This window comes from Pseudopipra pipra, chromosome 13, assembly GCF_036250125.1.
Source record: "Pseudopipra pipra isolate bDixPip1 chromosome 13, bDixPip1.hap1, whole genome shotgun sequence".
Taxonomy (NCBI): domain Eukaryota; kingdom Metazoa; phylum Chordata; class Aves; order Passeriformes; family Pipridae; genus Pseudopipra; species Pseudopipra pipra.
Genome location: NC_087561.1, coordinates 19,516,557 through 19,775,338, shown reverse-complemented (window position 1 = coordinate 19,775,338; position 258,782 = coordinate 19,516,557). Strand labels below are relative to the sequence as shown.

The 258,782-nt window shown below is 44.5% G+C and overlaps 5 protein-coding genes, 1 long non-coding RNA gene and 1 other non-coding gene across 13 annotated transcripts; 4 read left to right on the top strand and 3 right to left on the bottom strand.

Moving 5' to 3' along the window:
- Nucleotides 1-4,923: 4,923 nt before the first annotated feature.
- LOC135421655 (ras-related GTP-binding protein A) lies at nt 4,924-22,417 on the bottom strand. Its single transcript, XM_064670274.1, has 10 exons — nt 22,152-22,417; nt 21,613-21,646; nt 19,681-19,780; nt 18,528-18,594; nt 17,562-17,784; nt 15,438-15,533; nt 10,517-10,639; nt 8,068-8,159; nt 7,164-7,279; nt 4,924-5,411 (listed from the first exon to the last, which is right to left on the bottom strand). Exons 2-10 carry the CDS (start codon nt 21,637-21,639, stop codon nt 5,314-5,316), a joined length of 942 nt encoding a protein of 313 aa, XP_064526344.1. The 5' UTR covers nt 21,640-21,646; nt 22,152-22,417; the 3' UTR covers nt 4,924-5,313.
- Nucleotides 22,418-22,697: 280 nt separating this feature from the next.
- Nucleotides 22,698-22,769, top strand: TRNAE-UUC (transfer RNA glutamic acid (anticodon UUC)). Its single transcript has one exon. It is a non-coding gene; the product is annotated as a tRNA-Glu (tRNA).
- A 13,729-nt stretch (nt 22,770-36,498) lies between these two features.
- Nucleotides 36,499-77,939, top strand: RPGRIP1L (RPGRIP1 like). Of its 3 annotated transcripts, none has more exons than XM_064670256.1 (22): nt 36,499-39,496; nt 40,316-40,460; nt 43,205-43,503; nt 44,792-44,891; nt 45,956-46,099; nt 47,699-47,804; nt 49,049-49,195; nt 50,447-50,520; nt 52,298-52,437; nt 54,144-54,250; nt 54,458-54,508; nt 55,371-55,550; nt 56,195-56,312; nt 57,462-57,914; nt 59,194-59,321; nt 60,235-60,318; nt 65,256-65,427; nt 66,485-66,609; nt 69,418-69,601; nt 71,564-71,648; nt 73,195-73,328; nt 75,470-77,939. In XM_064670256.1, the coding sequence occupies exons 1-22, from the start codon at nt 39,412-39,414 to the stop codon at nt 75,619-75,621; spliced, it is 3,213 nt and encodes a 1,070-aa protein (XP_064526326.1). In that variant the 5' UTR covers nt 36,499-39,411; the 3' UTR covers nt 75,622-77,939. The 3 variants fall into 3 exon arrangements, with proteins under 3 accessions (XP_064526326.1, XP_064526325.1, XP_064526328.1); XM_064670255.1 differs by having other exon boundaries at nt 54,452-54,508; XM_064670258.1 differs by lacking the exon at nt 75,470-77,939 and adding an exon at nt 75,361-75,463 and having other exon boundaries at nt 54,452-54,508.
- Nucleotides 77,940-87,239: 9,300 nt separating this feature from the next.
- Nucleotides 87,240-94,406, top strand: SERTM2 (serine rich and transmembrane domain containing 2). Its single transcript, XM_064670259.1, has 2 exons — nt 87,240-87,705; nt 91,003-94,406. The coding sequence occupies exon 2, from the start codon at nt 91,594-91,596 to the stop codon at nt 91,870-91,872; it is 279 nt and encodes a 92-aa protein (XP_064526329.1). The 5' UTR covers nt 87,240-87,705; nt 91,003-91,593; the 3' UTR covers nt 91,873-94,406.
- Nucleotides 94,407-110,089: 15,683 nt separating this feature from the next.
- Nucleotides 110,090-138,083, top strand: ALG13 (ALG13 UDP-N-acetylglucosaminyltransferase subunit). The gene is given in 28 exon segments (XM_064670426.1): nt 110,090-110,298; nt 110,881-111,046; nt 111,265-111,403; nt 113,145-113,250; nt 114,900-115,097; nt 116,047-116,130; nt 116,954-117,004; nt 117,743-117,789; nt 118,703-118,775; nt 120,541-120,622; nt 120,960-121,140; nt 121,864-121,939; nt 122,652-122,760; nt 123,854-123,918; nt 124,795-124,895; nt 125,529-125,656; nt 126,353-126,587; nt 126,753-126,866; nt 127,071-127,227; nt 129,204-129,345; nt 129,766-129,825; nt 129,952-130,007; nt 130,631-130,693; nt 131,055-131,226; nt 132,434-132,556; nt 135,986-136,026; nt 136,874-137,054; nt 137,159-138,083. Coding segments are annotated over 28 exon segments (3,297 nt in total). The 5' UTR covers nt 110,090-110,217; the 3' UTR covers nt 137,425-138,083.
- Nucleotides 138,084-144,121: 6,038 nt separating this feature from the next.
- On the bottom strand, nt 144,122-246,820 carry TRPC5 (transient receptor potential cation channel subfamily C member 5). 5 transcript variants are annotated; one of them, XR_010434141.1, is made up of 12 exons: nt 246,727-246,820; nt 217,113-217,511; nt 198,402-198,923; nt 181,706-182,042; nt 178,440-178,579; nt 174,180-174,502; nt 169,610-169,805; nt 154,778-154,984; nt 154,559-154,600; nt 152,852-152,941; nt 151,096-152,164; nt 144,122-145,397 (listed from the first exon to the last, which is right to left on the bottom strand). XR_010434141.1 is itself a non-coding variant. In XM_064670266.1 (12 exons), the coding sequence occupies exons 2-11, from the start codon at nt 217,488-217,490 to the stop codon at nt 151,430-151,432; spliced, it is 2,970 nt and encodes a 989-aa protein (XP_064526336.1). In that variant the 5' UTR covers nt 217,491-217,511; nt 246,727-246,820; the 3' UTR covers nt 144,122-145,397; nt 151,386-151,429. The 5 variants fall into 5 exon arrangements, 4 of the variants coding, with proteins under 4 accessions (XP_064526336.1, XP_064526333.1, XP_064526335.1 ...); XM_064670266.1 differs by having other exon boundaries at nt 151,386-152,164; XM_064670263.1 differs by lacking the exon at nt 144,122-145,397 and having other exon boundaries at nt 150,830-152,164.
- On the bottom strand, nt 197,548-198,393 carry LOC135421656 (uncharacterized). The gene is made up of 2 exons (XR_010434142.1): nt 197,837-198,393; nt 197,548-197,700 (listed from the first exon to the last, which is right to left on the bottom strand). It is a non-coding gene; the product is annotated as an uncharacterized LOC135421656 (long non-coding RNA).
- Nucleotides 246,821-258,782: the final 11,962 nt, after the last annotated feature.

Below are 258,782 nucleotides of genomic sequence, written 5' to 3'. Positions count from 1 at the left end.
AGACCCACCCTTTTGGGGGTCGTGTGTCCCCCCCCGCCGTGACTGAGGGGGGGAGCATCCCACTGCACCCCCACCCCAGAGGGGCTTGGGACACCCCCAAATCCTTGGGCTGAGCACCCCTGGGGGCCCGGGGTGGGGACAGGGCATGATGTGGCCCCCTGGGGGGGTGTGTCATTCCTAAAGTGTGTGTGTAGGGGGGGCACTGCCCGCACCCCTCCCTGCCCAATCTCTGCCTCACCCTACAGGTAACCCCCCACCCCCAAATATTTGGGTACCCCCTTGGCACCCCAGCTGGGGGGCACCCGTGGGGCTCTGGGGACAGTGGGGGTCCCCCGGGTTTGTCGGGGCTGTGGCAGAGCTGGGGGAGCCTCCCCGAGGGGCTGCAGCCACAGCAGGGGCTGGGGGTCCCCCGGCCCCTTCCTAGGGTTCCTGGGGAGTCCCAGGGCACAGCTGCCACCTGGGAATCCACCCCCCACCCACCCCACGCTCCCCGGGCCCCCACGATTTTCCAGCCCCTTGTTCCATGGGGACCTGGCAGCTCCCAGTGCAGTGTCCCCAGCCTCGGGGTGACCCCACTCTCGGGGTGTCCCCAGTCTCCGGGTGACCCCAATCTCAAGGGGTCCCCAGTTGTGGGGTGACCCCAGTCCCACAGTGACCCCACTCTCAGGGTGCCCCCATTCTCGGGGTGACCCCACTGTCCTCCCCATGCACTGAGTTTGCCAGGGCTCAGCTGCTGGCTGGGGCATCCCCGGGCGGGTTAATCACCCCCTGACCCCAAAAAATGTATCTCCTGCCCCAACGCAGGTCATCCCCAGGGTGTTTCACACATGGCCAGGTGCCCTCCACCCACGATGTCCCCTCCCAGGGGTGACTCAAGGCCAGCACGAGTGACCTTGGCCGAGAAGCTGCAGCTCCTCCAACCACCACAGAGCTCAGCTGGGGGGGAGGAGGGACCCCCGTGACCAAAATGACCCTGTTTGGGAAAAAAAAGTGTAATCCCACCCCCTAGAAATGTGAGGGAAGGGGTCACCTCCACGAGGAGGGGTCACCCTTGACCAGCCTCCCCGGGGAAGCTTTTGGGGCCAGAAAAGTTTTTTGGGGACCACAAAAGCTTTGTGGGGAGGGAGTTGTGTGGTAGGAGTGGGCCCTGGAGGGACCTCCACCCTTGGGACCCCCACCCCGACGGCACTGAGCTGAAGGAGCAGCTGCAGGCCCTGCAGTGCCAGGTGAGCTCCCAAAAAACACAGGAGAAAGGGGGGAATAGGTCATGGGGTTCCCCCGAGGTCCCTGTGGCAGCTGAAGGACCCTGGGCACATCCCCCCTCCTGCTCTCCCTGGAAGGGCATCCCTGAGGATGAATTTGGACAGGAGGGGGCACACCCCGGGTTGTGCTGGTGCTGGGGGGGCCCTGCAGCTCCAGGGGGTCCCATGCCCATGGCACTGGTGCCTCCTCCAGCAGCTCTGCCCCAGCAGGAACTGGGCAGGAAGGGCTTAGGGAGACCCCACATCTGGGGGGACACAGAGGAGGCAGAGGCAGAGGAGGGAAGGACGGGGACAGCCCCCCCAGGAAGGGGCTCTGGGGGGTCCCCTGGGCTTTGTCACTTCCCAAGGGGAAGGTCCATCACCTCCAGCCTGTTGGATCCAAGCAGCAGCAGCTGATCCCAGGTCCAGGGGATGGACAACACCACTGGGGCCAGGCAGAAGGTGAGGGACAGGGAAGGGCCGTGGAAGGAGAGGGGGGTCACAAAGAAGGACAAGCAAAAGAGCAAGAAGGTCGCAGCCCCCAGCAGCCCTCCAGCCCTCCGGGCAGCAGCAGCATGTGCTGGGCTCCAGCAGAGGTGGGGGTTGTTCCTGCCCACCCTGGGAGCAGCCAAACAACAAAAGCACCCCAGAAATGGGTGTTTTGCTGTTCTCCCGCCACCTCAGGTGAGGAGCTGGATGTGGAATATCCCAGATCCCTCCTCCATGCAGCCAAGGAAGCCAGGGCAGTGGTCTCCAGGTTAACCACAGGTGTGATCCTTGACTCCACAAAACCCTCAGGACCTTGGCCATGCACCGTCCTGCCTCTCCCCTCCCTGCTGAGCCTGATCCGCCACATCTCCAGGTCCAACTGCACCAAGATGTTTCCTTCCACAAACCACTTCAGCTCCAATAGGAGATGGTCCCTTCTCACTGCTCTGCTGAGGGAGCAGGTCCCTCCATCCCAGCACTGGCCTCCTGGAGCCCTGGTTTGACCAAACACTTCAGGTGGGCTCAGCTCATCCCTCCAAGGGCAGGTCCCAACCCCTTCCAGCCCAGCTAAACACACCTCACCTTGTTCTTGACGTGCGGAACTCCAGAGCAACCCCAACACCCACAGCTTCCAGAAAAATGGGCGGAAAACTAAAGGAACTCTTGTGGCTCAAGGGGTTGGGATGAACATTAGGAATCCCCATGACCACTGGTGAGGGAAGATGAGACTGTTCCACTCCTTACAGCACTTCGAGACCAGCCTTTGCCCAGTCTGGGGCTCCCCAGCACATCAAAAGCAGGGATGGAGGCACTGGAGCACACCCAGGAGGTGCTGGGGCACCTTGGGAAAGAGCCAGGTGGCTCTCCTCGTGGAGATGGTGGTGGCAGGACAAGAGGCACCATGGGAAGCTCCAATATGTGGATTTCTATTCTTAATTTTAAAATGCTGAGGGTGATGACACAACAGAAATCCATCCTTGGAGATGCTCATCTCAGCAAGGCCAGGCCCTCAGCTCCCACCTGGACCTGCCTAGAGCAGGACAATGGCCATGGAGATGGGGCCAGGCTGCAGCTGGGTGAGATCCAGCACCATATGATCATAACCACCCAAAATCATCCCCAGCTCACATGTGGGAAAGACCCTCATCTGACAGAAGGTCCCACAAGAACTTAGACTTGGAGATCTTGGATCTTCTGAACTCCAGGCCCCTGGGGATGGTGTGGATGCTCCTCATGAGGTGCCTACAAGCCACAGTTGAGCAGAGCAAGGCTATTGCCAGGGATTTGCAGAATCCATGCTCCCCACTGGATGTGCTGGAGGAGCTGGATCCCAGCTGGATCCCAGTGCCTGGCAGCTGGTGAGCACCACAGACCTATGTCCATCCCACCCAGCCAATTCTCCTGGGGACAACCAGGTGCTGCTAAGGAGGGAAAAGCAGCAGGGGTACCCTCAGGGAGAGCCCCAGAAGCCAAGTTGACCCTAACACAGCTCATCACTGCTCACCCTAAAGCTGACCCGACTTGGACCATCCACAGTCCAACGCAGGAAGGGAACAGTCAGAAAATTTGGGAGCAACACCCAAGACTAACACAGGGACCCCAACCTGCCCAGCCCCAGGGAACCCACCCTGGGCCCCACAGCAGCTCTAGGAGGAAAGGAACGGGGGGGGATTCACTCAGGATCTCGGTGACAGGTGGCATCAAGTTTCTCCCAGTTCCAAGGTCAAGCACTGACGGCAAAGGATGGATCGCTGCCATCTCATCGGGGTTTGGCTCTTTGGGACAGGATGTGTGTGTGAGCAACATCTGGAGCAGCACCAGCTGGTTTTTGCTGTGAAGATCTGCCAGAGACAGGAGGAAGAGTTTTCCAGGAGTGGGATGAGGGTGCTGAGCCTGATCCCCCAAACCTCCTGCTCAGATCTGGGGAGAGGCAAACAAGCCAACACGGTGCTGCTGGAGCACCTTGCTATAAAGCCACCTGTGTTTTGTCACAGGAGGTTTCACAGAGCAGCACCAGCAGCACCTCTGCCAGAGCAAAAGCACAAGGTTGATTCCCCAAATCCATGTATTTTAGGAAGAGAGATTTGCAGCCAGAGAACAGCAGATATTTAGCCCCAACACTGGATCACTGGCCCTGACGGGCTCCAGCCAGGCCAGACCCGGCACACGGGGTTTGGCTCCTGAGCAGCTCCCAGAACACTCCTCCCTCACCCCCATTTCCACCCCTTAACCTTATCCCGCTTCCATGTGCTGCAGTTTATCCCCTAAGGAAGCCCAACAACTCCTCATCTCCATGGAAATGACGCAGCATTCTCACTGTCCTTCCCCCGGCTCCGGCACAATCAGGGATAACGTGTTGGGATAAGGTGCTCCCAGCAGGTGCCTCAGTCTTCCTGGAATTGTGGCTGTGACCCATCTTGTGCTGTCCTGGAGCTGCAAGCAGAGCCCTGGAGCTGGATTCCCAAGGCTCCAACACATGGATCAGCAGCGACTCCTCCTCTTGCTCCGCTCGGCAGCACCGAGGGCAGGGTTGGGGGGTGGGAATCCATGACATTCCCTGCAGGACCTGGCCTGGTCCCAGCTGGAGGGGGAACTGGAGTTTGCTCCACCCAGACCTGCTGTTCCCACTCCAGGTATTCCACAGTCAAGCACAACCCCTCCATCTCCAGCCCATTCACAGTTCTCCAGAAGCTCCTGGGCTGTTCACAGCTCCTCTCCCACGGGGATGATTCCCATTGAAAGCTCCCCCAGCCTGAGCAGCTGCAGGGTGGGCGGTGTGAGACACGGGTGTTAATTCCATGAGGATGGAGAGTGGATGGGAGGGTTTGTGTGGAGCCCCCTCCATTCTCCAGCCCAAGGTGCCCTTTGGCTCCTCATCCTCACCCAACAGACTTGCCCTGTCGGATGTCTCCCCTCCCAGTGGGTGTGTGGGCAGGGATATGGGGGCAAAGCCAGGCTTGGAGTCACCACACCCTTTTTACACAGTAATCTGATGCAGCAAGAGAAAAAAAAAGGAGGGAGATGCTGCCAAGCATCAGCTCCCACCCACCACGCCAGCAATTCCCAATGAAACTCCGGAATGGCTTCCAGACAAATCCCCCAAAAACATGAAAGGTGAAATGCAGCTCCCACACATCTGCTTCCCAAAGCTGCCTCAGGTTTTGGAAGAAAGCAAACCCACTTTCCAAAGCTGTAGGATCTGAAATCCCTGGTAGCAAAAATTTAATTTTATGATCGAAGACAAGGAGAAATTCAGAAACTTATTCAAGCAACCAACCGAGAAACCACTAAATATCCCATATTCCTGGGACTTAAAATGTCCTCCTGGCAGCAAAACATCCACCTGAGAGCACCAGCCCACGGGCATATCTCCTGTCCTGCCTCCTCCCCAAGCCCAGGGGGTGCCAGGGAAGTCTCTGAAGGTCCGCAGTGTATCCAGACATCCTCTGAGCCTCTAGTGTCCGACGTGAAAAGGAGAGAAAACAAAGCAGCACACTCATAAAGCCCAACAAAGACATCGACAGTGTTAGATTCTCCTAAAAAGTAGTCCCAAATCCATGCTTGCTGCCCCCAAAGCCTGGGATCAGCGCATGAGCAGGCTGTGCTTTGGGCCATCCACCCTCTCCAGCTTCTCAAAGTGTTTCCTGGCGTTGCGGATGTTGATCAGCGTGGCCGCGGAAGCTGCGACGGAAAAGGGACAGGGGAGATAAAAAGGAGTTAAAAGGGGGCAGTGGCCACGTCCTGAGGGCAACAGCCCTGTCTGCAAGGTCCTGTTTCATCCTGCTGCTCCCAGGATGGGCAAAATTCAGTGTGGGAGGCTCCGGGGGAAATTTGATGTGGGAGGGTTTCGGCAGAATTTGATGTGGGAGGGTCTGGGCAAAATTTAATGGGGGAGGGTCTGGGCAAAATTCATTGTGGGATGGTCTGGGTGCAATTTAATGTGGGAAGGTCTGGGCAAAATTTAATGGGGGAGGGTCTGGGCACAGTTTAATGTGGGAGGGACTGGGCAAAATTCATTGTGGGATGGTCTGGGCAAAATTTCATGTCAGATGGTCTGGGCAGAATTTAATGTGGGATGGTCTGGGTAAAGTTTAATGTGGGATGATCCAGGCACAATTTAATGTGGGATGGTCTGGGCACAGTTTGATGTGGGAGGGTCTGGGCAAAATTTAGTTGGGATGGTCTGGGCAAAATTTAATGTAGGAATGTCTGGCACAATTTGATGTGGGAAGGTCTGGGCAGAATTCAGTGTGGGAGGGTCTGGGCACAATTTAATGTGGGAGGGTCTGGGCACAATTTCATGTCAGATGGTCTGGGCAGAATTTAATGTGGGATGGTCTGGGCAAAATTCAGTGTGGGAGGATCTGGGCACAATTTAAGGGGGGGAGAATCTGGGCAAAATTCAGTTGGGATGGTCTAGGCAGAATTTGATGTGGGATGGTTTGGGCAAAATTTAATGTGGGAGGGCCTGGGCAAAATTTCATGTCAGATGGTCTGGGCAGAATTTAATGTGGGAGGGCCTGGGCAAAATTCAGTGTGGGATGGTCTGGGCAAAATTTAATGTGGAAAGGTCTGGGCACAATTTGATGTGGGAAGATCTGGGCAGAATTCAGTGTGGGAGGGTCTGGGCAAAATATAATGTGGGAGGGTCTGGGCACAATTTAATGTGAGGGGGTCTGGGCACAATTTAATGTGAGGGGGTCTGGGCACAATTTAATGTGAGGGGGTCTGGGCTGTTTGCTGATCCAAGAACACCACGAGGAAGAGCCCAGTGAACTCCAGCCACAGGGAGAGCTGCACAAGTCCCCAGAGCTGCCCATCTGCTGTTCCCCAGCACAGCCCTGTCCCAGCTGTGCCTCAGTCACACAGTTTTCCCTATTTCAGTAACAAATGCAAGGGCAAGCACAGTGTGAGGCACGAGGTGTCCTGGACAGTGTCTCTGGAGCACCTCAGATCCCACCAGGAGCTCCAAGTGGAGCTGTGTAAACAGTTAACTGGTCCCAGGGGGCCTGGGCTGGCACTGCTGCAGCTTCTCCTTTAGGATAAATAGATGCTGCTATAATTAGAGTCCTGTCCACCAAGAGCAACACTCCAACATGATCCATCCCTGCTTCCTCTCCAAAACTCACCGGGGCTGCCAGCCCAGAACAGCCCAAAATAGGTTATTAGACATGACCTGCTAAACCAGGTCACATCTGTTCTGGTGGTTCCTCTCACAGCCACAGATCCTCCCCGTGACAGCAAGAGCTCAGCTGTCCCAGCACATCCCACCTCTGCAGAGTCACTGCTCACCCACCCTCCCCACCCCACTCAATTCCTCTCCCTCTCTTCAGTTTTGTAATTAAATCTCATTTTCACAGTTGAAACTGTATTCATTTGGGCCTGTTGGGGTTTTTTTCTGTCCTAAACAGGCTTATCTTGGCTTCGACTTACGTATGGAAGGGTCTGACATAACCACCATCACGTATGTGTTGGATGTAAAGATGTCAATGAAAGCAGCAAAGTTAGAGTTCCTGACCTCCATGCTCTGGAAAGAGGCTGCCAGCTTACTGAAAAAGTAGAAATAAAGGAAAAAAAAGTAAATTAATTATTCCCGTACCACTGCTCAAGCAGCTTTTGTGCCCACATGGCCAAAATCCCTTATTTGAGCTGTTGGGAACAAAGCAGAGTTTGAATTCCCACTTGGCAGGGAAAATCAGGTGTGACCACAACAGGGTTGGTTTTTAAGGACAAAACTCTTTGGCTCTGGGCTAAATGAGAACAGTACAAAGTGATTTGTGCATTGAACAGTGAAGGAAACTCCAGACACACAACCCCCTGACTGAGCCTGGACACTCTGGAGGACCCAGCAGAGATAAGGATAAAACTGGAACATCTGGAGACATCTGAAACACCTGTAAACCATGGAGCCACTTCTCCATCCACCCAGGCTCCACACACTTCCAGGTATAACCAGACTGCAGAGCCTGGAGGCTGCTCAGAGCCAAGCTGCCCCAAAGCTTTCCACTTTTCCATTCAAAATATATGGATACATAGTGCCTGGAAGCCTCTTCCTCCCCAGCCAGCCCAGGACTGGAGCAGAGCTTTCCACCTGACATTCCAAGCACTGTCATTGATTTATCCTGGAACTTTCCTCCTTTGCCCAGGAGAAAACAGCTGTTTCAGAACAAACAAACCTCTTCAACCATCAGCAAAGGAGAAAGTTATAAAAGCAACAACTTAAGTGAGCTGTGCTTAAGCCCAGCACAATCCCACAGAACTGGGATTCACTGGAGAGCCCCACAAAGCCAAAATCCCTGCTGAGGTTTCTCCCCACCTCCTGATCACATCAGCTCACCTGCAGCTCAGCTTGAATTGTTTGATGATGTTGCTGATTTTCTCAAACCTGTGGACGTCCCTCTGCTCTTTGCACTGATAGTGAGAAATGACCTGGAGAGGGGGCAGAGTCAGTCAGTGAGTCCAGCACAGGTTCCTCACTGTCAACAGCAATTCTGGGAATGAGTGGTGACCAGGATTCCCTTTGTCTTTGGCTGATAGAATCTTGGGAACTATTTGCAAGAACTCTTGTGGTGCTTTCAGGGAGGAACAGGAGTCAGTAACACAATCACCAGGGAGCCTTTCACACACAAAGCCTGGAAATATGCAGTTGTCCACCTGAGGTCTGGATGCTGCAACTTAGCAGCAATTTAAATCTTGATTCAAAGTAAAAGAATGTGCAAGGAGAGATAAAAAATGCAACCTCAGGAATGGGAAAGGACACCTGCCAAGTGCTGGGATGGCTCTTCCCTTCTCAGTCTAAGGTGCTGTGGATTCTCAAGGAACCTGAGCACAGGCAGGATGCACAAACAGAGCTCCTGGAGCCAGACCAAGCTGTTCCTCCTGGAGAAAAGCAGCACAAAGGCAGCTGGATTCCTCAGGAGTTCTCTATCCATCAGTCCAGTCAGACCAGCACTGAGCTGCCTCATCCAGAGCACTTCCCTCCTCTTCCTCCCACGCAAATCCAGCAGCAGTTGCAGGATTGGATTCAAACATTCAGGGATCTAAAGCCTTTTAGGAATCCTTGCAGTGGGATCTCTCTGCAAACCTTTCTCCCCAACCCCTTCCCTCCTCAGCCACATGAAGAACAGGCCAAGAACTGCATTTACTGCACGAGGGAAGGGCACAAAGAGCTGCACCATCTCCATTCCCACAGCAAAGCAAAGAGGAATACTTAAAAAACCTGAAGCCACAAGATTCTTCAGAATCACAAAATCAACTGTTACTGGCAGTGCCCTTGCACAAGGATGTGAAACTCTGGAGTCACATTTGTGACTTCTGAGAATTAATGTTTTTTTTAAGTTTGGGGTTTTTTTCCTCTTTTTTTCCCTTAAGCACCTTAAAACAATCTCTCTTTAAACCTGCCCAATTATTCACACAAGGACAGGTTTAGCCAGATTCAAGGGTTGCATTCCCAGTGTGAAGTTCCTTCCTAAACATCCCAGATGAGGGTTTGTTTTTTTTAAACTATGATTTGAACACAATTTCAGAATCAGGTTTCCAGAGTAAGATTCCACAGTAAGATTTTCAGAGTTAAGATTTCACTTCAGGAGAAAAAAGTCCTGGGGGCTTTTTAATGTATTCCATAAATACAGGGAATATATTATTATATATGAATATATATTATTATTCATATATTTCATAAATACATGAAAAAAAGGAGATGAGTCTTATAAAATTCACCATCACCCTGAAAATAAGAAGTTTTGTAGCAAAGATTATTCATTTTCAGTTAAAAATGTCCTTCACTGTTACACACCCCCAAGGTGGAACTATTTATTATCTAGAAGAGGTCAAAAAGCAGAACTTGCCAGACATGGCAGGTGTTTGCTTCTGATAGTTTAAGAAGGGGGAAGAGTCATGGCTCCTTTCCCACATTCCCTCCATCATTTCCAAATCCCCATCAAGGCAAGCACTCAAAAAACTTCAAACTCTTTCCTTCAGCTCAGCAAGAGTTTTGGGGTAAAGACTGAGGAGCCAAATCCATAATCCAAGAGTGTGGATGGACAAGCAGCAGTGGTGGTTTTAAGCAGCACCTTTCACCTGGCAGAGACAGGGATTGGGAGCACAATAACCTGGAAAACCATTGCAACCCAATGGTTCATGATCCTTTATCCATATTCTGGGTTTGCAGAGCATCAAACCCCAAAAGAAATCAAGTCCAGTTTAAATGTCACAGCAGGAGGAAATGAAAAGGTTTCTTTTTCAAGCTAAATGAGGTTCCTGCCCTGTGCAGAAAGGAATTCTCAAAGAAGTCTCACACTTTCACAGCCTGGAAAAGGGAAACACCAATAAACCCTCAGCTCAGCTGCTGGAAGGTGGAATTTTGGGAAGGTCCCATGAGCCACAGAATCATATCAGCTACTTTCAGTATCCCAAGGGCTGGATCAAAGCATCCTCTGTGTGGGGCTGGCACCTCCCAACAGCAATTCCATGGAATCCTAAATGGTTTGGGTGGGAAGGGACCTTAAAGGCCATCTCATTCCACCCCCTGCCATGGGCAGGAACACCTTCCACTAGCCCAAGGTGTTCCAACCTGGCCTTGGACACTTCCAGGGATGGGGCAGCCACAGCTCTGGGTACCCTGTGCCAGGGCCTCCCCACCCTCACAGCCCAGAATTCCTTCCCAATATCCCATCTAACCCTGCCCCTGGCAGTGGGAAGCCATTCCCCCTTGTTCTCTCCCTCCAGACCCTTGTCCCAAGTCCCTCTCCAGCTCTCCTGGAGCCCCTTTAGGCCCTGGAACTCACCAGGAAGGTGGCTCTCTCAAACAGCAGCACTTCATCTGCCTCGATGATCTGAGCAAAGTTCCTCAGGTTCATCTCCAGCTGCTGCACGTTGGGGATCAGCTGGTACACGATGCTGGACCAGGCCTGGCAACACAGACACAACATGAGGGGTCACCAGCACTTCTTTGGTTCCCAGTGTGCTCAGATTCCCTAAAAGTCCAGATGGTGTACAGTGCACCTCCCAGATGTGGTTAAAGTTTGCATGACTCGGGCCAGAAATGTATTCCTGCTACTCAGCAACACTGCAATGGAGGGAGGGAGAGGACAAGGTGGGAGCATTGGTCAGTAAACTCAGGATTTATGAAGACACTGTCACCGCCCCATTACGAGCCCACGTCTCATCTGTGGAAACCAAACTGGCTGAACACATCTGAAGCCTGGAAGAGAAGATTGAAGAGGGACACCAGAAGCTAAGAGAGGAAATTAAGGAAGGGATGTTCCATATCTCGCCAGGACAAACAAGAGTCTCTGCTATCAGGAGCCAGCGTCCCCCAGCCAAGGAGAGAGGGTACACTCCACATGGCAATCTATGGTTTTACCTCCATGAGCACGGAGAAGATATGAGGAAGTGGGATGGGAAACCCACCTCTTCCTTAGCAGCCCGGGTACGTGAACTGAAAAGAGGAACAAGTACCACAAGGAACTCTCCAAGGGTAAATCCTGCTCCAGTCTCTCGTGGGCAAGACTCCAGACGGTACAGGAATGATGATACGTCTGATCCTCTTGAAGGGACCTCCAGGTCATACCCACAAGAAGAGCACAATGAGTACCATGACCAGGACTAGGGGTGCCCTGCCTCTAGCCAGGTAGAGGAGAGGGACAATCGAGTCTGTTGGACAGTGTGGATTCGGCGGCCTGGCACATCAGAGCCACAAAGATATAAGGCCTCAGTGGACACCGGCGCACAATGTACTTTAATGCCATCAAGACACGTAGGGGCAGAATCCATCTCCATTTCTGGGGTGACAGGGGGATCCCAACAGCTGACTCTACTGGAAGCTGAAGTGAGCCTGACTGGGAAGGAATGGCACAGACACCCCATCGTGACTGGCCCAGAGGCCCCGTGCATCCTTGGCATAGATTACCTGAGGAGTGGGTATTTCAAAGACCCAAAAGGACTTCGTTGGGCTTTTGGCATAGCTGCTGTGGAGACAGAGGAAATTAGACAGTTGAACACCTTGCCTGGTCCCTCAGAGGACCCCTCTGCTGTGGGACTGCTGAAGTTGAAGAACAATTGGTACCGATAGCCACAGCAACAGTGCACCGTCGGCAATACCGCACCGACCGAGACTCTGTGGCCCTATACATGAGATGATCCGTGACCTGGAGACCCAGGGGGTGGTCAGCAAGACTCACCCTTTAATAGCCCTATATGGCCAGTGCGTAAGTCCAGCGGAGAGTGGAGGCTGATGGTGGATCACCGTGGACTCAATGAAGTCACACCACCCCTGAGTGCTGCTGTGCCGGACATGCTGGAGCTCCAGTATGAGCTGGAGTCCAAGGCAGCCAAGTGGTGCCACCATTGACATTGCCAATGCCTTTTTCTCCATTCCTTTGGCAGCAGAGTGCAGGCCACAATTTGCTTTCATTTGGAGAGGTGTGCAGTACACCTGGAATCGACTGCCTCAGGGGTGGAAACACAGTCCCAGCATTTGCCATGGACTGATCCAGACTGCACTGGAAAAGGGTGAGGCTCCAGAGCACCTACAGTACATTGAGGACATCATTGTATGGGGGAACACAGCGGGCGAAGTCTTCGAGAAAGGAGAGAAGATAATCCAGATTCTCCTAAGAGCCGGTTTTGCCATTAAACAAAGTGAGGTCAAGGGACCTGCTCAGGAAATTCAGTTCCTAGGAGTGAAGTGGCAAGATGGACGCCGCCTAGTTCCAACGGAGGTGATTAACAAAATAGCAGCCATGTCCCCACCAACCAGCAAGAAGGAAACACAGGCTTTCCTAGGCACTGTGGGCTTTTGGAGGATGCATATCCCCGAGTATAGTCAGATTGTAAGCCCTCTCTACCTTGTGACACGGAAGAAAAATGATTTCCAGTGGGGCCCTGAACAACAACAAGCCTTTGAACAAATTAAACAGGAGATTGCCCAAGCGGTAGCCCTTGGGCCAGTAAGGACAGGACAGGACGTGAAGAACGTGCTCTACACTGCAACCGGGGAGAATGGCCCTTCCTGGAGCCTCTGGCAGAAAGTGCCTGGGGAGACCCGGGGACGGCCGCTGGGATTCTGGAGTCAGGGATACAAGGGATCTGAAGCCAGCTAGACACCAACTGAGAAAGAGATGCTGGCTGCCTAGGAAGGAGTTCGAGCTGCCTCAGAAGTGATCGGCACCGAAGCGCAGCTCCTCCTGGCACCCCGACTACCAGTGCTGGGCTGGATGTTCAAGGGAAGAGTTCCTTCCACACATCATGCCACCGATGCCACGTGGAGTAACTGGATCGCTCTGATCATGCAGCGAACCCGGATAGGGAATCCTAATCGCCCTGGGATTCTGGAAATTATCACCAATTGGCCCGAAGGTGAGAGTTTTGGACTATCCTCTGAAGAAGAAGAGGAGCAGGTGACACGGGCTGAGGAGGCCCCACCATATGACAAGCTACCAGCAGAGGAAAGGCGATATGTGCTCTTCACGGATGGCTCCTGCCGCATTGTAGGGACAAACCGAAAATGGAAGGCAGCTGTATGGAGTCCCACACGGTGAGTTGCAGAAGCGACCGAAGGACAAGGTGGGTCAAGTCAGTTTGCAGAGCTTAAAGCCGTTCAGTTGGCTTTGGATATAGCTGAACGAGAGAAGTGGCCAAGACTCTGTCTCTACACTGACTCATGGATGGTGGCCAATGCTCTGTGGGGATGGCTGGAGCGATGGAAAAAGGCCAACTGGCAGCACCAAGGGAAACCCATCTGGGCGGCGGAGATGTGGCAGGACATCGCTGGCCGGGTAGAGAAGCTGAGTGTGAAGGTGGGTCATGTAGATGCTCATGTAGGCAAGAAACGGGCTAATGAGGAGCATCGTAACAACGAGCAGGCAGACCGAGCTGCCAGGATTGAAGTCTCTCAGGTAGATCTGGATTGGCAGCACAAAGGAGAATTATTTCTGGCTCGATGGGCCCATGACACCTCCGGTCACCAGGGGAGAGATGCAACATACAGATGGGCTCGTGACCGAGGGGTGGACTTAACCAAGGACATTGTCTCACAGGTCATCCATGACTGTGAGACGTGTGCTGCCATCAAGCAGGCCAAGCGGGTGAAGCCTCTGTGGTATGGTGGACGGTGGTCGAAGTACAGGTATGGGGAAGCCTGGCAAGTTGACTACATCACGCTCCCCCAAACCCGCCAAGGCAAGCACTACGTACTGACCATGGTAGAAGGAAGTGCTGGATGGCTGGAGACATACCCCGTGCCTCATGCCACTGCCCGGAACACCATCCTGGGCCTTGGAAAACAAGTCCTGTGGCGACACGGCACCCCGGAGAGAATTGAGTCTGATAATGGGACCCATTTCAAGAATGGCCTCGTAGACACCTGGGCCAGAGAACACGGCACTGAGTGGGTGTATCATATCCCCTACCATGCACCAGCGGCTGGAAAAGTTGAGCGGTGCAACGGACTGCTGAAAACCACCCTGAAGGCACTGGGTGGGGAGACTCTCAAACACTGGGAGCTGCATTTAGCAAAGGCCACCTGGTTGGTCAACACCCGAGGCTCCATCAGTTGAGCTGGCCCTGCCCAATCAGAACCTTTGCATACTGTAGATGGAGATAAAGTCCCCATGGTGCATATGAGAGGAATGTTAGGGAAGACTGTTTGGATTAGTCCCACCTCAAGCAAAGGCAAACCCATCCGAGGGATTGTTTTTGCTCAAGGACCTGGTTCCACCTGGTGGGTAATGCAAAAAGATGGGGAGACACGTTGTGTACCACAAGGGGACCTAATTTTGAGTGAGAATGGTCTGTAATGTTTCATTGTGTATATATATATATATATATATATGTATATAGTTTTAAAGGAATATAGTTTTTAAAGGGGGTTAATTTGGGCATGACATGGATGGCACAGAATAAGGGGTGGATAATGTCCTAGTTAGGACAGCTGAGACCAGTTCATCATGGTATGGGTGTAACCCAAAACTGTGTATTCTATAGCCTTCCATGCCATTTCCCAGAAACACTCAGAGAGGGATTATTTGCAGTTCTGGGTATTGACAGCCTGGGCAACACTGAGAAGCTTCTCTCACCTCAGGTACCTACAGTGGACACCACCAGAGGAAGCCCAGACCTGAGGAGACTCTTCAGCAGGTCAAGTTCTTCTCCACATCACTCAGAGAAACCATAATGCCACTAAACAGGCTTAAACCATCCTCATTTGTGAAGTTGGCAATGCTTCTGTCTCTTCCTCCCAAACAAATCTGCTCAGGTTTCCAGAGATATTTCAATCTGGAGGAAGGTCAGATCGCAGATGGACACTTGGCAGCCCATCCCTGATCCAGAGAGCTCCACCCTATCCCAAGGAGCCAGGAACAAGCCCAGGAGGGGCTGGGGATGCTGTGATCAACATCTGTGCTCTTCCAGACTGGGATCCTCCCAGCTCAGCTCTCCCTCTCTGCCCCTCTGCTGACCCACGTGTGTGGCACTGCCTGACCAGACCCTTCCCCAGGAGCCAGCTGGATCTTTGGGATGCCTGTTTGCCAAGTACCTGACTTCTTTTAATTAATTAATTAAGCCCAGGATGCCCTGACACCATTTACACCCTCCAGAAGGAGCTGTTGCAGAACTGACCAGAGCCAGTCTCTGCCACAACACCTCTCCCTCTTCTCATGCTCCTGTCTCCAAGTGGGAAGGCAGATATGGAGAGGGAGCTGTACAAACCTTGTAAAGGGTTTCATCCCAGATGGAGGTTCTAAAACAAACACATTCCAAGGGCCGGGAGAGGCGTTTCAAGTCCTCTTCACGCTCCTTAAAAATCTGGGAGATGAAAAGACAGAGCAGCAGTTGAGTGAAAGCAGTTCTGCCTGTGCTGTGGTTGCTGTATGGAATTACAGGATGAGTTTCAAATGGATCTCTAGAGAAGGGACAAGAGCAGAGCAGTTGTTCAGGACAGGCTGGGAGAAACCAGCTCCCAGTACTCCCAGTGAGCAGCAGGGCCACACAGACCATGGATGTCCTGCTAGATTATCCCAGACTGGTTTGGGTTGGAAGGGACCTTAAAGATCATCTCATTCCACCCTCTGCCATGGGCAGGGACATCTTCCACTAGCCCAGGTTGCTCCAAGTCCTGTCCAACCTGGCCTTGGGCACTTCCAGGGATGGGGAATCCAAAACTTCTCTGAGACCCAAAGCTGAAATAACTGCAGTGGGAGTGAAGGCAGACAGGCTGGAGTGTCCCTGAGGACCTAAACTGTGACAAATCCCTGGCAAAAAGCTCCATCACTGAGAGCAGGATGGGAGGGAAGCAGCTGAGGGCCCTCAGAATGAGCTCACACAGACTTCTCTGCCCACACCACACTCTGCCCTCAGAAGTCATGGGCACCAAAAAAGGGCAGCAGAGGAACAGCAAAGCCCAGCCAGGCTCCTCTGGAACTGCTGGAACAGCAGCAGGACAGCCAGCAAGGGGAACACACAACCACCACCCTCACTTGAGTCTTGTGGGAACATGACAGAGCATGAACCAAGCCCCATGAAATGCTGGGCCAACACCATGTGGGTCCTGGACAGCACAGTCTTCACTAAGACCTACAAAAACAGTGATTTAGCCCAGTATTTGCATGGGCTACTGAGCAGGACATACCCTAAAACAGCTCTTGATGGGTGGTAAGGCCCCTCTTCTGCCCACCCCTCCCTTCAGGGCCTCTCCTGAGTCTGTACCACTGGTTAAACCAGTATTTGTGCACTAGTCCCTCCACAAATCTGGACAGGACTGCAGCAAAGAAGATTTTAGACTCATCCTTCCACCTGGAGGGAAATGAGGAAAAGCACCTTGAGCCCTCTGAAAGAGCTCTGAGCTGTTTCTGCCCTGAGCTGGAGGGCAGAACTAGAACTGGAAGAGGAAGATCTCTGCTCTCAGATAGGACAAGGGATCCAAAGCCCACTTGTCACATGGAAAGGTGTGTCTGTGCAGGGAGGTCAGCTCTGGTTTCAGCCACAGGACCTGCACGTTCCCTCTGCAGATGCCCAGGCAAAACTCAGTGGGAACTGGTAAAAAGTTTAATAAAACCTCTTATTTCTGACAAAACCCAGCACCCTGAAGTGGTCTCCAAACTCCCTGCAATGCAGGGAGTGGCCAAGCAGCTGGGGATGTAATCAGACCCACACAGCTCAACTCCCTTGGGCTATCAGGAGCTGTCCAAGCACAAAAAGGAAGGGTTGTAGGAATTCAACATCTTCCCACCTCCCTGTGACCTTTCAAAAGCTCCAAAAAGAACAGAAGTCACCCAACATCTCTGAAAGGTTGATCTTCAGCATTTGGTTAGGTGCTTGGGTGCTTCAGAGGATCTCTGGGCAGGCAGAGCAGGATCGACCAACTAAAACCACCTCCTGGTTAAGTGGGAAAGTTCCACCTCTTATTTTTGGGTGATGCTTTAGAACAGAGCTTGTGCTGGACTGAAAGCAGCAGCTGAGCTGAAAACAACTCTCACTGTCACCACCACCATCCAAATGGCAGGCAGGGAGTTTAAGGAGCTGGATTTCCTTCAGTTCCACCTCCTTTCTGGAGCCAAGGTGTGCTGGAAGCTCTGGAACCAGCACTATAAAGGGAAAGGCTTTGAGTGGTTGTCACTAAAAATCACTGCTTCTGTTCTCCAGGACATTACAAGATGACACACTTCAAAAAAGGCAGAGAAAGCTTAGAGGGCTCTGCCAAGCCTGAACATCTGAGAAACCCTTCGAGGAACAGCCCTGGCAGGGCTGTGTTTGATGTGTGACACCGCCCTGCACCCGCACAGGCAGGAGATGCTCCGTGGGGAAGCATTTCCATGGCAACTCCCGGCTTCTCACCAAATCCCGCTGGTCCTCCTGCACCAAGTCCATCTTGTGCACCAGGCAGAAGATCTTGGCATCAGGGGAGTTCTGCAGAATGGCCTCCAGGCAGGACTGGTAGTAGTGCATGTCCTTCTCCAGCTCCCGGCTCTCCACGTCGAACACGTAGATGAGAACCTCCACGTTGCGGAAGATGTTGTCCCTCTGGCTGGTGAAGTAGTTCTCCATGAAGGTGTCCTGCCTGAGGAGCAGAGCAGGAAAGCAAGGAGACTCCTGTTAGAGCAACCAGGACTTGCTTGGAAAGGTGAAGAAGGTGCTAAGTGTAAAATATCAGGGCTTTAATTTGGAGCTGCAGATCCCACCGCAGGAGCCCGTGTTAGAGCTCTATTCCCCAGGACAAGGCTCCCTGAGCATTCCCAAGCAAAGCTGGAAGCTCCTGAAGAGCATCAGCCCACCAGTTCCACCTTAAGCTGAAGCTTCCCTTGTGCTCTGTGTCCTGCTTCTGGATCCACACTGGCTTCTAAAAAGCTGCTTATAAAACACCCACAGCAGCAGAAGCAGCTGAAATATGACCAAAGTATCAGTTTAGCCTGTTATCCCAGGATTTCAGTCTCCCCTGGCTTTGGCTGAATGTGTTTAGATGATGCATGAGGCCATGGAGCTGAGGAAGCTGAGCAAAGCTCAGCTGAGGCTCTGTCAGATGGACAGCATTCCTCAAAAAGCTGCTTCCAGGAGCCACAGGATCACTGGCGACCTTCAGCATCACCTTTCTGCACACATCCCACTTGGAACAAGCTGGTGGTGGGCAATTCCAAGAGCAGTAGCACCTCCCAGCACCTCAGGAGAAAGCCCAGATGGAGGATTCTCTTGGCACACAAGCACCACACTCCCCCCTTGGAGCAGAATGTGCTCTGTTCCATCCTCACCTGATTCCCCACACCACCCCCAAAGGAACTCAAAAGGAAAGGAATAAACAGTACCTACCCTCCACAGTCCCACAGGTTTAACACCAGATTCCCCAGGAATCTGACATGGGAATGCTCCACATCAACTGCAGAGAGACAACAGTAGTTTACTGACTGTACCACACACCTGGATCAGAGCTGCCTCCTCCAAAAATCAGCAGAGAATCATGGGATGGTTTGGGTTGGAAGGGACATTAAAGCCCATCTCATCCCACCCCCTGCCATGGGCAGGGACACCAGGTTGCTCCAAGCTCAGTCCAGCCTGGCCTTAGACATTTCTGAGGATGGGCCATTTCTCCCAGCACAGCCCCCAGTTGGTAAAATCCCACCTGAACACCACTGCTGGACATTTGCCACAGGAATTCCAGCCTCCCTGCCCAGGGCACTGCTCTCCTGAGAAGTGCAGCAGGTGCCCCCCCTTCAACCACACACTCCCTGATCTCTGGGATATTTTAGGAATGATTTTAATTGCATCAAACCCTGCAAGGCCTGAATCCAGCCTTGACAAAATAAACCAATAACACAGAGAATGGAAACTTCAGGAACAGGCCAAATTTACACCAATCCCTGACATTAAGCCCTCACATTAAATCCTTCCCCATGAGGAGTGTTAGATACGGACAATTCACCCTCCTCTTTCAGAGGAATCACTTCTTGTTTTTTCCCATCAATGGCTGCTTTGGAAGGGGAAAAAGAAAAGGCACAAGGCACTAATTAAGCCCAGTGTTTAATCCTGCCAAAACCACGGGTGGATTGCAGGATCCCTGTGCTGGAGATCAGCTGCATACAACAGGAATGCTCCACCAACACAGAGCACGAGGAGGCTCTGACACTCCTCCACTAACAGGTGTAGCTGCAGCACAAGCTGCTTCCTTATTCCAAAATAAAAAAAGTTCAGGATGAAGGTCAAACAATAAAGCAGCAAAACAGGACTCAATCAATAAAGCAGCAAAACTGAAGCCAGTGCTGCCTCCCCCTTCCCTCTCCAGCTTCCTGCCTGTCCCCGGCTGGCCTCGGAGGGAGCTCCCTGTGAGGTGTGGCAGCTGGGAGGACCAGCAGGGACACACCTAATCCAGAGGAGAGGCAGGAATTGCTGCAGGTAATGGTCCCACCCCATTAATGAGGGGAGTTTGAGCCCTGAGAGCTGGGAGTGCAGACAAGAGCAGCCTTACTGGTGGCCCCCAGGCGCCGCGTGTCCCGGGCGATGTAGTTGGCAAAGATAATAGATCTCATGCTGGTTTTCCCAGACCCACTTTTACCCATCAGCAGCACCTGGGAAGGAAAAAAAAACCAGGAAGAATTAGGTATGAAACAGCACTAAGGCCTTCACAGCCCCCTCTAGTTGCCATCTCACTGCCAAAGCCACAGAAACACAGCACTGACATGTTTCAGCTGGGACTGCACAGGAGAGAGAGGCAAAGAGGAGCACCAGGCCTGGGAAGCAGGACATGGACATCCTTAACTCCTTGCTATCCATGGGCACTGGACTGTGGTCAGACTGAACACCTTCTCCCAACACAGCACTTGGGAAGAGCAGGAGCTGCCTCCCCCTTTCCCGGCCCCTCACCACAGGAAGAGCCCTGATGGCTTTCGTGGCAGCAAACGACTTTGCCAGGACAGAGGAACAGCTTTGTCTCAAGCTGTTAAGACCAGACTGGAAACAATCCCTCCCCCCCTTTCCTAATCACAGGATGGTTTGGGTTGGAAGAGACATTAAAGATCATCTGATCCTGTTGTTCTCCTTCTCGTAATGTGACTTGTTTTCTCTTCCCCAACAGAAGTGACAATTCAAGTTTCAGGGGTTAGAAGATCAGAAAAAAAGAAGTTAAAAGCAGGTGGGACAGCCCAGGTCAAGTGCACCAGTGTATGGGGGACACTTGACTCCAGAGTCTTGTCTGCAGGACATCAGGCCAAAGGAGAGGTACCAAAAAGTAGGGGATGCTGGGGCTTGGGGAGTGGGGATGAGGGGAGACAGTCCCACAGGAGACAATCCCACAAGGCAAGACTTGACATTGTGATCTAAAAATAAAAATAAAAAAGAAACCCAAGCCAACTGTGGCAGCCAATACAAAACCCAGCTGTTAAACAAGTTCCAGTCACAGAACCAAGTCCAGCCTTTGGAACAGCTCTGGAAGTCTCCCGTCAAGGAGAGGTTTAAGGAGAGCAGAGGCAATTTAAGGAGTGCAGGACACTGGCCAGGAGGGCACTTGTTCCACTCCCACTCTCTCTCTGTGGTAGTACAACAGGAGCTGCCACAATTTCATGGGAAAACCTCAGCAGAATCCCACCTCTGCTCACTCCAGTCATTCCTGCAGCTCCTCAGAGGCTGAGAGAGCCCTGGCCAGAGGAACCTGAGCACAGGCCTCCAGGATTTGGGAACGAGGCCTGTCCCTGAGTGAGGCAGGCTGGTCAGGCCAGCCCAGAAGGCTGTGCTGTCCCCTGAGCTCATCCCAGGGAACACAGCACAGCACAGCTCTTATTTCACAGCACCAGCACAAACGCCACAGCCAGGAACTCCATCCAGATCACAGGGAAACCCAAATCCCAAGTTTTGGGCTGCAGAGGCCTTGCAAAGGGATCAACCAGCAGGCAGGAAACCCAATCCTAGCACACCATGGAAAACCAGCCACATATTCCCTACACAGCCCCTTTAACAGCTTTGGATGTGCTTCTGCTGGAATACACCCACCCCTTCAATTCCCAGAGGAGCTTCTCCTTCCCCAAGGGTTAAATTCCATCCTCCCAGGAGCCCTGAGTGAATTATGGGCTCCCCACTGAGCTCCTGGACACCTTGGAAGGCTCTCCCCTCGGAAGGGCCAAGGAAGTGGTTTGGAGCAGATCCTCTTCCCCCACGCTGAGCACGGGGGTTTGCAGAGGGTTTTGCAACACATCCCAGAAACAGCTGCCCACAGTTCTGGTGGATGGCCCTGCAATCAGCCAGGAATAAACCCAATTTTAATGTCTGGCTCTTGATGCAGCCGCTGATTCCAAGAGCCTTCCAAGGCACCTGAGCCCCAGAGGGACGGACACAACAAACAACGACATTCCCAAATGGGGATGGGGAAGGAAAACCCAACAGCACAGGATCCCCTCCCAGTCCTTACCTTCTTCTTCATGGCTGTGCTGGGCATCACACACCTGCCGAGAGAAGCCCACCTTGGATGGCTGCTTTCCATGGATCACCGCTCGCCCATCCCGATCCCACCCCCCGCAGCGCGGGGGAAGCGCTGGCACAGCCCCCCCTCCCCTGCCATGGGGAACTCCCGCCGCTGGGAAACCTCCGGCAGTCCCGGGATCCCACGGCCCGGCCGGGAGGGGCCGGGACCCCCCGCAGCCTCTTCCCCGGGACGAGCCGGGATGTCCCTGCCCTAGGGATGTTCCGCAGCCCCTTCCCCGGGGATGCCCCTTCCCTCGGGACGTTCCGCAGCCCCTTCCCCGGGGATGGCCCCCGAGCCCCTTTCCCAGGATGTTCCACAGCCCATTCCGCTGGGATGGCCCCAGGGCCCCTTCCCCCGGGATGCCCCTTCCCCGGTCCCCCCTTCCCCCCCAGCCCCATCCCCAGCCCGCCCCGAGGCCCTCGCCCCCATCCCCGCGGGGCCCCGCAGCGGCCTCCCCGCCGGGGCCGGGCCGTGCCCGCCGGTACCTGCGGGGCGCTGGGCGGCTCGGGGGGGCTGTGCCGGGGCGGCCCCCGGTGCCTGCGGCGGGTCGGGGCCGGCCGGGGGCGGTGCCGGTGTGGCCGCCGGTGAGTCGGGCGGCGGTGGCGCGGGGGGCGGGCCGGGAGTGTGTCCCAGTTTATCCGGGCGGTGTGTCCCGGTGTGTCCCGGTGTGTCCCGGTGTGTCCCGCCGTGTCCCGGTTCCCCCCCCACCGCCGCTCACGGGACCCAGCGCTGTGGGGCGGCCGCCGCCGGTCACGTGAGCGCGCGCGCGCGCGCCCCGCCCGCCACGCGCGCGCCCCCACCGTCCCGTCAGGAAGCCCCGGCCGCCATGTTAAGTGAGGGCAGCCCTTCGCTGGCAAAGAGCGAGGGGGGGATGTGGCGAGGGTGTCCTGGTGATTCCCGGCCATTCCCGGTGGTCCCGAGGGCACGCGCGGGGCGGCGGAGCGGGACCCGCCGGAGCAGCACCGCTCGGCGCGGCGGCGGGGAGAGGCAGTGGCACTTTGGGCCGCGCGGGAAGGATGACTTCCAGCGCCTCCCATATGGTCTAGCGGTTAGGATTCCTGGTTTTCACCCAGGCGGCCCGGGTTCGACTCCCGGTATGGGAAGCTTCTCCTTTTCCTGCCGGGAAGGAGGAACTGCCGCCCGTGTCTCGCCGCTTTCCTCATATTTCTCTCGCAAAACTCTTTCGGGCTTCATTTTCGCACCTCTGCGGCAAAATTTCTGGACGCTTGAAGCCGTAGGAAGCACGTTGCTGCTGCGAACGCTGCCGCCCCCCGTTTAAAACCTTCGAGTGCTTTGGACCGCACAGCCCCTCGCTAATTAATATACCGTTAATTGCCCTTTTAGCTAAGGCAAGCAAGAAAATTCCTTCTTGTGTCCCACAGTGTTTTAACCCAAGGCAAATACCATTGTACTGCAACTCCAGCAGCAGAAATCTGCTGGAGATATACATCTATAGAAATATATATATAAAAAAATGTAATGTATAGAAATATATTACATATATTATACAGAGAAATTTATTCTATTATATTACAGTAATATATATAATATATATATTACATATACATAGAAATATATTTTATATGTATATATATAAATTGGGGGGGTCTCATTGCTGAAAGAAAACCTTGGAGCAAAGCCAGGTGTGTCCAATGCCTTTGTCACGAGGTGTCCATGCTCTGGCAGAAGGAACATGGGTGGCAGCAGATCCCACCAGGCTCCTCCACCAAAGCCCACCTGGGTTCCCACAGAGAGGGCAGGGCAGCCCCCCATCCATGGGGAGAAGTTGGGGTCTTCCCGGGAGCTCCCTCAAAGCTGGGGGACTCGGAGGGGACATCCCCACCGGCTGCTGGGGCCTCCTGGGTGCCAGAGATCCGGAGCTCAGGGGGGCTTCGGGAGACGCCGAGGTGGTGCTGCCACAACGTCAGAGCCTTGTCACCTTGTGTGTCCCCTCTCAGGCCTTGTCACATTGTGTGTCCCCTCTCAGGCCTTGTCACATTGTGTGTCCCTCTCAGAGCCTTGTCACCCCATGTATCCCCTCTCAGAGCCTTGGCACCTTGTGTATCCCCTCTCAGAGCCTTGGCACCTCCTTTATTCTCCCCTTAGTGCCTTGTCACCCCATGTGTCCCCTCTCACTGCCTTGACACCTCCTGTGTCCCCTTTAGAGCCCAGTCACCTCATGTCCTCCCGTTTCAGAGCTCTGGCACCTCATTTATCCCCCCCAAGAACCTCCCCACCTCATTTATCCCCCCTCAGAGCCTTAGCACCTTCTGCACCCCCTTTCAGCACCCTGGCACCTCATGGATCCCCTCTTCCAGAGCACCTGGCACATTTTGGCTCTGAGGCACTCCCTGCCTGGCAAGATTTTGGGACATGGCCCCTCAGAGCTGCCTCTCCTGCCCAGGAAGGCCCTGCCCAGCTCTGCTCTCTGCCAGGGGGCCCCCAGGCAGGTTTTAGGGGGTCCATAGACAGGACAACGTGTTCCTCGGGGGGCTGTGGGTTCCAGGGAAGCTGGGCTTGTCCTGGGTGGATGGTGGGGCTTGGTAGGAGACCCCTCAGCTTCTCTCAGCCTCTTCCAGCCAGGAATCCCCATGGAAACAGAGTCTCTGTGTCCCCTCTTGGGGAAAACTCCTGCTGGTGTTTTTTGAGGTTACTTAAATGATTTCCAAGACCCACCCAGGGCTATAAATACCTGATGGAGTTCCAACTTCAATAAGAAGCTCTAAACAGCCCTAAAAACAGAGGCCAAAAGTCTAAATTATAAAGAACTAAAGACTTCAGGCACCACCAAGGACATTTTGTTCCTTTGAACCCCAGAATGAAGATATTTCTGCTAAAATCTCAACCTGCATCTTAAGAGAAAGGAATTATTTCGTTCCACCAGGACACAGAGAGCATCAGGAATATTCAGTGCAGGGTCTCCCAGGAGGCCTTTCCTCCTCCTCCTGCTCCCACAGATCTGGGACACTCTGGCTATTGCCTGCTCTGATTCCTCCTTGTGACATCCAAGCCTTGGGAGTTCAGGGAGTTGTTCTGGGAGCAGATCCACGAGTGAAGGAAACCATTCCAGAGGGCTGGAGAGAGGAATGTGCAGCTCCAAAATGCATAAGGGTGAAGAGATGAACGACAGAGCTGACTGACAGGCATCCTTAGGGATAGAGCAGCCACTTCCAGCTGGATGGGCTCTGAGGGAATCACCAGATTCCCAATTGGGAAGGGAAGCCCATTGCTTCCAAATCAGTGAACGAGGCACAAAACATTCCCTTTGGAGCCAAGGAGGGTTTGTACATCCATGCAAGGGAATTTCAGCCCGGGAATTTTCTTGGATGCTGGATAAAAAATAGCCACACAGCAGAGGAAAATGTGTCCCAAGAGGGTCAACAGCAGCTGAAAAGGAGTTTTAGGACACACAACACCCACATTCCATGTGCTTCCCACAGAACTGCTGGGGTTGGGAGGGACTTGGAGGTGTCCAGTCCAACCCCTGCTCACAAGAGCAGGTGTCCAGGGCTGTGTCCAGAGAATCTCCAAGGAAAATGGGTGGGGTGATTGCCCAGAGGATTTCAGGCTTTTAGGCTTTTTTAAGTCTTTTTTCCCCCCATTACTTAAAGCTTCTAAGAGCCAACACAGCCAAAATTGGTTTTAGGTCTCTCTTTGAAGACTGGGAAAGATGTGAGGAAAACATCCCCCCTGTTCCTTTTTATATTTGCTTTTAACAAGTATTTTATATTTGCATTTCAAACATCAGGACAACACCCTTGTTAGAGGCATTTCACCTCTTCATTCCTCCATCTGAACCCTTAGAGGTTCCAATTAAGCAGAAAAAAAATTAGAAGTGTGATTAGCTGTGAAGGGGGAGCAGAATAAAATGGTTTTCTCTCTCCCACCCCCCTTCCTTCTGTACCTCTCCCTTTAAATGTGTCCTTTAAAGCACATTTTCAAAGAGAACTGTACAAAGTCAGAACATTCTGATAAAATCCCTTTAATTCTCTGATATTTTTGTAGGAGAGAAGCTCGTCTTCAATTTTGACACTAAGTTTATAATTTATCTGCACAAGGACAACATTCACTTGCTGCCAACACCTGCTCTGAGCTTGTTCATCAAGGGCCTCCTGCACAGATCCTGGTAATTGCACGTCTAAATTGTTGATGTTTGAAGCTTTATTGGCCAAACTTTCACTGGAACAATCCCAAAGGCTCCAAAAACTGCAGCTCAGGGACTGTACAGGAATAACAACACACTCCACGAGACAAACTGCAACCACTGAACTTCTCTGCACCTTCAACTCTCGCTTTTAGGATTGTGACAGACAATAAATAGCTAGAAAATGTGTAGCTACACTATTTCCTTGCCAGGCTGCCCTGGATTTTGTGTTTAGCAGTGAGGGGGGTTTGCACAGAGACATGAAGGCACCAGCACTCTGATCATCTTTTGCAGCAGTACAGGAAACAAGCCTGGAAGCCTCAGTTCCAAAAACATCCAGGTTTTTCTGGACTAAAATAGCCTCACCACCCAGGTAGTGTTTAACTGGCTTCATTACTGCAGCCTGAGATGAATCAGTGACCCCACAGGATTGTCACTGTGAGCAGCTCCCACTTTCCTCACACTGAGAAGAAAAAAAAACACACACAACCCCCAAAAAGCTGCCAAAACTTTAAGACAAAACCTTTTGTGTAAAATGTGTAAAAAAGAAGTTCACTGTGCTCTGATAAAACCTGTACCAAGGGCTCCAACAAGTGCCAAGACACTTTGTTCCCAGGGTCTGACTGTGGGGCTGCAGGATTTTCTGAACACACAGAACATTTTAATCTGCTTTAGCTGCTTTTATGGAAAAGAGAGACACAAAATGAGGTAACAACCCCCCTCCCTTCTCCTCCTGCCCCCAAACCTGACTGAAGGGCAGCAATAACTGTTGTTTAAAGAACAGGAAAACAAGGGCATTGTGTGAAAGCACTTGAAGAGACAAAATGTGTGGGTTGTAAAATCCTCCAGAGCAGGTGAGGTGGTGAGCTCTTTGTGCCAGTGCTGCCTGGGGGGAATTAGCACAGAATCATTCATCACAGAATCATGGAATGGGTTGGGTTGGAAGGGATCATCTCATTCCACCCCCTGCCACGGCAAGGACACTTTCCACTATCCCTGTCCAACCTGGCCTTGGACACTTCCAGGGATGGGGCAGCCACAGCATCTTCTTGTCTGTAATCACCCAAAATGATTCAGCAGGGAAAAAAAGAGGGAAGCTCAGAGGTGTTGGGCCAGGAGGGAGCCTTGTCAGGTGGATTCTCCACATGGATATTCCCGTTCTAGTCCTGGAAAGCCTTTGCTGTCCCCAGCTGTCATCACCCTTTGTTTGCTGCAGCATTCCTTTCTTACCTCCTGCTTTGAAAAGCAGAGAATCCTTTCCAAACCTGTCAGGATGATACAGGGCAAGGGTGGAGTTGCTGATGAGCTTGGAAGGGTATGGATGGTAACTGGGATGTGACTGGTTTGACTTCCAGATGTTCATCCAGCTGGAAATCAACACAACATTCCCACTCCAGCTCTGGGGCAAGGACTGGAGTTATGGAGTATTCCATCCTGGGGAGTGTGAGGTCAAGCCCAGAGCTCCAGCGGGGATTTGGGGACGCTCATCCCCCACGGATACATGAATTCTGGAGCAGCCCCTGCTCGTTTTCCCACCTCCAGCTCCTGCCTTTTGAAGGTGATTTGGGAGGGGGTTTCCCCACTGCCCTTCTGCAGCTCCACGTCACAAACGAGTTCGAAACGCTTGAGCTGAGGCCTCTCCCACGACCCTCACCCAGATCCCTCTGGAAAACCGCCCCCCGGCCCCAGCTCAGCTCCCACGGGACTCCCCTCCGCGGAGATTTAACGCAGCGCTCGAGACCCTCCTAAAGGCCACTAAAGCCACCCCCTGGCCACCCCCACGGCTCAAACTCCCGCAGACAAATCTCTCCGGGTCGTTTTTTGTCTCCTTTTCCAAGGCACAAAAACTCCCAAAAATCCACTTCCGGAAGGCCCCTCACGGCCCCCTGTGACGTCACCAGCGCGCCGCCCACTGGTTTGTCGCTCCCGCGCTCGCGCCTGCGTACTGAAGCTGGCGGTGCTTCCGGGTTGTTGAGGGTCGGCCCCGCCGCTCCCGGTGTTCCCAGTACCCCCGGTGTTTCCGGTGATCCCGGTGGGGCAGGGCGGTCTCTCCCCCCGAGTCTGAGGCCCCGCCTGGCCCGGGGCGGTGCGGGCGGGCCGGCGGACGGGAGCGCGCAGTGCGCGTGCGCGACGCGCGCGGGTTTTAGCGCCCCCTGGCGGCCGCGGGGCGTGGGACAGGGGACATGGGAACCCCCCCAGTGACACAGAGAGAGACCCCCCGAGTGACACAGAGACCCCCCGAGTGACACAGAGACCCCTGAGTGACACAGAGAGAGACCCCTCGAGTGACACAGAGACCCCCCGAGTGACACAGAGACCCCTGAGTGACACAGAGAGAGACCCCCCGAGTGACACAGAAGAGACCCCCCCAGTGACACAGAGAGAGACCCCCCGAGTGACACAGAGAGAGACCCCCCCAGTGACACAGAGAGAGACCCCCCGAGTGACACAGAGAGAGACCCCCCCAGTGACACAGAGAGAGACCCCCCGAGTGACACAGAGAGAGACCCCCCAGTGACACAGAGAGAGACCCCCCGAGTGACACAGAGACCCCCCGAGTGACACAGAGACCCCCCCAGTGACACAGAGAGAGACCCCTGAGTGACACAGAGAGAGACCCCCCGAGTGACACAGAGACCCCTGAGTGACACAGAGAGAGACCCCTGAGTGACACAGAGACCCCTGAGTGACACAGAGACCCCCCGAGTGACACAGAGAGAGACCCCCCGAGTGACACAGAGACCCCTGAGTGACACAGAGAGAGACCCCCTGAGTGACACAGAGAGAGACCCCCTGAGCGACACAGAGACCCCCCGAGTGACACAGAGACCTCCTGAGTGACACAGAGACCTCCTGAGTGACACAGAGACCTCCTGAGTGACACAGAGACCCCTCGAGTGTGACAGAGAACCCCAGGCCCAACAGAGACCCCCGAACCCCACAGAGACCCCCTCAGGTGTCACAGAGAGACCCCCGAGTGACACAGAGACCCCCCCGGGCCCCACAGACCCCACAGTCACTGAGGGAGAAAAGCCCTCCAGGATCATCCAGTCCCCCCTGTGGTGACCCACCCCCACCTTGTCCCCCAGCCCAGAGCACTGAGTGTCACGTCCAGTCCTTCCCTGGACACCTCCAGGGGTGGGGACTCCACCACCTCCCCTGCCAATGTCTGACCACCCTTTCCAGGAAGAAATTCCTCCTGATGTCCCACCTCCCTTGGCACAGCTTGGGGCTGTTCCTTCTCATCCTATCCCTTATTCCCTGGGAGCAGAGCCCAAATCCCCCCCCCGCTCCCCCCTCCTGTCAGGGGGTTGCAGAGCCAGAAGGTCCCCCCTGAGCCTCCTTTTCTCCAGGCTGAGCCCCCCCCAGCTCCCTCAGCTGCTCCTGCTGCTCCAGCCCCTTCCCAGCTCCGTTCCCTTCCCTGCACACGCTCCAGCCCCTCAGTGTCTCTCTTGTCTGAGGGGCCCAGAGCTGCCCCCAGGGCTGGAGGTGCCCCAGCAGTGACAGCACCGGGACGGGCACTGCCCTGGGCCTGCTGCCACACCAGGGCTGGCACAGCCCAGGTGCCTCCTGCCCCCCTGGGCACACCCAGGCTCACGCCCAGCTGCTGTCACCAGCACCCTCAGGGCCTTTCCCAGCTTTCCAGCCCCTCTTTCCCCAGCCTGGAGCTCCATGGGGTTGTGGTGACCCGACTTGGCACTTGCCCTTGTTGTCCCTCACACTGTTGGTCTCATCCCATGGATCCAGCCTGTCCAGATCCCTCTGCAGAGCCTTCCTGCCCTCCAGCACAGCCACATCCCACCCAACTTGGTGTGATCCATGAATTTACCAAGGGTGCACTCAACCCCCTCACCCAGATCATCAATAAAGGGATGGATCAGGACTGGGCCCAGCACTGATCCCTGAGGGACACCACTGGATGTGGCACCATTCCCACTCCTTCCTGGGCCCAGCCAAGAGAGAACTTCTCCAAAACTGTGGCTGCAGCTTTTCCAGCAGGTCCACCCTGTGCAGTGCTGAAATGGGGCACAAAGGCAATATTCCGGGCCAAAGAATAGCTTGAAAAAAAGAAAAGCATCAGAAAAGCCAAAGAGGATGATGAGGAGAAACAATCCTGGCCTCAGGGACAGGGAAAGGTGTAAGTTCAGCCCAGAGGAGAACTGGTGCTTTAATTAGCACATTTAATTACCAAGCTGATGTAAAAGCAGAGGAAAGTAGAGGGGTCTGGAGCACAGGTAAAGTGAAAAAAACCAACCCCAAAAAGTGAACAAACCCCTCACAAATAAAGAGCCCTGAGAAGGAAGGACAGGAGGCTTCAGCAACAGAGAGATGTGGCACAACCAGGTTCATTTTGGTTGCTTTGTTTGAGGCAGGGCCCCAAAAGAGGAATCTGAGAGAGGAATCAAAGAGCAACAGGGTGGAAACAGAGGGAGGTGAAGGGCTGTCCCTCTCCCAGGTAGTGGGAGGTGGAAGGACTGTGGGTCTAACACACCTTTGAAGGTGAACCCCTGTGGCTGAAGTCAAACAGCAAGTTGGGAACCAAGCAAGGGAGAAGCAGCCAGACCTGAATCCAACAGAGCTGCCTCCACTTCCAAAAGGGCAATCCTCAGAGGACAAATGTCCTTCCTCTGAGTAGCTCCAGAGGTTACAGACCACCAGAGCCCCTGCAGAAAATTAGAAATGGAAAAATAGAATAGAAAGTTAAACACAGAGAGAAATAAGTTGCTGCACCTATAAAATAGAATATATTTTCAGATGTAGGAAAGCTCAGGCAAATCCTTTACATGTACAAACACTCTGCACAGCCCGCTGGGCTGGAGCACATTGTACCCCCCAGGAGTGGCTTTTCAGCACCTGCATCCATTCATCCATCCCATCCATCCATGAATCCTTGGCTGGGAAGAGCAGGGAATTACCCTGAGTGGCAGCCAGAGGTCCCTCGGTAGCAGTGCTGTGTGTGGAACCCACTCACACAGCAAGGGCATGACAAGGACAGTTCTGTTACTGCTGAGGAGTAAATGGCAAAAATGCACAATTCCAGTTCCTGTCTTGGGGAAAATAGCAGCAGGGATCCGAAAAAAGCATCAGGGATCAGTCCTTGGAGTCCTTGGTTGGTCTGGGAAGGGTTTTTCCAAGTCAGGGACAAGCACAGGCAGCAGCTCCACAGGAGGAACAAGCTTTGGAGCTGAAGGCCTGCTCTGCACAGCTGGACTCAGGGGTGGCACAGCACCACAGCAGAAGAGGCATTTAGTGGTTTTTAGTAAAAAAACAAGGGGTTTTCAGGGACTCCTCAGGTGTTGCAGGGCTGGGTTTGTCCCATGAGTGCTGCAGACACTGGGTTACTCTGTGCTACCACAGCCCTGCCAGTGCCCAAGGCCAGGTTGGAGCAACCTGGGCTAGTGGAAGGTGTCCCTGCCCATGGCACGGGTGGAATTGGATGGGCTTTAAGGTCCCTTCCAGCCCAGACATTCTGGGATGCTCTGACTGTTGCTGGTGTTCCTGTAATCCCAAATCCCTGCTCCCCCTGGCTGGATGAGCAGTAACTCCTGGGAGCAAAACCCAAAGCTCAACAGCCCCATAACAAGGCAGCTGTGACTGTCCTTAGTCCTGAGAGCACACATAATCCCAGGACCTCTGAGGAAACCTGTGCAATTACTTCCAGGCCAATGTTATTAATCCTGGAGCAGAAGCTGTTGGAACAGCAGGAGAGGGAGGTGCTCCAGGTGTCTTCTTCTGAACTTACAAACATAGTCCCTTTTCACCCTGTGAAACACAGAACAGGGAGAGCAGAGCTGAGCCAGGCACAGCTCCCAACATTCCCGGGGCTGGAATGGCTGAGTTATTCGGGAGGGTTTTTTCTCAGGCTGGGCACCTCCTTCTAGAGGAGTTTCTGCTGATATCAAGGGTCCCTTAAACTGCATTTTGGCTCCATTACTTTACCAAGTTCATTAGGTAGCACTGAGAAATACTGAGCCTTGCTCACATTGCACCCTTTGTTATCATTGGTTACATCTCTAGAGCAAACATAAATTTTAAGTTAATTTAAATGAGATACTATAGCATTTAAGCATCAATTTTTACCATTTTCTTTTTCTTTCTCTTTCTCTTTTTAATTTTCCTTTCTTCTTATTTTCTCTTTTTAATTTTTCTCTTTTTTCTTTTTCTTTCTCTTTCTTTTTTTTCTTTCCATCTTTCTCATTTTCTTTCTCTTTCTGTTTTTCTTTCCATCTTTCTCATTTTCTTTCTCTTTCTGTTTTTCTTTCCATCTTTCTCATTTTCTTTCTCTTTCTGTTTTTCTTTCCATCTTTCTCATTTTCTTTCTCTTTCTGTTTTTCTTTCCATCTTTCTCATTTTCTTTCTCTTTCTGTTTTTCTTTCCATCTTTCTCATTTTCTTTTTCTTTCCATTATTCTCATTTTCTTTCTCTTTCTGTTTTTCTTTCTTTCTCATTTTCTTTTTCTTTCTTTTTCTTTCCTATACTCTTTTTATCTTTCTCTGTTTCTTCCCTTTCCTCTTTTCCCTTTTCTCCTTTCCCTTTCCCCTTTCCTCTTTTCCCTTTTCCTTTCCCCTTTCCTCTTTCCCCTTTCCTCTTTTCCCTTTTCCTTTCCCCTTTCCTCTTTTCCCTTTTCTCCTTTCCCTTTCCCCTTTTCTCTTTTCCCTTTTCCTTTCCCCTTTCCTCTTTTCCTTTCCCCTTTCCTCTTTTCCCTTTTCCTTTCCCCTTTCCTTTCCCCTTTCCTCTTTTCCCTTTTCCTTTCCCCTTTCCTCTTTTCCCTTTTCCCTTTCCTCCTTTCCCTTTTCTCCTTTTCCTTTCATCTTTTCCCTTTTTTTCCTCTTTTGCCTTCTTCCAGGGAAAATCTTAGCTCACCACTTGCAGCAATGCACAAATCAAAACTTTTTGGAAGCAGCAAATTCAGTGTTCAAACTTGGATTATTGGACAGGGAATCTCGTCACACCTCACTGTGCCATCACCTGCTGGACTTATTTATGTCCTGGGTCAATCCTACTATTGCTTCCAATAATCCTAAGAGGAAAGAAAGGGGGATCTGGGTGTGATTGAGTGTTCAGGACTCAGGGAACACTCAGCACTCAGCCCCTTCCCTGCTCCTGGGGAGCAATGGAAATCCACACTGTGGGGATGAGGATTTCATTCACCCCCCACCCCTGGGCATCAGAACATGCTCTTTGTGTGGCACCACAGCCTGGGACCAGTGCTCAGACCCTGCCCAGACTGGGACCACTGCTCAGATCCAGCCTAAAACCAGTGCTCAGACCCTGCCCAGACTGGGACCACTGCTCAGATCCAGCCTAAAACCAGTGCTCCCATCCTGCCCAGGGATCTGCTGGCATTGTCCATTTGGAATCATTCCCTAGGTCAGGCTCCACAGAGGAGAAAAGCAGCTCTGGGATCTCCCCTGTACTGAGTTATTTGGCTCCCTCCAAACCTACCCCTGGAGCAGACCCAGCCCCTTCAGCACAGCCTGTCAGGATCCCAGGATTTTGGCTCCAGACTGGCAGCAGAGGGAAGTGCTATGAAAGTGAGGATGCTGAAAATAAAACCAGACACAACCCAGTGTCACAAAACAGCTGCTTAATGACACCTCGAGTGTCTCTGAGCCAACCCCTCAGCCAGGGCTGGCTGGCTTTAGCTCACTCAAATCTCCTCATGGGATTCCCTTTTATTTCTAAAAAATACAGATTGATTATCAAGAGCCCAAGTTCCCCCCTCTTTGCTCAGGAACAAAAGACTCTCAGATCAACCTATAGAATTTTACTGGCTGAAAAATGCAAGTTCTAACTGATCTGAGTGCTGGTGCTGTACCACGGTGAATCCTGGGAAAATCTGCCACAAATATAGAGAACGTTCCTGTCAAATATTCCCTGATGTCTGTGGTAAGTCAGCACACATCACCTGGAACAGGTTTCCAGCATTTCTTTATCAGTGTATGAGCACTGCTTTGGCCAAGCTAAAAAGCCCCTTTTGTGTTTCCAATCCCCAAACAAAACACTCAGAACCCCCCAACCAAACAACCCCTCCCCAAACAAACAAACAAAAAACGCCCCGAAACAAAAACCAAAACAAAACACCAAAAAAACCAAAAAAACAAAAAAGCCCAACGAAAATACAAATTGGATTAGTTGCATAAGTCAAGATTATTCTTAGAAAAATCACGTTCAGGGCATTTATGTCTTAACAAACCTGGGTGAAATCAAAGGATGGATTCAGGGGGTTTGCTATCAGAGTTCCCTGTGTCCTCCTCAAATTCCTCTGAAGGAAAGGGACTCTACAGGAGATGGATTCTGCAGGGACACAGGGCTGTGGTCACTCCTCTCCTTATCTGTGCCCAGGAATTTGGAGCCAAAAGGGGCTCCAAGGGAACTCCAAGGACGAGAAGCTCCTTGGCTTTTGCATTTCCTTGTCCTGACACACTTCGGTGACCCTGCAGTGTTTTGGGCTCTTGCTCATTCCAGCAAGGATTGAAATGAAAAAAAGCCACCCCAAACTGTCACTGCAAACCTACAGGGAAATCCAGTCCCTCAGACCCTGCATCCCTGGACATGAGGGCAACTGGAGTCTGAACCAGATCCCAGTGCCCTGGACAAGTGCGTTCCCACAAGCACGAGCCCATGGCTCCATTCCCAAGAATGAATTTTCACATCCACCTTCTCAGGAATATTTGAGAGAGGGAGACCAGCTCACCATAAATACAAAGCAAAAGCCAATCACTGGGATTCTGCTAGACAGCATTTAATTGTACACAACTATAGCAAAACAAGACCAATTACAAAATGACCAGGTCATGGTTAAAGAGAAGAATTTTACTACTGCCAAATTAAAATCTTCAGTTGCAAACTTGGATCAAATCTTTTCCCTGCCTCTACAGTGAAACAACTTTTAATGTTGAATAGTAAATTAATAGCAATACCAAACCCATACGTTCAGGTGTGTCTGACTGCAATCTTAGAAAGCTTTATCTCAGTTTACAACGGAATTGGCTGTTCTTTCATTATCATCACTAAAATCAGCATTATGCTTTCAAAGGATATGCTTTCATACTGCTTCTCTGGACTGCTATTTTCTAAACAGAAACCAGCAGAGGCACAACAGCCATCAAGAGCTGCAGTCCAGTATTGTGCAATGTGGGAGAAACAAGCTCTTCAAAGGCACAGCAAAACCTTTAGCAATGCTGTTTGCTTTCACCAGTCTTTTATTAGCATCTTTGGTGCAAACAAAAAAATCTAAACACGTTATTAAAGCGTTATAAAACTTGGGTCACGCAAGAGATGAAAAATGTCCTGAACTTGGTGTAGAGTACTTTTAAATTTGAAAATAAAAGTTACGTAGTTGCACAGTGCAGCATCTCACTAGGAATGCAAATGTACAGTTACTTTATAAATATATATATATATTACACTAGAGACTCTTCTAAATTTAAATATCTTGCCCAGATGGCACAAACGTTTATCACTGGCTACTGTTAAAAAACTACTAGTTTTCGTCTTTAAAGGGAGAGGGGAAATAGGTTCTTTCACCCGGCGCGCAAGGGGTCGATCCACCCACAGAGCCGAGCCATTTTATTTATTTACAGCCCTACAGCAGAAAGAAAGGGGGGGGGGGGGCGGGGGGCTGGGTGGCAAATCCACAGCGCCAGCACGACGGCTACCGAAGCTTTTCACTATTTTTACCTTTTCAGAACATTTTTACACGTCTCCGACATTTTGCAGCGGGGCCTTCAACCCTCGGGCCCGGCCCCGCGCCAGCAGGGGGCGAGCGAGAGTCCCCAGCGTGAGGGGGCGGCGCGCGGGCCCGGCCCCAACCGGGCGGGAGGCGGGGGCCGAGCCCGGACCCGAACCCGAACCGAGCGTGAGGCGGGGGCCGAGCCCGGACCCGAACCCGAACCGAGCGTGAGGCGGGGGCCGAGCCCGGACCCGAACCGAGCGTGAGGCGGGGGCCGAGCCCGGACCCGAACCGAGCGTGAGGCGGGGGCCGAGCCCGGACCCGAACCGAGCGTGAGGCGGGGGCCGAGCCCGGACCCGAACCGCGGCTGCCGGCGGTGCCGAGCCCGAACCGCGGTCCCGGGGGTCAGCGGGCGCTGGGCCCGCCCCGCGGCTGCCGTTGTTCCCGCCGGCGGTTGCCGAGGCAGCACCGAGGACGCGCCGGGCCGGTGAGTGCGGGGGGGCTGCTCCTCCTGCGGCGGGAGCTCTGAGGGCGATGTGGCGCCGAGCCCCGCGCGGGGCTGTGCCCGGCCGGGCGGCCGGCCTGCGGCCTGGCTCCCCGAGAGGGGGTGTCAGACTCGGGGGGCTCCTCGCTCGCACCTCGGTGAAAAAACCGAGTGCCTCACGGCTTTAATCAAAATAGCCCTGAGAGGCTGCCTGGGTTGCGGCTTTGTACGTAGAAAGGCCGCTGGGCTCGAGCGGGAGTTGCGTTCCTGTGCCCGAAGAGGTCCCTGCCCAGGCTGGGACCAGTGCTCAGATACAGCCTAAAACCAGTGCTCAGACCCTGCCCAGACTGGGACCAGCGCTCAGACCCTGCCCAAACTGAGACTAGTGCTCAGATCCAGCCTAAAAGCAATCCTCAGACCCTGCCCAGACTGGGACCAGTGCTCAGACCCTGCCCGGACTGGGACCAGCGCTCAGACCCTGCCCGGACTGGGACCAGCGCTCAGACCCTGCCCGGACTGGGACCAGCGCTCAGACCCTGCCCAGACTGGGACCAGCGCTCAGACCCTGCCCGGACTGGGACCAGTGCTCAGATCCAGCCTAAAAACAATGCTCAGACCCTGACTGGGACCACTCCTCGTGAGGCGAACGCGGCCTTCCCTCCCTGCTCCTTCCAGTCGTGTAAGGCTTTGTCAGAACTGGCGGAGCTGAAGAAAAGTTTGGAAGGCACTTGTAAAATATATTAAAGGCAAGACAAGGTTGTTTTGATTTTTCTGTGTTGTAGTAGGACTTACAGGTCTGAGAGGTGTTTCTCCCCTCAGTCTACAGCAGAATATTGTGATCTTGTTTCCTAGTACCTTCTCTCTTTTTTTCCTTTCCACCTCCCAAAAGTCACAACACTGCAGCAGATAATGTTTGGAAGATGATATGTGAAAGTTTATATGAGTGAATACTCCTTCCAAGTAATAAATGAGATTATTTTAGATGACAAGCCAAATAGAGTACATGTTTATCTTTGAAGGAGTCAGTAGAGAGAGAATGTAGGCTGGAAATACTTTGTGATAGGCCAAGGTAGACAAGTGGTTTCTTCTTCTTTTTTTTTTTTTTCCTTTTCTTTTTTTCTTCTTCCTTCTATCAGAGAAGTGGGGCAGGATTTTGTGAGAAAAGCATCATCTTGGCTGTGTCCGAGACTCAGGAAGTTCTAAATCCGTGTTGAAACAATTAAATGTCGCAGTTTTTAAGATTTCATTAGAAACCCCGTCCAGCCCCACTGGCTGAGAGCTTTTGATAATTTAAAATCCGCAGTTTTGCTACTTTGGAATGATGCTGGGACAACAGTTCACTCCTGGGAGTTATACAGGAATTTGGACCTAAAGCATGAGCTTTGATACTCTGGTTTTAAGTATCCATCTCATTATGGTCTGGTCTTGTCTAACACTACAAAGTCATATGCACTTTTTTGTCAGATACTGGTGGTGATAGAACCAGTTTTTAAAGTAGTGCAGTATATAAAAAAGTTAAAGTTTCTTTAACTGTAGTAACTACATGTAAAATTCTTACTTACACTAGGTTAATCCTAGAGATATGGATTTTTTTTCCTCTCTTCATATGTGAAGTTCTTTTCTCTTAATTTTTGATTAACAAGTGCTGAAGTGACTGTAGAGTAATCTGTCTTGGAAATAAAACCTGATTTAAGTTTTTAAGGTTCAGCATGACGTGGATCTGGCAAGATATAAATACAAATTTATCTCTCTTGCTTTATTATGCTTTCTCTTATTCGAGGTACAAGCATATGTTGTTTTGGCTTTGTTTTTAAATGAATGGATTTCTTTGATACTGAAGAGAACAGCCATAGCAAAGTTTCTTCAGCAAGCAGGAAATAGTGAAAACCAGTAGTGTTTGCCTATGCCTGTTTTTGTGGTGGTGTTTTTGAAGCTTGGTTTTGATAGATCACAAACATTGTGGAGTCTTGCTGATAAAATATTTGTTTAGCTCTTGACATCTCTGAAATTTGCCAAAAACCTTTGTCTTTTTTGATTTGTGAATCAAAAGACAAAGACATCTACATTCTGGAAAGACATAATTGTAACATCTTCTCCTTGCTACCACCACAAACCAAATTTGGGTTGATTATCTAGGTTTTGGTTTCTCTTTAATCCCAGTTGCTGTAAAGATATTGGTACAGTGACATATAACATAAGGAAGCATTTGTTCCACAGGAAAGAAAAATGGGTCCAGGTTTTTATAAACAGTCAAAGCTGGAAATAATACTAAATTTTAGTGAAAAGAATTGAAAGCAAGACTGACTTGTTGGAAACTAAACTTCCATTAAAAACCTTTTTGTTCCTTTTGGACAAAGCCATAGGACACCTGTTCATGACAGAAGACTTTACTAGTAGAAGGAAGGCATTGCTCTAGCAGCAGCTTTGATTAGGATAAAATTAACAGGTATTTCATGGAATGTCTGTGTAGCTTCTGTCCTCTGGTGCAGGTCTTTAGTAACATCACTGTTCATTTCCCAGTACATTCCTAGATATTTTTCAATTCCCCAGGGATTTGTATCACCTCAGGAGTGTAACAATAGTGGGAGGAAAAGGCCGTGCAAAGGACTTTATGTTTCTCCTTTTCTTGCTGTTTCAGCATTACTTGAATCTCTGGCCAGCAGCTAATTTTCTGCACTGGAAGACAAGAAAGAAACAGCAGTGGTTAACAAGTTTCTTCATATATTACTCTGAAACAAATGTAGTACTTTCTCACATTAATACTTTCCTAATCTCACTTTGTTGTGTAACTAAACTTTCTGCTGCCTCAAGAAAGAAATGTCTTGGTATTTGTGAGAATCATTCCTAGGAGTGTCTCTATCTTAAAAAGTAATTTCTCTTATGACAATAATTGCAAGAAGATGAAGAGAATGGCAGGCATGGAAATGAGTCCATAACCCCCAGTACCTTGGTTTCAGAGTCCCACTGAAAATGTGGAAGATGGCATTAGTCACCTACCAGTTGATGCCTTAAGCTTTGACCTGTCTTAAAATGAATAAATAGTTAAAAAAAACCCTCCAAACCCCAAACAAAAAAAAACAAAAGAAATCTCCCCAGGTTCCCCTCCCCCATCTATTTGGAAATATGGCCTTAGCCCAAAGATTTCTGAAGACAACAGTGATAATTCTACATTTACAGTTGGAGCTATTGTGTAACAAAAAAGCTGTGTTTTGTCCATGGATTAAAGTTAGCATAACATGAAACTTGAAAGTTCAGATTGTCCTGTGAGCAATGCAGTTGAGATAGGAGCATTTCCAGTCAGGTGTGAGTTTGTTATTTCAGTGGATCTGCCGTGCCTTTTGTCACTGTTTTACATGATGTGTTGTGGTTCACTCTGCTCTCCCTGTTCCAATTGCAGCTGGAGAATCATTTCCTTTGGAGCTTGTTCCTGGTGGATCAGCCATGCCTGTGTCAGCTGATGAACCTGGGGGGGACCCAGCTGGGAGAGATCCAGGTCAAACTCCAGCTGGAACTGAAGGACCACAAGGTTGGTACCAGGTGCTGCTTATTGCACTTACAGACTCGGATCAGCGGCTTTGGTTTCTTTCTAAAGATGCTTTTGATGTTCCCATTTGCAAAATTAAGTTCAAATACCATTCAGAATCTCAGTTAAATTCTGAAAGGTGCTGTGACCTAGTCTGTGTTTAAGTTGGTTGTTAGAAGAGAGGAGCTGCTGTGACATGCTAAAACCTGGAAAACTCCTTGAGCTGTAACATTCATCCTTCCAAAAGGCAAGAGAACTTTTTTGCTGAATTAAGGTCAAGGCCAGGTCCATTCCAAAAAATTGGAACCAAAAGTACCACGCAATTCTTATATGTAACTCAGCTGCTGTTAGAGTAGAACTGTGGGACTTATTTTCAGAATTATGAGTTAACCCTTTCAAGCTTCAAGAGACTATGTTGACTTTGAAACAGATTTGAAAGCATCTTCGTTGCAATGCTAATTTTATTTTTTCAGTGGTACGTTTGATCGTACTGGGTTGCTTGCTAAATTGTTACCTTTGCATGGTCTAGTAGATAATTTTTTAAAATTTTTCGGCTTGGGTTTTTGGGGGGTTTTTTGTTTAGTTTGCTGCATCATTTGAACTCTTTTTTTTTTTTTTTTTAGTCTTTAAGAGGAAGGAAAAAGGAAGCGATTAACGTGCCAGTAAATCTGATAAAATTATCAGACCGGTGGGAGCGTAAAATATCAAATGACTTGAAAATTGTCACGAATGTTTTTTTCCCAGTATTTCCAAGTGAGGTAGGCTTTGAATTCCGTGCTTGAATGTGCTGAGGGTAATTTGAAGTTGCCTTGCTTTGGGCAGAACCATCCACTGCACAGAATGCGAAAGCTCGACAGGCTGTGTCGCGCATCAGCCGCGAGGAACTGGAGGACAGGTTCCTGCGGATAAGTGATGACCACCTCCTGCTCAAACAGCATGCAAACAGACAGGAGGAGAAAATTAAAAGGTAGGGGGGTTAGTATTTTTATTTTAAACTTTTTCTTGCCCCTCAAAACATTATGAACGTACTGAAAGTCCCGCTGGTTTCTTTCAGAGCGCTTTCTGATGCCGTGGTAAAAATCACACCTTGGAATCCATTTCTGTGTTGGTTTCTGGTTGTCTCTGGGTGTGTGAGATGCTTTTTGCAGTGGACCCTGTTAGATCTCCATGTACAGAGGTGCACTGCTACCTTCTACTTTGGAGTTGGCACTTTGGGGTCCCAGCTGTGCTGGCAAAGTACAAATGTAACAGGTGTTCTGGGAATTGAAGAAGAGGCTACAGAAGCCTAATGATTTATCAGGGGTTTTATTCTAGAATCAAAATGACCTATACAGAGAGATTCTGCCCCTTTTTTTGTCCCTGTCTGTTTTTTGAAGAAGCTGACTAGCATCCAGCCTTTTATCATTGAATTAGCACCAAAATATTTTTATAATCAGCTCTCCTTTATTCAGCATAATAAATAACTCCAATGAAAAAGTCCCAGGGAGCATGGGGAGCACAGTACCCAGTGTGCCCAAACATATACAAGCAACTTTAGGCTGATTACTGACCTTAGTGTGCTAAGATCTGTGTGTTAATCCAGCTGATCTGGACTCTGCAGAACTGTTTGTGGTATTCCTGTGCTGCAGGAGGGCTGATTACTCCCAAACCACTTTTCCTGGGTGTTCCCATTGTGCTAATTGCTAATCCAGTCTTGCTGCATGTGTTCAGGCTTCTCACCAGAAGCCAACAAATTCATCAAAGGGCAGCTGAAAATATTGCCTCTGTACATGAGACTGTTTCATACTTTGTTAAAGTCCACAATATTCTTCCCTTATGGCTCAGTGTTCAGTGAGCCAGGATCCAGTAGACCAGCAGGCCATAATTTCCATCTTTTCTGTTAGACTGTTGTCAGATATAAGATGATAGAGCAAATTAATTGTTCCCTTACAAATGGCTGTTCCTCTGTTTCTGTGCACAGCAACATGGGCCATACCACTCCATATCCACTTAGGTAAAATTACACATAATGTCCAAATTGGTATAGCAAGGCACAGAAAATAAAAAGTATACAGTGTTTGTCTAGATTCCCAGAGAAAAATCTAAAGCTAAATCTAAAGCTAAATTTCTTCCTTAGCTTCCCTCATGCCAAAACCCTTGTAACTAGAAGTTTGGAATGAATTTCTAGTAGAATTACACTGAAAAAAAAAACAAATAAACAAAAAACCTGCTTACAGGCAAGTAACATTCTGTGACATCTTATTACGGATGTGTTTGGTTTAATTTTGTTCTTTCAAGTAGAAGCTTCTGTCCACAAGTATCCAAAAATCTAACAAGCCCCTTTAGGCAGTTACAGACTGCCTAATTAGGTGTGTCCTTATTTTCAGTTTTCTTTCTGGGCTTTCAAAAATAGATTCCCTGTAAACTGGATACAGGTCTGGATGATATGTGGCCAGTTTTGTGAAGTCTTGAACTTGTCTGTCCCATCAAAGCCACCCTTCTCCTTTTGTCCTTTTAAAGATAGATGGGAACCATACCCTCTGTATCTAATTGTATTCTTCAGCTCACTGTTCCTTCTCTGAAGCACACTGGTCATATTTACCCAGAATAAAATTGAGTATGGTAATGGCAACTATTAAGTCTCTTCTACAGAGTACCTTAAATATCTCCACTTATGTATTTTAGCCACTTTAGAAATGAAATATATCATTAAATCCTAAAATACTGGAAATTATATCTCATTGGAATGTTGCATATTATTATCATTCTTTCAGTAGTTGAATGTTTTGTGGAATTGGAGCTTTTATAGTTTGCCCCATCACATCCAAAGTCTGTAACTTCACTTAACAGCATGCAGAGGTTCTAATAGAAGATCATGTGTTAAAATTAAGCAGCCTGTGGAGCAAATATGCCTCCTTCCTTTACTAACCTTAAACAGAAGCCTTAGGAAACTGTTATTTGTCAGTTGTGGTGGGTTGACCTTTGCCTGATGCCAGGTGCCCACCAAGCCACTGTCACTGCCCTTCCCAGCCAGACAGGGGAGAGAGAATAAGATGGAAAACTACTTGTGGGTTGAGATGAGGCACTTTACTAAAGCCAAAGGCAAAGTTTGTGCACCCCCAAGCAAAGAGGAAAATAAGAAGGTTTATTCTCCCCTTCCCAGCAGCAGCCATGTCCGGCCACTGCCCGGGGAGCGGGAATTCAGCACGCAGTGGTTGCTCCAGAAGGCAAACACTGCAAAAAACAAATGCCCCCACTTCCTCCTCCTTTCCTTAGCTTTTATGTCTGAGCTGATATGGTCTGGAATATCCCTTTGGTCACTTTGGGTCAGCTGGCCTGCTTGTGTCCCCTGCCAGAATCTTGCCCTGGATTGGTGGGGGAGGAATGTGCCAGTGCTGGTGCTGTGCCAGCCCTGCTCAGTAGGAGCCAAAACACTGGGGTGTTACCAACAGCTTTCTAGCTCCCAGTGCCAAGCACAGCACTGTGAGGGCTGCTGGGGCAATGAGCTGCAGCTCAGCCAGACCCAGTACAGCTGTAAAGCACATTGCTGCACAGTGCTTTCAGTTACCTTCAGAGAGTTCTGCACAGGCAGTAACAGTTATACCAAAACCTGGCTTTATCATCCAGGTTCTATGGTGAAGCCTTCACAGTGATCACGTTTCTTTCAACAGAATACTTTTGATGCTGAGTTTTCACGTTCCTTTTCCTGTTTTTTGGGTTGTTTTCCCCCAGAATGACCACCAAGTTAATGCGGCTTGTTAACGACAGGAGAAAATCCGAGCAGGCAGGTGGTGGGCCCAGGAGGCTGGGCCAGGCCCTGGAGCTGGAGGAGATGATGGAGCATTTGCAAGAAAGAGTTCGTGAGCTGGAGAAACAAAACGAGAACCTGCGCAACAAACTCATTTCCACCAAGCAGCAGCTGCAGCTCCAGGGCCACAGGCCCTGTCCCTACAGCCACGTCCAGCCCCGCGTCAACTCCGGGCTCAGGAAAGCCAGCGAGGCTGCTGGCACCCCCGAGCACGCCAGGAAAGGTACCAGCCACATGTGTCCAAACCAGGGAGCTCACAGGCTGCTCCTGAGCCTCAGCCTCAAAACATCTGCAGTGCAGGTCAGGAAATCCGCAGAGCAATTGTCCAAAAATAAAAAAAACCGCCTGGAAAAATTCAGGAAAGTTTAGCTCTGTGAGGTGTGAGGAGACAGGGAAAAGAAATAAATATGTCTTGCTGTGTCTGCTTTGTGTTTGGCTGATTTAAAAATACCATGGAAAGCTCATCCAAAAGTCCTAGTCAGGTATGGATTTTCAGTGGATACTCTCTGGTTTCTCATTACTTTCTTTATTGAGTGCAAGAAATACCCTGATTTGAACAAAAGTAAATAAAAACATATATAGTCTAGGCATATATACAGGCACATATATATGTATATCACAATTACCAGTACCTTAAAAATAATGCTTTCTTTATTGAGTGCAAGAAATACCTTGATTTGAACAAAAGTAAATAAAAATATATGTAGTCTAGGCATATATACAGGCACATATATATGTATATCACAACTACCAGTACCTTAAAAATAATACTTAGAGACCAAAATTCCAATTAGATCAAGTTAACACAAATGCAGAGTAGGTAATTTTTTTCAGGTGTTTGGGGAACTGATGGTCTCATTGTACCTTCAATCTAAATGAGTCCATTTTGGGGACTGAGGGATGGCCTTAATGCTGTGTTTGAAATGTAGTGCATACTTTGGTCCCACCTCAAAACTTTATTTCTTCTTGTTGGAAAAAGAGAAGTAGAAAAATTTGGAGGAACCATTGCTTTTGCAATTCTTCCTTAGTTAGTTTCTGACTTTTCTTCTTCACTAGGGGCTTAGGATTCTTCTAAACAACACAAGAAAATTATTTGCACTGCTACTAAAAATGACCCTTTAGTTGCCTGTCTGGGTGAATGACTCTTGTGATTTTGCAAAGAAAATGCTGCCAAAAACCAATCACAATTCCATGTTCCTGTTTAATAATATTGATATTGTTCTTCTGAGAAGACACCATCTCTGCTTTCTGACTTTGAAAGTAAAATCTTCTAAAAAGACCTCTCAGGACATGTTTTTAGCACTTAACACCATGCTCTATCACCCATAGTTCAGATTTTACAGCAGCTCTGTTGTAGATACTCCGTTTCTTTCCATGTGAGTTTGATGTAAAAATACTTTTTATGGCATCTACAATAGAAGTTGCAAGTGTTTGCACTGTATAGAGGTTGCTGGTTTGTTAAATGCTTTTTCATGCAACATGACAAAAATGTATCTTTTCTTTGTTTTCAGGAATGAGACTTCAGAATTTAGAAGTGAGATCATCTGACCTTGTGCTCCCAAAATATGGACAGAGTCTGCTTGAGGATTCAAGGGCTGAAATAAGAAATTTGTATGATTTTCATATTATTTCTTTTTTGCCACTGTTATTCTTAAAACTTATGGTTTTCTTGAAGAGGAAAAAAAATACATCTTTTCAGAAGTTTTCACTTCAGAAAATAAACTGAAGTGGTTGGATCTGATAACAATAACAATGCAGAAATGTTTTCTGATAAGGAACATGGAGGATTGGTTTGTAATCCAACTGCACCTTTTAACTGAAAATAAACCCTTATAACATCCCTATACAGAGTTTACATGAGCAGATAGGTGTTATATAGGCTGGAGAAAAGGTAGTTAACATCTAATTTAAAGATACTGGGGTCTGATTAGAACATTTTTCTTCTCTAAAGTATAGGTTTTGAAATCTGATTTTCCAAAAGCTATTTTAGCATGTTTCTTTATTTTCATAATGATTTAGCTAAATTGGATTTAAGACCTCATCTGTAAATGCTATATTTTCAATAAATGGGCAAGCTAAGTATAGAAATATATGAATTAATGTGCAGTCATATATTTTGTGCTCGGAGTTGTGTAAACACGAAGATTTACTGGGATCACAGGAAATCATTGCACAGAAATGTTTTCATCAATTATTTTTTAAATTGCATTTACTGCATAAATCCCACTGTTTAAGGCACATCTTTTGGTTGTTTTTTTTTGGTGTAAATTTACCTATCTCAGAATAAAAGCTTAAAAATTACTTTAACTGCTCCATCCATGGAAGATCTGGTAATCTTTTGATAGCTAGTCCTGGTGGTTGCTTTTCAGAAAACACTTGGTACTGATAGATTAGAGGGAGGAGAATTCTAATATAGAGTAGAAGACACCATGGACAGTGTTTTCAGCCAGGTTCTGCTAAGCATTGTTCAGTCCACATAAACATTTATTTTGAGAGTTTGTGTTGTGTTTTCATAGTAATTTAAACTCTCAAGCCTCTGTTGTGATGCCTGTGATTAAGAAATACAAATTTTGCTGAACACTTAAAAGTTTTAACTCTGTTGAGTATTCATTTAAAGTTTTTCCTTTTCTTAAATACTTCCCTGCTTTTGGAATGTAAGATGTTTGACCTTGCAGGGAGACTGTGATTGACTCCCAGAGGAAACACATTGAGGAACTAGAACATGCCAGAGAGATCCTCGTGAGTCAGCTGAGGAGGAAAGAAAAGGAGATTGAAGACTCTCTCCTGAGGCTGAAGGAGCAAGGCACAGCAAGCCAGAGGTACTGGGAAAACTGGGGAGTTCCATGGTGGAAGCATTAGAAGAGCTATGTCATAATCTTTACACATAGCTGTGGAAATGACTGCTAAATTACTAAATTACTGTAAAGGAATAGGGGCTTTATCCATTTTTTTCCCTTTAGTGAAACTAAGTTGCCAAATAGCCATGGGTACTTCTGAGCAAGGAGATAGTGACAGTAAGAGGTTATAATGTGTTTTTCATAAATAAACAAGTTCATAATTACCATGTTGGAGAATTCATTTCCAGCTGATACAGATTCAGTCGAAGTTCAAGTCATAAAATTTTAATCCTTCACTATTAATTCTTGTAAAATTTTAGGTATAAGCTCATATGGGCAATTTAATGTTCACTAATACTCATTAAGAATTTGGAATCTACAAATAGTAGTAAAATATTGGCCCTGCTGTCGCTGAAAGCATCAGGATACATTGAACTCTCCAGCACTGTTTTTTAGTATGAGAAAGTGGCATTGCTTTATTCCCAGTGCTGAGGGCAGGGGGGGCTCCAACTAGATGCACACACACATTCAAAACTTCTTCAGTATTTATACATTTTTAGCAAACAAAGAAATTAACATTCATTGGTTCTAGATGATATTATTCTCTTGGCTAATTAGTGTTATACCTTCTAATGGTTACTGGTTTCTCACTTCTCATGCTCATTAGTCCACATTGTCATCCTTTTTATTATCCTTTTTCCAGGTACTGTCTTTGTTAGTTTCTTCTTTTTCTTCTGGTTTCCTCAGCATGTCCTTAGAGGGCTATAAGTTGTGCATTCTTTCTGTCCAATTTTCAGCAATACTTCTCTCCCCCAGGGTTTGTTCATTGAAGCATCTGAGGGTTGGTTTAGCAAAACTTCAAAGTTTCAGTGATTTTTCTGAAGCTGTTCTAACAATAGCAGTCTGTGGGAAAAAAAACACCTTTGCTGTGTGCTGGCTAAAGTGAAAAATTACACTGCTTATATTTAATACATTTTTTTTAACTTTCTGAAAAAATGAAAGTAATGAAAACAATTATTTTCTCTTCCCATCCTCGTGAAAAGAACAGGGTTTAGTTGCACTGTTTTGAAGTAAGGAAAAACACTTAAATATTTTTTAAAACTTGGAATTATTTTAAACATCCTTTCTGTTAAACAGTACATTCTCAAATTAATCTTAGAATTGTAAGATATTAAGTGATTTTCATGTAGTTAAGACACACCTAGAGGTTGTTTGAGTACCAGCCTTAAGGTGTTCCAGTATAAATTGCTAAGGCTTATTTTCTTAACAGTGTTTGACAGGTGGAAACTGTGAACACAAAATGGTCTTCTACTGGCACCAAATACTTTGGATGGTGGGAAAGAAGGGAATGGAAAACAAATAATCTCTTTAGGTGTAGGATTGTTTTCTCTTCCTGTCGTGTACAGTTCTATACAATAAGCAAAGATGTATTGATTGAAGTTGCTGTGTCATCATGCAGTGGAATGTTTATCTCCCTAAATTCTGTGGTATGGTTTATAGAAGGAGAAATTAATTGGGGTATTACACAGGAAATCCTCTTCCATGTGTGTTCTCATGATGCATTTCTTTTTAATTTGGAAGGCTGAACATTCAGGACAACGTGGAAATGATCAAGGTCCGTAAACAGCTGGCTGAGAAAAGCAATGCTCTTTCAGCTCTGGAAGGAAAATTCCTCCAGCTTCAGGAGGTAAATGCAGTTTGATCAGTAACATTCCTATACTCTTGTCACATTAACATGCTAAGTGGAAAAACAGATTCTACAGAGTTCTTGACAATACCGAGTACATGAAAGTGAACCACCCATTACATTGCACTCAAGCAAATGAAGGAGAGATTTTTAGTCTTCATTTCTCTTTTTCAGAAGGGTCTTAGTGATTTTATCTGCAGAGTCATCCCAAGCAGATTCTGAAGAGTGACCTGGGTTGCCATTAGAGATTCCTGAGCATTTAAAGAGAGAGCTTTGACTTAAATGTACCAATTTACAAAAAGAGGTACCAGACCCCTCTCACTTTATCAATCTTGGGTAAAGTTGGGGAGGTTTGGCTCTTTTGTTCTCACATTAGGGTTTAGCTTCCATTCATATGTTTGTGGAAATTATTTTAAAGTGGAAAATCCTGTATTGCCTGAGTGCCTCTCAATTTCAAGTTTATAATAATTTGGAGGGAGGGATCTTCTTTCTGTTCCAGGAACGTTCCCATCTTCCTTGGCAAACATTATCTTTAAGAGAGAAAGGAAGAAATATGGAGAGATATGAGAAGAATGTAAACCCATGATTTTTAGGGTGTCATTTTTGAAGTTATTTAAATACAGTTCACAGAGCAAGAGGAGCCCTGAAGAAAGACTTAAAAATTTATGAGTAATAGACTTCCTTAACTCTCTGAAATAAGATTGACTGCTAATATTATTTATTCTCTATGACATTTTTCTTACTGAGAAATGAGATATAAAAGGCTGAAGATGAAGTTAGCGATTGCTTTTTCATGGTTTTCTTTTTCTTTTCCAGTCTATTCAGGCTGCATATGAACATAAATAATTCATACTCAGCTTCTCCATTTAACTACTTTGTAGGAATATATATGGAAAAAATGAAGTTAACTTCTTTCTGTCTACACTCATTAATCTGTACTCACATATATATTTGGCATAAGTTCTCAATCATTTTATTACTCAGGAGGTGAGCCTTTGGACTGTTTTGTCTCAAATCATAATTTTAATGTGATTTACATTGAAATTTTTAATGAATGAGGATTTATTAAAGGGTTGTGGAATGTAGGCAGTATAATATTAACTAATATTCTGCAAATAGAGGCTCTATCAGCATTAAAATTGGTTAAGTGTGCCTTACTATAATCCATTGAAGTAAATGAAAATGTAAAGGAAATTAAAAGTCCTTTATTTATTTTTATCCTGTATATTCCTTCCTTCTCATAGAACCTAAAGAATTTGAGGACCAACCATGATGCTTTATTAGCCAAAGGTGATGAACTGAATGCACAACTTAAAGAGGAAAGGTTAAAGTGCTTCCATCTTCAGAAAGAATTGCAGTCAGTAACTATTTCAAACAGGAGGACAGAAGAGGTGAGGTTGTGTTCAAGAGATCTGGAATCTGCTTTAGGTAGTACATATAGATAAGGGAAAAGTTAATGAGGGGATACTTTTTAATTTCAGAAATGTGAATAGGCCATTCAAGCACATTTAGAAGATTGACCTCATTATATGTATACTTTTATCCCATTAAAAAGAAAAAACAGTGGCTGCTGCTTGCATTTTATGGAATTGTGACCAACACCTGATCCCTGTGCCACATAATCACTGCACCAGTGTCTGCACAGTATTTGAGGTTAAACCATAGGATTTTGTGTCAATTCTGATACTGAACAAGTGTGTTGTTAACTGAAAAAAAATCATACTTGATTTCTTGAAAATGTATTGCTACTTTATTAGTATTCTTTCGACCTGATTTAATTACAGTAGTAATTAAATGTGGCATTACATCTGATTTAGCAGTTCAAATCAGTCACTTCTATTACTTTGTCTAGAGGCTCTCAGAAAGCAGTGTCATCACTAACAGGCATCCAGATTTAGGGCTAAAACTCAGGTGGTTTATTCCTCATTCTCTTCAATATATGAAGAGTAAGAGTCTACAAGCTTACTTGGTCTTTCTTACGTTTTGTAGCAACTTAAATTCAATTTCACATATTTTAAATGTATTTTACATGAACCAAGTTCACCAAGATTATCTTACAGATATTTCCTCCAAACCTTTAAACTGTTGTAATGCATGTAGGTGTCTTCCCTGGTTAAGGTGTCTCAGAGCTTTAAAATCATCTCCTGCTTTAGTGAGTATTTTGAAAGCAAGGATGTGTTGTTTCTATAATGGCAGTAAAAAATATTAATTATACAGAAGTTATACAGTAGCTAATACTAATAGTCACTAAAATGGCAATTTAAAAAAGTAAGGCTATAGATTTTTATGTTATTTTACATAAGAGAGAATGTGATTAGATACTGTTCCACTGCAACAGTCTCAGCTTCACAGAAACAACAGGAAAAGACTGTTTAGGCCAAATTTAAATCCATGTGGTGTTACTTTGAAGCTTCTGAGAGACTGATGTGGCCCCTGAGGTTGGCTCCACTGGTTAGAACAGAGTGCTGAGGGTTGGACTTGGTGCTCCTTGTGGGGCCCTTCCAGCTCAGAATATTCTGTGATTCTGATTCTGTGGAAAAAGAACAAATAACAGCCTGACAATGCATACAAAGTATTAACTATTTGTCTTCACACTTCACTGTAATTCCCTTTTGTGCTGAAATGATCCTTCTTCATAACAGTTACAGGAAAGAATAAATTATCTAGAAAAAGAGAATGAGCTCTTGAAGGAAAACTATGATAAGCTGCATAATAGGTAAGTTATGGTTTTTGTAGATAACAAACTAGATTGCTGTCCTGTTGAATAGGTCCTCATCCACTGTGCTGGAATGTGTATGTGCATGTTGAGTGTGCACACGTGGAAATCCTGTGATAAACAAAGGCTCGAGGTTCTGTGAGTTTTGAATAAGAGTTTATTATCTGGTAAAAGCCAGCAGCCAGCTGGGTGACAGAGATGGGACCAGCTTCCCAAATCTGCACCCCTACCACAGGCTACAGTTAGTATTTATCTCAGCTACTTCATGCACATTGATTATATCACAGACATAGACATTCGACAGCTTTTTGCTCAGTATTTAATAGATGGGTTTTCTTCCAGCTAAAGCTAAAGGGTTCTCTCTACAACCAGTCATAATTCCTGCATTCCTGGACAAACAGGCATCTAAACATTTAAAGTTCTACTATATTTTATTCTTAGGAAGGAGGTTTTAGGCCTCTTGACCTTGTAAGGGTGTGTTTTATTTCTTTAGGGGGGTGTAATTAAGTTTTACAGCCCGTTTGTTTTATTTGGATGTAATCACCCATTTGTTTCACGAATCACAAGTATTTATGTATCACAATGTGTTCATGCTCCAGTTTCTCATCTCAGGAGGTGTGTTTGGACCCTCCTGTGGGGCTCTGGCTGTGTTTCATCTCTGCTGTTGAAACGGAGCAACTTTCCCCAATGCTCTCCAAGTAGTAGGTTACTGCTTTGAAAAAATGTCATTAAAAATAAGTGAGACTCCCTTTGTTTTGAACATAAACACAAGAAGTTCTTTATTATTTCTAATAATTTTCTTTAGAGTTATTATTGGAAGAATACATCTAGGTAGACATATATTCCATTAGGGTTGGTTTGGCTTTTGGGATTGTTCCTTTTTAATTTTGGTTTGGTTTTTTTTTTTTTAACAAAGGGGTGTTTGAACTTTTTGTATGTTCTTCCAGCACTTCTCAGTGAACTTACAGAAAGTCTGATATTTGAGAGCTTCTCCAATGTTTATTTTTGAGAGGTGGTTAGTTTGTTTTGGTAATAGCTACTGTTTCACTGCTATTGATAAAGAAAAGTCATTCTAGTCCATTGCCACAAGCATATTAAAATGACCTTCAAATAAACCTTTATTGTAAAACTATGTGATGTTTTTTTTACACTTAAAGAGGTTTAGAAAAAAAGACACATGTCCTAGAGCTAAGAATTGCCTCAGGAAGCAGGTAAAATTATTTCTCCTTTAAAAGTGTTTGGCTTGTCAGTGTGATGTCTGTCCAAAAAATATCAGTGACTGAACACAATGTGAGTGATATCAAATCTTGTTTATAGTATTCTTACAATATTTGTTCCACCTCTTGTACTGTCTGTGATGACATTAAAAGTTAAGGCAGTAAAAAACTGAGTACAAATAAAACATTTTTTTCCTTATAACAGTTGTATAATCACAATATTTAGGTTTTTTATAGAGGCAGTTGATGAGTTGTCTCTCACTTAAGTTAATTGTGGATTTCTCCAAAGTTTGATCATGTTATAAATATTTCTGATGATCATTTTGTTTCTCCTCTATCATTATGGAGAAAAGTGACTCTTACTAACAAATCAACTTCCAGTCTTTTTGTTCTCCATAAATCATGGTGAGAGAACTTAAGAAGATGTTTAACCAGATGACTTTAAATATGCTTCTGTTATAACACAGTCACCTACAATATTGCTTTTCCTTCACATGACATGAGCTGCCTTTTCACACACTCCCATGTCAATGTTGGTTCCTGTGCCATGTGTTTCTCAGTGTCTTCAGCCTGCCCTACGACCAGCAGTGGAAATCCAAGGAGCAGCAGCTGAAACTGCAGATTGCCAAACTAGAGACAGCTATCAAGTCTGATTTAGCAGACAAAAATGAAATCCTTGACAAGATTCAAGTAGAAAGAGGTATGTTTCTGAAAAATACATTATTTTCTCAAGCCATGAGACTGCAGTTGAGGTATTCTGCCCAGAAAAGTGTGGTTTCTGCTGGTGGTGTTTTCAAAGCTGCCTTTTAAGTGTACATTTGCTCCATATGAGTATGTTATGACTATTTATTAAATACAAAAATTGACCCAATACATACTATGTGCTGAATGAGGCTCATATAATTTCAGCTGTATTCATTCTTCATTTGTTTGGTTAATAATTACTCTTTATTCAGTATTTCTTACAGAAAAGAGGCTTATCTGACAGTCTCTCTCAAATTATAAGCCACTCTTCTGTTTACTGTACAAAGTTATTGGCCCCTGGTGATGTTTAATTGTCTTTTAATTTTATTAATTCAGAATTTTTTAATATTTTCAGTATATACTAATTTTTATTTACAGCTTTGTACATTTACAATAACACAGTTTTCTTATAATCTACTGAACAGATTATTTCATATGTGTTTTTTCCCATGCTGTAGGACAAGTTCTGGTGAATATTTGTAAGACCTTGTGATCTTTTCTTTTTTTTATCTCAACACTGTGATATGCTGTAGCAATATAAGGTTTACAAAAGAAGACCACAGGCAGGAATTGAAAATATTTAGTTTAGAGTTGATTCTTCAAATGTGTATTTTTAAAAGGTGCCTCTCCAGATTCTCAACAGGCTGTTCACAATGTTGAAGTTAGTGTTTTGAGCAGCAAGTGTGAATGAATATTACAAATGTGTACAAAAACTGAAGTTCATGTTAGAAGAAGAGTGGACTGAGCTTGTTGCTGTTAGCAGAAAATCCATGGTGAGACAGAATTGCTTGAGGAGGGATATCTTGTCTCATCCTTGGAAAAAGTGCCAGTTCAGATCTCAGTTCATATTACAGGGGAAAGAAACATTATCAACATAAGGGGCCATTTCTCTCTGTGGGAGATCTCCAAACAGATACAGATCTTTCAGGTTTGGTATCTGGGAGGATCTGGAAGCCTCAATTGTATCTTCTGTGGCCATTCACAAGGCTTATTTTAACTGTTCTCTTGTTTGGTTTAGCCCTTAGTGTTTCTAATTACACTTTCTTCTCAACTGCACAAATGCATTGCATTTTCCTCAATAACTGTACAGAATTAAAACCTTACTATGTGACTGTGTGTCTGAATTCAGAGTGACTCTTGTGAAGAATCCTCACACGTGTCAGGCTACTGACTGTAAGAGCAATGGCATTACAGGTGTTTCATTTTTAGTAAAGATGTCAATATAGAAACACTGGAAAATTCAAACAAACCTGATGTCAATTTTTGAAACATTTCAAGACCCTTGAGACCTCCTCAGCCTCCTGTTTCCAGATGAATTCAAATTCATTCAGATTGACAAAGAATTTTAGATCCTCTCTGTTCCCCTCTTCCCTTCCTCCCCCAAAACAGAAAGCTGTACTTAGTCAGGCATTACCTCTCAATTTAGAAATAGAAAAAGGGTAGATTTTTGACACTGTAGGTTCCCTTTTTTTAATCCTTCCATGTATGAGATGTATCAAGGAGGAATAGCTTTCTGTTCCTGTCTGTGTGATTGTTCATACCAAAGTGTGGTGTTTTAGGAATGCTATTCCCCAATTTAGTGTTCCCACCAAACCCTCCAAGCCAGTTTAATTTTTTTAACTATGTTGAATTAAGCCTAATATTTTCTTCTTCCATATTAAGACCAAAAGGAAAAGCTGATGCAAGACAACAAGGACCTGCAGTTATGCTACCTGGAACAAAAGCAACAACTAGATGATCTGAAAAATCAAGTAAAGTTTTTGACCAAGGTGAACTCTATTTCTGTTTAGAATATGAGACAAAAAAACCCCTCTATGCATAGCATGAATACTTCCTGAAGATAAAAGAATGCAGAAATAGAAGTGTTTGGTTATTCATGCTGTCAAGCAAAGTGGCATGTCTAGTGAGAATGTCTCTTGTTACCTGAATGTATTTCTTTGATTCCCATCTGATGCCACCTTTCCCTTAAGTTTCAGGAAGGTGATGTTGATGTGGCAGAACTCAATGAAGCTCTCTTGCTTATAAAGGTAATTTACAAAGCATGAGCCTATGAGGAACTAGATGATCTGTAGGATCCCTTCCAGTGCAAACCATCTAGCAGTCTATATATTTTGCATTAATTCTATTATTTTAAATCAGATTCACAACCGTTTTTCTCAGTTAAATGACTTGTCAGGACATTTTGTTCTTCCTATAATGTTTGTTGAAAGCAATTTTGTTCACTAATTGTGTAATTTCTGCGAGCAGACCATAAGCAGGGAAGTTCTAATGTGTGACACAGCAATGCTCAGCAACTTCTCTCTGTTTATTGAAACAGAAAACCAAAAATACTCAGAAAATTTGCAGCAAGTTTCCACTGAGTGACTTACATTTTATTTTCTTGAGGAAGTGTTTACTGTAAATATAATCTTTTTCTGCAACAGAAATGCAAATGATAATTATATAAGGATAATGAAAAAAAAGAAAGAAAAAAACCCACCGAAATCCCCTCAATGAAAATTAAAACCCCAGCATTAATAACAGAAGTAACGTAGACTTCAGAATAATAATTCAGACTTATACATTCACTGAAGCAGGATTATTAATTATAGAAAAGGCAAATATATGAACAAGTTTGTATTTCCATTGGATAGACAGGAGTGATTGCTTCTGAATAGCTGCTGTGCTTTAATTGGTGCCTGGTAATCAAAAGATTACATTGCTTAATACAACCCCCACACTTTCTAGTCTACCTCCTTCCTATTTTTGTGTGCTCAAAATTTATAAAGTTCTGCTGACTGTCTTCTTGGTTTACCACAAGTATATCCCAGTGTTGCATTTAGTCAGGCCCAAATAGGTCCAAACCTTTTGCACAAGTTTGTTCTGGTAATTTCTTTTACCTTGCTCCAGGATCGAAAGCAGCAGAAGAATGGGGACCCTCTGTTTTTGGACAAACCAGGAGATGAGATCCACAAAGATTCAGAACACTCCATAAGGGAGCTGCAGTTAACACATGCAGAAACAGTGCAAGAACTTGAAAAGACAAGGAATATGTTAATTATGCAGCACAAAATTAGCAAAGATTACCAGGTACTAAACTCTGCTTACAGTGGAAAATAACCTGATAATGGGGTTTTAACATCTGTGGCTTTGACACCTGCAATAATTAAGACTTGCAAATTCAGCAAGCAACAAAGCCAGCCTGTGCATGGGGAACTGAACATAACATTTGGTGGTGTTGAAAGTATTGTTTAAAAAAAAACCTGAGGTCCAAATGAATATAATTGTAGTCTTTTAACTCATCCTGCTCAGAGCCCTCAAGCTGTGCTTTCTTGGCATTATCTCTGAGCTCTTATCAGCTCCTCACAGGTAAGACAGTAACTGTGCTTATCTGATAAGCTTCCCTTCCTGCTTTCACTCTCTTCTGGTGGATTATTGCAGATCATATTTGACTTCTCATTCGATTACTTTAAGTTTAAAATAACAGACTTATTAAAGAAACTGTTAGGAACATTGTCCTGAAAGAACAGCTACTCTGTTTTTCTGAATAATGGGGTTAGATTTTGCTGAAATTAGAACTGATTGCTGCATTGATGTATAAAAACTGCTGCATTTTTGGGTGCTGTAAATGTTTTTACCTCAAATCTAACTCTGTTTTAATTTGTTGCCAGAAGCATTTGCAATATCAGTGCAGACAAGCCTCAAAAGTCATTTTTACATGAATTTTTTTTCAGACTGAAGTAGAAACAATGACTAAAAAGATGGAAAGGATACAGAAAGAGTACGAGTTCAAACTGGAGCAGGATGCCCACCTTCTTGATATCAGAGCTGCACGGATCAGAAAACTAGAAGGTACCTTTATTGGACTCAGGGATCCTGAGGAGTCCTTTCCAACCCAGCACATTATATGATTCTTCTCTCATTTTTTTTTTAATATTTTATCTCTTGTAAATCACTGTTGTAAATCTGTTCTTCACTTGAAACACTTTTCCATTCCTAAAACTGGTAGAAAGGTTAGTTCTTTCATGGAAAATTATCTGTGTACTATTTTATTGACTTCAATGACAGTTACTAATCAAACAAAATCCAACAAAGCAGATTATGCTGCAGCTATTGCTGAATAAGAATAAAATTACCAAACTTTATTTTTTTAAGTAAATCATATGTTTATGGTCAGCCTTTTGTTTTGCAGTCCTGTCATTACAGAATCCCTTCCTGTTGCTAAAAACCCTGAAGTCATGTTATAATATACTGACATATTATTTCAACAGGATGAATTTCAAATAGTTTTTTAATGACTTCACTGTGTAAAAGGTGCATAAGAAGCCTGAAATAGAAAATCTTACAAACCCTGATGTTGTAACAATTCTCATGTTTTGTCTTCCAAGTTGCATCCCCCACATCATGGTTTATGTCCTGGGGCTGTAAGCACCTATTTTGATTTCACAGAGTCACAGAATCTTAGAACAGCTTGGTTTGGCACTGATCTTGAACACCTGCCACTGGCCCAGGCTGCTCAGAGCCCTCTCTGGCCTTTGTTAGCCAAGCTGGGCAACATGGGAAGGGTTTGGCTGAGAGTTCTACCCACTCAAGATTTAACACATGTTAAAAGTCAGATGTATGGCTTCTTTCCCTACAAAAACATGCATCTTAAATCTCTGGTACATTTGCACAGTGATACTTATTTTGAACAGTGCATCAAACTTCTGAATTCTTGCTTTTTAACTCCTTTATAACCTGATAATAACTGTTAGGGGCCTGTGTCTATTTTTATGTGTACTGAAGCAGGGCCACTGAGAAATACTCTTGATTGTTGTCAGTGTTCTCAGTGAGCATTAGATGTATGATTTAAAGTGTGATTTCTTCTTTTTGGTAGTGCCTTTAAGAAAGTAACATTGTTCATAGAACTGAGTTAGGCTTTTATCCTTTTTACTCAGTCATTAATTATATTTGATTTTTAAAAAAGACAGTCATATTATAGCTCTGTTTTATCTGTTGCAGCCCAACTAAGAGATATCGTCTATGATGCAAAATCACCTAAGTCCAGACCAGAAATATCACCAGGTGATCCCATGGATGGATTTGTTGAAACTATTCATTTAGAGAAAGGAGAGAACCTTCTTGAAATTCATATCAGCAAAGTGACCTTCTCTCCTGAAGCCATGCACGCTCTCGGTGACCAGGAACCTGCAACCTTCTGTACTTATGCCTTCTATGACTTTGAACTTCAGATAAGCCCAGTAGTCCATGGGGGTGCCCCGTGCTATGACTTCACCTCCCAGTACCTGGTGCAGGCTGACGACACCTTCTGCCACTACATCCAGCACAGCAGCGTCCCCCTGGAGCTGCACCGCGCCCGCGGCGTCGAGTACCACACCCTGGCCACCTGCCACCTCAGCCTCCAGCACGTCCTGGAGAGCAACAGCAGGATCTACAGCACAGCACAGTTAGTTGGTAATTCAAATGGCACAGTGTTCTGGCTGATACCCTGCTGTAAGTGGGAGCCGTGTGCATTTGGGCAAAAATTGAATTTGCGTATTACTAGTTCCAAAGGAGGAAAAACCAGGGTTTGTACAGCAGGCTGCTTTCTACAGGAGGCTGCTTTCTACAGAAGGCTGCTTTCTACAGAAGGCTGCTTTCTACAGAAGGCTGCTTTCTACAGAAGGCTGCTTTCTACAGGAGGCTGCTTTCTACAGGAGGCTGCTTTCTACAGGAGGCTGCTTTATGTGGGATGTGCAGCATGTTCTACAATTATATTCATTGGGACCTCAGGTTTTTTTCAAACAATACTTTCAACACCACCAAATTTTATGTTCAGTTCCCCATGCACAGGCTGGCTTTGTTGCTTGCTGAATTTGCAAGTCTTAATTATTGCAGGTGCAGCTTTGCTCATAATGGCTTAGGGTAAAAGGGGGAAAAAAAAAACAAACTGGGAGGGACCCCCACTTCACCCAGATCAAATATCAGGGCTTTCTGTCTGGCCCAAATGTCATCAATATATCCTCTTACTCCTTATCAATAAATGAAGGAAGAAACAGTGTAATTTAAACTGGGAGGACAAAGGTCTTCATGTAATAGTTGTAAAGCATCGAAAAGGTGCAAACTATGGAGATTATGGTTAATAATATTTCATATATTATATGAATAATCTGTGGGGATGTTGGTTTACATTTTGTGCATTATTTTAAAATTGTGCCTAATTTAAAAATAATTTTAAGGTATCCTGGACAAGACACTCTTAAGAAGTATTGAATGTTCTGTGCTGCTTGCTTTTACTTTTAAAAATGTCAGATCAGCATATTCAGTGAGCTCTAACTGCCCACTTTTGTAAAGAATCTGGTTTAATAAGCCCTTATAAAGTGATATTTTTGCCAGTAATTTAAATTACATACCACTTTTTGGGACGCTTCCCACTGTTGACATACAAAACTGTCCTAAGCCTTATTTGCTTTGAAGAGATTAAAATAATGAACTTGACTTGAACTCACTCTACAGCTTGCACAATAAGTATTGCAGATTCCAGTATGAAAAAGTCATATTTTGAGTTTTGGATCATACATGTGGAGCCAGAGGAGTTGTTGTTTCTGTTTCTAACATGTGCTACAGATCTCTTGTTACAAACACTGTCATAATGCACAGGCACAAGTCAGCCAATCTCTAATTTGTGGGGCTTTTTACTAAAGGGCTTTATTTTGGAAATGAAAATTAATGCAATCCCATATTTATTCCTTAGGAAAAGCAGGACATGTTCAGAATTACGGTACCATAGAATACTGGGTCAGGTTACAGGTTCCTATGGATCAAGCCATTATTCCTTACAAACAGACATCCAGTTTTAGGGAACGTGAACAACCATCCCAGGTATGTTTGGGTCTCTGCTTCATAGAGAGAATTACTTCATGGAGAAGAGAAGCTTCAGGGTGACCTAATTTTCTTTTTCAGTTCACATAGTTTAATTCAAGTCTTGATGTGTTGAAAGTTAATGGAGTTAAAGATTCTTGAACTGGAAAATAGCAGTTGAATGACAGGTTTTTCATGTAAAGAGATCAAGAACCAGTTGAATTATACCTTTCCCAAAGAGGCAAAGTCTGAAATTCAATTATTTATTTTTACTGAAATTGTCATCAGAACATTTGAAATTATTATATTTAATTTTTTTAAGCCGTGACAGGTTTTGTGACCATGTTATTCCAGTACAATATTCATGAATGTTAAACCAACTAGGTGTCAGATCACTAGAATGGGTTGTTCAGAAAAGTCTCTGAGAAAATACTCAGAAATGTTTGAGTATTATGATATTACTTCACTTTGGGTTTTTTATTGGGTTTTTTACTGGATATTGAAGAGAATTTTGGTAATATAATGCACAGTACAATCAAGTTAAAATAAGAGTCACAGAAAAAGAAGGGACTTCTAAACATAACAGTTGATCAAGAAATAAAAGCTATCAGGTGGAAATGTATTAAACACTAGAGTTTTTAATGGGCTTTTTTTAATCTAAGCTGTTTAAGTTACTCTAGGTCTGGAGTACCTTTAATGTTTTATATTATTTCATAATGTAAGTTTATATTCTATGAAAATCTCAGTGGGTTCCATGATGTAACCTGAGAAGTGTGTCATGTATGAGTTCTGATAAATCATCTCATCCATTTAGAATTGAATTTAGTGCCATCAGACTTGGCTTTGAGACAGATCAGGGTCTCCCCTCATTTACTGCAATAGAAGATGGTTAGACTGTGGCAATAAATGCTCTTCCTGTGTTTGTTTGTGACAGAAACCAACCCCCAGGCGGAGGCAGCGAGCAGCACAAGCAGACAGGAGAGTCTCTTTTCTGGACCTCAGTACAACACAGGGAGCAGTAAGTCCTAATTATTTTTGTCACACATGTTGAAGCATGAAAGGCTACTTATGGCTCAGTATGGACAATGTGTAGAACTAATAATCAGGAACACTTGATTATTTTAACAGCACAAGCCTGGCATGTCCCAGGCAATGAGTGACTGCATATAGGTGGGGAACACAGGGCAGGGATATTTGTGTGACACCCTCAGAACTGCCTGATATGCTCCACACTTCACAAGCTCCAGCTTGCACAGGCTTAGGGCAAATTCTGTCAGGACCAATCCAATCCCTCTGCACTGTGTTTCTCAGCTCTCTGCATTATTAAAGTGTCTTTGCACAGTGCACCCCTTGCACCAGCACAGAAATGGCTCTGGAGAAACCAAGCATGGTCCAAACAGCTCCTGAGGGTTGTGCCAAGGAGATGCAACAGGACAGTTCAGAGTCACCCTTTAAATGAGATTTATCAGCTGAGATTGCACACGCTGTGAAAACAATTACACTGCTAAATGTGGGATACACTGGCATCTGCACATCCTGCCAGGGCCTGGGAGGGTCTGTGTGGAACTAACTCAGACATCTCTGCTGCATACTGTACATTTTCTTTTGATCTGAAATAATTTGTCTTCAGAGAACTAAGAATAGCCTGTCTTTAGTCTTTTAATTAAATCCAGTAAGTAAAGGAAAGGTTTTCAACAGGTAATTTTAAAAGGTTATGAGTATTAATGTTACATAATAATAATAATAATAATAATATTGTGTTGCATTAATTAAAAGCTAGCTGTGATAAGTTTTCCTTTCATAAATGCCTTGATTTATTTTTGAAATGTTAACATCAGTTTTCAATTAACAGATTCTGCTGTTGTTTAGTTTACTATGAATAGAACTTTCTTGTGAGCTATACAGTATAAACTGGAAATAAGAATTAAGTCAATCTGTTGCACTTATTAACTTTATAAAAAACCAAAAAGGCAAATGTTGGTGAATAAAATCTTCTGAGAGTTAAGATAAGAAAAACTGATAGTCACACACACAGTGTATCTTCAGCTGTCCAAACAGTCACTTTTCAAAGTGCAATTTTTCACAAACTGGGATTTTCCAAGGGAGACAGCTACTTGGTTTCCATCAGGGTGGGCACCTCCCTTAGCTGTTTTAAAAATCTAAGTCTCACCATCTGGCTAGAGACAAAAGTACTGTTAGACCTAAATGATGAAATAGCTGGGCCTTCTCAGATGTCCAGATCTTGTGGTGAAATGGCAAGAGAGTGTCCATGCAAGAGAATTAGAAGTTCAGCAGATTAAAACAGGAACAGCTTGTTTCATTTTCCAGTTCATTTTCTGAATAGCAAAGAGTCTAATTCTTGATTAAGGTTCTTATTAATGTGATACATGCCAAAGCAAATAATTGTTTTCAGAAAAGGAAACTGGCTAAAAAGTGGGCTGAATGATTTGACTCACCAAAACTGCTTGTAAGAATTGTCCAGCCTCATACACAGAAGCTACAGCAGGGGGTAGAACCAGTAATGCTAAAGCAGGGAGGCCAAGGAGGACATAACCCCCTGTCCAAATGCTTCTCCAGTAAATTTATACCTACTTTTGTGTATTAATTGTCTACTCTATATTAAAGGCTTCCTCTTATTTTATTCATAACTTGGGGCTCTGTTGTTGAAAATAGCATGGAAGTACTTTAACATTTACAAGGCAATTCCAAAGGGTTCACTGCAATTATAACAATGACTTAACTACAGATTTGAGATAGTAACATCCATACCAAAATCAGTCACACACACAGAGGTAAAATTATGTGCAGGCCTGTTTCTGTATGTGTAAAGTTACCTGTCAAAAGTTCCCCTGGGCTTCAGTGAAATACTCACAGCAAATCCCTTTGTGTTTCCCAACTGGCAAGGGATGCACCTCGAGGAGTGTGGAGCTGTGTGCTGTCAGCAATGGTCTTTGGGGGTTTGTGAGCTCTGAGAGGCCCCACTTAGAGAGAGGTGCTGGAGCAGCCAGGAGGGTGCAGGAGAGCTCAGAGGGCCTCCCTCAGGACCACTGGTCAGAGGGCTGCAAGGTGATCGACACTGGTCTCAGTAAGTTTCCATCCTGGCCATAACCCAAGTGGGTAGCTACTGGATTTTTATCCCAAAGTGCAATAGGAATGGGACAGTTCCACCTGGGCTGCAGTTCACAGTGGTGCTGCTCTGCTCGGGCATCGTCATGGCCGGGCTTCACGAACCAGGAGTTGGGGAGGGCTCTGCCCACGTCTGTCACAAGCACACTGGTGGCTAAAGAGGCCAATACGAGACAGACACGTCTGGTCGCAAAAGGCACAGCAGAAAGACTCCTTAGGTGGGAAATTCTGCAAGACACGATTCTTTCTGCGCTGTCTTTTCTCCTCCAGGGTGATCCTGCTGCGTTCTCAAAGGCATCAGCAGCGTTATAGATGGTGTGTCTGCAGAGCTCCCGACTGGAGGCCAGAGTAGAGCAGTTCTGATGATCAATATGGCCAAGGCTGAGGTGTTGTTTCAGGCAGTCCTTGTATCTCCTCTTTGGGGCTCCTCTCTTGCAGCAGCCGGTGGCAAGTTCACCACAGAGCACGATCTTAGGGAGGGGGTGGTTGGTCCTTCATCCTGGAGACGTGCCCTGCCCAGCACAGCTGTGTTCTCAGCAACATGGCCTCAATGCTTGTGACAGCTGCCTGTTCTAGAACAGATGTATTGGTCACATCATCTGACCAGGGGATGTTTAGGATTGTACGGAGGCAGCGTTGATGGAAGTGTTCCAGGAGTCACAGGTGGTGGCTGTAGATGACCCATGATTCAGAGCCATATAAGAGAGCAGACAGCATTGTGGCTCTGTAAACACTGATCTTGGTGCTTTTCTTCAAGTGTTTATTTCACCAAACTCTTTTATGGAGTTTTCCAAAAGCTCTCTATGCCTTTGCTAACCTGTTGTCTATCTCCCCATCAATCTCACCATCCGAGGAGATGAGGCCCCCCAGGTAATTAAACTGCTGGACTGATTTGAGCTCTGACTGGCCAATGGTGATGTGGGGATGATGGAAGACTTCCTGAGGTGCAGGTTGATAGAGAACTTCAGTCTTCTTTAAGCTGACTTCCAGCCCAAAGAGCTCAGCAGCCTCAGCAAAGCAGGATGTTAAATGCTGCAGAGCTGCTTCTGTGTGGGCGACAAGGGCGGCGTCATCAGCATAAAGCAGCTCCTGGACAAGATGTTTAAGGTCTCGGTGTGGGCCTTCAGTCGCCTTGGGTTGAAAGGGCTTCCATCAGTACAGTATCAGATGTAGATCCCCTCCTGATCACGAGGTCTGCCCTGGCCCTTTGGGGCATCCTGCTGGAAAAGGCTGTGAATAGGGTTGGTGTGAGAACACAGCCTTGTTTCACACCACTGGATATCAGAAAGGGCTCAGAGAGTGCATTGCCATGTCTGACTTGGCCGTGCTGATCCTCAGGGAGCGAGATGATCATTTTGAGGAACTTGGGGGGACATCCTAAACGTTCCAAAACCAGGTAAAGGGTTTACCTACAAAGGATAATTGTTCATTGGTTGTTTACCACCTTGCCTGGGCAGCTGCTGTTTCCAATTGTTCCCACCTGTACCCTGCAGGAGCTCCTGGTCAGATCAGGGAGAGCCTCCTGGTTCAGCTCAAGGGACACTTCACTCAGCCAGTTCAGTCAAGGCTTATCAGGACTGTCTGAGATCACAGAGCAGGCCCCAGGATGATGGGGGGGGGTGCACCACCAAAATATGTAGCATTTCAAGGAGAAGAAAAGTATTAAATATTGTAATTTGTATTGGTCGAGTTGGTTGTGAAAGTAAGTTTTGGCAGATAGGCAAACTGTAGTTTCCCACATTTAATCACTGACTCTTCCCTGCCTGTCACTCTTCTACTTTAAAGCTCATCTGGGACTTTGATTGAGAAAAGTCTTCCTCTTACCACATTGGGTAGTGGTGGTCAACTAGAATAATCAAAAAGTGTTCTCTCTGAAGCTTTCATGGACAGAATACAAGTCTGTCACTGAAGGAATTAAAAAGAATGGCTGGACATGGTATAAAACACAGTGGTTATGACACATCCTCTATGCCTAGAAGGAACATAAGAAACATAAAGTCAGTTCTCTATGACTTGAAAACTTCAAGGATAACCTTTATTTATAGAATAAGGCTCTTACGTGTTTGTTTGTATTACTTTGCTTTGTGAGGCTCCAAATGTGCTAGAATAGAAATAACTCTTCAGGTCAAGTTTTGGAAAATCCAGATGTTCTGTGGGTAGCTGACAGTTTTCTCATGGGTTCTGAGGGTGGGAGGTTGGATAATAAATAATGCAGAGGTGTCCAGCAAATTTTCATGGAAGATGCCTTGTCTGTAATGCTGATCCACTTATGAGGTAATACTTTATGCAACTGAACTCAAAAAGAAAGAAGTTTACTTCAGAGTAAGTTATGCACTTAAGATATTTTACCTTAGATAACTTGTTTGTACTGTGTAGCAAGGCTGATTCTTCTTTTTTGTGATATTAGTTTGCTTTTGGAACAGCAAATACTGCATAATTTAAGTTATAAAATTGCTAACTGGATAAGGTGGTGGTGGTGTTCTTTGTGTGTTTTGTTGGTTTTTGACTGAGTCTTGTAGAACTTGTAGGACAAGATGAAATATAAATGAATCTGGAAATCTTAACAGGCTGTATATACACTGACAGGTACAAAATGATTATAATTGTTATGTTTCCACAAATACACATAGTTAGAGAACTGTCTTTCTGCTGTATCAATGATATGTTCCTGCAGCTGACACCTGCTTTTGCCCTGCATTGCATAAGCAACACAATTGTTTAAAGGCTGTGGATAATGAATGTGGGCCACAACTCTTCAAGTTTTGAACTTTAGTAGCTTTTGCTATTCCAGGAATGTTAGACAGACTGTAAGTGTGTTTTTTCCTACAGTGTGTGGTGCAGGAGGTCAAACAGCCACCAGAGGATCAGGGGAAGGAGGTGGCTGAAGGAATTCAGCAGGGAAGAGAAGAGCTCTCCCATCTCTCTGAGCAGCAGTTGCCTGAGCAAACATCAGCTCCTTCTGCAGATGAGACAGAAGTAACTGAAGAACTGGAACCAGAAGGTAGAATTCATTTTTGTTAATAAGTGGCTGTATTTTGGAAATCTGTGGCTCTTTCCATGTTCATAAGCATTTCTTACTAGCAATGGGAGCTGCCTCATTATGAGAAACTGAGATTCTGGGGTGCTTTACAGGCTGGAGCTGGGTGGATTGTAGTTGAGTGCAAAAATCTGGTATCTTACCTAGATTCATAAAATATTAAAGTATATTTATATTCTCCCTTAGAAATAGGCTCTTCTAAAGACTGTTTTAATGAATATGCTCCTTCTGTGTGCAGGTAAGAGCCAATGCTGGTCTCAGAAATCCTTTCAGGCAGTGAGAGTGGTATGCCTTATCACATCTGTAACTTAAAGGTGTTAGAGGCAGATTTATTTAAAGATTATATAAGCTATAAAGATTTATTTAAGATTTATTTAAAGATTATATAATCCTCTTCCACCTCTGAGCTTAAACTGTTTAGTATTGAAATAAACCAAGTCCACATTACCAAATTAAAAGTAAAGCACAAGCAAAATGCTAAAATTTTATGTTTAATTATTTTCAGCTTCTGCATAAGAATTCCTTAGAAAGACTGGAAAAACCTGATGTTGTCTTCATTATAAGTAATTTGCTTCAGAGAAAAAACAACCCTGAATGCTCTAGAAAATAATCCATCTGCATACAGAATTACTTTTTTATTAAAAAAAAAAAGGTGCATTCTTCTTTTACATGTGCATGGTTTTAAAGGAAGTCAGAGGAAATGCACAAATTCAGGCCATATTCTTATATAAAGCTAACAGTTGTTCATACCTCAGTTCATCACAGGACTTATGTCATTCTATTTGCCACCTTTCATCTGGGAAATATTACTATTTTTTTAACAAACCAGGAAAAAAAATACAGTTTCTGTGACTCTAAAGGTCATTGATTTGCAGTATTAATCTTCTGCAATGAAGAGAAGATTTACCTGGCACTTATTCTTTATTTATTAGAAAAGGAAATGTATTACTATCAGATTTCTCAGCAAGTCTCAGATTGTCTAAAATAAAGGTTTTAGCTCTATTGATTTTTTTTTTTTCAGATCAAGATGATAGACAAGAGGATGATGCTGTTGAATCAATAAAAACTGACAGTGATGACTGTATCATTTCAAGTCCAGTCTCCACAAATATGAAACAGCTGAATCAGAGTACTTATGGCAATTTGGTAAGAGAAATAGTTGAAGCCCAATGTCCTCTAAGAGTAGCTTTGCTCTATCTGACATCAGTTGGCAGTGAAGTTGTACATGCAGAGTATCCAATCTCTTGACTTCTTAAAACCAGCAATTCAGGGCATGAAGTCATAATACACAAAACAGTGACATCTTGCCTTTGTTGTACAATCTTTTACTGTTATTGTTGTGTTTATTGCCATTTCCTCAGGAAATTGGGACTCCAGTTTATAATGCCTCTCAATATTTTTTCCTCCACTCCCAGAAGAGGGTGTTTGAGAGGGCTTGGTCTCCTCAGGGAGTTTTAGAACAAGCAGACCTTCTTTTAAAGGACCAGGGGTGGTCCTTTAAAAGTTTTAACCGTTTTTAGTGTTCTGCAGTGGGATATCCCAGAGGTAATTTGATTTTTTGAAGTGCTCTTTTCAAGGTTCTGTGACATCTCTCAAAGTAACTAGCAACAAGAAACATGTGTGAGAAATATTGGCCCTTTTCTTTCAGCTGTAAAAGGTACATCTTAAAAGCTGTTACACATCTTCAGCCACACAGATGTGTAGAAATGCTGTCACTTCTATGTTCTTAAGAGAGATACAGAAGGTACTTTTGAAGATTGAATTATTTATATGTAAAACATTAAAAAATGTTCACCTGTAATTTTGAGAACTAAAAGGACTGCTACTTATCACTATTAATTCAAACTATAATACAGTTGCTTTGTACTTTTCTAGTCATCCTGTATTTTATTTTATCAAAATTATTTAAGAAATAATGAGAATTTCTGAGACAATTTTGTGTGTAGATTCATTTCAGGTTCATCTGTTTCTGCCTTTCTCCACTGGTCTGTTCCTCTGGTAACAAAGTGCCTGTTCATGAAGGGTAGATAAAATAATAAAAGCTATAAACTACTAAGGCAACACATTTGATACAAGTTGGATTTTAAAAGCATGCACTGGTTTATTTGAATTCTTGAGCTAGTTATAGAATATGGCATGTCAGAATTGTTATTGAATTTGGGGTTTTTTTTAAAGATTAAAAATTACTGTCTTTTATCTTTTAAGATAATTATCCTTCTGGTAATCAAATACTGTAAATACATTTTGTGATTTTTAGAAATCATTGTGCTAATTATCCTGTAAATCTGCCAAACTGTTTAAGCCATTTAAGATCATACTGGGGGGTTTTGCATGTTGCAAATTAGACAGTTCATGGTTATTTCTTCTATTAATCACCAGGGATATCTAACAGATTTTCCAGTGCCTGGCTGTACCATTTGCTTCTTCTTGTCTATGATGTAGGATTAATCACAGAATACTTCATTTTGTTTCATTTTATGTACAAATTTGAATATGAAAACCATAATTCAAGTCAAGGACCATCACTTCAATGCTCCTTGGCAGTCATTTGACTTACTAGATTTTAGGAAAAGAATTCCTTTAACTCTTTCATCCTTCTGTGCCAATCCCAGTAATGTTGCCAGCTGGAGTAGTGGAGACAGAATGGTGGGGAATTTTTTCTGTCATCCTAGTTAAATTGCCATTAATCAACTGAGTAGTAGAATAACCTTATTAAAATAATCAGACTTGGGGTTTTAGTTGAAGTGGCTTAAGCTACATAATAAAAGGAAATGTTTTGAAAGAAGAGGGTAAAATTCTTCATCAAATACTGAAAGAACTTGACAGCAATGGAAAGTGTTCTCTATGATGGATATTTTTACAATAGGATATACCTGCTGTTCAGTTTAATTATATAATTTGCTTGGAAAAGTGTAAGCTATCTCCATAATAAATAAGAATATTGATTTGCAGTTCTGACAGAGTCTAGAAAGCTAATCTTTTGAATATGGTTTACTCCTTCAAGTGATTTAAGTTTACAATCAAAAGTTGTCAAAATACTTCAGTATAGGGGAAATATTTCTAATGAAGTTATGAACCTGAAGAGAAAGAAGTAAAACCCATTCTTTGACATTTCTGTACTCCAGCAGGTTCTGTTTGCTCTCTGAAGAATGTCACCTTTGAGTGCTCACCTGGGTATTCCAACTTTGATACCTCAGTGGCTTTTCTTTCTTTGAATTACAGAGTTAACCAGGGCACTGTTGGTGATTCTTTCTCTTGAGTCTGACATTCCCACTTAAATACACCAAACTTATTAAAAGTTCTCTGCACACAAATACTCCAGACTTTGCAGAACAGTATGAAAATTTCATATAAGGAACAGAAAAATGTAACTTCAGTTAAAGACAATAAAAAAAGACCGGTGAAGAACAATTGGGATATTACTTTTATTACCATATTGTTAATTTTAACTTGTAAAGGTATGTTAGATTTACCTGGGAAAGTTCAGTATTTGACATTCAGTTCCTTGCAAATACATTGTTACTGTACATGCCTAACAATTTGTGACTTGATGGATTTTTATTGAACTGCAGGAGGTACTAACAATTCTCCTTCATCTGGAAAACTTTCCTCCCCAGTATCACTGCAACTGTTTTAAGCAGTTACAAGATCAGTTTGCTGTGTAGCTAAAAATGGTGACAACTGAAATTTCTGCTTCAGACAGTGTTTGTACATGAAGGTAACCTGATCTCCAGCAGACTGTGGCTATTGCAGAAATATTTTAAACATCAAACAGAAATTAGCATCTCTTGCAACAACAGTCTTCAGTACAAACCCTGGGGCTTTGGATTCTCCTTGGGTATATGTAAAAATCAGTCAGTCAGCATTAATCAGACCAAAGAGCTGCTGGTTTACATGTGGGAATGTTTGTTGGGGGTTAATTTTGGGTTATGTTTGCGTTTTGTTTTGAAACAGGAAGCGGAAAAAATCCGGATTAAAATCACCTCCCTTGGGCTGAGTGACTCCCGGGTCACCTCGGATGAAACAATCCAGCAGCTCTTTGTGGAATGCAGATTAAACAACTTCCTGGCAGAGGAGACCCCCCTGTCACTCCCCAAGCCCACGGGGGGGCAGAGGATCCACTATAACTACAGCACAGGTGAGTGGAGCTGTGCTGAGCAGGTCCCTCCCTGCAGTGAGCCCATGGAATGCCTGCAGTACAGCTCCTGCCTGTCCAGAACTGTTGTGCTGATCTCTGGGCCCACTGCATTGGTCTGCTGGCCAAATATTGTAGGAAATATTAATGGGGGTTTTTAAGAAATGGGTAAAGATGCAATTCTCAAGTACAAAATGAAATACTGAAGTAGGCTCGTGCATGGAATAGTAACATCACAATATATTTAAAAATGCTGGTAGCATGTCAATTTTAAAATTAGAGTATGCATAACAAATCTATATATTCTTTTTAAAAGAGCATGATGAACTAATTTTTCTATTTACATGATGATACAGCAAAAGAAAAACATTCTGTCTAACCACATACAACTAAAATACAGTTGAAAAGAGAATATGTAATTGGACTTGATCATCACTTGCAAATACTAATAACAACTTTTTAATATGGGAAACTATTCACCCATGTTTAATACTAATACATTGCTAATTATTTCATAATACTTTATATTTACACTACTGGCATACATAGAACTATTGTAATAATTGACAATTCTCTTATTAATGATTTTCCCAGCTATTTCTTAGTATTTCAATTATTCATTAACTTTTTCTTTCCTGTTAAAGTCTATTTCAATTAAGATTCAGTCTGAGTGCTTCATGTTGTCTTGGACTTTTAGGTGACAATATCCTGGAGCAGGTGGATGAGTTTGCTATTTTTGACAAACCATTAATACAGACATTCAAATTAAACATTTTTTTTTTTAAATAATTTTGTAAAAGTGGCTTTGCAGAAGTGGTGTCACAGTCAGATCTTTAAAATTGCTACCAGCTACAAACCTGATTTGAGCTGAGTCTTCCACTGGCTGAGGCTTTGCTTCCCCTCAAACCAGTGGGATTTCTGCCATCATACACTAAATAAATCAGCAGTTAAGGGCTCTTTCTCTGAGCTGTAAACTCCCCCAAATGTTCTAGACAGGCAGACAGAACTGCAGGAATATTTTTAAAACCTCACTGAAATAACACCATAAGCCATTAAAAGCTTTAAAATGCTTTTAATTTCTCTTGCTTCAGGAACTCTCATTGCTTGGAATATAAGAAGCTTTTAGAAGGTATAAAAGTTCTTAGACAATATTCTGATTCCTGTGTATATTAGCTACAGTCTGAGCATATTAGTTGTTTAAGTATCAACTCTGCAGAATTAAACTAATGAAATGCAGCAAAATTATGATGAATAGAAAATAAAACTGCAGTAAGATTATAGTAATGAAATCTGCATCTGGGTTTGCTGCAGTTTTACTGCATCTTCCAGTCATGTCTAATTAGATTTGAGCATGCTGAATATTTGAGGTTAATTGAATGTTTTCTTTAAATAAAAATAAGATTTGCATGGGTAGAAAGAAATTTACTTTGAGCTTAGAAGGAAACTAATAGTCTTTTAGACCTCTGTATGGAGAAAATCAGGGTAAATCCATAAATTATCTAAAAATTACTAATTCCTTTAATAAATAAAACATTTTATATTATCTATATCTGGAACTGCCTGACTGTTTTAAAAAGATCTAAAATAAATAGAAGAGAATGAATAGTAAAAATGTTGGAATTTAAAGACAGATGCATTTCTAGCTCCTCCTCCCCTCAAAAGCAAATGAAAACTGTTCCAAAGAGCTGTGTTTGTTCCTCACAGGGATATATATTCATTCAGGTTCTGTCCTAGCAAATTTTTTTCTTAAAAAAAAAAAGTAATTCCTTTAGCCCTTCTTCAGTTTTTGCATGCTGAATTTTTATAGTATTCCACAGAGTTAATTTGCAAGAAAGAAGGTACCTTCTTAGTCTAAGATGCCCAAAAGAAATGTTTATTTTTCTTCGTTCTTTTCTTCATGCCCTTTCTCTTAAAAGGTTAAAACCAACTGATAACTAATTATATTCATTTCAATTTCCTTTGCAGTGATAAATGTGGATAAGGCACATAATGGGGCAGAAAGAGAGTATCTCAAGTCCATTCTTCTGAAGGCAGATCCACCTGCTGACAGGTACAGATTGGTGCTGGAAACCTCTTACAGGGCTCATGGTTTGCCTTGTCCTACTCCAGGTAACCCCCAGAAATCAATACAGCAGCAAAGATTTAATCCAGTGTTATCATCCTGGAACTCTGAGAGGTTAGAGGTGCTCTTATTTGCATCTGGTTTGTTGAGCTTGCTCTTGGCATGTAAAAAACCTGTGTTTGATTTGAGCCACAGGCTGGGTCTGTATGAATGAATCTCCCTTTGGCAATAAGTTACTGTCCCAAATGTTACCATACCTGCTTTTAATTTATGCTTTATTGAAAATTTTAGTAATAGTGGTAAGTTAAAAATTATTCCAGCACTAATCTCCTCTTCTATCACTGTCTTAGGTGCCAAGCTGATTTCCCCATATTGATTTGATTGATCATTGACACTGAATCAAAACAGATCTATTCCCAGTACCCAGTTTTATCAGTTGTTGTTATTATAATTTTCAAATTTTTTAATGTTATTTAATATTTATCTTACACATCTAAGTATTTCTTTTTTATTGAGTTTTGGCAATTTTGCTTCTGCTTAGCTCTTTGTCAAAACCTAAGTTAAATCAATTATAATCGAGCCACCTGTTGAAAATAGCTGTGATATTTTCCCTTTTTTGCCTTTAGACCATTTATTTAAACACACATTTTCAGTAGGTCTCTGGGTTTAGTGACAAATATTTACATATATGTATTGGCAGAACAACAAAAGAACACAAAACCAACTAAACAACAATCCTGTACCCAAAAATCCCCTTCAAAAAGGAAACAGTTCAGTACTTTCCACCTTTTGGTGCAATTCTTCCTCCTTCAACAGCTTCCTTTCACAGTGGTGCAGGGGAAAAAACATTTCAAATGGTTTGTTTTGGAACAAGTAAACCTATGACAGGTGTTAAAAATCTTTTTAGGAAAATCTGTTTATATTTTGTATAAGATATCCTTTCCCACTGACCTGGATCTTGCACCAGTTGAGCGTCCCCCATTTAAATGATGCTGACTGTGACATTTTTAGACTTTGAAGCACACAGGATTCACAGTTTGACACAGCAAATGTCAGCTCTGAATTCCTGCCACTCTGTCAGTCCCAGAGGTTTTGGCCTCAACACAAGCCACTAACTCAGGTCAGCTCTAACACAGCCCAGCACAATGATGTGTTTGGTAGAAAAACTGTTTGAATGCAACGAGGGTCATTGAAGTTCACAGAGGAAAAGCAAATATTTGGTATAGTTGTTGGTATAGCCCTGTGAATAAGGGTTGTACCATGGAGTGATGGGCAGGAGGGGAAATGAATCAGTTCTGGGGTTACAACCTCTCTGTCCTTTTAGCACTGCTCAATAATCCTAAAGGAGGAGGGAAGATTTCAGAGAAATGATCTCAGAATATTCTTGCAGTGGGAAATGTTGAATATAATTCACTTTTAAAATAGTGTGGGTTTGCCTTTTTTATGGGTTTTTTATTCGACTTTTAACCTTTTTTGAAGGTAAAATATCTTTTTTGTTTGTTTGTTTGTTTTTGGGGGGCTTTTTCATGTTTAGCCTAAAATTTACAGTGGTCAGTGATCCCCCAGAAGACGAGCAGGACCTTGAGTGTGAGGATATTGGTTTCGCTTATGTCAGTTTGAAAGAGATATTCCAGAAGCAGAGAGATATCATTGAGCAAGACATTGATGGTAAGTTTTAAAGATCTCTTTTTTGTTGACTTCTGTAGCCTAAAAATTGTCCCTTGAATTTCTGCTTTTCCTTGCAAGACTTACTGTGCAAGTAACTGTTGGACATTGTTTCAGTGTGAAATGCTTTGATGTTAACTCCTGGCTCCCACATTTGTTTGCAGCAGTCTGCAAAGGCAGGACCCTCCACCTCACAGCTTTCACCATACACCTTAAAAAAACCCCTTGGAACTAAATGAAAAAGAAAACCCCACCCCCTTCTGGTTTTCCACTGAGTTCATTTGCTTGTAATAAACCCAGGTTATTTATCAGGCATGATGTGCATCCACGGTGTTGCTGAAGTACTCACAGTAGGCATCAAAGTTCCAGGGACACTATAAGGAAAATTCTAAGAAGAATCACATTTCTGTACTCTGGAAAAACAGTGTACAGATTTGGTGCACTTCCTGCTGTCACTGAGCAACGTCAGCTTTTCTCCACCAGCGGTTTTTCTCCAGGTACAAAAGCACATCTCCTCCAAAGAGGTATTTTGTAGTCTCTCACTGGAAGATTATTTTTGTTCTGGATTTTATGGCCTTAACTCCCATTGCCATAATTCCCATTTGATGAGATTGATTAGTGACGTAAATACAGTTTTTGAAAATCACCTTTCAGAAAACTCTTAAAACTTCTAATCGTCATCTGAGAAAGTTATTAGGACAGAAAAGACTGGGTTTTGTTAGTAGTTACTGTTCTGTCAAAAGCTGATCAGTACTGTGTAATGACAACCAACTACTTCCATATTGTGAGGAACATTTCTTCCTCCAATCATCAGATATTTGAACAGATTTTTACTTTATGTGAATTTTATCTATGAAAGTGATAATAAGAGCTAGAAATACTTTTTCTCCTTTTTCCATCCACACTTCTCTTCCCTGCATATGCTATCCAGTTTTTTGGGGGTTTTATTGCATCCATAACATATAACATTGCATATTTTCTGAAAATTTAGATCTTCCAGAGGATTGAAATTAATTTTACGTTAATATATGTCAGATCATGGCAAAAGAATATATCAGTATATTTTCTTGAACAAAGTCATTCTAAAAGGATCTGGTTTTAAGTCTGGATGCAGACTTCTGTTAAATTTAAGGGCACAATAAACAGAATTCCTAAGTAATATTGCACACATTCTCTGAGGGAGATAATGGTTTAAGGAAAACAATGAACCTAGACACAGGGACATTCATAGGACACTACCACAAGATATAGTCATTCCTAAGTCAGATAACATTCCTTCATTCTCTTTGAGGACTGCAAGCATATATCTTTTTCATCTCTTGTCCTTTCATTGCTGATTGTGTAGAAGTGTTCTACCTGAGATTTGAAGCAATTAAGTGAATGGCTAAGCAAGAGGATGGGTGAAGAAGTGTAGCCAAAACATCTAACAGTAGGTCTCAGAGATAATCTGACAGTACTAAAACTGAGAAAACAGAATTAATCATATCTTCTGACATAATTAATTACAATTATCCTACTGTTCTTGTAAGTAAAAAGAATACTGTTCCCTGAAGTCTGCTCTTGAAGTTCACTGAGTGATTTGTCCAAGGATGTACAAAATGGTTGGGATCTCCAAGAACAGCATCAAATGTGTCCTGTAATAGCTCTTTCAGTGACATAAATGCTGGAAGGTTTATCCTGTGTTTTCCCTTCTGCCCCAGCAGCCTGGAAGCTGTACCCTGCAGCATCACTGCATGGCCTGAGTGCTTATCCCAGTGGATGGAGTTCACACATACCTTGCCCTTAGTCAGCTGTATAACTGGCTCTGAAAAGATGTGCTGTCAGGGTGATTGGGTTTTACCCCAATTCCTCCTGGAGTCACCTTAGGCTGCCTCATTGCTTTCTAGGCAGGACTGGTGTGGAGGACGAGGCCTGAGCACGTTTTGTCTCAAACATTCTACTGTTCAAACAGGAAAGGTGATGGAAGGAGAGGGTCCTGCAGCCGTGGGGCAGCGGGTTCTGAGCCAGTTCCCTGCCCTGCCTTGGCACTCTTTAGCATATGATAGGTGCCTTTTAATCTGTCCAAACACCAAGGACAATTATTAGAACGAAAGTGAAACCTTAAATTAAATGGCTCCTGCTGTTTTCTGCTGTTTCCTTTGCAGTTTTGGATTGCCAGGATGGCAGTGCAGTGATTGGGGAGCTGACAGTGACGGTGGAGGCCCTGCAGGCCCTGCGCTCGGTGCATGAGGAGTGCAGCAGTGAGGAGGGGTGGCACAGGGGCCTCTGCCTGCAGGAGTTCCTGCTCCCGGTATAAAGACATGATGGTGCAGCAAAGAGGAGATCTCTGTCATTCTTACAGTAGATTTCATATATCATTTATATGAAAAGGATGCTTGATGTGCAAGTGTACAATTTTGTATGCTTTTCAGTCTGTTTTCTTGTTTTTAAGGTCCTGGCTGAATCACATATCAACAGTTGATGGTATCAAGGTCTAACTCAGTCCTGGCAGTCTGTTTTCAAACCAAACCTGCTTGTCAATGATCAGATACCAGCTGAGGGGACTTTGTCTAAAGAAATAAGTGATGGTGACCCTCCCAACAGAAATGCTTGTAGGTTCTCACTCGGAGTAGTCCCTGCCATTCCTCTCTCAGGACAGGGTCCCTGCTGCTGGCAGTGCCTGGGCAGGCTGCAGGATTAGCTGCTCTCAGACCATGGTCCTCCAGAGCTGGAGCCTGCTCAGCTCCCCTGGGCACCCTGTTCCAGTGCCTGACTGTCCCTAGAGTGAGAACAAGGAGATGCATTTCTAAACATGACTTCAGTCCAAATCAAAGCCAGAGCTAGATCTAAGCACGTGGAGCAGTTTTTGCACTTAATGTACCATCTAATAACTTAATTATTTTTTTTTAAATTCTGGAGATGGCATCAATATGACCACGTTTGTCATTTGTTTCAGCCATTTAACATTTTGCACAAAACCCAAAATAACAAAGCATTTTAGTGTTGATTTTCCTGGTTTGCAGTATGCCATCAAATTACCATCCAGTTTTATGAAGCAGTTGATACAAAATAGGTGTTATTGTTAACAATGTGGTTCACTCAGATAATTTTTCTGGATATTTCAGTGGTAAACAATTTGTTATGGTTTATTCCTGGGTTGTTTGGGGTTTCTTTATATTAGACTTAGATTATTTTAAGCCTAAGGAAACAAACCAATAAATCAAACAGATCAGTCTTACACTGAAATTATCTTCACAAGTTTCATTCATGAATTCTTCACACATTTTAGATTTTTTCAAAGATTTTCCCTGAGCTGTGAGAAACAGGGATATAAATCTGTAACCTCTGTCCACACCCATTCTATGTATCAAAATATCTGTTACTTCAGGGGTCCAGCATCAATAGCTGCAAGATGGGTTTTGCACATGATCTAGCAATGATTTGTTTAACATTTTTGTGGATTTGGAAAACAACCTGTTTTCTGTTTAGACAAACTGTCATTCTTGTTGAATGCAAAATTATTTCCTTATGTATTAAAGTCACAAGAACTTGAAAAAATGTTGGGAAAATGTGGTCCTTCTACTACAAAAAAACTCAATTTGAACCTTCTTTTGCTTGGAAGACTGTTATCAACCAGTAGTTATTCTGATTACTGACTCCTAAACTTTCTGATAGCCTTTGACTTCAGTTATAATGAACAACAGAAAATGTTTTACCTTATGTACAGGGCAGTTTTCCCAGAGAAATTAAAGGAGACACCAATCAGCATCTGACTCCAAACACACAAAACATGAACACTAAATAAAAACCAGCAAACTTAATAAAAGAACTTCAGAAAATCTTTACAGGAAATCTTCCTACATTTTGAAAACATTCCTTAATGTTCTTTGCTCTGCAGTAAGCATTGTAGTATTACCAAAATCAGACCCATCTGGGAACCTGCCACTAGGTTGGTAATGTCAGGGGTATAATTTCTATCCCAGATGAAATACAAACAATGGGTCTGTTTATAACACAGTATCAGATGTGCATCATGCATAGGGACTCATTTTTCCCAACAATTAGACATGGAGGCTGCTGCCCTTGTCAAAACAGGGGTACAGGGCCTTTGTGCAGCAGTCAAGGGTGAAGCACAGGGATGACTTTTTTTCCCTGTTAATCTCACAGAGGCCTGCTAAACTGCAGAAATGTTGCTGATAATTGTAACCTCTTCAGTATTTGCGAATCGTTTACACAGTACCTCAATAAACAGAACATGTACCATTCACAAACTCTACAAAATGTATGCTTCAGGTATTAAGCAGGAAATTTAGGTTTTTGCTGAGGTCCTTGGATCTTTATGGTGCTGGTTAAGTGTGAAGGGTGCAAGGACTAACTCAACAACTTCAGCTTTGCCTGTTGTTCACAAACATTTTCGGGGTCCCCACGTGGTGACTGCCAGAGCCCGACAGAGCCCAACCCCTGCTGGCTGTGGTTAGAATTGCACAAAAAGGTGGAAAGTACTGAACTGTTTCCTTTTTGAAAGGGGTTTTGGGGTACAGGATTATTGTTTAGTTGTTTTTGTGTTCTTTTGTTGTTCTGCCCATACACAGATATCCTTTAATAAAGGGCTGTTATTTTTTTCTTTCTCCACAATTGGAACCTCTTAATTTCAGATTTACAATTGCTTAGAGGGAGGAGTTTGGTCTTCCTCATAACTCATCCTCCTGAGCAAAACACTTCAGTCTCATTAAACTGAGACACAGCCCCATAGCCCTCACAGCAGCCACAGCCCCCAAAGCCCCCACAGCTCTCAAACACTCCATATCCCACACAGCCCCTGGGAGATACTGCATCTGAACCTCCCTGAATTATTGATACGGGTCAGAACCAACTCACTGGGACAGTGGGTGTGGAAGGACTGGGGCTGAACCTGCAGGTCCATGCTAAGGCTGCCATATCCCATACAGCCTGCAGCCAGCAGGGCCCCCAGAGCACAGGGCTGCAGGGCTGCAGCCAGCACAGCTGGGCCTGCACAGCACAGCCTGGCACTGACTGACAGCCATGCACAGCACAGGGTGGCATTGACAGCCCATGCACAGCACAAGGTGTCACTCACAACCCATGCACAGCACAAGGTGTCACTCACAGCCCATGCACAGCACAGCCTGGCACTGACAGCCCATGCACAGCACAGGCTGGCACTGACTGACAGCCCATGCACAGCACAGGGTGTCACTCCCAGCCCATGCACAGCACAGGGTGTCACTCCCAGCCCATGCACAGCACAGGCTGGCACTGAAGGCCGAGCAGCCAGGCTGGCAGTCCGGGCAGACCTGCCCACCCCACAGCCCTGCAGCTGTGAGTGGCTCCAGCTCCCCTCCCTCTGGCCTGCAAGGCACTGACCACATGTCCTGCCTGGGAGGGAAAACTGAACTCTAGAATTACACGGGACTCCCCGTGAGCTTTCTCTCTTCCTCTCCTCTGATTGGCAACTATTTTTTCTCTCCTTTCTCTCCTTCTCTCTTTCTTCCTTCCTTCTTTCTTTACTCTTTTAATCTGTTTTTTGTTTTACTCTTTTCCTTCTCTTGGGGTAACTTAAAACCAATTAATTGTGTTTCACTAAAGCTGGTATATTGATTGTAGTGGGTGGGTTTTGTGGAATGGGTCTTTGTTCTAGGTGTTTTAGTGAATGCTTCTCTTGGTTGTACTTTAGTCCTTTCTTTATTAGTACTTTATTTTTCTCACTAAATTAAAAGAATTTCCCTTAGAGTGTGTGTCTCTCTCTCCAGATGCGAATTCAAGGTTATAATGAACCAAAAGACATTTAAAACGTCTTAAATAAAATGTAACCACTCTGGGCAGCTTATGGCTGGGGAGGTCTTTGTCCAAATTGAGAACGTGTCTTCATCTGTGAAAAGTAAAGCAATAAAGCAACTTTTGTCATTAACAGCCTAAAAATAAAAAGAGAGATCAGTCTGTTCAAAGGAAGGGTTGGTCAATAAGCTTTTTGTCCTGTCTGTTCTCAGAACAGTGGCTTCCCAGACTGCTTGATTCTCGAGCCCAAAGGCAAATGTATTTTGTGGCACATAGGCTGGAAGGGGGACCAAACTGGCTATTAATAACCACAGACATAGTAAAGCACAGTCACACAGTGACATTTATTCTTTAATTCACCAAAAAAGAACAATAATTAAGTGGAACTGGCCAGTGAGCTTGTTCTGTTACTGACCCCAGAGGCTGGGGAAGAGGGACCTTGTGACTGCTGTGAGACAAACAAAGGCATCAGATGGAAACATCCTTGACTTCACCATAAATGTATTGCAACTGCTGCCACAGCTCAGACTGAAGTTCTGCCTGGGCTGACTTCGTGTTCTGCAGATGCTAAAAGCTGTTGTATAAAGAAGCCTCTGGTGAAATGAAATGGGAACTCAGACACTATGCAGTTGTTCTTCACATGTTTTCATGCTGCCCACTCTCCTCCACAGCAGTCTCAAAGTGCCAGTTGGGGATCAAGTTTGGAACTGAAGCTCAAGAACCATCTACTCAGAATTCACTGATTATGTTGTTTCCTATTACTGTGTCTGACACAAGTGACAAGAGTAGCATTTTTTACATCCCATGAATCACAAAGGATTTCAGAATTGGGTTATGTGACATAACTCTCTTCCTGCTCCCTCACCACAGCAGCATAAATTGGGATAGCATTGCACAGGGCAAGGCATGGGATTTGTGTCAGTAAGTGGCAGATATTAAAGCACAAATGCTTTGGGGTAGAAGCCAGAGCAGTGCTTAGGAAGTCATGGCAAGAGAGGGATCCCTGCTGTTGAGAAGGGTCACTCCTGGGAAGTGGATTAAAGAGAAATACCTGAATGGCTGTTTTATGGTGCAGAAGAACCAAGTGCAGCTATTTTTCCCGCTCTGATGTTCTGGACTATTTCAGTGACAAACACCAATGGGTTCTCATGCCCCCCCACAGGTTAAATCAAATGGAGCCTTATTCCCAAACACATCTGTGGTGCTGACATGCATCCCAGGAAGCATTATGTGCCCCTGCACCCAATTCCCATGCAGACAGAGGCCGTCAGGCACATCTTTACCACAAGATGAATTTTCCTGTGTTGTACAAGTAACCACAGCCAGCCACCCAAAGGCAAGGGGGCTGAGCAACACTGACTCCACACACTCTTTCAGCCTCAGCACTTGAGCAAGGGCACATTGAAGGTTTCAGGAGCTCTGATGCACACAGGTGCAGCATAATCTGAACCCTTGGAAGATTTAATTCAGTGCCATTCTAGTACCACAACATGGGCTTTTATATCACTTGTAAGATTTTTTTTTTTTTTTTTTTAGCTTAAACTGTGGTAAGTCTTTTAGTCCAGCTGGCAGCAGCTCAGGACTCCTGTGCTGTGCTCTCCTGGATAGAACAGATACATCCAAACAGAGGGTTTCCTTGACATTGCATCTAGTACTGTTTTTAAGTCTTCTGCTGTGAAGATTTCAACCATGTTTCATCCAAACAGGTTTAGAAAGAGCTCATCCAATCCTGTATCTGAAATGTTACAGTGTGTGGGTGAGCAGAGCTCTTATTCTGTAAACGAGAACAAGAAAAGATATTTTCTTCTCTAAGAATGGAATTAAAACAAACAATCCAAATAAATAAAAATAGGTGTAATGTGGTCATCACCAATTTTTTTTCCTTTTGGTATAAATTGTCATAATTATTATTTACTGATAGCAACTAAAGAACTGATCCCCCTCGATACAGGCACAAGCCCATATGTTAACTGTGGATCATGCAAATAATGTGGCATCAGAAGCTTCAAAGAAGGGTTTTAGCTGCTTTGCAGCTCACATTCCCCGTGCTCTACCCACTGTTTGTTCAGCTTCACGGTCTGGAGGGGAGGATTTGGTAAGAATCCAAGGAATATCTGTTCATATTTTCAAGATTCTGGAAGTCATGCCTAATGGGTCCCTGCTGGTAGTGAGTTAGTCAATAGCTGAGCCTATAAATGCTGAGCTCAGAGCAAAATGCCATCCTGCAGAACGGGGAACTCCAGCTTCAGGACAGTTCTGCTCAGGAATTACCCACCAACACTGTAAGTCACAAGTGCTGCCCAGCAAGTTCAGGTGGTACCCTTGTAACAGAAGGAAAGACATATGTTTTAACATGTGTGACTGTAGCTGAGACCTTCCTCACATCATCTGTGCTGTGAAAAGCACCTTTCAGGAATCCTAAACCTCAGCCCTACAAGCTGTTCCTGCAGGCAGAAATCTGTGAGGAGCCCCCAGGAGCCCAGGGCTCTTTGCACACAGCCAGGCCCAGCTCTGGGTGGGCTGAGATGGGCTTTGTGGTGACAGGGTGTCCAGTGCCCTGAGACTGCCTCAGGCACCTCCCCACGGAGCAACACAAGGTAACACCGAAGGCAGTGCACAGCCGGAGCACGGAGCCAGGCAGCGGGGAAATGAGCTGGGAATGAAAAATGAACAAGTACATTTTCGGCCTCATAAAGGATGTCTAGAGTTTCAAAAGAAGCTGAACAGGAGCCAGAGTGTGCCCAGGTGGCCAGGAAGGCCAATGGATCCTGGCCTGGCTCAGGAACAGGGTGGCCAACAGGGCCAGGGAAGTGATTCTTGCCCTGTACTCAGCACTGGTGAGGCCACCCCTGGAGTGCTGTGTCCAGTTCTGGCCCCTCAGCTCAGGAAGGACATGGAGGGGCTGGAGCAGGTCCAGAGGAGAGCAACGAGGCTGGGGAAGGGACTGGAGCACAAGTGCTGTGAGGAGAGGCTGAGGGAGCTGGGGGGGCTCAGCCTGGAGAGGAGGAGGCTCAGGGGAGACCTCCTCACTCTCTGCAACTCCCTGACAGGAGGGGGGAGCCGGGGGGGGTTGGTCTCTTTTCCCAGGCAACCATCAGCAAGACAAGAGGGCTGGGTCTGCAGCTGTGCCAGGGGAGGGTTAGGTGGGATATTAGGAAGAATTTCTTTGCAGAGAGGGTGCTCAGCCATTGGAATGGGCTGCCCAGGGAAGGGGTGGATTCTCCATCCCTGGAGGTGTTTAAGGACAGACTGGATGTGGCATCAGTGCCATGGGCTGGGAACCACGGCGGGGTTGGATCAAGGGTTGGGCTGGATGATCTCGGAGGTCCCTTCCAACCCAGCTAATTCTGTGATTCTGTGATTCTGTGATTCTGTGATTCTGTGATTCTGTGATTCTGTGATTCTGTGATTCTGTGATTCTGTGATTCTATGAAAGCAGATAGTACCAAACCACAAAACATGCACATTTCACACATTTACAGTCCTCAGGTGTTGGTTTGGTCCATGCCAAGTGTCCCCTGGGGCACCAGTCCTGCCATGCAGATAGGAAGAAGAAAGTTCCATGGGTGACCCAATTCCCAACAAATGCTGTGTTGTCTCCATGGATTATTTGTCCATCATGCAGAGAAACAACCTTGTCTCCTGGAAGCCAGTCTGCTTTCCTGTTGCTACAATAAGGCCCAGTTGCTGGTATTTATTGTGCACCATCACCAGTCCCATCACAATCCCCTGGTGAGGCGGGTAGGTGGGTGTGAGACAAGGATGGGAGGGTTATAAACAAGAGCTCATTTGAAGTGACTAAACCACAGTGGCTCACTGTCAGGCGAGCATCTCTCAGGTTGTATCTTAGCAACTGGCCAGCCAAAACCAGAGGATCAGCACATTTGAAATCATCTCCAGAATTACCTGAAACTCTTTGGTTAATAATTTGTGCTGAACTCCCTAAAAATAGGCACTGCTGCAAGAACTATCCTACTTCACAAGAAAAAATAATATTCTACCCCATGGGCTGGAGAACACAATCCTGTGTTTAAAATCCTGTGTTTTAAGTTCAATCCCTGCCTCATTGTTCAACCAGTTTTTGCTAAAGGTCCACAAGGGCCTGTGTGGGACCTTGATGAGCGTGGCTGACACGTACCTGCCACTGGGATCCCAGAGGAATCTGCTTTTCAGACCCCCCTTGCTCCCAGGGTTATCCACAGCACCATGCTCACTGCCAGCTGGCCCTACCTGAGCTACCTCTCATGGGCTCACCTGGAGCACTGCAAGTCCCTTCTGTGAGTCGTGTCAATGCCATTTTGGGAACATGCAGTGGCTTCTCCACAAGCTCACTCATGAAAATGAAGCTTAGGACCATTTCAGACAGAATTCTGTGCAGAAAAATACAGCCCTTCACTGACAACAGTAAATCAAATTAGAAATGTTCCTAAAAATTAGCAGTAACATCAGACTAGGCTGAATTTTTTTCAGTTATCTGTGGGAGACTAAGTTTCTATAAATAAACTGAAGCATGTTTTTGATGAAGGAAGTTCAAAACAAAGCCAAATTGTCAAAATAGCCAAGAGCTTTTCAAAGCAACAAAACTCTTTTAGTCCAAACACAGGAGCATTTTCAGACGCACTGAGCTGGACAGAACAAGACTGTGTGGGAATGCACAGAGGGAAAGGCACTGGATGCTGCTGCAGCAGTGAGCACATGACCACATGCCTTTGGTAGCACTTTGCATTGACAGATTGTTTAGGAGGGGGGAGGTACTAAAAATTTTTCCCTTTTCATGAGAAAGAAATGAGATAGGGAGAAGTCAGTACATTTGGTTGGGGCTCTCAGTGGCCTAAGCAAGGAACAAGCTCCAGGCAATTTTCAAGGTTGCCATCCCCTTGACTGTGGTATTTCTCCCTTAAAGTTGGTGGCAGCTGGACCTATTTCACACAAATCTAAACAAGCAATAAATATTTCAAAGTCCATTCATTAGAGACTCCTGATTCAAAATCTACTGAAATATGACTTTTTTCATGTGTTTCACAAACCTGTTTGTGGTATAGATCATCTGCCACTCAGTGCTGTGGCTATAAAGACAAAATGTTAAAACAAAAACGTATTTACAACCACTGTCTCTGTCAAGACAAACAGCACTGAGGGCTGCCCTTGTTTCAGCAGCTCTTCCACAGTGACTTATCTATCTTGTTCCCAGCACTTGCAGTTCTGGGTGGAGATTAGGAACCATCCTGGGCTTTGGAAGCACAACTCCCCCAGTCAAACAGCTCAGGCAGGTCCAGTTATCTACCCCTCCTCATGGCAGCAAAGGGGCCTCTGAGCAGCTCTGGGGGTGGCCAGGGCAGGGCTGGGGAAGAGGGGAAGGTAAAAGGCAGGTTTTTTCCTATGTAACATGTCTAACATTAGCTGGGCACCTCAGCACTTGGGCCTTGTGGCCTCCAATATCAAAAACTCCTGCCATCTCTGGTGTGTGCACAGCCCCCCAGGCTGAGGCTCTTCCCTGGGTTCAATACAGAGCATCTGCATCAGAAAACAAGAGCTCTGCTTAGCCCTGACCCTCCCACACACCAACAGCCCCCAAATCATGGAAGGGCTTTAGAGCTGAGGGCTGGAGGAAACCATTCCGGGATGTGTCTCCTCTGAAAGGGATGTGGGGGAGAGGAGAGCACAGCTATTTTTCCATTCACTGCAGCTGCAATGCAAGCAATTTCTAAGACCCAAAGTATGCATTTACTATGTTCACAGGATTCATGAATTTGGATAACAGAAGAATCCCTGTAGAAACACACAGATTATACTCACAATCAATCATTCAGAGATCTTGTTTGCTTTTCGTTAAATCCAAATTTCACTCTAACGCTGGTCATCCTGAGAAAGATGTGTAAAATGATCTGATACAAAGCTTGAGACACAGGTCAAATAATGCAAAGGAAAGAACCCAACAAGCTCCCTGGGCTGTTGCCCCCAAATTCTTAATGGTTGGTTAAAAAAATTATATTCACTGGGTTCATATCTCTGAGTATCTCCAAGGGAATTTGTATGCTCTCATTTTATGTAGAACAAATTTGTCATTGATTGTCCCAAAAATTACACATTACTCAACAATTCAGGAATTCAGCAATCATTCAGTCGAGTATTCATCAGCCTCAGCTGGTATAAATTGTGGCAGTATTTAAAATTCATCTGTCTTTATTATGCCCTGCTACAAAGGAAACAAGAAATCTAAGTGTATCCATCCAGCAAGCAGTAGCTTGGTCCTACAAAAGGGAGAGATAATTTACTGTAAAATGAACAAAGGGTGAAAAGAGCTGAACAGAGAAGCTGAATTGCATGGACAGGGAGAGAGAGCCTTTCACTTCAGCACTGCTCATTAGCATTACATAGAAAGCAGAGATGCTGGATTTCAACAGCATCTCTTCTGATCTCATTTTCAACATTCTCATCTTCAGCATGTGTCTTCTGGTTCTCATAATTCAACCAGCAACATAATTCCTGGTCAAATAGAGCTCTCACTTGTTTCTTTTTAAATACAAGGACATGTACCAAAGGTTTTGAGGTGCTGTCAGGTAGTTTGTTGGTAAAGCAGTAATTGTACCAATTCCAGGGGGAGAAATGCACTCCTTTATTATTGTACTTTCCTTCCTAAGTGCCTAGCAGGGAATGGTGGCATATACTGCAAAATTGAGAAAATATGATATTGCACATGATACTACTGCACATGACATCACAACAAAAGAAATGTGAAATAACATCAGCAATCAAATCTGCCTTTCAAGCCTTGGTTTTCAGAGGGTTCATCCCATCACAGAAGCATGAAGGAATTGGTTTTTTCCAGAGACTATGTTTTATTTATCTAAATAGTGTCCCATTGTGTACACTGTGTTTGTGAACTCCAGAGAATGATGAGCCCTTAGAGAGATGCATTTATACTACAGCCCTCCATCCCAAGAGGATGAAAGAGCTGTGCAGCTCTGGGTTTCATTACCCTTTGGCCCCTCTGCTCAGGCTGTGGTCATGAGGAACCAGAGAGGGAAAGCTATTCTGAGGAGACAGATTTGAGATTAAATGGCTCTATTTTGTCACTGAGAAAGCTGCAGAGAGAAAATTAACTCATCTTTCTGAAACCCCAGTGGGACCCACTTTTCAGAGGGGAAGCTTGTTTCCAAGTGCTCCAGAAACAGGCCTGGGAACTGCCACAAGCCAACTGTTGAGTGTGGGCCTGTGGGTCAGGTTCACGCCGTGAGGTGCCTTCAGGCAATCTCCTTCTTGGGCACGGGGACACGGGCACATGAAACACAGCTGCTCACAACTGTACAGAGCTCAGGCTCAGACTGTTCACTGCAGCTACTCCATCCCTGTGCTGGTCACCTCCTCTGCTGCTGACACCTTGGGACTGCTGCAACCCATCCCAAACTGACTCTGTCCCCGGCACAATGAACCACCCTGCAGAGAGCCAAGGAAATCCTGTTCCCCATCTCCTTCCTGAAACATGCACACAACTAAAATTATGTTGATTCCTTGATACAGTTTATCCTAATTTGTGTCATAACAAGAACAGGATCACAAAAAATCCTCACTTTGTCAGCTGCAGGGAGTGAAGAAACACAGGTCAAAAGGTGTGGCAATCAGAGGGAACAGTGTGGTTTGGGTTCTCACCCAACCACGAGAACCCAAACCTCATTCTGCCTCATTTCTGTGGTACCTTGTAGGTAGATTTGTGCTTCACACATTCATAAATTAGCAAAAATACTTTTTGCCTACGACACCGCAAAGTTGGGTTTATGCTTATTCATGAAAAGTTTCAAACTACTCAGGGGAGAGAGGACCTGTGAACTAAACACAAAGCACCAAACCCACCCAAACCACCAAACAGCAAGCACAGGGACAAGAATACCTCAAAAGCTCCAATGCCAAAGAGCAATGTTTGGGGACTATCCTGAGCCGAAAAGTGACACTTGTCCACATTCCAGACAGGAACCCAGCTGAGAGCCCTCACCAGGCAAACCTTGCCAAGAGGCACAAAACACAAAAACCTTTGCACCTTCCAGAAAACGAGCGAAACTCATAACCTCTCCTCCGGGCTCGTGTCCTGCTCCTCACTTAGCAGGCATCCCTGCCTCGTTTACCACTCGCAAGCACGAAAGAGTTAAGACGAACCTGGCACAAACTTTGCCGCGAGCTGAGCTCACAGCCTCCCTCCTCTCCCTTCCCTCCTCGCCTGCTGCAGCGCCGGAGCTCTTTATTCATCGGCTCCGCTCTGCCCGCTGCCGAGGGAGGGCACCGGCTGCTTCCACCCAAGCAGTGAAGCCCCCGGAGCGAAGGCTCCTCGCCCCTTCTGCTGTTGCCTGCGAAGGAAGGACATCAGCAGTGATGCTGCTCTGTGACATCCCAGGATAGGGATAAGAGCCGTCGCTGCCAGCAAGCCATGTGAGTGCAAGAGCAGAGGAGAAGGAAGGGCACTCTCCTGACTCCAGCTCTAAGACCGCTAATCTTTGCTGCACAGTTCCCACTAGCTGGAATGTGGGATGTTCCTAGATAAATCACCAGCAAGCTCCTGGTCTGAATCATGGACTCTCGTGCCTTGTCCCAACACCACTGCCTGCTCTGAAAGGTAACTATGCTTTATTCCCTTCTCTCCCTGTGCACTCCCACAGCTCAGACACTCTCATAGCCTTCACTTCAGCATGAGAACAAAAAATACTGCCCACCACTAAGAGAAGAGATACCACTCTATCCCCCCACCACTTTCCTCTCCCTCAGATCCTCCCTGGAAACAATGCAAACCGTGGATGGAACTGGTACTGTTGATGTTTTGCTCGCATTTCTTCAATGCTGGTATTGTTCTGTAAAGGTGACCTAGACAGAACACACCTGGTACTGAGTGTTCAAAACTCTTCTGTATTTGCCAGCCAGTTCAGTTCACTTTAAATTAAGGGAAAGGGGAAGCTACACAAGCTGTTATTCTGTTTTGTCCCACTCACCTGTTTGTAAGAGTCAGAGTATGGTGTGGAAAAGCAAAAGAGAACTCCAAAAAGTTGCCTGCACTTTCAGAGGTGCCGTGCTGGCAAGTGGCACTGACACCCACTATGGGAGTAGAAGGAAGCGAGTGGGCAAGACAGGACATTTACTGCACTTGCAGGATCAATTTGTACTCTCTGTCTGCATTGTTTTGGGGGAAAATCTTTCTTTCTCTCTGCTCCCCTGTGACCTACAAAGGGTGCAGACTACTACAGCCATGCAAGCTTCATAAAAACTGCAAACCTGAAGCTACCCACACCCTGAGAGCTGCAGTGAGGGGCTGGTAAATTCAGCACCCATTAAGTTTTGGCTGCTGAAATTCCTGTCTCAGGGACACACTCCGAGAAGAAACCTTTCTGTTCCTGTGTATGAGGCTTCTATTTTCATTGCAGATTTTTATTAAATGAAATATGTTGTGTTTGGTTTTTTTTAATCTCTAATTAAAAATAACAATGAACTGATAAAAAGAAGTGTCTGCTTGGAATCAATCTGTACCCACTGAGCACCAGTGATCACTAATGGTGCCTGGCCCCTCTCAGAACTGGAGTATTGTCCAGCCAGAGAATGATTAAATCTTGATGAACAACTGAGATCAGAGGGAATGTGGGCTCTTGTTATGCTTCTCTGCTCTATAACAAACTTCCATTTAGTTCCTCTGCCCATGGACTTGAGGGCTTCTCATGGTAACCAGTGACATTTTGCCTTCATAATCTGTCATACAGTTATAGTGCTGACCTGCTTCATACACAGTTTTTCAGAATTACTGTGTACCACTTATTTTTACATCACTTTGGTCTCTACAGTCTTCAAGACTCTATTCCTTAAAAGGGGTTGTGCAAAACTAAATGTACCGGATATCCAAAGAAATGTGCCAATGGGATAATTGGTAGATTGAAAAGCAAAAATCTTTGGGGTTGTCTGGAGCTACTGAATTATTTCTGGCTCATTTCTGGAAAAGATGCAGTTCATGTTACAGTTTTCAATAGTCTGACCAGTTGATTGCTCCTGACAAATCTATAGTTGCAATTAAGAAAAACCCCAAACTGTGCCAACTCCCCATTGCTAATACTTCTTACTATGAATCTGCTCCTTTCATCAATAAATGCCCAGCTGAGCTTTGCTAATTCAACATCTTGGTTTGTAGTAAATTACTGAACTTCAGACTAATGTCCTTAGCATTCTGCAGTCTAATTTTATGAAGCATGTAAAGCCATTAGACTCTCTGCTCCTTAAGGGGAGAAACTAGCTCTGGCTTTTGCTTTCAGTAACACAGCAGATGGGATGGGCAAAGGCAGTGCTCTGTACTTTAACTCACACAAGTGTCAGGTTCCAGACTGACTGCATTTCATTATCAACAGAGAAATCAGATTGTAAGGACAGAGGTTTGAGTCAGCCAGTTACCTTCACACCCTCTATTTCCCACCTGGTGTACAGCATGAGAACATTCTTTGGGGGAAGAATTTCCATTTGTGGATTTGAAGTGTGAAAATCACAGTTACTGCCCTGTAAGTGAGAGCAAAAGTGCCTGGCTGCCCCCCAGCCTTCACCTTCATGTGCCATGGCTCTGCATCAGCACAAAACCTGCTGCCACAATAACTGGCTCCACAGGGCTTGGGTCAGCTCCTGGAGAAATACTAAGCAACCTTTTCCTGCTGAGCTTGCCCACACCCTCCTACACACAGCACAGCTCAGGACCCACTACGCACACAGGGGCTGCAAAAGTCAAGCTATTGTTTCAGTCAGCAACTTGGCCCAGCTTATTGCCAAGGAGGATCTGGTCCAATATTCCCTAAATGGGATCACTGTTGTCTCAGATGCTTTGACACTGAAGAAGGTATTGTGGGAGCTGGAAGTTAAAGTGTAGGCAAGCCTCCATGCCCCTTCTCCAAAAACTCAGCTCGTCAGATGTTTCCCCATCACATGAGCCAAAGCTGGTCTGTCTTGCTTGTAATAAAAGCCTGCAGATCAGCTCCTTGATGACTCCAGATTTCAACCACCTCTCTCTAAGAACAGCAAGGTGTTGTTCCCATTGGTGCATAGGGAGAACATAACCAAACATTGTCAATAAATCAGCTGTATTTTACAAACAGAAGGCTCATGAAAGTCAAAATGTTTTGCAATATGTCTTCAAGGTGAAAATTTAAATGACAGAACTTCTATCATTTTGACCTAATGTTTCATTTTAATCTGACTAGCATAGTATAATACTATGTTAATATTACTCTACTTACATCTCATGTAGGTGTATAGGGAGTGAACATTTTAAATTACTGCATCAGTTTGTTTCAGTGCTATCATTTTTGTTTCAGCTAAAACCAAGATTCCAAGATCCTTATCAGAGCAGAATGTGATGCTTTTGGATGCACCATTTACAGTGTAATTTCAGCATTTTTATTTTCTGTTTCCAGCTATAAGAATTGAAATTGCTCAAATGTTAAGATTCCTCCCATTTCTAGTAAGTTCTGCTGCCAAGAGGTGAGTGAAGTATCATATCCTGCAGCACTGCTGCTGCAGTGGGATAGGCAGGGCTCTGGATACCTGCCAGGTGCATCTGGCCTCAGAAAAAAGGCTCCTGATAAACAATAAATGAGACACAGTGAAAAACACTGATTGGATTCGTATCTTCCCTTTCTCTGTGACATCCAATTCCATAGACTGTGGGGCCTTCTCTTACCCATAAGTAATGTGAGTGTTACCAGAGGAGACCTTAACAATTAGATGGGCATGATCTTGTTCTAAAGTTAAATACTCAGTGCTTCTCCTGATTTCAATGTCTCACAGGAGCATGATAAGGGGTTTCTTATCTATTTGTTCTAAAGATACCACATACAGACTAAGCTATTTTGGTACCTGGCTTCATTTCTCTCTCTCTCATTTTTTTTCATTTTAGAAAGCTGAATTTTTGACTGTTCGTAATGAGGAACTCAAAACTCCATGCTCTTTAAGCACAGATCATTAGCCCAGGATTAGGAGAGAAGACATCCCTCAGCAATCTGGCAAAGCAGAAAACAACCCTCCCCAGCTCACACAAGGATAAACCACCTGCTGTGGGAGAAGGTGGCAGAAAGCTCATTGTGCAATTTGTTGGGAAAACAACACCAAAGCTGTGCAAACCTTTGCAGCTCAGTTTGAGAGAAGGACCAAAGCTTTTCACCTGCCAAAGAAGCTGACCTACCAAAAGAAGGACCAAAATACTTTTAGCACAAAATAAAAGCCAGGGGGAAGTGCAGAACACGAGTCTAATGCTTGTTATCATTGTGAGAGCAACTTGCAAAATGGTTTGCACAGTCCTGTCCCGTGCAGTGTGAACCAGCAGCCTTGACACCAAGAGGATGGAGCACCTCTTGCTGAAGCCATCGTGACATCTGTCCTAAGCTGCCTCTCCTGACATCCTTTGTGAGTCTGGTGAGGGAAGACAGGAAATGGAAGGTATGCAGGGAAAATGGCCCAAAGCTGACTAACCCCCAGGCCCCAGAGAGCAATGAGTGAGACCTATTTCAAACCCCGTGCAAACCTGACTGGCCGTGTCCACCTTCCAACTGCGGCCACCGAAGCAGACACGGCAGCAGACAAATACTCCGGGCTCTACGTGTACGTGGGATTGTTCCTCACGCTCCTGGCCATCCTCCTCATCCTGCTCTTCTCCGTGCTCCTGCGCCTGAAGCACGTTGTTTCCCCGCTCTCCGTGTCTCCAGAGGGCACTGAGAACGCCCAGCAGTTCACAGATGTGGAGATGCACAGCAGGATCCCAACCACATAGAGACCACAAAGCAAAGAGGAGGGTTCTGTGCTTGTGAAACGTGTTTTCTTCAGCAAAACGTGGTGGAAAGAATCTGTGGCTGCCTGTTGAGCCCCACAGCTTCTTGCACAACCATCACCAGCAGCACAGAGCAGCTGGGGAGTGTTGTGACTCTCGGGCTGGCTGGCTGTTAACACTACAGCTAACCTGTGTGCAACACCCTCAGTCAAATTTACACTACAGAAACCTGCTGCTGTCAGGAAACACTCATATCCCTCTAAAAACCTTGCAGAAATCATGAAGACCACAATAATAAAAGCCAAAAACCCAGAGAGACATATAGCAGAATGTCTTGGAGCCTGTGCTTGCTGACACCTCTCTCTGCCCTTAAATATCTAGCTTGTGAAAGGAGTTGAATGAACAAAGTTGAGTTGTGTAAGTGGGAAGGACCCACAGGGCACACACAGAAATTATCAGTGGCTTGAATATTCTCAGGCATTTCTCCCATTCAAGAAGGAGAACTTTAAATTGCTTTTTTTCCACTGAAATGGCAATTACACAATGGAGTTTTGGAAGTATACAAATGTTTCATCACCTGCTGGAACTACTGCTTTTTGACACTAAAAGCCATACAGTGAATTGATATCAAGCTAGATATCCAAAAGAGACAGAACTTTAAAAGAGGAAAGAAAATAAAGCCAAAATTTAAGCAAGGTTTAAAGTAAAAAGAAAGCATCAGCAGGAAATGAGCAGCAGGAGAGAAAAAATGTTAAGACACTCTACCTCAAATATCCTGGTGGAATTTCCTGGAGGAAAGAAATGTTTACTTACATTTATGAAGCAACAATCTGACCCAGTCTTCTTACCTATGAATGATGTTGAGAGAGGTAGGCTTTGCTTCTGTATATGGGAAAGATGGAATCAGATATAGGATATTTGATGGTATATGAGATATCCCACTGGTCCTGGGAGCACCACTTCTTCTTACAGAAAAAACTTGAGTGAGATTGTTTCAGCTACATCTCTAAAGGGCAGAAATTTTACACAGCTTATCCTCTTTATTACAATCTAATTCTAGTTCAGCAATAAACCCCCCTGGATGCTTTCCACATTTATATACACTTATCTGCTAATTCTTGTCTCTCCAAGGGCTTGGAAAGTGTAAACACCTGACACAAAACCAGTCAGGAAGACACTGACTGTCACATGGACTTGTGACAGTAACACAAATCTGTTTCTCAAATGCTTTGTGTACAACAGGTTCTTTGTTTCCCTTTAGAGGTCTGTACATGGTGAGCTGTTTGGAATATGGCTTTTACAGCTGACTGGGGGGGGGGAGCAGAATGACAAGTAACATCCACACTGGACACACTTGGTCCTTGGGCAGGACTAGTGTTATTTCTCTCTGATGTATGTAGTATGAAACTATTTAAAATTTGCTTCCTTATATTGATGAAGTTCCTTTACACTCCGTTAATCCCCACATAAATTGGTTTAATCTGTGAATCATAGAATCCCAGAATGGTTTGGGTTAGAAGGGACCTTAAAGCTCATCTTGTTCCACCCCCTGCCATGAGCAGGGACACCTTCCACTAGCCCAGGTTGCTCTGAGCCCCATCCAACCTGGCCTTGAACAGTGAACTGGAACAGTGGCTGTATAAGGGAATCCAACAAACAGCAGTATCTCAGCAGAATCCACTCACAGCAGTATCTCCCCTGCCATGCTTGACTGTGTTTCCCTGCAAAACTGGCAGGAGACAGGCTGCCCTCCACTTTCCTGCCATGGGGACAGTCCTGGGCAGAATGGTGCCTTCACACACCATCTGAAGATTGGCTCCTCGAGGAGTGCTACTCTCAGAACTGCACAAGAGCCAACATTTTTTGTGATGATCTGGATATTAATCCAATGAAGACAGAGGGATACCAAGTTAGTCAGTGACATTTAAATTTAACACAAACCTATGCAGATCAAGTTGGCTTGGTATGTGTCATTCACTGAGCCATCATAAGGCAGCCTAGCCCAGCCTCAACATCTGACTTGCTCTCTAAAACTTTTCCATTTTCTTGATATGCCATTCAAAAGCTACAACTTACCTAGACCATAAATGTTCTAATATACTAAATCAGCAACTAAACCACATTGGCCTTCCAGCACAACTATCTGTAGAAAAGCCTTGTATCCAAGAGGCTGCAGAACAGACAGCTTTAATTGACAGACTTTTATTGACATAAAATCTCAGATCTACTAATGAAAAATGACATTATCAGAATCTGAGCCAGAACCCAAACTCTGATTGCTCTGATCTCAGCCAAAATGCCCCCCAAGACAGGTGTCAAGACTGAGCTTCTTTCCTTCATACTAAAGAATGTTACTTCAGAAAAGTCTTACATTTCAAAACTTATTCAGTAAATATATTGTAAATAAATGAGCAATCACTTTATATATCATTACATTATACCAGACACCATCTTTGGGCAGACTGTGTATTGCTATATGATACTGTTATGGAAGGTACCGTATCTTCTAATAAAAAAATGACAAGTTTTCCTTTCTATAGCTTCATTTCACACAAAGTATCTATCCCACTTGACACTTCTACACACCAAGTGGCACTTAAGAGTGCCTCATTTCTCTGTACAGTGCCAGGAGATTTCAAAACCTTTCCTACTGAGAAACAGAAGAATGCCTTTCCCCCTTTCCATTCTCATTTGTAATGTCCCAGATCCAAGGGATGTCTCTGAGAAAAGACTGGATCTTGGACAACTGCAGGTCCCACATCCAAACCCTTCCCCTCCAGCAGTCTGTCTCCTTCCCACTTGTCCCTCTGCTACAGAAAATGAGTTTACAAAAATAAAGAGGCATACTCTGTCAATGGTGAGTCATTGACTGCTCTGCACTATTCCCACCTGTGGGGCTGAAAGACCAGCTCACATGCAGAAACAGGCTCAAGTGGTACCACTATTTCAAATGAGTTGGCCACAGGAGGTGTCTGTGCAACAAGACCCCCTATCAGTCTGTGTAAGCAGCACTTGAACTGGAACAGTTTGCCCCCACCTTTACTCTCTTAGGCACTGGACACAGACAGGACTGTGGAGTACATTCCTCACTCCTCCCCTCCCTGCCTGCAGGGGAGGACAGCCACCTGTTGTTCTGAACCAGCAGCACCTGGGGGTGGGACTGCAGGGCCAGAGTAAGCCTACAGTCATCACCACCCCCAAATCTTCCAGGGGATTCAGTCTGGGAGGGGTCAGGTGTATGGTGTAACTCCCCACACCACAGAAATTCCACAGGATTAATGCTAGGGTATTCTCATCCACATGATTTCCATCCACATCCATGAATTTTCTGCATTAACAAGCCTTTAAGTATTAAGCAGAAAGGGTTGATATGTAGAATATGTTTCTCCTCTGTGTCAGAATATATAAACATAAACATTTGTCTTCATATCCTCACAGGGCTTCAGAATAAAACACAATTTTGCAAACAACGTGACTAAGTAGAGGATCAAACTTGAGCTTCCCAAAGGACCTTTTTTGATATTACTTGAAAAAGAAACAAAAAATGTTTGAAACTCAAAAATTATGTGAAGTCACACATCCATTTAACTGTCATCATTAATGACAACTTAGTTGTCTGCCCTGTCTTCCCTAGGAACAGAAATAAGTCCTTACCCTGCAGTCACTACTGTGGTAATTGCTCAGGAGGTAAGATCCCGTGTCAGTGCAGACAGACAGCTGTAGATTTAAGCAGGTGAGCAGCTCAGGACAGATGCAGACAGCTCCTCTGCTGACAGGTAATGCTACAAGTCACATTATTTGCTACAGATTAGGTGGCAAATTGGGTGAGACTGTGGAATGACTGTACTTCTTTTCAAAGAAGGTACATCTTTGTGGTGTATCCACACAATTCTGGTATGGACAGGAAGTTTGTTGACAGTCCTGTTGATTCATGTGCCCTGTGAAAACATGTGCAGTTGTACAGTGACATGTGTGACTAACAATTCAGATGTAGATATATCTGAAAAGGGGTATTTTCTTGGTACATGAGCTGTTGACATTTTAATAGAAAAATAAACCTAGAGATGGTGAAGTCTGCTTGGACTCAGTGGGGTCAAAAAAAGACTACACAGAATGTTAAGTAAAAAGGATCCAAATACTTGTGGATTGGGGAAGATATTATTTTTAGCTAGTGTTCCTGACACATATTTCACATTTGTTCACAAAGAGGAACTGCATGTTACACACTCCATCTGCTGAAAGCCCAGCCCCATAAAGCCCTCTGAAATATTTACCATCATCAAGCTTTGACAGAAGGTTGTGAAGTCCCTGCATGAACAAGAGCAGTCTTTGATTCCCAGTGTTCATACTGGGAGCACAAATATCAAAGAAAAACACAATGGTAAGTTGGTTCCTTGTACACTTGCTCTCTAGAATGTGGTATATGAAAATTTCCTTCCTCAGTCCTTTCATTATCGAGAACAGTTAAAGTATCATCTAAGACAACTGATGTCATGTGTGAAAAATAAACTGAATTTGAATTTTGATGGACTGGATTTTTCAGAATTTCTTCAGCTGAAGACAAAAAGAATCTGTCCAGCTGTAGATAAAAGCTAAGTTGTAAAAGCAGATCTAAATGCAAGAGGGAAAGTAAGGTCTGTTGCAAGTCATATGTAATTAATAAATCACCCCCTCCTTATACTCCCACCTCCACTTCGTGTCTATGTAAACCTGTCAACAGGGAAACAAATGATGAATAATTCAGAAGACTATTCCCTCCTTCCTTCTCCTCTTGATTTATTAACCCATTTTTAAAGTATAATTTGATCAAGCTAATAGCCACAGACTTCCTGAACTGACTCTCTGAGCATTAATTCTGTCTGCATGGTCACAGTCCTACTCTTACAGTCCCATTTAACAGCAATGGATTAAGAGACAACAAAAGGCACCTGAAAGCCAAATGAGAGCTCAGCCACTCTTTGACTCTTGAAATCTGTTCTCTGCAAGCAAGACATTTATCTTATTTATTCTGGGCTGTTGTCTGGAAGCTCCTTCCTCTTCAAGTCCTGAAACGCTTGTACCACAATGGCTACTGGATGAAGTTTATTTATGTAGCTTTATGAAAAAAACCCACATAGCTACCACAACACTGAAGGATCAGTAGGACCTGTCTGAGATATTTATGTGTACCCCATATGTGTGAGCAAACAATAGGCAGACGAGCTCTTCCCTAAATTGCAGGGGACACTGGGAAGCACACTAGCCTTGAGCTCCCCTTTGAGCTGCGTGGGCAAGCAGGAGCTGCACTGAGGCCTTTTACAGGACAACACAAAGCCATAAGTTGGATTTGAATGTATCCCAGGCTTTGGCATCCTCCACCTTCCCACTATTATTGCCACATCCCTTAAACATCTCATACAGAATCCTGTCTTTGGACCAGAATTCACAAGTGGGTGTTTCCAGTTTACTTATGCTTTAGCAATCCTAATTCAAACTAATTCATGTTCACAGCAGTTAATGTGAGCACTTTTTATACTGGCACTCCACAATCTTTAGGTTATTAGGACTTGTCTGAATAGCTGTGGCATGACTAGATTGTACTGTCCCAGGAAGCCCAGATCTGGGCCAGTGGGAAGTTGCTGCAATATACTCAGTGCCAAATTGTACAGCTTGTCACAACAGAATCAGACTGATGTGGGTTTGCAGTTGTTCACAAATTTTTCATGCTTTCACACCTCGAGAAAGCTCTAACCAGCCCTCTAGGCACTGACTCTGTCAGGATGTGCAGTCTGGGTGGTAGCACCATACCAGTTTGCACTTTATGCTGGCATCTAGTGTGGAAGAACTGTGCCTTGCTGGTGTTGTACACACCCAACAAAACAGAGGAAGGAGGGAAGCATGCTGAATGCACCAGGTTTTGACTGCTGCTGTGCTGGATTTCAAAGCTGTTTATTGTTCCAGAGCACAGCCAGCCCTGAAAGGGACAGCTAACAGGTAACTACAGCATGGCAACATCCTCCATATGCCCACCTGCAAGCTACTCAGGAAGAAACAGACCACTGGCATCAGAATGCTAAGGCTTTTCCTTTGACTTTTGCTTGTAACTATCCACCAATTTACTATAAACACACCACTGTCCTGCTGATCTGCTATTCTCAGGTGAATATATAATTTGCTGCACAGCAATTTGGGAAAGATATGCTGATAGAATAAGTATATACTTAGCCTAGGTGAGATTTTGTTCTGTTTTCTACTTTTCCAATTAATTTTGTCTGGCTTAGAATTCTTAAAGCATCCATAAATAGATACTGCTTCAGTGTCTTCAAGGCCCACGCTGGACAACAGCAATAGCAAAGAGATCAGGAAAAGTTTATTATGTTTTGAGGTAGTGAGATGTCTTGAGAGCCTTTCTCTGGAAAGCTGCCTTCCATATCCATGAGCAAGTCACAGTTCAGACACAATGCTTGGACATAACATCTTTACATTTGGTGTCCTGCCACTTAAAAGCCTTTGTATTTTATGAATACTGATTAGTTCAGCATCAGTGCCTCTTTTTTTTTTTTCCCTCCTACTGAGGAAACTTAAGAACACAGGAATTACTCACACCTCAAGAGCAGAGGACAGAGATACTCCCAGTGAAAACTCTGGGTCAGAGTATCCAGTTCATGCAAGCACACAAGTATCCATGACAGAACTGTAATCCACACAGCAGGATGCGAGGCCAGAGGAGGTCTGTTGTGGATATATGTGTGATGAGCTTTCTCCTACTGAATGTCCAGCTGAAACAGAGAACAGGCAGAAGAGCCACACAGTAAATGCCAGCAATGAATCCCAGCAGAGTGCCAGTGATGTTCATGGAGACCAGCTGCATCTCAGACAGAAACGTACAGAAAAGACCCCTCTGAGAACTGTATCAGAGCTTCCTCAGTGCATGCTTATCTCTGAACTCCAAAACAGACAGGTACTTGCTCACAACAGCAAATATCCTTTGGGAGAGAGGAAATGAAGGAGGAACATTCAATTAATAAAGCTCAAAACTCAACACTTTACAAGAATTAATAAAGTTTTGTTTTCTGTAATAACAGGTAACAGCTCACCATAATTTGAACAGTTCCAAGAAAAGGCTCACTAAGTTGAAATTCAGGCTACTGAATAACAAGCTGTAAGGTGCTTCAGTTCTAACAGGCTACTCAAAGAGGTCAGTGAAGTAGGGGATTGATCTTATATGGAAAACTCAGAAGGAATTAGCAACGCCATTAGCAGAAGATACCATAAGCACTTCAGCTTCATGCCAGGCTAAAATCTCAATACCTCATTGTCTCAGTTTAACATGATTACAACTTAGAAATTAAGAAATTTCAGGTGCAAGTGTGGAAAAGAACAGCTCTTTATTAACAAAATCCGAATAAACAACAAATGGTGCAATCAAAACTTTCGGAAGAAATAAAGTTCCAATTCCCCAGGTGGAAGGAGAAACCCACGGCAACCTGGGGTGGGGGAGAGGGGAGAGGGGAAAAGGCTGAAGGCAAACTGTTCCGGCAGCTCAGCAGCCGCTCGCTGTTGTTCGTGAATGAAAGAGCCCTTTTCCACAGGCACAGTCCCGAGGGCAGAATACCTCGCTCAGGTATTCTGACCCATCTCAGCTCGGTCTCTATCTCTCAGTCGTCCTCCACGAGGTTTCCGGGGGGGGAAAAAACTTCCCCTCCGAAAAAAAAAAAAAAAAAGGAGGCGGCCGCAGCCGGGCTGCCGCTCCGTCCGGGCGGGGACAAACCAACCCTCCGCACAAAGGATCCCGAGGCTTCTGGGGAACCGCTCCTGACTCCCCCATCCCGGGAGAAACAGATGGGGAGGGAGACACCGGGGGCAAAAAATTCCAACGTCTCTTTTCAAACCCAGGACACTCGTGATGGCTAAATGGCAATAAAATACTGATGTCGAGGTTTCTGAGGAACTTAGAATGAAAGGCATTGTCTGGGGGTTAGAACTGTCACGTGCAGGCACAAAGCCAGCAAGCCATTTCAAAATGAGAAGCTTTTGCTATACTAGCATCACTCCCAGAACCATCATCTCAGAGAAATCGGTGGTGCTGTGTCAGCCTCAAAGGCAAACACACTGGCAGGATCACTTGCTCTCTTAATGTAGTAGAGCTGACCTTGGGGTACAGTGCTTAGATTTTAACATCACCTGCCATAAGGTTCACCACAATTAGCTGCAGACACCTTTACAGGGATAAACCAGGCTTGGGTCAGATGGGAATGAACAGTGTGATTGCAGGGGCCAGTTATTTCTCATTTCTTACTCCAGAGCAACGTGGCCTCTCGCAGCAGGGAACAGACTGAGAAACCAGCAACAGCCACAGCAAATGCAAGAGTCAGTGCTGCACTGCCAGCCAAAGACTTCTGAATGCACACAGGCAGAATCTGCTTTGGAAAGCCTCTTTCAACAAGCAGTTCCTTCCACCGATGGGAGGTACAGCAAAGGCAGCTGGGCTGTGCCCTGTTTGCCTCTGGGCGTGTTCCACGTGCTGCTCCTTTCCCTCTGTATATCAGTGTCAACCACTCACAAAAGCACACAAGAAACTGATACAAAGAATTATCTAAATAAAATCTTTACATTCAATTTAAAGGTAAAATAAGGAGGAACAAACCGGCTTTTTCTGGACTGTTAGTACATGGTCTGACTTCAGTGTTACTGAGGCAGGAAAACCTGGTAATTGCAAGGTTTTGTCTGTTTAACAGAGATTTTGTCTTTCTGGGTGTATAAATTGTCAATTGTTTCCTTCAAGGAAAGACAAACATGACAAACAAACCTCTCCACGGCCAGGAAGCCGTGAGAGCTGCTGTCTCTCAGGTGATTAGATCCAGCTATACCAGGTTTTCACTTCCCAAGGTATCATCTTTCAGCAGTAATCATCACTTGGTTTTGTTTTTTTTTTTAGTAGACCTGTCTGCAAATAAACACAGTCTTCCTCTAGGGAAGGCTGTTTATTCTTTCTTGTAAGCGAGTCTGAAAGATCTTTCATTCAGGGTAATGAAGTATAAAATGACATACACTATGTCATTCCATTGCATGAAAATCAGAGTTTGGACTCAATTTCACCAGACAGCTGGGGAAGGCATGTTTTAGGCAATTTTAATGTTAAACACTGCCTCTTTATTTAATATTGCTGTTTTAAACTCATAAGAGAACATCAGGCAAAATAAACTAGAGCCTAGTGCTATGTGTACGTGGGGTATTTCATCCCTGAGTGACCATAGCCTGCTTCTTTGCCATTCTCATCTACAACCATTCTCTGTTGTGCTGAAGAAGCCTTTCTGTTGACTTATTTTGTCACTCAGCAGCCTTTGGAACAACCCTCAGCAGAGCTCTGCAGCTTAACGAGCTATCTCAGTTTTGCAGAAATCCAATCAAATCAATGCTGGAGCTCCATCTGAGGAGAAGAACTGGGAGTGAGGAAACCAGAGGTTTGTCCCTTTTTGATCACAGGCAAACCATTTTGTGATGTAACACGCCTGGGGACAGAAACTACTTGTCTCATTGTCTCAGAATTTCTTAGGAGCATAGGAGAACATGTGTTCAGCCATTTGCTTCCCAAGTCCAACATTACTCCTTGAATGTTATGTCAAGAAATCCATCAGCAATCAATGGCTGGTAATGTTTAGGCATAGACCAGTCATTATATTTAGTACAAGCCTAGATAAAGTATGAGAAGAATTTATACAAACTACCTTGTATTCCTTCTTTGTCTCCCAGGGTAGTCCTTCATAGTTTTCTGTGTTTTTGTTTTGTTTCTATTTTTCTGTGGTAAGTGGCTGGCACAGCCTCTCTTTATCTATTGTGAAATGCATTATCATTAGAGTTCTTTCAGATTTTTAGCATTTCTAGAGGGAATTAGTTCTTTAGAGAAGAAGGGTTCTCTCCATTGTGGGATTCATACCATAATTAGACAAAATGATGGGCTAAGTCCCAGTGGAAAAAATGCACTGTAACTGGTGTTCATTTTTATTACATAAACCCATGGAGATCATGCTGATTCCTCCCATTGCAGCCACTTCTGAGGCACAGGGTATATCATTATTATCTAGCACCCACAAGTACCCTCAAGACTTTATCCATCTAACATGAAACTCCTTTTTCTGAGAAAAATAAAACACCCCACAGAACATTTAAGATCAGTGGCCTCTGCACTGCCTAGTCTCAGAAGCACCAGATTGCAGCCAGCCATGCCTGCCTCATGTTCCTTGGTCAGGCATCCTTGAATGCAGGAGAGAGACCCTTGGCACGGCACAAATCCTATTTCATATGTCAAAGTAAGGCACAGGAAAGAATTTTTTCCAGCCTGCACGGTACCTAGGGCAAGGAAACAGCTAATTACAATCACAGAACATAGGTACCAACCCCCAAGTACAGGGTCTTATTGAGTACAAGCAATATGTGACCTGATTTTGTGGAAAATAAATAAAAATATTTAAATGGGCTTATTGTAGCCAAAAAATAATTAATGAGGACAGGGATTATTAAGAATTAACCAAATATTTGTAATTTGGTTTTAGATGAAAAATACCAGTCTCACAAATTTTTGCTGTTACCTTGCTGATTTCAAAAATACAGGATGTTCACAATTAAGCCAAGTCATATCAACCACAAATGTACTTTTATTGAGGAACAAAACAGTACTCTGTGTATATGCAACTCTTCTAGCTAATTAGCACCTTGGGGTAGGTGGTTCATAAACAGAAAACAGTAAGGGACCAATATATCCCAGCAGTACCTTGTGTAATACCAGTCTCAGAATCAATGAAGATTTTCCCTGAATCCTCACCAAGTCACTGCCTCACAAAATAAAAAATAAAATTTCAGGTTCAGAGAAACCAAAGTCTTGCCTGTGATGACAGAAATCTAAGGCCCTGGGGGGAAATGGGACACTCTGCTTCAGAAGACATTTCCTTTTGATCTTAGACATGAATCATGTCTTCAATATCAAAGCTCATTACATTCAGAAAAATTAATTTATTTTACCAGTTATGCTGAAAGTGTCAATATGTAACTGAGTGCTGCCTGGCAATTATATCCCTTTGATAAGGGACAGAAAAGGAATATTAACTGCTTCATGGCAAAGACATTGGGTCAAGTTCAACACTTTGATAGTAACCTGATGCTGTTCTACATGGTGGTGGCCCAGCAGCCTGCAAGTGTCCTCAGTCCAATTTCTGATGGCCAACTGCCCAAACCCCCACTGAATGCTTGGAGCCAGTACCAAAGGGATTAGGGACAGACCATGCTGTGAAGTGTGAAGAATTTCTCAGTCTTCAGCAAGACAAGGAAAGCTCACCTGTCTATACACCTGCCATGCTTCACCTCACTTATGGATTGATTAAAGGCCTCAGGCTACCTCAACTACCAGCCCAATCTGTGATACACTTAAAAATCAGACAACCCAAGGACTGATTTAACCATGAACCACCATTTTAAGGTGGCACAGCGACAAGAACAGTGCTTTCTAGTGTGCTGCTCACAGGAAACGTTGGTACACAAAGCCTTATTTAAATGAATGCCCACATTTAGTATCTGAACAGCTCTTAGTTTCGTCAGAGAAAGGGAAAGGTGAAGTTACTGTGGGTGGAAGTAAAGGTGGCCATGCATAAGTGTGCTACAGGGTGAAGGAAACAGGACTATCTTGAGTTCAGTTTTTTTTAGGGACAAGATAATGTGAAATTCATCACATAATATTAACCTTCTAGTTTGCCTCTGCATGAAATGATTCTAGCATTTCTAGTGATAAAAAGAAGGCCATAAACAGGAAATGCACACAAAGATGTTTCTGGTATTGATTCTTCTCAGTATATGCTATATATCATGCAAACAAAAAACTGGTGGCCTAGACCTGTTAAAGAACCTCAAAGTTGAGCTCAGTGGTTTTGGTAAGTATCTAGTGGCTACTTTGATCCCTAATGTGCAATGGAAACTAGACTGCTTGTAAATAATAAGCTGGCTATTATCTTATTAGCACAAACAAAAAGGAGAGGGAAATGAATCCCATCTCTGTCACTGCTATTAGCACCCCTACAGCTGTTCCAAAATCTTGGGAATGATGCAGAGGGCACGGTTCCTCTGAGCCAGACTTGCTGGAAACAGGCAGGTTCAGGGCATGTGATATCACTGGATCTGTCAGACCTCGTGCAGATCTGTGTGGGACGTGGCCTGTTGATCGGCTGGGAGCTGAACCTCATTTGCCTTCACTGTTTCACTTTGGTTTTTTGACACAGCTCGAGAAGAAAAAACAAGCATTGCAAATGGGAAGATGCTAATGCTGCACAGAAAAGATGGAGCACAGTGTAGCCTGCAGGCTGGGTGCCTTTTGAACCCGTTGCTGCCACATATGTGGGCAGCCCTCTCCTGGCAGGAATGCCACTGGTCACAGCTGCCCCACACCCCTGCCCCGCTCCTTGCTTTGCTGGCAGCATCAGAGCAGCTTTCCATTAATTGTAGGGCACATGCCAGTAGTCCACATACTTCCCAAATCCATTAAATTCCAAATTTAATCAGAGGACGGACGTAGGTGTCCCTGAATACTTCTGAAGAGCAATTCAAACTGCCTAAATAAACTGCTGCTAAGAGCCAGCTACTGGAGAACTTCAGGCAAATGGACAGAGGTGAAATTTAGACTGAGTTCACCTCCCTGCCTATTTTTATGCTGCATGGCAAAGAGAGATATTTGCATATACTTGTATAATTGGGACTGGCTGGGAAAAGGAACTCGGCTCACTCGGAGCTCCTTCCTAAAGACCTACAACTGTTGGTTTACTTGAGAATAATATTGTAATTTCCTTCAAAAATGCACATCAAAAAGAATAACTGAAACATAAATCCCATCGCAGTGCCTGTAAAAATGCACACAAGGCACCACAGGATTTGACAACGTGCACCAGCACAAGCTTCCTTCAGAGAACAAAGCTCAATTGATTTCAGCAAGGCTGAAATGCTTGGATGAAAATGAATTTTTAATAGATTTGCTTAGAGGGATTATGCAGGAATATGAAATGGCAGGGTATTCACACAGTGGACTGCTGTGAAGATGTTTTCTGGTGGCTAGAAGGCAGGAATTGTGGAGTGCATTTTCCACCAAAAGCAAGGAGTAGTGCCAGGCTGTCATGGGCAGAGGCTCCCTGGGGAGCTGAGGGGACCAGCTGCCAGAAGACATCACCATATTGAGCCTTCACAGCCAGGGTAACACTCTTTGAGACAGACCTCAGATTCCCTCCTACATCTGCATATGGCCTGGTTTGCACAACTCTTCAAAATATTGCCTTTACAATCTCCCAAAAATCCCAAACACTACTGGAAATTACCAGCTTTAAGAAATGATATGAAGCCCATTTTCTGATTTTTTTATGCAAGCACTTTACCCTTGACAGAAACCCAGCAGAGGCATCAAGCATCAGTAAGGAGCCAGCTCAAGGACTGAGTCACAGTCCTCGTAACAAGGATGGGAACAGCACAGGTTCTATATCCCACTGCAGGGGTGACCTCCTGCTTCACAGGCAGGACAAAGACCAGCATAAATGGTCTTTCATAAAGGAGTAAGCTCTGAGCTTCTGGAAGCCAGGTCTCAATGAATCATTAACGTTGTTTAAACACAGAGCTAAACAGGAGTAACAAACAGATACATAGTTATGGATATATAACAGATATTATTTATGTGTTTGTCTTCGGGGCCTTAAGATTCAGTGAGTTATCTTCTCTGTCTCCTCTTCAGAAGCATAAGGCCTTAAAAGTCATGATTACATAATTCCAGAACCAGGGGCTTCAAGGCACACCATCAATTATGGCAAAATTCAGAAAAATCCATAAGATCATGGACACTTATTCTAGCCACAGCCTCCCCTTCCACTTCAAACATGTAATATTTATTCAGCAGTTCCTCCATGCTGCTTCAGCACCCATATTCTGCCAGTCAGGCCTGAGGAGGAGGTGAACCAACACACCCTTCGCTGTCTCCAGTCATCTGAGCCTTTGTATCTGTCAGCTACCTGACAATCCAACTGCCAAATAACAAACCCACAAAGAGACAATTCAAAGGATGAAGAAATGTTGCAAGGAGATATTTCAGAGATATTTACATTTGCCTGATGAATGCTTCTCTGTTATTTACCCAGACCAAGCATCTCTGAATCACCGTAACATGAGGGAGTAATTCCCCAAAATATCCTCCATCTGATTTTCACAGCTCCCTACAGTAACAGAAATATCAACCCTCATAGGTGCCACACTACATCTAAATGAGAGAGAAAAAGGAAGCAAATATTTTTTTCAGTTCAAATTTATATAAAGCCAATCAGAAAGACTTACTTCGTTTTGCACATTCATCAACATATTACGAGTACCAAAGTATAATGTAAATTTAGTGTCAAGAAATCTAGTTGCTCTCCTGAGCCTCATGTCCTCCACTGCACCTTTATATCACAAGCCAAATGGAGAATCTGTGCACAAAATTTAAGGGATACAAAGGAAAGACAATAACTAGCCAGTCACTGTTTTTTTTTTCCTTCCAAGAAAATCAGACTTTATAGGCTTAGAGATCTACCTGTCTTCCTGTTGGTATATATTTTTAAGATTAATTTTTTTATACAGTCTGCAGCCCATGCATTTCAGTGGTGCCAGAGTTTTATTGTGACAGTTGTTAGTCTTTAAAACTTCAAGAGCAAACTGAAGGCAGCATGTAGTTTTCAGAAACCAAGATGTGAACCAACTAGTTTATTTTCACACATTTTCTTACTCCTTAATAATGTAATTATAGAGCTTTCAGGGCAAACTGTGGCAAGCTGAGCTGAATATAAAGCAACACTGCTCAAAACTGAGCCATCCAGAAACATTTCAAATAATGGCTAAGGAGAAGAGGGGAGGGATAAATAATTTTTCTCTTAACAAAAACTGGCTTGCACTCCAGCCACCTTCGCTTTCTTGCCCAGATGTTGCCACAGGAAGGAAATAACAGAATATAAATTGTGCCATATAAAGCACAGATGGGAGCAAGCTCTCACAAGAACATATCTTCTCTTTCAGCCCTTTCCTAGCCTCTCCCCAGGGTCCTGGACTAATGATGTCAGATTGAGCCCATATTTCTGGAACATCCCTGATAATATCCCACATGCACAGCTTGGAGAGAAACCATTGGCACTGCAAAGAGAGACTGTCCAGCCCAAGCAGGGCCCAGTTCCCACGACGTTTGTCCCAAAGGCAGTGGGGACTCAGAGAAAATGGTTGCAGCTACCAGTGGTTATGAAGGGGTTTAAGCATTTAAACCAGTCTAAATGCAAGGTGCCCCAACCCTGCTTCCTCCCTTGGGTTAGCTGTGCTGCTTGTGCAACTCAGGGAACTGATCCCACTGCAAACAACCCACTGTCAGATCAGTTCTCTGAACTGCATCACTGTGCAGTTGTATGAGCACCTGGAGGAACACAGAGCAGGGGCAGCAATGAAACAAGGCATAGCAGCAAGCCTGGATTACATGATCTCTTCTGCCTTAAAACTGTACGGGATCAGCTCCAAGTACCTCATCCTGAGAATGATCTGTAATTCTCATGGACCAGAGCATAAGCACTCATGGACAAAATTCTACTTATTCCCTACAGCACAGCGGGTATGAGCGTGAAATTGAGTCCTATAATGGATGGTTTTCCCTTTTCTCTTCAGCTTAAAATCATCCCAACGAGCCTAATTCAAGTGGAATGTACCCTCCAGTGAAAACTCCAAGTCACTGCAGTGTTCCTTGTGAATATTTTTACTTCTAGCCCATATACAGCATGATGCTGGGAGTGCATGCTGCAGAGGACACTGACTTTCAGTGACATATGGAAAAAAACCAAACTAAACCCTGTAACATTCATTTATTCTGCCCTTAACTTTTCTCACAAAGATTTACACATGTGCTGAACCTCATCTCTAACACACCTGAAAAATTTAGCATCTTCCTTTCATCCCAAAGTCTATCTTCTTGTCCATCAGCTGTTGGGACCCTAACTGCACTAATAGCTCTTAATTGCCCAGACCAGCCTCAGCTGGGCTTCCACTCCCACTCTGACAGTGACTTCATTTAAGCTTGGGCTCTAAGCAGAAACATAGAATGATTTTGGTTGGAAGGGACCTTAAAAATCATCTTGTTCCAACCCCTTGCCATAGGCAGAGACACCTTCCACTATCTCAGGTTGCTCCAAGCCCCATCCAACCTGGCCTTGAACACTTCCAGGGATGGGGCAGCCACAGCTTCTCTGGGCAACCTGTGCCAGGGCTTCACCACCCTCAGAGGGAAGAATTTCTTCCCAATATCTAATCTAAATCTGCCCTTTTTCAGTTTAAAGCGATTCCCCCTTGTCCTGTCACTCCAGGCCCTTGTCCAAAGTCCCTCTCCAGCTCTCTTGGAGCCTGATTAGGCACTGGAAGCAGTTCTAAGATCTCCCTAGAGCCCTCTCTTCTCCAGGCTGTACAACCCCAGCTCTCCTGCCCTGTCTTCCCAGGAGAGGTGCTCCAGCCCCTGACCATCTTTGTTGCCTTCCTTTGGACCCACCTGACCAGGTCCGTGTCTTTCCAATGCTGGGATGACAGAGATGAGTTGTAGGTGACTTTGCTGCTAATTCTGCTCCTGAATTGCTGTTTGGGTTTCCTGGACTGAGCTAGTTAACCTTGTTTTTGCCTGATGGTCACTGGACCCCTTGCTGCCAGTGCTCTGCTTGCCCTTCTCTAGAGCAGTCAGACTGTGCCCTGTTGGTGAGGTCTTTGCTTGTCTTGTGTTGTGGTGACCCTCAGCTCCTGGATTCCTTGTCCTGAGGGACAGCAGGAAGAGCTGGGTGAGGGTGGGCAGGGCTGCCAAGGCCCTGTGCACTCAGGACTGGCAATATTGTATTGGTCTACAGCACTTTTTCCCAGAACAAAGTGCCACCCTCCCCCCGCTGTTTCTGCTCTCAGCACTATTTGCTTTAATCAAAACATAACTACATTTCAGTGTGGCTCATTATGCTAAATGAAAGCAAGAGGGGGCTAATGTGCAATGTGAATATGCCAACTACATGGCAATCAGAGGTATCCTTAAGACAGCTGAGTCTTTTCTGCATCTTCTTTGAATACTCATGACCTCATCTGTTACATTTCATTCAGGGAATAGATTTAAATGTCTAACTTTCTTTTTTTTTTGGTAGTATTGTTGGAAATTATTTAACTTTCCTAAAATTTTAATTAACCATAGCAGTTAATTAGATTCTTTTTACTTACTGACTCTTGTCAATTTGATCTTTAAATCATTGAAGTTTTGAGTTTCTCTGGACTAGCTCTGATAAGTTTCAATAAACGAAACTTGAGAGAGCTGAGGATTGAACATCTGGGATCTTAAATTTATGGTCCTTCAAAGACATGTTGGAGTGACCAGAAGAATGGTAAGAGGATCAAATAATGTGGACCAAATTAGTACTTTATGTACTAATTAAATGAAGATAACTGTGTAACTTAGAACCAATTAATGTGAATTTGTTTGCTAAACCATATAAATACATGAAAAGTCTTGAAAGGGTACAGCTAGCTGGAATGATTCATTACCTATCTCTGACCAGAATAAAGCAATGTCTGGCTCATTAACACTTAAAAGGTAGTGTTGGAGGGTTTAATTTCTTCGGTGACAGTATTGTCCATCGTGTTACACTTGAAATTAAAGAGACAAAACCGCTAGTTTGCGCAACTGCTGAGGGGCCAAGTCTTAGCCTTCAGTGGGCAAGACGGTGTTAACACATTTAATGGTCAGTTTTTTAAGGGGAACTGAAGTGTTACTCTCAGAAGTGTGGTGGGAGGCGTAGGCCAGCCTGGGTAACCCCACAGCTACCCCGGGTCAGCCTGTCCAGGGCAGGTGGATGTGGCCCTGCCCTGGGAATGGCAGTTCTGAACACACCCAGCGAGCTGTCCATTAGCCACCTGTGCCCCGAGTGCTGAAGTAACACCTGGAGCGCAAAACTTTCTGAATCCCTTTTCCAAGTCTGAGTCACTGACCTCTCCTCCTTGAAAGCCTGAAAACCTGAGACGCTTGTGGCTACCCCGCTAAGCGCTGTCGGAGTGTGGGCTCGTCAGAGCGGGCGCCGTCCCTGCTGGTCTGGCACCGTGGGGGTAAATCCCACGGCCCCATGACACCTGCCCGCTCTCCGCTCGCCAGGGCGGCGGGGGCGGGACGAAGCGAAGGGAGAAAGGGCCGTGAGGAGCAGCTGCCCCCGCCCCCTCAGGGCCGAGCCTGCCCAGCTCCCTCAGCGCGGCCGCCATTTCGGGAGCGCCGAGCCGGGCGCGCGGCGCCCTCTGGTGGCCCCGCGGCCAGCCCGGAGCCGGCGGTCGGTGGCCATGAAGTCCGTGTTCGTCACCGTGGGCACCACCAGCTTCGACGAGCTGATCGCGACCGCCCGCTCCCCGCCGGCGCTAAAGGTGAGGCGGCCGAAAGAGCGGCCCCGGCCCGCGCCTCCCCCGCCTGGCGCCTGCGCCGTGGGAGCTGCCCCGCCCGCCCCAGTGCCGGCACGGGCTGCTGGGGTGTCTGAGGGCGGGAGCGTTCCGGGGTGTCTGAGGGCGGGAGCGTTCCGGGGTGTCTGAGGGCGGGAGCGTTCCGGGGCTGTCTGAGGGCGGGAGCGTTCCGGGGTGTCTGAGGGCGGGAGCGTTCCGGGGCTGTCTGAGGGCGGGAGCCGTTCCCGGGGTGTCTGAGGGCGGGAGCGTTCCGGGGTGTGTGAGGGCGGGAGCGTTCCGGGGTGTCTGAGGGCGGGAGCCGTTCCCGGGGTGTCTGAGGGCGGGAGCGTTCCGGGGTGTCCGCGGGGAGAGGCGTGAAGAGCTGGGGGAAGGGGAGGGGGCAGCGGTACCCGGGCCGCCGATCAGGGCCCGGTGCCCGAGTTGGGCACACCCCCTCCATCCATCCCGCCCCTCATCTGTCCCCGTTATCGCTCCCCGTCATCCCGCCCCCTCCTCTCCCCTGTCATCTCCCTGTCACCCGTCCCCTCACCGCTCCCCGTCCCGCCGCAGGTGCTGCACAGCCGCGGGTACCAGAGGGTGGTGCTGCAGGTGGGTCGGGGGGCGCTGCAGCCGCCGCAGCCCGGCGGCAGCGCGGCCCCGGAGGTGGAGGCGTTCCGCTTCAAGGACTCGCTGGCAGAGGACCTGCGGAGCGCCGACCTGGTCATCAGCCACGCAGGTACAGCCCCCTTTGCTTGCCGGGCCTGTGCGCCTGGATCGAGAGTGGGGGTCCGTGCGGTGAAGTCTGTGACTTTCCAGCTCGGGGGTGGGCTGATTGTTAATGTTGAGGTCTGCAGTTAGAGGTGGGTGGTTAAATGTCCACCTCCAAGAATCTCCCCCGATTCAGGAGCAAGTAGGATATTTCATCTCTCACCGTGTTTTCTGTTGCTGTTGTAGGTGCAGGTAGCTGTCTGGAGACTCTAGAAAAAGGAAAACCACTAATAGTAGTAATAAACGACAAGCTGATGAACAACCATCAGCTTGAACTGGCCAAACAGCTCCACAGAGATGGGTATGTCCTCTGCTGTAACTGCAGGTATGCAGCTGCTGTGGCTGTCCTGGCTGGGCAAGTGCTCAGCACATTGACTGTGTTACTGCAGAATTCAGAATGTGCCAAAGAAATGTACATCCTTCTTTGTAACCTCCATTTGTTTGCACGTTAGATTTTCCAGAGTGGACAGATTAACATTACATGCTAATTGACCAGACTTACCAAGCCTTTTGACCGTGGCCCCTTTAATTATTTCTTTTTCCTTTGAGGGCACATGTATTCAGATTAAAAGAGGAAAAATTTAAACTAAATAGAAGTGGTTGAATTTGGAACGGTCAGGTAGGATCCTAGAGGCACCTAAAAACTACTGTCTTTTTCTGCTCTTTCTCACTATTTGTGGGATTCTTATTTGAAGTCTAGAAATAATACAGCCTAGACCATCAGTTTGCAACCACAAACCATACGGAATCAGTTCCTCCCTGCAGACTCAGGACTCCATCATTTTGCTACGTGCACTTTCCTTGTAAAGGACAGGAGCTGAAGTTGACTGTGCAGCTGCACTAACATAACAAGATTAGAAGTATCTGGAGCATTTAGAACAAAACATAAGAATGGCTTTACTGATACAGATCAGGAGTCTACATAGCTCAGTCTCCTCTTGGCAGTGGCCATATACAGATGCCCAGCCAAAAGCAGAAACAGGGCTAGAACATGTGGTTGTATTACTTTCTTCATAATGCTCTTATATACTTTGATTCAGGGGGATTCCTAAATCAGATGCTGTCTGGTTAAGTACCTTCAATACTGCTGTCTTTCAGTTACTTTTTCAGGCTGCCCTTTTAGCCAAACTTTCAGAATCCGATATATTCTCTGACAAGGAGTTTCACAGATCTACTGCCGGTCATTTCAGGGGAAAAAATAAAACAACCAAACAAAAAACACACACAAAAAAAATTCCCAAAACAAACCACCGAGCAAACAACACCAAAAAAAAAAAATCCCCTCTCCCATCAAAAAACTCAGCTCCTTTTGATAGTTCGTATTCATCCTGACTCCTGTTTGTTCCATTTCCTCTCCTTTTGGACTGTACCTTACTGTTTTCTCTTATGATAGACTGCACTCTAGAAATAACAGATGGCCTGTAAATTGAAGGCAGAGGAAACACAACTCCTAATTTTTAGTCTGCGTCTTGTTCCTTTGCCCTGCAAATAGGATTTCATATGTTTCAGAAGAGCTTTCTTAACAGACTAGGTGTGGCATTCATTTATATTGAGCAAGTTTTAAGAAACTTGTTATCTTGGTGCTTCTGTCAGCTATGGAGACAGGAAGGAATTTTTATTTCTTTTTGTTGGGCAGTGGCAAGCATTTGAGCCTTGTCTGCAGCTTGATAATAGCAAGTAACAGGTTGATGTAGCAGTTTTTATGGCTCTGGGATTGGTGGAGAACTGTGCCATGTGTTCAAATAGGATGAATTTCCTGGTATGGTTCATGGAGAAGATCCTTGGATGTTGTTCAGTCTCCCAGCATTGCAACCACAGAAGCTTAAAAAGTTAAGGAGCTGAGGTGGTCTGTGAAAGCTGAAGTATGTTCTCAGCAGTGCTGCCTTAAGAGCCAGTTCTGGTTGGGGCCTGCTGCTCTGTGAGGTCTCTTCCTTTCATGTCCTTATTTTGGTTTCCATGCTAAAGGATTACGTACGTAAAACTAGAAAGAAAATTGTGTGTATAAAAAAATTCCCTTTGGGGTGGATTTCTTTTTTTTAATCTCTGGGTTTGATCTGTTTTTACAGCACTCTTGTGGAGACTCTGCAGTTGATGGACTTGTCAACTTTGAAACCTTTTCCGCCTGGACAGCCAGAAAAGTTTGCTTTGTTCTTGGATAAAGTTGTTGGGTTTCAATAAACAATACAGAAGAATAAAAATGTGAGAAAAAACCCCACTTTTCTGCTCTCGTAGTGAGGTCTTCCCATACTTAAGATCTACCAGCTTGGGCAAACCCTCAAAGAAGATGTCTGTTAATATTAACTGGCATTAGATGGTTTCTAATTTAGTGCCAGAGTCACCCAGCTTTATGCTTAAAAGAGCACAGAGCCAACCAGCAGAGGAAGAGTATGAACTGTCTGGTTTCACGGACTGACATATTTACATCACAAGATCTCCACTGGGATGGTAATTCCAGTGATGAGGACAAGCTAAACTACTTCTTAAGGGGCATATATACCAAGGACGGGTGGAATTAAGCTGGTTTTGTTGATGTTCCTGTGCCGTTCTGCAAATAAGCAGAAGCCTTCTTCATGTGCTTACAGAAATCTGTAAAGAGAAGTCAAAAGGGAGAGATTTAAGCCTCTTAAAAGAGAAAGGGGCATGTGGTGAATCTGGGTGAGAAAAGTACTGCAAAAAAAAAGTGCTGCTGCTGAACTGCCCACCAGCTGACCTGCGTTTGGGTGATTCACTGCCAAAGGAAAACACAGGAGAGGAATGGGCTTAGCAGTACAGTCACTCCATTTACACGGTGTTATCCCCATAGGGACTTAGTTTGGGCTTCTGTAAAGCCCAATATTTCCTATTTAGACTAAATATTGGTAAGAAATTGATCCCTGTGAGGGTGGGGAGGCCCTGGCACAGGTTGCCCAGGGAAGCTGTGGCTGCCCCATCCCTGGAAGTGTTCAATGGCAGGTTGGACAGGGCTTGGAGCAACCTGGGCTAGTGGAAGGTGTCCCTGCCCATGGCAGGGGGTGGAATAAGATGATCTTTAAGGTCCCTTCCAACCCAGACCATTTTATGAATCTGAGGCTGATTCGAGCCTCCCATTTAAACCATTGAAATGGTCAACTATGTTGATTTGTTTAGGTAAATGTTTTGAAAACCAAAGGGTTTACAAACGTTCATGCAGGCTCTTAGGTTTGTAAAGGTCTGGAATTGCAGTGCTAACTAGTGCTAATTGCCCTTCCAGCAAGTTCGTTATTTGTTTGGGATTTTTTACTGATGTTGTTTAAAACAACAAAAAACCCCTGATGTTTAAGTGGAATTTTTATTAGGAAGTTGAATGTACATAGAGGCATTCTCCTAATCAAGTGGAATAACCAGGCTGCACAGGTGTCATTTTTGCCGATCCCCGAAGTTTATCCCAAGTACTTTCTTAGGAACAACTAAGATTTTCGTGTCCTTAACGATTTTTATAGAGCTGTTATTTCAAATTTACTGCCAGCAACTTGTCTCCGGCCCGGGAGCGTGGAGGGATGTCGCAGGGAATTCTGCATAACCACCTGGACCGATGTTCCCACTGGTTGCGTAGCCAAGGATGTGGAGCGATGGAGCTGAAGGAGCTGGCTCAGCAAGGCAGGTCGGGGAGGAAGGAGAGGGCTGCGCACTCCCGCCGGGGGCTGGAGCGGGCCGGGAGCACGGGACAGCTTAAAATGGCCCGGGCGGGGGCAGCTCCTGCGGGATCGCCGGGAGCAGGGGAAGGCCCCGGGGGCCGGGGCCGGGGGGTCCCGCCGGGCCATCCCGCAGGTGGGCGCGGCCCCTCATTAGCGGCCCCTCATTAGCGGCGGCCGCGCGCGGAGCCGCCGCGCGCCGAGCTCGCGTCCGCCTCAGCCGGGAAGATGCAGAAGGGCTGGAAAAAGTACTTCGGGCAGAAGTCCTTCAGCGAGGTGGCCATGGACGAGTACCTGGGAAGCCTGGGACTCTACCGCAAGATGACGGCCAAGGACGCCTCTTGCCTCTTCAGAGCCGTCTCGGAGCAAGTGGGCAGCCGGCCGGGCTGGGGGAGCCCGGGGCGCCTCAGGCCGAGCGCCGCCGGGGCTGGGTTGGGGGTGCTCCCGGAGACCCCCGGGTGCCCGGAGCGAGGTGGCGCGGGTGGGGATGGAGGGGGTGTGGGTGTGGATGGGTGGGAAGGTGTGTGAGGATGGGAGCGATCGGCCCCGGGCACCGGGCGCTCCTAGTGCCGCCAGCCCTCACGTGTCCGTGACCCCCGCACCGCCCCGGCTCTGGGCTGCTATCAGCCTTTACAGACTCTGTGCTGCTACCAGCCTTTACAGACTCTGTGCTGCTACCAGCCTTTACAGACTCTGGGCTGCTATCGGCCTTTACAGACTCTGTGCTGCTACCGGCCTTTACAGGCTCTGTGCTGCTACCGGCCTTTACAGGCTCTGTGCTGCTACCAGCCTTTACAGACTCTGGGCTGCTACCAGCCTTTACAGACTCTGGGCTGCTACCAGCCTTTACAGACTCTGGGCTGCTACCAGCCTTTACAGACTCTGGGCTGCTACCAGCCTTTACAGACTCTGGGCTGCTACCAGCCTTTACAGACTCTGGGCTGCTACCAGCCTTTACAGACTCTGGGCTGCTACCAGCCTTTACAGACTCTGGGCTGCTACCAGCCTTTACAGACTCTGGGCTGCTACCAGCCTTTACAGGCTCTGTGCTGCTACCAGCCTTTACAGGCTCTGGGCTGCTACCAGCCTTTACAAACTCTGGGCTGCTACCAGCCTTTACAAACTCTGGGCTGCTACCAGCCTTTACAAACTCTGGGCTGCTACCAGCCTTTACAAACTCTGGGCTGCTACCAGCCTTTACAAACTCTGGGCTGCTACCAGCCTTTACAAACTGCGGGGGAAACAAGGCTAGCGCGAAGCGTGAAATGACCTCTGAAATCTTCTCCTTCGTTCCTCTGTAACTTTTATTTTCTTCCAGCTGTTTTCATCTCAGATTCATCATCTGGAAGTTAGGAAAGCTTGTGTCTCCTTTATGAGGCAGCACCAGTCCAAGTTTGAATCCGTGAGTAACTGCGTGGGGCAGCGGTGCACGTGTAGTCGGGCAGAGCCGTGGCAGGGGTGTGTGGTTTCGCGCTAAACACGCCCACAGGGACATGCTGTGCCTTGCCTGGCTTGCCGCCTGTAAGAGAGAAGTGGCAGGGTGACTGCTCCCTTGCCTTGTTTGAGTTGCAATCACACCCCAAGTTACTAAAACCCAAGCAACAGGGTGAGAGTTATTTGTGTATAATCTCCACGGAGCAGCCACTGCAGAAATGAATAGGTAGGAAATATGTAGGCCTTTAGAGTAAGAAACAAATATCAAAAGATAGTGGAAGGTTCCAGTATGTGTGAAATCATGGGGGTTTGGGGTGGGGTTTTTGGTTGGTTTTGTCTGTGGCAGTTTGTGTGGGTGCAGCTGCGTGTGTGGTGTTGGTGTGGGGTTTGGGGATTGTGTTTTGGGCTTTTATTTGGTTGGTTTTTTTCCCCAGTAATCATATGTAAGTGAATAATCTAAACTAGGAGGGAGATGAGCCCCAGAGTATGGGTCACTGACTGGTGCTCCTAACTTTTTTTAGAATCTCTTGGTATTCCCACGTTGGTACCCCAAATCATTCCCATGATTTAAGGCAGGGAAGAGCTAAATTCCTACCCCTGGTCAGGCCAGAGCCCTTCAGAACCCAAAACTGATAGGAATTGGCAGACTAGTCCTAAATTTGATATTTATGTCCCCAGCCCCTGCCCTGCCCTCTTCCATACAACAGCTAGTAGCTGTTATGTAGTGTTTAGGTTTAACTTTGTTTTCCAACTGCCTAAGTTTTTGTATTTGTTTTCTTCATTGTTGAAAGTATGTGGAAGGCTCATTTGAGAAATACCTAGAACGACTAAGAGATCCAAAGGTAAGAACTGATCTAATACTTGTCAAGAGACTAAAATTTGAGGAGACTAGAAAAGGAATGTAATTAGGTGACAGTTTAAAATGTGCTTGAGCTTTCGATTTTTTTTTAGATGGACCCCAATCCTGGGGTCTCATTTGCATAAGTAATACTAAGGGTTTGTACTAAATATAACCATGAAAAAATTGTTTGTACGGTACCACTTTTAGTGGGGAATTTGTATGGGTGCAAAGAAGCAATCTCTGTAGGCTGGGCAATAAAACCTTACTCAAAATTGCATTTCTTCTCTAAGAAAAAAACAAATAACATGGAGTATACTTCCCATTAAATGTTTATCAGGGTTTGCAATCCCCTGCCTCTTCCTTTACCCCCAGGTTCAAATACCAGAGTTCAAAGTTTTATTTCTTTAACCTTTAACCAGTAACCTTCATCAATGCCGCAGTCTCTGAAAAAAATGTGATTTTAATTTCAAAGCAAATCTGTCTTGAGCGATGTGTTTTAAGAGCTGCTGCCAGAACCGTTCTGTTTTACTCATTTTGGTAATTGTGGCTATCCCATCCCACAGACCCCTTTCACCACACCACACCCTCCCCCAAATCCTAATATCTCAACTTCCAGTGCATTGATTGTTTTAACAAACTGATGAGTTTGGATGGGGGTTTTAATACTACAGAGAGCTGGAACAAAGTTGTTGATGTTGAAGATGCCTCTACTCTTTTATGTAATCTTATAATCTTGCAGGAAAGTGCTGGCCAGCTGGAAATAAGTGCTTTATCAATGATGTACAAGTAAGTATCTGTTTATGTTTCCTTGTTTTGGGTTGATGGTGTGGGGGTTGTGGCCCCAGAACCTTCTAACTCTTTGTCACTGAGATGTGGAACATGGTGAGAAATGCTTCCTTAACACTTAACTGACATGTAAATGATGCCATCCCAGCTCCTGTGGGTTAAGGGGAGGGTCACTTTCCAGGGATGCTCCTTTGTTATCTGTTGATGTTAAACTTTCTGGTGGCTGAAGGATGGAAAATGGGGAAAAACAAGGGGCTGTCTGTAGAGGAAACGCTGTGGTAGTTAAAAGCATGACTAAAACTCATGTGAGCCTTCTTGAAAGCACCAGTAGTGAGGAGTACTTGCCCTACTTGGTGCATAAACCCTGATACTTATTTCAGAGGTAAATTAAAGCCTGCAGAGGTGCTGCTGCCTTGCTAAAAATGCTGCTATCCTGTAACAGGCTGGCTCTCCAGTGCTAGAAATAAGAACCCTCCCTTTGCAGGCTCGTTGTGCCCAGTACTAAAGGAACAAACTGAAGTTTGGCACGAGTTACTAGTTCTCTGTACTGGGGTTCTAGTCCTTTTGCAGGGGGACTGGTTCCCTTAGTGATTGTCTTGTAAATTGTAAATTCTAAAAAAATAAATTGTCTCAAGGTCTGAGCACCCGTCTACCAGCATAAGTCCTTGATTTCATCTGTGAGTAAATGCCATGCACTTTCCTGCATAATTTTTTTGTTCCTCTCAGGATAGGTGGTGTTTACTCATCTGGCCATTGCTTTATTGGGAGCATTCACTTTTCAGGAAAAGTACTTCACACGATTTTTTTGTAAACCAACAGCGGATTCTCTAAACAGTTCCCTGCAAACTTCTTCATAACATGGTTCTACTAAAAGTTTGCTCTTGTAAGTCTTGTTTTTCCTCTGCTTACCTAGGCGAGACTTCATCCTGTATCGGTACCCTGGAAAGCCCCCCACATATGCCACAGACAACGACTTTGAAGACAAGGTGAGCAGAAGTGAGGGCAATTTCCTCCTACCCTGGTATCTACTCACCTTCAGTCCTGCCTAGTTGTAAAATCTTGCCACTGGGATTGAGCTTTTGAAACTCTGGTGCCCTTGCATATTTGAACAAAACCGCAGAGTTGACTTCAGCTCCCAGAAAAAGCACAGGATTTGCACAGCAGTTAACTCAGTTATAGCAGCTTTGCTTCCTGTCTGAGAGATGGATTTGTGTGCTGTTCCCTGCCACTCTGTTCTGTTACTCCTGCTTAAAACTTTGATTTTGATAGCAAGAGGTAATATCACAACTCCGTAATATTCTTTCATGGTTCTGAAATCTTTGTGTAAAAACACTTCCCAGGGCAAATTTGAATAACCTGACAGCATAGAATGAAATGTGCTGAGTTACACCAAGATACATTTCTCATACTGGCAAATAGAAGGTGTTCTCCCCACCCCTAGTGCCACTTCCTGAAGTCAGATGAGGCATGCAGGTTTTTTTTCTTGAAGAGGAGAAGTTAATGGGATTGGACTGATCTATTAAAGCTGATTTCTGTGACGTACAAACTGATGTGAGTTAAGGATGGGAACTATTGAAACAGCTTGTCTACAGCAGAATTACTGCTGGGGGCAAAAGGAAGGAACATAGAGGAGAAATACTACGTATTACCTTCCCTCTGAGCCCTCTTGTTTTCTGCAGCCATGCAGATGTGACTAGTTCAGGCACAATTCCAGTTAAGTTGCTGTGGTGTGATTTCAGTGTGGGCTGTTATATTTGCCAAAGTGGCCAGTCTGCTCTGAATGTGTGCTGCAGCAGCTGTTGATTTCTGCTGATTAGTATTACTTACTTGGTTTGCACTCACTTCTTTCTTTTTCTTTGTAGTTTTCTGTGTAGCTTAATTTAATTCCAAAATGAGCTGAGTTTAAAAATCAAGCAGTATGGTTTAAATGTGTGTTTGTCCTCCAGGGCTTTACAAAACCAGAGCTCTCATTAAGTGTTGGCAGCTGTCTGTCATTAGATTGTACATACAGGCAGCAGCTCCTTCTGGTGTTGCTCATCCTCACTGGAGGGGAGAGCTTGTGTTGGCAGAATACACAGTGCTCACAGAATGAAGGGCCCTGGCCCCCCAGCCCCTGCTGGCTCTCTGGGAAGCATCCTTGCTGGCAGAGTGCTGGTAGCTGCCTGGCAGCTTCTGCTGGTTGCAGTTGGCTGTGGCTGTGTGCCAGGGTGGGTTTGGTGCACATTTACACAGTGTGCCAGTGCATCTGCTGCAGGAATCTGCATGCATCCCTTCAGAAAGCAGCACAATCCTTTTTATTAAAAGTTAGGCTTTGAGGGCCAGAGAAATAAATACTCTTCTTGTCTGTCTCATAAAGAGGGATGAAATGTGCCTTTGACACTTGGACAGTGGGTCTCAGGGGTACTGCATTTAATGCATTTATTTTATCTCTTGAGCAATTGGTGGTCTTGGAAGTAAGGTGGAAACAAACTCATATTTCATGTTTAATACAGCAGGATGTACAAATTGATGTTTTTTGTATGATTGGCAAAATTTAGAGACTTTACCTGGGATTCAGTTTTAAGCTGATTCTACAGCTTTTTCATATTTGTATTGAGAATATTTATTGTTTTCTTGGTGAGTTGGTGTCAACTATAGAATGAAAGAATAATGTAGTCTGGAGCTAGGATATCAGGTAGAAAGAATTTGGATTTACATAATTCCAGCCTTAAAGCTTTTTTTTTTTTGCCCCTTTTTTTTTTTCTTTTCCAGATTTTACTGTGTTGTTCCGGCAACGGCCATTATGACTCTGTGTATACAAAACAATTTCAGGAGAATGCTGCTGTTTGCCAGGGTAAACTCGAAATCATTTTTCTATGAAAGAGAATTACATGTTTTCATACGTTTATAGGCAGGGTTTGTTTCAGCTTTCAGGGGTGGGGAGAAGAGAGATGGAAGCTCATTTATTGTATGTTGATTAATATATACTCATTTTTTTAATCTGTTAAAGTGGGATATTGGACCAAATGACTTCCAAAGATCCCTTCTTCCCACCTGAATTACTTTATGATTCTCAATTAAATTTCATATAACTAGTGCTTTGTAACAGTAGATATATCTGAAGATATGCTTACCTTGAAAATTGCAGCGGTTCTTATGAATCTCATGTTATCGAGGTCTTTGTTGATCAGCTCTGTTATATGAGGTCCTATACAAAGGTGTGTTTGGCATGGATGAGGAAGAATTAAGGTCTGCAGTTGAGGTGTTTCGAAGTGGATCCAAGAAGAACAGAAACAGTGGTCGTGTAGGAAGTGAGGATGCAAACTTCGGTTGTCTCCATGAAAAAGTACCCAGAAATGCATCAGAAAAGAGGTAGTATTTTGGGAAGGGGATCTGGAAAAGGGAAGCAAAAAAAATTAAAAACCTTGCAGAGGACAACTTTTCCAAATTTCTTTGAATTTTTATGGAATGTTAACTCCCTTTTTGCTGTGTCATGACACGAGCACACACCTCCAGTATGTCGTGGAAGAGTAAATCCTGTGCTTTCCTTGGAGCTGGGAAGTGTCTTGTGATTGAATAACTTCTGCTCTGGGCTATGTTACAGTTGTGTCTTACTCTGTAAAATGACAGCTTATTTGTAAGGGAAATTGTTCCTTATTTCATCAAAGCTTTTTTATTGTTTGTTTGTTTTTTAGTGAGACACTTAGTACTCTTCTAAGCCTCTACAGCTCTGAAAGGTTGAGAGCTGCCTCTGGCCAATGCTAAATGCTTGGACATTGCTTTGATGGGACCTAGAACAGGGTGTCTTGTACTTGACAGTGCAAGAATTCAATCACTCAGTGGGATCACCCTCATCCTTTTCTAACTCAAGCAGTACCCTCATTAGGAGTGGATGTTGGAACAAGTAAAGGTTTTGCTCTTAAAGTTTGGAAAAGGATTATCCTGTACTGCATTGCACATCACTAGTGTTTAAGGCAAAATCTACCACTTGATGGCACCATGGTGCTTTTTCAGGTTGTATGAGCAGCTGGTTGATTTGATCCTGGCTAGAAATCATGTGTTGTATCTGTTGTAATCTTATTTTCAATTACTTAGGGTGGATGACTGGGAAGGCAATGATGCTGACAATCCAGAGGAAGCTAAGTTCAAACAAGGCATTGAAGAAGAAAAGGTTTGTCAGTTAGAGAAGAAAACTTTCCAGTTTGTTCTTGGTTTTTTCTGTTGTATGTTGTTACCCTTGTCAGGGCTAAACCCTCTTTTGACTTTTTAAAAACAGATTTTTGAAAGTATGTGGTTTATTTTTTCCATCTACTTTTGTCTTTTGGTTTTGTCCTCCTTGAGTTTCTATTAAATTGGATAAGCCTTTTTCCTTTCTGAAATTCTCTAGTTCTTCCCCTAGCTAATTTTCATTTCCACTGGAAGATGGAACTTAGCAGATGTTTCTTGGTCTGTTGTTTGTTTTTCCCCAGAAATGGTTTAAACTGGTTCACTTTTCTCTTGTCTGTAGTGTGGACTCCATTTGTAGAGTTTTAGAAACTCTACAAAAACCTGTTTTCAGATATAATACCTGAAATTTCCACCAGTTTCTGAGGTCATGGCTTCGTTGGTCTGGTTAGATTCCTTTGATTCTTTTTAAATAAAAAACATGCCAAATGTTACTCTCGAGCCTGTTTCTACTTTCCAAAATCTGTTTGCTCAGCACCTGAATACCTAAATGTGTTTTCTTATTCTTGAGTTTTAGTTTTTAGGGGATACAGTGGAAGTGAAAATTTTGGAAAGTAGCATCTGTGCACTTTAAAGTGATCCCCAGGTGCTGACAGGTTAGAGGCTGTGCTGAACACATGAAATGCACTTGTTAATGTTGCATTTCAACTCTGTTTTAGCCTTCAGAAAATCCTCCCAAGATGCCTGTTCCTTATAAAGTGCTAAAGGCACTGGACTCTGCGATCTATCGAAACGTGGAGTTTGATGTTTGGCTGGACAGCAGAAAAGGTATCTTTGAAAAGGGGAAAGCCAAAAAACTCTTCCTGTAGGTAGGACATGTTCTTTCTAGTAGCTGGTTTCTTGTCTGCAATTCAAAGTACAAAATACACTGCTTTTGATACTGTGTAATGGTACAAGGTTGCTAAAATCTGCTCTCTGCTACTTACTGACTGTATAGAGGAAGTAAGAGGACTCAAAGCAAAGTACACAACTCTGTGTTGCCATTCTGTTGTGTTGGAAACCAACCAAATTTGAGAATTTTTAGTTACAGTATGTGTGTAAGGACTTCTTTTTATAGCACGATTTTGGCCTCAGAACTGTATAATAATGAAGATCTCAAATTTAACGTTGAGATCTGTCAGATGGGTTTTTCTCCTGCTCCCCAGCCATCGTGGACTTTTACATTCTGGAGAGATTGCATGGTCTTTGTGGCTTGGGATAGGTTGGCTGCTTTTTGGCATACACTGTGGCTGATCTGTAAAGCAAGAGGTTACCAAGAAGGATAAGTTTTTAAGTGATGTTTGATGTCTGACCTGATTTGCTTTGCCTACTGCAGAACTCCAGCATTTTAAAACTGTGTAAGCAGTAATGTGGGTCATTAAAATTCTTGGAACAGAGTATAGTAACCAATTATCTGTGTGGAACACTGATGTGTAGAGAATCCAGGCAAGGAATTGAGAGAACCCCACTGAAATCTGGGAGCAAGGAGACCTTAGGCAATGTCAGCTTTTCTTGGATAACATTTCACTTTTGCCAAGTGCCACCAGCACTCTGTCAAGACAGGATATGCCCAAAATTGTGAATGCCAGCATTTGCACTAAATGTGGGATTAACTCTGTATCACCACAAAGACACTGTAGCGTTGAAGTAGTGGTGTTACTGCATTATCTGGTTATTATTGGTCTGTGACTTAGCCTGGTTATGGTCTGGTTTAGAACATCTGCAGTTACTTCACTGTTACTATGGGGAATGTTTTCAGGTATATGTAGGAAATGACAATTGGCCTATTAATTACAGTTGGATGCTGTCATGAAGTACTTTTGGGATACAAGAAGAAAGAACAGTAGTTTAAAGGCTTTTTTTAATTTTTATTTATTTTTAGAGCTTCAAAAAACTGACTACATGGTGTTTGCTGGGAGACAGTACTATTTAGGAGACAAGTGTCAGGTTAGTACTCAAAGGAGACTCAGTTTTGATAAACTATTAAAACTGCTTAAAATAGAATATGGTAAACCATTTTATTTCATAGAATTTTCCAAGGCTTCTCTCATTCTCTTCCATGTAGCAATTAATTTGACTTTCTTTTTAGTGTAATTTTTTTCTAAAATCTCCCCTTAAACTTTGGGTAGTGTGAAGGAAAAACAGTTTGGAAATTCATTGTGAACCAGTCATACACATTCTGTGTGTGCAGGCAGAGAGCTCAAAATGTACAGGATGTGCTTTTTGAAGGTAGTTGTCTTCAGAGTTTTTCACTGGGTATCAGCAAAAATTCTGGATGGTCTTGTCTTTCTCAGCAGTGATGTAGCAAAATACTTATATAAAATAGAAAGGGAAGAGTAGCATGATGTGACCAGGAGATGCTGAAAGGAAGGTCAGTTCTCTTTGTATTCTGATGTTGTGTGTAGTCAGGGCTTATTTTTTTTAATCACTGTTTAAAGTAGTGCTGATGATTCACTTAGTGACTTGTTTCTTGCTGAGCAGAGCTTTCCTTTCCAATTTCCTGTTTTATCTTCTGTTCTCAAGTTCCTAAGAAGTAATCTTCCTTGGTACTTATCTGCTTGGCACAGTGTATAAAAATAAGTTAGGAAGCAGGTATCTTACCTCTCTGTCACTCACCAGACTGATTTTATTTCCTTTTCCCTTCCTTCCTGAAGGTAGTACAGTGCTCTTTATTTTGCCTGTAATTTCAAGAAGTATTTGAGACTCCTGGGCCAACTCAGTAACACAGGATTGGCTGGGAGCAGCCTTTGCTATTAGTGGTTTGTGGACAATATTCTGCTGCAGTTTGGGATTTTTTTAGAGCTCCCCTTGTTGTCTCTCCAGGTGCGTCTGGAGCCGGGAGAGAGGTATTACAATGCTCACATCCAGGAAGTTGGACAGGAGGGCAACACATTGACTGTGTTTGTTGAGGAGCTGGCAGAAAAGTAAGCAATCTGCTGATTACTTCAAGTTTGAACTCTTTCTAGTTGAGTTTCTGGGTTCTCACAGATGCTTGAAATGGGATTGTTAAGGTACTTGGAAAAGAGAACTTTGGCTTTTAAATAAAAGCGAGGCATTACTTCCTTACTGGCTGTCACTCTTCAAAGAGAATATTGCAGGACATTTTTTCTCTTGAGTTTCTGATGACCAAAATCATTAGTGTAATGCTTTCTGTGGAATCTTGCTGCTCTTTATTCACTGGAAAGTGAAAGTGATCTTTGCAGTTTGGGCTTAATTCAGAGATACCAAATTACCCTCTGCTGTTGGTTGGAGTTTTTATGTTGTACCCAAACAACTAAATAATTGGCACTTCAGTGAATCAAATCCCTTTCCCCCCCTTGCTGTTTGAACATTCATCCTTTACCAGGAAGTAAATAGGGTTGAGACTAAAGCCTAGGTTGCCCCTTTTTATTAAACAAGTAGCAATAATGTGTGCTTGGTGTCAGAGAAACAGCTTATTTATTTTCACAAGCTGTTATGTTTTCTGCTGCCTCGGTGTTGCTTCAGCTCCCGTTGCTGTGCAGTTGTGCCCAGTGTATCCTTGGGGCACTGCTGACATCCCTGTGTTCTTTGTGCAGACATACAGTTCCTTTGGCAAACTTGAAGCCAGTGACTCAAGTGGCTCCTGTCCTTGCTTGGAACATGGCTCACAACCGAAGGGGAGTAGCCTATCAGAAAATAACAGGTGGACACTTCTCAGGAATAGGTTTGTACAGGTTTTGAGCAGCTGGGGAGAGTAGGGGAGACACTTGTGACAGTTGTAACTGTAGCAGTCTTTGGATATTGGAAGTGACTTAATTCAGCTTGTGATACAAAACTTGGTCGCTGCAGGGGTTTCATGTAAAGTTATCTTTCAGACAGAGATGAATTTGCCTTTGCAAAAGAGCAAATCCATTGAAATACAGAGCAAATTGGTTATTGCTCAAAATTACTGAAAACAAATTTGACTCTTGAGAACCTTATATAAAGACTGCATCAGTGAACCAGAAAGCTTGTCTGATTTGGCATTAGCAGAGATGCATGGCTGGACTAGGGCTTCCCCAGCCAATTAAATATGGATTGAAATTGTTTAATTCGGAGGAGTTGTGGTTTTTTTATTTTTATTAAATAAGTTCAGCCTCCATAAAGAGATTTTAAATACTGAGAGTACTGATTTGATTAGCTGAAGGTGGGAAAGTACTTAACATGTGAGATGCTTGTATTCTCATAATGTAGAATACCTGCTTGAGCCTTCAAAAGAAGGGCCTGAACTTTGCATAGCTATGATGCACTTTTTCTGTGATAGGCTACTGGCTCTTCCTTTGCCATGTGTCCAAATACTAGATCTTCTCAAATGATAAAGAGAATATAGCTCGGGTTTAAGGTGTAAATCTGTCTCTTCTGTCCTCAATGAAAACTGCAGAAATGGGTATGAAAACACGAAAGAGAATGCTTAAGAAAGTTCGTGGAAAGGAAGTCTTTATGGCTGTGGCTTATAGCAGGGGTCAGCCACTTCTTCCACCCCGCCTACAGCACAGTGTTCCTTCGGGGCGCTCTCCTCCAGCTCACTGCTCCCAGGGTGCTGCAAACATGGCACCTTACAAACCCTATCATCAGCAGAACCCTCAGAGACATCACCGTGGATTTGGGATGCTGAGGTATGAAGTCTTGGAAAACTGTCTTGAGGTGACCACTTGTTTTCTGTTCGTTCTTGCTGCAGACTAGTTAGGAGAGAGTTTGTGCTGCTTGATAGGTAAAACCACAGCTGAGTTCCACCTGAGAGGCACTTCCTGGCAATTGCACCTTTCCCCCTTTAAACTCAGGGGGTCTGCCCAATTTATAAACAGGCACAGCATGGTTGGCCCTCAAATAGCATTCAACCCCAGGCCAGGAAAGAGATGTTATCAGAGCTAGGACAATTTCTCCTGCAGGTCCTGGTAAGTGACCGTAAACCTCTTCTACCAAACACTGCTCAGCCAAGCATTGGGGAGGATGGTGGGACATGAAGGGCTGAACTGGCTGTTAGTGGCACAGAGGAGTTCTTGTGGCTCTGCAAAAAAAAAAGAGTTAAAAATGAGCACCAAACCAGTGGTGAAACTGTAGCTGGTGGTGATTCTTACCCTCCTTTCTTGTCCTTGAAGCTCGTTCAGCCGGAGCCGCCGTCAGATGCAGTGTGAGAATAAGGAGTGTCAGGATGGGTTTCTGGCAGGGCATGGAGAGGAGCCTCAAGGGCCAGAAGAAACTCTGACTTTCTATGAGATTGAAGGAGAGAATGATGCTGCTTTTCCTACCTTGCCAGTAAGTTATGAACAAAGGGTAAGCTGAAACCTCTCAGAGAGAGAGGAGGAGGGAAAAACTGTACAAATGCACAGCACTTCTTTACCTAAATATGCAGCAGCTTTGGGGTTTTTTTCTTGGAATAAGGCTTGGCAGTGAATGTCTTTGAGCATGGAAGACTAAAATTAGTTGAGATCCTGTAAAATCTGCCTAAAACCTTAGTTTTTCGAAATATTCCCCTTCTTTCTCTGTATCCTCACCAGCAGCACTTGTTTTCTTCTTAGTATATTTTCATAAACATAAAGCCATGTTTCTCCTTTCTATTGCAGTTTGAAAAACAAAACAAAATCTCTTCCTCCTGTGGATGTCTGTCTCACTCTAAATGTTGTGGGAGAAAGCTTTTCACTTATTTGCCACTCTGTAATTTATTGTTTGAGTAATGGGATTCAGAAGCTGTATGGTGATAGCCTGGATTGTTTCTGTGAATTTGTAGTTGGGTAGTTTTGAATTAGCATGTTGTTCCTGCAACAGTGTATTCTGCTATAGAAACTGGAAAAAATACGAATCTAGACTTCTTGTAAAACAGTCTTTCTGTTGATTTGTAGATAAAGTGGCAGAGTGTATTCTTAAACTTTAAAATACATCTTTTTCTTGTAGTCCAAGCCTAGTCCAAAGCTGGGTGTTCTATCAAAAAAAAAACACCAAAAAACAACTGATAAAGAGGTATCTGAATAGGAAAGCAGATCTTTTAGAAACAAACAAAAAAAAAGCTTGGTAGGTTTGAATTTTTTGAACTGTATTAAAGCAGAGAACTTAACAAATATCTTTAAATGAGGGAGAGGGAAGGTGCTCAGGGTTGCTTCAGGAGCAGTCATTTTTTCTTTGCCCTCATGCACTAGATCTTTAATTTTTGCTCTGATTTTTCTCCAAGAGTGTCAAGGAATAAGGACAGATTATCCTGCCATTTCTTCTTTCCATATGAAATCAGTATTGCTTACTGGCTTTTCCTCCCCACTGCTAGACTGTGTACCTCCAGCTCCTAAGGAATAGGTTTTCATGTTCATTCACTGACTTTGGTATTGTTGATGCCAAAGCCTTTTTTCTGTCTTGTTTAGTAAAGGAATATGACATTTTCTGGGGAAAGATGCATCCCACAGAGGACTCTGCCATCCTGCTAGAGGCCTGATGGGATAATCTTCTGACTTACAACCTCTGCTTCCACTTTGGAAATCTTTCAGGCCTCTCTAAGCACTTTATCAATCTTTTATGTCTTCTGAGGAGAATTTTGAGTGTCACCTCAGCCATCAGTGAATCGAGTTCTTTTACTCGAGCATCTCAATCCTATAGTCCTGCTTCAGAGAACTATATCTTTTAAATTGTGGTGTAGCTAGGTACTGACTTCAGTGCAAACACAAAGGGCATGTAAAATGTTGGAGTCCTTTGGGAAAACTTGATGTGTGCTGCTCTCTGAAACAGGCTTGCATGTGTGGGTCGAGTTAGTGCAGACAGTGGTGTCTGTGCCAGCAGTAACCCCTGGGTTTCACTGGTGGTGACTAAAGATAACCTTTGTCCATGATAATTGGAGTATTTGGGTGAACTGATCTGCTGTTAGTAGATCAGATGCTCCAGAATGAGGAATGCAGTAGTATATGTTGGAGGTAGCAGTCTTGGCTGTTCTGGGGTCTCCTTCCTCCTTTTCAGCTTTGTTAGAGCTGACTGAGTTCTGGGAGGAAGCAACTTGACTGCATAGCATACAACACTGGGAGGTCTTGAAATAAAAAATTGCCTAAGTATTCTAGGCAGAACAAAAGATAAAGGAAGGAAATGTGGCTGCAACTGTTTTGTTGGAATCAAGTGCATAGGAATGGACACACAGATGATACTTCAGTAAGCTTTGGTTGCAGAAAGCTTCATCTGCCAGCCTCTTGCTACTGTGTGTGTGCATCTGGGTGGAGCATGGAAAGGCTTTAAATTATTTCTAAATGCATGCTTCTGAGTTTGCTTTTCAGAGCCAGAGTAGTCCTGCTCCCACTGTCCATAGTCCATCAGGATTTTGGGTAGCAAGGAGAAACCAGAACTCTGTTTCACCTAACAAGCAGCCCCTGAATTCCTCAGAGGAGGAAGCAATAAGTGAAAATGGTGAGTTCTTAAGGGATTAGTAGGCAAAAAAACAGATTTATAAATTTTTCAATGTGCTTTTGATTGTCCAAGGGGGGTCCTTACACCTCCTAGAGATCTCTTTGTTGCGAGCTCTGAATATGTGTGTGAACACATTATATTTCTTTGTTGTCTGTTACAAATGTGTCTCTTCTGTTTAAGCTGCTAGCCAGCACCTTTGTAGAGGTTTGTAGCAAGTTAAGTTGCTGCTTAAAAATGCATGGTGTAAATTTGGTAATGTCAGCCTTGATAACACCATTTGTTCTTCCACCAAGTAGCTTCAGTGTTTATTTACTTTTTCTACATGAGGCAAGATGATACTTAAAACATGTTAGTAATGGATGCACTAAAATGTAATTGTAACTCCAAGCTTTTTTTTTCCCCCCTTTCCCTAAATCAAAGCTTCCTGTTCTATCTCCCTTGTAGGAAAATTTCATGAAGAATATATCTATGCACCTCCAGGTAAATAAAAATTTAGTCTTTACTGATAGAATATTTGGTGAATGTAATATTAAGACATTTTTATATGTTTCTGAAGGATTAGATTTAATGCAGCTCTTTTCAATTAATTTTGCCTATGCCCTCCAGATCCTGACTGTGAAACTGCACCAGTATTTAGTTCAGCAGAACCTACAGCAAACTTGGTAAGCTTTAGTCACAGTCTGTTCAGATGTGGGATTCTTGAGGTGTGCAGTATTCTTCACAGGGAATGTCCTTGGATGCAGGCTTAACACAGCAGGTCAGAGACTTCTTAGAAAGGCATGTTGGTTTCATTTATACATTCCCCCTCCTTTTCTCCCTAAATAGTGAGGTTTTTATCAGCAGTCAAGTTTGAATTGCACTGGATACATGAATGATTTTTCATCTTTTGCTCTGTGGAAGAGAAAATGTCTATCTGAGTGCTGTTTACTTTTCTTTTTCTACTCCAGACAGCACTTGCTTTTATCATGCTGCCTTTCAAGTTGTATTCCAGCTAATCTTAGTCCTCCACTGTGGGACTGAAGAGATCTCATCTATGATAGAACTGACCTTGGAGTTTTATTTTTTCAATTTGAAACTAAGTCTTTAGTCACCTGCTGCTCTACAGTGGGTGTGAAAGCAGTCCTGTGCATGTCAGAACAAAACTGCTTTTACTTGAGTTATGAAAGATGATCTGTGTGGGTGTATAGTCCCTAAATAAAAAAAAAAAAAATAGGAGTGTGGGGTGTGTGCCTTGTGGCTTCTTTGCCACTTAAATGGACCATGCTTGGTTTTGGAATCCCTTCAGGAAGAAGGGCCTGTCTCGGTGTCACCTCACGAGGAAGGGGCTTCCTACAGCTATCCCCAGAAGGTAGTATCTGGTACTTTATCTCCTACTTTATCCTGGTAGCCCTGTGGAGAGGAAACCACTCTGCTTGCATTGTGTCAGTTTGTGGGGGTCCCCTGCAGCATCTTGCAGCAAAGATTACAATTTGCTGCAACAAAACCAAGCAAAACAGAAGAGCCAGAAGATGCCTTGCAGGTGTCTGTAACTCTAAACTGGTATTTTTTGAGCCAATTTTTAGAGAATTTGGGTAGTTAGCTGCCTTTACAGCTAGGATTTCCAAAATGATTTATATAAAGTGAGAATTTTTGAAGTATGTTGTATTTCTGTAGTCTTTGTCAAAGCCAGTTGCAGAGGCAGTCTGCTGAATGCTCTGACTCTTTTCCAGGTGTTGGTGAACTCTGCAGGAGTTTCAGCCTCCACAGATGTTTATACTGCTCCAGCTACAGGCCTCTCTTCAAATTCTGCTGCCTCCACTCCAGCCAGTGTCACCACAGCAACTCCCCCCCAAACAGCAGTTCAGCCTGTCATAGTATCTCCCTTTTCTGTGGGGAGGCCAGGTAGAGTGTACGCGCTGCAGCCCTGGACTTGCAGTTCTAAGTTTGCAGTTATTTTGCCCTCCCTCCCCTCCCCCATCCAAAACAAATGCTAAAAGGTTTAAAAACAGAAATGTCACTTGCTTTGGTTTAAAATTACTTTGTTGTTGTAACTTGATTGCTGACTTTTTATTTTGAAGGGGCAGTTGCCCCCAAATTTGCATAGGAATTGGAGGTCTCTGCTTTGGGTTTTCCCCCCTTGCCACCTTTAGCCAAGAGTTTTGCTAGAAAGTTCTTTTTAGAAGACAGAAGTTCATGGCAGCACCCTGGAGTTGAGATACTGTTCCAGAGGCTTCACTGTCTCTTCCAGAAGAGTCACTGGCTGTGATGTTTCAGGACTCACACAAGTGTCCGGTTCATTTTTGTGACCCTCAGTTACTTCTGTGCTTACTTATTTCTGTGCAAGGAGATCAGATTTGTGGGTGGTCACATAGTGCACTTGCCCCCTTAGATGGATTTGCTTTAACATCCTGGAAGTGTCTGTTAAAAAATTTCATTTTCTCTTCTTGCAAGGAGGAATTTTCATGTCTTCTGTAACTCTTCATTTAGCATCCAAAAAACCTCCACCTTCTATTCTGCTCAGTTCTGTCTCACTTTTCTTAACCTTTTTTTTTTTTTTTTTTTCTAGTCTGCTTGAGAGTTTAGTCAGCAGAGCTCTCAAAGCTGTCTGCTCACCGGTGCCAACCTGCTTATGTGTTATTCCTTCATACCTAATGAATGTTTAACAGTAGGCTGTCCAAAATATTTTTGGCCTGACATGTCTTGAACCTTGTCTTGTTTTTGTGGGCTTATTGTCACACTTCCGATGACTTGAAGTGATTAATCTGTTCTCTGTTGTTCTAGGGCAGACAATTATATAAGAGAAGTCTGGCCTGCCTTCTATCTAATATGGAGAAATGATTGAAAAAGACAGTTTTTCTTATCTGGGATATGAAGCTTGCAGATAGACATAAAATTAAGGCTCCAGAGATCGGAACCTTCCCATCTGGTTTCAGAATTTCATCTGGACTTGTTTTAAAGTGATTGCTAAAGAGAATTTTGTTAGAGCCTGAATTTAGGGGCACTGTGGTGACAAAGTGCATGCTTAATTGTGTAACTGAGCACCTTGTTCATTTGACATACCATGGCAAAGTTGACTTTTTGCGTGACATTTGTTTCCTTCCAATTGTAGCAGTTTCTTCGGTGCCATTCCCAACTTACTCAGCTCCTCTTCCTCCAGTGAGTGAGGTGGGAGAAGCTGGTGCTGTTCTTCCAGCTTACTCTTGTGATCCCAGTGGCAGTGATCTGCCTCGAGGTAATGATGGTATTTTGTGCTTTTACTCCTGCTGCTCTTCAGCACTTCTGACTTGTGTTCTCCTTGGAAGCTTGACAGAATACCAGTAGTGAGAAGGAATAGCTCTTTGCAGCTCACAGGGAGTGAGAAATAATATTATAGATGCTTATGCTAAAACATTTTAATTCCCAGTTTTGAATAGAAAGTTTGTATCTGACTCAAATGTGTGATTACTGCAGCTCTAGATGGCACCCTAAATAAATGAATGTCAAGGGGGAGGGTGCTTGGCCTATAACATACTGGTTTGTGGCACAGTAATCATTTTTCTCATAACTGATTAAAATAATTGTATTTATAAAGTTGTGCTGTTGCACAGTTCAGTGGGCTGTTTGTGCTGTGCTCCAGGATGTCATTCTGTGGTATTATAAACCAGGGCTTAAGTGTAGGGTCATCTTGTTCCTTGTATGTGTAGCCTTGTCATCAGTTAGGACAGTGTTTAAGGTACATTTCAGCCACTGAGCAATGAGTGTGCAGAGACCAGGCCTGCTGTTTTCACAGGTCCTGCTGCTGTGCTCTTCAGTTACTCTGCTGTCTTGCCTGTGCTCTCAATTCCCAGATTTGTTCATCTTGAATATTCTGTTTTCCACTTCCCTGCTGTGGTACCATCACTCTGGCAGATCCTGGAACATCAGAGCTCATGCTTTTCAGCTCTAGGTGAATGCCCTTAGCTGATGCTTTCAGCACTTGGGAGAATTGGGTGTTAAGTGTGCTGACAAGGAGCTGGAGTGGATGTGGATTAATAACCTCTTCAGACCCCACCTGTAGCTCTTCAGCTGAGTCACTCTGCATAATATTGGCCACGTGCTTTTTGGCATAGACTCTAGAATTAGGATCTTAAGGTTGCTAATTAATTGCATGTAGCATTTATGTTGTTAGACTATATGATAATCTGAATGGCCTTTAGATTAAGAAATCCAGCAGCTTTGGGGTAGCATAGGGTAAAGTATGTGGGTGTACTTGATCTGGAGTTCTGTGTGCTTTGCTAAAGATACCTGCAGGCCTGCTATAGATGGGGGACCCTGACCTGGGAAGAAAACCTGCTGTGTGCCTTAGCATTACTTGTTGTACCTGCATTTGTTCCAGTTTTCATAGCCTCTTGGATCTTGTTTTAATGGCAGTTTGGACTTACAAATGGTCACCTTAGGTGTCCTACCCTTGCTTGGTCCCTTGTATTTGAAGGAGGTGTTGATAAAAGACTGCTTGATGGAAGTGTGTTCCAGAGACTGCAGCAGTGTTCAGGGTTGGCCAGAGCTCCCCATCAGCAGAGTAGAAACTTTGTCACGAGCTGAGCTTTTAATCAGCAGTCAGCGTGGTCTTTGTGTTTTCATTAGGGGTGGGTAACTTTCTTGGGCTTAGCTATTGCTTCATAGAAGTTGTAGTGTTTTACTGAAGACTTACTTGATTTCTGGACATCTAAAATAGGAATATAAACGAAGACTGGTCTCCTACTGTACATTCCACAGACAGCAGTATTTCCAGTATCAGTGTGTCACTTCAGTCTCTCAGCTCTTCCTTTGTACTGTTATCACTGCTATGAAGCAGCTATTTCATTCTGCTCTGATGCTTGCTTTGCATAGATTTGCATAAACAAAGAATAAAATTGGATAAAAAAAAACAACAAACAACTTGTTCCAAATGTGGATGCAGTTTCAGCTAGATACTAAAAAGTTGGCATTCATGTAGGCCTTTGGGTTATTTTTAATGTTTTAGTGACTGTGGTCAATGTTATAGCCAGATCACCAACACTTCCAGGACTAAGTAAGCTGACATAAGGATGGATCTGTGTGCACTTCCTAAAATAGCTGTGGGGACTGTTGACCTGATCAGATATGCTGAACATTAAAAGAATTGAAAATTGGCAGCAATGATAGAGGAACAAATCCTCATGCATTTTAAGACTGGAGTTTACATTGCTGACATTGTGCCTTCCTGCAGCAAAATCCCACATGCAGTACCACAGAGGAGCAGGGCTGGGAATGCATGGGACATGGGGGGATGGGGCAGCACTGTTGATCTAAGGCCCTGGTAGAGAATATATGGTAACTCTGAGGTGTTGCTGAATTGAAGCCCTTAGTGGTTTGCCCCTTCTGAGTTGTCTCCCTGCTCTCTGTGTCAGCTCCCAGCTGTGCTAAAGCAAAGTTTGTGCTGTGCAGTAGGTGACTTGCTCTTCCTGAGCCTTTAAAACAAAGCTGTATTGCAATCTAAGAAATCAACTTTTCTCATGCATAGTTCCAGAACTGCATCATGGGATTAAACACCTGCTCTCTTTTTTTTCCTTTCAGTGGTCAACTCTAAAGGTTTAAAACTCCTTCACTGTTTTTGGACAGTCAGAAATATGTTTCCAAGTTCAAGACCCTGTTGTGCTTGGAAAGTGGTTTCAAAGTTCCTCCACACATCTGATATTGTTTCTCAGCATTTCATGTACTTGCCTGGGGACAAATGATTCAGTACATGGAAGACAGAAGTAAAAGACTATTTGCAAGAAAGCAGGGAACTGAGTACCCTTATGAGGAAGGGGAAGGAAGGAATATGTTCTTATTCCTCCTTCCTTGCCTCTGTTTTCTCACTTGATGTAACAACCAGTGAGACCCCCAGAACTGGGTGGGAAGGTCTTAGGGTCGTTGCCTGTGTGGTCCCCATTGACATGTCTCTGTGACCATGGTTCAACAAAGCTCTAAAGGTGGAGGTGGTGGCAGAGACAGACTAACCCTGGGCAGCAGCAGTGTGAAGCTGGAGTCTCTGGAGCTGGCCTGTTGTCTCGGGTGCCAGCCCAGTAAGGGTGTTTGCAGTACGTGGGCAGTGTACAAACTGTGTATGGAACAGCTCTGGTGAATTGTCACTGAGAGGTGTGTGAGAAGGCTGCTTCTGCCTGTCTGCATGCTTCCAAACCCTTTCTCGTTTCTGTAGTGAAGGAGGGAGGGCCTTTAGTGGTCAACTTCATTTTGGGACTCATCTGATTTCTATTTGAGAAAATACTTTTTCCTTTAAAACCTCAAGAGTAACGGGAAGCCAGATTTGCTTAAATCCTAGTTGCTTAGACAATGGAGACTTGTAACAACATTGGCAGTTACCACTTGAGTAATCAAGATGAGTAAACCAAAATTAAAGCTAATGTAGTCACTGAAGTTAAATAATAAGTTGGTCAGACAAATGCTCTGCTATTGCACAAAGTCTAACTGGATTAAGTTAAAAAGATAAGCTAGCATTAACAGCCACTTCTATTCAAGATACATTGTTTACCCTTGAAACTTTAAAAAAAAAGTAGTGCTAAGATACTCTTATTCATTACGTAAGAGTAGCTGAAAGTAAAACGTTCTTAATGTGTGTAGATTGCTTTTGCTTCTTGGTTTTTATTCCTCTGCTCTTTAACGTCATATCCTTTCATTTCAGATACAAAGGTCTTGCGGTATTACTTCAATCTGGGATTGCAAGTAAGCACTTTTAAAATGAGTATAGTAAACTGTAAGAACTGCTGGTTTTCTTGGCAAATATGGTAATGTATTGAACACTTCTAAGTGTGCTAAATGTGCATCCTGTGCTCCTGACTGTTAATACATATTGGCTTGCTTGGTGGAGATCAAAGTGTGGCTCAGGAAGTGAAGTTCTAACTCAAAATATGAAGCATGCTGTATGTATATTAAGTTATTTTACTCTGGGTCGTGGTGGTGGTTTTTGGATTTGCTTTTGTTTTTGCCGGGGATGGTGAATAAATATTGTTCTTTCAGTGGAGATAGGGCAGAGAACCTGAGCCATTCTTAAGAAACTTTGTGTACTTAGACAAGACATCAAAGACCACTTAAAGATGTGTGGTTTGAGTCTTCTAGGACTTGTACAGCTGTGTTCAGACTGGTTAGCACCATTTCTTTGTGTTCTGGAAACTCTTGCTCTGTTGAAGAGTTGTTTCTCTTCCAGTAGTCATATGCAGTGTCAGTCTGCTAGTCAGGGAAGTAAAAGAAGTAATGTGAACTTTTTCAAACGAAGAAATATCAAAAATCTTTTTGAATATGACCAAGCCAGTAGGTGGGAATGTTCTTCCTCTGTAAATACTTCTGGCATAACAACAGTGTGGAACTAAGCTGACTGTTGCTGTGTATTGCAATATCATTTCTGGTAGGTGGTATTTTTTTATTATTATTTATTTGTTTGGTGTTTCAAGGGGCTAGGAAGGTAAAAAATGCACTTTTTCCTAACTTTAGATCTGAACCAGTAGCGATTTGGAGGAGGGGGGAGTATGTGCTTATATGCCTGACCTTGTGGGTTTTTTTCTTTTTCTCTAAGTATTGCCATCAGAGCTATTGGCCTTCCATGGTGTATGTACAGCCAGTGCTGCCTCCATCTTCAGTAGAAGTTTATCCAGCATATGCTGAGCCAGCTCCTGCCTTGGATCAGTCAGTACCTCAGATCTTCACTGATGCTCGGCAGACTGAAGTCCAGGTTCCCTTGGAAGCACCAGCAAATGGTTGGTATTTGAGTCCTGCTGTGTTCATAGTAATGAAGGACAGTGTAAAAAGGCCATGAATTTGGTTAAAGTCTGTGTATGTGCATTTTGTTCTGTTTTTTAAGGTAACTTCCCAAATGCAGAGCCTCCACCCCTATCCTATGGACCAGTGTATTACCCAGTTGTGCCTGACCCCTTCAGCCAGCAGCCTCTGCCTGGGTTTGACACTGTGGTACCTGCCTATCACTATGTTGGTACCTGGCACCCAGTAAATCCTGCACATGGAAACTCACCACAAATGGCCAACGCTGTGAGCTCAGGACCACCACACCAAATCAGCTATATTGCCTCACCTAACCCTGTACCTCATGACATGCCTCAAGGAATGTAAATCTGGGAGCTGGAAACTCATTCTTGGTTTCTCGTTTCTTGGTTGTCAACTATTGTTAATATATTTTTGTAAATGTTATCCTGTCTTGGGGGGCTGAGTCATTTGATCAAGCTGCATTCATATTTCATGTTTCTCTTTAGGTTTATGCTCCTAGTTGACAAGATGTTGTTTTAGTTGATTAGGGAAGCATAGGAAAAAGGTACACACAATCTGTGATGCAGGGAACACAACCTGAATGTGGCTGCATAAAGTGTGTGGAAAGAAGCGCTGTCACTAAAGGCATGTGTCTCTGAGAGGTTGCACTGAACACTTGAACACCTGGTTCTTGTTGAAACACTGAAATAGGCTGCCACTACAACTATAGATAAAAATTTGGCATAGAGTCATTAGAGGGTGAAAACGTTTAAAATAAGTTGGCTTTCTCAGATTTTGCAAAACAAAGCTGCTTTGCCGCTAGTGGTCACATATTTATCATAGCTGTGTTTCTTCTGTCTGCCTTCATAGTGCATAGATTTCATGACTGGAAATACAAGAATAACATTTTGATCTGTTGTATATTTGTAAGATTTGTTTTGTGAAAGCTGTTGCACATATGGTGATAGTCTTTGGTGGTTAATTTGCACTGACAGCACAAAATAAAAGCATTGAACATGTGAAAATGAGTGGTCATTTATCACTGGCAGATAATGTTCCTGACAATTAGTTATCCCACAGCCTGGACCGAAGAAATGTGGTTATGTGAGGCTGCTCCAGCCCTCTATGAAATGGTAGCAAAAGCTTTCAGTGTGAGAGTGGAGTAATTCCTGGTAATTGCAATTTTTCCCCTTTAAACTTGTGGAATCTGCCTGATTTATAAACAGGCACAACGTAGTTGGCCCTCAAATAGCATTCTATTCCTGTCCAGGAAAGAGATGTTATCAGAGCTATGACAACTTCTCCAGCAGGTCCTGGTAAGTGACTATAAAGTGAGTATGAGAAACTGTCTGAAACCAGCAGAAACTGTAGCTGGTGGTGATTCTTACCCTCCTTTCTTGTCCTTGAAGCTCGTTCAGCCGGAGCCGCCGTCAGATGCAGTGTGAGAATAAGGAGTGTCAGGATGGGTTTCTGGCAGGGCATGGAGAGGAGCCTCAAGGGCCAGAAGAAACTCTGACTTTCTGTGAGATTGAAGGAGAGAATGATGCTGCTTTTCCTACCTTGCCAGTAAGTTATGAACAAAGGATATAAAAACGTGCAGCCCTGTCCTGGCTTAGCAAACACGGCCACAAGTGCAGGTTGTGTTGGCTCAGTGCCAGAGGCCCTGAAGAACAACCTTAACTTGCACATGAGCTCAACATTTCCATCTCTGAGCCTGATTCTGAAAGCTACGGCTGCCAGATCTTGTAGGGGATTTGAGTCTTCCAAATCCAAACACAGCCTGCCCTGGATAAGGAGATGAAGGGAGGAGCTTCAGACAGTGGCACAATTGCCATTTCACAAAACTTAAATCAACTTAAATGGGCCCATCCTGACTGTTTAAAATAAATTTTCCCTTGTGCATAGCTAAGTGGTGGTGAAAAGGGGATTCAGTGCAGAACTAGGAGGGGAAAGAATTATATTTCCTTCAGTATCCCTTTTAAGTAAAAAACGGGGGGAAAAGTGACTTCCTTACAGTTTTGTCTTGAATTCATGAAGCACTTTTGGAGTTGACACTGTTTCCATATAACTCCTGAGACTTTCCCCTCCTCCCTGCCCTTCCCTAAGATAATGTAACCCTTTAGTGGGAGGGTTGCAAGCTCAGCTTTTGGTTTGTCTCCTCTGATTTCTAATTGCTGTACATTTAACTTGGTAATTTAATGATGGCTTTTCAAGATGGAGCAGCCAGGTAAAAAGCCAAAGCATGATGAAAATTACCCCTGAATAGCTAATTTGAGTATGAGCTGCTATTTTTAAAGCAAAACATGCACACAAAATTATTTCTAGAGTAATTGGTGGCCTTTGTATTTCTGCCTCTAGAGGAGCACTTGACTTGCATGGACATTTTTTGAGAAGATATCACAGTATGCATTTTATGAACTTTAAAGCAGCACAGACTTAAGCACAGTGTCCATGCTGGAGTCTTGAAGTGTGTTTCCAGCTCAGTCACAGGTGTGCCATCTGTCATATCTCAAACAATTGCTGTCAAGCACTGAAGGGAATATCTTCCACTTTCAGGCTTTAGCTATGAATAATGCCTCCTTTCTTCCACTGTCACTGAGACAGCCTTGCTTTTTTCTACACAAATGGTTATCACATTAAAGTACTGGTGTTTTTATCTTCTGGTACTAGTTTATGTCTGAGAGTCAACTTTTTTCTTTTTTAAATTAGGAAAACTGACTGCTAATTTGGGTACAGAGTCCTGATTTTGGTATGGTTTTGCTTACCCATCTAAGACCTGGATTATTCACCATTAGCCAGGGCTATCATGGCCTTGTTGGCCACTTTAATGTAATTTTTATGGATATCAATTGATATGTCTTATTTATGGATTTGATATACAGTGTTGTCTCTGACTTGATGTATGTTTTTGCCGGGGCTGTTAAGCCTTAAAACCAACTTTTTTAACTAGCAAGTGTGGGCTGTGGGGAACAGTTAGCAGTGTGTCCTGGAGCTGGCTGATGACTGCTCTCCCTGAATCAGGAAATGCCACCTCTTTATTAACCACAAAAGAGCTTAGAAAGGTACAGAAATCAAGGTGAATGCCAGAGTGTTTTATTTCAATACTGTTTTCCAGAGTTGGGTTGCAATACAGTAGCTCTGCATCACTTAACTGAAACAGCTCCCAAAAAAGCTACAGTTCTACCTAAAACACAGCTCACCTGCTTGGTACTTCAGTCATTTCTTCAGCTAGAGCTTGCCAACTCTGGCTGCAGCATCCCTCTACTAACAGTCCTCCTAGTTTTAGGGTTGAGTGTTCCAGTGGCTCATCAGCCCTTTCAGAGTCTGTGAGATAATTCACATCAAAATGACACCAAGTTCGGGGGGTTGCTTTGAGAGGTGATTTTTTTTTTTGGGCGGGGTGGTGTTTGTCTGTGGGTCCCAAGATGCAGTATCAGGGTCTTTTTTTTTTTTTTTTTTGTGTGTGTGTGTGTGTGGAATCCAGTGTCAGCCTGGTCATCTTCCAAACCTGTTTAGTTTGGCATACATTTGATAGTTGCTGTTACAGTTTGGTAGCAGACCAATGTTCTGGGTTTTTCATGCCCAGCAGAATTGCTGTGAATCAGAGTATTGGGATATAATTTAAAGCCATAACCATATTTTACCTTTAATTAGAAGGATGAAAAAATCCATGAGTATTGATTTCTACTCAGAACGATCTTTTTCTTTCACATCTGTTTTTATATTTTTGTTTTCGTTCTTTATTGGGATTCTTGAAGCATGTTGTCTAATAATAAATGTTTAAAGCAAGGATTTGATCCTGGAAAGTGTTGGGTTTTTTTTTTCGTTTTTCTTTATTTTTTGTAGATGGCTTTTCAGCCTTGAAAAGGGAGACAGAAGAATCATGCAGCTAAATTTGCATTAGTCATACTTGCCACCTCCTTTATTTCACTGAGGGTTTTTATAGATGAAAGACAGGGGCTCAAATTAAATGAACACCTGAAGGCTGTGCAGTAAGGCTTCATGAACTGGCAGTGCCATGGACTGCTGTCCTTAGATGTGAGCACTTCTGGTTTCGTGGCTGTTAAAACCAGCCTTAGATCCAAGCCTTTTCCTTAGCAATGGGATGAGGAACATGGCCTTGAGCTGGGCCAGGGAGGGCTCAGGTTGGACATCAGGAGGAGTTTCTTCACAGAAGGGGTTGTTAAACATTGGCAGGGGCTGCCCAGGGAGGTTTGGAGTCCCCACCCCCAGAGGTGTCCCAGGAAGGCCTGGCTGTGGCACCCAGAGCTCTGGGCTGGGGGACAAGGGGGGCATCGGGCACAGCTTGGCCTCTGATCTTGGAGGTTTTTCCAACTTCAGTGATTCTGGGATTCTTCTGAATCTGCAGGATAAGAAAAGCAGTACTTATGCTTTGGGATGTGAGTTTCTTGTGGTTTTAAGTATTTCAGTATCTCTGAAGTGCTGCGAGTCTTGCTGCCCTCAGAAGGAGCAGACTGCAGTGGGACTGCATTCGCCTCTGTGACGCCAGACAGCAGAGTGCCAGTGTTGTCTCAACACCCCTCACCACACAGTTAGGTAAAAGCCTGATATTTTGGCAGAGGTGCTGATCTTGCACCAAAGGCCATGCCCAACCTGTGCCCCTTGCAGTCAGGCTGTGAGTGCTGCCTGCCTGTGTGTGCCCCACTGCTCCTGCCCTGCCCTGCACTCTGCAGCCAGAGCACCACCAGTCCTGCCTTAACAGCCACTGCATCACTGCTGTTGGGCAGCCTTTCTGATGTCTTTTGAATTGCAAAATCCATCTGTTATTGAAGATAATGATTATAAATACTGTAGAGACAGAGCACGCTGACTCTGCCTGCCAGCAGCATTTGCCCACTGGGTTATCGCTCGCTAGAGCTCGTGTGCTGTTTTCCCCTTGCTCACATAACCAAACCAATTTCTACAGCAAGTTGTTTTTCTAGCTCAGTTGGGCTTTTTTACACTCCCAGCTTCCATTCCTCTCTGCAGTGCTGCTGGCTACCTTTTTATTTTATAAAATTACACCATCAAAGGCTACATTATGTATGGAAGATATTCAACGTACAAATCCAGAGCCAGACTTCCGAGTAACTGCTTTTTTTCATGAGGAAAATAAAACTGTTGAACCAGGACTTCATAGCTTTGAAGTAAGATCAGAGATTAATTTTTGGAGGGCAGGCCTGTATCTAGGAGCTGCTACTCAAGACCAAGTCACTGCTGCTCACCAGATTTCCCAGGCAGCTGAGTGTGAGTTGCAGCACACAGGGAATGGCTCAGCCAGTGCGAGCCACAGGCTCAGAGCATGTACCAGGCACTGATTGCAGCCTGCTCCTCTCTGCAGGTGGGGTGATCTGCTGCCCAAGGAACAGATGCCTGAAGTGTGACAGGGTGGTTTTATGTGTTAGGCTCAGTTTATGGCAATACTTCTATTACAGATGGTAAATCTTGCCCTCCCTGGGGCAGGTGAACATTTTGCCACTAGCTTTGTAGTGCTGGGGTTTACCCCAGATAAGGGTGGCTGTGATAGCTGCTTGACTTGGTTGTACTAGAGAAAAAAAGGGTCTTCTAAGAGAAAGTGGAATACCCTCTAATGATGAAATTAATGGACCATCTAACTCCCTCTACCCCCTCCTTTATGTATTTTTCCTGTTCCCTACCCTCCCTATTTGCATTTTCCAATCAAATGTAAACCTGTGGGGTTTGACTCTTTTAAAACCAGTACTTTGTTAATATTTGTCGTAGCTGAAAGCAAAAAAAATGTTTATTTTGATGTTTGTGATCGTTCTGTGAATGTGTGATTTGTGTAACTTTTCAGGAAGTGCAAGTAGGAGGAGATGAAATACACTGCAAAGCTTCTTCATAGAATGGGTCAGGATGGCAGGGACCACAGTGGGTTATCTGGTCCCACCTCCCTGCTCAGGCAGGGTCACCCTAGAGCACATTGCACAGGATTGCATCCAGAGGGTTCTGGAATATCTCCAGTGAGAGAGACTCCCCAGCCTCTCTGGGCAATCTGTTCCAGTGCTCAGTCCCCCTGTCTCCCACATCCCGGGTCAGCTCTGGTGTTTTCTGCTGCAGAACATCTGTCTGCTCTGCAGGGACACACAGCAGGGGAAGTCATTGGCATGTGAAGTTCAGTCCCTGCTTCTGCTGTAGGAAGCACAATTGTGAATTCACAGTGCCTTAACTTTGAACTTCTGGGCTTTCTGATGCGAGGGGGAATGAGCCCACCTAACTTCAGAAAGTCCTTGTCTGTTTAAAAAAAAAAAGGGTAGCAGCCTTTAGTCTTTGTGTGGGTGTTTAAAATTCTGTAGCCACAGATCACTGTGGTGCTGGGTTCTGCTGCAGCTTTTGCCATGGGCAGTGTGTTAACATTTCTCTGTGTGTTAGCATTGACTCCCTTGTGCAGGAATCTTCTGCATTCCAAGGAAAGGGATATTGCCATTGTTTAACTTGAGGAAACTCTTGTTTCACTGGAGGCTTGACCAAAAGACTCTGGTGGTTGATGGAAACCTTTTGAAATGTATCTCCAGTGCTTCAATGAGATTTGCTTGGAGGACAGCTTTCCATAAGCAAATTATGTTAATACAGTTAGAAGTTGTTGCTTAATGACTCTCTTATGCTATTAGCTATATTGCAGTATATTCCAGTGTGGCCCATGGAGTTGTGCTGGTGTAAGGATATCTTCGGGGAGGAAATTAAAATGAAATTACACTTACTTAGACTTCTTTGTACAGGAGTAATTGCATTCAGGCAATGCACTTTATTTACCAACACTTGTAGTGGTTTGCTCTTTTCTGTTGTAGCCAGGATATAATTAATATTTTGGGCTTGTTTGGGGTTTTTTCCCCACCTAGGAGTTGTCTAGTTCTTGCCCATAAGCACTTGCTCAAATTTGGGTGACCAACTTCACAGGAGGTAAGCAGGACTGTGTCATGCCTTTTTTAATGAAAATACCAATAAAGTCTTTATAGAGAGCCCTTAAGTGCTCCTCTGCCCACTGAGAGCCCTTGAGAAGTCTGCGCTGCACACATTTTTAAAAAACTATAAAATGTCAGATCTGTTGCTGTTCATAAATGTTTATTATCAATAGGCAGCTGGAAATGTTACATCTTGAAAAGGTAGAAACACCTTGATTTTCAATAGGCTTACATTTTTGGGAAAAAATTAAATGCCTTTTTTTTTTTCCAGTTTACAGTTAAGCTAAAAATACACATAAAATAAATAATTTTATCTATTATGTACATTGTTTCATTTTGTACAGGTTATACGAGGGTATGACATGGATTCTGCACTACAGATGGAAGAGATGCAAGTAGAAAAGTACATAAAACTAAGCATTTGTTTTTGCTTTTTGCTCTTGCCCTTTTCTCCCCCTTTTCTCCAGAGGTGGCTATTACCACTTAACTGGCAAATGCTGAGGTTGCCACTCTGTCCTTACATACACAGATTCTTACATCTAATAGCTCTTTTGCCTGGAAAAAACTTTAGTTTTTGACCAAAACTAAAGAAGAAGGAGAGGAGGAAAAAAAAAAAGCCTCACCTTTTTTATCCAGTGGAGTAAAATGGCATTTTAAAATATGCTCCGCTGTGAAGCCGTTTCTGTGGTAGCTTTTTTTGAAATGAATATTTGATATTAAAATTTGATTTCTTAAAAAACCGTTCTTAGAGTCAGCCCGGTCTCCAGGGCTCACCAGATAGAAAATAGAGTGCTTAAGGATCTGCTACTGTCTTTTGCTCCTCAAAGATCCTTAGCCCTCTAGTTCCCAGACCCACCTCAGTAACACATTCAGGAGTTTTTTTAAATAACTGTACAATACCCAAAAAATGAGCTAGACCAAAAAGTGCCCCCTTGCTGCAAAGCAACTATTTATAGTCCAAAGGCATCTCGCTCTGTTGGCTGGAGGTGTCACAGTGTTCTGTTAGCTAACGTGCTGAAAGGCCAGCTCCTTAGGTCACAGTCCTAAGCACAGCATCTCTTCTGGCTTAGGAGTTACTGCTGAGATGGAAATGCTTTAAATGGGAGAGGGAAATTCAAAAATCCCCCAAATAACTAAAATCAGCCATGCTGGCAGAGGACATGGCAGGCAGGGGGAAGGGGCTGCACTGGTGCCTGTAGTTGAGTACTGATTGAGAAGGGTCTGTCAGATGGCCCTGCCTTGGCAGGAGGGTGGGACTGGGTGATCTCCAGAGGTGCCTTCCAACCCAAACCATTCTGTGGTTCTGTTTGCGAGGAAGGAACTGCAGGATCAGTCTGGCTGTTAAAATTGCAAGTGCTTTGAGCTCTGTTAGGAGGTTCTATTGCTGTTATGGCTGGGGGTTGGTTTTGCTTTGCACACCTTAAAAAAAAAAAAGAAAAAGAGCGGGTAAAAGTATTTCCGTGAAGCACAAAATACTATCAAATGTTTGGAAGATAAGGATCAAACAAAAAGCAGTTGGTCTGGGTGGAGGCAGTTCCGTGAATAGTACAGAAATTACTTGTTCGTAAAAATGGCCCGAAATGGGGAAAGAGTGTGAAAATGAAATTTAATCAAATTACAGATATTTAGGAAATATGCTGATGTGGCTAGCCCAGCGTGGTCCCCACCTCCTCCAGAAAAATCCAGTAAGGGAGGGACTTTATAGCTCTTTCAAGTTACACATTCACTGCAAACTGGGAACAGTTTGTTTTAGATGCTTCTCCAGTGAGTGGATTTATTATCCACTGTAGTCTCACTGATTCCAGTTAATTTTACCATTACATGAATTGGAGTGTCTGATGCTCCCAGCACACCTGGGAAGGTGTGACCAGCCATCTCACCTGCCTCAGCTGGGGGTACAGTACTGGAGGGCCCAGAGAGTCCCTCTTGGGAAGGAGAGGTCCTTGCAGTCCATCCACCCCAAAACCAGCTCCAGGGGGTTCTTAGTTAAGTAACAACTTTCATTAATTCTAGGCATCCCTGGTGGGGCAGATATTTTTGCTTATTTTTAGCCATTCTGTGTGTGGAATTGCAGCAGAGGTGGGAGGAGGTTCCTGTTTCTTTGGAGCTTAGCCTTTGAACCTGTGCAGAGCTTTCTCACAGACATGTCTGAGGGACAGGACGAGTTAACTTGTTGAAGGAGAACTCAACCAGGAGTTAAACCAAAACTGAACCTCTTCCTGATTAACTGAAATATGCTATTCTTTGGGATTTTGGCCTTTTGGAAAGAAAAGTAGCAATACCAAAGCAAAGGTGAGAAGTCCCCAGGGAAGCAGAACATACGCTCAGTGGTGTAAGAGCAGCTGGTGCCTGAAAACCCAGCAGTCAGATCCTTGCTTATGCCATTAGTAACTGTCCAGATATCTTTGCTTTGTAAGATATCTTAAACCATTAGTAATGTCCAGATAGCCAGTGCACATTACCTGCAACTCCTCATATTCCTGGAATGGAGCTTAGAATGCTCATAGTGCCCTTACTCTGCCAGTCAAATCTTGGAGCTCCTGCTGCTCAAACCTCACACCTTTATCCTGAGTAAGCACTGAAGAAAATAAATTGTACAGAGAAATCTGGGGGGAAAGGCCCTTTGTAGGGATGCAGGAGACATTCTCCTGCTGTCCAGGATGGTTCCTCCAGCAGCACTGTGTTGGCCACACTCTGCTACCTGAGGTCAGGGTCCAGGAGCTGCCTTTACCCTCTCTTGGGGCAGAACATGCAGCAGAGCCATCCTGCTCCAGTGACACCAGTCACACCCATGTGACTTGCTGCCCTTGCCAGAGATAGGTTGAAAAGTGATTACTATGGAGATGGTGATGTGGTGAAATTTTCCTATAGCCCTGTTCCAGTATCCTGGTGTGCACGTGCATCAGTGCTGGGCCTGTGGAACCTCCCCATGCTTAGAAGTCTGTTGCACCAACCAATTTTAACCTCCTTAGAAGGTAAGGGTTTATGTTTATATTTGTACATTATTATATTTATTTAAATATTTTTAATATTTACAGTGGCTGTTTCTGCTAAAAATCACGTTACATGGACTGTTGGAAAAAGGATGAAACACAAATACAGGAAGGTGACATTAAGGGTGAGACATAAATAACAGAAGCAAGGGTGTCAGAATTTAGGCTTCCAGGGTATGCTGTTCCTGCTCTCTGTCTACTGCAGAAGTCCCCTAAATTCCCTTCATGGGAAACCATGCTAGTTCCCTACATGGAAAACCATCCTAACGGACAGACAGTTAAATCCTAACCTGAATTAGTTGTAAGAAAATAAAAGTCCATACTACCACTACAAATATTAACTACTTGCTGTATATAGCGCCTTTAATCTGAAGATCTGAAAGTGCTTATAAATAATGAACTAACCCCCCCTGCGAGGTAGGTAAGTGTTATTATCCCTATTTTACAGATGGGGAAACTGAGGCGTTGGGGAGGCCGAGTGACTTGCCCAAGGTCACGGGTGAGTCGGGGGCAGAGCGGGGAGCAGAGCTCAGCTCCCCCTGCTCCCCCTGGCTCTGCCCACTGCCCCTGCTTCCTCTGCGGGGTCACAGGTACAGGTACAGAGTATTTACAGATCTGCCAGTGAGTGAGGGATGGACCAGTGCAGTCACCCAAATCATCTGCACAGATGTGCCAGTTAACGTCTTGTTCCTGAAGCGATTTATATGATCTCTCACCTGAGTACAAACATCTCACAATTCTACTTGGTATTCTTAACCCTGGATGCTATTTGTTAACTTTTTAATTGCTGATGATCCCCATCCCTGGAAATGTTCAAGGCCAGGTTGGATGGGGCTCAGAGCAACCTGGTCTAGTGAAAGGTGTCCATGCCCATGGCAGGGGCGTTGGAACAAGAAGAACTTTAAGGTCCCTTCCAACCCAAACAGCTCCATGATTCCGTGACCATTTGCAGGTGTGCTGCTTTAAAAAGCCAGTGAAAATGACACTGGGCTGGGAGGTGAGAAAAAATGCAACTTCAAGAGCAAGGAACCTAAGGAAGGGCAAGTGGTTGAGATCTCTATTATTCCTAATTCCAAATTCTTTGCATATATTTATGGATTAGTCTTGAAGCCCAGAGAATAAAGACCAAGTGTGTATCAGCTGTGTGTCTTGAACCCAAGCCAAGGAAAAGTTTAACTCCTCACAGGAGAAACTCGATGTCCCATTGGCTCCCACCCTGCTTCTTGCAGGGACAGCACAGTGGTTGCTCACTGAGAATAACTTGCACTAAAACGTGTTTTCTTTTTGAGCAGTTGAAAATGGAAGAATGCTGGTGAAATCTCAAATACCGTAACTGCAAGTGAATTAACCAAAACCGGGGTTGGTTTTTTCAATCAAATGTGTTTTGCAGAAGATACTTCAATTTCCCTCCCCTGAAGCTCCTGTTTTAGCAAAATAATAATTCATCAGCTGCTATGAAGTCTATTGCTACCACTGGGGATGCAAAGATGCAATCACAGAGAATTTTGCCTTTTGGGGGACCAATTTGACAGTTTGCAAACTCCTGGACACATGCATTAATCACAGCCAAATCAAATATTTGTGTTAAATTAAAGTCAGCTCAGACTCCCTCATAGCTGGGAGCAAGGAAGGATCTGAGTCATGAAACAAAGCCCCGGGGGAGCCCCAGCTGAGCAGCCATGTGATGTACCTTCCCCCTTTAGCACAGCATTACCAGGGGGTTTGCAGACAGTTTTATCCCTCCTGACACCTGCCCTTTCAGGCCACAGCAGGAGAACGTGACTCACAGTTTGCATGGAAGGGATTTTTACATTTTTGGGGGCAGCACTGCAGAGTTAATTACGTTTCGTTTCGTTGTCTGTACCTGTTAATGCAGTGCTGTGTTTAAATGACACAATATCATCATCACCAGTAGCAGTGTGCTTGTTCTTAAGACTTTCCACTGTCCAAGGACACAAACTCTTGTTTCTGGCACAGCCTCAAGCCCATTTGGTGTAATCTGCATAACTACTTGAATTGTTTTCATTCTTACTCCTTACACAGGAAATACCAAAAATTTTTGCTGGCCCCATGTCAAGTAGACTTCACAGATCTGCAGGGTGGTTAGGTGAGGCATCAAAGGATTCAAACCCTTTCCCTCATGCCCCTGCAGCAGCTCCTGCTAATGTTCATCTTTACAGAATGTGCTGGGTTTGGTTTATTGAACTGTGGGGCTTTAAGTGTGAGCTGCTCTATTAGTTTTGGTGGGTTCTCACTGCAGCTTTCCTGCACTGATGGATTTGCTTCTAAGAGACAGGAGTGCTGGATTTCCTCACAGAATGATCACCAAGCTGTTCCTGACCCTTGAATTTTGCAAGTCTCCTTGTGTAGCACAAATGTCACTTTGCTCAGCCTTCCATGAAGGAAGAGGAGATGCAGTTTTCAAAGACAACTCTAACCCTGCAATTAGCATGAAAGCCTGAAATCTGTTGATACAAAATGCCTTTCACTCTGCCTTTAGCTAACACATCTAGAGGCTTAAATATTTTGGCTTTTACACTGCCTGCTGTTAAAAAGACTGGGGTCATTTTGCTCTAGGAATACAGAAACATTTTTGAGTCTCTGCTCCTAGTTGCTGATTTTTCTTGACACCAGGGCTGTATTGTATTTTGAGGTCTGTGCTGGAAACTTCCATGAGTCCAGTGTGTTGGCACCTGCAGCTCTGCTTCAGGAACTGGCTGCATCAGTCACATTCCTGCCTGATTTCTGTGCTCAGTAAGGCCCATTACATGAAGCTGCACAGGTGCCCAAAGGAAAAACCCAACAAGGTGGTTTTCCTTCACAAAAGAAGGGAGCCAGGTTTAAAACCTGGGCAGAGTATCCAGCTGCAGGTGTCCCAGCACCCCTTACCCCTCTCCTCCCGACCCTCTGTGCTGCCACAAGAGCTGCTGGTGCCCCTTGCTGGTAAAATCTGACCCACTGCAATGGCAGGAGGAGATTTTCCAGCATTACGCTTTTCCAAAGGCAACTCACAGCTCAGTTCACAGATGAGGTGATTTTTGGCAGCCACCCTTGGGAAATGCTGCAGCTCACAAAAGCTCTCCTGGGAACACAGCCCTGCACGAGGGCAGGAACAAAGCCATTCCTGAGCTCCTCCTCAGGACCTGGTTCCTCCAAGAAAGCAGCTGACTAATAACAGCTCTGAAGTGGTGGTAAGTGTTTCTTAGCAACACTGCAGAAGAAAGTTCAAGTATCACATTGTTAAAAATAAAATTTTAAAAAAACCAGACACTAAAAATCACTGTTAAGAATTCAAGCATTTTGTCCTTGATGAGGTTTGTCTTCTCCCCGCTCTGATGCTCCTTGGAACTGAAGAAGTGACAGTGGTAAGCCACAGACACTACCACTGCCACAACTGGGGAGATAAAAGATACTACCTACTGCCACACTCCTTTTTGCTGCACCTCAGAAGAGGAGCTGCAGAGCCATTCCACACTGCTGATGCAGTCTGAGCCTCTACTACTTAGGCTGCTTTTCAGAAATGCAGCTCAGGGGCCCAGGGAAGATGATCCCTCTTAGCACTTGCCATACCCAGGGAGGATTTTCTCCCTGAAGCCTGACATCCATCAGAGATACAGCAAAAAGTGAATGCAGTGGTGGAAATAAGATCAGGAATTGCAAAACAAGGGCAAGGCTTAGAGCTGGGTTTTGGTTCAGCCAAACTACACACAGGTTTGTATTTCAAGCAGCTACGGCTGGTTTGGGGTCAGTTCATCTCCACAGAAGTTGGTAGCAAAGCCAGGTGCTGGTTCCCACTGTCAGCCTAACTGGAAGGTCTTTCTGCTCCCTAAAAGGCAAATTAGGCAAATAAGCAAATAATAACATGTTCCAACTGGATGATCAAAGGGGTCCCTTATTCAAAAACAATTTACAATATTAATGTAATGACCTGAAAAAACACGCACAGCCAAAAGAACCAGCAGTCATATTGCTTAAAGGAAACAAAAGAACCAGCTATAAGTTGAAACCCTTTTAAAAAAGATTTTAAGTGTGGTTCTCATCCTCCTGCTCACCAGCTGGTCGTGCTGATGAGGAAAACTGAGCAGGACGCAGAGCCAACGGTGTTGGACAGCAGGGGAACCCACCTGGGGTGGAATGATGGTGGGACCACTGGAGAAATCCTTTCCTCAGCCACCAGTGCATCTGAAGTCTGTGGGGTTTGAAGACTAAGACTACATCTGAAGGGATTCCTGTGGTTTATAGTGACCTTATAAATGGTGAAACCTTTAGTTTAGTATTAGCGAGTGTAAAAAAATAAATTAAAAACTGTGCAGATGGTTATAAAATAGGCTAACATAAGTGTGTTTACACTTTTTTTTCACCTGTGGACAGAAAGGGAACAGTAATGCTGAATCAGATGAGAGCAAACAATTACCAATTCTTGGGTAGGTTTTCCAGTGAGTGTTAAGATAGTTTTACTTAGAGCCGAGTGGTAACGTGATCCTCCTGTCCATCTTTCCACTGGTTTATGAACAAGTCACAGGCCTCTCCCCAGGAATCAAACACATCCTCTGACGAGTCTATAAGTTTGGAATTAGAGGAACAAATACTGGAAGCACAGTGAAGGGAGCTGGCACAAACCACAGGACATTCCTTGCTCTGTCCTGTAAGTCTCGTGTTCCCACTGTAGGCCACCTCATTGAGGTTAATTTCACTTCTGGAACAATTCTCTTCTCTCTCTCTGTCAATCTGAGAATATTTAACGTCTTTCCACATGTAGTGTGGCTGAATAATTCCATCTGAAATAGTGTACATGGGTTCTGAACTGGGTTCAGGTACGTGTCCGTTCATCTTGGAGAAGAGCAGGCCCAGTCTCTTGAAGGATTCCTTCTTGGAGCTGGAGAGTCTCTGAACTCTGTTTCCGTTTCGGACAAAGGAGCGCTTACTGATCCCGTTGCTTTTTGGCTTCTCTTCCACAATATCGATCCCAGACACGGTTTTAATCAGAGCAGATACATTGAAGTCCTTTTTTTTGTTGGCTACATTGAAAGACACGCTCTTGGCTCTGGATTTTTCTCCAGCACCGTCCTCATTTGTTTCATCCTTCTGGGACACCTCTGTGCTGCTGGTTGAATAACTCCTCCTCTGGGGCTTTCTATTTCCTAAGAGGTCAAGAACCTCATAGCGAAAACTTGAGATGTCCTGTTTTAATTCCTAGGGCATGAGGAGAAACAAGTTACTCTCAGCAGCTTTATCTGCCATCAATGGTCACGTTCCCTCGGGAGAGCTGGTCAGTTGTGTCAGTGGCTGATATCACATCACACTTACAAGAACACCACATACACAAACAATAATGTCTTGGTAAGCCAGGGAATTGGAGACCTCACAAGGTCTTTGTCACCAAAGGCTGGGGGGACTTGGTCTCATTGATCAACCTCCTCTGCCCACCCCGATCCCCCAAAATGTCAAATAAGACAGTTACAGAAGAGGGAAGGCTGCTGAAATGCAGAAATATGGCAGGAATCCTGTTTAGCTGATAGGCCCAACTTGAATTTTGTTAATGAGTGTTGATTTTCATTAAGCCCAACTCATTCTTTGGCTCTGTCTGCATTAGGATTAGGAACATGATGTTGACACAAATCACATACTTCATTCCTACCCTTTTCTAACACTTTTCTTGATATAACATATTGTATATTAAAATCTGGGAGGTGATCATATGAGAAGACACTCAGTAATACTCTCTGCTCAAAATCCCCCACATGCCTATTAGATATATTCCCAGCTCCAGTCATAGTCCTATTTCCACACATTACAAATCATCTTAACAATTTAGTGCAAACTCTGCAAGTGGCTATTTGAATTAATATAATAAATTATTATTGAGGAATAATAAATTACCTTGAAATTTTCTTCAGTTAAGCCTTCGTTGGTTTTGGAAGTCCTTATCATTGCTGCAACATATCTTTTCACAAGATTTCTTATCACTTCCTGAAATAGGAAACAATCCAAGTGATTCAACTGCTGGCTCAGCCCAAACTGTTCTGATTGTATTTCCCTGAGCTCTTACAAACAGCAGCTGTCCTGGCTCTGCTGGCTAAAACCAAAATCACTCACCATTAGAAACAGAATGCTTCCTTTTAAACAGAGCAAACCTTGGGAAAGGTTGATATACCTCCCATCTTGGATGCTCAGTTGTTGGCTACAGGTTAAGCAGGTGTTTTGTCCTGGGGTTTGTATATGTAAAAATTGTTGAGAAAAAATTCTTGTTCTTCGGTGTGCTCGAGCCATTTGATCTCAGCTGCTGAAAGTTTTTAGAATCACCAATCTCCTGTGTATATTTTGTGTATCCTGACAGGCTAAATTTGGCATTTGAAGATGTTTATAAAGTATTTGAAAGCCAAGGAGGGTATGTTGGCAGCAAATGATGTGAATAGCAGCCAGGACCCCACGGTGCAATGGGCATTCACCTCAAAGCACATCTGCCAGCTGCCTCTGTTTGCCCTAAAGGCAGGTCAGGAACTCCCTTCAGGGTGGCTGCAGTGTCAGTGGGCGGCACTGGAAGGACTGAATCACACCCTCAGTGACTTCTCCACGGGCTCTCACTCCCCTGTGTCACCTGGGATGTTGGCTACACTCCATGTTTTTGGTTGGATGAGCTTCATTTTGCTCTGTTCATGTACCTCCCTGATGGCTTTACTGAGCTTGAACATTTACCTGTGCCAGCCAACATACACCAAGGCTCCCTGTGTGTGCTCCATGGACAAACTCGCCCTTCATTTCCCCCACTTCATGAACAGGGATAACCAGTCTGAGCGACACCAAGCACGAAGATGGTTTTGCTGGGAGGTTTTTAAGAAATCCCACTGTTGCTACCCATAAGCTGTGCTCTGAAGTCAGAAAGCATCTGTTGTCAAAGGTGACTAATTTTGTTAACAATCAACTTCAGATAAAAGTACTCTTCCAAAGGTAGGAGATGTCTTAAGTAAGACAAATTACCAATGTCTTTTGGCAGTAGAGCCTAATGTACCACCTAACTTTCTCCAGAATTTTTTTTCCTTCCAGCATGCTGACATAATACATCCCACTGAATTCAAGGTCTGAAGCTGGTGTTTTTAAGTTTCATCCATTTGTAGGTTGGCTTTAATGAGTCCTTGATGACAGGCAGGCTGAGAATAAACAAAACCAGCAAGATTCAACAAAGGAACCATTCCTTCTTTCTGAGCCATCCAAAACAAAAGAAAATCCCAACCACTGTTTGAGTTAGGGATGCTTTACAAAAAAGAGCAGGAGAGGAACAATTCAAGAGTGTAAAAATGCACAGAAACAGTTTTAATTGAGAGGGCAACAGGGATGTCACCTTTGCTTCAGCAGCCAGACTGATACCTGGCAAGTTTTCCACTGCTCAAGGGGGCTGAAAGGCAAGGAGAGATTTACTGAACCATCTACCTCCAGTGAGGAAATGTTTTAATCTGTGATAAGCAAAATCCTCTCAGAGGACCTACACTTATCAAAATATATTCTAGAAGCAAGCAAGAATTGAAGAATTAGAAAATGAGCAGGAAGAAAGAAACAGTGAGTAAAAACTGTACATGCTCAAGAGTTTACCTGGTAATGTTGATTCTGAATCAGGTTGTCAGCGTGTCGTTCCTGGAAGGAGAGAGACACGGGGGTGTTACCTGTCTGCTCCAGTCTTTAGAGCTCCTAATGGCTCTTAGCAAGTCATGATCCAGCAGTGTCTGCTGCCCCAGCACAGCAGTGGCCCTCATGATCCTGAACATGCACAACACCCTCAAAAAATGAAGTACAAACCCATGAGCTCCTTACTGTGAATGTTTTGAGGTTTTCATGCCTCTTCTGTTCATTGTCAGAGTCATCACCTGGGCACAGCTGGTTGTGGATCCACTTGCAAAGGTACCAGACTGACTTGGGACTGGGGACAATGTTAAAGGGAGGGGGCAGAGTGGCACCTTCGTCGAAGTAACTCATCCAGAGCTTCGTCCGTGCGAACTTCCACTCGATGTCGGCATGGTCCTGTGAGGGAAGGACAGACACCATCAACAGCTTCAGGCAGGTTTTCCTGCAGTGAATACCCACAGCCGAGGAGGTGATGTGAGCAATAAAGGATTTCTCCAGCTGCAGGCAAAGCAGTATTGCTTCTTCCATCTCCCTTGCTGGGGGTGTGCTTAAAGAACTGGTGTGAAATGTAGCTGGAGTGTAAAAATACCAACCACTGAGAAATGAGAGGACAGCAACATCCAGCAAAGAGAATTTCAAGTGCTAAAGCCCATCTTTGTCCTTAAGAGGTTGTGCTTATTCACACAATACATGTTCACAAATACAAAAGTTCCCCAAGAAGCACGAAAACACATTTCTTAGTTTACTTTTTGCTAGCACTTGCATTATCAAAAACCATTGTTTCTCATGTCTAAATCCAATGAATTCTCATATTCTTTCCTGGAAAAAAGATATTTCATAATGTTTTTTGATTTGTTTTTTTGCAGCATCCATTAATTCTGCTCTTATAAGGGAGTGACACATTTATTTTACATCTTGCCTCTGCATTATCCTTCCAGAAGCTGGGAGACATTTTACTCTTAGGTTGGTGGGTTTTTTACATTATATTATCACTGTGATAGCTTGCTTGCTCTAGTGCTTTTCATCCCAATCAAGTGAAGGTGGGAAGTTCATAGCATCATTTTACAGCTGCATGGAGAGGCACAGGGTCTATACAGTCCCCAGGAAAGGAATACAGAAGACACTGATCTTACAGACTTCAAAACTGGGCTCCCCAAATCATCTGTCTGCAATCCAGTCCATGGAGCCAACGGGCTGTTCTGCCCAGGAACAAACTGCATATTCCCTGAACATCAGAGCAGAGGCAGTGCCTCCAGCTGGGCCTCAGAGAGATGCTGCAGCAACTTAAAGCAGATCCCATGCTGATGGTTGTGACATTTTAGCTGTTCAGCATTTACATGAACAGTATCTGACATGAGATTAAACCAAAGCCATGATGATTCAGGCTAAGTAACAGCTCAAGGTGGGAGAAAAGGACAATGTGGGGTTTTTAATTTTACAAGGAGATTTCAACAAGGATGGAACAAGCAGCTTATTGAGTGAGGGCTGCTCGGCTGCAGCTCACAGAGCCAAGCAGTGAAGTGTAGAACAGGGAGTTTAATAAAATATGGCTGAACATCATGCCCAAAAAATTACTACACTGGCTTTCTGGCTACACTCCAGTGCTCTGACACGGGTAAAATATGCTCACATTTTGACAGTGAGGTGCAGCTGAACTCCATTTTAGTAGTGCATTCAAATTATGCACAGCTCTCGATTTAAAAGGACTGTCTCAGTGGCCCAGGAGTGTATTGTCTCTGCAGACAGTGTGAATCAGCCCAGAACACCACTGTGCCATGCCAGCTCACCAAAAGGGCTGTTTGCAGGCCACATGTAGCCTCAGAGATGCAGCCTGACATGCCCCTTTTTCCTCTTACACAGTCAGACCCATAAACAGAGAAACTGCAGCATCACTGTGAAGTGTTAGAAGTTGATGCTGGTGGAAATGAAGTTTTGGGTAGTAAAAAATGCGATTTGTAGCAGTAGAAATAATTGCCACCATAAAAAAAAAAAAAAAGAACAAGTCCTGCTCATGTTTTCTTTATTTGTCTCTACCTGCAGGCTGCAACCAGGTCTGCAGAGCTCAGGGAGAGCAGGACATGCTGCTGCCATGCAGCTGCTGTTCCTCCTTCCCAGAATTTGGCTTAGGGACAACCAGCCCACAGGACAACTCTGCTTAATAACTGCTCAGAGTTAAAGGCTCTTCCAGAAGCAGGGAGAAGGTAGTTTGGAGAAGGTCATAAATCCACTCTTCCCTTCTACAAAGGTCCATCAAAGGTCCAGTGTCAGTGGTGGGGTTGGTGGGGCAGCAATTTCCTCCAGCATATTATAAAAGGGAATGTCCTGTGAAGATGTAATTTGGTAGTGGATACTGTTTGAAGAGTAAGGCAAAACCCAAGCTTGGGGATTGCAAACTTGTTTCTGGGAAAGGAAGGAAAAAAAGGGCTAAAAAGCATTTCTGCACAGGGTGTTTTCTTTTTATTCTTTCATTTTAAAATAACTGCAGGGGACACTTCACCCCTGGAAGTGTCCAAGGCCAGGTTGGACGGGGCTTGGAGCAACCTGATCTAGTGGAAAATGTCCCTGCCATGGCAGGTTAGAACAAGAAGACCTCTAAGATCCCTTCCAACCCAAAGCATTTTGTGATTATATGACTACATGGGCTTTACTAGGGGCTGAGTGTTTTGAAACTTAGCAGAGTTTCTCCCTGGGGACATTTTTGTGGTTGGTCTGAACAAGCCCCTGTTGATCTGTCCATAATGAGGTTGATGGATGCTGGCTTCAACCCACCTGTACTTCTTCTTGTGCTATCTCAGTAAACAAGTGCACTATAACCTCTCTTAAAAGACAGACCAGACCCTCTGCATGAAGCTCTAAGTATCTCTTCTTTCCTTCTTGGTTCTGTTGATGTGAATTCCCCAGGATTTGCAAACTCAGCCTGTCTCAATTATTCACCTTGATGTCTTGCGAACTCGAGCAAATCAGACGAGAGCTCCTGGCAGCAGTTCTGTGTTGGAAATGTAGAGCAAAGAAACACTTCAGTTTTACTGAGAATGTCTTTGTGTGCTTGGAAACCACCATTTTCTTGGTTAGAGCTCTCTTTAGTGCAGTAAGTAGTAAAATCTGCACACAGTTCCCCTAACTCTGCTCTGTGTGCTGAGGAGCAAGAGAACCACGATTCAACATCCAGCCCGTACCTCATTCACACCTGAAGCACTCATGAGCTTGAGCCAGTACAACAGTCACTGCACTGGCTGTGAATGTGGCTCCACCACATGTGCTCCAGGTTTGAGGTGTCTCCTCAGTGACTGCAGGACCACAAGCAAGATGCACATTTTTGGGAGCTGCCTGAATGTGAGCAGCGAGGACAGGATCCTCACAGACCTGTCTCAAAGTGTTCTTAGAGGACATCTTTTCTGTAACATTTATAATAAGCTAAAGAAATGCATCCAGTAGCTTTGCAAGTGTGACCTTGTTGCTCTAGGATTTTTAACACCAAGTTTGGATTTCATTGTCCTCTCTTTTGCCCTTGTTCTTGTCATCACTTTTTTTCAAGCACTGTTCAGCATTTCAGCTCTCAAACACTCTACTGAAGAGGGCCGAGCCCTCAAGCTCAAAGAATACATGAATTCAAAGAAAGCAGCATTTGGCTTTGCTGTGAGGGAAAAAAAGGCCTTGCTTCCTACAACAATGTGAATGTGTCATCCTGGACACATAATCCTCTTGCAAATCTCTGCCTTTTGAAGTGAGGATTAATCTCCCACAAAGATTTCCCGTGGGATCACTGAAGCCATCTTACTGTGGCAGTTGCAAACACCTTCTAATTCACTCAAAGTGAGGTATTCACAGATGTGCCAGATTTTAAGTGATTACCTGCTACACTAATTACCCAGGATAATTCAAGCATTAATCTCCATCTCTATCTCTGTGTAGAAAATGTGTTGTTTACAGTTTGTGAGATGTTTTCTATAAAGATTTCGATCACCCTCTGCTTGTTGGGCAATACAAGTTAGATCATCTTTGCCAAATAACAGCCAGATTCCCAGTGGGTCCTGAGACCCAGCAATGGCACGTGGTGTCAGCTCTCTGTATGAGGTGGTTCACCACTGCCAAGATGCTCCTCAACCTCTTCACCACTTTAGTATCTCAGTTCCTTGTGGCTAGGGAGCTGCTGGAGGAAATCACTGTGGCTTTTATCTCAGCACACAGAAGCTGAAGCAGGGGGCTGGCCTGTGGGAAGGCTCTAGCAAATGGGGACATGGGAGCCCAGTATCCTGACTCTTGAGCTGGCATCCCTGGAAGCACTGGGATAGCCCTGAATTTCAGTTAGCTCCGGGCTGCCAGGCTGGAATGGATTCTGGCAGCTCCCTGAACTCCGGCACACTGTGGTTTGCTCCACATCAGGCTGGTGCAGAGCCTCAGCTCAGAAGGGCAGGAAAGATATTGCTAATAAGATATTAGGAAGAAGTCCTTCCCTGTGAGGGTGGGGAGGCCCTGGCACAGGTTGCTCAGAAAAGCTGTGGCTGCCCCATCCCTGGAAGTGTCCAAGGGCAGGTTGGAGCAACCTGGGCTAGTGGAAGGTGTCCTTGCCTTGGACTAGATGATGTTTAAGGTCCCTTCCATCCCAAACCATTCTGTGACTAAATGATTCTGTGAAACTTAATGGTGAGATGATGGTAACACTCAGCAGCAAGGTATGCTGAGGCCCTCAACCTTTTCCACTGCAGAACAATCACAAGAGAATCAGCTACTTCAGCTGCATGCAAGGGCTTCTGCCCACTTGGAAGGATAAAGTTTAGAGATCTCTGGTGTTGTTCTGGCTGGCACAGAAAGGGCTGCATGTGCCGTTCTTGTGTTTTATTACACAGCAGTCAGTGGGCTGCTGCCTGTCAGATGCAGATATAGATGGCTGTGACAATGCCCTCAGGACCAGGCTGGCTGGCTGTGGCTGGCTGCCTTCGAAGGAGGGATGGGAAGCTTTCCAGTTCTGCTGGGAATGCTGGCAGAAGCTGGTGTGATTTCTGCAGCAGGACTGCTGCTGTCCTGCCTCAGGAAGAGCCACCGGCAGCCCCACAAGACTGGGATGTGCCCAAGCTGCTGTGCTTTCCTCTAGGAAGGAGGGAGAAATGTAACATCTACCTGAATAAGGGAGGGTGGTTGCCTGAGAGGCACAGGAACTTCAAAGGTGCTTTTTCTGCTGTGTAATTAGCTGTGCTGTAAAACGCAGGATAAGCCACTAGACTATTTAATGTATTTCTCTGTCACGTGCCTCTTTATTGCTCTTTGCTAAACCCAGAGCAGGAAGCAGCACAGAAAATATATCAGTGCTGGCTGTTAAGCAGGCTAGCACAAGAAAGATGCCCTTGAACAGAAAGCATTGCAGAATGAGGGCCAGGAGAAAGTTAATCTTTACAGAACCTGACACAGACAACTCTTGTGCAGTTTCAAAGCTGTTAATTTTGCAATGTGTGTTGGGCAAACTGGTAATAACATCAGCAGAGCTTGGGTGTTTGGAGACGGACTCAGAGGAGCAAGCAGCAAAAATCCAAGCAGGCTATTTGATGTAAATGACGCTTCACATTTCTCAAAGAAAAATATGTCATAGAAAGAAATAGTCTATGAAAAAATCAGGGAGTTACAAAGGCAATTAATGCATAGGTAATTCAGCTATAGCTGGCAACAAATTACTTTGCTTTCAATGCTGGAGATGACACACTGAATGGTAAGAACTTAATAGGATCAATCTCAAAAATTACACAAGAAAAATTCTAAAGGAGGACAATTTAGCATTAGAAAAAGCAATTAGAAGAGTTAGGGACTGAGACAGCCAGAGAAGTGATGAAAGTAGCACAAAACCACAGGCTGCACTGGACGAAGCAAAGTCCTGAGCAGCAGCAACAAGGGCAGCTGCAGGGGGCTCACACTCCCCCTCTGAAGAGGAGCTGTGGCAATGCTCTGGGGATGAGAAGCCCATGGCAGAGGCAAACCAGCACATAAAAACCAAAGGAGTGCTGGAATGTGCACCAGCAGGCAAGGCAGGGGGGTGGAAAGGGAGAGCAGCTCCCTGGACAGCAGCTCCAGAGGGATGCAGGGGGCTTTTAGCTGCAGCACAGAAAGAGAAAAGGATGTCTAAGGCAAGTCCTGAAGAAATACTCACAAATAAATACTGGCACTGGGATAAAGTGAATTCTTAGACCATGACAGAGGTAAAGACCTGAATTCAGACAAGAGCAGCAAGGCTCTTAGGTGAGGAAAGCAAACAGAGCACAAGGGGGAAAAAACCACAAATCTAAATTTTTACATAGCAGAGAAGCCATCGTTGGGACTGTGAGCCTTAAGAACTCAAAAGCTGGGGGAAGATCCCACTCATGGCAGAGCCCATGAAAGTAGTGCAGGAAGTTAGGAAAAGTTTCCTTTATTTGGCAGAGTCTGAGGTCCACCACTTGAGAGTGTCAACAAGACATATAGCACAGCAATTGCATTTTATTATAAGATGGATAAGGGACTCCATCCTTGGAGCACAGTCAAAGAGGCTCAGAAATTATGGAAATGGAAATTATGGAAATGGAAATTATGGTCTCTGGTTGCAATGGAAAAGAAAACCACCAGTGGCTTCTAAATAGAGCATGGGCATTCCCTCCTGAGTGACAGCACAGCAGACCTGCCAGATGAGCTGTGGCACTGGCCATCCCTTCCCAGAACAGGCCTCCACACTGTGAGGGAGTTGAGGGAGTTGGCTGATTCCCCCAGCCCTGGGGAATCAGTTTGTTTGTATATGGAAAATGCATGCTTTAGTATCGCTGCTATTTATATCTTCCAAGTGCAGAATATATTCATAATTGAAGTTTTTATTATAGCAGTGCACTGCATTCCACAAGGTACTTAGGTGTTATATATATATATATATATATGTATGTGTGTGTGTGTTTTATATATATATATTTATATAAAAATCAATTACATTTCATCTCCCACCAGTATCTTGAATGGAAACGATAACTAATGAGAAAGCCAAGGAATACTGAAGAAAACATAGAGAAGTGGGGATTGTGCTGCTTTTAGTGCAGTTAAATGATGTGAACTGACACCTTTTTGTTTCTGCAGTCATATTCCAGTAAAGTCCTGTTTTTATTTTCATAGCCAAATAAATTGGAGCAGTAGGAAGGTCATGCAAATAAGTTCTCTAAAAAGCCTCAGGAGGAAGAAACAATGAGAAGGATATCACCCGGGCTTTGTTCTTCCTGCCACCCATTCCCTCTCCTTTAACGCTGCCTGATAAGAGCCTCTCTTCATGCTGAAGGTCAGAAAGATAAGGGACAGCTGTGCTGACAATGGTAACTACCCCCAGCCGGGTCAAAATCAAGTCATTCACACATGCCCCTAGAGAAATGGTGGGCTGAGAAGGCACAGCTAACCCTAAGTGAGTGCTGATGACTTAGTACCATGAAAAACAATTTAGCCTCATTTCTACCTGGACTAATTCCAGAATATTATCTTTGATTTTTTTCCTGCATAGCCAGTCAGCCCAGGATTCCACTTCCGAGGAAGAAGAAATGTCTTGAAATCTGCTGCCAGACTGGTGGGAGCCAGATACAAAGGAGCACGAGGCACTTCCCTATCCCTGCCAGTCCCCCTTGCCCTCCCTGAGGCTTGTTTGCTCCCTGGTGTGTGCAAGCAGAGTGGGGCTGAGCCACTGGACTGTGCTACTGCTGGCTGGGTGGCATCACCAGCACTTCTGCTGGGGTCACTTTTGGCTGGGGCAGCCTAGTGCAGGGGACTGAGTGGTCCTTGCTCTGTTTCAGGTGCTCTTTAAGGTCCTTTTCAACCCAAACAATTCTATGAGTCTATGAACTTAAAATTGCAAAAGTTATCATGTACGTGCTACACTGGAGATACTGCTGGGCTTAAGGAAGTACATGTTCCTCTCTGAGCAATCAGTGGTCCTAACTAAAGCTTAGAAATCGAGCTCAAGTCTCAGCCTTGTGGCTTCAGGGTGCTCAATCCTATCAGTCCACACAGTGCTGGAGGATGGGAATCTTGGCACAGCTAGATTCTCTCCTGGATGAATAAGCTCCCTCTGCTGGACACAGCTTTATCGAGAGCCAGTGTGGCACAAACTTCCCCTGGAAAGAAGCAGCATTACAAAATTTACCACCTTGCTCTCCATGTGCAAAGCACTTTGTTTGATTTTTGCCTTCTCAAGCTGAGGAGCTGCAGATATGTTTCAAAGGAAAAGGACAAATCGTGGCACTCCACCATGTTTGCTCAAGCTCAGGGGGGAGAGCCTAAAAGCCAGCATGTGAGTCATGTTATCTTGGTGAAGACTAGAGCAAAATGCAGCTAAAGCTGGGCTGAAACAGCCTGTGGGTTTTGCAGGGGGATTGGGAGGTGCAAGGCTTCACCTCATGGTGTCTCCTCAGAGTCAGAGTCAGCTGGGAGCCAAGACTGGTGGTGTTCCAGTCCCACTCCCTGCACGACTGTACAGAACTCTGTACCTGCAGTCAGGCACCAAATGCTTTAGTGGTTTGCTCTTTTATGACTGGTCATAAAGTGCCTTTCCTCAGCGAAGGAGTGGTGCTGGATTATGTGTTTTACTGAGCCCGTAAAGGTCATAGCACCAGAGGGAGAAGCAGGTGCCTGACACCTCTGGAAGTCAGCCTGCTTGCACAGTAAATGCAGCTTAGCTGCCAAAAATTGAAAAACTGCTCCAAAATAAAAAAAAAATCCTATGTCCTGATCGTTTAAATATGTCCTTGAGCCAAAAGAAAAGGATGAATTATAAATGTATGAGATCACTCAAGTCTCTAAGTGAACCCTGAGCTGTGCAGATAGCACTGACTGAGGAGAGAAGCTTCCATTTTCTCCCCAGAAAAAGGAGGGGTTGCAGCTGAAGGGCTGAGAGGGACAGGACCACAAACAGAAACACAACATCCAGGTTAGCAGACAACTCCCCATTTAATTGGATGGGGTTGTGCATATACTGTTTCCCTGCATCAACAGCATCAACTTAATTGCTAGTGTTGAAAAGGAAATCTGTGAGGCACTGGCATCCAAGAAGTCTCTTTTCAGAGAATTCTTAATAATATAGCTGTTCCCATTGCTCCATGTCAGGGGAAAGCTCTTCCCAGATAAATCCCTTTTAGTTTTTCACTGCTTTTTCCTCAGCAACATTCTTCCTTCATCTTTCACTTCTCTTCTTTTCTTCTGCCTTTCTAACAAGAGTCCCCTCGATGCAGAAGCACAAGATAATGCTAATTGAGCTTGTCAGGCCTAAATAAAAAATGGGATAATGCAGGGGGGTGCAACCTATGTGGTTCCATCTGGATACTTCAACTTCTATCACGTAGCAAGAGCAAACCTTGCTGCACTGCTTTGCACGTAATGGGCTGAGACTTACTGACCTGTCAAGTGGGGCACTGGTGTGTTAACTACACCAAAAAACCCCCAAAGCCATCAGCAAATTCCCTGTGATATCTTAAACCAGCCAGAGGTCATCTACAGATGGCAAGCTTGTCTTGTTTTTTACTTAAATGTGATGATTCTGCTCTGAATAAGACCCAGAGAGGTTTGGCCATGGTGGTACACGGGGTTGCAGAAACATCTGGGGTTTCAAAGATTAAAAGCAACAGAAAGGATTAACCTTCTGATCCTGCTGACAATACTTGCTTGAGCAGGGATTGGGCCCAGGGATGGAGAATTAGCTTTGTCTGGTCTAACAACAGAAGAAAGATGCAGCATGTGAAGCCAGAGCACATCGAGTGCCTCTGTTTAGAGGCTCTGCAAACACCAGATGAATATTAACAACTTGATTCCAGTCCATGGGTTACATGTAATTAGGCCAAAGCCAGCAAAAAGACAAACAGTTCTACACCTTCAAATGAATACTTCAGCTAGCTAACAAAAAGCAATTAAGTTGCCTGCCAGTGTGAGCAAGGCTCCAGGGCTGATCTCACACACAAGGCCTCTTGCTGTATGGTAGCATCCCAACACACCACTGCTGCAACCTATTCCCCCCATCCAGTCACAAGCACCAGAGAGAGCAGCTAATGCTGGGAATCAATCCCACTCCTCTAAAGGTGTGCTACAGCTACCCAAGAGGGACCTGGAAAGGAGGGGTCCAGCATTTTTTCCCATGGATCGTATTCCACGGGGAAATGTAACAGAGGTCATAGAAGTGTGGAATGGTTTGGGTTGGAAGGGACCCCAGGGATCATCTGGATCATGGGCAGGGACACCTCCCACTAGCCCAGGTTGCTCCAAGCCCCCTCCAACCTGGCCTTGGACACTTCCAGGGATGGGGCAGCCACAGCTTCTCTGGGCAACCTGTGCCAGGGCCTCCCCACCCTCCCAGGGAGGTGTTTGCTAACATGTAATCTCAGTCTACCCCTCCTGCAGTTTAAGGCCATTCCCCTTTGTCCTATCAGCCTGTCCAAGTGTCACCAAAGGCACCAAGTTGGTGCAAGAGAATTTGCCATTTCAATTAATTATTGTTGATGACACAGATGAATTTTGGCACAGTAATTGAGACCTGGGCAACTACAGAATGAAGAAAAGGTTTGAGCGTGTTACCTGCACACTGAATACAGGGTCTGCACATGGGTAGTGACCAGCACTTGTATATGTTGGTCAGCAGGAGGCTCTCAGGGCCAAAGAGGGATATTTCACTCAGCTGACAAACCAAGGAAGAGCCATTTAATCCTCCTTCTAGAATCTAGTTTTTTGTAGTACCATGAAAAGTTTCAAGAGATATTAATCCCAGCTTGTATTGGCAACATAACATGAGGATAATTTAATTTCCTGCTGTATGACAGTTAAAAATCAACATTTCGATTTCTAAGAAATTCAAATTAATGGTTCTGAAGTGGGGCTGAGATGAACACTTCCTAACGCTTTAAAATAGCTTAGATTTGAGCCCAGACTGAGGAACTGGCCTTACCTCTATATGAGGACAACCTACCACCCCAAAACATGTAAGGACTGGCCAGCTGTGTATCTCAAACTAAGTTTATTGGTTCATAAAACTCCTCCTTAGCAAAACCACCAAGCAATATTTTCTTTAAAAGTCTTTTGCAGTAACAGCTGTCTGACATGAACTAGCTTGAAATAACAGACATACAAACCAAGAGGAGGATTCAAAACACAACATACAAAACAGTTTCATAACTTAATACTCACTGCTAGAGTGAAGTCATTACCAACACCACTCGTGCTCACTGTATCACACCCAGAGGCTGTGACACCTTCACACACAGCAGTTAGATGTCATTTTTCTCAGACTCACTTTGGTGAGTTGGTGAGTACCCTGAGGGGTTAAGTATCGTTGTACTTTCCTAAAATATCTGAAAGCTGCAAGTGCTTCCATCTCTCTAGTATGTGGGTGGGATGCCCAGTGCCAGTGCTGCTGTGCACCACTGATCCCTCCAACTCACCCGAGCTCTGGTTACCAGCTCACAGGTTTTCCTCCTGTACCTGGCTCTTTGTTGCTGTTTTTCCATCGAGATTGCTCCTGTGGCTGCCGAGTCAGAACTGCTGGCACAGTTCCAGTGATTAATTCTCTCATGACTCCCCAGAATATCATGGATGTGTCCATAAGGAGCATGCTTTCAGAAAACACGCACAGATTGCTGGTTCCTTGCAAAATGTACCTGCACCTGAGGGCACCAGAATGGCCAAAATGCACCTGCACCCCCAGTAACACCCACTATTGCATTGTTTTGAAAAAATTACAAACTGGCAAACTTCAGATGCAGCCAAGTGGCACTCTGATGAGAAACAGCCCATCACATAAAGTGTCCTCATCCCCTCACCACCCACTCAGTTACTTTCTGCCACTTAAAAATGATGGAGCCACCTGGCTACTCTCACATCATTCCACTGTCCTCTTGTCACCGTGACATACTCCTCCTCCTCCTCCTCCTCCTCAGGTATTTCTGTCACATCTGGGAAGGTATTGAGATGAGGGACCTGGCAGTGCATAACATCCCATTCCATTCTGTGCAGCTTGTATAAAACATTTAGATCTTCCCATACTGAAACAGCTCGAAGTGTATGGAGATTTTGGGGCGCATTTGGATTTTTTTACTTTGTCGATGAATGATACTGTCTGCCACAACCAGCTCTTGACAATGTTTGGCCAAAGAGAAAAGCTGGCTGTATGAAAATAATCAATATTGAAACTGCTTCAGGGTACCCCTAGAAATACGTATTTATTGAAGTCTGAAGTAGCTTAGGAAAAAAAACCAACAAAATTATGGCAGAAAAATTCTTCCATCTCTGAGTCAAGAATCACTCAAAGCTGTGCAGAGGTTTTATTCTTTGCCTGCCTTGCTCTGTCTTCCACAGATACCTGTGATTTCATGCTCTGTGTCTGCAGTGCATAATTAAGTACCAAGCCCAAACCCCCATACTGGGGAAACACAACAAAGGGCCAAGGAGGAGCAACTTAAATTCTCCTGTCTCAAACCTCACGGCAGAAATTCATGTATATATGAGCCAAAGGAGAAAAGCCAACCTGAAGAATAACTGCTACAAATGCATTAGTGTATCTGTCCCTGGAAGAAAGGAGGGGAGAAAGTTTGCACTGCAGCAGTGCCACTGGCTCATTAGCAAGCAGAATTAATGAAGGTGTCCTCACCACTCCACTGCAGGGAAATCAGCAAGCAGAGAGGCACTCCCAGCTCATCCTCCACGTCTAGCTTGTTTTATTTCTCTGCAGAGTGCTGCACATGGCACAAGATTTCCTACTGATGCACTGAAGAAGAAGGTCTCCACCCCACCCCAAGGGCTTCTTCCCCTCCTCCCTCCCTGGAATGCTGTCATTCTGTGCATATTCAGTGTAATATCGATACCAGGAGGAAGAAATGCCCAGTCTAGGAACCAGTCTGCTGTGATTCAGAAAGAGGTGAACATCATTACAGGAGGTTAAAAAATAACCCACATTTGTAAAGCTTAACATTTATTAACGACTTGTTTTCTTTGGGGAAGAGATTAATTGATGTTTGCCCTTGGAAGACACACGAAGAAAATCTGTCCCCGAGAGAATGCACGCAGAAATTTAGCCTCACAAACCCAGCTGCATGCACTGCATGGGAAGAGATAGGAAGTGACTGCCTCTTGCCTTCCCAAGAAATGTCACTGCTCTGGGTAGCAACTGCAATGTGACAGCTGAAGTGATGAAGAAGCCTCCTGCAGCATTTTCACTATCATTCTCCTGAGCAGGGGCTCGTGCTGCACAATGAACTGTGACACCTCAGTTATCTGCTGAGTTCAGTCCTCTATCCCCGGGTCTCTCAGGTGCAGACTTTGATGGAGCAAGTCACTGCTCCCAGCTGCTCCACATACAAACCCATTAATACAACAGCCCTCTCTGGACCAATCACTTCAGTTAATTGTTATGATGGGTCTCTCTAATTCATGCGGGGTTGTTTGTAATGTGTCATTGCATCACTCGAATTATTCAGGGAAAAGAATGATGAGTGGTTTGTATCCCAGTGAATAGCAAATACTGCTATTCTTATGTCAGTCTTAGGTTTGGGCTTTGTCTTAGTGACAAGCCTATTTGATGACAATAAAGGAAGAGGAATGGAAGGAAATGGCCAAGGAGAGAATCTTTGTTTTCTGTCCCTCATTCCAGTCTCCCTGGAATGTGAGGAGTAGCACTTAACAAAGAGAAGGCACTTAGAGCATTGAAACAGACTGCTAAAGCAGCAATGTCTTTGTGATAAACTGCTTTTCTGCTCATCTGGAAAGTCCAGTTTTTCTCATACTTACTAATATGATAAAGATCAGATGTCCAAAAGTATCACCGATTTGATGAGTCTGTGCTCAGTTTGATTAAGTGAATTTAGGAGCCGCTTGAATCAGGAGATGATCAACAACAGTTGTGGAACCTGTTCAAGCACAACTCAATACTGTGTGTTTTAGGCAGGATAGGAGCTCACCCACACATTTCCCCAGAGACTTGTCCAGGAATTTGGGAATGGAAATAGCAGGACAGCTGGTGCTGCTTCTGGTTTTTTTCTGGTTTATCCTCCATTCTCTAGAGTAAAAAAAAAGTCACCTAAAGCAGAGGAGCAAGCCTCTACTCTGCCTGTACTGAATGACCAGCTGAGGACAAACCTGACTTTCCCAACTCCTGTTTCTGCTCACAGATGATGTAAGAGCTCATCACCTCACTATGTCCAAACCTACTGTGTTAGGGGTCAGAACTGGAAAACAAGTGTCAAGTGGTTTACCTGAAGTACTGTGCACATAAGGTTTCACTTCCTTCCATGCTGCTTCTGACCTGAAGAGCCTTAAAATGTAGAGCCATGCTGCTTTAGCTTTCAATCTGCTGACAAATTTAATCATCAAGGTACAGATTGGCTTTTGAGTACACAGAATGAGATTACAGTAGAGAAACCAGTTTTCAACATTCAAATGAAATTTAAGTTTCAAACTGGCTCTACAGCCAACTGGCAGCCCTGAGCTGCCTCAGCTCAGATCCATCCTGCACTGAGATTCCTCAGAAATCTCAGAATATGGGTTTGCAGAGTCAGCTGCCAGGAGACTGGCTGGTGGTACAGATGGACATGATCTGATTTCAGGTGGGAACACTGTGGAAAAAGAAATTGCAGGGCTGGGCTCCTGACACACAGTTTCACATGAGAAAACAGTAAGAGGATAAAAAAATGTAATATAACACCCACCTCTGAAGTCAAAACGAAGCATCAGGAAGCAGTGGGAAGGTTTCCCTTTATATTCTCTCTACCACAGTGTAAATCAGCCACTAAGGACAAGGTGGTCAGTGAAGTTACTCTACAGGAGGAGACAGGGGCATATCACAGCCCATAAGCCTTTTCCAGCTCAGAAGCATCACAAACAGAGCAAAACCTCCTCCGCAAGCATGATTCAGGCTAGTGAGCAGAAATCCCAACTACCTGCTGTCAAAAACTGGGGGCAGCACTCTCCAGCATCCCAGAAGGTACACACTTGCTGTAAGTCAAACAAATGAGGCACACAGAGAAAAATAAAAGCAAAAAGAGACAGAAGGAGATAACTCACAGCAATGAGCTGGTAGGAGTTGTTCATCATGGCTATGAGCATGTTCAGCAGCACAACAAGGGAGATGACGTTGTAGGTCCCAAACATGGTGGCCCCAACAAACTCTGTGAACTCATGTCTGGCTTTCACGTTGGTGACATAGAGGTTCAGCAGCCCGAACACAGACCAGAAGAGGGACTGGAGGGTCTCGAAAAGTCTGCAAAGAAAAAGATCTTTACTTGGCTGCCTGATGCTGGGGGATGGAAAACAACTCCTGGTTCAGGCAGTCTTCAGGTAGGGAACACAGATATTGGGAGACATCACAGAGCAGCCACTCAGTACAACCATTTCTCCTCCCTGGGCACAGTCTGTGCTTCAGCCACAGCGACCCACTGGCCAATGCATGTGGGAATTGTGTCACATCAACAACATTTGTGACCTGTTCAAGAGCCCCGTCCGTGTCCTTGTGAGAGGCAACCAGCCTAACTCTCCCAAGGAAACCCAAGGCTCCCTTTCCCTCTAATTAAAACTGCCATGCTGAGATACTGCTGTTATCTATAAACTCTCCTGTTTAATCACTGCCTGCATCATTAACATGTCTGCAGGATGCATGTTCAGGGAACCCATCCCCACATACAGCATGACCATGGTAGTTAAATAGTGCATAACAATGAGGCACCACGAGGTGAGAGATATGAGAAATCACATCCACTTGCACCTTTTGCTCTAATATAGGCTGAGAGCTGGCAATGACCCAGTCTGTTTGCAGTGCACCTGCCCAAAACCACTGCTCACCCTGGCAGGTTGGTGCAGCAGCTCTCACCCATCCAGGGCAGAGCCCTGGGCAGGACCTGCCACCCCTGATCAGCAACGACATCACAGTCATTCAGCTCAACAGCTTTTTCTTCTTTTGAAGTCTTTCTCTCCATAGATGAACTAGACCCAACCTCACTGTGCTGATGAGATCATACCAGGTCTCTCTTTGCTTCAGCCACAGACAAGTGACCTTTTGCAATCACATCAGATACGTAAGCAGCAATCTAAATAATTGCTCTATTTGAGCATCTTTCTTTTGGCTTTCCAAAATATGACGTTTATATCATCCAAAAATGACATTTATATGCCAGTTTAAGCGTTTCCATTTTGGCCTGAGGTCAGCAGATATTTTCAAATGCAACAACTGGACAAATCAATACAAATAACTCAGATACTTTACTTGACATACCAGGAATCTGTTCTTCCAGCATTTCCAGGCACCTGTTCACATGTACCCCCATGCCTCACATGAGGATTTAGTTTCTCTGTGGATGTATCTTATGTTTTTCACTGGCCAAAATCATAAAGACTCTTTAAAGCAAAAATTCTTTCTTTTCAAAGTCGTCAGGCTGTTTGGTACATTTATTAAATAAAAATAACTGAGGTGGTAAAATAAGGATTAACCAAAGAATGCTAAACTTTTCTCTACTGAAAATGATGGAGTGCTAGCTGTCTTTCAAAATATTTATAATATTTTTACTATTAGCATTAGAAGTACTGCTTGGGCTGTAGGCTCATGGGAGGCAGAGGTTCCTGTCATTAAAGTGAAATCAGTCCTAGATGTGATCAATGAATTGCTCTGGAGGCATAATATTAACTAATATATATATAATGTATATATGTATAATGTATAATTCGGGCCCAGACTAGGGCCAACATATTTACATGTGGACATGTGGTCCCCCCTTGAAAAAGACATATGCTGGTTCCTGCAGCTCTGCAAAGCAGCAAGGCTTGGTTACTCTTTCCTTAGTGTTTAATGACAGGACAGAGCCACAATCTCTTTTTACAGTACGTGTTTCAGGTGGCACTCACACTACTCTGGGAAGCAGCTTTAAAAAAAAAATGGAATTTTGGAAATAGTGATTGAGAGACTGTCCCGTCCTGCTGAGTGTATTTTGTACCTTAACCAAACGGGAGAATTCTCAAAGCCCCACCACTCTCCATGGCAGCTGAGAGAAAGCAAGTGCCCCCCTCTGCCACAGGAACCTGCACTCCAGGGGAAATGGCCCCAGTGAGGACACAGCAGGCAGCAAGGTGTGACTTCCTGCACCCCTTCTTCCTCTTCCTCACTCTCTTCTTCCTCCTTCAGCTGCCAGCATCACAGCTATGAACATATTTTCCAATCCTCTGCCTAAGCAGCAGGCACTCTGCTGAGGGATGGCAGGGCCAAAGCAGAAAACCTTAAATTATTCATGACTTCCTCTTCTTGCTGTCACAAAGGAATATTACTTTTCCGTGATCTGTGTTTGAAACGCAGAAAACTTCCTCACAAGAAAATATTAAGCCCATCCCTTTGAGAGTAATAGGAAATAATGAGCCAGTAAATAGGTGTCACACTTGACACGAGCTGTGCACACACAAGGGGCATCCTCTTTCCTTCCCTGGTAAAACTAGAGCTTATTGTGTGACTGCCTAGGAATGCTGGTGGGAATCAAAGGGCACTCACTGAAAGCTTTTTACATGTATTCCTTCCTTAGGAATGAACTCTGAGCAAACTTGGGGCACCACCAGCCCTGGCTGAACTGGCTCCAGCCATGTTTGCTTTGCCCCAGCTCAGCAGTGTTTGGATCTGCAAGCTGCTCCTTCCCAGCCACTCAGCCCATGCTGTGCATTTGCTCACAGCCAAATGTTAGCTGGTACTGGGGGTGTTAATAATGACTATTTAAACTTTCAAGAACACGTTGAATAAATTTCTTAAGCGAGACTCAAACAAAAAGTACCTGCAGAGTGTTCTGTGCCCTGCCAGGAGACCTCACTCCTAATGGATCCCCTCCCACTGAGATTTTGTTTTACACAAACCTTTGCCACAAAGGCTGAGCCCCCTCAATTTCCTTTCTGTGCTACATTCCCCTTGGCAGGGGGGTTAAATGAATGTTAGGGTAGGAAAATTGTGGTCTGTATTTAAGCTGATCTGCACACTTTCTGCTAATTCTGTATCATTTCTAGCTCCCAAGACATTACACCTTACAGACTCGAGGATGGTTGGTTTTTTGAGTCAAATCCTGCTGTTGTTTTCCACTAATCTGATACAATGAAATCTGTAAAACAACTGGCTTGCAATGGTGACAAGTCCAAACCAGAATGCTCAACTGAATGCATCTGTGCACTGTATTTCCAGGGAAAGGCAGGATTTGGTCCTGAACTTTGTGGGTTTGACCCTTTCTGAGGCAGAAGTTGCCCCTTAACACACACTGTGCTTGTCAAACCTTCTTCCCTCTGCTGCATCCATATGGACATAGATCAAGGAATATTACTTGTTATTTAATTCCTTTGCCTGGGCAGCACAACATATTTCTGGGGCATGCAAAGCAATTAAACAGAAAAAAAGACCGAAATCTTTAATTCTGTTTCTCATTAGCACCGTGCAGCTTCGTCCACTTCCTCCAGATAGACAAGGGAAAATTGAGAAAATTGAGAAAATGAATCAGGCCTTTGGTGGTCCTGCTCTGCAGTGGAAAATGGCAGGTGCCTGATCTACCTGTTCTAAGGTCATGATGCTCTTGAAGGTATGAAAATCCCACACTTCTTTAAGGAGGGAGCCCACAGGACAATGCTGGAGCCTTTCCTCTCCCAACAGAGTCATGTGGCCTCAGCCATCATCTGTTTTTGATAACAGTGCAAATATGTCCCAAATCCTTTCTTAACCCCAAGCCTTCAGCTGACAGAGGGTGGAGAATTATCGGGCATCATGACAAGTTTCATTTAATTTAGCATAAAATGGTGGACAACAGTTTTGTTTTGCTTGTTTGTAGGGCATGGGCCTTTTTCTAGACTGTGCTTTATTTATTTCTCTTCCCATTGTGAGTTAAGTACTGTGCAAGCAGCAAGAACAATTGGGTGGGGGCTGATTATTATAATTATTTCTACTATTAGTAATTAAAACAAATACATCAGAAAGACAATTCATGTTATTTTTCAGCATGTGCTATCTCTTTCAGCTCTGCCAGCTGTCCTCACAGCAATTTCCATGCCAACATCTCAGTAAAGTACCAGCATTCCCAGCAAAAAGGGTTTTGCTGGGATTTTAGTCTCAGCCCACTGCAAGGAAATCAGAGAAGCCTGCAACGTCATGGACATGTAAAAATGGTCTAGGTGAGATTCTTGTTTTTGCTGTATGACATTATTTATTAATACCTTTCTTTATTAGGTTTATCCCTTGTTTTCTACATTTTGTTCAGCTTTGCCTCCTTTCCTCCAGAATTAGACAAAAAAATTACTGTGGCAAAAGGATACTTGCTTTCTCAAATATACTGAAATTGTACATATAATAAGGTTTAAGTTGCAGGATCATGTAGGGAGACTCCTTGGTCCAGAATTAAAACAACTGTCTCCCACTTCCAGACCTAAGTAAGAGTCTTTCTGACAGCAGAGCTCAGCAGAATGTCTGCCCCAGTTAACTCACACCTTTCCTGCAGAGTCAAACCCCTCTCCTGGTACTTGCAGGTGAATAAATAAAGGCACTTTCAGTGCAGTGACAGACAACAGGCAAAAGCAGGTAATGTAGGGGACAGTGGAAGTCAGTCTTAAAAACAGAAAGGAAAGAATCTCTTACGTGGAGAAGGCATTGTTCTGTTTCTCACATCGGATCCCCTTGCAGTTGTTGGGTTCCTCCGAGGCACTGGTCTCATAATAAAAATAAAGCTGGTTCAGTCCATTTGCAAAAGCCAGAAGCACCAGACAGTAGATAAAAAGGAATTTAAGGATGTCCAGCAGCATGCGTCCCAGAGAGATCTGCAAGGGTCCCAGGTGGGAATTGGCTGTAAAAAGGGATATGAGACGCAAGGAACTTAAAATGTTGGATATTGCAAAGAGGGCTTCTGCAATGAGGGTCGGGTGCCACATTTCCCATTCCTCCCTGGGACGGGAACCATTATACTGAAAGAAAGAACAAGAAAGAAAAGTGAATTATGTTGGAATTACTCAGAGACAACTCAAAAAGCCACACCTGCTAATAACAAACCCTTCATGGGTAAATCCCAACCAGCACTGGTGACACAAGAAGTACTTCTAAACTTTTATGTCTCAGCTACTGTCAGACTAACATTCGGGATTCAGGACTGAAGCTGACTTGATCAGGGCAGACACTTTGGTTTAATGATGCCTTCTTATGAACTGCCTTCTAGATTATGAGCCCCTGACAGAGTGAGATATGGGCTTCAGATGTGTTGGCCTTTCTTAGCCTAAATTTAGAAATTAGAGATTTTTTAAAATTTTCTGAATTTTGAATTTTGAGCTCGCTGTATGTGGGTTTGTTAGGTCCATGAGTTCATAAATAATCTCCTTCTCTTTCAGTATTTAAAGGGGTTCAGATTTCAGCAGGATCCAGAGAGAAATTCGCAATCACTTTTTTTCTTTTGCCTCCTAAATATGACTGCACATTCCAAACACTGCACATTCTAGGAACAATGCGAGGGAGGCAGAAGGGAGGGAAGAAGGAAAGCAATGAGCTATCAGATGCTTTCGTTCCCCAGTAATCTCAAAAAAAAAAAAAAAACAACAGTGCCAACAGCCCAGAACCAAAATGCTTTCTTCGTATTAATTTTCTTATTAGTTAATTTGTCATGGCAATTTTAGGAGAGCGCTAAACCAGAGGTCTTAATTACAGCTGAAACACTGAGTGCATCAACCATAACATTAACTGGGTTTGTAATGTAACTGTAAAAGCAGGAGCATTTTCTGAGCAAAGTGCATCCAGATGCAAGAAGGCAACACAAAAGAGCTGGTTCTGTAAATGTAACTGCTCTGGTTTAACTACACTGGCACCAGATACTGGAGTCAGAGACATTTAATATCAAGGAACAACTGTCCTTTCAATATTTTTTTCTGCTCATTTAACGTGTATAACAAAATGTACTCAGAATAATAGAGCTAATAGTGTAGCCAGTGTGTTTAGGACCCCTAAAATAATTTTTGTACCTTTTAAAAGGAAATACTGCCAATATCACACTGACAGTCAAGATTTCAGGGACTTTCTATTTAAATCTGAAGGTTCAATATATGCTCCCGATTTTTTCAAGGACGTAGCTAAAAGCAAGTTGGTATTTCAGACTAATCCTCTGTATGAAGGAGACGAGACATGATACAAAGGCATTTCAGCACGACCTCGGATTGCTTCTGACATTTCCAAACTGTTCTTTATTACGTGAACATCATGGCCTGAGCCCGTTAGCTCGATTTAAGATGGGTCTTAAAATGTTTACAAACAGGCAGGCATGTTAACTTTTTGTGGCTATCCAGCAGCAGAGGTGGGTGGTTGGGATCAGGACGCCTAGACAGCAGATTTGCAGAGTTATTCCCAATTCTCTTCTGCAGCCTGGCTGGACACAGCAGCCCAGGGGCTCTCTGCTAGGGTTTAGCACAGACTGCACATAAAGGTATGTGAAAAGGTCTTCTGTGCCTCATACCTATCTTTAAAGCAACTTGTTAGGGTCATATTTTGCCCCTTTATAAACTGATGGTATATCCTTCCTTGGCAAATAGTCTCTTCAGAGCAGCCTGGCCTCATAGGTAACAGTGAAATCTGCTGTTTCATTAGGGTTATCTAATGAAGCTGGGTATCTGGGAAGGCTGGAGTTACCTAGCTTAGTGTCTATTCAGAAGATTAAACACAGCAGAGATGTGCACAGAACAGTACAAATAAATTACATCAGGCTGTTACATTTACCATTCCTCATTACATGATAAATCAATGCAGCAAATGAAAACTGATTAAGAAGGTATTTCTACCCTATAATTAACCTGAAGATTTAATTGGTATTGGACAATATTAGAGCCAGGTCTCGGAACCAGATAAATCACGAAAAAGTCTTCACGTAAAAACAAGGATGGAAAACATTAATGTCAGTGTGCAATTTAGTTTTTCTGATATTTGGCAGAAAGTTAAATGTCCATGTAATCCTTTGAAGATCTCAGAAGCGTTAGAATATGGTATATTGGCATATATCCCAACCTCTTCCAGCTCAGGGCTGTTCTATAAATAACAAGTCGTGTCGCAAAATGGTTTGAAGCCATTATCAAAGTTATAAATCCTCATGTTTCAGAGCATACTGCAACCCCTAAGTGACACAGGTCAGAAGGGAACTTCTGTGGCCATCTGTTTCAGAACTGATCCTGTAGCAGATTTTATGGACCTCTCAGAATTGTCTGACATTGATCCTCATTGGGTGCTGACCTTAGACCAGCCAGGTTTAATCCAAGAGGGTCTGATCTCTGCTCAAATAGATATATTCCTGCTAACCTTCTTTTGTGTGCTGGCATATAGGTCTTTGTAGTTAACCTGCAAGTTTCTGTAGCTCTTACAGAGTAAACAAAGCTGTATATCCTTTGTGCCTGTGGTTTGGCTGTGAGTTTAAATCTTATTATGTGACTGTATAAATCCAAGGACACACAGCTCCTCTAGTAATTTGTGTGTGAGAAAGAACAAGACTGTTAACATTTTAAGATTTGTTCCTGAATCTTGCAATTTCCATCATATTTTTGTTTTGTTTGCGGTTTAAAGACCAACCTTTCAAGTCTGTAATTTCCTCACCGGTTCTGAATAAAAGAATTAAGTTGGGAGAATAAAAGACATAATCTGTTCCTGCTTTGATGCTGTTACAGAGCTGCCTCTTCAGGGAGCACCACCAGCTCAAAGCTTTTCCCTTTGAAAACATGACTCACCAAGACACAACCTCCAGGATTTTACAAAGGCCCCATGGCAGGGCTGTTTGCATTTTGGAGTCAATGGGCTTTATGAAATGTTCTCCTCTTTCCCTCCCTGCCTGCATACATGCTGGGCAGGACTAAACAAGGTTGCTTTGGGGAAGGGCTTGTCCTGATTACTGGGAGCTTGGCTATGAGAAGTAGTGCCCTTCTACCAGGGCAAAACCAACACAGTAGCACAGCAAAACTAGAAAGGGTGTGAGTGGCCCAGGAGCAGAATCCAGTTGCTTGATTTACACCTGAGTAATTACACTGACTGCAGTGAAGCTACTGCTGATTCACACCGAGGAAAGAATCAGGCCAAGCACGAAGCTCAGCTGAAGCCAACGAGAGCTATTGCATAAGGAATCTTACAGGATGCCATTTGTGTCTCATGTTTGAAAAAGGGAGACAGAAGGAAAGTGCTTCAGGCCACCCTCTGGCTTCAAACCACATGCATATGCTAATTTGGAGCATCAGAAGTTTATAAATGTGGAAGGTGCTTTTGAGGATGAGTTCTGATGTGCCCTCCTAGCACAAATGGAACATGACAGAGAAGAATCTACGGGATGTTAAAGCCCCAGCTTGCTCCTTTGTCATTTCCCTGCCAATAATTTATGTATTGAAGAGTAAGTTGACTCCTTTTTATCAGATAGAAGCCTCCTACTGACCATCTTGCTTTTCTCAGTAGACCTTTCACAAACTTCTGACTAGTAATCTACAGATCTGGAGGACTACAGATTATAAATCTTGCCTGTAGATTTTTTCAGATAACCCTATTCTTGGTTTTCCATTTTGTTTAAAAATCATGTTTTCACTATGTCTAACATGGCTGAAGGAGGCCTAGTGTCAGTATGGAACACGAACAGCTTTGGCAACTGAGTAGCTACAAAAGGGACAGAAAGTGGGGAAATTTCTACCCAGTGCCCAAACAATCTCCTTAATCAAAGAGGATGAGCAGGACATTCATTCTCCAAACAGATTAATAAGCTTTCCAGGTGAATTTTCAAAACTGGACTGCTTGAAAAGCAGCTATTTTCTGTGATCTGTAATTTTGATTTGTACAGTTTTTACTCTGCATACTACAGTTCCCACAAGCATGTTACAAATTCTCTGTTCCAAGTTACTGTACCTTGACATAGGCAACAATTTTGAGGGAGATAGTTGCAAGATAGAGGGAGTTCATTGCAAAATCCATCAGATTCCACCAGTCATGTACATACTCATTGAATCCACCATCCCACATTTCCTTGATTTCTCCCCAGATAAAACCTGTAGAAAGAAAGGCAGAGAATTCATTGTCATGAGGAGGCATTATTTCCCATTAAAGCACTGTGCATATCTGATGTACTGCCAGACAACTGGAGATTAACAGCTTGGAAAAAATGGCTCATCCCTTCTGCCTTCTACAAAGTATAGTGCTGCTGATTATGAGACATTTTACAAGTCTGTGGGGAATGTAGTCTAAAGAAAGATGAAAAAGACATTGGTTTCCTACCCAGAGCTCCAGATACACACACAAGGAGACTGCTTGAAATATGTTTATTATAACCAGTATGAGTGGATTGGCTCAGCTGAAATTTGTTCTGTGTGAATAAACTATTTTAGCAACTGTATCAGGTGTTGTTTCTAATAGATTTTCTGCTCTCATAGACACTCTAAGCAATTCATTCCCCTCTTAGACACTTTTTCCTGACTTTCTCTAGCAACACTAGTACCAGCTTCTACATGCCAGTACAGTTCCTCCCTGACCTGGAAATATCACACCAAAGAAGGAAGATGTGAATTCATTCTCTCTGCTCAGTCACTGTATTTATGCATCTTGCTGAACAAAAAGCCCACAGGGATTATTTGTGAGAAAAGGTAAGACTCAGCATGAAAAAGGGCACTGCAGCCTGGCACTGCCTCCCTTGGCAGTGACTCATCTCATGTCAGATGTGGCCAGGGGTCCTGTGAGGTGAGTATTTGTTCCCAAGGATACAGCCAGAGCCCATCATCTCAACTCTGAAATGCCTTCTGGTAACAATTTTTGGCACTTGCTAGTGCTCACTGTACCTCCTTGCAGCTGGAGGAGTGAGGGGCAGTTTCTGAAGTTCTGCTAAACTCACCTGGCATACAGTTATGATTTTAAGTAACTTGTATGTCCTTTATTGTAGATCTGTTTAAGTATTTTTGAAAGCCTAAGTCCCATTAAAAAGTAAATGGCAGCTAGGCTCCTTCAACCCCTACATGCTTCTGAGAATGTCTTTAGAGCCCCAGGTATTTTTGAATTACCCAGTTTCCAATATTATCCTTGAATGAAGACCTGAAACATGTGTGAAGAGACAAAAAAACCGAAAACAAACCAAAAACCAACCAACAACCAACCAAACATAAAATCCCCCCCCAAAAAATATACCTCCAGGTTATTACTAATATAGTTTCTCAAACTGCTGCCCCCACCTAACCACAAGCTACTGCAGTGGTCACTGATATGCTACCTGCAACTCAACTTTAAGGAGCTGAAAGTTCAATTTAAGAGCAAGTAAAATTGAAATGAGCTGCTGCACACCCCCAAATATCAATGTGAGCTGTTCAGCTGCCAGCCAGCAGGTCAGCAGTCAGACAAGCATAATGTCAAGGTCAGTAAGGTAATCTTATTACAGCTGCCTCCATGTCTTTGTATGAACACAAAACAATAAAATAAAATAAATCAGTGAAAAGGATCCTGTTGAAGAACTCATACACTGTATTTATAGTGAGTTATCATTGCTGGTTACTATAGTTACAGCAATGCTGTTCTCTCTCCTTTTATAGTGGAAAATATTTCGTAAATAATAACTTTTAATCTGGTGAAACTGTTCTAATTTCTCCATTTAATAAACAGTCCTACAATATCTGTATTTATCAGAAACAAAGGAACTCAAGAAGAGGAGGCAGGTGTAAGACGTGCTTTTTTTTAATGGATTATCCTTCTTTCATCTGCAAATCAATTTTGTTGACATGCCTGCCATTTCCCTCAATTCTAAGCACAAATTTAAAGTGATCACCTAAGCTCAGGGAAGACATTTAACTTCCTCAGCTTACTCTGAAGTTTCTACCAACATCTGCATTCAAATGCCATGAATCAGTTTGATCAGACAATGAGGCTGTGGGTAGAGTGTGAAAGGAGTACAGTGCCCTGGGTCACCACCCCAAGTGATTTGGGAACATCCTACTCTCCTTCCTTGTTTTGCATCAGGTCTGGCACAGGGAACAGCTGAGACTGTTCAGCACAGAACCAGGAGGAACACAGAAACAAGGAGCTGTGTCCTGGTGCCACCAGGAGAGGGGAGCCAGCAGGTATGGGAAGGGAGAGGCTGGAGGAGACCTATATAGGTGTGGAAACCAATGCCCACTGGTTGTCCATGTCACTGAATGTCCGTGGAGACTTGAGGCTCTGGCAGCTCCCAGGAGCCATGGTAGGTCCTGCAGTGGGAACTCCAGCACTGAGCAGGTCTGGCAGTAACACCCCAGCTCACAGTGGTGCCACATGCTTATGGCACAGCAAGGGGGATGGGCACTGAATCAGAGGAGAGATTGTGCTCCTGATGGAGCCCACAGGTTTCCACTTGCTGTTGTGTTAGAACTCAGTTTGGAAGGGTAAATAGTCTCATCAAAAATACATCAAACTATGCTTGTCTGCTCTTCTCCCATCTCATCATCTCATCTCATCTCACTCACCTCATCTCACCCTACCTCACCTGTACATCCTGCCCTCAGGACACAGACACTTCCCAGCTGTGGTTGCCCAAGCCAGACTGGAATAAGAGCCTCATGTTTAACCTTCTTATAATCAGGGCTCTCTCCTTCTCCTGCTTATATTAGAGTATTTGATGCTGATTTGGTCAGTGATTATCAGCACAGAGTGAGATTTATCTTCCCTTTTTCGCCTTCCTGTAGGTTATTTAGGAGTCTGGCAGCCCAGGAATAAACTGGGCTGGTACCTGCACACTGCCTGTGGCAGCCAGGCAGGGAGCAGGCAGGAGCAGAGACAGGCTCTGGGCACTGCCTGCTGCTGTGTACCAGCCAGCAGAACTGAACCAGCAGGAGAGGTGACACTGTGTGTGACCCAGAAGCTAATTCCTAACCCTCTCCTTGCACAGAGCATGGGGGAAGCAGGGAGAGAGCTGCATCTGCCACGGTTTATTCAGGGTCATGTCTAAAGGAAAGTCAGATGGCAACAGAACAGCAGAAGAGCCCCAGGCCAGCAGGATCTGTTGTTCCAGAAGGAGCCCAGCTGTTCTGCGCAGTTTCTGGAGCTGGCTGCCAAATCTCTTCACATGCTGATGATGCTGAGATCAGGAATGAGTCCCCACACAGTTGCCACGGGTGCCAGTCAGGCAACTGTGGCTCAGCTTTGTTGTGTTTTGGATTTACCTAGAACCCAGGGCAGGATCATCCACTCCACGATGGTGGGAGGTGGCCCCTGCATGTGAAGGTCAGTCCTGACGATGTGCTGCGACGCCAGCAGGAGCATGAAGAGGAAGGTCAGGTAAGAGCCGGTGTGGCAGATAAACTTTATAAATGGCTTTTTAATGAACAGTCCCAGCCTGCTCTTGGGTGCAATCAGGTACGCCACGGACAGCACGGGGAACAGCAGTCCAATGGTGACACAGGTCAACAGTTTCACGGCCCAGTGTTTCCGCCTCCATCCTGGAAAACCATCGTACCAAAGTGTTGCTAGTAGCTGCTGGCAGTTTGGCTGAGCAACAAACTGAGGAGGGAAAAAGAGAGAAAGACTATTACTGATTGGTGCTTCATGTGCACTCCCCCTCACATATGTGTTAGAGCCCACACAAACCCTCATAAATACGTTCAGGGCCAGCTATGGGGTGGAAAAGTGTATTTTGGAGACAGAAGGGAGAAAGGAGGCAGATTTCGCTCTTATTTTTCTATATAAGATTTAAGATTTCTTCTCGCAGAAGAAGTATTATTTTTCTATTTGAAGCATCCTTATGTAGATCAGCCACTCACCACACAAAAACCTCGTGCAAAAGTGACACAATGAAAATTTACTACAAGCTGTTTCTCTTCCCATGTGTTCGAGCACGTTTCTTTTCAGAACGTTTCGGGTTTCGACTGCCTCAAGCAAAGCACTGTCAGCATCTTCAAGAAGTGACTAAAAGATGAGACAGGAGGGAAAAGGTGTAAACCTCTGAGGGGGTGTGTGTGTGAGAGAGAGAATGCCTCCAGAATTGTGGGGGGTGCTGCACGTGGCTCTGTGCAAGGAGGCCACAATCTGTGTGTGTGGGCTGGGCAGGAGGCAGCGATGTGAGGTGTAGCCAGGTGACATCTGTTGGGAAGCAGGACAGCACATTTGTAATCAAGCCTCGCTATTCAGGAAGAGAGCAGCTGTAAAATGTAGGAGATTAAGTGGAGGCCAAAAGAAATCTTTGATCACAGCACCAGGAGTGACACTTGGGAGTTTACTTTCACTCTGTAAAAAATAGCATTGTGATGGTGATTTACTGCATCTCAGTGAGTCCACACCAGACATGCTCAGGTTGCACCGACTTCAGACTCTTCTGACCCCAAACAGCCTCTGGGATTTCAAACTCAAGCCATGATATTTCTGCCCTATGCCAGAAGGCTTTATGTTCCTGATTATACCTGGACAGCCCTGTGGTTTCCAAAGCTTTTCAGACCCAGAGATAACTAGAGATGTCTGCAAGACCAAGACAACTGTGTTTTTCTTTACATATTTGATTTCTAATCTGCACTGGAAATTCAAAGAAAATCTCAGCCATTGTTCTGAGGATGCTTGTTATACTCACTGTGCTGTAATTAAACAGAAAAAGTAGCTTAGCATGGATAGAGTTATGGATAAACATGCTCCTGTAGCAATATATGTGTGACTGGACACACTTGTATCAGAAAGAATCACACTTGCAAGGGACACAACAACAGTTGTAGCAGCATTGCTGAAGGAGAAGAGACCTCTTAGGAAGGAGGTTCAAAGCAGGGAGTAACCTGAAGATGACACTACTGTTCACTACATTTGAGATCAGCTCAGTTGGTTAGAGCATGGTGCTGCTAACACCCAGGGGGTGGGTCTGATCCCCATGTGGGCCACTCACCTCAGACTCTGTGATTCTGTGTGAACTTGGCTCACCTGTATTTAAAAGGGATCTCTGGAGGCATGTGGTGCCACCACACTCTTCACAGCCCTCAGGGAATATTTTATCAGGCTAAACACTCTCTCACCACTACAATTTAAACCAGCTCTGTGAAGGAATATGTTGTGGTACCAAAAGGGCTACTGAATACAAGAGTCCTTCTGTTTTGCCACCCCACATTGGTATGATTTTTTCCCTCCAGAAGAAGCATATATAACATATATATTACTACTGCCCTCAGTGACTCATACTGAGTCAGCCATCCCATGTGCATTTATGAGACAGGTACAAGGCTCTTCTTGTCATGTCCAAAGATACCTAGACATTCCTGTAGCTCTTAGTCACCAGGAGAACAGATTCAGTGTGAAAGAGGCATTAATTTAATAAAAGCTTTAGCACACACTGATATTTTTTAAATATTCATTCACCACAAAAGCTGCCCAATATTGGGAAGACTTTCAAGTGCAGTTCTTGGAGCAGTCTATATGAGCAGAACACTGTCACCACCGTGTTCAAAGTGATTAAACCAAGGTCAAGCGAAAGGAAAAATTAGTTGCTCAGTGTGATGAAGTCATTCACTTCTATAAGTATTTTTAGATTTTGTTAATATATTTTATATATTACAACAAGATGTTTGTATTAGAAACAGACCACTTTTGGACTGTGTAGTTCAAATATATAGAATGACCCAAATTAGCATTGAAAATAAGATCTCCAAGAGGACTATCTGGCATTTATGAAGCTGGATTTTTATGTGTTATTAGAACAATAAACTTCTGATGACTTCTGCATCTAGCATACAAGTATGACACTCTGTCCCAGAGGGCTTTGGGAAAGAATATCAGAAGAGGGTGTGATTTGGAATCAACCTGCACATGCATGCAGCAGAAAGTGGGCAATAGCTGACAGGGTCTTCAGAAAAAACCAAGACCTTGTAATGATCAGAAAAATGTCATTGTAGCATTTCCACACTTGGGGACAGTGATTATAAAATCACAGAATCACAGAATGGTTTGGGTTGGAAGGGATCCTAAAGTTCACCTCGTCCCACCCCCTGCCATGGGCAGGGACACCTTCCACCAGCCCAGGTTGCTCCAAGCCCCGTCCAACCTGGCCTTGGACACTTCCAGGGATGGGGCAGCCACAGCTGCTCTGGGCAGGTTAAAGAAACAGTTCTACAGAAACTAAAAAACATCAAGCCTCGATGGCTGTTTGGTTGGGTTTTAATCTCTGATTTCAAAAGGGTCAGTGCTTTATGTTTAAAATCTAGAAGAAACAGAAGGTTACACTGCTCTATCTTCTCATTTAAGATCCCAAACAGGAGCTGTTACTGGATGTGTTCTGCACTGATTTACAACTCCTGCTTCTCTGACATGAGGCACAACTCTTTGTTCTTTTTCTTTTTTTTTTTTTTTTCGAGGAAGAAAATGTTATAAACACATTTTCTCTTTATCACATATGATAGAAAGCTCTAAGGGGAGAACAAAACTGTTTTTCCCTTGAGTCAAAGTCAAAGTCATTTGAGAAATCAAATGACTATATGTTCCTCTGGTTGCTGTGCAACTTGCAAGCATCTTAAAAGTGCCTCTTCTCTGCCTAATGGCTCATTTCTAAAATCTGCTTTCTCAGTTGTATCTGATGTTAGTTCTTCAAATGGAGAGAAATTCACACATCATGAAAGAGCAGCTTTAAAGAGCAGATTGGCAAAAGGGAATGGAAATGGAAAAAGCCATTAAGTTTTCCGATCAAGCCAGTCCCAACCTCACTGAAAATGGCCCATGGAAAAATTAAACATACCACAGAAAGAGGCTCTCCCTAATGTCACAAACCATCAGGTGCTGTCTTTATTAAAGACAAGGCCAAGCACTTACCACTATAAGTTTTATTAATTTGTATTAGTCCAACTTACTAACTACAGATTTAAAATCAGTAAATATTGCTGCTTAAATCTCCAGCAGTGCAGCTGGATGGAAAAAACCAAAAATTTCCAGTTTGCAGGAACACTGGAATTATGAATTATAATGAAGAAGTCAACTAAGCCATTGGTGTGCTGGCTAAAGAATTGATTGCTTTTTGGTAACTTTCCTTTCCTTGTTACTTAGACTAAACCATCAAATTCATTTACTAAACTAAACCACTGAATGTTCAACTCATTAAAGGTTGTCTAGGATTCATAGCACTAAATCAATGCACATAAAATACAAGAACATGACAAAGCTTAGTTACAGCCCTTCTAGGCTTAAAGTAGCCTGAAATCCTAATAATATTGTGGAACTTTTGTTGTCATCCATCATTTCAAATTTCTTCATAAAGTTAAGGAAATTTCTTCAGTGCCAATAGCAAAACTGAGGTTTGGAAAAGCAAGTTGACGTCTTCAACACTAGACCAAGGCCTTTCCTAAGTCAAACTTTAGTATGAGCCTATAAGTATGGGCCCAAATATGTTTTCTCACCTTTTTGCAAAGCCTTTCATGTGCCATGGACAGAAACAGTGCATGTGCATATCACAGCCTTCTATCATTTCACATGAATGTATTGTGTGTGACAGGATTTGGTATCAGTTAAAGCGTCTGCACAATGAAAAGCAGAGATGCTGATAATTTAAAAATCTGCTTATTGTCCAGTTTTGTAGATGGTCCAGAATGAGAGGCAAATGTACTGCACCAGGAGCTCTGTTTGTTTAAGAGAATATGTGACTATAAACCACTCTTTCTCCAATGCTTAACAAGCACAGTATCGAGCATTTTTTCCAAGGATTGCTGCATTATAGGAGCCTCCAATCTCTATTAAAACAGCAGCACAAGACACCATCCCACGAACACGACAGAGAATGTGCTGACAGCTGAATTAATGAAAAGAGATGCCTCCAAAAGGTGGCATTTATGCTCAATTCAGCTAATGTAGGAACTAAACATTTGATGCTGTCCTTGTTTGTGCTGTGGCAAGAGTTAATTTTCTTCACAGTAGCTGGTGTGGGGCTGTATTTTGGATTGGTGCTGGAAACAGGGTGGGGATGTTTTTGGTCCTGCTGAGCAGCACCTGCATGGAGCCAAGGCCTTTTCTGCCTCTCCTACAGCCCCTCCAGTGAGTCATCTTGGGGCTGCCCAAGGAGGGGGGACACAGCCAAGGCAGCTGACTGCAACTGAACCCAGGGATAGCCCAGACTATATGTCTTCATGCTGAGCATAGAAAACGGGGGGAGAAGGAGGAAGGGGGGGAGATGTTTGGAGTGATGGCATTTGTCTTCCCAAATCGCCGTTCTGTGTTACAGAGCCCTGGGGATGGTTGAGCACCTGCCTGCCATGGGAAGTGGTGAATGAATTCCTTGGTTTGCTTTGCTTTCATGCTTCATCTATTAACCTGTCTTTATCTGAACCAGTGGGTTTTATCACTTTTCTGATTCTCTCCCTCATCCCACTGTGGGGCAGAGAGCGGCTGCGTGGGGCTGAGTTGCCAGCTGGGATGGAATCACGATGGGTGCTCTGAAGCCCATGGTATTGCTGGCACAACATTGTCCAGGGTGCTCCCCACTTGTAGACAAGCCTGCAGATGCATTTCTAGAGGAGGTAATCCCAAAAGCTATCTCCTTCTCCATGACCTGTGGAGCAGAACCCGTCCCTAGCTGAAGATACAGTTCGCTGAGTAACTGAGAGACAAGATGCAACTCCGAGTCCTCCTTGTGAGTACATCACCCCTGTATCACCTGGGAGCAAGGTGCTCTGTCTCCTGGCCTCTGAAAAGGGGGATGAGTATCTCTGCCTTTCCAAGAAGTGAGATCAGCAACTCCAGTCATAGCTGTGAAGTACTCTGAGGGTAGAGACTATTGTAGTACAAAGTCTTTTATGTTCTCTCTTTCTTCCTGTCTTGCCAGGGTCTTTGTGTAACATTTGGCTTGCAGCTGGATCATGCTATTAGAGAACTTAATCTTCAGTGTTCATCATACTCATTGCCACCTAATCCTATACCAAGGAGAAAATTCGTAAGGGAAAAAAGCAGCTGCTGGATGGAGTGTCTTTTTCTTAATAACTAATCTTTACTGATATTTTTAAGTCACCTAAATTCTTATTGGGAATTAAATGCTTTCTGCATGCTCTGCCATTAATATAAATATCAAACAGAAATTATGTTCCACCCTCCTCCCCTTATCTATGGGGAAATCCCTGATCTCTCATAGTCATAAGTAATTTAGGATCAGACACAGATGGGCTGAGATATGAATGCCTCAGGGAGCAACTGAAATAGCTCCCTGATAGACATCACAGGGGCTGAGCACAGTATCTCTCTGCCTTTATTCTGATTATCCTGACGGCTGCCAACAGCCTTTTCTGTTTGGAGTTTGTTGGAGTTCTTGTCTGTACTCTTGCTGTGGATGGTGAGAGTGAACGCTGTTCACAGATGAATAATCACTAATTTGTAACTGCTGAGCCCTGTGCTAATAAGCAGGACAGAGTTTTTCTATCAGTCAGCTACACCAGCTCCCAGGGAGGTTCCCACTGAGAGCCAAACATGGCATGGGAGCCATGGAATTAACTTCAGTTCCCATCTCACACTCGTTTGAGTAGGTCAGATTCACTGTACCCCAGAGCATCTCAAACACAGCAGCTGAATGCCTGCAAGGTTACTGGGTCTGGGGTATTATTATATGCTATTGCCTTCTACAATTAAAGCTATTTTGGCTTTGGAAAGGCAGATTTTCACACGAACTGAGGTAGATTTTGCAGCCTGTAGATTTTGCTACTACATCAGGCAACTGCAGTGTCTGATGTAGTAGCATAGGTATGTATTTTAGTTAGATCTGCAATGAAGGCAGATTTCCCATGACCCCAAGACTCTCATGAAAAGGATAAATGCCGCTGCCATTCTCCACTCAACTGGAAGTCCTGTCCCATCCCACAGAGGTGCTGCCTTGCACCTTCCCCTCTGGCAGATGGAAGGGGGATGTCTCTAAAGACACACATCTCCCCCTGTGCTGGGGAGCACAGTGTGGCCAGGCAGGGTGGGAGCAGCAAGTCTGTGCCCCTCATCTCCATCCCACATCAGTGGCAGGGGTGACCCACTCAGACACCACCCCCGGGCTGTCCACCCCACACCCCCCAACACAGCTGGGGAGCCTTTGCCCTTGAAAATTCAGAATTAATTGCCTAGAATTTCTTTCCTCCCACGTAGATACTGAAAAGTCCTACACTGTCAGACCTATCACAGACTTGGGTTTGTCAATCAACGCCACATCTTAATGTCTTAACCCAAAAGCTTAATACACACTGTCCAACAGCCCAAGCAGTCTGTAACACTTGGTACAATGGATCACACCACTCAATGAAGTGATCATCTTTACTCTGGCTTCAGCAAGGTGAAAGGTTATGCAAAGAACTGGACTTTCAAAATCCAGCTTCTTCCTGAACTCCCAAATCCTTGGGATGCTCCTGCTAAGAACCAAGTAGCACAAAACACTTCCAGGGCCAGACAAACCCTTCTGCCTCCATTTGTACCAAGGAAAAGATCTTGTGAGGAAGAATGGAAATGCACTGGTTTGATTGCTCTTAAAGGAAATTCCAGTGGGCAATACTCAAAGAGCCCCATTTCTAAATTATCTCAAGACAGGAGAGAGAATCTCTGTGTGGCCTATTTTGATGCCTGCTGCAGAGAGCCAGTGAGCCCTGTGAGACCAGATATTCTAGGTAAGAAATACCAGCCTCCTCAAGTTTGCAGTGTTGCAAATGGTGAGATGAATAAGAAAATCCTCTTTTGTAGCATATTTCTTTTTAAAGTTCAACCTTGTTAATGACTGCAAAGTTATTTACATTCTGCTGCTGAAGTGTGAGCTGCAGAGGGTAAACACCTAATGGTTGTTCATCATGTTAATTAAGTACTTTCTGCAACAGGAAAAAAAAAAAAAAAGGAAGAAATAAGACAAAGTAGTTGGAGGGGAGGCTGTATAACTTGGGACTACAACTCAACATTCCTTATCAGATACTTCCAAGGGATAATCTTTTTTTTTTTCAGAATGAATATCGTATCAAAAACACAGCTGCTACTCACACACCTGTCAGTACCAGCAGTGAAGCACTGATGCAAATCCAAATGGCAGCATTCCTGCCACTGAGGAGATCACATAGCTGAGCTGGACTGAGTCCTTCAAGAAAACCTGGTGCTGCCCAAATTGCTCAAACCCTCAGCTGGCGAATAAAACAAACTCCAGATGAACATGGTCCTCCACAGATGAACATATGGCCTCAAATCAGAGAGAACTTTGTCTAATCTGTTCTTAAAATATTTTAAATTATGATGCCATATGAATCTTAACTAAAGGTCTTCATACCACATCTCTGATGATAGCACACATGAACTCAGCTTAAGCAGTAGCAATTGCAAATTCAGCAGTGATGTGAATGCTGGCAAAAGGAAAGACTGAATAACCTCTCAAAGCCTGCCACAGTTTCATCAAAATTCACAGTTTTAACACATTCATGTTGGATTCACTTAAATTATTTAAATAAAAGAAGTCCCACATATCTTAGGACAAAGGCAGATGCTTGCAAATCCTGGATGCCTACCCATGGAAGAAGCAGCTATAAAATCTTTAAGCTTGCAATTAAATTCATGTCTACTCAGAGTGCTTAAAGGTGTTTAGCTGCAGGTTTGTATCTATGGCCGGTGTCAGCGGGATTTAAGTGCATTAAGTTCAGCAGTGAATAAAGTGGAGGTGCTGAACGGTGCTCCTGCAGCAAACACCCCACCAGAACAGGGTTCCTCTGGGTCAGACCCTGAGCAAGAGCCCAACACTGATAAATAAATTGCTGAGGGATTATTCCAGCAAGCATCCCAGGATATGGTTCTGTTAAAGATTCAGTAGATCTAGGCTGGGTTTCCAAAGGCAGAGTGCTGCAGCACAAGCAAGCACTGAATACAAGCAGTACACCTCAGAGAGAGTCAGTTCATCCCCAGCACACCCCTGGGTTCCAAGAGCTAAACAGCACATATTGGACACATCCTCAGAAGCACTGGAAAAACACTCAGGCTAAAAACCATTTAGAGACAAATCTTTTAGTGTTTCCTAAGTCCTCTTGCAGGCAGCACTTCAGCAGTTACAGATCCTGGAAATGAATACTGGGAGCTCTCAGGGGCTTTAGTTGAAGTGGGGAAGGTATTGACTTTTAAATAAAAAGCTGGGTTTATTCTCCCTAGTGGATTTCTAACATTTACATTAAGTAAGTGATAAGTAAAGCAAACATGAAAACTTTAAAAGTCATTCACAAGTATTTTTAAACACACACCTACTTTACTCAATTACTGTTAATAAAAAGTTCTAAAATGATTTTTCCTTTGCTTCCTCTCTGACCTGACACACATCTACGCTGAAACTAATTTTCAAGTTTTTTTCTTTCTTCTTTTTACCTTTTCTTGAATGAGTAAATTTACTCCAATATCCATGAATGAACAAGTTAGCACAGTATAAACACTTCTCACATTCTTGGGAACCTCTAAAGGCTACCTCTGCTCCTGAGTAGTATCACTGCTGAGGGCTGAGGATGTTTACTCAGCCAGCTGGGGTTTGTAAAGAACGAGAACAAAAATTGCAGTCACAGCTTTTAAATGTCAGTCTGCACAAGATCTCAGTTTGGGAGGGTGTTATGATTAACCCATCCATTCATCTCACTTCTCCTGCAGCGAAGACTTATGAGGTAACTGTGTTCTCAGTCACCTCGTCTGGATAGTGATGGATCTGATGTATACAGGGGAGGTGCAAGGGTGTGGAATCTCAGTTCTTTTCTGTAGAGGGTTTCATAACTCACTTCTCTCAGCCACAGAAGTGAAGTTGAAATTCACAGAAATTGGGTAAATACCAGTGACCACTTCTGTACCTAAATGAAAGAATCCATAGCAATGGTTTTTCTACAGAGTTTATGATTTCAGGGTGTCATTCAAAGTGAAGTATGAAATAACATGATATACTCTTCCCCAGTGATATAAAGCTGACTCCAAACACACTCCAGACCTTCAGACGTGGGAAGACTGAACACTTGGCTGATATCATACAGAAGGTGTCACTTCTCTCCAGTTTTTGTTGTCTGTAGAAAGCCCATCAGTCATGTCCTGTACTTTGGCTTTGGCTTCCCAAGCCTCTTCTCTTGCTGGCAAGAAGACTGATGGGGAACTTGAAGTTAAGGGAATTGACAAACTCACTCATCCTTGAGTGTTTTTAAAACAGGGCAACCTGTTTAGCTTTCAACATATTTCCTGTCTTTGTCCAGGAGATCATTAAGTCAGAGGCACAAGGCACCAAAAATGACTGAAAGAATGATCCTGGCATTTACTGCCTGCTATACATCACACTAACACAAGCAGAGTCCTTGTCCTTGACCAAGGTTTTTTCTTCAGATTTGCACATGATAAGATTAGTCAGAGATGATTTTGCTGTCAAAAGAGAGTGTTCTGCAGTTCTGCTCTGTGACAGCTGTGATATGTGGCTAACCTTCATCAAGTTAGAACATTTTGGTGTTACATGAATAATATACCAAATAATACTGTTTCCTCAAATAAACATTCAAGTCCACTTTGTCAAACTGGTGAACCACCAGTTCTCTGAATATTATTTATTCTTCCAAGTTTGGAGAGAAGTTATACTTCAATGACTCTTGTCCTAATTTTTGTAACAGCTGCAGAGGTTAAAATTTCCATGATAATACCCAAAACTGAACAAACAGATCTGGCAACTGCACGAGCCCATAGAGTAGGGGCTCTGAGATATGCCCCACCAGCAGCCAGCAGGAATGACTCCTTTAAGGGTGCAAATACAGACAAATCTCCCCACCTGCCACGCCGAAGTCCTGCCTCTGAGACTGCTGATAAGCTCTGTTAGCACCACGTGCATGAAAGCCTGCTGGGACTGAGCTTGAGAAAAAACAGCTTCATTTAGCACAGGCCATTGTCCACACACCAGGTGGGAACTCTGCTGCATACAACAACAATGGATTGTTGTATGGAATGGGTGGTGTGGGAAAATGAAAGGTCACATCTGCACATTCAGAGCTTTTGAAATCCCTAAACTTACACTCAGGTCTGTGTGTAGAACAGACCTGGACATGGTGTAACCACATCATCCTCACCACCGAACACCCCAAGGGATGTGGATGTTCCAGATTCACTGGAAATGAAAAAAAGCTTCCACAAGGAGCAGCTCTGCTTCCCCCATTTAGTCCTGATGAAGATCTTTTCCCAACCTGGTACGATTTCCTTCCAGAAATCCAAAAGTAAAAGCCTGCTTATGCTGTGCATGCTCAAGGAAGGCTTTTCATTTTGCCTTTAAAGAGCACAACGCAAATATTCAGCCCTGTATCGTTATTCCTCCGGGCAGTATAGCAAGAAAATAGACAAACCCACAGGAGAATAACTTAGCTATGCCTGCAAGCAAAGAAAGATCTGTGGCCATCCATCAGGATACCTGAATGGCTGTCAAAATGGGTAAAAAGGTGCAGGACACGAGCTTTGATTTTCACAGATCTCGTGTTTCATTTTTCATGCATCTCTGATATTTTTATAAGCTCTTTTTATGCACTAACTGAAGCGCCCTCAGAAATTTTCCAGGTTTATGCATGCTCCCTGGAGAGTGATGCTGCGCTTCTGACTGCAGCCACACAGTTGACAAGAGTCAAGACACAGTGGAAAAATATGCGGCACGGCAGGAATGATTATTCATTTACTCCAGTACTGTATCTCAAGAGGTACTTGTCTATGTAAATGTCCTGGGGAAAAAAAAAAAGGACTAAAACTGTTGAAGCTTCATCCTGAAGAGAAAACAGCAAAGAGCAATGCTTTTGAATTGGGAAAGCAAACAAATCTACTCCTCTCCTTTCCTGCCATCGATTAGAGCACAGTGATGAGGAGAGACTACAGTTAAGATTTCTGAGAGGAAATTTGTGCACTTCTTTGATCTAATTCCATGAAAGTGCTAAGCAATATAGTCACAGGCAAAAGAATTTTTTTTCTGAGTGTCTTGTATTGTGTGCATTTTTTACAGACACATAAACTAAACCTGCAGAGCTATTTGCCAGTACCAGAAGCAGAAAAATCCATTAAAAACCCACTACTGTGATGTTTCACTTGGTTTTGAAGATGTGAATGACCTGTGACAGAGAACAGGAATAAGCTGAATGTATATTGCTATTCTTGTGGCACAGCAGAATGTTAAATACAAAGAGAAATCTGCCCTTCTAGACCTCATTCACTGCTACACTATGGTTGTTCTACATTATTGGCAATGTAAAAAAAAAAACAACTTAAAGGACATAAAAATTCTATTTGCATGCTGCTTATGCTCTGATTCTCTCATACAACAATACACACTGTATAGACAACTGTGCTTTACGTGACTGGCAAGATCCTAAGAGATGACTTTTCCCCATCTTTTCTTAGAAATGCAAACAAATTAACAAATGCAGAGCTAATTTGGTGCCAGAAGAGCATAGTGAAGACTGCTCCTCAACAGCTGAACTGTGTCTTTTTGTACTAAATTCTCAGCATCTTTCTCCTTCCAAAATTAGTCATGAATAAAAGAATTTGAGAAGTAATAATACAAAGACAAACACTATATACTACAGAGCATTTATGAAAAACCCGCTGGTCTCTCAGACCAGAATTACCGCGATCCTTCGAAAATGATTTCTTTAACAGTGGACTGAGAAAACTGACATGTCTGTGCTGGATGTAATTAGTCATGTTTCTCAGTGTACCAGTGCTGTCGTCATTTTTTCTAATATTTTGTGACTATCAAGCAAACAGGGATCACAACTATTAAGTCCTTCCTATCTTCTGGAGAATCGATCAGGGCTCTTTTGCAAGTTGAACCTGAGGACACAACCATTCTACACTTGAAATGAGAAGTGAGAAGGAGCTTCTGAACATTGCACAGCATGTTTCTATCATTTACTGCCATAAAATATACCACAAAGTCACCTTAGGGCACATTTTAATCTTTCCCGTATAACTGAGTTTTTTCCATCTGCCTAAACAGTAATTTACCCTTTAGGATTTACGGGCGTATTAAAAACAAACATGAAAAGCAAGAAGTTTATTCTCCATTGTTTTGACCCTCCTGCAAAGGAAAAAGGTCTTCTTCGTAATAAGCGACACATTTGTCAGTTTGTAGAATATTAAACAGGTTTAATGGTTGGGAATAATCAAAACTTCCACCTCCCAGGGTTTTTTGGTGGAAAAAAAAAATAGAATAAGAGATTTTTCTATCATTCTAAAGACAAACCTGTATCTGTGTCATGAGGCAGAAATGCACTGGCAGTGGGATGTACCTGGGGATACAGGCTGAGCTGGAGCCCTTGGGATGAGGCTGCTCTCTTTCTGAAGGAAGAACACAACTGAAGTGGTTCCCTTTGCTAATCCTTGCTCACATTGCTCCCTGTGAAGACTGAGGCACTCAGGCCAGGTTAAAAGATAAACTTGTGTGCCCCATGAGTGTGTTTACAGGACTTGGTGCAGAGAACAGGGGGATGTGTCTGTGGCAGGGCTGGATGCTAATTGTTTGCTAAAACTTAAAGGGCAAGAATAGGTTTTTCTCTAGTAGCTAAGCACCAAAAGGTGCCGCTAATTCAGCAAATGCCTCAGCAAGATAAATGCCTGATCTCCAACAGGATTTAGGTACTTAACCAGATTATACTCTGTTAAAAAATTTACTGTCTGTTCATCTGCACAGTTAGCACTTATTTAGCTTTGAAAGCCTTCCTCCAAGGGCACAGTTTGGAGCACACAGAATAATTCATAGAACCACAGACTCGTTAAGGTTGGAGAAGACCTCTGAGATCATTGAGACCAACAATTAACCCAGGACCATCATGTTCACCACTAAACCATGTCCCCAAGTGCCACATCCACATGCCTTTTGAACACTTCCAGGGATGGTGACTCCACCACTGCCCTAGCCAGCCTGGTCCAACATCTGACCACAGACATTTAGCTTTTCCCACTGGGATTTTTTTCAGTCCTGTATGTTCACTGCTGGGGTCATCAACCTGCACTAGAAATTTGAATGCTGTTACTTTTCTGTACCTGGAACAAACCAGCACCTTCTCTTCAGTATGGGAGTGCAGTTGGGGCTGGGGGGAAAGGCATGGGGGGTTCACTTGAAATGTTCTTCTCTTTGGAGAGAACACTGAATAATGTGTCTAGTGGAGATTCTTGAATTCCCAGATCACTTACACTGGTGCAAAGTGATTTACACACAGTCCTGCTCCTCCATCAAAAGGCAATGATCTCTTTACCCATTTCCTCTTAATGACTTCTTTGAAAATAGTCTTGAACTTGAACTTGTCTGCCCAAGTAGGCTGAAATGGAATAATTTTATATTTTGGGGGGAAATTTGAGGTTTACTTCACTCAAAAAGCAAAACGCTGCAGGAAATTTGTCTACCAATTATTCTAAAAACAACGTGAAATTATGCTGAATAGAAAAAACAAACACCTGCAACAACAATTGACACCCCAGAAAATAACCAAAGTCAATTTTGGATTCTTGTCTTAGACAACTAGAGATTTGACTTTTATTTTTGTCAACATTAAGATATAAAAAGCTTCTCCATCCAATCCAATCCCATTTAATGTTAAGACAAAAAGCTTCAGTGGAACAAGATGATCTGCTTTTAAAAGTCTGCTGTTTCTCTCTGCAGAACTCTCTTTCATGAAACCAAACTCGCTTCTATTTTCCTTCCTGTCCCCACAAAAATTCTCTCAGTCTGATGCTCTTCAATCATGATTAAAAAACATTTCTCAGCATCTCCCTGGCAAATGTTCCTACTCATTTTTTCAGAATCTGGCAGGATGTTTGTATCTTGCTTGAGGTTTTGTATTGCACTAATTATCATGATAAGATGGCCTAATTAACATGATAAGAAAACCACAACCATCCTGCAGGATGCATCAGGTTTTTGTGAACAACTAGGTAGGATGATGGGGTTCAGTATTTGGTTTCCCAACCTCATTCACTCTGCCCCAGCCCACCAGTATTCTACCTGGAAACAGCACAGACTTTAGCTGGCAACACAGAGCATATTTGCTATAATTTATAGGCTGGAACTGTCATGAGTGTGTCACAAAACATGGAATTCGTCCATATGCTTGGAATTAAGTCAAATATGTCTAAAAAAAACAACTGATAAAAGCTGTCAAGCAAGATTAAAAATTTGTTACTCTAAAATAAAAAATCTTCAGGACTGTTCAGCGCCACATTTCAAATACAGTGAAGTCCTTCAGACTTGCACTTGCTGAATGTGAATACGAGATAAGGGTGGCCACAGGCTCACACTTGGATGCCAGCAGTGACCTGACATCAGGATCAGCAGAGATCTACACACAGCAGTGCCAGGGGTAGCCTGGCTGCTGAGGGGTGCACGTGAGAGCAGCATCTGTGGCTGTCAGGTCAGTGAAAAAGCAGAAGTGGTCTTTCTGGCCCTTCTTTGACTCAGTGAACACTGACCCTATTACCTGTATTACCCTCTTCCAGATTAATGTTTCACTACTTTTTCGTGTCCCTAAAGCACCTATGGTGTTCCCTAACACTGTCACAGCCCGAGTAGAAAGCACAACCTGACAGGACACCAGCGAGCCTTGCTGACACTTGGCTGGATTAGCCCAGTAAGGGCAGTAAGTGGCCAAGTACTGAACCCCAGAAGCCTGAGGTTCTGGCTCCAGCTCATTGCAGCAAAGGGACTGGCACTCAGGAAGCACAACAGACCAAAGGGATGAAAGAAAATCTACATCTTTCACTTCTTGACTGTTGTCCTTTGGATGACACGAGCAGCCATTCGGGGAGGTGGAATGTTATCATATCATGTTGGGGCAGTGCACAAAACGAAGCGTTGAATTTGGGGAAGGCAGTGAAAAGAGGAATGTAGCAGGTTCTTCTGCCACCCACATCACCCTCCAAGACACAGAGGAATGTGAGGGACATTGCAATTCAGTTCCTCAACCAAGCAGCTCAATTCCTCCTTCAGATAACCTGGAATATCACTGGCCAACAGTCATATATCATCTACTAAATTCTGTCTGGGTTTGGAAAGAGAAAGAAAATCCATAGCCAACTAATGAAACTGTGGTCAGCATTCTTCTGGAGTTCATGGCCTTTATTGAATCAACTTATAAATCTCTGGATTTGCAGGGCTTCTGAAAGGCTCTGTGTCCTTTAGCTGAAGTATGGCTTTCCTCTCTGGAACTACAGGAAGGAGTTTGAATTTCTGGGAATTGCTTCTCAGTTCCTAAAACACAGATGGATCAAGGACCAAGAATCAACCTGAGGTGTCACAAGTGTGAAGAAGTATTTGCATGATGTGATCCTCTTCTGAGCATCACACAAGCATTTTCACCCAATAAAACTGCTGGTAACATGGAGACCTGAGACAGTAGCAGTGCTCCAGACCTCTCCTGCTCTCTTTAGCTGCTCTCCTTTCTCTGACCCTTATGAATTAATGTTGAATGGGTGCTTAGAGGCGTTTGGTGGCTGCAGGAAGTGAATTGTGTATTATACTATTTCCTGCAGTCAATGAGGAATCTAAGGAGTCAACCTTTATGAGCTAGGCAACCCCTTCTAGCTTTGGGTTCCTGCACAAAAGCAGCAACTGGGAAAAGCTTTTAGAGACAGATCTGGAAATGTCTGAAGGCTGTTCTTTGCAGGGGGATGGGTTACAATGAAATGGGATTCAAGTAGCTTTGAAACAGAAATTATTGGTACTGTAGAAGCCGTAGCCCACTGCAGCAAATCCGAGTCCTGTTGCCCTCAACTGTCATCAAATCCACCTTGTCACCAAGGTGCACTGAGCCTGCTGGTTTGTGATCAACCCAGGTGCACAGGGCTCTCTGCTCCATGCAATATCACACCTGAGAGCCAGAAACACTGAATAAACCCACAGTGAGTAATGAATTGTTTCACCCAATACCTTCACGTTTAGACGGCTCTTACCTCTTTCTGGTGGTACTTTATTGCTACCTTTAGCTTTGCCAAATCATGACATTTTTGGGGGTCCAGCTCTTCACTTTGATCATCTCTGTGATTGAGAATGATCTCCAGTTCTCGGGAGCTCCGTGCTTGATCCAAAAGGTCCTTGGCAAAACGTTTGCATTGCTGTGAAAGTTCTTCATATTCAGCCTTGAATTCATTTTCCACTTTGCTCAACTCCTTCAGCTCCCAGCCCAGTCGGAAGGCTGTCAAAATGGGATCCTCACTTGATAAGGCAATCAATGAAGGGCTGGCTAAGGCTTTGTAGATGTTCAGCCTTGACCTGGAATGCCTCAGGCTGTCCACCTCCGAACTGGAGACACATTCCACACAGTTGCATCTGATCTGGTGTGGGCGTGGAATCGTTACCCGTCTTTGGACAAGCAGTTTGATGATTTCATAGTTGTTGGTGTGAGCTGCCAGCATGATTGGTGTGATGTCTGGAGTGAACTCTGAAAACTGGGTGTCCATCATCAAGGTTGGAACCTGTATGAAGGGACAAACCATAAAGGGATGAAGTCATATCTCACGTGGAACAGCAGAAATCAGATGTCCCTCTTTCATACTTTTGAAGTGATGCCACAACAAAACAGAGTTTTTTTAACACCCTCTGTTCTGTAAATCTTGCTATAGCCATGGACACACACACACTCCTATTCTGGCAAAACCATCTTCCCCCAAATCATGCCAGTCTGCCCTAATCAGGAACCTGTGACCATTCAGCTTCCAGTCTGAAAAGTCAGTCCCATCCCCATCCAAATGCTTTACATGTAAACCTCATCTGAAATGGGTATTGGTTCATACACCAAAGGAAAAAATAACAAAAGGATGAAAGAAAGGAAGACAAAAGGCACAGGTAATTGCACAAAAAGAAAATCTAGAAAAGAGTAAGCACTGAATAGCCTTCCATAGCTATCACTATTTGCACGATATATTCTGCATTGGCAGGCCAAGAACCTTCTTGTAGCAGGTCCTGCAAAAACCAAACACTGGTCTGCAGGTGGGCAAAGCTCTTCTTCTCTTTTCCCTACTGTTTTCATTTGAAAATACTTTTCAGCATAAGGATACATCACATAACTGCCCTCAGAATAGATTCATTGGGGTTTTTTTTAAATGGACTTGAAAAAAGTTAAATGTAAAATTAATGAGCCATAGTCCACTAGAAATAAGACACTCCAGGCTGTGCATTCCAGCTACTATTGCACTTCCCAAAAGATGAGCTTAATGCACACCCTGTTGTGTCTTATTACTGTATGCAGAGAGCTAAATTAGATGGAAATGCTCTTACATCCCAAGCAGACAGTGTTTCCATTTGCAGCACAGGCAGCTCTCTTTGTTGTGTGTTAATCACCACTCAAACACACCGTCCTCTGTGTGCCCACCACTCCTGCCCTGGCACTTGGCATCCTGCTGCTGGAGGGAGGAATGCTGCTTTTGCTGAACAGTAGGTCTGGTTCACCTTGCAAATGTCAAAGGTGCTTGAGACAACTGTTGTCAAAGAGTCGTAATGACAGGAAATATTAGTCTGTATAAATCCTAAGGTATAGATGTGATGAAGTATCATGAGGTAAGTGATTAAAAATCCTTCCATAGGATACCCCCAAGGCTGATTATGAGACAGTGAATCTCCAGCCACAGAATGTCAGTTCCCTGGGACTGAAGGGCCTCTATAGCACAAAAGAGCTAAAGTTCATCACTAAACCTCTACAGATGCAACAGTGGGACAGAGCCTGTTCACAACACACAACACGATCCCAAATGTGATCAACACATCAAGATGTAGGGCTAGTGACTGAAGCAGGGCTCACTGGGGGGCTAGAGGGATTTTGGGGAATAAATTTGCTTCCCTAAATGTGGCACGTGAGGAGTTAAATCCCTGGCAGCCTACAGACACACAGGGTAGAGAGGCTTTGCTACCCAGGCTGGTCCCTACAGAGGCAGGAGGGAGAGGATAAATAGGGCTCATGGGGAAGTAGAGAAAACAGTAGTGAGGATTTGCTGCGGGTCATAGAGGGCTTGTTGTCTCTTAGCAAGGTTGGATAAATGTATTTTAAGATATCTAGTAACAAATGGTTGAAAGCAGCTCTTTTTGTAAGGTCTTTGACTCTCTTCCTTTTCCTTTGTTTAGCTCCTTTAGGTAGCTTGTTAAATGTCAAAAGAAAGGTGCAGGGTTTTTTTCTCTTTCCTAGAAGCTGTTTTTTTTAAGTCCTGATGCTTGAATATAACTGCATTTATCTTTCTTCCCCTCCTTTTTCAGCCAGTGACTGGTTGCTGTATTCAGAGCCTCTGCCTCAAAGGAAGAACACTCTTCCCCTCTATCACTCCTATTACTGTCAAATTTAATCTTGTTTTTCTATATCGAAGTTATTGTACCCAGGGCTGTGAAAAGGATTTTCAGCTTTCCACAGATGAGTTATTCATGTTGCTTGGAATATGAAACGGGCACTTGAGGAGAAGGTAGTAATGTTACAGGTGGGGATAGTGCTACTCTGTCTGTTCCAGAGGTTTTCTAAATCTGGATCTAGGGCACTCAAAGTTATTGATGTAATGTTTGGGATCAAACCAAGTGACCTCTCCTCCTTTATTCTGGCACACACCAGCCCTCACCCTCAAAATGGTGCAGTGCTTCATGAGGCTCTAGCAGCCTCTGTGGTAAAGGCATGTACTCCTGGGCAGCTTACAGCACTTTAAATTGAGGGATGAGGAGAGAAATGGTGGTGCAGAGACACGGAGGCTCCCTGGGATCTGGGAGCAGATCAGTGTAAGGTCTCAGATCACCAGAGCTGAAGCTTATTTCTGAGCAGCAAAGCAAACCAGCGACACACAAAACAGGAGCAGTGTGACTGATGGCTGCCGTGGCCTCTTTACTGTGTCTGGCTGACCCAAAGGCTGTGCATTGGCCAAAAAATTGTGGTAAGTATTTTTGCTGTCTTCTTGCAGCATTTTGATAACCTGCATCATAAACTGTCTTGTCTTAAAGCTCTGGCTGTGCAAAGCTAGCCTGTGCTCAAAGGCTCTGTTCTACCACTGGAGTGACAGCAGAGATTACAACAACACACTGTCATCACTGATGTTCCTCCAGTGCTTCTCTGCCCGGTTGAGATCATGTTTAGATCAGCTTCTTCTATGTCTTGGGTTAACTTAAACTGATGGAAGCAAGAAGAGGAATAATTTATTCTACCCCAAGGGCTCTGCTAAGCTCTTCCAAGGTTATTTTCATTAAGTGACCTGAATAACGAAATTCTTTTCCATTAACCTCATCACTTGACATAAGCTGTTAAGCTGAGTCCTTCAGAATCTTATTGCCACTACTGGCATAGGAGAAGAGTCTTGTCTGTATTTCATCTTGGTAATGTTCACTTGAGAAATTAACACTACCATTAACAACAAGTGACTGAATACTTCCTAGATTTAATCCTCATAAAAGTAGGCTGTTTACAACTCTACCACTGCTTCTCTGAATGATGCTGCAGCAAGTGAAAAATCCCCTTTATTTAAAAAAGGAGGGTGAAGAAACAAGCTTAATTCATTAAAAGAGAAGAAAATGAAGGATTAGCTCACAGAAAAGCACTGTTCAGTATAGCTAAGCTCTCCTCTGAACGGAAAAACAAGTTTTCCAGCAAATAGTGCAATGCTGGAAGGGAGGTCTGGATAGGAAGAGCAGGAATCTCTGCTGATGTTAGTCATGAGTACAGGGTAAGAGGAACAAAACTACAGAGAGAAAAAGGAAAAAAGCTGGCTCTGAAGGTACGATGGCCTTGCTGTAGGACTTTCAGGAGTTTGACTTTGAACTTAATCTAGTCTGGTATCTTCCCTGGAGCAGGTCCTCTGGTTTAGTGTGTGTAAAAGCAACACAGCTCAAGTGTTCCAAGACTGCTCAGCAATGTGAACAAAGGTGCAATAAATGTGAAAGCTAAGGAGATTCACCTCAAAAACATTGTCCTTAACCAAACTGATAGACTAATGTGAATACACCTTTTGCCTTTTATAGACCATGGAAGCTAAAATACTGGTTCAAACATCAGAAGACTTCAAAGCACTCTACAGTGTTTCCATAGCATCTGTCATCTATTGATGCATATATAAAGGGACAACTAGATGAAAAAAGCTGTTCTGCAGCAAGGGACTCAGCAGTCAAGAGCAGAATCTTGAACTCTGAGGAGAGTCTGGCTCTTTTTAATGACTATTTGGGGTCATTTTTCTGTGTCTGCATCTTACACTTTTCTTCCCCCCCCACAGGGACTGTGCCCCTGACTATGGTCTGGTGACCCTGACAGGCACTGGTCTTCCTTCATGTTCAGCAATTACAGGTGCTCTTCAGCTGCAGTCTCCCCACATAACCCTTCAGCAGTGACTGATGTCATTGCTGGCTCTGCCAGTGAACAAAGTGAAACAAAATGTGAACATCACAGCTGAGTTCCCAGTTACTGAAGGCTTCAGGACCTCAACTGTAGATCTGAAGCAACAAAGAATATCTAAAAAAAAAAAGCAAAGCCTAACCACAAAATCCTTTACTTAGTTTTGTTAATCACTAATTGTAAACTTCTTGGGTTGAATTAAACAGACAAACATGTCACTTCTTGGGTCAGATAAACATGCATCCTGTTCTGGCATTGAGGATGCCACCACTTTTGTCTGGAAATAACTGATCTAATAATACTGTTGCCTATTACAGGTGGAATTGCCTCATTTTCAAGCCATCTTCATTTCATAAACTATCAGCTCACCTGGACCAGTGTAATAAATACCCACGATAAAATGTAGATATATTAATTTTCTTTATTTTCAGCTTGGATACCTTTTGATTCAACTGTGTGTTACAGAAGATTTTTTAATTGCCAAAACAAACTCATGCAAGCTTAGCTGGAAAACTACAAACATAACACTTATAGAAATGGAAGCTTGGGCAACTTATTGATCAAGGATTTCCTATTTCTAGTTTCTTTTCTGTGTGCAGCTGTATGGGGGAAGTGCATGTGCCATCCACAAGTGTAGTGATAGGCACAACCAGTTTTTGTCATTCTAAAAAGATTTTGTGCATCAGTTTAGGCTTGATGGTCAGAAGGGGCTTTAGCAGTGACAGTGGTTTTGTTCAGAATCATAGTCCTGTGGTACCACTGGCTGCAGCTCTGTAGAGCAAGACAGACAGAGGCAGTGTTGCCAGCAAAAGGGTCTTGAAAAATATGTCTTTTGACTGGCATGGTCAGTTGAATCCTGCTCCTTGCCTGAACCCAGGAACAAATTCTTTCACTGACAGAATCCTAAAGGCATTACACTTTCCTTATCAGAATGGTTTGGGTTGGGAGAGACCTTAAAGCCCATCTCATTCCACCCCCTGCCATGGGCAGGGACACCTTCACTAGCCCAGGTTGCTCCAACCTGGCCTTGGACACTCCCAGGGATGGGGCAGCCACAGCTTCTCTGGGCAACCTGTGTCAGGGCCTCACCTCCCTTGTAGCAAAGAATTTCTTCCTAATATCTAATCTGAACCTTCTCTCCTTCAGTTTAAGGTCTTTCCCCATTGCCCTTATGAAAAGTCCCTCTCTAGCTTTCTTGTAAGCTCCCTTTAGGTACTGGAAGGAACCTTATAATGGGTCTCTGGGGAAATGTTACATGCTCGTATAAATTTAAGCATTCATTTTAGGTGATACAGTGGTGCATGTTTCAGTAACTGAGTATCTTAATCAAAAATGCCTTGAGAGATGCCTTGTACCAGAGAGATGACAGTATCTACATTAGTGTAGGGAGGCTGGCTTTTCCTCTAGCACAATTCATGGAATGGTGTAATTTGGTAAATGAAATATAATGAACAACACAGATATTTAAAAAAGTACCGTACTTAAGGGCTTTAGTGCTGGTTATGAACAAGCTTTGCAACTTTGGCATAAGGCACACGTAGATGTACTTATGAGCAAGCTCTGCTATTATTGAAGTATTCCACTGACTTCAATACGGCTGTCACAAAATATCCATCTGAAGAAAAGGTTCTTTCTGGTCTAAAATCTCCTCAGTGACTTCCATGCCTGTAAAGCCAAATAAAGTTTCTGCCCCTCAGATTAATACTGCAAAACAGAGAAAATTAGTACTTTTTAGTGCCTTGTAGCAAGCCAAATGCTGATACAAGGTTACTGGGTGGTACACATTAACACTAAAATAGGCACCTTTGAATAAAAAACAGCATGATATAGAATCACGGAATTTTTAATAGTCATTAACTAATATAATGCATTGCTACTGAAAGAACATGAAAAATTAAATTTGTGATATCTGTATAACTGAACAGCTTTCTCCATAACCAGTAAACAAAAGCACAATACAGATATATCTGCTCTAGATTCTTCCAGTTTTAATTTGGCTTCTTATCCATGTGTTTAAAAATGGAGGTGGACTCGAGGGATTAGTCTTCAGAGCTAAACTGAAATCTAGTGCACTTGACAGTGGCAGAACTGCATCAGAGCCTGTGTTCAGTCATGTGTTTAGGGAATGCAACACAGCCAGAAAGATTTTCAAAAGATGTCACCATTTGTGGCTGATGCTACATAATAACTTCTCCTTTGCTGGGGATTAAAAAGGATGAACAAGGAGAGAAGCCTTCACAAGGAAAGGATTTTGCAAATACACACTGAAATGGCCTGTGGCAAGTTATTGCAGACAGAGCACTCTCCTCTGAGCCACTCTCAGACACAGGTGGAGGAGACAAGATGAGGCCCTTGATGAATGGAGTGCAGTCAGTGGGGCTTATTCTCCAAGTCACAGTTGGACGCTGTAAAGAGTTACCTCGAGTTTGAACCTCTTGAATTGAACTGAAATGCAGCCTGAAGTCTGCTTTGCCCTGAATTCCTCTGTCTTGCTCCAGTTCAGAACTACTGAATCCAGCAGGAAGATGGGCTAATGGGCTCCTACTCGTGTTTTGAGGAATCAGAGCAGTGTTGTGCCACCAGCAGCCGCCCCCTCTCCTGGTTCTGACTTCTCATCTGTGTGAGAATGTTTGAGAAGCTCATTGCAGTCACAGCTTACATGTTATGTCACATTATCTCTGTGATGTGACCAACTACCAGTGAATCTTGGTTCTGTCATACACTTGCATGGCCTGGGGCTTGCTGAGTGATGACACTTCTCCAGTTAAAACAAACATAGGACAAAAGTTTAGGACTGTTACAAATCCAGACAGTGACAAAGTTCCTGAAGTGGTATAAGTGACATGAGGACTTGGCTCACAGCATGTTATGGATCTACCACAGCCTTTCCAAAATGCAGAGATTCCCTGGCTGCTTGCTGGAGCTGTTTCCTGAGACTCTCTGATACCAACACACGTGTAAGTCCAGTATTGCTGACATGGGAGTAAACTGAATTATTTCCTCAATATCAGATAGGCAGACTAGGTTCATATATGCCTGAAGCTGATTCCCCCCCCCCCCATTTGGAATCATAAAATGCTGTTTGTTCATTTCTCCCCCCCACCCCCCCCTTTCTTCATTCCCATTTTAAGAGTTATTCTGTGAAAGGAGCAGCTGTTTTGAGTAAAAATTGTTAGGGCTTAGTCTTTATTTTTAATGTTGTTTTTAAGTTTGGAAATTAATTTTGTTAAAGAGCTTCCTTAATCCAGACCTATAAATTTCTTAACTACTCAAAAGGCCTTGGAATGCTGCTTCACCTTAGATGTTTTTTCATTTCATGGATAAGCTTTCCTCTGATCCCAAGCATGGTGAAAAACAGTCCATGGTTATCTGGAAATCTGCAGCCTCCATCTTCAAGGTAATCTTTGTTTTATTATGGTTACTATTTTTCTAATATTTTTCAGGTTTTATTCTGTGAGGGAAAGTTGTCCAGCTTTTTAATTTATTTTGCCTGGTCTCTGTATTATCTATTCCTAGTGGTAACAAAGACAAGATGTGCTAATATGGGTTAATCAACACGCTATCTATAGCCTTTTATGTCATCTTTGTACATAAAACACCCTTCTTCCTGCAATTTATTACCTTATGCAGGTGAGAGATGTTTCATTAAGTTTAGGTGAGGTAATATGTTGCTAACAGGGCTTGAAAAGGGAGGGGTTTTTTTGCTTGGGTTGTGTTCCTATTTGACCATATTCTTTAAAAAAAAAAAAAAAAAAAGAAAATCAGATTTGTTCATAAAACACCATCACAGAGGGGATGGAGTGACTGCACCTCCTGCCAGCCCAGCGCTGTGGGACGGTGCACAGGAAACACCTGGATGCTCACAAACCAGGGGGGTAATTGTTCCCATTTCTGTGGAGGATCGTGACCAGAGCAGGCACACAAAGGGTTAAATAAGCAGAGGACATTGCCAGAATGGAAGAGAATGTGGCAGAAGGTGGGAGGAAGTGTCTACAAGGTGTGTGGAGTCAGAGGTCTCGTGACCCAGAACAAGAAAATGACTGAAGAAAAGAAGAAAGGGCGTTGAAAGCTGATAGGTGTAAAGATGGACATGAGTTGTTAACAGGTAGAAATGTGCATACTGTAATTTTATAGGGCCAAGTGTTGCTTGTTGACAGGTTGAAGATGCTTAGCTCACAGACCAGAAACAAAACTAGTTCCTCTATAAATAGAGGCTTGAAATAAATGATAAATTATTCTCTTGCTGACCAGCGAGGCTGTCCATGTCCCAGTCACTACACATTTTAACTACTAAGTTGTGCTTTTGGTATTGTTTTACTAACCAAGAAGACACTGTGGCTTATGAAAAGACCCCAGAGTTTGCAACAGAAAAGAAATTACAATCTAGACAGGTGGCATGGTCTTGCATGTGAATAAAATCTGCATGGTTGTGATCTTTGTTTATTCCCACTAAGACAGTGACTTCCTCCGTTATTCCTAGTGCTAAAAGTTGAAAGAATCTAGCTAATGATATGCCCTTCATGCTGCAGAGCCTGGTGCTACCTCATCATCTGTCTGCCTGAGGAGTGTGTAAGTGGAGCACACGAGCCCTCTCTCACTGCCATGAACTAAATACCGAGGATGCACGTGGCCCTGAGCCTCCTGCAGGCTGGAGCAGTTTTCCAACATGTTCTCCCAAGGCAATGACAGAGCAAAGACCATGGATTACAGCATTCCCTTGCTGCAGCAATGCAGAGATAAGCAGTGAGAATACTGTTCTCAGCCAATGCCTTTTTGATATCCCTGCCCACTGTTGCCACCAAAATATTGCCCATCACAGGGATAAACAAGCCATAAATGTGACATTCTGCTTTGCCACCCAAGCACAGCCCTATTCAACAGCCAGGTAAGGGCTGGGAGATTCCTGCCAAACTGCCCTGCAGTTCTGTATAGATTTTTATAGATCCCAGACTTTTTTATAGATCCCAGACTTTGTTTCGGAGGAGCTTGTAATTTGTTATGTTCAATTTCCCCATAGAGAGAAGCTTCCCTTGGAAAATGTGTTGCAACTATTGCCCCAGGAAGACTCTCCCAAACATCTGTATCTGTAAATCTAGACAGTTGGGTCAAACTTCTGGGCTGGGGGAGTCATGCAGACCAGAGGCAAACACATGTGTTGTGTGATGTAAGGGAACAGGTGATGCTGTAACTGGGGCTTAGGAGCAAAGGCAGGTGAGTCCAGTAGGCATATTCATGGATGCTGGGTAGGTAATAAAATATGTTTCTTTGATCTGAACTCTTTAATCAACAGGTCTATAGAGAGCCCACAAGTTTACTTGTGTAGGAACACAAAAAGGATTTTTTCCCCTACGAATAGTTCCCCTACAACAGTTCATCCATCCAGCTGAATCCCACGAACATGTTGCACCTGACTGAAAATACACTGTACAGTTTGCCCAATGCAGGCAAGTGCTAAGATCACTCCTCCAGAGTAAAGATAACTCTCTGGGAAGCATCTTGTACAACGGCACATTCCCAGCTTCTCCACGTGGCTGTATATTCAATTACAAGCACGACCCGTTTGAACATGCTGTAAGGCAGTTCTTGGCCTGACCCCATCAGCACTCCTAGGAACTAATAACAGACTTTAGGCTGACCCAGTGTAGTGGTTTGGACTTTGTTTTCCCCCAGAGGCTAAGAGAAGTGGTAGACCCCAAGGGGTGGAAACCCCTAGAAGTTTTGAAGTTCTGCCCAATGGGCGCTCCTGCAAAAATGTAAACATATCACAAGCACCGGAAGAGACGAGTTGTAGTTTTTGGGTTGTTGAGGAGGGGTGGCCATGTTGTAGAGCCACGAGGAAGGGGGTCTAAGCCCCTTGGGGCCTCTGGGCCCTCCCAGCCCCTGGCTGGGGGGCTGCGGGGACCTGGAACAGCATAAAGCTGGGCTAGGTGCCTGTAGTTATGCCGGGAGATGTTTTCTCCATGGGCTCAGAGCAGCAGCAGGCACTGACCAGAGAAACGGTGGCAGAGAGCCAGGAGATAAGAACCTGAACTGAAGGAGCAGCAGAAACAACATGCAGCACCAGAGAAAGGACTCCTGGAAGGAGAGCCGGGAAAAAGAGAGCCAGCTGAGAGACAGAGTTTGGGGTAAGACTGTACCAGCCCCCCAAAACTCCCTTGAGACCCCTCTTGGAGAAGAGGGACATGGACTCCTATTTTGGAGAGCAGTTTTGGACATGCAGCACCAGAGAGAGAGAGAGAGGAGCTAAGAAGCTCAAAAGACGTCCCGGAGCTGGACCGGGACGGCCAGATGGAATGCAGGGGGAGTTGACCTTGGCTCCCCCCCCTTGCACTGCTGCCATGGTGGCAGCCTGAGAGACAGGGCACAGAGGCCCTGCAAGAGATACCAGACCGTCACGAAGACCCCCCTGTGTCTTTGTGATATGACGTGGTGATACGACCTTGTCTGGGGTTACGAAGCCCACGGAAGACCCCTCGGTTGAGGCGATGGGGCCGAGAGAGAGACTTGAATACCTCCCTCGTGAGTGCTGGCAGAAAGCCAGCTATCAGCTGCTGCATGTGGAGAAGACAGACAGAACCTGCTGCCTTAGAAGATGCTGCTGCTTAAGGACTGGAAGGGATCTGTCCTTTCCCTCCTGGACTTTTATTTGGAGGGGAGAAGAGATCTGATCCACTGTAAATACTATATGTCATGGTAGAGATACTTGTGATCATGTGTATAATGTGATGTTATATTTATTTGTACAGTCATTGTAATATATTCCCTTTCCCCCACTTTGAGTCTGGTGTGTTTTGTCTGGAAAAACCCATCTCACATTAGGTTGAGATGTGGGAGGGGGAATGGAGCTAGGGAATTGGATTTTGGGACTATCTCAAACCATGACACCCAGGAGAAGGAGCCAGTGACTTATTGCCACTGCTGGATGGCTGGTAGCTGCCACTGCAGCCTGCAAGCCTTAACCTTGATGCTACTCCCTAGGTCCATGAGATGTATCACCCCAGTTCTCTGTTTTGTCTCACGCCTTGTTCACCTACACTTAAGACTATTTAGAGAACAAGCCAGTGGGGAAGGAGGAAAGAAATTTCCAGTTAAATGCAGTCATTAACTGGAGTGGTTTTTGACTTCTCTATTGTTTAGTTTAATTAGATGGAATTCATTTTGAAGGTAGCCGCCAATGTCAAAGGCATGTTAACTATAGCTGTGAATTATTACTGCATCAATAAAAGTAATGAAAAGCTTGGATGCTAACAGAGCCATTAGGCTTTGGAGCAGTAACAGCTAGTCCTCTGTTTTCAGACACAACCTTTATTCTTTATTGTGCCTTTCAAATATTTCCATACTGAGAACTTGTGGCCCTTTTCTTCTCAACCGCTGCTTTTCTTGAGAAACTGCTGTCGATCAGTGTATCTCAGCAGGTTCAGCCTTCCCTTTTCACTTTGGAGGTCTCATATTAACATGGAAATTACTGTCTTGAGTCATACCAAAGGACACAGCACCTGTACTGAGTCACACCCACCAGCATGTTATGCTCTGTGTTACAGTGCTGGACAGCCAGAGCTCAAGCAGAACAGGCCCTGCCTGTAGGCACCCCTGATACAGGTGCCTAGTTTTCAGCAACAACTCCTTGAATTAGCTGATCTTCATAAAGTAAGGAAGAACAAAAGCACCGCTGGTATGCAATGGTTAACGTCACAGAAGGGCTACACTCCTCCACTTTGGGATAACTCCGTACTTCATGCGAGGTTCCAGAAAAAGATGGTGCATGCACCCAGAATATCTGCTACCAGCACATAAGCAAGACTTTGTTCATTCTCTGTGTGAGTGATATCCCCATATCTATCCTCAGTTTATAGATTAGGAGCCAGTGCTGCAGGGATCAGGAGTTTTAGTTGGGAAGTCCCCAGGTCTCTCCTTCACCTCTAAAAGAAACATAAACCTTTTACTGAAGGAGATAGGATAATATTTCCCACAGCTACTATCCCCAGGTCCCACAGGGCAGGACCTGTTCTGTCTCACCTGCACTTTGCTTGAAGGTGAGACAGATTCCCTTCAGCCAGGGTATGAGGAACACCAGCTGCTTCTAAAACTCTTCCCAATTGCCTGCAGAATCTAGTTTTTATATCATGAGATATCTGAGAACTGAACTGTTTCCTTTGACTTAAACAGTCCCATCAGTGGTAGCACAGGGCTGACAATGAGTTAGCACATCTAGTAAGCACCAGCAAGTCTGTGAAATCAAGGGCTGTTGGTGATAAGAGTTAAACTTTGCAATGGATTCTGACTGCAGGACAGGAATCTGGTGTGAATAGGACAATTAAGCTAAACCACGTTGTATCAAGAACGTTACTGGATTTGGGCAAGAAAAAAATGGCTTAATGAAACTGTTGTTTTCTGTTTTACAAAAGACTGTCTCTAGGCTATTGATCTATGATATCTTAATGAAGATTAAGGTGGATTTTCACTCATCAGCTCACCTGAAAGAGGGTTTTTGAGGTTAAATTTTAAGTTCTCTAACACTATCAAGTGGCATCAACTTTTCACCAGCAGGTGTCTGATGATTAGCAGCTAAGACTGAAAACTTACCTTTTATTCTCTATAATTTCCTCTTCACGACCATATTCTTCCAGAGTTTGTCTCAGTAAAGCTCCTTCTTTTGGAATACATATGGACCTGTTGAGGTCTCACTGACTCAGAAGGCCTTTGGCCTCTCGAAACAAACTGAATCACAGCCATAAATACTGTGATCCCTTTTCTATTTATTCTTTTTACTGAGGAATTGCACTTGTAGCCCAACCTGTGAGCCAGATGAATTTGGAGCCATCTGCCATGAGCAAATTGCTAAGTTCGACAGAGACCAGAGAGATGCTCGTGCCCTCCTTACGTAAACAGTCGATGTCAGCTCCGATGTGAAGAAAACCTTTACCCTGGAAAGGTGCTTATGGCTACACCAGGAATGTGCAGTAATTCAGATGACTGATTAGAGCTCCTTAGAGAATGGAAGGAGGGCTCAGCAGTCAGCACAGACAGTGCCTGATGTGCTGTGGAGCGAGGCAAAAAATGAGGCAAGATCTGTGCAAACTCAGAGCTGTGATACACGGTGGAGAACTGGGGCTGCTTCAAAGAATTCACAGAAGCAGCCGTAAAGAAAATGACCCTGAAGACCTCACCTGGAGTCACAGGGAAAATTTGTGCTAATTTCAGCAGCTTTAAAATGTCAGGAAATACAACTATTACTAATGATAAATTGAAAGTGAATCAAATATGTAGGAGAATGTGAATCTCTGGACATGCATTTCCTGCTCTTTGCTGGAAATTAGACGCCGTTTAAGTGCAGCTTAGGTGCAGAATCCAGCCTGGCTGAAAACATAACCCACTGTATTGATGTTTGTGTAGTAAAAAGAATATCTAAGAGGACTTTTAGAAAAAAAATGCAACAAAACTCAAAAGTCAAATAGTTTGACGGGCACAAGATTTTACTGGAAAGGCAAATTCATTCAACAGGCTTCATATATACATTCCCTTGCTCCCATGGTAGTACTGAATAAAAAAAAAAAAAAAAAAAAGAAGTAATTTTAAGTTCCCTGTTAATTCCAGCCCCATAGGACCCCAGCCAGATATCTGTTTTCCACATGTACCTACAGAATAGCATTAAGGTCTTGTTTTGCCATTGGATGTATTGGACCTGTCCCATGCAGAGGCTACTTGTATTTTAACTTCCAACCCCCAAACACACGAGCCACCTGACTCACTAAGCCTGGGCCAAAGTCAGTACTGCATCTGCACATGCTGAATTTTGCTGTTTCTATCTACCACTCTTTCTGGTGGTTATTCAGTGATTTGCTGTCTTATTTAAAAATAACATGCCACTCACCACTGAGTGTGGATTGCCATGCCAAGCACACATATATTACTCCTCTGCTGCTATGCAGTACAACCTCAGCCTCTTAACTGTCCAGAAAATCAAACAATAACTATTGCACCAGATTAGGCTCACTTTTATTTCCTAGGAAATACTACAGATCCCTGCAGGAAGAGCAACACTTGCATACCCTCTAGGTTCCATGAAAATTAGTTTATTCTGTTGTTCCTCTTAATATTGATGAATATGTTGCTTGATTTCCCAATGTCTATCCTCTGTTTGGGGAAAAACAAACTACCCTATGACTTAAGTGACCAATTAGCAACACAAAGTGACTGGTCAAAGTGAACTATGGTTTAAAAAAAAAAGCTTGGAGGATTAATTGGAGTAAATTGTGTAACATTTGGAAATAACAAGTGAACTTGTAAAAATCACAGAACTAGAAAAGCTCTTTTGTTACTAAATCTATTTTGAGGAGATAATTGAATTTCCTTTATTTCCCTGAGAACTTGTCTCAGCGTTATGCCATGTCCAGACCACATCCCGCCAAGGCCACAAAAGCTCCCATCTGTGCTGTGGTGGATGGGCAGGGCTGTGGCAGCCTCAGCACCCCAACTTCTGCTCACAGGCACCTTCCACCCACTCAGGACCACACCTGCACATGGACACAAAGAAAAACGTGAGAGTCCACCCCAGAGTGTGGTGTGGCATGTTTGAAGAGTTCCAATAGTTCCAATTTGAAGAAAAGGAGGGGTCATTTAAAGCCTGGGCTTTACTCTTTGCTGGGAATGAAGCCACATCAGCATATTTGCTTCCCATGGTAGCAAAACTAAGTTGTTTGCACCATGACGACTCTCTCATTGACCCCAAAATCACCCATAGCCAACAGTGTCTTTCAGCAGTAAATGTATTAGCCATTATTCTGGCTGTAACTGATAAAGTCTTCTCCTCATCTTTATCAGCAGACTCAGTGCAGTACACAAAACCATGGCCATAAGTTGTCCAGAGCAGACAGAATGGATTTGAGAAGAAATTTTAAGTTCTTAAAATAGCCTATGAGTCTTGCTTGGAGATAAAGCTGAAAGGAAATACATCTACTCTACCACGTCACTGCTGAGCACACTAATCTATCATGTGCTCTGCAGCAGCCTTTGGAGGGAGGAGGTTCATGCTCCCGGCTCTCACACGCTCCACATGTAAACAGAGTAATCTCCTCCTCTCCTGAGACACCCCTCACACTGCAGTGAGGGAGCTGTGTTGTTATAGTTACTGGCTGTGACTTACCCCTGCCATCCTCATGGCATTTTCAGTAAATGGTGCTTAAACAGCAGTCTAGCAAAGGTTTGCGGAATAATGATTCATAAAAATTCCCTGAATAACAGGATCCAGGCACCTCTGCCATCCAGCCTCTTCATCCCTTTCTCCCTGTCCCTCACATCATCAATGAGACCCTGATTCTCTTACATAAGGAGCACAACAAAGGTCATTTCCTATATTTGAAAGGTTTTTTACTTCTGCTCCCTGAAAAGGTCATCACATGGGGAAAAGCAGAACTCTTCCCCTCAGGCAGCTCTCAAGAGACAGGTATGGAGCACCCAGGACATTTCAGCTTGCAGAGACTCTGTGGCTGGTGAGACAACCTGCAGCTTTGCAGGTCAAAGGGCCATGGTTTTCAACCTCATTTTGGGCATATCTTTTGCAAACTAGATACAGTCATGGTGACCCCACAAGAGGCTGGAATAACACAACCTGTAACACTTTCCCATCAGGACTGTGGTACGAGGATAAGGCTGTGGGAGTGAGAGGAGACCCACGCCCATGAAATGGATTATGCTGAATGATGTTACTCAGCTGCTTTCGAGATGCAAAGACAACAATCACTTGAGCTGATGTGAACAGACTCAAACAGCTCTTCGTGCCTGGCAGTCAGACTTTGGGAGAGAGACAAATAATAACAGCTCAGAAGAAGACAGCAGGAGAATGGAATGAACAGGTTTTTGCAGACACCAGACTCAGATGAATGAACATTTAAGACAGAGTAATTAGAAGATGCTGCTTCTGCACCTTAGCCTGGAGTACAGCAAAGACAACCAGCCCCTGATGGGAAACAAGCTGTCACATGTGGTCCGAGAAGCTGCTTTCACTCAGGTTTGTTTGGTGAAACTGAACCCTGTGGACATTTAATGAATAGATTATACTAAACCTGATATATAAGAAGTGCTGTGACACCATCTTACAAATTTCTCAGCCAGACAGAAACCCTTCCACGAAGTGTGAATTTTTGTTACTACTCAACAAAATCCCCATGTTTTCTGTATGTTTTAGAACATGTAAGTAGCTGATGAGAACAAAGCTGTGCTGCTCTGATTTATCAGGTGCTTTTTGTGAAAGTAATTAGGCATGGGATTCCTAAAGGACTTTATGAGAAAGGGTCCAGCAAAGATAATTAATGAATGCATATTGATACTGCTGTGGAATAAGCATCAGGAACTTGTGTCCCTATACTAGTTTTGTGATTTGACAAGCTAACCAACTTTTCCCCAACTTCGCTTAACTAAGCACTTCTCTCCATCTAATGTTATATCACTATACATGAAATAAATGTTAATTACCCTCACTGCATGAACGATCAGTGAAACTGCTGAAACAGAAGTCCAGCCCTGCAGCCCCCTACCACCAAACACTTCCTGCAGTCTACAGAAGAGCCTGAAACCCAGCCAGGGAAGTTAATCCTAGTTTGTACATAGAATCTTGCATCAAGCCAGTACTAGTTTAAAATACACCAATGAAATCTGGTCTTGTAATGAACCTTGTAAATAAAGCTGAAACTGGCACCGCATCTCTTTCTCCCCCACACGTGTTCTCCTCCAAGTTGTAAACCCTGCAGCAGATACAATCCTAGCTACAGAAGGAGAGCTGCACGCTGGCACAGAGGTAACAAAAAATTAGACAGACCTACCATGAAATGGATCACTGAACTAGAGACACTGGAGCTGAATTTCAGCTGCAATAAATCAACCTTATTTCATGGACCTTTATCTCTTCCCAGTTAACCCAGCAAGGCTATGAATTTGAGGGAACACAAGTTTTGCTATGCAAAAGATGTCACAGAAATCCACAGGAATCTTATCGCTTGCTTTCCATGATATTTCAGGAGAAACTTGTCGTTAACCTGCAATAATTATTGGCAGTTCCTCATTGCCACTGAAAAAAACTTCTTTCTGTTGAGGTGTAGGATGCTCGAATTGCTAGAAGACTAAGTTAAAAATGGCTCATTCTCCATGTGTGGTCCATATTTTGCTACTTATATTTTGTCGGACTAAAACCCAGTTGCTATCATTTCAATTTCTAGGTCTGATAGAAGAGATTAGTTTTTAAATCACACATTAGAATCACATTGCTACAGCATGCAGAATGCTGCTTTTCTAAATGTTAAGCTGAGCACTCTTGAATGCTGTCAGGGTTGATCCTTATTGTTTGCTTTGGCTACACAAAATGACTATTGAAAAACTATGTACTAAGGGGCCTATCCATTGAAAATGTTTTCTTCTATGATTGACTGGTATTAATCATTTTCTTCCTTCACACACAAGGGGATGTGTTGCCTACAAAAGGAGACTCGATATATAAGGATTACCCAAGTTTTGGATGTTCCTTTCTAAAGCAGTGAATATGCAAAAAATTGTCAGTGGTCAGTAACATATTTAACTTATTCCAATTACTGGCAGGAATATTTACAAATGACAAGAAGAAAACCAGAAAACACAGTTGGGGTAGTGTGATATGTCACACTTGAAGTGACAGGATTTTCACAAAGATCCTTATGTAATTTAGGAATGGCTTTGTAGCTAAGGATCCTTCCTACACGTCACAGTTGTTCATTGCTCAGCTATACATCAGCTTAGCTCTTGCTATAACGTTATGTTCTGCCTCAGAATTTCTTGCCTAGAGCTGCCTGGAGAGGGAGACCAAGATGGTATGTCTGCACTACAGCAAAGGACTGAAACCTAGCAGACTTTTGCTTGCTTTTAGTTATTTATAAGCACGTGTGCTTTCAGAATTTACTTATGAAAAGCAATTCCACTTAATATCAGTACAACAGCATGGCAATAGTTCACATTTATGGATTGTAATGTAATTTCAGAAAGCCACAAATTCCTTTAGAAAGTACTCATCTATAAATCAACCTGTAAATCAGTATGTCCACAAACACTGTAGGGCTGGAAAGAACAGTGAGTGAAACAGAAAATGCTGAGTGTTTAAGTCACACAGAAAATGTTTGTTCAGACTGGAAAACACGCATCCAAACCGGACTGCCCACGTCTGCTCTGGGCATTTAAAGCAACGGACCTGCACCAAGGACTGTGCTTTACAAGTGCTGCACTGCACCTCTCTGTGCAGTACCACTCTCCTAACACAGGGTAATAGCTTAAAACCGAACAGGAGCACTAAACTAACCTGCTTTTCACCGCTCGGCTTCCTGTAGTTGAGCAGCAGCTCCACAGCTCCCACCACCTCTTTGCGTATCGCGTAGAGCAGCGCGTCCCCCACGTACACGCTGTGGCTCAGCAGCAGCTCCATGATCTCCAGGTTTTCATTCTCTATGGCTATTAAAAGGGCGCTGCGACCGAGAGGATCCATACAGTTGATGTTGATGTTGTAGTAGATCTCTGCCTCTTGCAGGGCATGTTTCACGCTGGCATAGTCCCCCTTCTCCACAGCACTGAGGTAGGCTTTCTCCTCCACCGACAGCTCTGCCTCTGCCCGCACGATCTGCAGCGGGATCCGGTCTCTGTATGGTGAGTAATTTACCTTTTTGTAGTATAGCTGGGCCATTGTTCATAGTGACTGGGCAACCTGTGCTGGAGAAGAACCGCATATAAGTGACAAAACAGACACAGAGGGGACAAACTTCCAAAGGTCCATCACGGTAAAAGCTTCCGATCCCTTTTTAAGACGTTTTATTCTCAACATGGTGACCATAACACCCCCTGAGCAACCCCACATTAAAGGGCTTTCTGAAAGCATAAAGGTGACACCACTGCTCAGGAGAGGAATGTAGAATGACAGACGCTCACTGTATTTTTTAATCTCACTTAAACACTATGCCATTGATTTCTTTTATCTGGTTGGAAGCACGATCTTGTTTATGGATAACCTATCACATGTGCAAATAGATGGATTTCTCATCCTTGCTTTATTTCCCACTCAATATTTTTTCAATTCCTCCTTTTGCACTGATGGTGCAGGTCCTCAGCATCTCTGAACTGTCAGTGATAGAAGCTGCTGGTTTACGCCCTCCTATTTACAGTAATAGATTCATTTTGAATATTTTTGCTGCTTCTTCTCTGCTTCCATCTCTTAAAATAGGTCTTTATTTTTCCTTAATGTTTACTCTTTGACTAGGTCGCAGTTTTATTTTTAAAGCTTGAATGTTTTTAAACATATTTTCTCACTCTCCTCATCTATAAATAGGACCTAAAGACAGGCTGATGTAGAAAGCCCCCACCCTTGCTCTCCAAAGGCTGTGATGTTGTTTTTAGGTCTAGGAAAATAAGAAGTAAATTGTGCCCTGGAACAAGCGCAGCAAACTGAATGAATTATGGTTCCTTAAGAGCCTAACAGGTGGCTGGAGTAATAGGAAACATGGGCTCGACAGGTATTCACAGGTAAGGAAAAAAGGAACTGGGCTTGTCTACCTCTGTTGGGCATTGATAAACGACCCCAAGTCAGGACCAGGGGACACCAGCAGCTATAACTAATTGGACTGCTTGTTCTATCTCCTTGCACAAAGCTCAATGGCTTCCTGCAGCAAATTAGCCAGACTTTTGTTCCATTTTAGTGCCCTATCCAGGGAAAAAGGGAGGTGCCTGTGGTTCTGATGGGGAATTGGGAGCGCAAGGCCATGGGTTCTTGTTTCCATCGCCTCCTGCCGTAGGGAAGCCGTGTTCCACAGAGCACATACATTTGCATTTTGCCTTCAGCTCCAGAGTAATGGGCCTGGTATGGGGGGAGTGGGTGGATCTGAGCTCCAGCCCAGCTGACACTGCAAAACAGTGGGTGGCTGTAGCACACAGCAAAGCTGCATCTGCGAACTTCCTGGGGAGCCAGAGATCTGTAACAGCCAGTTTGGCATCTCAGAAAATGTGCTCACTCAGTATCCCAGTTTCCTACAAGTGCAAGAAAAGTTTGTTTGATACACATCCAGAGTTACTCCCATATTGCTCACACATGTCTCTGCACATACAGAATCACAGAATCCGACGTTTCAATCTCAAGACACACACAAAGGCATTCGAGGCAGAAGGACTATAATCTGAATAGAAACTATAAATATATTGGCTTATTTTCTATGGAAACATTATGCCACTAAAGCTTTTAGAACTAAGGAACAACCGCAGTGACTCAGAAGCTTCAAGTTTCAATAACCAACGACTCTGATTTTCAAAAGGATCGAGGATCACAGGTCACTTTCAAATTTTGTTTTTGAAAATGTTATTTATGAGGGGTCCAGCTAATTCCCACTGAGATATTAACAGGACACAAAAGGATGAAGCACAGGTCTGCTAACAACAAATGACCAAAGAGATCTTTGGGAAAGTAAGGATAAACCCAAAGGGGAAGGGAAATTTTGTCCAAGTGTGACAATCTGGCTGATGGGAGCAGGGAACACCAATCAGCAGGACTGGTCACAGGGGACAGCAGTCACTGCGTAGAAGTCTCCAGGGGGAATATGTTGGCTCCAAAAAACCTGAGGGATTCTGGTAATAAGTGCAGCTACTAAAGTGGAATTTTTCACTGCTCTTCAGTTTAATTGAACACTTTGTAGATGGTGAGTAACATTTGCAATGAGTTATAACAAATGTCACCTTATGAAACATCATGCCAGAACTGAATCCCTTTCCTTTCCAACAGTTTTGTAGAAAGAAAAGAAAGCTTCAGATATCTTAACTCCTCAGTGGAATCTCATCTCCCAGTACAACCCCAGTCCAAGAAAGCATTTTGTAAATACTTCAAGCACATAAGAAGCTGCAATGAAACTAAACAGGAAAGACTGATGATTGATTTTCCTGAATGATTTTCCTGAATTCTTCACATGCCAACACTGCATAGCCTAACAAACACGTGCTGCTGACTGGGTTTGTAAATGAGACCATGCAGTATCAAAAAAACCCCAAAACCCAAAACACCCTGCCTGGATTACATGGAAGATTTCAGCAAAACCTTTTGCTGTTGAGCTGCCCCTCAGCCAGAGATCCAGCACAATTACAGATGAATCTTCCAGACCTGATGTCGTTCTCCTTCGGGATTGTCTATTAGAGCATGAGTCAAACCTGTGGATGGAGTGAACAAGCACAAGGATCCCTGCTCTAGCTGTTGCTTCTCAATACCACCAGTCTCCCAGAGGCAGCATCTCTTGGTGAAGCAGACAATGCTGGTAGACCCTAGACCACTTGTTTGTCCCAGACTGGTCATGTGTCTGGTTTAACGGTTAAAAAATGACAAAAATATTGATGAAATCCAGGGAAGAGAAGGGGTAGGCAATACATAGGTGCTGCCCAGAGAGAAGCAGCAATGATGTTCGTAAAAGGTAGCAAAAATAGAAACATTAAAATTTTGGAATCTGTGCAGACAGCCTGAAAATGCATGTTTTCCATATGAATTATCTTCACAGAGAGGCATTTTCTGCTACTTGAGTTAATATTTGGGGCAAAGAAAGTATTTCCAGTCTATGCCTGATTGGAGACACCTCAGACAATATTCAATGACTGGCTAATGCAATGGTGATACCTGCAGCACAAACAGGTATAGAGAAACAAGAGAACTATAATAAACATAATAAACTACAAAAGATACAGGAAGAGGACTTCACACTCAATTTGGACTCTATCACCACTCTCCAGCTGGGACGTCCTTCTCCCTGAACTATAAATCTAAATCTCCAAGCCATTTCAGCCTGACACCACTTCTGTGTTGCCTGACACAGAAATCAGAGTTTTAGCCCCTAAAAAGCAGCCATACCTGGCAGAAACATCTTGTCTGGCTTGGAAAAGGAAGGTTTCTGGCCACATTACTTTGTCTAATAACTTAAAATGGTTTTTCTATCACTGCAAAAATTTCTCTGCATCTTTCACCACTCACTTCAGACCTATCTATCCCCTACACCAACAGGGCTTTCACTCTGAAGAGTCACAGCTGCCACAGGCAGGTTTGTTGGAATCTCCTGCTGCCTGCTTTTGGACTGGACTTGTGGGATGGAGATGTTATAACCACAGGGGAATGGTATTACTTAAGTCAAGGGTTGGAAACAATGGCTTTGGCTGAAAATAAAGAAGTGGCTTTATACCTGCCACCATCTGTATGACATCTGCCATCAGCACTCTCCAAGACACTGCACTGTCCTCAACACCCCTGCGAGTCTCCCACTCTCCAGCACAGCTCAGTACCAAATGATCAGCTCATCACACCCATGTATCATGCCCAGCTGAACCAGTGATCGCTTCAACACCAAGGGGGAAAGGGAAAAAATGAGCTTTCTTTTCTCATTTTCTTGTTAGAGAGAGAACATGACGAAAATTGCAGAATCTGGAGAGTTATGTGGTGACACAGGCAAAGGCCGGGGGGGCAGCCTGAGCAATGGGCAAGCAGCAGTGAGGAGGGGGCAAGGACAAAGAAGAGCAGGGGAGAAGCAGTGAGTAGCAGCCATTAGTTAGAGAGATGGTTAATGAAGACAGGCAGGCAAAGGTCACTCAACAGCACTGCCTTTTGCCACTAAAAATTCCATGAGTTGTCACTACAAATTTTGTTAGGATCTGTTAGCAGCTGAGCCACTCCACCTTACATGCACAACATGCTCCCACGTGCCACTGTCTCATGGGAATCAGAAGGACCTGTATTAAAAGGGATAACTGTAAAGGAATGAGCCAGTGCCAGTTTATATCCATGTATCTCTAGACTCATTATAAAATAGGACCTTCCTGGATTTTATTTGCTTTTATCATCATCTGACTTTTCATGCTGCTGACTCAGAGGTGGAAAAGTACCATTGCTCCTGATGGCTGAGTTCCCTCTGTAATGAGAGCAGCAGAGACTCGTACTGGTACAGAATTCAGCTATCAGAACTCACTGCTCTGAGCTGGTGTGAGCATCTGACAACCTGAGGAACTAATCAAACACGGATCTTGAACACAAGATCAGTAGAAAAGAGTTACCTTTCCCACTTGATGGGACTCTGTACGAGCAGCCAACTCACATCACACATTAGAGCAGACAACAAACCCCCCATCTGCCAAGCTGCACAGAGCGGCTGGTTCTTCCCTCCCACTGGAGATTCACTCTGACACATGTTGGCAAAACTCTTTGTGTGGCTTTAAATGTCACTACATCTTCTCTGTCGGATCTGCAGAAGGGTTTATGTGCTGTAAAACCCACCTGCACTTTCTAGTTGTATCAGCTCAATAAAAGAACTGATCCTTTGCAACACATCTTGCTTAACTGCTTCCTTCCTTCCTTCTTTCTGTGGCTATTTGTCCCTTTTTGTATTTCAGACACAGTATTTTCCCCATTTTACAATTCTAATCTGGACTCCAGGTCTGGAAATCATGGCCCATAACTGTGAAAATGGCCTCTTTCATCATGTTCACACACTGTGTGCTCAGTACTGCTGATCTTTTTAAGAAAAGGTTATAAACCTGAGTTATGAAATGGTCCAGAAGGACCACTTAGGTAAATAATATTACATGTAGCTAATGGACCAACTGAATTTGTGATTGGATCCTTCTTTTAAGTGCTCTAGATCTTATTTACTAATAATGCCTGGCTAAGCACAGTATGAGGAAATAAAACCGACTTTGTAACCTTTTGCAATTCCTTTTCTTCTCCAAAGATACCCTCTTGTTCCAGAAAATTGATTTTTCTGGTTCGGTGGGAACCAGATTACAACCCTAAGTCTCATTGCTTCTCATGATGTCTCTGCATCACACCACCAGAAGCAGAAATTTTTTCTGATGCTTTTAAATGCAAAAAGACCCATGACTGAATAAACACACAACCTCAGAAGTATTTGAAAATCATAAAATTGTAATGACCTTCTGGTGCCTATGGCTATGCAAATTCCATTTAGCAAAGGCCTGATGATCTCAGGAAGTTCATATTCAGCTTATAAGTTATGTAAGATATATCATTCCCTGGACTAAGTGCTTTCCAAAGTTTGTAGGGCTGTAGTACAACACAAAAAATGAGAAACCAACAGCTAATAAAATCAGGGATGAGTAATCCAGTTTCACTGCCCAAGATGAGCAAAAGGGAGAGACTAATAGCATATGTGGTACAAATGCAAGGCTGCAGTCATTCATGATTCACATTGGAGGATATGTCCTTAAAATACGCAGAGAAAAATTTGCACTCCTCATCACCTCAGGCATAGGTAAGAATCCATATAGGCCTTGTGGTGTGGCACATAACCCTCTAATCCAAGCAGTGTTTGCAAAAGAAGACAACCTCGAACTTCAGATTATAAAATTTACAGAAGCCGAAAGAAAATTCTTTGCCAGTAACTCAAAATGTCACAATTTGACTCAAGTCCCAGCTCTGCAATTCTTAACTTCCCGAGGAGGGTGACAATAATCAAAGATATATATGTCTGCTTTGGAAAGGCCAGCTCTTTGGTACACGTCTCTTCCTCTGCATAATCAATTGATGAGTCAAGACCAACCACACATGGGATACATATATGTGTGTATATATATGCTTATATATACATATATATGTGCTCCTTGCTGAAAGCTTCAGCTTGGTTTCATCTTGCAAAGCAGTGAGGCTCCTTCTGGTCAAACATGAGCAAGCCCCCTTTGCAATAGGGTATCCTCCTCTACATCTCCTCCACCAGCCAGAGCATAATTCATGGACAGAGAGTTTGGGATACCGACAGCTAGACCAGACCAGAAGCCTCAAATGTTTAGGACTCCCACAAGCCTCCTCTTCCCACAGCAGAGCTTCCCAAATGTCCAGGGATAGGCTCTCATGTTATTTAGATCCACATCAGGGACAGATTCCAGATGGACACTTCCCCAGTGCTGGCCTACAGGCACGTTTCACACTGCACTGACGGGGTGTTAACGATGCTGAAATGTCAGCCAGACTCAGCCACGCTGGGCTGGACACGGGGAGAGCAGCTCTGTAATAAAAAACAGACTCAAAGCAGGTACCCTGCCCTGCAGCACAGTCAGAGGAGTTATCAGTGCTCCCAAAGGAAAGAACTAAAGGCACAGGACCTGCCTGTTACCAAACTGGTGAAGCAACAGTGCATCCTGCACCTCCCTAGACTTCAGTTTCAGTCAAGGCCCAGGATTAAGCCCTTCTTGGCAGCAGAGTGCCAGTATGTGAAGGGCAGCTTGTTCTCACAGGTTCCAGAGGGGATGTGCCATCAGGAGCTGCAAAGTGGTCCAGGGCAGAGAGGAGGGATGCAGACAGATCCCCACAGAGGGGTGTCTGGCTGCATCCCTCCCGCCAGCTCCTCCAGCAGGGCCATGGTGCTTTGGGATGCACACCTCTGCAGGTCAGTCCTGCATGGGAAGGGGTACCAGAGTCCCCCTTCCCCTCCCTGAAGGCCTGTTCCCTGGTGGGTGAGGATACACTGCAAGCAGAGTGGAGCTGAGCCACTGGACTCAGACACAACCAGCACTTCTCCTGTGGTAATTTTTGGCTGGGACAGCCTAGTGCAGGGGACTGACTGGTCTTGGCTCTATTTCAGGTTAGGCCAGAAATGCAACTCAGGAGGGCAGGGCCTTGGTGAGCCTCATCCCCTCTACTCAGGCATCCTGGTCTGTTGTCCTGTTTAACCCCAGCCAGTAACTCAGCCCCACACAGCTCCCACTCACTCACTCCTGGTGGGAACAGGGGCATATTCTTCATACCCTATTAAATGAGTTGACTTCCACTTCCACTGTTTCTTTCAGGGATGACTGACATGTCTCTGGTTTAGCCACAGTGTCTGTTGGTGTGTTTTCCCTCTCTTCTCCTTGAGGGTGATGCATAATACTGAGAAGTGTTTGGTAGGTACTGGACAGGGCCCAGCACAGTGAGTTTTGCCTCTTTGAAATATCCACAGCAATTTTTCACTTGTTCAAACACTTTATCACTTCATCAGGATCCTGCATTTGTTCAGGAGCAAAGTTCCAGACCATTGGTGCAGACTCTTTGGTGCTGCTATAAGGCAAATGCTGATGCTTTATGAAAGCACTGGAGTAGCAGCACTGCCCTTCTCCTGCCTGAAAAATGCCAGGCTGGTTCCAATCTGCAGAGGCAGCAGAGTTCAGGCCATGTGAGGCAGGAGCCTTGATCTCACAGCACCCTGATGCTGACACACAGACAACCTGCAGTAAGTTGTAAATGAGACAAGGGCATGGATTCAAATTACTGAGATGCAATGTAGCTTGTAAGGCAGTTCAGGGCCAACTGTGAAGGGCTCTGGCCCAAAGTAGGGAATGTAGGGCTGGAAAAACCATTTGGATGAGAGGCACCAATCCACTGGCACTTCTGAGAAGCCAAAAAAGGGATAGTTTGGACTATCCCTCCACCTAGAGTACATTCCAAACCTCTCTACGAGATCAAAGTATGTAAGTCACAAAACAGATTTAAATCTCACTTTGAAAGCCACCACAGCCCTGCCTCATGATGTTTGTCCTGTGTAACAGTCAGAAATCAGTGAGTAATCACATTGTTTTGGATGTAAGGGTTAGAAAGACCATCTTCTTTAGCTGATGTTTCCTGTAGGAACAGCGCTGGGATGGGCAGTTGTAGCTTCTGGAAGCAGACGATGCACTCTAGGGCTGGAGCAGTGTGGATCTGATCCATTCCTAGGACGGCCAAAATTACAAGAGATCCTTTCTGTTCCCTGTCCTGCCAGGACGGAGAGAGGCTGAGAACTGAGCCTGCAAGCAGTGCTCTGCACTAAGCACCTGGATTTTGGGATGGATTGAGAGATAGTGTGATTGAAGAGGTTGTGTGGTTTCACACAGACACATGTTAGTTGGTAACGCTCACTTTCATTTTCAGCACTGCCTAGGACAGGAGATGCACTAAATTCAGTGCTTCTACCAAGATCTGAATCATGAAAGTGGGGAAAAACAACACTTTTGGTCTCTCAGTATTCTCACCTGACAATAATAATACACAGGACATCCACTCCTTGTGGTTGTGTCTCACACACAGCCCAAACAGCCATGCAGAACATGGGCCAAGAGTCATCCTTGGGATCAGGGCATGCAACATCCTTGTCTATCTCCAGCTCTGCCAGAGGGCTCTTTGCAGGGTGTAGGTATCTCAGATTTGATTTCATCTGTCCTGAAAGCAAGACACAGCTTCCAGCATGTCTTAACGGGAAGGATAACAGCAAAAACCTCTGGTGTTGAGCCAATTGCAAAGCTCCTATTTGTGAGACAAAAGGAGGGGGGAGTATTGACCCATCCTTGGAATACTTCAGCATTCCTTCAACAAAAATCAGTCTCGGCTACTAAAACTGTTGAAGTTATTAAAATGGTGATGGAATGGCTGCTGCATGTGCTTTTAGCTACTATTACAGTGAAGTATATACAGCTTGCAATTGTCCCGCTTCTTTCCACACAGCCATCATGCAGCTGACAATAAATAAAAATGTACCATTGTGAGGAGCTTAAAAAAAACCAAACAACCTCGGAATATATTCATAGTACGTATCTTTGCAAATGCAGGCAGAGCAGAAAGCTCATTTTGTCTGTCTGACGTCATTGCTCTGTCCCCTACTTTTTTGAGATGGGCTATCTATTCATTTTCCACCATCTAATAACAAAAAAGAGATGTCAACTGAACTGAGAAATACTGTCAAGCATGCCATCCTGTTGTCTTATCTGCTAATGCAGCACTAATGTAGCATGGCATCATTATCATCTCCGGGCTCTGTCCACTGCTTCCGTGCCTGTGCTTGTAATCTCTGGCTGCTGTAGCTGTTGAAGCAGAGATGAAAACAGGCAAGACCACGAATTCTGTTTCCCTGAGTTAAATTCCAAACCATGGTAAATATGGAGGAATTAAAACCCAAATTCGTTGCATATGCAGAACACTGGGGACAGGAAGCCAAGGAACCTGTGCCCCATAGGCAGGGAGCACACCACGTGCATTTTGCAGTCGTTTTCATAAATGGGACCAAAAGGAGAGTACCAGCTGCTCTGCTCCCACGGGGGTGCTGGGGCCTGGCAGTGACACTTGTATGCCTGCACTCTGCGGAAAGGGAGCAAGGTTTCAGACTTCTCTCCTTTCTAAAACCTTCACAGGAGAAGGAAAGGTTTTTTTAGGGGCTTCCAGGCAGACAAAGAAAAATCTGAAAAATCCAAATATTTGAAGTAGCTAGAGCAGATAGCTGATCTGAATACAGCACAGCTTCTTGTGGGGAGATTATCCTCTCCTTCAGCACCTCCAAACTGGCATGGGGGGACTGTCTCTCTTGCATCAGCTCCAGCTGATGTAGGACACAGTCCCCTCTCTATGCAGCTTCCCCATGAGGTTGAACCCTGTCTAGTTCCAGCATACCACCAGCAAATGCTGTAGTCTGAGCCACCTGGATGGTTGTAGAGCTGAGAAGGAGAAACGTGTCTGTAAGCAGAAGGTTTCGCCGCATGTATTTTAAAATGATGGGGACTAAGCATTACAGATTGCAGTGGCAGGGCAATCACAGTTTGTCTCAGTCATGGTTTTGCATAAGTCAGCCCTGGTCCTACCATTCTTCACTGCTATCTCTGCAGAGATGGTCCCTCGACAAAACAACTGCCTTGGCTGTGCAGTAAAGCAAAATATTTTATGGAGAGGTGGAAATGCCATACAGTAAAAAGAAATCTTCATAGAAAGAATGTGGGAGGGAGCTTCTCCTGACAATGATAATAAACAGAATAGTCTGCAGATAAAATAAAGAAGCAAAAGCAAATCTTAATTCATTAAGATAGCTCAGGAAAGAGCCTAGAACTGCAGACTGGACAGTTTTTGAAGGCCTGCAGAAGGGCTGCAGGCAATAAAAACACATTCATTTAAAGTGGAAAAATGTTGTTCTCAAGAGTGTTAAGCAGGCAAATCCAAAAGACATCAAAAAATGCTGCACAGACATAAAGCAACCTGGAAGAGGAGTAACACTGTTATATTGCTTGTAAGTGAAGAAACGCAGAGAATCGGATATTTGCTTCTATTAATGCCCTGAATAATATCTCCAGCATAAAACTTGCCTGTTCAACCTCCAGATCATTCCTATAAAATCAGAGATTTGGGTCAGAGATTTGTAGGAGTGATTTGCAGGAGCAACCATGTTATTTCTTAATCGTTGCATACTTGCTTTGTGCCCTTTGGCTCCCAACAACACCCAGCTCTTACGTGGCTGTTCAGCCACAGATCTAAAAGTACTTTTAAAAGGATGAACAGCACTCATCCTCTTGTTGTGTGGACTGGAAATACGCAGCAAACTGAAGTTACTGGTTTCATCCTTTTGTGACAGCAAGTGACAACCAGCCAGAACCACCCAGAAATACAGATACACATATATATTATATATATATAGCTTAATAGGTGCCCTGATGGAGGGCAGCAGTTCTGTCCCACGAAAGGTTGTACAAGAAGTGATGATAAAAACTAGAAATGTCCTACCTTACTAGGGAAAACCTTATTTTAAATATCCCACAGAGCTACTCTGTCACATACTGAAAAACCTGCAGGACATAATCTTGGAAATCAGTTCTTGGTCTTTCTAAGGGGAACATCTTAGATGGGCATAGGATGCTTTTTTTTCCTCCCCGAGCTCTTGTCTACGGCATACCTTAATGTTGCTGCTTTTTTCTTTATTTACATTCTTCCATCAAAATACTATTCTAAAATTTTCTCCCATTTTCTTTGGGTTTTAATTTTGCAGTTTGCTTCCCTGTTCAGTTAAGTGTTCATTCAAGACACCTCAGACATCCAAGGTGAGGCTCATCAATTTTTCTTCAGAGGAATTTTATTTTGTATGCTCTGGGTTTTAGGCTCAGCTACAGTATAACTGCAGGGGGTTCATGTTTAAACTGAGCTCTATTCCTCTGGCTACAGGAGTAGACCTATGCAAAGGAAATGCACAAATCCATAAATAAGGCTTGGCACAATTTCACTGCTCTACTTAATGCCGAAATTTTCAAGCTCTGTTTTCCCAAACCTCTTGCTTCCAAATTCCTGCACCTGTTAATTTGTTAATTCTGTTTTCAGTGAGTTTAGACTTATGTATTCCTAATTATGCTAATGAATAATAAACTACTTAAACTATTAATGTTTTTCAAACCTTAAAAAGAAAACAGTTAACAAATACCTTGCCCCTGGGTCTGTCTTCACTGTTGGACCCACAGACCAGTACAGGGCATTACTTTTTCTCTACTAGATTCTCTTGAGAGGACATTGTGGCTTCCCTTTCTCCCTCTTCCCTCTCCCTCTCAGGTTTCTTCTGACACAGCCTCACTTTCTCCTTTTCAGTCTGATCTCTGTTGAGAAGAAGATCTTGCAGGTTAATGAAAATCACCTCCAAGGTGGTAATTATCACAGCTGTCTCTACCAGTTTTCTTTTCCTCTCTTGACATTCATTTCCTCTCCCCTCCAAGGCTCTGTAAAGGCTCCTTGCTGCTGCTCCCTTCCAGCTAGCCCTCACAGCTGGTGTCTGGAACCTGCTGAAAGTTCCTGGGGTGCCACAGACCTCTGTCCCTCTCCTGTCCTTCGTGCATCTCTCAGGATTCTGTCAGTTGTAATTCTGGCAAAGGAATGAGCCATGAGACAATGTGTGGTCCCTACAAGGCAGTAGCTGTGGCCTCTCCTTTCCATGCACCCACAGTTTTACCAACTGCTCTTCTGCTCTCCCTGAACATCACTTGGTTTGTGTTTTCCTGGTTCCTCCACAAAATATAGGTTAGATCACTGTAGACATACATCAAAATTGGGATTTATTGCAAACAAAAGGAAGAGACAGCACTGAACCTGCGAGGAAGAAAGGTGACTAATTCCTTAATTTACCCAAACAACATCTACCTGCAGAATGTTCTTGGCTGCTTGGTGTTTCTTCCAACCTGTGCATTCCTGATAAAAGCTGTACTTTTTATGTGCCTGTCTTCCCTGGATGTCTGCACAGAGCTGCTAAATCACAGACATACTTGCAGGATATCGTCCTCCCCATCTCCCTGACGAGGCAGCATTGTTTCCTACAGGACAGATGGCTCACAAGACCCTGATCTCTGCCAACAGAGCAGCAATGCACTGTCTGTAAAGTGACTCTGGAAGCAACTCTTTTGGCATTAAGATTGAGAATGAGGATAAACCACACCGAGGAGAAGGCCACAAGCAGCATCACTCTCAGCAGGGTATCAAGGAGCTGTGTCACCCCAGGAGAGCAGTTTTCCCCAGGGTTCTGTGCTGTTTGTAACTGCTCACAGTCTGCACGACTAGACTAGATTACAGTCATGCCACGCCTGTCACTTCCTTGGGAGCCTAGCCACATTGGCTAGGGTTTATTTTCAGCCCTGAGCTTTGGGAGTTCAATAATTACATGAGAATGTGTTCTTCTGAGGGGAAAAAAAAGTTTCTAGCCTCTAGGGTGTGAAGTAAAGAGTGTGAGTCACTGACTGAACTTCATTGATGCAGAAACCAGACAGAAAGTGTCTCAAATTCTCTAGGTTTAAAAATCTCTTAGCTTTAAGCCAAAGTTTGCAGATTTGAGGTATGGGGCAGAGAGGGGAGAAATGGGCCTTGGAGCACAGGGACTTGGCAATACTAGAATCATAGAACATCCTGAATTGGAAGGGACTCACAGAGATCATCATAGTCCAACTCCTGTCCCTGCACAGGAACACCCCAAAAATCCCACCCTGTGCCTGAGAGCATTGTCCAAATGTTTCTTGGGCTCTGTCAGGCTCAGGGCTGTGACCACTGCCCTTGGAGGCCTGTTCCAGTACTACAGCTGCTTGCTTTGGGGGTGCCAGATCTTCTCTGCTGGCCACTGCACTTCCTTCCCTGTAAGCCTTTTCCTGGATAGGAAAAAGACAGCATGATCTACACTGCAAGAGATGTCTTTGTGCTCTGCTCCAGTACCAGGCAGGTCAGGGCAACAGTGGCATTTTGTACACTGGCTCAAGCCCACACACTTCAAGGATTGCCTGCTCTGCTATTTATAAAGCTAAAAGGGTGTTATCACTCAGTCAGTTCAGTGCAGAAGCATCACTGGCATTCTCCATGAAGACAGCTTTGTCAGTCCATTAAACCATGCCAGCTCAGGTATCAAACACCCTTGTTCACATGTAGTGACAGAGGATCCCTTTGAGTCAATCCGATAAAGCAGCCACCAATTTAACACTGCTTTTGGCAGAGGAGAAGTGCATTTCTGTACAGGCCTACTTACAGCCAAGGCCTGCTGAAGCTTCTTTCCTGCAAGACCGTTTCTATTAGTGCCACACAGAGCTTAATATCAGCTAAGAAAATATGTCACGCACTAGACAATTTTATTTAAATGTAGTCATAACTGTGGCTACAGATAGAAATGCAAACAGCACAGATATTACCAGACAGGCACTATTTTCAAAGGGCCCTCCACCTGCAAATCCCTGCCTACTAGCACATCCAGTTAGGGATCCCTGAAAAATAGAAAGTATCATCACCCTCATTTTCTAGGCGAAGCAAAGCAGGAGACACTATCAACTTTGGAAAGAATATCTAGGACCAGTAAACCTCATTCCACTCCACACCTTAACCACTGATAGAACTACATGCAGAAAACTGTAGAGGAGAGTAAGGCTTCCCTACTGATGTTTTCCCTACTGATGTTTTCACTCAAACAAGGCACTGGAGCAGCAGATGTACAATGATGATGCACTGCTAGTCTCCTCTGACAGGCACTGTTCATTCAAATCCTCATTTCTTTTTGGTTTCCTCTTCCTTTTTCATCTGAAATCTTCCATCCTCAATGACTGTGAAGAATCTGAAAATTCAGGTATCTGCTTCTTAGACAGCTACAGGAGTTAGCAGGGACCCCAGAAAAGAACAAAAGGCTCAGAGAGGTCTGAACAGTCCCATCCATCTCAGTGAGGTGTTGTTAATTCTGGGGCACAATCGCTGCCAGTGCCAATTCCAGTCCTTACACACGAAGGAGATGGAAAATTAGCAGTTTGCATTATTTATCCTTTGTACCTCCATGCTTGGGTGATGTTTGAAGACACCCTCACCTATTTTGCCCCACCTACTGAATAAAATTTGTACAAGTGAGCTATGTTTAAGGTGTTCACTGAAACACAGGAAACACACAACGTTTGAGTAGCAATGCAAACTTCTGGAGGGACCACTGCACGTGCCAGACATCATTTGGACACTGTTTCACCTGACATAGGTTCCTTTATAGAGCAAAGACTGGAGTGGTACTCCCAGCTTTTGCTTGCTCAGGCTGACCCCAGTCCCGGACTCTTGAACTCCCTCCTGCTGTGAACACAGTGTTCAAAATGTAATCCTCTCTTCTGGGAGCTGTTTCCAGAGAAAGGGGACTTTTGACACTGACTGGAGGAAGGAGTGTCAGGCTAAGATCCCCACTGCACAGCTACCTGAGGCTCAGCTTTCTGCACACCTACAAAGCTGTCAGGGACGACCAGAGAAGCAGCATAACCACGTCAGCTGAGTTTCTCACACATCATTAGCTCTGTGGCATAACAAGCACAATTAATGTGTGGGAAATGAGATTAGTCCCCAGCTCTGCCCTGACTTTGGCTTCTTGTGCCAGTTATGGGAAGGGTCTGGTGGTTCCCAGCAGAATGGGGTCTGTTATAAAGTACACTCTGTCACACATGGCAAAATAAAGTGTAGGTTAAATCCTCGAGGTGCCTGAGAAATTCTCTGGGGTTGAAAAGTAATCAGGACTCTAGGTGGGAGTTTTAGCAGCAGCATTTGACCATCTGACAGCCACGTCCCAGGGACATGGCAAACTGGGGATTTTTCCACTGCCTTTCTGGTGCAGCTTGGGAGAAGCAGTTTTTCAGATCTACACTGCTGTTTGCTTCTCTCCTTTGGTTTTAGGGGTATCACTGGTGGCTGCAAGTAAGGACACCAAGAGGCCCCGGTCTTGGTTACTGTAACAGGAACATATTCTGTTTCTAGAATTCATCTTTTGCCTTCTTCCCAGCTTCAATAAATTTCACTGCACAGCTCTCTTTTTCAAAATACTGTCAGCACTCTTCTTTCCAGATATATAAAAGCAGATGAAGTGTCTGATTAAAAAACAGATACAAAAGGCTAAACCCAGGCTGTATAACAAACAACTGGCATAGATATTAAATGAAGACCTGGGAATTTTTTTCACTTACTCTTTCAATGGGCATAATGACCATGTACAGTTCCATAATTTCAAGCTCTATGGTTAGTTTTACACATTTCCTTGTTCATCTAATTAGCTGTTCGATTCTTGAACATTGTCCATTAAATTTTATTACCCACAATCAAGTTTTCATAGCAGAACAGCAAAAATGACAGCAAAAGCAGTATCAATGGAGGACATGTTACATGCATCATCACAAGGGAAAATTGGGACTTCCCTCAAATTCTGAGATTTTTCTAGACAGACTGTGTGACTGATTAAAATAGTGAGTCTGATTTTGCTTCTGTCACAAATCTAAAATTAATTCTTTGACTCTTCAGGATTACCCTTCATCCCTGCATGCTTAATTACACACAGGACTTAATTTGGATTCACCAAAAGTGTTCAGGTTCACTATTTTCTCAAGACTTCATTTTTCAGGTCCTTTTCTGTAACTACACTAAAGGAATGGTTTTGTATTTAGTAGCTAATTACAGCCAGTGTATGCATGAAAAAACAAAATGAAACAAAACAAAACAATTTTTTACTGTGATGAACTAAGGCCAAATTCTTCTCAACATACTGAGGCTCCCCTACACCTTGTGTTCTGAAGTGCCATAATGGACCAGAAATACCTTTTTGTTCAGCATTACAGTGCTTGTAGCCTAACTATCTCCCCTCAACTTCTTCAGCCCCTCCTTCTCTGAGATTTCCACCCCCTGCCCACCAATTACCTTTGCCAGCACAGCTCTCCAGGGGGAAGACAGATTCAGCACACACTTTCCTGTCCCCCTCCCCACTTCCAGGAGCCTTTGCATGCTGTTTTTTAGCTGCCAGTAAAGACATCTTTTCAATTCTGCCTAAAATCCACGAGGCCAATTGCTTGCTATGTGCTTTCTTCACATACCTTTGGCCCAGGTCTGGCTCCTTCCTCTCAGAGCTATTTTCAGAGCTGCAGTTCAGGTCCATCTGTACTGATTTCTGATCAAGACACAGTGGAGTAGACCTTACTGCCTCTGACAACCACAAACACTGTTCTCCTGTGCCAGACCAGCAGCCTGCAGAAGCTGAGCCAAACAGCCACATGTTCTCCAGCCTTCACAGAAAACTACAAGGCACGAGCCATGCCCACGAAGGGCATCAGCCATGCCCTGGTTTTAGGTAGCGACAAAGTCAGCTATTCACCTATTTGGCTCTACCTACATGAGCACAAGTTCCTCCCCACAGTGAGCAAGGGATGCTGCTGCCACTGCTCATCCTACAGATCCCAAGGCAAGGAACTCATCCACTCCTTTGGCAGCCTTTCTCCTTACAAGAGGCTGTTTCAGCTGGAGAGAGAATCGGTGCAGCTCTTAAATGTCTCAGTTCAATCCTGTGAATTCAGAAATTTCTCCTGTCTCCTAAAAGACATACTCAGAGTCTTCTGCAATTAACTCATTCCATGTCAGTTTAGTAAGTGTCCCCTCTGCATGTGTTTGTTAGAAATTAGGTACTTGAACACACAAATTTGGTTTTTTTTCCCCACTGGTTGCCTCTGGATTTCCAAGGGGAGGATGAATGATGAAGATGAGGACTATAAGCCATATGGGTTCCACCATATATTTATCATGGTGACTACAGCTCTTCCCTCTGCCCTGCTTTTTCTCCAAGCTCTACCTTAATTATTTAAAGTGCCACTTTCAGCTGACCCTGGCACGCTGCTGTGCATCACACCCTGCACTAGCCATGCCACTGCTGTTGTATTTGCCCTCACGTTGCCTGCTTGTCTCCTATCCACATGCTCCTGCAATGGGAAGATGGCACAGCAATCCTTGTGCCTCTCCTCAAGGCCAGGCCTGGAGCCTCCAAGTGCCATTTATTCACAGTATGCACTTTGGAGGGATTCCAAGTTGCAGATGCTTTTCTGCCTCAAGTCTTCATTTTTCCTCCTGGTACTCTGGATTTTATTTCATCCCTGAGGTGACATAGAGCAGTCCACCCTTGCTCAGACATGGATGACTTATTTTCCTTAGCAAAATCAAAATGTTTTGCTAAGGGTGTATTTCAGGTCTTGAAATAGGTTGGGGGGGGGATTTTTTTTTTAATATGAGGATTATTACCAAGTTTCCCTTTATTTGTGTTTTGAGTTTTTGTGTTTTGAGTATTTGTGTTTCGAGTTTTCTGTTGTGCTTTTAATGACAGCAGCACCCAAACTCACTCTGAATGCGCTGGGTCAGGTAAAGCCAACAGTGTCCCACTCGTGAGATGCTCTCTGAAGCCAAAAAACCTGCTCAGCGAATCATACTGCCAGTCCCAAACCTCTGCTGACTTAGCCAAGAAACCACACATCACCTTCAAGGGGAACTACAGGAGTGAGGGGTCTGGGTGAAAGAAGCTGGACTCCTCCAAGAATTCCCTTGTATTATTTCAGGAAAGCTATGAAGGCTCCTTGTAAACCCTTAGCAGGACAGTCCAGACTCTTGGGCAGTGACTGACCCGTTCCACTTTTCAAGTGGAAAAAAATCAAATGCTATCCACACGTTTCCCAAATTTCTTTCTGGACTTCAACATTCTGTGAAAGAAAAGGAGGGGCAGTGATAACTCCAGGGATGCTTCGCTCCTGCACATGATCCCACAGCTTGAGCTGCCCCAAAACACATGCAAACAGTGCACCAGATAATGCCACAGACAGTGAGTGGAAAGCTGGCATGAAGCGTTCAGCATTCCTCCAGCATGTCTTCCTTAAAGCCCCAAAAAGGTGAAACCACTTAAACAAACAAACACCCCCACCCCCCCATCCCTCCCCGGGGGAGAAAAGAAGATTGCCCACTCTGGTTTGTTCAACAAGAGCAATGCTCCCAAAGCCAGCCAGCTGCCATACCTGTTATTGCCAATGAAGCTGTTTGTTTGCACTGGGCAGGAGTGACATTTCTGTTGCGGTGCAGCAAAAGGTCAGCACTTGCATAAGCTGATAAACGCCAAGTCAAGGTGACTCTACTTTATGTATTACATTAGCACAGGACTGCAAATCCTGAGCGAAGTCTAACTAAGCAATGTAAGCAACTACAACCTTGCAACCGAAAACACCACGGGGAAAACCCTTCCTCCTCGTGCCTAAAATGCGGGACGTCTCAGGGAGTGTTTGCAGTCTGTTCAGGGAGAAGACACCAAACAAACCAACGCAGAGGTGCAGGGATGAATATTGCCTGTTAGAGGTGCCTCCTACATGATATTATTACTTTCCATTAAATTGAACAGAAATACCCGGGTTCCGGAAACAGTGTCTCTTTGTAACACCTGCATGATTGGATGAATAAATCTGTTTTAATTAACTGCCTTTTTTATAGTAGGCTGTAACAAAATATTGTGAAAAAGTGAGAAGCTGATAGTTGGCTTTGAGATTTCAAATAACCTCCTAATTAAGTCTGTATATATTTATATGTAATCTTAGTGAAGAAAATACTTAGAGCTCTCCTTTCTTTTAACTTCCTTTTCTATTTCCTTTTCTAGTGTTAGCTAATAATTTACTATGCTCTTCCTTCACATTGCTTCAGCCAAAGCAGAGCCAAATTGTTCAAATGCATGTTATGCACTCTGGATTTCATTCTGCTTATGCAGATTCACTTGTCTTGCTGAGTTTAGTGACATAACTCCTAATTGCACAGGTAAAACTGAAAAGAGAAGTTATCCTGGATTCCTTCCTGCTTCACTGCACTTACGATGCCATTGACTAGACTCACCAAATTAAAACTCTTCTCTAGCTCAGCAGGGAAGGTATTACAAAGCTTTGGTAGCACATCAAAGCATCTGTGCTTTGCTTCCCATTTCACGTCCCACCACTGTGGTCTCTGACATGCTGTTATGTTCCTCTAACGTAGTCTATCACATGCTGTTATCAGACTTCTTCAGTTCTCAGCCCCAAAGCCTGCTACGTTTTGACTTAGTCCATTGTCACTCACTTCTGGGCTTTATCTTCCCTCCTCAGCACCCTCAAAAAAAGCAAGAGAAGAGAACAAGTGCCAGTGTAGGAGTATGTCTCTGTCCATATGTCACCAGTGCTTTGTTGAGCGTGTGCAGCTTTAGGGGGAGCTTTAGAATCAAATAAAGCACAAGTTTGCAGGACCATCTCCTGGTACCTTCTATATCAACATGCAGAAATAGAGTTTCAGGTAGCAGGAAACATTGGAGGGGACTCTCCAAAGACTGTACTGACATTATCCTGGAGAGTAAAGATGTTCAGGTCATGGAAAGTTCCTGGGCTGTAATAAATAGAAACAGGATTCTTTCTTGCAACAATCACATGCTGCTGGGTTTTAACGTTTCCTATGGGTGAAATCTATGGTTTTCTGCCCCATAATGTCTCCCCAGCAGCCCAGACATGAAAGGCACTGACAGCAGTGCTACAAACACATGCTGGCTGGTTTAATGCCAATGGATCACTGGGTTTCCACCAGCAATAGTTCATTACTTTGTAGTATTAATCAGTTCCCATGGATTCAAGCCCTCATGCAAAGTGCAGTCATTCTCCCAACATCTATGAAAATGGAGATGGTCCAACTAAAAAACTTTCTGGTATTCAAACACCCCCCTGTGTCTTCACCATCCCTGCTGCACAGAGCTGGTCCAGCTGGGCTAGACAAATTCTGCAGTCTGAGGAGGCGGTTTCCAGAGTTCATTTTTCAGGTGCAAGACAGTCTCTTTAGTACCAACATAATGCTCTTGATAAAGATAATTGATCCATATGGATTCAACAGGAATGTTAGATGAAAAACATCAGATTAGGCTTCTGGTTCCAAACCAAGATAATAAAAGAATAAATTTAAAAGAGATAAAAGTAGGTCTACTTATGTGTTGGTTAATTTAGAAACAAGTCAGTACTTTTGAACAGCATCAGTTATCCATCATATTTATCTTTCCTATAAAAGACTTCACACTTCCACTGAAGAACTGCCCATATTCCTCATTTCTCGTGTCTGAGGTCTCAATTCTTTACTACTCAATTCCCCACTTGGTGCTCACAAAGGCAGATTCTGTATGTTGAGACTATAAAAGATAATCACAATGGAAATCCATCCCTCAAAAAATCTACACAGCATGTTTGTACCCCTCCTGTATCCATGTTATTAGTAGAACACTGTTTGATTGCTTCTGAACTAATAAACTGAACTCAGTGACAGCTCTGTGTGGCACAGCATCAAGGAAAGAAAAGACCTGGCTTTGACTTCTCAGTCTTGCATGATCATGGGTACACTGCTGTGTTTCTCCTTCCTTGTTCGTGAAATGACTGAAAATGCTGCTAATCTCCCCTAACTCCACGCTAAGAGGCTCAACCCATAAAGCCGATTTAAACAGCAACTGCAATATGGGCACAGTAATAATGCCATTTAACATGCTTCAGATTTTCCAGCAATGAACAAGAACTAAAAGCCTAATTTGATTCTTTTTTTTGAATCTTGGATTCTCTTCATAATGTGTCAACATTTAAGCACAGGAACATGCTACAGCCCAGGACTCACTGCTCTATGTCTGCACACTGCTGTGTGACCCAGCATGTGCCCACTCAAGCCTGGTCATCCCCTGAAAAGGGAGGAAAGCCCATGCTGTAATGTGTGCAACAGCACTCAGTTTGCCAGTGCTACTGGAAAGCTTTGGAACAGAGCAGGCTCTCAGTGTCTGGATGAAGCAGAAGAACAACCTGAGGCTGCCCAAATTCCCCTACAGGCATCACAGAAATTGAGAGACCAGTCTATAAGCTATTGCTGGCAAAAATGTGTTTGGCCAAACATCCAAGAGCACCAGAGCCATTTGTAGAACCTAGATCAGGGTCTGAAATGTCCATAAACCAGAAAAAAAAAAAATCCATCTAGCAACGTAGTTTCTGTGAATAATCTGACAGCGGCAGAGATTTGGCAGATGTTTGAGCTGTTATCCTGGTTCAAATGTAGGAACAATAAGGCACAGCATCCTCTCACAGCACTGCAGCCTCACTGCTCCAGATGTGGCAGTCAAAGGACTTCAGCCAAGCAGAACAAGCAGATTAAAGGACTCTGAGAGAGACCTGCCATGAAAGGGGCTCTGTAGCAGGGCTGCAGGAATCACACGTCTGACTCTGGAGCAACTCCTTAGTTCCCTTCACCTTGGCCTGTCACACTGCAAAGAAACTTCTCGGCTTTTACTGACCCATTTGTAACTCTGTGTTTTCTGAGGGCTGAGCCTGAACTTCTGGGCTCAGTTAGCCTCCATTCTGGGAGGGACAGAAGGACACTTCTGAAGAGGTCACCTTCACAAGTCGCCTGCTACACAGGTGCAGGCAGGTGTCCTGCTCCACATCCACACCTCTGGTCACTGAGGGGAAGCTCTGCATGCAGAAGCAGGAAAAAAAGTCTCTGATCTTAAAAAAGCAAACACAAAAACCAGCCCTGAACTTGCCTGCTCTGCACAGGTCAGTGCTGCAGGTGAAGGAGCTTTGTTTCCAGTTGATTTTTGCAAGAGAGAAAGATTAATCCCAATGCACATGGGAAGGTCATGGCAGCAACCCCACTCCTTCATTACACCCCAAATACTTCACCCTGAATTTTGGTGCCATCAGCTAGTGTGCCTTTAAAAAGAATGAAAATAAACTGTTCAAAGGACAGTTATCTGAAATAAAATGTTGCTCTTCATGTCCAGATCCAAAACTCAATAAAGTCAGTGGGAATTTTTCCATTTCCCGCTGTTGCTTCTCTGCTCACCTTACAGGTCCAGAGGAGACCTTCAGTTTTCACCAGCAATTCGACTTATGGCCAGTCCAGGACTGGTGAAAGAGAAGAGGCTGATTAGAGCCACATTTCCCTTCAGCAAGGCAAGAATTGGGAATTCTGAGAACTGAACTTAGCCTTAAACTGGAAATGTCCCTGAGCAGGGATCAGGCAGAGATAATAACTCTGATAAATTTGATCTTTCTTCCATACAAAAAGACCATACAGACTGTGGGCCAGGCTCACCCTTGTGTTGGCAGCTTGAATCCCAGACCTTCCTTGTCTTTCTGCAGCTCTCTGCTGAGTGATTTAACTAATAAGGCTCTTGGGTTCTCTTTGCACAAATAATTACAAACTTTGGGTGCTTGGTGACTGTTACGTTTGAAGAATGGAGTGACGTGTTAGGAATATGTAAGATTTTTGTAGGAAGAACACCCCATTTTCTGCTTTGTTCCATTCATGAGTACATTCCAATCTTTAGCAAAATCAGAAGACAACCCAGAAAGATTTGCTAGTTATTTGTGCTACCTGACCCACTCCATAGCTGCATGGCCAGTGCAGATGAACTATTTTTCACTGGAGATTGTCCAGAAACCCCTGTATGAAGAGCTAGAACTAGAATACCTCTTCCTTTCATCCACTGCAGCATCCTGCATCTATTACTTTCGGCCAAGACACTCATCAACTCCTTTCTTTTCCCAAACTATTTCAGTCAAGCAGGGGTTCATGCGGCTTCTGTGGACAGCAATGGGTTTATTTTTGGGAGGGGTGTCAACCCTCCCTGATTCCATTTCATGCCAATAGCTAATGAGATGGCTTGTTGACTGCTGATATTCCTACCCATGTCTTTGACAGGCAGGGCGCCCACTCATCAGCTGCTCAGCCTGTTTGACGAGGTTACAGACAAGGTGCAGGGAAAACTGCAGGAGATAACGTGGAAGCAAAGACATTCCATGCTCACAGGACCATAACATGCCCTCATCACCAATTCTTGGTGTAACCTTAGTAATGTGCATGTGTGCACAGCAGCACCAATCCCTGTGTGTGGAGAAGAAGGAGAGCTGGGAAGATATCACTCCAAGCTTGGCACGGTGTCAAGACGCAGAGAAACCCACAGACAAATGTCAGAACATTTGCCCTAACACTCCAAAAACACAGAGCTCCAGGCTTAAACAAAGATGTGCATTTTAAGGCAGACACTTGGTTTAGACCTTGAATCTGAGAAGCCTGAAGCCCTTTTCCCAGCTACAGAGCACCCCCTGGTCTGGGTTCAGCTTGTGCCCCTTATGTCCCCAGCACAGAGAGGGGACTGAGGGTCTGTCTGGAACAGTGACTTGGCCAGGTGGTACCTCTCTCCTTTTGTGCACCAAGCTGGCCATGGGGTGTCAGCCAGGGCCCACAGGAGCTGCTCTCCCTGCCAAGGAACCAAGAGGCTGGTGGAGCACAGGGTTGTGTCTGGGAGCCTTGTTCCCTCCACCAGCCCATGCAGAGCCACTGGGCACAGTCAGCTCCAGGTATGGCTCTCACAGACTCTCCCAAGAGGGAAGTTAGTCTGTGTTTTCTTGCTGAATAAATGGGATACTGCGGAAGAAGCAAACTTAGGAAGACTTTTAAGATTCTTCAGAGGCTCAGTCTGCGCTTCCCAGATGAAGATCCCCTGATGGTATTATACAGAACAGAAAAATCTGGGCAAAAGATTTTCACTATAGCCTTAAATATACTGCAGGCACTTCACATCTTTTTGTTCAAACATTCTCTGTGCTCTCCTGCCCTCTTCCATAGATCAGGTTTTACTTCCTTTGTCCACAAAACCTCTCCTCTACAGTTAAAAATCCTTCTCTTGCAGCAGATGCTTCTATTTGAAATAGCCTTCCCAGCTGTTCCCTGGGCACCCACCTCAGAGCCCCTGACCACTGACCACGTCCCTGCCTCTAACTTGACCTCACAAGAGAAGACTCAGTGATGAGGCACTGATGTCCTAGGAATCCTTATTCCTCTTGTTACTATTATGAACAATTTTAAGGCATTAGGGCAATTTTATAAACCTGGAGGTCTTTCCATCTGGAAACTTTCAAATACTCCAAACACACATAACACAGAGATTTCCATTAACTGCAGCTCGAGGCTAAGTAAGAGATCAGCAACTCCATTTCATAATTCAGCACAAATCAGAATGAACAGGACAAAACACCAAATGTGAGAGTGGAATTATTTCATCTGGTCCCAGCCAGAACCCTGAGCCCCAAATATCTTCATCTTCTCACTGGCTTTGTCAGTAAGGCTTCACACAATGAAATTCTTGCAGCCTCCTATGTTAATCCATTAATACCTGTGAGAGAGCAGGCTGAAATCTCTACCCTGGTTATCATTCTGGAACCAGAATGCCCAGTAAGCACTATTCCACAGGCTCTGCTCTTCCCTCTTTATTTTATTGAGAAGAAAGAGATTTTTTTGTTTTAGCAAGCTGTATGTGTCAGTGCTAGGAGAACACAGGAATGGATTAAACCCATGATCTTTCTATCCCAAGATGTTATCACAGGTTACATCCAGACCTTCATGTTTGCTATCCACTCTCTGTTCATTGTGAACTCAGCTCATCTTTTTCAACCTGCTTATGCTTTTGCCTTCCACAGGATCCCGTGGTAACGAGCATTACAATTTAATTAGCAGACATGATAGGAAACATATCTGACTATTCAGGTGCTTAATCCAGTCTTTCCCAAACAGTGAATCAGATTGCTCTCTAAGGATGCAAAAGGGATGCAGGACACGTGAGAGGGGCCAGGAAATTGCTTCAGTTCTCAGTAGAACATGTTCAATGCATGTGAAGAGGGAGAGAGAGAGAGAGAGAGAAGGGAGAGGGAATAAGGACAAAGCAGCCTCCTGGCTTGAATTCAGAAACTGAGCGGAGAATAAATAATAATACGTGTCTAACGTGATCTAACAGAAACACCCATCATTCCTATTAGCAAAAACCATCTTGCTGCCAAAGTCAAGTCTCCTTTCATGGCCACGGTGACCAATACGATACAGAACCTGATGTGCCCTAAAGAACGTAAAAAAGGGAGAAATGAGGACCTAAGTCTACCTGCTACTCATACAGAAATATTCCTTTTTATTCCAGTTCCTCCCCTTCCCAGCCGTCATCTCACAGAAAACACCACAAGGATGCCATACCTACAGCCACCCTTCCCTCTAAGGGCCCCTTGTTGCTTTCCAAGGCAGGAAATGTCAGGAAGAGCACAAATTTTATGTTGAACAACTCCACACAACAACAGAGCATCCTCTTTACCATGATGGTAAAAGCGGCCAAAACACGAGGCAGGTTATGCAGCAGGGAGGCAGAGCTCTGGGGAACATGCAGCAGGAGGAAACCAGCCCCAGTTCTCCTCATTTCAACCCTGGATGTGAGCACATTCCTTGCTTCCCCAAGAGGGAACTTAACCTAACTTATCCTGAAAACACACTGAAGCAGAATCACTCAGACAGCTGACAGGAATAAAAATCCTGCCCCAGCTGTACAGCGACTGCAGCCTTCCTCACACAGGGACAGCTCCAGTCTCCCACGACTTTTAACTGCACTGGGCTTGGGCATTCAAGAGAACCTGGTTGGAAAGATCCTCTGTAGCAGTGATTTGTGCTTACTGGCCATCTCACTTGGCAGAAAAAACAAATGAGAGCAGCCTTTGCCTGCCCTGGCTTGGTGCTAGAGACTTGTCTAGAAAAGAAACCCACAGTTGTTTAAAAGCCACTCAGCTCTCTGGTACTTCTTACTCTGAACCACAAGCTGGGTCTCTGCAATTACTCATACCAACTCCACATTGTTCTCCAGGATTTCAGGTTCAGAAACATTGAGGAATCCCTTGCTAGCTTGCATTTTTTCCCCAAACTGGACACTGAAGACACTACCCTCCATCCCTGGCAGCATCCTCCCTCTGGGGCAGGCAGCACACCCGGTTCCCAGCTCTCAGTGGGCCACTGAAATGTGCCAAATGCAGGTGTTGACATGAGCCTGCTCACCTTTGTCCCAGGCTGTCAGCCCAGCAACTGGAAAACTCTGCTTGTGTGTAATACCTGCCTTTTAGGCACTCACCCCATATGGTTTCTCTCATTTCCAAAGGTAATAGACCGTGGCAAATCTAGACCTGAGTTTTTGATGGTTGCAATCTGCTGAACTGGGTGATCCTGGCTGATGGTGCCTTCAGAAATGTCTCGTACTGGAGGTTGGCTTTTCCCTGCTCTTCTCATGCTTTTCTTTCTCTCCCTCTCTAGCCAGAAATGATTTACATGTTTGTTTACTCTGAGCTACATTCATCTGAGTCATTCAGCAACTCTCTACCCACAACCATATTACAGCACATTTGGAACTGGAGTCTCAGTGAGTGAATATTATGCTGTTGTCAAGATGAGAATGGGGGGCTAAAGATGGAGAAACTCCAGGCGAAGAAATTACTTTATATTTACACCAGTGTAACAATTAGTAGGATTTGGCTCATTTTGTACAAATTATACTACTGTACTTGTAGGAATAATCTTCTGTTTCAAACTAATTTTAGCCACCCTTGAATGCTCTTCCATCTGTTGTAGAAAAAAATTTTGCACATAGCTATTGTGAATTTTCTCCTCCGAGGTATGTTTTCAAGAATTATATCTTTCAAAAAACAACATAATAATATTATTAGCAAGACTCACAGCTCAGCTGACAGTATCTTGTCTATTAAATCCACAACACGAAAAGACCTCAGAATTGACATTATAAGTATTTTTAAGGTTGCCAGAAATAAATCTTTGCAAAAAGCAATCTAATCAAAGAATTTTGAGCCTTGTATTGCCTTAAATGCAATTCTGAGTAGAAGCTATTCAGAGATTCTACCAAAGCAGAAAGAGGTTAAGAAAAGTAACAGTGCCTTAAAAACACATATAACAAAACCAATGAGATTTCAATATGCTAGAATGAAAAGTAATGCACATCAAAATAGAAATCATTCTCTCAGAAGCCCAGTAATAAAAATAAGGAATTCTGTTACTGTTCTATGTACTTGCAAGATAAAGCTGATCAGAGGTTAGTCTCAAGCTCAAGTCCTTTTCCATCTAGTTTTTTTTCACAGTTTAAAAAAAGCCAGCACCTTGACCTTTTTCTTTACTTTTAATGCTAGAAATGAATGCTGTAGAAGTATCTGAGACATAGTTCTTGCCTAGACAGTCTTGCTCCTAACTGAAAGTGTATTGATCATTGCTGCATCTCAGAATGAAAGCACAAGCAGATGGAACAGCAGAGCCCCACCACAGAGACCAGTGGATTTGCAGTGGGCCAGTTGGATGTCGTGGTCAGGAGAAGTGTTTTCATGTCTTCATCCACTACTTACAGCTTAAAGAGTCTGGGACTGAAGTGTTTCTTCAGCTAATAATTACTGCCAAGTTACATGCAGAGAAACTTGGAGTAAATATTCCTGGACCGAATAAAAAGTGACACATATGATAACACCCAAATGTGATTTTTTTTTTTCTTTTCTTGAGAAACGACACCAGATTTCCCTACAAGGGAGTATTACTTAAGAAAACAGTTCCTTCAGTTTGCTTTGGAGCTCACTGAACAGACATTTGGCTACAGTTTGAATAAACTGCTTGGAGATACCGTTTTAACTTCTGAAAAGCATTTTTAAAACAGCAATATACTAATTTGCATTTACACAGTACCCCCCTGGCTAAAAAGTGCTTTCACAGGCTTCTGAGTAGCTTCACGCAGCCCTGGGAAGCAGTGATACAGGATATGCTGTATTTAAAGAGAAGGCACCAACACTAAAGAAGGCTGAGAGACTTGCCCAGGATCAGGTAGAACGACCACAGAACAGAACAACCCTCCTCAGTTCCCCCATGGGGACATGAACACACACAGAGGCATCGTAACCACAAAGACAATCCTCTTTCCAAAAATGTTCCCTTCCATCTTTGATCCTTGTGGATCCCTTCATAATCAGGATATTCTGTGAGCCTGTGATCTCCTCTTGCATTCTGCACAGGTCGCCGCATTACATAAGCTTGCTGGCAAGGAGATGCACCAGGCACAAAACTTAGGGTTTACATCTGACCACCAGAAAGACCAAATATTTTTTACTATACAGTGGAAAAGTTAAGAAGAAGTGATCAAACAGACTGGGAGTTCAAAGAAACATTGCCTGAGAACGCACGACTTCATACGTGACTGTTCTACCATGCTACCTAGGGCACGGAAAATTTAACGGGAGACTTGCACATTACCATATTCATAACCATGACTTACAAATCTGTTGTCAATGTCACCAAAAATATCACACAAGCAGAATGTTTTTATACCAAAGAGACCACTGAAGTCACAGCTCCATAGTAAGCAAATGAACTCATGAAGAGTCTTGAAAATCATCCCTATCTTTTTTTTCAGGCTCGGGAATTTGCTAAACTATAAACTGCAAGATGCTCAGTAGTTCAAAGAGGGGTCGATAAAAGAGGCATTTTTTTCTTCAAGCATCACAGAAGAGAACACCCCTCTGGTATCACTGTCACCGTTCCCATTCTGAAGGCTCATGGGTCACCCATATGACAGGTCAAGAGATGCCCGAATTAACAGCAACTTACATCGGTATTTACCCCACGCTGTGAGGGTGCAGGTGGCCGGTACGTGCTGTCATTTAGGGCCAGGGCTGCCCAAATCCATCACCGGCCCTGGGGATGCCGGTCCCGGCGCTGCCGGCAACTCCCGTGGGGGAGCGCGGCCGCGCATCCCGTTCAGCCCCGCATCCAGCTCGGCTCCGCATCCCGCCCGGCCCCGGCGCTGGCAACTTCAGCGGGAGCACCGCTTCACGCCGGGGCAGGCGGGTGCCGGGGGATGCGGGCACGGAGCGGTCCCGGCCACCCCCGCCCGGTGCCCGAGGGCTCGGGGCTCCAATTTCCGAGGGTGACCGGGGGGCTCTCGGCCCCCTCCTCCCGCCCGGTGCCGCCCGCCCGCCGCCCCGTCCCCGCTCACCTCCGCGCCGCTCCGTCAGGCGGCACCGCCGGGCCGCGCCGCTCGTCCGCGATCCGCCGGGCGCCCGCGGGGGGCGGCCGCCCCCATTCCGCCCCGCCCGCCGCCCCGCCGGCCCCGCTACGCCGCTGCCCGCGGCCCCGCCGCTCCGCACCGCCCGCGGGCCCCGCAGCGCGGCCGCCGCATCGCGCCCCGGCGGGCGGCACCGGGCAGGGCTGCGACCCGCCTCCGGGAGAACGCCGGGGCCCCGCAGTGCTCCCGCCGCCTCCGCCGCTCCTCCGCGGCAGCCGGGCCGAGCCGAGCCGAGCCGAGCGGAGCTCACGGGCACACACCGCCCCTCACGCACCGATACACCCGCCCCGCACACACACCGATACACCCGCCCCGCACACACACCGAAACACCCGCCCCGCACACACACCGATACACCCGCCCCGCACACACACCGATACACCCGCCCCGCACACACACCGATACACCCGCCCCGCACACACACCGATACACCCGCCCCGCACACACACGGGTACACCCGCCCCGTACACACACGGGTACACCCGCCCCGTACACACACGGGTACACCCGCCCCGCACACACCCCGATACACTCACCCTGCACACACACAGATACACTCACACCACACCCCCCCAATACACCCGCCCCGCACACACACCGATACACCCGCCCCGCACACACACCGATACACCCGCCCCGCACACACACGGGTACACCCGCCCCGCACACACACCGATACACCCGCCCCGCACACACACCGATACACCCGCCCCGCACACACACCGATACACCCGCCCCGCACACACACGGGTACACCCGCCCCGCACACACACCGATACACCCGCCCCGCACACACACCGATACACCCGCCCCGCACACACACCGATACACCCGCCCCGCACACACACCGATACACCCGCCCCGCACACACACCGATACACCCGCCCCGCACACACACCGATACACCCGCCTCGCACACACACCGATACACCCGCCTCGCACACACACCGATACACTCACCCTGCACACACACCAATACACCCGCCCCACACACACGGGTACACCCGTCCCGCACACACACTGATACACCCGCCCCGCACACACCCCGATACACCCGCCCCGCACACACACCGATACACCCGCCCCACACACACACCGATACACCCGCCCCACACACACGGGTACACCCGCCCCGCACACACACCGATACACCCGCCTCGCACACACCCCGATACACCCACCCTGCACACACGGGTACACCCGCCTCGCACACACCCCGATACACCCACCCTGCACACACACAGATACATCTGCCCCGCACACACACCGATACACTCACACCACACCCCCCCAATACACCCGCCCCGCACACACAGAGGTACACTCACCCTGCACACACACAGATACACTCACCCTGCACACCCCCAATACACCTGCCCCGCACACACACAGATACACTCACCCCGCACACACACCAATACACTCACCCTGCACACACACGGATACACTCACACCACACACCCCCAATACACCCGCCCCGCACACACACAGGTACACCCACCCCGCACACACACGGATACACTCACCCTGCACACACACGGATACACTCACACCACACACCCCCAATACACCCGCCCCGCACACACATGGATACACTCACCCCGCACACACACGGATACACTCACCCTGCACACACATGGATACACTCACCCTGCACACACATGGATACACTCACACCACACACCCCCAATACACCCGCCCCGCACACACAGATACACCTGCTCCACACATCCCCCAATACAGCTGTGCCTCACACAGTCACCCCCACACACCCTGCTGTCACACGCTCACATGGATCCAGTCACCCCTCACACACATGCATGCACAAACACATATACATCTTCCCATCACATGCACACACGTATCCTCCTGTCTCACACACACATGCACCCTCACACAGACCCCACACACACCCCCTCACACTTCCACCCTCCCACACTCCCACCCAGAAACACACCCTCGCACATCCACACCCTCACCCCCCCACATCCACCCACCCACACCCGCCTACACACCCCCTGCACATCCACACACACACACATCTGCAGACTCACACACATCCACACTCACATCCATCCACACCCACACGCACTTCCCTAGTTTGGGCTGGGATAGAGTTAATTCCCTTTCCAGTAGCTGATGCAGGGATTTGTGTTGGAATCAGTGTGAGGATTGTGTTGATCACACCCTGATGTTGAGTTGTTGCTGCTCAGGGCCCACCCAAAGCCAAGGGCAGTTCAGTGTCCCATGCTCTGCCAGCAAGCAGGTGTGCAGGGAGCTGGGAGGGAGCATGGACAGCTGACTCAAACTGGCCAAAGGGATATTTGATTCCATAGAGTGTTCTGCCCAGTACAGAAACTGGGAGAGCTGTCTGGGGTCATCAGTCACTGCTAGGGGATGGGCTGGGCATTGGTCAGCAAGTGGTGAGTGACCATATTGTATATCCATCACTTGTGTTTCTTGGGTTTTATTCCTGTGTCTGTTTTGTTACCTTTCTTTTCATGACAGTTGGATGATGATGATTATTATTACAATATTTTATTTTATTTCAATTATTAAGCTGGGTTTATCTCAGCCCACACGTTTTGCCTTCTTTCTAATCGTCCTCCCCATCCCACGGGGGGAGTGTGTGAAGGTGAGTGGCTGCATGGTACTTCGTTGCTGGCTGAGCTTAAATTCTAACACCCCCATCTCCAAACCCCCACACCTCTCACCCATGCATTCCCTCACAGCCTGGGTGTGGTGTTGGTCCCACACCAGCCTGGCCCGAGGGAGGCTGAGGTGTGTGTGTCCAGGGCCATGAGCACCTGTGGGCACAGCACCGAGTGACAGCCAGGCCAGGGACCAGCTCCTGACCACAACTCTCCAGGCATCCTGGGGCTCCGAGTCTGTATCTTCCTCTTGTTTCCCAGGCACTTTGACACACAAGTGTCAAGTGAGACAACCGAGCAAGTCTCCTAACTTTTTTAAATCCACTGAAATCCAGCTTTTATCTTTTCCCTGGCCAGGATAGCTTCCCTATGGCCAGCAGGGCCTTTTTCTCCTTCCTTTTCCTGCCGTCTCCCTCCAGGCACCACTGGTTATGCTGGGGTTCACTTCATCCCTTTCAGCACCTCAAGCTGAACGCAGTGTTTTCCTTGCACTAGGAGAGAGGAAATCCAACTGCAGCACCAGTCCTGCCTCCACACTGTGACGTGCCCACAGCCAGATCCCTTACAGAGAGGGTCACACCCCTGACAGCATCCATGGGGGGAGCATGTCCAGTTTCTTACTCTGTTGCCCCCTGCCAATCCCCTGTGGTTCTGTCATGGGCACAACACTGTGGCATTAATTTTTTTTCCTTTTTAAGCACTATTATTGCCACAATGAGCCTTTCTTAACCACTTCATGCTCACAACTGAGGCTTTACGCAGAAGAAGATTTGTAATTGGCCTTATAGACAAGTCAAAGCCATGTCTTGCCATTTTAATGATCCGAATTGCCACCAAACCCCCCTAAAATTTGCTGAGATATTATTAAAAGATGAGTAATACATACAGTCTGAACCTGCTGCACCTCACTCGCACTTCTCATAAGGAAACAGTTTACTTGCTACAGCCTGTGTACAGGAAGCACTTTTTCTGACCCAGAGATGCACCCACCTATAAGGTGAAATGCAACAATGCCTTTAATGGGGCACAAAAACATTGTGCAGACAACGGGCTTCATGTCTCAAAGTGCCAGAGCCCACTGGCAGCCATGCCAGGAACACACCAGCTAAATCAGTCAGAGCACTGGGGCAAACCCTTCTTCCCCTGCAAACAGCACAGAGTCAACTCCATATTTTATTGTGCAGATGTTGAAATGCCCTCTCTGTCCTCTGAGGTTCTCTGAGTAGCGGCGAGTAAATAATTCACAGCAAATCATTTATTCAAAACTTCTGCCCGTGTTTTGTGTCAGTCCAAGAACACAAAACCATGTTCTTCTTGCTCAGACGCAGTCGACCCGTGCTTAGAGTTTGGGTTTGAAATGCGAAGGCTGGGACACGTAAGGAGCTGCTGCAGGGGTTTCACTGCACTCTACGTGCTGAGTGGGTGCAGTTGGCTTTGTAAATGACATCCATTTGTCCCTGTTCCAGTGGGATGAGCTGAATTTACTGCCAGGGGATGGCCTTGCACCCAAGGAAAGAGTCCCTTTAGCGGAAAAGATTAGGTTCAGATTGTGGACAGAAAATAGTTTTAGTGAGAAAGAAGGTCATTTTATAGTGACAATATAGGTCAGGGCTTCTCTAGCCATCCCTTCTGAGTGGTGTTTTTAATGTCCTCTCCTACACTTTCTATAGAATGTTTATTCTCCTGCATTTTAGTGCAAATCCTGGCCCTGGGTTCTGCCTCTCACAGGCTGATCACAGTGTGGAAGAGCAAACGGTGCACATGTGAAAGGGTGTTCTGCCATCCCAGGGGATAACAGGAAAAGCTGATGCTGGTGGCACAGCCACCCTGCGAGCTGCAGCAGCACTGCCTCTGTCCTCGGGCTGGGGCAGGGTGCTGGGCAGAAGGGAGCTTCATTCAAAAAGCAGTGCAAAACACCCCTAAAATCCCAGAAATGCACGTGATTAAAAAGCAGGGTCATGTTTAAAAAGCCATACTAATCCAAGCTCCATTAAAAAAGAATATATATGTATATCCCATTTGGGAAGTCATTCCTTTGGAGCCACCTGAGTGATTCTATAATTCTATGTATCTGTAAGTTCCCTTTGGGAATTTGCCCCTCTGGAGCCACCTGAACTAAATTAAACATCAAGGGCCAGATTTCCACATACACCAAGCTCTGGCAGTGATATCAGTGTCAGTTAGAATCATGCCCAGCAGGGCACTGATGACCCATTTTGTCTCACAAAAGCTATCTGGTGCCAGCAATCTCAAGAACAATATCAATTAAAATGGACACAACTGTTTATTTCCCATTTCTTTGCCACCAACTGAAACAGGACAGTTGCTGAGCCCTAAAAATGGAAAGGGAAGCAATTATCCTTAGAAATAAAGCCTCTGGAAAATGCCTTTTATCTCACTGTATTCCCCGTATGAATTCCTCCCTTCCTGCAGAAAGGGAAATTTTGCGTGTTTTAATTAGATCAGTTGAAAACTTGGGAAAAAAAGAGAACCTGCTTTGCTGTGAAGCTCCTTAGTGAAGAAAAGTTTTGAAAGTTCAGGAACTTGGAGAGAGCTTTAAATTTCCATGGCTAAAAATAATTTGTCCCTTAAGAAAACGCCATAGTTTTGGTTTGGTTTTTTTTTTAATCTCTGCCTTAGATGACTTCAGGTCATCAGAACATGGAAATTAAAGTAGGAAACTGGAAATCTTTTTCTTTCCAACCTTCTGCACTTCAGAATCTCTTCTTTGCTAACTGGGCAGCGGGTAATCCCTGCAGGGCTGCCATTCCACTTGGATTTGCAAGAAGTGGTGCAGCTTGATGAAATATAACTTGACAAGATGTTTGGAGCTACAGCTGGTGATGCAGACTTGAGCAGATTTCTACACCTCCTCTTCAGGAGTTTTAATTTTTCTCTGGATTACCTTTATTAGCCTTATTTTGGATTCTATCTTTTTTTTTTTTTTTTTTTTTTTGCTTCAGTGAACACACACTGAGCAAACACCCCAGGCCAGCTGCTCCACTGGTGCATGGCCAGGACAGCTTGGTCCATGTTCGTGGCAGAGCACCAATTCACGTCAGGGGAAGATCAGGCCTCAGGGCTTACACCTGCTGCTCCCACCAAACTGTACAGGAAAATTAGTGTAATGCCCATTGTCACAATATTCCTTCCATTCTGCAATGGACTATAGGGTCACAGAATCATTAAGGTCATAGAGTCCAACCACTAAGCCAAAACCACCATGTTCACCACTAAACCAAGTCCCCAGGTGCTACCTCCACACACCTTTTGAACATTTCCAGATACAGTGGTCACACCACTTCCCTGGCCAGCCTGTGCCAGGGCTTCACAATCCCTTCAGTGAAGAAATTTTTCCTGATGTCCAACCTAAACCTCCCCTGTTGCAATTTGAGGCTGTTTCCTCTTGTCGTGTCACCTGTTACCTGTGAGAAGAGACCAACCTCACCTGGCTCCGAACTCCTGTCAGGGAGTTGTAGAGAGAAATGAGGTTCCCCCTGACTATCCTTATCTCCAGGCTGAGCACCCCAGTTCCCTCAGCCACTCCTCATGAGACTTGTGCTCCAGCCCCTTCCTCGGCTCCCTTGCCCAAGAGCAATTTGTCTCCATTTGCTTGTTAGGCTCGTGGTCCTTTTTCCGTTTTGCTAACACAGAATTCACACCTTTGATTCCTGCCTGCAGACAGACACACCCTCGGTCTGTTTGGCTGCCCAAATCGTGACGGATATTTTCTGGCAAGGCTGACACTGAGCTGCATCATTTCACAAGTGCTGATACTTGCAGGAGCCGGCAGGAGACAGATAACCTCGAGCAGCGGTCACATCGATCCTTAACTTGATGCCGTTTGCTCCTTGCGTGTGTGCGCCTCTCTCTCCCTGCAAACAGAGGGCGTGATGTGTTTGCTGAGCCCTCCCAGCACTCCCTGGCTGTGGTCGGTGCACGGAGCCCTGCAGGACCTGTTGGTCCCGGCACGGCTTCCCTGCGCCCGCGGGCAGAGCTCACGCTGGGGCACCCGATGTCTGTTTTCAGAAATGCCCCATCAATTCCCCCCACAGGCACAGATGTGGGTTTAGTACAGGTTTGAATTGTCAGAAAGGAAGCAAAGGCCTCAAACTGGCAATAAATCTCCTGGGCAGAGTGTGCTGTAAGAGCACACAGTGCCAGGGACTGTGGAGGGGGCAGTCAGGGGCACTCAGGCAGGTGCGACTGTTTGTATGAGACCAAAGGGGTTTAATTTCATCTTCCCACAATTCACCTCTAATTTTAGCCTTTAGGATGAATACCTTTCAAGCTCTTATGCTCTCTTGTCCTGGATATCTGTCTGCAAACCTGGTCTTTTGCTTCGTATGCAATTTTTAATTCTTTAAGAAAGATAGTTTCAGATATTAGGAAGAAATTCTTTCCTGTGAGGGTAGTGGGGCACTGGAGCACAAAGCTGTGGCTGTCTGATCCCTGGAAGTGTTCAGGACCAGGTTGGACAGAGGTTGGAGCAACCTAGTCTAGTGGAAAGTGTCCCTCCCTATGGCAGGGGGTGGAACAAGACGAGCTTTAAGGTCCCTTCCAACTCAAACCATTCTGTGATTCTATGATTCTATATATAAATACCCTGAAGCTGGTCACAGTTTACTTTGCATTAAGTGACTGGAACTATTTTACATTCCATCACTGCCTCACATTATTTTTGCTATGTTTGGTCCTTGGTTCACAGACTTCCTTCCCCCAGCATCTCTGAGCCACCCTGCATTTCAATAAAACCACTGAAATCTGTAGATAGAACTGGAAACTTACTGGCAAAGTCACTGCTTTCATGCCATGGCAGCTGGGCAAAAGCAAATGCTCTCAAATGCGCATCTGAGAGGGCAGTGGGAAGGGTTTGCTGTCATCTTTACCTGCAGCAGCTGCAACGTGTTTCCCCTGGCATCGTATTCCCCATCCACAACTTCAGGATGAACCCAGGGGAGACCCCAGAGGTAAGACAGGCATGGGAATTTGGAGTGCAAACTGCTTGAAATGCCAAGTAGGAAGGTGATCTCTTCTGTACTGGGTGGTTTGTGCCCAGCACTTTAGAAATAGAGGGGTCATTGCAAAATCCATGGTTGGCTCTGGTTCAGGCACTCAGCACTGTCAAAGCAAAGGTAAGGGAAAAAAAAGGAGGAGATCTGCTGTGGGTGGTGGCTGCCCAGTGACCTGGATTGGAGAGTTCAGTCAGAACTTCCCAGACAATATCTCAAAATGCTGTGGAACCACATAGCTCTATACTGCACCTGTCCCAATATAATTTATATATACATTTATGCTGCAGTTGGATGCAGCATAACCTCATCTCTATTCAGTTAGGATTTGCGTATTGGGGATCTCAAATTTAGTCCCCCATCCATGTCAGAGCTCTGTTCTAGCTGAGTTAGAGAGAAAAAAAGGCAGAAAAACATATTCTGGATGTAAGGGGAATAAACAGCCTGGGAAAAAGGCATCCTCCAATCTCTGCTGGCAATCAGCTGCTGTGCTGGAGCAGGAGGGATTAAAGCCCTTAGAGGAAGATAAACGTCCTCTCTCTGACACAGTGGAGAAAACTCTCACAGTACAGATAAAGCTCCATCTTCAGGGCTGTTTATCCTCTATGCATCTCCCAGACTAATTTACAGGCAGTGGCTTTCTTTGTGTGCAGTGTCCTGCAGTTTTGATCCTTGTGCTCTTTGGTTTTACACACCCTGAAAATCATGGACTCAGGAAAAATCTGCAAATGTGGAATACGCAATAAATTGTTCATGTCCATCCTTCCTTCTGTGCATCTGTGTATCACCTCCCCATCTGGAATCATTTCCACCTTTTCTCTCTCCCCCTCAGCAAATACATGTATTTTAGTTCAGGATTTTGTTGGTTTTTAGTTCAACCCTCAAGTCTTTCATACTGAAAGTTGCCCAGGTCCCACCAGTAAGACTGCTGGTGGACTCTGGAGTTGATGACCTGCAACCAGACTCTGATATCATTTATACCCAGGTTGAACCTAAACAAAATATTGATTTCAGTGGTACTTCTCGTGATTTACATTTGTGTAACAAAGTTGTTTCTGTTACCAATATCCAATTTCTCTTCTACTTAAAGGAAATGTGGTTCTTCATGTGGGAACAATTTTCTTTGGCTTCTAAAACTGGCTGCACTGGGGATTGAGTTGACCAAATAAGAAACCTCCTGACTTTGCATAGTTCAGACTGCAAGCTATTCATTGGGAATAGGAACCTCTTATTTTTGCTGTGGCAAACTTTTACAAAAGGAGTTCATTGTCATATTTTCATACTTCACACGGTTATTAATGAGCTCAGAGATGGAGTCATAGTAGAGAGGTAATATGTTGATGATCACTTTTCAGTTTTATTGAAAACCTGCTAGAATCATGGGATTTAATATTGCATTTGAGGACAAAAAATTGTTTTTGTAAGGAATCAGCATCTATCTGCAATTTCAAGCCATGGTATCAAAATAGATCCTTTGGTAGAAACCTTTAAAATTATTTCCCTTTGCTTGTGCAAAGCCTCCACTACTTTACCCTTAGTGTTTCTATCCATTATCTTTTACTGCCTTCTTTCCTTTTTATGACCCCATTTTTATTTACAGTACAGCCCTTAATTTAGTAGTGCTGACACAGTTACATTTGCAGCAATGGCTTAATTACCATATATTCATGAATAGAGTGGTTAGGGATAGTAGTTACCAACATGACAGATTCATTTGCATCATTGTCATTAGCATGCTGTACAAATGAGTTTATGTTTGTGAAGTAACTGTTTAATGGGGCTATATTGGTTCCATAAGAACCTAAGTCTGGAGGAGAACAGGGAACTGCCACTAGCACTCTGCTGGTCTGAAACTTCAGCAAACTGCACTATGATCATGCTGACAGATGGCATGCAATGCCATTTTCCAACTCAGCAGAAAATGGAAAAATATAATAAAGACATGACAGAGATTAGAGTCTTTATCAATGGGACTTGAAATCTAGTGCACCATATGCTTGGTATAAAAAGAAACATTCATCTGAAAAAATGAAAGCAGAGCATAGCCTGAATTTATCTGTTATTCTTTGTAGACCTCATGGATAGGTTTGGATCCATAATTTTAAATATAAATGTAACTGTAATGAGTGATAACTTGGTGCTTTAACATCTTTGCTCCCTAGTAGTGAGACCCTCTCTCACTGTTATGAAAATGAGACTCTCCCTATGCTGAGGTGATTTTGCCAGCAGGAAATGAGCTGGCACTGGCTGGTGCTCCCAGACCTTCTCCCCATCCCATTTATTGGTGGCAGACCTGACCCAATGCCCTGGGGCAGAGGGATCTCATCCAGCAGCCTCTGACCTTGCCACTGGCAAAGACCCAAAGACACATCTTCAAACACTCACAGCCAGTGGTGGTGTTTCCACAAGGATTATTGTAGCTGCTTTTTATTGAGAGTTCCTTGGTGGCAACAAAGAGCTGCTCAACAGCCTTGAAGGACTTTGTATCTTCACACAATGCTTGAAATCCAGGCTGAAAAATTCTGTGGATAAATCTCTCCCTTTCAGGTAGCATGCAGGGAAAGCCATCATTCCTGATAAAGTGCCCGTGGCCAGTTCAGGTGTACAGGAAATGCTGAACTGTTGTTTCCTCCACATGTCTCATTTCTGCACAAAGAAAAAACTGCAGATCTTGAATCTCTGAGATACTCAGCTACATGCCTGATGCTTGGCACAGGAAGAGTCCCACTGGAGTTATTGCACTTGCTGAAAATCAGGTATTTACTGAAGTGCATCCCCTAGTCTGGATCAGGATCAGGTCTGAGGGAGCAGGGAAGCCAAAATACCACTGTGACTCTCCCTTGAGGACATGAACTTTATTTATGTAGCCATGAGATAAAGGTAGTTGGGAAGGCTAGTGATAAGGACAGGAATGTAACCAGTGATGAGTCTGGTCCCCCCAGGGGCAAGGGGAGATTTATGAATCTGTGATACACAAAACTAGTACTTGGAAAATGTATTCATTTTCCTTTCTCTTATCCTACCTGTTAGCTTGTTCTTTGGGGTAGACACTAGCCTAAACAATATCTGCTTTCAACTACTCCATGAGAAAACAGGAATTTGTTTGGAATAGATAGAGAGGCTATTCAGCTCATTTTCATTCTCTTCTGATATGTGAGAATAAGATGAGAGAAAATGAGAGATGTATTCAGTTTTCTTATTCATCCAGATGAGATTGTTGAGACAGCAGGACTACAAAACCCAAAAACTGTGTCTGGCTGAGCCCTAGGAAAGCTTCATCACAGAAAATAAATATAGAGACACTTACAGTATAGCTTGTGTGGAAAACTGGTCTGGGGGGAGGTGAGCTTGTTAAAAACTGAGCTCATCTGTGTTAAGGCACAGCAAGATGCTGAGTCTGTGCTTTCTCTAAGGTCACTCCCCAGTCCAGAGATGTTGTCTTTGTGTTTTAGATCCAGCAATGATGTTTTCTTTCTCTAACTTTCCCTGCTTGCTTTCAAATTCTGTAGTCTTCTAGAACCTGCAGCATCCTATTAGCAGATACACAGCTAATTCACATGTTTGCTAAAAAAAAAATAATTTGCTTTTTAACTGATTGTCTACTTGTTATCTTCCATCCCTGGAGTCTTGATTGACTCCCACATAGGCAATCTGATGGCCCTGGTTGTTCATGGATTTAGGATGTGTCAGCAGGATGCACTTGGCAGGGTTGCAAAAGTGTTCCATTGGAATAAGACTTGGTCTCTGTGTTCCCAAGCAGCAAACTCCACTGTATTACTCAGCAGTATATTCATGCTATAAATACACTTTTTTTTTGGCATTAATTCATCCTTATTTACCACATCAGATAACAGAACTCCAGGCTCAGATTCATGTGGCAATAAAAAACGACAGAAATTTCTCCCAGATTATACAGATTTGTCATGTTGTCACTACGTTTATTTTCTCCATCTATTTCTCTCCTTTCTGTGCATTGCTTTATGCTCTGCAGGGCCCTCAGGGGAGGAAAAGACGGTATTGTTTTGAAAAATATAAGGGTTTTCTGATTAAAGGATACAAAATTAATTTGCTTCACGGAGCCTGGAAGCACATTATTTGACAACTGTACTCCACTGAACAAACACAGCACACATGGCCAAATTCATCATGTTGATTACCAGACCCTGGCCATTTGTTCTTCAACAGTGGTGTCTCTTTTGCAGTCAGGGAATATGAATTTGGTAAAACACATGGAACCACAAGTCGTTACTTTTTCACTAACTTGCACGAGGTCAAAGCCATGGGGTGGCTACAGCTCTGGGTGAACTGGGAGGAGCAGCAGAGC

Bases quoted from the DNA above. Each gene is read 5' to 3' on its own strand.
- LOC135421655 (XM_064670274.1), bottom strand. From the start codon at position 21,639: ATGCCCAGCACAGCCATGAAGAAGAAG. The intron at 10,640-15,437 runs GTTTGTACAGCT...CTGTGTTGCCAG, and splicing joins GGGATGAAACCCTTTACAAG to GCCTGGTCCAGCATCGTGTA. The intron at 5,412-7,163 runs GTAAGTCGAAGC...TTTCCGTCGCAG, and splicing joins TATGTCAGACCCTTCCATAC to CTTCCGCGGCCACGCTGATC.
- SERTM2 (XM_064670259.1), top strand. From the start codon at position 91,594: ATGAGTGAGACCTATTTCAAACCCCGTGCAAACCTGACTGGCCGTGTC.
- TRPC5 (XM_064670266.1), bottom strand. From the start codon at position 217,490: ATGGCCCAGCTATACTACAAAAAGGTAAATTACTCACCATACAGAGAC. The intron at 182,043-198,401 runs GTAAGAGCCGTC...TTCCCTCCTCAG, and splicing joins TAAAGTACCACCAGAAAGAG to TTTGTTGCTCAGCCAAACTG. The intron at 174,503-178,439 runs GTACAGTAACTT...TCTTTCTTTCAG, and splicing joins AAATTGTTGCCTATGTCAAG to TATAATGGTTCCCGTCCCAG.
- RPGRIP1L (XM_064670255.1), top strand. From the start codon at position 39,412: ATGCCTGTGTCAGCTGATGAACCTGGGGGGGACCCAGCTGGGAGAGAT. The intron at 60,319-65,255 runs GTAAGTCCTAAT...TTTTTCCTACAG, and splicing joins TCAGTACAACACAGGGAGCA to TGTGTGGTGCAGGAGGTCAA. The intron at 69,602-71,563 runs GTGAGTGGAGCT...TTTCCTTTGCAG, and splicing joins CCACTATAACTACAGCACAG to TGATAAATGTGGATAAGGCA.